The sequence below is a fragment of the Bacillus rossius genome, chromosome 7 (assembly GCF_032445375.1).
Source record: "Bacillus rossius redtenbacheri isolate Brsri chromosome 7, Brsri_v3, whole genome shotgun sequence".
NCBI classification, from domain to species: domain Eukaryota; kingdom Metazoa; phylum Arthropoda; class Insecta; order Phasmatodea; family Bacillidae; genus Bacillus; species Bacillus rossius.
In genome coordinates, this window is record NC_086335.1 from 7,512,928 (window position 1) to 7,801,285 (window position 288,358).

A 288,358-nucleotide genomic window follows, 5' to 3' on the forward strand; every position below is an offset into this window, starting at 1 on the left:
CCCAAAAACACAGTATATTTTAAGTGCTTTTTAAATGCATTTGGTTTCATGCACATAATTTTTTTAAGTTTTAATGTTTTCAAACAAATAAATTAAATGGTTCAGATATAGATAGTAGTGTTAGCAAGTAGAAAATGGAAATATGGTACTCTCTCATCACTACATTAAGGTGGTTGCAAGACAGCCTGGATGTATTACATTCAGAGATTTGCGTTGATGGTGGCTTGCACACTTTAATAAACACTTGTAAACTACAATGATTAGTATTAGGGATGGGATTTTCGAATCTTGGATTCGTCGAATATACCGAATCCTATGGATTCAAGGATTCGTAGGATCCGAGGTGGGATTCGAGGTGGGATTCGAGGTGAGTTTTTAAGAGTTTTAGGTAGTAATTGATAATTGTAGTGTTCGGCGAAGTTTGAAAATTTCAAACCGAACCGAACCGAATCCTTACGTTCGGTTCGAAACCTCTTAAAATATATTCGAAAAACCGAACGTTCGTTTAAAAAAAAATTACGTTTTTATAATTTTCTAACCCCCATTTGAGACCATTCACAAAACAGCACAACAAAATTCCATTACTTGTAATATTCCGACTTTTATCGCATAATCGTCGCCTCAACAGTTTCAAGCGCAGACAAAATAATAAAAAAAAGTTATTAATCGTCGCATAACTCGCATAGCATTTTTTCATATAGGCGCGCTTTGTTTTTTGTTTACTTTAGAGAATTTTGTATGCATTTCTCGTACTACGTAATATAAACTATCGTACAAATGCCAAAGGTATTGTATATTATACCTTTAACTATAGTGCGTGTACGAGAAGTGTTGTAAAATCACCAAAGATTGCGTACCCCATACGTTAAACTAAAGCGCATGTACGAGAACTCTCGTATTTGGGCAAAACTAACGTGATCAAGTTAACACAAGACAAATGCGGTAGGAAATGATTACGTAAATTACGTATTTTAAATTACTGAAATGTATTTATTTTCTTTGGACTTTTTGGTTATAACAGTTAGGTACTGAAAATATTAATTTAATCTTGTTTATTAAAAGTACTGGTCCAGTAAATTTTACAGTACGGTACTAAGTTGACTAGCGTAGTTGCGGCAGCCATCATTATTTCTCGTGTTTTCTTTTTTCCGACGCAAATTTTTATAACCACACTGACTTACTTTACGTTTACAATATTATTGTTCTTGAGGTGATTTGCGACTAGCAGGACTTACGTCGTTTAAGTTTTCTAAATGGAGAAAAGATAATGACGACCCAGATGACCCAGAACCACCCCAAAAAATGTCTAAAGTTTCTTCTGACGAGCAGCATTCTTCCAAGAAAACAGCAACTGCAGTCAGCGGGTTTTGTCACGTGGATAGGTAACTTAATTCACATTCGACTTTTTTTTAATGTCCTATTAAAAAGTTTTACTTTTTAAAAATGTTAGGTTATGTCTACCACAAAAATATGTTGTGGCCTTATGCTGAATGTTCGTCATCTTTATAATCTTATATTTTTTTTAATGAATGTTAGTGTACACTGAAAAAGGAAGATAGTCTTTTTGAAATTTAGATGGAACTTCTTCATGAATTAAAAGTATATATATGTAAAGAAATTAAATGAAAAATGATTTTCTCTAAACTGTTTCCTTTCCTTCATTATTCATTGCATAAACTTTACTTATAAAATGTTTTGCGATGTTTTAATAAAGCTAAGCTATATAATGTTTTAATTTTACATATGGCTGGAGAACCTTTCTTTCTCACCATTCAGTTAAAGACCAAAATGCTGGTGGTCGGTTCATTTTAATTCAAAACAATTATTTCTGTATGAGGTTTGGTTCGTCTCGGTTCGAAATTTTTTTGCTATGGTTCGATTCAGTTCGAAACTAGAGAACTGAGGTTCGTCCAGCTCTAGAAAATTGTATACCTAAATAATATTATAAAGGTAACGGAAATAGCACAAACATAAGATAAACTACGCTGCATTTTGTCAATTAGCATAACTACTCGATCATTTCCAACCTTCAATAATATAACATTGCAGAATAAATGTAATTTTTTTAATGGTGTCTGTCATACAAATGTATTTTATTGAAAACATAGGAAGGATTAATTTAACAGAGAATTAGACAGATGCAAACTTATGTGTGTGGTTTTTGAGGTTATTTGTCTCTATTTTATATCAGGTGTATACACTATGCACTTATTTTACAATTTTATAAATACACATGTGATTTTTTTTAATACATAGTCCTATTTAATTTTTTAAAATAAATGTGTGATTTTTTTTAATAACATGTGGTGAAGTTTAGTGTGGGACTGGGATTCGAGATTCGATGACAAACACTGAGGATTCGAACAAGGATTCGGATTCGACCAAAATGTGGTTTCGTCCCATCCCTAATTAGTACATTATCATAAATAAAAACATGAACAATCTTACTCGCATCGTTACAAATATTTATTGAACACACCTATACAAACAACCATAAAAACTAGAAATATTTTACAAGCTGGATCTTTTGTACATAAGAACCAAGTTCATAACATACTTGTTTTTTTTACAATATCATGTTTAAAAATATACAAGCTGCACTTTTAAAATCAATTTTAAATCATTTACTAGAAACCATACTTCTTCCTAGCTGGAGTTAACAGCGCGACACTTCAGAATGCTGACACAAAATTCGCAAGTCAGCAGTGTCTCACACAGACATGTGATACTAAGCACTACACTTAAGACTTAAGACTTTTCCAACACGTATAAAACATCACACAACTAATTATCTACAAGTTCTCCTGAGTGCATTTTGGTTTTGCCCTTTTTATAGTTAAATTCACAACAGATTAACTATAATAATTTTATACATAATCACTGAAAAATCCAAATTCATGTCCAAATTATTCACCACTGTCGCGCACACATTTCATAATAAATAATGGTAGTAATTACTTCCCGATGACTTCACTGACCAGCGTCGCTACTCTCCCAGTTCGCTCTCAGGGTTGGTGAGCAGTTGCTTCTGCACCATGCACGATCGAGCCACCGACTCGAACAACCTGCGGACACACGGCAGTCGACTGCAACCAGCCACACTGGCAACATGAAGCCGTGAGACTGAGATGTATAGAATTGGTGATGAGAAACATGGCATTGGTACAGACCTTGAAAAATTTGCGATCCCGATTAACTAAAGAAACAATGCAATTTCTAATTCTTTGAAGTACAAACACAATATTCTATTTTTTTTTCCATCTTTTGCACAAACCCATAGCCAGTCAGGTAGGGGTGAGTGGCCCCCATGCGCATTTGTTCCAAATTTTGGCCGAAAGTTGCATCTGATGGGTTACAAACTCACCCCAAATTTCAACCTTGTAGCTGCACGAGGAACAAAGATAAAATAATACCACTAGTATTTTTGGTGAAGATATATTTTCTCAGGATCTACTGGACCAATTTTTATGAAAAAAATATATTTTGTAAATATATTCAAGGTGATTCAAAGAAAAAGAAAAAAATCAAGAACCTAATCCCATGAACGTAACTACACAAAAAAAAATTATTTTAGTTTTTATGAAAACTAAAATAATTTTTTTCGGGTAATGTTTTTGGAATTAGGTTCTTGATTTTTTATGTGAATTAATAATTTCTGCTAGCTATTCTTAAGACAGCATGAAACAAATAATAATTCGTTGTGTGTTAAATATAGGGTGTGCTGTCAATCTGGTTGTAAATGTTAACACTTCAAAAATTGTATCTTTTGAAAATACTGGTTTGTAAACAGTACTGCCACAAAGACACTTATAGTACTGCAACAGATTAAATCATTTAAGTTGCATTATAAATACTCTAAAACATTAAATTGCTAATTAAAGATCTAATTTTAAATTAATGTGCAACATTATACTTTCATTAACTTTGAAATGTAACTTTTTATGCATAGGTTTTTTTTTTAATAAGCGAAATCATATTATTTCTACAATGATTTCAAGAAATGTTTTAAATGGAATCAACTCATCTTATTTATAGTCTCATGACGTAAATTGTTTTAAAAAAATACATATGTATCTTATAATTTAACTTTCCAGCAAATTTCTCCAAGGACTGGCAAGAGAGCAGCGGGACTCACTTCTCGATCTCGGGGGCGCAGTGCACAAACTCGTGGTTCCAGAACTTGTAGGTGGGGTTCTTGATGAGCTCTATGAAGGTGATGAGCAGGCCCCAGGGGTGCGGCCGGTTCACGATCAGTCGCTCCAGCAGCACCCTGCACACACCAGCCTTCTGCCACCCCGCCGTCGCCCCACTGCCACCCCACTGCCACCCACTGTCGCCCCACTGCCACCCACTGTCGCCCCACTGCCACCCCGCCGTCGCCCCTCCACAGCACACCACCTTACACAGTTTACACAGTTTACAAGGCAAACAGGGGGTGGTCTGTAAAGTCGGTTTACGGACGATAATTTTACGTGATACCATCATAAGAAAACATTGATGAAAAATTGCATACTTTTTAATTTTCAAATATTATTTACAGTGTTTGCAAATTTAATTTAAATAATTTGTTTAAATATAATCACGAACAATTAGTTATAGAAATACGTAAACTTAAATCAAATCAATGTCAATAAATTGTTAATTTGGAATGACGAAATTGGACCAATAAATCAAGTGTTTTAAATTGCTGCTTTTAAAAAGCCCGCCTTAACCTGTTTGATATTATAGAAGATTTTCTCGCACGGTGGTTGGCCGGTTCTTGCACGCTCGGCTCAGGTGGAACATGACAATGAGTCATGCTTTTTCGTGCGTGCAGCCGGCATTCATCAATTTATAAAATGTTATCACGCAAAAAAAAATAGTGTAGAAATATTTTAATGTGGGGAAGTAGGAATCTGACCGAAAAAATTTGGCTGTAGGTTCATCATGAAAAATAAGTTGAATACATGTGTACGACTTAAGGTGTAAAGATTGTTCCAAGTTCCAAGGATGGTTAAATGAAAATAAGAGGAAAGTACTTAAGATGGGACACTCAGCATCTGAATAATGTTTGGATGAACAATACTTCGACAACAAAACTCATTGCTGTCATAAAATAATTTCATTGAATTATTAGTTGGTAACTGCCTTATTTCTCATAACATATTTGTGATGCAATGTCATCTTACCGTACATTTAATCTAAAATAAAATAGTTTTTTTCTTCTAATAACTTTGTACTGTTATTAGTTTTAAATTTTACTTTATTTATATATATTTTTTTATTCATACATTAGTAGTTATTGTTATCTCTTTTTTGTAATAAATCACTATGTATGTTGTATTGGCAAAGGTTTTTACTGCTTAAATCTTTTAGATTAATCTATATTTGTGTTTGTTTGTCATTTGTGTTTTTAAATAAATAATGGAGTTATTAATGGTGGATTATAAATGTGTATGCTGAAACTAACAAAAAATTTTTCTTTGTTTATTGGCCTAAAACCAACCATTTTCAATAAATACTAGTATCAACAGTGGGGTATGAACGTATGAAAACAAAATCATTTTATGTAAAAATGACAAGTATTTTGTTGGTTATAAAACTTTGTCCAATCAAACATTATCCAGACTCCGTGTCCCTATTACCCGCAATAAACCAGTTGTTCAACTCCAACTTCAAAAGCATACGCCAGCCTTGAGGAGTTCTTGTCGTACACGTCTTTGCAGTGAATTTTTTCATGATTAACTGGCAGTTGAAGTTTGTCGGTGAAAGTCTGAGTAACCCAACCTAATACTGTACTCAGTGCCACCATAAGTGGCTTCTTGAAAAACATTTCTGAAAAGCTTGTGCTTTGTCACTGCTTCTTGTGGAATTGCTTCTGCAGACTCTAAGGTAGACCACTCCCTCTTTGCTATGACATGTTTACCTCTTGTGCCTGTCCCTTGAGCCCTACTCGCCTCTCAGCGGGTCCTGGGCCGAGAGTTCTGTATCAGAATTACCCTTCATTCTGTCCGGTCAAAATCATGTCCCTCAGGCCATAAACACATGTCGCGACCACTTAAGGGTTCATGGAAGCATCATGTTCATGAACTAGTGTATTCTACCTGAATGTTCTATAATACCCACGTTCGTTGCCTTACTGCACTTCACTTGTTAGACGGACTTGATTTGCTATCTTACTTAACCGTTTTGTTATTTGACAATTTATATTAAATTGAACACATATTTATAGTCAGCATTTTTCATATAGTTCACTGAATTGTATGTGTATTGATAAATACTCTGTACTGCTTTGAAAGCATGCTAGTAGTCATCATTCGTTACGTAAAACTTGTTTGTCCACTTGTGCGACTAAAACGAATGTGACAATTGACCTGTACTCAGTACTGATTCATTGTTATGGGTTGCCTGTCTGCTCGCGCTGTGTTCCTTGTGTTGCGTGTACAGAATTATTGCAAGAAGCCGCCAGCAGGAACTTCAGGCTTAATTAGAAGCCAACATCAACTTTAGCAACCTAGAGATGGCCCTCTGACTAAAAGCACTGGCCATCCCTTGCATATATTGCAAGATATTGTAGCACAGAAAGGTTATTTTGTGCTGTTTAGGAAACAACTATTACAGTTTGTGTGTACCACTATACTATGAAAAAATGTCTGCAAGATTTTGCATTATATTTTCAGCATCCTAAAGTACACACATATGTTTGTAGAATGGATGACCAGCATTTACACACCTTTTATCTGAAAATGAGCAATGTATGATTTGATTCAGTTGTGTGAAATTCACACCCCCTGTCCAGCCAAACAGTAATGTGTTCTTTAGGCAGCCTTCTTCTCTAAAACTGTTGAGTGCTCCCTGTAATTTTCCCGCTTCATTTTCACCACCCGTGTGGGGTGAAATGGGGGTGTTTTGATGCGCCTCCACCTATTCGCAATGAGGCTAATTTTAAGGCCGCGGCTTCAACTGCGATGTCATAGAACATATGAAGTATCACGGATGTGGATGATATTGTCCACGACTGTTGGATAATCAGGAGTCTACTTACTGGACATGATTAAGAGAAAATAAATTATTATTTCAATAATCTACAACTTGCTGTGGCTGGGGAGGGCGGGGGAAGCCGGGAGAAGGAGTGGGCAGCCTCTTTGCCAGCCAAACCGTAGGGACTGGAGTACCTGGTTCCATCTGCTGTCTGAGTGTGTAAGTGTGCAACAACTAACATTTAGTGTACTTCTTGATTGTTTTCTGGTAGCTATTTGTTTATTATTATCTTAAATGTTATATGCCCTGTTATTTTGTGTGTGTTTGTTTATGTCTGTCCTGGCCACTGAAAGTATGTGGTACGCTTTATTTACGTGTGTTGGCCAATTGCGGATGTGCCCACCTGCTCTCGGTACCGTCCACTTACTTGCAGTGACCACATTTGGCTTTGACTGGTGGCGGGCATTTACAATTATAATTTTTAAAAGTAATTATATAACTTATTAAACAGTAGTGCCTGTCACAGTTAAATAAGCATACTTGCCATCAGGCTAGGTGTACAAGCTTGCATTTAACATTCCCGTCAAAAATTAGACAACTGCAGTTTTATATCCATTAAATTTATTTTCTCCAGTCAGAATGCATATTGTAAATGATTTTAAATCTGGCATAGTGGTAGTATTATCATAATAGAGAAACAATAGCAAAAAAAAAATTAACTAAACAAGCAAATGTTAAGTTTTGAAAATGAATTTAGAAATTGTAGAATGATTAAACAACAACAAACACTTGAATGTGTTCTCTGGTATTAGATCGACACACTCACCGGGTGATCTGCTCCTGAATGGCTTCCGTGTTGGCCTCAGCAAACAGGTAGAGCAGCGTGCAGCTGAAGTAGTGCGTGTGACTGTTGGGGTACCTCAGCTGGTTGGCTATCGCATTCAGGAACAGGTAGCGACCTGCAACATTCAGTCTCCGCACTCCCCGCCACTGTTCTCTGTTACAATCGTTTCATATATTTCACAGAGATAACTAGTACAGTCAACTCTTGCTTATCTGATTAGCACCTTGTCTCCAGCACCATACAACTATACAATAAACTAACATGATTCCCATATAATCACACTACTTATGATATCATTTAGGCCGACCAAGGGAAATCTACCTGCAAAAGTGTGGCACAATGCAATTTCTCTGTTCAACAATCACCACCCCTTCTCACGGCTCCATGCTAGCAACTATTTTATTATGCTAGAATTTTACAGGCATAGGAAATCGCCAGACAGGTTTACATACCATACTGACTAATCTTTGTTTCCTAGAAGCTTACAAATTACAAAAATGTCACGGGAGGTAAAAATACAAATTTGTCAAATCTTAAATGACATGTTTATGATACAAAGAGGGTGCTTGAAACAATAAGTAAAACTGTAACTGTCGGTGGAGGACCCACCCTCGGTGTCCAGGTCGACGGCCAGGTTCTGGAAGATGTCCATGTGCGAGGAGTGCGCGATGGTGGTCATGGTGGGCGTGAGGCCCTTGTTGCGGATGAAGCTGATGGCCTGGGTGCCCACGTACAGCACCAGGGCGTTCATCAGCTGGATGTTGTAGCGCAGGCCCGGCTCGCTGGACACCTGCAGACTGCTGCGCAGCTCCGACAGGAAGGTGACGGGCGCCCGCGCCTTCAGGTACGAGTCCAGGTCCTGTCGGCCACACGACCCCCGCACCTCACACACCTCACACATCTCGCGTCATCGCAGCACACTTCATTCTAGAAGTAGGGGTGCGACGATTATGCGGGGAAATTTTTTTTTTGTTGGATAAAGTTATTTATAAAAACAAAACCCGTTCATGGAAAGTACATTTATTTAAAAAGTGAAGTATAACAGAGCACGCCAAACAATTTCAATTAAGAGGTCATGCAACCAAAACCTTTCAACTTTAAACAGAAAAATAAAATTTGTGATCCAAAATGCAAGCCGAACGAACGCGTAACTATTGCCGTATACACACCACGAAAGAGTGCGGGCCATCAGATGTAGTTAACTCGGCACTCGACGGAGAGCACGCACTGCATGCACTCGGTGAGATATCGATATTTGGCTACGTGCGCGTGCTCTATACGGGAAGCAACATAACCAAACAGAGAGCGAGCACTGCAAGCATCGGCGATATATTAATATTTGGCTATGTGTGTGCGCTCTATACAAAAAGAAATATAGCCAAACAATAATAATTGCAACGAGTGCTGGCTACAATTTTGTAAGCGGCACACCGCGGCGACGGAGACGAACAAACGTAGGTTATAACGTTGAAAAAGTCTTTAAAAGAAAATTTAAACATCAGACAACTTCGTATTTCCGTTAATTAAATAAGTAAGAGGTAATGTCTGAATAAATATTAGATTTATATTTTAAAATACATCGTTCTATACGGAAAAAATACCCATACAAAGCGCTCGGATTCTAATAGCGGGACCAAAAACATCATGCGACGTTTACGCGAGAGTTTTTTTTATACAAATTTTGACGCCCTAAAATAGGGGTGTGACGATTATGCGATAAAAGAGGGTAGGTTTTATTGCGAAACAAACATACATAGTGAAACATTCAAATTATACATAAAAAATACTTAAATTTCAGCTTACCAACAAGTAAAACATCTCGTGAAGGCAGACATATGCTTAAGGTCAGGTGAAAATTACTTAAGCTTATTAGGAAAGATATATTTTTAATAGGAAACTTCTGAAGAGTGATTGTTGTGTTTTTGAAAAATGAGATGCTATAGTGCTAAAATTTGTACATAAAACAATACTACTACATTTGATTAAAGTTAGTTTAACAAACAAACAAACAAACAAAAAAAACTGCAACTGAAATATTTAATATTCTTCTGTAATATTCTTTAGTTAATAAAACAGTAATAAGTGTGAAAATAAAAAGTTCAGCTAAACATTTTTATGGTTTTATATTTTGACAAGTTTTGTTGATAACACTTTTATTTATAACATTATCATACATTAATATACAAAGTCACTCAATTATATAAACAAAAAGTAATGTTAATGGAACCTCTAAATCTAAATAATTTTTTTAAACAATGAAAAAAAAAAAAAGTATGTTAAATTGTGTTTTTAGTTTACATACTTTCTAATATTAATTTTACTTTTGCCAATGTTGTATTATTTAAATACGTACTATTAATATTAATCAATTATACTCATACATTCTCTTGTGATGTTTCTTTGTAGAACTAAGCTATTTCTGTACGGTATCTGCTGTAGAATACTTTTAATTACTTTCATACTGACTTCGCAACCAAACTGCGCTTCTAGCGGGTTGCTGTTAAAAATACGAACCTTCTTGAAGCTGAGTGGCTGGATGCTGGTGGAGAAGTTGGCAATCACTCTCGGAGCGTGAGTTATCTCGGGGAGCATGTCCACCTTCAGATTGGGCGTGAACGGGTCCGGCAGCCTCATGTTCCGCGGGAATGCCGACAGAATCAAGTTGCGCATCTGGAAACATAGTGAACATTTTTACTCCAATATTCCACAACATAAAGAAGAAGACAAAACTGAAATTATTTCAATTGGTTAGTATTGGAATGCCCAAACTTTGCAACTTGTAACTCACTGAACAATTTATTGGTAATACACAAAAATTTTGGGAATTGAAACAAAATTAAAGTTGAATCCCAAAACAATTGGTTTCATTTTGAATTCACGACTACCACAAAATATTCTGGCTAACTTAAAAATAGTTATAACATTTTTTATCCTTAGTACATCTATATGTATTTTACTCCTATTTTCTTAAGTAATGAATTTATTTAATATTGAATAAATATTATACGGTCCCTAAACTTCACTGCCTGAAAAATGAAAATCCTGCCATTTACATTCCATCATCACCATCAACTGCTTCGGCCAGTGAACAAGTCAGGAAAGTAAAATTCATATCTTCCTCTGTCCCTCTACACTAGTCATCGAAGAAAACAGAGATTTCACTCCCAGGTTAAACACACAGTACAACCCTGTTAAGGTGTTTTCAATGGACTGAATGATAAAACTTATTAACAGGGTAAACTTCTTAAAAAAGAGAAATACTACACTGCCCGCAGGATAACTTGATGCTTGGGTGACGTCACGAACGTTCAGAAAGCTTGTAGGGGGAAGGGAAGCAAGCTGGCGTAGTATACACAAACCAAAAACATTGAGTCTATATTATAGGTTAATAAAATCACTTTAAAAAAAAACTGAGAAATTCCAAGTTCTTCGATTGAAAAAAAAAAGAGTAGTGTACACAACCAAAAAATATTAACTTACAGTCTATTATTGATTAATAATAATAAAGTCACCAATTTACTCGCTCTTCTCAAGAATTCCAATTCCTTCCATTTCATCTTCAGTAGAGTTCGAATCTTCACTGCTACTGTCTACACCGCCAAGTGTAATTATTATTTTGTCGATTTCAATGTCAAAACGAACATCCCGGCTGTAATACTCCTTCTCTAATTTTTCAACATGATTACAAAATGGAACCCAATCTTCTTTTCCCATGCTCTCAAATTGTTCTTCGCAAAGTCTTTTCACATCATCTATTTTGAAGGACACATTTTTTGATGCAACAATACCCTTAACTTTACCCCATATACCTTCAATGGGATTCAAGTCGGGATGGTAGGGTGGAAGTCGGAGCAGTGTGTGACCGAAACTTTCAAGAATCTGGTCGACGGAATACACTATGTGCCGTGGCTTATTTATCTTAATAAGTTCGTACAATGTTGGCTTCAGCATGTCTTCAGTAAATGAAATTTTGTTTTCTCGCAGCCATTTTTTCATATCATCTTTTGTTGACGAAGATGTTGGCGGTTTGTTTACGCGGAAATTGTGATAGGGTGCATTATCCAATACCACGACGCTGTTTGTTGGCATGTTTGGTACGAGTTTTTCCCTAATCCACTTCTCATAATTGGCCTGGTTCATTTGGTTGTGGTAGTCACCAGTAGCTTGATGCGATTTCCACATAACGAGGGCATTTGGCACGAATCCATCTTTACCGCCAGCATGTATCATAATAAGGCGTTGCCCTTTCGCTACTGGCCGAAGGACACCGTTTAATGTTTCATCTGCCCAGCTTTTTTGTTGTACATGCGAGGATAACACATACGATTCATCTACATAGATTATATTCCTGTTTTCATTTCTGAAACGCATAATGCTCTGTATATAATTAATTCTTTTCTGCCTGATATCATGCTTTTCGATAAGAACAAGGCGGTGAGATTTCGTTTTACGCCACTGGAAGCCTAACCTTTTCAGAATTTTACGAAGGGTGCTATCGCAACCTTGAAACCCTATCTCCATCTTCAACTTCTCCCTAAGCTTTGGCACTGTTGGCGCACATTTTTCTGTGATATAAAAGTTATAAATTATCCTACGAACTACTCCTTCGTCAAACCCATCCAGTTCGTATTTTGAAGACTTTTTTTCTTTTCTTGTTAGGCGTCTCGAACAATCCTTCACCATCTTCGTTAATGTGTTGACCTTCTTTCTTTATACGTTGTACAGTAGCATGAGAAACTCCCATTGCTTGCGCAGTGCGCAGTTGCACACGTTCAAGAGGAATAGATAACGACATCACACCATTCCGAGCTTCATTTTCCATAAAATTTAACACATTAAACACTACCTCTCGCGCCTGCGAATGAAGTTTTTTCTGTTTAATTTTAGATAACGTAGGCGGCATTTTTATATTCAGCACGTGGGGTAAAAAACGTTGCGAGAGAACACTTTACAAACAATTACTAGTATTTTATACATTACAACAAAGAACCACTACTGCGAACTTGTTGATAGCTTACGTTTAATACGTTTCAGTTTACTATTCTCTCTTTAGCTATAAACATGAAACACGTCACGATAGCACGTAGCGGACTGGTCAATGTTTTCATTCAGGGTGGTATGCGAAGTGAAAGTCTCGGAATACGTTCTCTGCGCATGCGCGCTGGGCCTCCCTCCCCTATACACCCCTACCCGCCCCTCCCAGGCAAGGCTACCGTAACGGTCACTCAGGCATCATCTTATTCTGCGGGCAGTGTACAGATCAATGGACGACTTGAAATGGGGCGGAGCTAAGTAGTTCAAGTAACCGCCAGCGGAAGCGCCACTGTCAACTGTGGGAAACAGTTGGTAAACAAACAGCAGTTGATCATGGAAGAAGCTACGTTGAGAGAGTTTTCGTGAACAAAATCTTTATATAATTTGAATTCCTTTGATATTAGCTCTGGTTTTAGGTTTGTCGGGGATTTGGGTAGTAAGAGGCTTTCTAAAGACGGGTATAGTTTATTTGCTTCTTCATACTACAAAGATGAGTGGACTGCGACATGTGGGAAAGATGTGTTTGTGAAAGCATACTGCTATCTACGTCAAAGAAAAGATGAAAATGCCCAGTTTATCTATTTTCGTGGAGGAGAAACCTAATGGTTTTGAAGTTACTCACGCATACTGTGCGTGTAAAGCAGGGTATGTAATTATTATTTACGGTTTGTATAGAAAAGTTGCAGTTTTCGTGTTGATTGACAGCTCGTGATTTGAAACTAAAAAGTATTTATCACAAGATTAATCTTCATTGCATAACCCAGAAAATCTGTTTGCATATAGCCTATTCTAATGTGGATATAATTATATATTGTGTTTCTAAAGTATATAGAATGACGCCCAAAAACGGTTTAATAGTGGCTTGACAACTCCCGGCCCCATATTAAAATGTGATATGAACTTGACTCTCCATTAAGTTTTTTTTGTTCAAGTCATGTTAACTCCGTGGTATAATAACGAATTCTTTAATGAGTTCACAAAAACTCATTAAAAAAATTACATAACCTTTCATTACTGAGTTAAAACCTAGGCCATGTAGGTGTGATATGTAAATCGTAATAATTTAGGGTGTTTTTGTGCTGATTACGGATTGTAAGTTATGTTTGAAAAAAAAAAAATAAACATGTAAATAATTTGTAAACTTCTTAACATTTTTTATGACTTAGTACATAACTATTTAAATTAACTAATAAGCAGTATGCCGTTAGGTTTATGCTACCCGTACAAAATCGTGATTTATAGTGCTTAACTTCCCTTAATTTCCCGTACAAAAATATGTATTTAAATAGGTAATATCTTTCATTATTGAATAGTTCTCGGGAATTCGAGAGTAATCATGTTTACGGCCTACTTACATTATAAATATAATGAAGCTTTCTGCGTGGGGGTTTCAATTTCCTTGGAGACGTGAAAGTAAAAACGCTAGGCAAGGCAGTCTTCTTTAAAAATTACCGCCGCATTCTACTTTTCTATAATCTGCAGCGACGAAATGTTTTGAACAGAAACGCATGTGCGCTGAAACTGGACATTTTCGATCGTCCCTGCGAACTTTTATTTCCCAAAATTTTAAACGTTCTGGATTTTTTCGAAAGCAGTGGAATGCTATTCCAGGCGTTAAACTTGAGCTCCTACAATGAGGAACAGAACAATACTGCACCGTTATTAAACAATTTAACGAATAACCATCACTTGATGCGCCTTTCTAGGTTGCAGCCATATACAACAATAGATAGCAACTGTTTTGTTTCCCACAGTTCATCCCCTCTCCAAGTGTATCACGTGACGCCGTGACGTCAGAGGGCGGGTACCTCTAGTCGTCCATTGATACATAAAAAAATAACTCCAATAATATACAGTCAAACCTCTTTGAAACTACCCCTCACGGTTCCCAGGAATAGGGTCGTAATAGAGGGGGGGTCGTAATAGATGTTTTCCGAAATTTCCAGTTCAGTTCCCCCCCCCCCCCCCCCAAACTAAACCGCTACTCGCTAAGAAACCAGCCGTACAATGGCAGGATGCTGTCACTCACAATGCTAGACGTCTTTGCTTTAAACACACTTCAACCTTCATGACAAGTCCATCGCCCTACAGGCCACCTCTAAAGAAAATATGTCAAAAGACAGTTTATATTTACTGGTTAGTTTACATGTACGTTTTCTGCTTTCCGTAGTTAAAAACATTATAACCCCGATGTCACGAACCCCGGATTTAACGAAGCAGTGAGTTTACGAATACATTCTCGGGAACAGTCAAAAATCGGACAATTTGACCAAAATGTGAAAATCAGAAAGAAAGAAAAAAAAAAATTAAATGAAAAATCATTAAAATCCGTTAATTTTAACAAACAGCGTATTTTTGTGTCGGCTTTAATATTTCCATAATGTTCATGTAAGAACAACAAAAAAATAATGGGACATTTCCTTTACAAGTATGGCAGCTGTAGGTTCAGCAACGCGAGTGGGCGCACACTAAGCTCGCCTGGCTGGCTGGCGGCAGCGACTTCTTGACGCATAAGCTCACCCCTCCCTCCCCTCGGTAACATTCTTCAAGGCTATCTCATCCCTCCCAGACACACAAACCATCTAGTGTCCTCCCTTATAACACCCCAACTTCACTCCCCTTTGAAAATCCTTCAGTGAGAAAAAGCTCATTTCACCCTCCCTTCTCCCGTAAAATTGGGCTATTATGAATGGGGTACTAAAGCGGTGAGGGAGGGGTAAGATCGTTGTAAATATTTTCGGACCCCTCCCTCCCCGCCAAACATGCGCAAAAAAAAAAGTCAAAATATGTCACTTTTCACACCAAGTTCGAGTTCAGTCATCTCTGGCAAGGAATTTACAAGCTTTCAAACTTAAATATGTATAAATGTATTTTAATAGCAAGGGTTCTATGAAAAGGAATATACAGAATAAAATCAAGGTGCTGTCACCAAACAAAGCATAAAACGGCCCACTGCGTGGTCGCTTCGTTATTGCTCGCGCGAGAGGCGATACGTGGAATGTTAGAAGAAAGATAAATGCGAGGGAACCAGACGGCAGCCAGTGTGTTTCCTGCGTGGGGAATAAGTGGCGTAGCCTTTTATTTTTATGCTGGGTGAAACGACCTTTTTCTATCAACAAACGGGAAAAGCTAATTGCTTGAGCTGTCAAAATAAACATCGCTGCGGCAGTTAAAACAAGTCGAGGCGGGCGTGCATCCAGTCGGTCTCTGTGTATTGTCAACCGATAATAATCAAAATCAAGAGAAATCCAGCAGGTAGCTTTGCCTTAACTGCGTACCACACTAGACACTCGCAAAAAGCTAAACGTAAACACGTTGCCACAAAAACCTTTATCTGCACCCTGCCGGCAAAGGGACGTGGAATGGGGGTTGTCAAGTGTTGACAGCGGTCGACAGGAAGTGGTATCTATTTTTTGTAGGGATGGGATTTTCGAATCTTGGATTCGTCGAATATACCGAATCCTATGGATTCGAGGATTCGTAGGATTCGAGGTGGGATTCGAGGTGGGTTTTTAAGAGATTTAGGTAGTAATTGAAAATTGTAGTGCTGGGCGAAGTTTGAAAATTTCGAACCGAACCGAACCGAATCCTTACGTTCGGTTCGAAACCTCTTAAAATATATTCGAAAAACCGAACGTTCGTTTAAAAAAAAATTACGTTTTTATAATTTTCTAACCCCCATTTGAGACCATTCACAAAACAGCACAACAAAATTCCATTACTTGTAATATTCCGACTTTTATCGCATAATAGTCGCCTCAACAGTTTCATGCGCAGACAAAATAATAATAAAAAAAATTATTAATCGTCGCATAACTCTCATAGCATTGTTTCATATAGGCGCGCTTTGTTTTTTGTTTAGAATTTTGTATGCATTTCTCGTACTACGTAATTTAAACTATCGTACAAATGCCAAAGGTATTGTATATTATACCTTTAACTATAGTGCGTGTACGAGAAGTGTTGTAAAATCACCAAAGATTGCGTACCCCATACGTAAAACTAAAGCGCATGTACGAGAACTCTCGTATTTCGGCAAAACTAACGTGATCAAGTTAACACAAGACAAATGCGGTAGGAAATGATTATGTAAATTACGTATTTTAAATTACCTACTGGAATGTAATTATTTTCTTTGGCCTTTTTGGTTATAAGTCAGGTACTGAAAATATTAATTTAATCTTGTGTATTAAAAGTACTGGTCCAGTAAATTTTACAGTACGGTACTAAGTTGACTAGCGTAGTTGCGGCAGCCATCATTATTTCTTGTGTTTTCTTTTTTCTAATGCAAATTTTGATAACCACACTGACTAACGTAACGTTTACAATAATATTGTTCTTGAGGTGATTTGCGATGAGCAGGCTTACGTCGTTTAAGTTTTCCAAATGGAGAAAAGATAATGACGACCCAGATGACCCAGAACCACCCCAAAAAATGTCTAAAGTTTCTTCTGACGAGCAGCATTCTTCCAAGAAAACAGCAACTGCAGTCAGCGGGTTTTGTAATGTAGATTGGTAACTTAATTCACATTCAACTTTTTTTTTTAATGTCCTATTAAAAGGTTTTACTTTTTAAAAATGTTAGGTTATGTCTACCACAAAAATATGTTATGTGGCCTTATGCTGAATGTTCGTCATCTTTATAATCTTATATATTTTTTTAATGAAGGTTAGTGTACACTGAAAAAGGAAGATAGTCTTTTTGAAATTTAGATGGAACTTCTTCATGAATTAAAAGTATATATATACATACCTATAAAGAAATTAAATGCAAAATGATTTTCTCTAAACTGTTTTCTTTCCTTCATTATTTATTGCATAAACTTTACTTATAAAATGTTTTGCAATGTTTTAATAAAGCTAAGCTATATAATGTTTTAATTTTACATATGGCTGGAGAACCTTTCTTTCTCACCATTCAGTTAAAGACTGAAATGTTGGTGGTCGGTTCATTTTAATTCAAAACAATTATTTCTGTATGAGGTTCGATTCAGTTCGGTTCGAAACCAGAGAACTGAGGTTCGCCCAGCTCTAGAAAATTGTATACCTAAACTGTATTATAAAGGTAACGGAAATAGCACAAACATAAGATAAACTACGCTGCATTTTGTCAATTAGCATAACTACTCGATCATTTCCAACCTTCAATAATATAACATTGCAGAAAAAACGTAACTTCTTTTGTCTGTTATACAAACGTATTTTATTGAAAACATAGGAAGGATTAATTTAACAGAGAATTAGACAGATGCAAACTTACGTTTGTGGTTTTTGAGGTTATTTGTCTCTATTTTATATCAGGTGTATACACTATGCACTTACTTTACAATTTTATAAGTACACATGATTTTTTTTAATCACATGTGAAGTTTAGTGTGGGACTGGGATTCGAGATTCGATGACAAACACTGAGGATTCGAACAAGGATTCGGATTCGACCAAAATGTGGATTCGTCCCATCCCTAATTTTTAGATATGCGCTGGCTACGACAGTACAGCACTCGCCAAGAGAAACGCAGTAACACGCTACTCACCACAAGAAACTTATTTTTTGACCGATTCTCTTTGGATTTTCAGCAATTTTTTCACGGTTCCTCGAAATTGGGTTGTAATAGAGAGGTCGCAAAAAAATGGCTTCGCAACAAAAAGGTTTTACTGCACCTAGGTTCTGCTCTTACACAATTGGGCCATTTGCGTGGATTCCATTGCCACAAATCTTTGTTGTTTAAAAAAGCCTCACATTAAAGTTTTAAATTATTATTATGGACTTAAGTAATTATTCAAAATTATGAATTACCTTTAAGTAACCATGAAAACCACACATTGGAGGCCCTGTACGGTCGTTGCCTCAGCAATTTTATTTTTTATTGATAGTAGACACCTGTAGAAAGGTCCGTATGTATCAGCTCTATCGTCATCACTGTACATTTTGATGTCAAAAAATAAAAGCTGGGACGGAATTTGCCTTAAGTTCGAGGAATCGCGTAGAGTACACGTTGTCAGCTCTCGTAACCACAGAGACAGGGAAGGGCAGGTACCTGAATGCAGTTGGGCGGCACGACGTCACAGAAGGTGTAGTGGTAGTCGCACAGGAACTCGGGGAAGTCGTGCAGCAGCACCAGCAGCACTCGCAGCGTGCCCTTGTACAGCAGCGTGACAGGCTTGGCCAGCTCCGCGTTGCGCAGGAAGGGCGCCAGGAAGCGGAACAGGTCCACCAGCAGCTGCGAGTACAGGCCCCAGCCCTTCTGCTGCGGCGTGAGGGCCAGCATGCGCCCCACGAACACCCGGTGGGCCACCACCTCCAGCCACGCGTAGGCGAACCCCGACGCCTTGGCCGGCCGCAGGATGTGCAGCGTGTGTGTGAACGCCGTTAGCACCTGCAAACACACCGCATCCCACCTGGAATAACACCATTCTACATGCTGATTAAATAACAGTTTCACACTTTATAGTACTATTCAAATGCCTCTGCCTAACTGTAGGATGTACTGTCTAGTGATCTAAACGTAAACAAAGCAACAGGTAGTGCTTGCGGCTCCAGAGACGGGAGTGGCAGCCCGACCACATGGCGGCTCAGGTGGTTGTGTCACATGGCGTGGCCATCTTGGTTCTTTTTTTTAAGCTAGGGAGCGCTGCGCACCTTTGGGGACTGGCAGACACCCTGTGATTTATCAGCACTAGTTAGAAATGAGTTAAAAATTCTTGTGTTTGGTGCTCAAGATGATATAAATTGATACCTTTTAATTAATAATTACTGGGATTTTGTTCACCTGTGATAATGGGGAAAAGAAAATGTAATCAAAACAGTCATATAGTAAAACCTCATATGCTAAGACCACCTCTTTAATATGGCCCTTTTGCAAGGAACCGAGAAAAATTTGTATTAAAAAATTTGAAATTTCTCATGGCGAGCATTGAACTGCACTTGGTACAGTAAACACCCCCTTCCACTGGTTGAGCCTATGATGCGAACGTCCCCACACTTGGTGTGAAAATTCTTCTGTGGCGCGTATTGTGCTTGTCTACGACTATTACAACTGCCTTTGACACAGCTAACACGTCACAGTTACTTATATTTGAGTAATTACAGATGATATTACGGTGTAGTGTATGTTAACTGGCTGTCAAAGTATGGTGGTTGGCTGTACTCGTGTATGATTAATACCAAAACTAATAACATTTAATAATTAAAACAATATCAAATTATTGATGTGCTTTATAGATATTAAAATTTCAACACATAGAGATGTACAACACTTGAACTGAAAACTCATGATCTGAATAAGTTTGACTAGAAAGATTAGGTTCAGATTATCCTAACGTTGTACCAGGTTTGCAACTACCGGTACTAGATCAATTTGTGGTAGGGCAGGTTCTTTGGCCATTCAGGACTTCTGGGTAGATCGGTGGATGGTCGCAGGAACTTGTAGAAAGGGAGGCTGCAATAGAGTTCTAATCCACTACGACTGCCGTAGGCTACGACTCAGTGACTGGATCGGGGACACCAAAATGGTCCTGAAAAACGTGGTACAAGGAAAGTTCTCACCACCAGATGACAGGAATCAGATGTGGAAGTCGCGATGCTGGAAGCACTCGCGAAACGCCTCTTATGTCCTGTTAAGGCGTATACCCTGTATTCTGAGATAGATGAACTCAGAATTCTCCTATCTGAATACTCTGTTAACACTGTAGTGTCTAACTATCGTAGCGGACACGATCTTCTTGTTTCCTTTGCGGGCACCAGGTTTTTGGCGACACATCGCAAGGGAAACGTCTTCTCTCGAACATGGCGTCTTAGAATCCTTTCTATTTCTTCCTTTTCAACCTTAACTTCCCAGGATTGTTGTAGCAACCAGCAAGCTCGCAACTAGGAGGAAGAATTACTAAGCAGTTGTAGTAAAATCCAATGTACTGTAATTAAACCTGTGTTTAACTCATGTAAAGTTTGCAGAAAAAGGAATAGGCGTCCAAAGAATAATAAATGAAGACAAAAAATTATTAAACTGCTGCAATTTCCAAAGACTAAACATACTGGTTGGCCTTAGCTATCCCTGTTAGTGTGATTGCTGGTACAACATATAATACAAATTCATATTTAAATATAATAATTAATTTACAATAAATATGAGATACTGAAATCAACCTGTAAACGGGTGACTGTTTACAAGCCCCTTCTCTCTTCTACCTAAGTAACGGTTCTGTGGTGCCAGGCCTGTCTTCTCGTCGCCCGGCATCCGGGAACTTGCTCTTGGACGCGCTCCCTATCTATGTGCTGCTCCCTCTGTTTGCGTCTGTTACTACTACTTGGATTTAGGTGATTTGGGATCTCTAATGGTTTTGACTGTGACGCGTGCCCGCCCTTCCTATATTAAATATCACGTTACTTTACGTGATAATTAAACCCAAAACGAGTTTTAAGAAGTTCAGAAGCAATTCAGGGAAAAATGTTTCGGCAATAGGCCTACTCACGTAATATGCGGCGACTAATCTGTGCGACATCGTAGGTTATAAACAAAGCAACGAACAATAGAATAATTCATTAAAGCAACGAACCATCTTCGCCCTTTATTTTTTACGTTGTTATAAACACACATATTAATGCACTTCAGAATATAATAGTAAATATGGACGAGTTGTGTAAACAAATGTATATTTTTCTCTTGCCACAGCTAAACATGTACATTGTGACGCCATCTTGTGAACGGCGATCTACCAACTGTATTTATATTTTATAAAAGTATAAATTTAACTAATTAAGTTGTGAAAGAAAGTTTAAATACTTTTTAATACATAGGATTGAATATTAATGTAGGAACATATAATTATTTATGCCACGTTTATCTTTTCTTTTTAATTATTAATATCTAGTTTATACTTCCACCACCAGGGCAGGGAAATTTCAGCGAGATTCATGCGCGCGCATCTCATCCCTTCCAAAGAGGAGTTAGTTCGCCCCTCCCTTCTTTTTCTTCGTTCCCGCGCATTTCTCCCTATATAAAGGCGAGGTCATCCACCTGAGAGTCAGTTGATCGGCCCGACGGCCAGTGAGGCTGGATTCCGCCCACTGATAATAGGACGATCATAGGGGGAGCAGCAGAACTACTGGCTATCCGTTTTCTGCTGCTCGCACCCCTCCTTCGCGGTTAGGCCAGCCGAGGACCTATCTCGGCCTAGGGAATTTGTCTCCCTTCCCCCTCCCCTTTCTGGACGATAGGGTGTACCGTATTTCGAATCAGTGTATGTCTGGACATTCAGGACAATAAAGGTTCCGTGAAAATACCGACAGTATTCTTCAATGTATAGCCTAGCTCCATCCCTCACCCCACTAGCTATTCAGCTACGCCAGCAGGCCGCCCAGCAGAGGAAGCTTCAGGTCGCCTCAGTGAAGCCTCCGTCGGGGTTATTCCCACCCCTGGTGCGGATTCCCGGGCCGCCACCAACCCTGGAGGAGCTCATTGGACACCAGGAAAACCGCCCAGACCTGCGCCACGGCTTCCCTCTGCCGAGGGGATTCTGCGAGCTGTTGGAGACCGCCCTTCCCAGTATCCGGCCAACCACCATCAAGAGGCAGGAAGGGGAAGAGCTCAACCAGGGTCAGCTCCATCAACTCCTACGCCCCTATCACTCCATTCCGCCTCCACTCTCACCCATACCCAGCCCTCCGAGGACCCATGTTCCTAAACCGACCACCAGCCCCCTCGAAACTCCTTCGAGAGACCAGGAGTCCAGCCAGAGGCGCATAAGAAGCATCCTGCGACTCTATCGGCGCTTCCCGGCTCCCCTGTCACCCCTCGCCGGCTCTCCACAACATCCCGGAATGAAGCAGTCCAGGTCATCCGGGGATCTTCCAACCGCCATCCTCAACACCATCCCAGCCCGGAGACGGACTCATCCGAAACCCATGCGCGGCCCCACCAAGAAGATTACCCAAGCATAAGTTTCGCCTGCATACCAGCCGAGTGTGAAACCTGCCGCCAGACCAGCAGCTTGGACCTTCTCCACCCGATACCTGGCTCTCACCCAAGAGAGACATCGGTGCGAGAGGAGAGCCACTACAAGTTTGGCGCCCAACGTGGGGCCAGACCAGCAGTTCGACCTCCTCCTCCACCCCTGCTGGCTCTCTGTCAAGAGGGCTCGGTGAGAAGAGGAGGCAACACCACAACAAGCAACAAAGACGTCAACTGTTTGTTGACAACTTACTGTGCTTTCTTTTACTCCAATTTCATGACATTTTAGCTTTGATTTGTGGACAATAAGGGTTAACCAAACTGTTTTTTTTTATTCAGATAAGGTTGCACTTTAGGCTTAATTTTGTGAAGTTTTTTGCGAACCACGACCATTATTTTTTATAATGTACCAACTTATGAGTTGCGTAAAATGAGTAGAAAGAAGGGCTATATTTGATCCTAAAATTCAGGATAAGATTTAGGATTAGGTTTTTTTTAAAGGTTATTTATGTGAAAGCTTTTTATTTTCCAATACATTCAGTAACATACAGTCAAACCTCGCTCGTACGGCCCTCAGTTCGTACGTACACCTCGGTCGTACGTACAGATTTCAGAAACCGTGAAAAATGAGGCAAAAAATTAAAAAAAAGTTAAAAAATATGAAAAGTGTAAGAAATACGTTAAAATTTATTAAAATACAGTCGTAACCTGCAGAGTTTATATCAAATATGGGCTACATACACATTGAATCACATGAAAAAAATTTTAAAAAGCCGCAAATTGATGGAAATTTACCGTCAATAGCGCGCCGTATGCGGATAAGGTCATTGTACTCGGTCAGCTGTTGTTACGGCGTGGCGTAGCCGCCGTCTGGCTCTCTTTTTTCCCTGAGCTGCGCATGTGCAGTATAACTCACTCTACGCTCCGCCCAGACTCGTGACTTTCCATCAGCAGCCAGCCAATAGACGCGAGCTTAACGGAAAAAAATAAAAGCTCCACCGCCCGTGTTCCAGTTTTGTCCAGTTCTAATACCAGTTTATTGGTATACGCAGCAGTTTTCTCGCTGCCGTGACATGTTCAAGTTTACGTTCATCTTGATGTCTTGATACCAATGATTAATTATTTACAATCCCCAGAAATAAATGGTTAGTTAAAATAAAAAATATGCATCAACTGTGTAATACTTCTTAAATTATAAAATACGTATAAAACAGTTACAAGACACCGCTCATTTTATTTTGTGAAGATTATATCTCATACTTACAAGTATTTCGGCTAAGTTATGAAATAAATACAGTATCTGATTTTACAAGCCACGTAATATTCCCGTTACATTCATACATTCGTGAGTTTACGTTTTTCCCTCGTGCATTTTAGATTGTCTCGTGCTATAATTACTCGGACTTATTGCTAATCTTAACTGACTACGATTTGAATTTTGGTTGGATTACTTTGGATTTCTTTTTCTTGACTTGGCAACTATTTCACCTGGATTTAGATTTTTTGTTTCATTACTTGGATTTATTTTGCTTCAGTTTTTGAAGACCTTCGCTACTTTTTGGACACGCATTTCGTACATCATGAGCGGAAGCAAGAAAAAAGCTATTACGCTTATGGAAAAATACGAAATAAAATAAACTTTTCTATAAAATATATATATATTTAGCGATTTAAAATGCTCATTGCAGCCTATAAACATTACGTTTTTCATGATGTTTTTAGGCCTACAAGCTAATCTTATCTACATTTATAAAGAACCCACTATAATTTTTTTATTTGAGCAAATATGTTATGCGTTAATTCCAGCATAATAAACATACGTACATGTAAAAAAATACTTGTTTGCCAAAGGCACATGTACATGCAATTCATTTCCCGTGGCACAAATGGACGTAATTTGGCCTCACTGGTTCGTACGTACAACTCGGTCGTACGGACAAATTTTGGAGAACCGTGAGTGTACGTAGAATCGAAGTTTGACTGTAACTTGAAAGAAAAATAATACATTAAAAAGTCTATTTAACATGGTTGGTCAGACATAGAATAAATGCATTTTTGACTTCCTTAATTTTTCCAAGTCTGGTCTGTAAACATTGCACATGACTGCACTCACCCAGAGGTTAGTTTTTCAAAATGGGGTGTAGGAAACTTGTATGCATTTGGTAGAAAACATTCGAGTGGAAACATGAGAAATGACTCCATTATCATGACATGCTAAAAATGTTTTTTCGAGTCTTTGCCCTTGGTGTCTTAACTGCCGCCAGTGATGTTTATCTTGACAGCTAAGGCAACTTACTTTTCCCCTAGGTTGACAAAAAGAAGTTCATCCCTTCTACTGAAGCACACCACACACTGACAGCTGGCTGCCATCTGTTCTCCCCTGCATTCCCCTTCACCCCCTCCCCTACATCATACAGTCCACGTCACGCAATTGGTAACAAGGTGATGTCACTGCTCTTAACCTCCTCGACCTATCTGGCTGGTTGTAGTTATGGCTCACATCTAATAAAGTAACATTTTAATGAAAATCCATTAAATTTTCCCAACAAAATCCGTGTCAAATGGACTTAGTGGTTATTAAAAGATACAGTTGCACGTTGTTTACGCTAGATATGATTTTCTTTGGTATCTTCAATTTTTTCGGAAGACACCTGCTATTAAAATAAATATATATTTAATGATGAAAGTGATGCCTGGCTATGGCATGGGTCGACGGACCTGGAAGTTGATGGCCTCGAGGATGGCCTCCGGGCCGTTCAGCTCCAGCAGCAGCATGATGAAGATGCGGTGGTACGGCAGCTGCTGGAACTCTGTGAGGCGGTTCTCGTGGTCCTGCAGCAGCACTCCCGCCACGATGCCCAGCACCTGAGCACAGCCGCACCGCCACTGTCTCCACTGTCTCCACTCTCCGACAGTCGTCTACTAGCGAGCACGTGCCCACGTCAGTCGTGTCAGAGGAGGAGTTACCCACATTCCCATCTCTACAGAACAAACTCTGTACAAGCTGTTTATGTTATTTGCTATGTCTAACGTCATCTGGTCTTGGATGATAAAAATATTTTGTGATTTTAAAAATTTTAACCTGAGAGAAAAAAGAACACCACATACTCCAGGTTATATATGACTAAAATTAAGTAAAAATCTATAGGAACTGGTTTCTACTTTTGCAACGGTATATAATATAAATTGCAGCAACAAAATGCCCATATATAGTCCTCTTTTGACAGCCATGTGACCTAGTGCGGAGTGATACTGGTAATAACAGACACTGATCCAATTACCTACACATTTCTATAACATTTCCGATAACAGATACAAAATAAATAAATCATCACAGTGCATGTCTCCGAAAATTGCAATTTTTTTAAGTAATAAGTGTGTATTTTAAGAACCTTTTTTTTATTAAAAAGATTTTTGGTAAATGACAAAAATTGTAATTCATCTCATAAAATTTGTGCTTAGGAAAGTCGAAGTCAAATCGAAAACTTATTTTCTTAGACATTTTTGTCTTCGGGAAGATTTTTACTTAAGACACATTAAATTAAAAATTAATTAGACCAATCAGCCCGTTTTTCAGGTAGATGATTGTTTTAGAAATTGGTTTCCCAGTTATCTTAGAAATGGTAATTTTTATGTTACTATTAATAACTGTATGTTTCATTTCTATGCAAGTTCCGGCATTCCCTAGAATGGTACCAACCTTTTCACCACATTTTTTAAATATTTTCATTGACGATATCTAACCGGCACTGAATCACTCTATTAGTGCTCTTTTCACAGATAATCAAAAAATATTAAAAAAAAATAAATAAATAACCTCTCAAAATAGCTTAATTTTACTAACTGAAAATAATTAAATTAATAATTAGTGCAATACAAATCTAGTTACACTTATTAAAGGAAAAATACTAAAATAATAACTTTCACTAGTAAATATACAGTAAAAGTCCGTTATAACGTAAATTTACAACGCTGCCAAAAGTTTATGTTATAGCGAATTTTCGTTATAGCCAACATTTAAAAAAAAATCTTATTTTTGTAGCATTTTTAAAATATATTATTTTCTGACTTGTTTTTATTATGGAAATTCACAACAAAAGTAAAGGAAATATACATAAAACTTACTAAAATAACATTTTTAAGCTATATCAGCACCTGCCGACTGCAAAATATGAGACTGCGTGGCCGTGATAAGGGCGTCACACACATCGTGGCTAAGCGCACAGCTCTTTGTTTACATGGAGACGGGCGGGCGGGGTCACGCAAGGTCATGCCGGCCGCTTCCTGTCGCTTTGACCGCAGCTGGTTTACTGGAGACGTGCGCTAAGCTGGTGATATCGGGAGCATTTTTGCGGAGTTTTGAATACTTACTAACAATATCTAAACTCAAAGATGTAGTGAAATTTATTTTAAAATTTGTCTTAATATTAGGCCTACTCACGTTGACACCTATGAAAAATGTCAAACAAAAAAAAATTAAAAAAATCTCTAATTACGTTGGACAACCATACAAATTATATAAAATAATTTTTCCGACAATTGGTCAGTGACACAAAAATAATCATTCGTACAGACCCTTGGAAGATAACACAAAATTAAAATCCCTTTTAAAAAACGAATCATTTTTCGATTGCCTTGTTTTCACTAGACTTTCGGACAAAATAAACGACTGGACCTCTTGGAACTTCATCAAATCTTTCGTCGAAGCATTTGTATGCTGATAAAAACGACTGATTGTGTCAAGTGCCTCCATCATTGACGTTTTCGACGGAACAGATACGTCACTTGGTTCGTCGTCATTATTGTCATCATCTTCAGATGCCGCTTCGTTTTGATTAGAAGAGACGAGCTCGACAAGTTCTGTGTTCGTCAACTCCCCGCACACGTCAACATTATCATCAGCCGTGGCAAATTCGTGGAACGTGCATGGCACATGCAGTTGTTCAGCAACGGGTAGTTACACGTGTAGCGTATAACTAGACGTAAAAAACAATGCGCATAGTGCCGTACACTGAAACTACACCGTACGCAACGCTTACGATGCAAGTGTGAGACGAGTTATGCGCATTTACAGGCTAGAGGCTACAGTCGGTGTGATTCTAAATAAGTAATGCTCGCAGCGGGGCCCTGTCGCAGTGGGTTAACGACACTTGCTTTCGTCGCCGCGAGGCAAGCTATGCTTGCTGTGGGGCCCCACCTTGTGCGGTGTTGCCAAGACGGCCACATCATGCGCATTGTTTCATTTGCCCGACGTGTAGATTTGTGCGAAGCTGTTTCTCATATATTAAGGAAATTGTAGATGTTTTCTCATTGCTTTAGAGCAAAATTACAGGTGTGTAATCTATTGCTATAGCGAAAATGAGCCCACGCTGCATTCATTATTTCCGAAATTTTTATCCTACGCAGCATATGCAAAACTGACGGTGCCGATGGAAATTATCGTTATAGCGGACTTTACGTTATAGACCGTATTTGCTACAACGGACTTTCACTGTATTCATATTAAACATGACTACTTATTGGACAATACTAGACTTCTAATAAGAATTCTAATAAACAATTATCCGTGCTGATTTTAGCTTCTCTCTCAGATTGTAGAATTTACTTAGACTAAATTTTTGTTAAAAATTGTTTTAATTTAAAAATTAGTTGCAAACATATACTCGATAACATAGGCCTAAGTGTTCCTCAATTCCATAGGTGTCTGATATCCACCTATTGTACTTTGAAAAGAAAAAAATGACAATATTCAGACTAACAACGAATTATAATAAACATACCCGTTGTAATACTATAACTAACTATAATTAATAATTCTTTAAACAATATGATAACATGTTTCTCCTCCAACCTGTTAACTTATGCTTGTTGTAGTAGTAATCTCTACCTTTTTTATGAATACATGTCTAGATACTTCTGTTGTATGCTTCATGTTATTAATATTTTAACTGGTTTTCCATTTTAATGTTGCTGTAAATCTATGTTGTTTGCATCTTCAACCCATATGCCAGGACGAGCATCTTTAATTGTATTTCTGTGTAGCCTAACACTAAAGAGTGGCCATCCTGACTGGGTATTGTGAAGTTCTGTCGCTGTCAACAAGTCGTCCATGTTGCTGTGAAACCAGTGGCCAATACCAGTGCTGGAATACCTACCCTCCTGTGGAAACACAGGGGCCAGAAAGACATCTGCATTATTTCTACACACTCAGCATTCCTTATTTGGTTCTATGAAGGCAAAGAGAGGGGAAGAATATGTAACATGAACCACAATTTTTTTATTATTGCAAGTGCGCACAGTTTCTAGGTCTGGGGTTAGCTGTCTCACCAACCAGACGTCCTGTGTTTGCAGCGATTTTCTTTAGTTAGTATAATATCTATATGGCAAATGAAAATTGGAAGGAATTAATTTCAATTGTTTACATTTACCTTTGCACATCAAACAGAACATCATGTTTCATTGGGAAGAAGAGGAGGATAAAGAAAAGTAAGAAGAATAACAGGAAAATGTTTTATTTTTAAGACTTCAGCACATGATCTCAGCACCCTTTGCATTTGAATGACAATTTGGCCATATTTCAGTGGGGCTTTTGCAGTATACATATATTGAGACTTTTTGCACAGTCCTACAAGAGAACAAATAAATAGACAATAGCATGTGAGTGACTGTGTGGACGTGTACGGTGATAAATCAGTTGTTCCACTCTGGCTTCCACGCACGAGTGAACTGTTTAGATAACAGCATCTTGAACAGGTTTGCTCATATCGGTACACACTGGTTTCAAGCAACAATGTTTGATTAGTTTCATTACGTTACTGTTCATATGATTATACAGTTTATTTTTAGTCTAATTTTTCTGCAACAAAATAAATATATATATATATATATTTTTTTTTGACGTGATAACGACTTATAAATCAATGAACGCCGGCTGCACGCACGAAAAAGCATGACTCATTGTCACGTTCCACCTGAGCCGAGCGTGCAAGAACCGGCCAATCACTGTGCGAGAAAATCTTCTATAATATCAAACAGGTTAAGGTAAGCAATTTAAATTTTTTTATTTATTTGTCCAATTTCGTCATTTCAAATTAACAATTTACTGACATTGATTTGAATTCAGTTTATTTCTATAACTAATTGTCCGTGATTATATTTAAACCAATTATTTCAATTTATTTTAAAAACTGTAAATAATATTTGAAAATTAAAAAGTATGCAATTTTTCATCAAGGTTTTCTTATGACGTTATCACGTAAAATTACAGTCCGTAAACAGACTTTACAGACAAAATTAAAAATGTGAACACTATGCAGACGGGAGCGCACCTTGTTGAGCAGGTTGATCTTGGTGCCGGTGTTGGAGGAGTCTCCCGAGTGCTTCACCAGCAGCGCGATGAGGCGCACGAAGGCGTCCAGGGTGTGGAAGCACTTGGCTCGCACCATCGTGTGGCTCTGGCTCAGCTCCGACATGGTGCGGTAGCACATGTCCACGCACATCTGCGTGCTCAGGCGGAAGAAGCGCGTGATCAGGTCGTCCGTCTTCAGGATGCCGTGCTGGTTCAACTGCCGACACAGCACACACGCAGGTGCTTCCAGAACGTCCCAAAAGTTCATTTCTTCAGTATGATATAACAGCGAACTTATTAACCATAATGTGCGGCATGGACTTGTCAATGTATTTTATTTCTTAGTTATTGCAGTTATTTTTTGATTATTTTATTTTATTTACTTTTGGTAAATTTTGCTCTTAGAATATCAAGTTGGCAATGACTTTGAAAGGACTCTGGTATGAACTGGAAGCTCAGAGAAAGAGACACTTTATTTTAGAGTAAGTCTGTAGTAGTTAATTTATATATAACTTTTAAATGCTCATGAGTTATATTTATATAATAATTTTTTGGGTAAACATAGACATTATAACTATTTGTTTTTATTTATATATATAAACGTGTGCGAATATAAACTTTATAAAGTGCGAGTGACATATGGTGCAAGCGCAGGCAACTAGAGGCTCGAAGTGCGTGGTGTGTGTATGTGTTGACGCGAGGGAGTCTGGCCGAGGCCGGCGGTTGCGGCAGGTCGGGAACCATGTTACACGGAGTTGAACGCGTATTCGGTGCGATTGCGAAAACTTAACACTAAATAATATGACTGTGGCTACAAACACGTGCGCGAGCCCAGTAACGGACTCGAAAGTGGAAATGTGGACCACAGGAACAACGCAGTGCTAAAAGAATTCTACGAGCAAGAATCCCGCATTGTAAGATGACGAGAATATTAGCCAGCGGAATCACAGATTTACCATGTGTGTGTGCTATATGCAAGCACACAGTGAAATATACTGGAAGTGTTACAAGGCAATTTTACGTCCTTTTCACCTACTGCTACCTGGAGGGTGAGTAGTGTTTGGACTTGTAAATATTGTGTGTAATTTAGTGTATAGTGTTTGAAACATTTGAATTTTGAACTTCCCGCGCTGCTTGCTAGCAGCGCCAAGTTTTTCAAGTTGGCTGCCTGCCAAGGCAGGTAGCCCTGCAGCTTCCGGCAACGAAGCAACAGTTGTTGTTGAACCATCATGGCGGTAAGTTGTGCTATCGTGCACGCTTGCTGCCAATCGAGTTGTTCGCGAGTGAATCGTTATTAATTGTTTCGTTTTGTTTTATGGATTTTACAGTCTCGTACGTCTCTAGACAAAACATTTGGTCCTCCGGGCCGGATAGTTCCGGTTTTTTCTGGTGTTGTTTTAAACGTGATTCGTGTGCACGTGGTAAACAATTACACTTCGTTTTCACGTTATTTCGTGCGCTATACTCTCGTTAATTAGAGTATTTTCATGGTCAAGATTTCTTCGGCAACGTGTTTTAGAAGAAATTCGCAGAGATTTGGCGATCTAAGAAACTGTTATATCTTCTTTGTTTTTCGTGGAATATATTTCGTGTTGGGGTTATGTTGTATTATTTATCGGCGTCTGCTCATGTTTTTCGTTGCGTTAGGTGTTTTTTGCTGGATATAAATTTTGATTTGCTGTGTCTTACCTTGGTTATATTGGTCTTCGTTGTGTTTATTTCTTTGTTGTGTCTTTTTGGTTATTTCGTCCTTTGCGTCTGTGTGTGACCATGGCAGATATAGGCTCGGCACTCGTGCGTATCCGACTAGCAGAGGCTCGGCTCAAACGTGCTGTCGACCTGTCTCAAAGTGTTGTTGACGATGTTTCTAAGCAAGGATTGTTTCGTGCCACAGTTCGTGATCTACCCCAAGTTCGTGATAAGTTCGAGGCGGATTTTGTGGTTCTTGGGGCAACGCAAAATTCTGACATCGATCTCTCAGAACTGACTGCACGAATGGACGATTTCGAAGAGAAATATTTTGAAGTCATGGCGACGGTAAGTGCCCTGGAGGGTTGTTCGATGGAGAGCTCAACATCGTCAAGGCCCAAGGTGAGCAATTCTAGGGTAGCTTTACCAAAAATTACGCTTCCAAGTTTTGAGGGTAGCATTAAAAATTGGCCTAACTTCTCCAACCTATTTTGCACTCTCGTTGCTAACAATAGTGACCTTTCATCTGTTGAGAAACTGGCTTATCTGAAGACTGCTCTCAGTGGTGAACCCCTCAGCATGATTCAGGCCTTGCCCATGTCTGAAGTAAACTTTGATGTGGCTTGGAAACTACTTGTTGGTAGGTACGAGAACAAGAGGCTCATTGTGTCTGTGCATGTGGAGGCTTTACTTCAAGCACCCTCTGCATCAGCTGACTCTCCCAAGACATTGCGCCAACTGTTGAACACTGTTACAGAGAATGTGTCTGCTCTTAAGGCCTTGTCTGTCCCTGTAGACCAGTGGGATCTGATGCTGCTGCCCATTCTATGCAAACGGTTGGATGCTGCCTTACAAACACAATGGGAAATGACATTAACAGACGAGTTTCCCACTCTTAGTAGTTTCACTTCGTTTCTTGAAAAACATTGTCGTGCGCATGAGGCTGTGATAGCTTCCCGTTCTAGGAGTTCAGGAAATCAGGTTCCCAAACAGACGGCTCAAGGGCACCAAAACAGCTGGAGGCAGTCTCGAGGTCAGTCTGTAAACACATTAGTAAGTTCTCCACAGTCACAAAGTTGTCTCTTGTGTAGTGACATTCATGTGCTTAGGTCATGCCCTATCTTCTCGCAGGGTAGCCCCAAGGAACGATATGCAATAGTAAAGGAGCATAAGTTGTGTCTGAATTGTCTTTCCCCATCACATCGATCAAATTGGTGTCCATCTAAGTCCTCATGTCACCATTGTAAGGCACGTCACCATTCCATGCTGCATTTTGGGGGTCAGCGATCAGAGGAAGACTCCATCCCATCCAACTCAGACAAGGAACCACCATCATCTGACTCTAATCCTGCCACTGTTGCAGTAACTGCTGCTAAACCTACCTCAACAACAACAATATTGTTGTCAACTGCTGAAGTACAGATTTTTGATCGTTCTGGTGTGCCTTGTGTTGTACGTGCTTTACTAGACACTGCCAGTCAAGCCAGCTTTATCACCGAACAGTGCCTACAAAGGCTCCGACTGGTTCGCAGACAGGCTCATCTTCCGATACATGGTTTGTCCAGTACACCTGTGAATGTGGCTAAGTCCTACACATCAGTTGTCATCTCCCCAGTGGGCAATCCAGATAATCAGTTTGCCCTGGATGTATTTGTGTTACCACGCATTACCAATAACTTGCCGAGTGCCAAACTCTCATCGGATGTGCGGCGATCAGTGGCTCATCTGAAGCTTGCTGATCCTTCTTTCGACACCCCTGGTCCTGTTGACCTGCTTATTGGTGCTGACCTATTTCCTCTTCTCGTAACTGGAGGCAAGATTGAAGGGTCTCCAGTGGCTCTCGACTCTGTTTTGGGATGGATTCTCATGGGAAGGGTGGACACCAAACTTCCACCATCCTGCCTGGCATCGCATTGTGTCACACTGTTCACTTCTTACCCTCCATTAGATGATGTTGTACGAAAGTTCTGGGAAATTGAAGAATTCCCACGGGTAGAACACAAGTCTCCTGAGGATGTTTTTTGCGAAACCATGTTTGCCGAAACTCACGTCCGAAATGAAGAAGGCCGATATAGTGTGTCCCTGCCATTTCGCCACTCGAGACATGAGTTGGGCACCTCCAGACCCCAAGCTATAAATAGGTTGATGCGCCTAGAGAGACGCTTGAAAGGTGACTCAAAGCTCAAAATAATGTACTCAGAGTTCATGGAAGACTATCTTGCCATGGGTCACATGGAAAAGATTCCTGATGATCAGATTGATGTGACGCCAGCTTATTATATCCCCCACCATTGTGTCGTGAAGCCAGAGAGTTCAACCACAAAGCTGCGGGTAGTGTTTGATGGGTCTGCTAAGAGCTCATCTGGTGTCTCATTGAATGACACACTGCTAACTGGCCCCAAGTTGCAAAGAGACATTTTTGATCTACTGTTGAACTTTCGGCTACATGCCTTTGTGTTTACGGCAGATGTTAAACAAATGTACCGTCAAATATCTGTTCTGCCCCAGCACCAGGACTACCAACGCATTGTTTGGCGCTTTTGTGATTCGGAACCTGTGCAGGATTATCGATTGAAGACGGTGACGTATGGCGTCTCCTCAGCTCCGTTCTTGGCCCTTCGAACTCTTCAACAACTGGCGGTCGATGAGAAAGACCACTTTCCAGTTGCCTCAAGAGTTTTGCAATCCGATGTGTATGTTGATGATGTGGTTACCGGTTCTGACACTCTTGAATCTGCTCTGGCCATCCAAAAGGACCTTCGAGCTCTTCTTGCCAAAGGGGGCTTCAAGTTGAGGAAGTTCATGAGCAACCATACAGCTCTCATAGACTGGCTTCCGCCTGAAGATGTTGATATGCCCCAATCATTTGATCTGTATCCTGAGAGTCAAGTTGTGGTCAAGGTCTTAGCACTTCAATGGAACCCAGTCTCTGACACCTTCTCCTATGTAATCCGAGGCCACTCGAGTCTTGTTACGAAGAGGAGCATCCTTGCCAACGTAGCCAGAATATTTGATCCTCTAGGATGGCTTACTCCACTGTTAATGTTTGCAAAGCATCTATTGCAACTAATGTGGGTCCGGTCCATTGACTGGGATGATCACCTCCCCCCTGATCTTGCTTCTCAGTGGGATCATTTTAGCCGGGAGCTCCCTCAGTTGTCCTCTATTGCTGTCGCTCGGTTCATTAAAGGTCCAGAAGGCTCTACCTATCAACTGCATGGTTTCTGTGATAGTTCTGAGATTGGTTACGCGGCCGTGGTGTACCTGCGCATAGTGTGCCCGGATGATCGAACCATCATTCGTCTGCTGATCAGTAAGTCCAAGGTTGCACCAGTCAAAAGCCAAACCTTACCTCGTCTGGAGCTTTGTGGAGCACTACTGTTGGCTCGTGTGCTCAATCATGTGATTGAGACTTACCAAGAAGTTTTGCCCGTATCTTCCATCACAGCCTGGACAGACTCACAAGTGGTTTTAGCATGGATTAACTCATCTCCTCATCAGTTGAAGACTTTTGTAGCTAACCGGGTAAGCGAACTCCAAGAGCTTACCCGTCCCAGTTGGTGGAAACACGTACCGTCTGAGTTCAATCCTGCTGACTGTGCCTCTCGTGGTCTCTTCCCTCTTCAACTATTGGATCATCACTTGTGGTGGACTGGCCCACCGTGGTTAATAGAGTCACCTGGACAGTGGCCTTCCCAGTCACCAGATGCAGTGGAAGTGGATCCTGCCGTGATGGAGAAGAAGACTGTCACCTTGACCACTGTAACGTCCTCTGATGATCTTGGCCAGTTGGCAACGCGATTCAGTCGACTAACCAGGCTTCTGCGTGTCACATGCTGTTTATTGCGGTTTGCCCACAATTGTCGCGTGTCACTGAAAGAGCGCAAGACTGACAATATGTCTCCTGATGAGTTGAATAAGGCTTTACATTTTTGGCTCTTCTGGGTACAATCACATCATTTCAAAGAGGATATAAGTGCTCTGAAGAAGGGACAGTGCATTTCCCCTCAGATTCGCAAACTAGTACCCTTTCTTGATGACAGTGGCCTGATAAGGGTAGGTGGTCGTTTAGCTCACTCCAGTGTTCCGTTTGAGCAGAAGCACCCAGTGCTGCTTCCAAAATCTCACCATCTGACTGATCTCATTATTAACCATTATCATGAAAAGAATCATCATCCTGGAGTTCAGACTCTTAGAGGAATTCTTAGAGAACAATTCTGGATTCTTGCAGATAAGGATGCCATCTCTCGCTGCTTGCGTCACTGTGTTCCATGTTTCAAGCAAAGACCCGTAGCAAGTGCACCTCTCATGGGCGATCTTCCCTCTATGAGAGTGCAACAGGTTAAACCATTTGCCAAAGTAGGAGTTGACTATGCTGGTCCTTTTATGGTTAAGCTTGGTCGGGTCCGTGGGGCAAAGGTCTTGAAGGCTTACCTTTGTATTTTTGTCTGCTGCGCGACAAAGGCCGTTCATGCAGAACTAGCTTCAGACCTGTCCACAGATACATTTATTGGAGCCTACAAACGTTTTCTTGCCAGGCGTGGGAGAACATCTGATATCTACAGTGATTGCGGGACCAACTTTGTCGGAACTCACAATCGTCTTAAGGAACTTCAGCAACTTATGTCGTCGGCACCACACCAGCAGGCTGTCACTGATGCGTTGTCCCAGCTCGGTGTCATGTGGCACTTTAACCCTCCTGCTGCTCCCCATTTTGGTGGTTTGTGGGAGGCCGGGGTAAAGTCATTCAAGACTCACTTAAGTAAAGTTATTGGTGAACAAGTGCTCACATTTGAAGAACTTTACACCCTTCTAGTACAGGTGGAAGCTACGTTAAACTCGAGACCCCTGTGCCCTTTGAGCTCTGATCCCAATGACATCAGTGCTCTAACCCCTGGCCATTTCTTAACCCTGGAGCCACTGGTCACATTACCAGAGCCTAACTTGAGGGATGTACGGCTGAACCGCCTTCAACGTTGGCAACTTGTGGAACGCCTCCAACAGGACTTTTGGCATCGTTGGCACAGGGATTATTTACACACGCTCCAGCAGCGGCAGAAATGGAACGAGCAGGGAGTTAGTCCCACTGCCAACCAACTTGTGCTCCTGAAAGACGACAGACTCCCACCTCTACAGTGGCGCTTGGGGCGCATCGTGGAGCTCTATCCTGGGAAAGATGGTGTTGCCAGAGTGGCTACTATCCGGACTTCTAGTGGAACTTTGAAGCGTCCTGTGGTGAAGCTCTGCCCGCTACCATATGATTGTTGAAATGGGACATTTCAAGGCGGGCGGTAATGTTTGGACTTGTAAATATTGTGTGTAATTTAGTGTATAGTGTTTGAAACATTTGAATTTTGAACTTCCCGCGCTGCTTGCTAGCAGCGCCAAGTTTTTCAAGTTGGCTGCCTGCCAAGGCAGGTAGCCCTGCAGCTTCCGGCAACGAAGCAACAGTTGTTGTTGAACCATCATGGCGGTAAGTTGTGCTATCGTGCACGCTTGCTGCCAATCGAGTTGTTCGCGAGTGAATCGTTATTAATTGTTTCGTTTTGTTTTATGGATTTTACAGTCTCGTACGTCTCTAGACAAAACAAGTAGTTTTGTTCAGGCAAATGCTGTTCCGGACTGGACTTGGCAACTTACAAGTAAGAGGGACCCCGCACTCCTCTGTGGCGAGTCAGAAGCCTTTGGAAAACAACCAAGACCGCAATGCAAGTGTGTTCTCGTGAGAAATACAGACAATATTGTAACTTTAAATCTTGCAATGTTGAATTTTATTTTTGAGCATTACAGATGGGCAGAGACTTGAACTTCAGCTAGACTCAGCTCAAAAGTTAGTTCATGGTACTCGACACATTGACAATGTAACTTGATAAATATTCCACACATGCAACAAACATAAAATCACATACGACCATTATGCTGGAATCACAATCGTATGATAGCGCAATGAGAACAGCAAAACAGTGTTATTGAGAAAAAATGGTTTTCAGTTTCACCAATGCATAGGAACCTGAAAAAATCACAATTGTGATTAACTCGATACATAATGTGGATTGATATTTTTTAAAGTTAAGAGTTATATTCTAATATTTTCGTCCTTTCCACAAATTTCTACACAAAAAATAATGTTATGTTTTCACGTCTTTCCCATCAAAAGTGGTTCACTGTAGAGAAGAAATGCATAGAATAAAAATTGCTTGAAATAAACTTTTGAACAAAAACGGTATCTACTACATTTTTCGTATCTCTAACCATTTTATTTTTTTGTGACAAATTTCCACACTATCTGTTGTGCTGGAACAGCTTAGTTGAAAAACTAATAATCTGCTTAACTGTCAATTTTGACAGTTGACTATCTTAAAACCCCTAGTTCCGTTCTGGTTTAAAAATTTAATTATGTTTTCTAGTTACCTTAGATTTATGCACTTGTGTTGTAATTCTTATTTTTTAGCCCCTTAAATCAATTTTTATGTTTAGTTCATTATTTATTTATCGTAATTGGCAAATTGTTTGGAAACATGCCTGAAGGAAATGACTGTTACGTAGGTACAACCTAAAATGGTCTGAAAGTTTGGAGAACATTCAGGTTTAGTATAATTTATATGGTATTTAGTATGTTGTAAGTGTTTTTAGAGTATTTTATTATATTATTTCTATCTAGATATTTTTATAGCTTAATATTTTAGTATGGTTACCTTAGTAATAGACAGGTGAAGATAAACATGTGCTAGAACTATTTTCTTGCATGTGTGTTCACAGGAAGGTGTACAAGAGAGAGTTAACTATGGGCTGACACGGGAGATGCGCAAGCCGCTGACTAGATAACTAAAACAGGGTTGCGCGAGTGTAACGTATTTTTGAGACTCTCGCACGTATTGCAAAAAAGCTGTGAAACTATGTCGGTGATCGACTACTGCAAAAAGTGGTGTCTGGTCTTCAAGATCTACGAGTGCATGGATTGGTGCCCTATAATACTGGGTGCTGTTGGATGTCTTGTGCTATGCTTTTAGCACACCTGAAGAAGAAACCCACTACGAGCTACAGACTTGCAAGTCAGTATTGACCTGCCCATCAGCGTCGGGCCATTGGGTGTATCCAAGCATGCAAGTGAGAGCGGAAAACTGCTGTTTGGACTTGTAAATATTGTGTGTTAATTTAGTGTATAGTGTTAGAAACGTTTGAATTTTGAACTTCCCGCGCATGGGTAGCCCTGCAGCTTCCAGCAACGAAGCAACAGTTGTTGTTCAACCATCATGGCGGTAAGTTGTGCTATCGTGCACGCTTGCTGCCAATAGAGTCGTTCGAGTGATTGGTCATTAATTGTGTCGTTTTATTTGGATTTTACAGTCTTTTACGTCTCTAGACAAAACAACTGCGTTGTCTTGGATTTGCGAGACTCATAATACCGTATATACTCGTGTATAGCGCGCCCTTTTTTCCCCTCAAGTAAAGGAAAAAAATAAGGATGCGCGCTATACACGGAAAAAAAAAATTTGGGGGGGGGGGAGGCGGGGAGGAGTGGAAGTCGTTAACTGCCGGGTGACGGGTGACGTTTCTGGCCAGCCCCCACACATACGCACAAGCAACAAGGCCTCTCTTTCACACACACACACACACACACACGCGCGCGCGCGCGCAAGCTCGCACATCATGGTCTCTTGTTTATTTTTAGACCTCCCCCCTTTTCAGATAGCCAGCTCAGAAGTAGTAAAAAGAGAGAGAGAGAGAAAGAGAGAATGTTGTCACCAGTTCCCTCCCCCCCCCCCCCCCCCCCCGGCCGGCTTCTTCGCTTCCTCCATTCCTCACCGGTGAGTCATCAAGTTCTCCGCGCCAGCTTAGCAACGTAGCTCGGCACGCCTCCCTCCCTTCCTTCCTTCCACGTACCAGTTGTGACGATATAGCGCTTCATTATCTTCCGTTTAGACAGCAGAGTTTATGTATTTTCCTGACGCATCACCACACATCAATTTAAATAATCAGGTACCACAAAATGTTAGTAAAATTTATTTATGGGGAAAAAAAATTTCATTTTTTTTTCTTTGGAATTAGTTGCAAAAATCGTGGTGCGCGCTATACACGAGTAAATACGGTAACAAAGTTTAAACTGTACCGAGACTAACTTTTTAGTGGATTTATCAAGAAATCCCCACCAACACTTCCCACCTTTTTACTTTTTTTTGTTGGTATAAAAAAACTATAAGCACACGCAAATAGTTGCATTGACTTTGATAAGACAATAAACTTGAGAGCCCCAGCTTTAATATATAATGTTTGTAAAAGGTACCAGTAATTTTTAGGAAGTTTATACTATGTTTATTTATTTTTTACATAATTTTAAGATATTTTGTATGTTACATTTTTTTATATTTTTATCGAGTTAAGCGCTGTTTTGCAAAACAACTCAAAGCCATGTGTCTTAATGATTTTTATAGTAATTAGTTAAAGGATAATTTTATATTTATTTATTCTACCGCCTATCCATAACTCCTCAATTTCTCTGCTTAAATGTTTTCAAATTTCATTATTTTTGATATTATTTTACTAGCACCCTTACAGATGTGAATGGCAGAAAAAAACATAGATATGTCAAAAGTGCCGACTTCTATGAGTATAAATTACAATCAGTTTGCATTAGCAGTTCTGCGTGCTATTTATAGACCTACAAAATTGTTGACTTACTAAGTAACTTAGTCAAAACAATTTAGTCTTTACATAAAGAAGGCAGAATCTGAAAGAAAGCAATGATGAAGTATTTACGAAGCTGTCTTTTGATGACTAAATTTAACAATTATAGTTAGAATTTTTATGCACCTTTAGTTTTAAATGTAGTAATTTTCTGTGAAAATATTTATAAGCATTTGATTATGGTTTAATTTTTTTTTAATTTTTAATGTCATTAAATAAAAGTACTCATAAGAATAATATAACATCACTTTTTGTTGCGAATATTGTTAAAAATTACATTGTTTTTAAGAAAAAAAAATAACCTCCTATTTTACACGTGTCTACCCATGCAACAACCAAAACTAAACTATGATATATTATATGTTTCTTGCTGTTACAGAAGCATCAAACATACAAAATCCATCAATGCTTGCAGGTTCTTTTAATCAATTTGTTTTGTGAAAATTTGTTAATAAAAATTTAGAATTTAATTGTAAAAATTACTGTTCATACACGCAATTTTAGAGATATCACTTTTGTTAATGAACAAAAGCTTTAATAATATAAAACTATAATAATAGAAGAATTACCATTATACCAGTTTAACTATTGTTCGAAAACATAATTCTGATATTCTTTTAATAACGCTGTACCAGCGATGCGACAGAAATGGAAAACATTTCTAATTAGGAAGTCTGTCGCATCTAAGATTTCCATCATGCTGACATCAGATGTGTCAAACATGATGAGTTAGGAATTTTCACAACGCTGACATCGTGATTTTGTGATTTTAGAATTATGTAAACATTTTACAGTGTAAATTCATATTTATTTCGTTACTATTTATGTTTCTTTTTTTGCCATCTGCAAAGATCTCCAAGTATAGATTTTTCCTTCACATAATTACAATACCCAGGAAAAAATATGCCGCTACTTACATCTTAAAACACAAAACATTTACACTGTTTTGGAATGAAATGTCAGCAGTACACCGTAGATTTGTATCACAGCCAACAAACTTTAAGAAGAAAATACAGTACAACTCGCTTAAGACGTTCACGCGTAACACGTTTTCCCGTTTATTAAGTTCAACAAATTATTCCCTTGATCACTTCCATACATCCCTATGTTAATATTTCCCTTTCATAACGTTTGTCTTTATATATGCTTCCTGCATATAACGTTCAGCGTTTGTGGGAAAAAAATAAAACAATATCTTTTATCTTTAAGCTTTTGAACAATTTTTATGGTTAATTTTAAAAATTTACATATTTCCAAACGTTTAATACCGTATTTGTCCGAATATAAGGCGGCCAATTTTACATAAACGAGATGCGAAAATTGGAAGACGCCTTATTTTCGCACCCAAGATGTCAGCACCGCTAACATTAGTTCCAAGCTGAAAGCTACAGTAGAAACATTGTTAAACATAATGTTCACAATTTTTTATATTAACTAAAACATCGTTACCTCACACGGGGAAAACAATAAATCCACCCAATATTGCAGTAATTCACTATTGTTTAAAGATGAAAACTAAAATATTTGTTCTTGAGTCAAAATGTGAATGTTGAAGTATCTCAAAATGGCAACCTTTTATTACACAATTCATATTTTTACTTTGTGTACAATCGCGTGTTAACACTCACGGTAATTTAATTTCAGATTTTTAACGAAAATATTTGTACTAAAATATCACAGCTATTTTCAAAACGATTGTTTACGTTTACAAACAGAAAATGTTAAGAACATTTAGGATGTAATGTTTGGAAATTCACGGCTGCCAACTATCTTTCCACAATATTTCTTTGTTGTAAAACGAACATTGCCGAACACGCACGAAGACGCCATATTTACAGGAATTTGGTACTATAAAGGTTGGACTTGGAAACTTTATAGAACAAGATGGAGGAACAAAATTAATGTGTCATATTTTATAATTTCACATCAGTGTACATGTCTTTATTTCTCTATGAACCATAAATCAATAATTTTGTAGGTACAGTAGAACCCTGTTATAATGAATCTGAAGGGAGTAGTTTATATGTTCACTATAGAAGGGAAACTTTATATCTGGGAAAACTTTTATATTGGCAATACATACTCAAAAGCATAATCTTTACTACACATAGGCCTAAGCCAAGAAAAGAACGAATGAAAATACTCAAAGCAACAGTTTTATGAGCAAATGCAGATATTATTTTTAATACACTACACATGTACAAACTTTCTATTAATGGTTCTTCGACATCGGCGTAATTTCCTTTTTTCAGGCGTTTAATCCTCTGTGACGTATTCGCAGCTTGAGAAAGAAGATTGTTCAGCTTGTTTAATATTGTACTTAATGTGGATGTTGCAATTCCCAGTTCCTTTGATATTAACACGTGCGGGACAGTGGGGTTGTAGTCTACCTTTTTAATAATGTCCAGTTTATCTCGCACAGATAATGCCTTACGTTTTTTAACACGTTTTTCACCCTTTTTTATGTACGTATTTCTTATTGAAGCACATTTGCAGCTTAATAACACGAAATTCTTTTTACCGTCAAAAGTAAATAAACGAAAAATAACGAGTCTGGCGCATCAAAGATCACTACGTATCATTTAGTATTGCAGTTGCTAAAGCTGGAACGAAAATTTCTTACTTTCTATGGAAAAATTTAGTCCACAGAGTTCTATCTACTGGTAGTCTTACGAACCTTACTCGATCAAAATGTCCGAAACGTGAACGATAAAAATGAGACGTAAAAATATTGAATTTGCTGCTATAATGTACATACGTATTTGTGTGGCGGTAATTTATGTTTAATTTTGATAACTTATTAAATGTACACGCGTTCGCCCATTCTTTAACTATGCAGGGAAAATTATTTATTTTCACCAAACTGAGCACCATTTCTGGCTACACGTAGCCTACCGTGGCCACTCGATTACGACTTGTTTATAATATGAACAGTGGACAATCGAGTAGCATATTGCGGAGAAAAACGTTAATGTGATCCAGAATAGACGTTTTATGAGAATACTTGCAATTATATGAAAATATTTGAGATAAATGTGCATTATGTCGGCAAAATTTGTTCGTGGTACACGGGAAAACGTATCAACATTGACAAAAGTTGTGCGCTATATCCAATAAATTAATACATAACCTCACATCATTTTGCCGGGACCGAGACGGATATTCACAATAAACGGGAATTCATTATAGGCGGGTTCACTATAAACGGGTTCTACTGTATATCTTTTTAATGTAAAACTTCTTTGCTCAAGGAATGAGATATTTTGTTTAACCAATGAGGATTGTATTTTCAAGTTTCATGATTAATATTATATGACTAAAAGTTTGTAAAACAATCTGGTATTGGTCGAAGATGGTAGAACAAAAACTATTGCTGGAAAAATAAAAGTTTGTTTGGAATTTTAAGTGAGAAAACGAAAATGGTAATTGATATAGGAACCTTCGTAGAAGCAAGACGTGAAATTACATTACTGAAGAAATTGAAATTAAGACATTTTGAATACTTTGAAGAATAGCATGAAATAATAGAAGAAATTGATAATATTGATAATTTAGAAATATTTATTGACCTGAAGAGGAATTACGATTTATACGAAGTTTATAAAGAAACATTGAGGCGTTCCCAGGATGAAGAATATGAATCACAGCTACGAAGATTGGAAGAAATATTGAGGCGTTCCCAGGACGAATAAAGATACATACTGAATAATCAACAGTACGAGACCATCCGGAAACAACAAGAGGCGTTCCCAGGACGAAGACGAACGAGAGGCATTCCCAGGACGAAGACTTGGAATCAACGAGAGGCGTTTCCTGGACGAAGACGAGGAATTGCTAAGAGGCGTTCCCTGGACGAAGTCGTAGAAAGGCGGAGAGGTGTTTCCAGGACGAAGACACGGAACAGCGGAGAGGCGTTTCAAGGATGAAGATGCGGAATATTCGTTGCTGAGTTTCTGTATAAAGAAGACAGAAACCGTAATGCGAAATTCTAGTACAATTAACTATTCCTACAGGTCGGTCATATATTTATAAAGTAATCTAGTAAAACTTACTAGTTTTGCAAAACTAACACTCCGTAATAGTTAAAATCACGTAAAATCAGTAAATACCCCTTTCGCCAATACCAGAATGCTTAAGTCGATGACAACTTGAGTTAATGTTTAAATGTTGTATGTCATCTAATCTAACAAACTAGCGAATTTTACCACGACATACCCAGCTCTACCTACTGAGTAGTCAGGATAATAAAAAAAAATTAATTCATTTTGTATAGTAAACATTCACTGATTGAAGACTTGCAATAAAACAGGTTCAATGAGGTTGATGCTATTTTACTGGTATGAAACAAATTATGAATATCAGTTGGTAGTAATTGAATGTCACTGAAAATTGATAACTGTTATTTTACGATCACGATACGTATATTATGTCATTCATATTCAAGTCTACGTATTAACACACTTTTATTGTTTACTTATAATTACAACTTCTTAGAAGTTGTTGGCGCCTACATATTAATATTAACTGATTCGTTCTTTTGCTTTTATTCTATAAATCCATTAGAATGGGTCTAAGTACACTCGAGTTATTCAGAGTCAAATCGATTTATACTAATCAATAAATGTTTTGACAAAGAAGACCCGTTTAGTACGTTGCTTCAAAAGCTATTTTAATAATTTCACAGTAATCCACTCTTTATTTATGTAAAAACCTTTCAAACAACATAATTATCATAGATTATTCTTTAAAATTCATAGGACAGACTCTCTGTCAGAGAGTAATATGGACAAATATTCGCGGTCACGTCACCGAAGTTATTCATGGCCGTATGCTTCACCATGGCAATTAGCCACTTGTTTTGTTTCGGCAAGCTGCATTCTTTGTTTACTTTGTTACGTTTAACACACTACTAAATAGTAATACGTAGCTTAAGTGAAACAGAAAGTTAAATGCGGTATACATAAATGCAAAAAGGATTTATCAACACAAAATGTATGTCTAATGAATTTTCACATTAATTTCTACCAAAATTATTTTTACATTTGTTTGGCCTTCTGAAACTGCAGGTCGCCTTATATTCGGGCCAATATGGTAGTTGATTTGAACATAACAAGACCGTCGAAAATCCTGCGCTGCACGCCACATGCTGTTCTATCTGTGCGCCGTTTAGAGTGACGAATGAGAAACGCGCACAATCGTCGAAACCTGCGCCGCACGCCACACACTGTTACTTGTGTGTATTTCGACGAATCATATGCCTGCGTTTGTTTGGACAGAGAGGCTGTTCCACCTGCAGAACATTTTCCCCATTCGTGGCTTAACTGACGAATGAGAAACGCCAACGATCTTCGAAACCTGTGCCGCACGCCGCACGACTAATCACCTGCTTGCATTCTCAGGGACTAGAGGCTGTTCCATCAGTACACCAATTTTCCAATTCAAATCACTTGGCGAAAACAAAGTAACCATATACCACCAGCTATTACTTTCTTTGAATTATTTGCGTATATTTTTTAAAACAATAAATGTTAGTTAATGCTTTTTTTTGCTAGTGTTTTGATGATACTAATTTTAATGAGCTTATTAAATTAAATACAGTTTTAATAATTCAATTTACTGATACAAAATTTCATTAGTTATTCCATTATTCCAGCATGCCAATGATAGTAAGTGTATTTTTGTGTGAATACAGCAGATGTCATTTGAGTAAAATTGATTTTCACGTTGGAAATTACTTTTCCCTTTTAAGAAGTTTTCCCTGATAAGAAGTTTTAAGCATCCAGTCCCTTGAAAAACTTCTTAACAGGGTTTTACTGTATTTTAATGTCTCCCAAGTTTCTTTTCTACTACAATGTGAATCGTTGTTAAAAAAAAACATTGCGAAACCAAAAGCGTCGTCTTGTGTATATTAATTTAACTGATTGGCTATTCACAATGTCTGACATTTATTTTTGTTTGTAATTACGGCTAAGCAATTTGGATACAGTTAATATATTTTTTTTTAAATACGTGGTATGATGTTTAAAAAGGTATGAGTAATTTTTTTTTAAAGTGGAAGAAATCTTTGACCAGAAAATGGTGGAACCAAATAGAAAAATAATACTGGAGTTAACTTTTCTTTCGGTGAAGTTTACATTTTAACTCAAAAATGTATGATTCAAGTGCCATTTTAAAACACTCCAATGAATGATAATAAAATTGTTTGTTATGTAATTTAATTACTGAAAAAATTAAGATTCTGGGAACTAACACAATAAAAACTTAAGTGCAAGGTATACAATATTAAGTCAGCTAATTAGTAATTCATCTTTAATATGTAAATAATATGTAATTGTAATATTCAAATAATGTAGGTGACCTGGCATAATCAACCTTTCACAAAATATTTAATACACTCCTTAACAAGGCAAAATACATGGTGTTAAACCTAGTAAAATTTATTTGGTGTATACATCTCACCTTCAATATTGACTAAAATACAATGAGTGGCAGTAAGAGTTGCGAGCTGAGCGGACCCACCTGCTGCACGAACATGCTGAAGGTGCGGGTCTGGTCGCGAGCGGCCGAGGGGCTGTGGTACAGGTTCACCCACTCTCGCATCAGGAAGTCCGTCTTCTCCACCAGCGCCGGTGGGTCGTCGAAGTCGCTGGCCTGCGACACATTACTTACACTGTTCTTCCCACCATGAGAAACAGCATCTTGACATCGTTCGGGCCTGCGGCCTTTCTAGCTCGATATGCCACGGAGCAGTACTAGGAGTGGCTTTAGGGGGAATTACATTCACGTCTCGCATGGGCGACGTCACGGCCCTGACGAGTGTCTCTCACGGGTCTGTTTCCCTTGCACGGTGGCGCCCTTACAATAATCTGAGGACATTCAATAACGCAAACCCCCACTTAGGCCCCGGGCCATGTCAATATAAAGCAGTCTTTTTCACTTTTGATGATACATGGAAACAGTTCCGAATACGCTGACCTAAACACCTATCAATACTGTTTTTTTTCATTGTTTGTGGACATTATGATGGCACAAACAACCTGACTAAATATCTTCACGCACAACTAATTTCTGAACATGTACAGAAAAATACAACCTAACAGCACATGCTGCTGTTTTCACCATGGAACTAGACTAACTTTCCCTTTCGGCGGTTTCCAGATGGTCAGCTATATTTAGTTCCGTTCAAATCTTTTTACCTTTTCTTGTTTACGTACATAACATGTCAAGATGAGCTGTCATAGTATAAAAGATCGAAACACAATCAATAAAAACATTTTCACTACCAGGAAAAATGGTTGAAATAAATTGTGAAGTTTGAAAAGCTTTAAATATTTAAAACTTCTGCACAACCGTAATGTAGAATATTTTCTGTACAAATTATGGAAAAACCTTAAAAGTTGGCAAGTATAAACATAGTGTCTCAATGCTACATTAATATATACACCCGCCCTTCGAAAGAACAAGTATAAACATAGTGTCTGAAAGTCACATTAATATATACACCTGCCCTTCGAAAGAAAAATGTTAAATTTGTGTGGGTTTGAATTAATGATGTCAATAAATTACAGCACGATTTGAAGTAGCGCATTCAAAAATTGGATAAAGCCTGGTAACTTTTTCCTTAGGTTGACAATCAGAATTTAAACATGTTTTTGCAGTTGTTTTTAATTACTATTTAATAATTTTAGTAACGCTAATTTTAATTTCTGTTAATTTTATAGTCTGTTTAAAGTATTTTTTTTTGCAAGTTTTTAAATAATTTTCTGTTATTTTTCTTGCTGTAATTTGCGCTTGCCCGGCACGCTTGCTAAATATTCCCGAGTGTGCCCGAAGACATACAAGAACAAACGAGCAGCGACAGTGTGCTGCAGTGCGGGTACGAGGGCGGAGGTCCCAGCTGCCTGCGGCGGACGAGGACGGAGAGGAACTCACACCAGGAATTATGAGGGACACTTCTGGACAACAGTGTCGTGGAGTAAAGTAAAGTTGAAGACTCATAAATAGATTTAAGTCATTGGGAACGGAAAATACGAAAATTCGGAAGGCCGGATTTCAGCGTGATGAAGCATGCAGTTGCTTTGAGTGGGACAGCTACGAGATTTAACATCTATAGATTGGTTTTCCCGAATTTTGCTACAGATGTTTGTGTTGCTAACGAACAGTTATGAATAAGTTGTCTTTCAACTTGCAAAAGAAAAAAGTTTGAGTGGTTATAGTAAATTAAGTTTTCTGCCTTTACAAACTGTGACAAATTGGAAACAGTTAAATGTGCAGTCAGTGTTGGTTTCGTGTTTATGAAAATACTGTGTGCACAAACGGTAAATTTCAAGTCTAAAAATTAATGTAACTATTACGAATTACGCGTAATTAAAGCCTAGGAAGGTGTATGAAAAAGATAGTTGGGCAAGCACGCTCATAATTGAACTTGAAATTCATGAAAAGAAAAGGCCTTATGAACTTTGATGTAGGAAGGTTCCATTAAAATTGTAGAATTTTAGATAGTGTGTTAGATTATTATTATTATTATTATTATTATTATTATTATTATTATTATTATTATTTAGCTTGGTAATGAAATTAGCAGTTTATTACATCATGTATTAGTATTAATGTAAGATTTGCTTACTTTATTGTGCTATTATGAGGCAAGTACTTTAGTTGCAATATTTTTATGAATATTCATAGGTAAAATTATATATATTTAAATGACTGTTATGAAGGATACTGACTTTAGAGGTTTAACATGTGCATGATGAGGAACGTTAAAGTATCTAACAACAGCCATGGTCAGTTTCACGATTGTATGAATTTAATAAACTGCAAAAAGTTAGATTAAAGTTTAACTGTTTGTTTTCTATTTTCACTAACCATTAGATGCTATTCTATAAGATTACGATGATGATGATGACGTATTGGACAAATTTATCGAATCTCACATTGCATGATACGGGGGGGGGGGAACTCAGGCTACAGGGAGGCGAGTAGACAGCTTGTTTCAGGCAGCTGTATGATTGACCCTCTTGGTGGTGTGCATGTGGGGAATTTTTGTCAGCCTTGACTGTGGAAGTAAGTCAAGGTTGTGACATCACACAATGGAAATAGCACTTGTGTAGCATTAAATAGAATGGAATGAATTTTAATGTGAAAAATCAACAAACAATATTTTTCTCTTTCCTTAATAGCTATTTGCTTCCTTCATTGCGTATTTCTCTCTGATGACAACTATGTGTTCGCCAATGTTTATCTTATGCCATCCCACATGTCAACAGGGCCAGTTTACCTTGTGCCTACTATAATGCGCTAGTGGAAAATCATGGCAGACACACATGTAGTAAACAACAATCGGGAATTACAGTAACAGGTTAAATAATTTTTGAATAATAGGAAACGTTAAGGTTATTCTTTTTTAAATCATATTAGAATTGATATACATCACATATATTAATAACATTATAAGTTTGTAACTCATAAAATGTTGTTTGCGCCTACATAGGAATCTTATGTCCAAGCTCTATTATTAGAGTCAAGATTTTGTGGTGTTATTTTAAGACAAATTTCGTTGTAAAGAAATAAAGATTTCGGTGTTATATGGTTTTATTTTTTTGCTCAAAATACCCACGGCAAAATTTTCTTGCTTTTCTGTACGACATGCAAATTTATTAAAACAAATATTAATAAATAATAAAACCTCATGATTTAATTACAATTAAGTTCATTTGCAAATTCATAGATGATTAAGTTCATTTGCAAAATTCATAAATTCAAACTTTTAAATAACTACTAAAAATTTCACGACTTAATTACAATCACATACACTACAAAATTACACAATTAAGCACTTCCAAAGTTACTATTAAGACGGTTTTATTTAAATGCTACCATAAATAAATTTTCCGCATTTTCTGGAGTGAGACGTCTTCTGTCACTAACTACCAGTGATTACCTGGAAAATGAACGTTCTGCATCAACATTTGATGTTGGGAACCAGATTACCCTTAAACTGGCTTGAGCAAATTCACTGTAGTCCCCTTTAAGGGAGCAAAGTACCTTTGCAACATCAATTTGGTTTGTTTCTGGCAATGAAAGTTCATCCTCAATTATTTTTTTGAAAGCAACATAGCCATGTATGAATGTATCAATGGGAAGATGGGAAACAGAAGGCAAGTTATGCAGAGACTTCTGTAGGTTTGCATCTTCTATGCTAACCCTACTCACATTTCTTGGGTTGAACAGCAAATTAATGGCATTAAAGACTCTTAGACAAGGATGTCGTTTAACAGACGAGTTTTGCCTCAAACGCTTATGTTTCTCACTTGCGACATGTTTCACAAGCGTATCGCGTCTCTCGTAGTCTAGCCTGCAGTTACTGAATTTGCACATTAAAATTTTATCACTGAAATAAAATCCTTCGCTGGAAAATTCTTTCGATCGGTCACTGGCAGAAACCTTCGTTTTAGGCATTATCAAAAATTTTTAATCACATAGGAAGAATTTAACCTGTTAATAAGCAAAAACTTGCCGTGCTGGAAAGATCAAAACAATGGAGAATAGATGCGAATACAAACGCATACCGAATACCAACATACGTACGTGAAAATTAATACCGACATAATGATGTACTATTTATTATTTACAATCGTTACGTTAAGCAGGGTTAATTTTATTTTCGTACCCTAAGTACTTTATTTTAAATAGTGGTGCACCGATATGACTTTACCGATTACCGATTCGATTACCGATTATGAGAGCAATAATCGGCAGATACCGATTCAGTTACCGATTAAAATGAAGAAATTTTTTTAATTGTAATAATGCACACAAAAATTTAATAACAAGATTAGGTAAAATCGAGAATACAGTTATAATAACAGTATAAAAATATACAAAATACACTATTAAGTCATTGCAAAGTGTAAATTAAATTAACTTCTATTTATATTTGTTATTGTAAACAACTGGAACTACAGTCTAATAATTGTAATTTACAATGGGTAAGTTTTTGTTGCGGAAAACTAGCATTATTATTGACCGTTTAACATGTAAACATGCTGCTTTATTTTGTTCACTTGAGTTTATAGAAAAATGTTTCCACACGTCACTTTTTTCCTCCCTACTCGCCATCTCACTATAATTATATAAAAATGACTAAAAACCAATTCTAGCACATGTGATTTTATTTATGTTGACTGAATATATAAAATTATAAATACTTTTTCACTTTTCACATCATACAAATAACAAACGGATAATGTTACCAAAGACGCCCATAACGAGTTTGTAAAACGCAGTGATAAACTGTAGAAGGTATCGGGACCACGATTTTAAACCGCTACTACGACTTGAAAAGATCGATTGTCATAGAATCCACTGCAACTGTTTGTGATATTTTGATTGCGTGCCATCTATTTTACGTCTCTGGCTATAGGTAATGTACAAGGCCACTAAACAAAAGACGAAACGTAAATAAACGTGTAGGAAAAATGTCTTTTTTTATTGTTCGAGGCAATGAGATTTATAAACTTAACGAAATATCTTTATTTATGATATGACGGAGTTAGATGAATTTTGTAATATATACAAATATTACCGTATTTCATCCTAAAATGTGTAACAAAATATTACACGGTAAAAACCTACTTAATTACGCCGGGACGTGAATAATCGGCAAAGTAATCGTTAAGATAATCGCCGATTACGATTAATCGGTAAGTACCCATAATCGCCGATTACGATTCATCGGTATCCGCATCGGTGCACCACTAATTTTAAATAAACAGTAAAAGCAATGCGCTTTAGTGTGTAATATTTTAATGATTAAAAAGGTAATCTTAGAAAAACATATTTTGGACGTTTGTTATTTTTGTATTTACAGAAAGTGAACGGCGGCCATTGTATCATAGTTATCAAAATCTTTAATTATTATGGTACACAAGATTACCGTTTAAAGAAAATATTACGTTAATTTCGAGACATCATTTAAAAATCTATAATGAATCATCGTCGCATATAATATATATGGCTGCTAGTTACTGTCAGAAATATTTGATTGTGTCCTTACAGAATGGAAAAAAAAACGTAAATAATCAGGATAGACGAAATTTCGTGACATATCGCGGATGTCGCACAATTTCATTTTATTTCGTGTTTTCAAGCGGTTTTCGGTGTTATTTCGTTTTATCACGCATTACCATATAATTGTGCCTCTATCTATTATGTAAACAATGTGGTACGAGATTTTGTCGAATTTAATTTTAGGCTGTTCAATCTCAAAATGTTATTCGACATAATTGAAATCCACTTCAAATGTATTTATATAAAATATTTGTACTGTAAAATAATTTTAACATGAGCAAAATCTTGACCAAAATGGTAGTCACTGATATCCTGGAGTGAATCAGAGGGAGGGAAGAAGTGCACGAGATGCTCACCCGCACTTGCAGGATGCTGGAGTGGATGTGGGCTGTGGGCCCGCCCTGGGCCCGGTCCACCAGGATCGCAGGATCGTGATTCGCCTTCAGCCGGTCAATCAGGTTCGTCAACCTGCAGTGAAACAGGCACCCTTCACTCACTCAACCATCCTGCCTCTGCTGGTCACCACGCCTGTCTCAACCAGGTCCCTTTACACTTGTCCCTTCTCTTTACTTACCAACACCATCTCTGGCTATAGAGACAAAGAAAGTGAGAGATAATATATTTATGACTGGTTTGAAACTAGAGAGGAGTGAGAGAAGAAAATTTGAACATACATGATAAGCGTGGAAATGGCATAAGAAAAAAATTAAAAAAAAATAATAAAAAAAACATACAGTATAACCCTGTAAAGAAGGTTCTCAAAAATGAATCAAACTTATTAAGGCTTCTTAAAATTGCAAGTAATGAAACATGAATGATTTTTGAGGGTTAAAGAGTTATGTTTGTAAAATATAAAATAGTAAATTCTACGTGAAATTACAGTTTACTTACAGCATATTTACTGGGAAAGGAAAATTTTAGTGAACACATGAAATCTAATCACCTGTACAAAACGGTAATAATAATAATAATAATAATAATTATTATTATTATACAGGTCTGCCAACCTCAAATCACACCCATCAGTAATGACAATTATATGAAAAAAGCACGCGTAAATCATGCACGATCAATTTTTCCTGAGGCATTATGACACACTCACAAGATAAAACAAGGACATTAATATGCAAAAAAAAAAAATGAAAAATATAGGCCTATGTATATGAATATAATGGAAATTAATGAATCGAAAAAAAAAAAAACTTTTTGAACAATACCATCTGAATATGTAAGAAATGCCAATTTTACTGGAAATTTTGAATCTTCAATTCAAAGTATTCAAAGTTAAACTTTAGAAAAACTCTTTTTATTTGCTTCTCTTTTATCCTGGTTGGATAAGAACTGTCATGTAAACAAACAACAGAACACAAACACAAGGACTTGTAAACAATAACTCAGCGTTCGTTACTTTCGTTTCTTCAACTGTAGCGAAAAAAGGACGATATAGATTTATTGCTCATCATCGTTATAAAATGACTCACATTTTTCTTTGATTCAATATGTCGTCTACAGTCATCCCTTCCACCCTGTGCAATCGAAAAGTCACACGTGCATACATTACAAAACGCATGGCGTTCCAAACATTTTAAGACGACAAGCATGGCCATTCTTTTGAATATTTAAGTCGAAAGTTCTGAAGAATTGCGTGTTTCCCCCCCCCAGATACACATTGTTCTGTCACACGCTTCATTTCTACAACCGGCACTGAAGAACACAACACTATCCAAAAACATAAAAAAATTTCACATCTGTAGACACAACAAATCACTCTGATGAAAAAAATGGCTTTCAAGAAATAAATTAAAACAACAAAGGTTAGCCAAAGTACCGTACAAAAATTATCGTGATGTAAGTAGCCTTCAAACAAAAAGTCCGAGAATACGTACTAGTTGTATCGTACAACGGACGTAATACCATACCATTATAATTTCAAAACACGAGAATTAATCCACTTATTTCGACAATACATGAGCACAGTTACTAGTTCCGTTATTTGCGCAACCAAGCGATGTATTCAAACTGCGTTCACGAAACACGCACAAAAGAAACGGAATTTTCTCCATTACCATGCAGCACAAAGCCTCATTTTCGTAATAAACCAGCGATGATCCGTAATTCCGTAATTCGGTGTTAAATCCGTAATAATTACGGAAAATCCGTAATGGTTGGCAGCTCTGATTATATAATGTTGAAGATAGCTCACATTTATGTTGCGGCCAGCAGTTTGTAGCCGACGGACGTATGCGCGCGCGCTCCTCATACATCGTAGGTTATCTTGATCTATTTTGGTATATCAACATCTGTTGGTGTATCAAATATTAATTCTTCTAACTTAGATCAATCTGATTTCCGGGGTTTCCTGCCCCATAATGAACCTCTCTCTTTAAAGTCAGTGCAGGTCGTCCGCATGGAAATGTTTCGATCGCCGACCAAGAAATCAGGATCCAGTACAAGTGCGACTAATGAACAGCCCACGTTTGAGATTATCAAGATGGAAATTATGAAGCCTGATGCTCATAAACTTGAAGTTTTAATTAAAAAGGTTGAACTTCTTTGCAACAAGGTTGATGATCTTCAAAATGAAAACGCGCTACTCAAGTGTTTGCTTAGCGACTCGCGTTCTGAAACGGCGGAGATAAAACAAGAACTCATTTTAAACAGAAAAAGTTTTGATAGTCAATAATAAAAGTGAGCTAACTTATAGCTAGAGACACGGAAATTTCGCGAATCGCGATATCGCGAAATAACACCGCAATTTACCTTAATTCGCGACAAAACACCGAAATCGCACAGCATCGAGAAATAAAACTGATAATAATGAATTAGACCACCCATGCAAGACATCGCGAAAAACAAGTAAACACGACGTTGACGGCACATCGCCATTTTTCTAAGTTTCAACATGGCCGCTTTGTAATGAAAGTAAATAATGATTTACAGTATTCCCGTCACGTAATCATTACAATTTGAAACGAAAGCAGTAATTGCAATCATAAACTAATTAAAAAGAGAAAAATGTACCTGAGCATCAACACAAAGTTAATAAAAAATACCGGCGATGTTTTCAACACAATATAGCTGCCATGATTTTCAACCCGCTGTATTTACACATTAATCTTGTAGAGAAATATAAAATTTTAATTCTTCCTTTCATGTTGAACAGTTAACAACCTCATGCTTTCAACTACGTTTGACTGGCTTGGCAACCTACTCGTTAGAGCTGTAGGTGTAGCAAACTGTATGTATTCGGTACTGACTGAGTAACGGGTGCGCCATCTAGTATCGAGTAACGAAACGTTACACACGGCTGGATTTCGTTACTCGCATTTTTCGTATGTTTTACGCATGCGCGCGCATATTCGATGAATTTACGTTACAAAGAACGATGTTTGTTTATTAAGTATAATATGGAAATTTGTCGTCCAAGTTTTTTACTGTTTATAAGAAAGTATTTTTTACAAATTAGAAATATGTATGTTTTTGTTATTTATTATCGCGTATTTTCACGTTTTTTGTTGTTTTTATCTTAAAAGAGATAATATAATAAAACCGCTCTAATGAGATTTAATTGTTTCTTGGTTAACAAAAACTGTTAATTATCAAATATTGTTAATTGTTTATATTCTATTTATTATTATTTACGTGACGTCATACTGTACGCGTACGCAATACGACTCGATTCGTTGCTGCAAAATAACATTGCATGTTATGCGGTATCAGAAGTAACGAGTAACGTAGCGACACGATAGTAACGAGTACTAATTGTTATAGTAACGAATACATACGGGTACACTTTTTTTCGTTACTTTTACACCTCTACTACTCGTAAACATGAACACATGGCACTACGCCGATTGATAAGCAAAATCAGTGACCTTTAACTGCCGTAACTACACTTCTCAGCAAATCCAATACGACCGCAGAGCAAGTGAATACGGCGTCAACGGGACAAAGAACAGCAGCAAGAAATATTAAAAGAATACTAAGTTGAGACATGCCGTGCCGAGGCAGCGCGCTAGGCGACACCGGGCCGTGCCGAGGCAGCGCGCTAGGCGACACCGGGCCGTGCCGAGGCAGCGCGCTAGGCGGCACCGGGCCGTGCCGAGCTGTTTCAAGCCTACAATTTTTATTTGCCAATAGTGTTGACTTTAGAGTGCAGTATACGAGTATACGCCGTGCCACTATTATTTAGCCAAGCAAAACTTGTAGGTCATAAAACCATTCTCAAAAGTTAAAGTAAACATGAAAAACCAAAACAGCGAAATAAAACCGAAATTTGATTTTTTCAAAACGAAATTTAAGGAAAAATAAAACCATTTTTACGGGACTCTACTTATAGCCATGCATTAAAGAAGTCTTCGAGCTGAAAAAAAACTGAATGCGCAGCAACACAGAGCGTCTCAGGTAATGGGAGTCCGTCCAGTGGCCTACATCTGACGCAGCGTGAAAAAAGTGATGTCGCCACCAATTACAAACAATGCGTCGACAGCGACGGTTTCATCACAGTGCAACATGGGCGCAAGTCTCAAACCAAAGTTTCCAGTGAAACGAAACGCGGCGATGCGCCGAGACACAGGGGCCGGCCGTGGGAACTCACCCGTCGGGGGGGCGCGGGTTGAGGGTGGCGATGCGCACCAGCATGTCGATGCAGTTGCACAGGTCGCTCTCGCCCACGGCGGAGCTGTGGCGGTCCTCCAGCAGGTAGATCTGCACCAGCTGCATGGCGAAGATCACGGCCATGTAGTTGAGCCCGTTGTCCATGAGCTGCATCACGTGCACGTCGTACTGCGCCAGGTTGACCAGCTGCGAGCGGATCAGGCAGTCCACCACGTCCAGGTTGTAGCGCAGCTCGTCCCGGCTCTCCATTAGGCACCTGCCGCCGTCACGATACCCTCAACCACCTCACCCACCGGCCGACAGTATCGCAACATAACTATACAGGTGTGTTTGGGCGCAGACTCTGCACACTGCCTAGTTTGCTATTTGAGGGAAAAAAAGATACTGTTAACAAATTTTATGAATTTTTTTAAAAGGCAGTTATGATCAAGTGAAAATATAACAGTATGTGAAAGTGGTGACCATAAATATTAGTGCACAAACCAGCCCAAAAAACCAGGCTCTCAGATTAAACTTGTAGTGATGCAGGAAACAAGTCCCTTGTTTAAATATGCTCACAGGAAAAAAAAAAGGTTTACATACGTATTATCTACAGTGTATCAATGTTAAAACAATACAAATAAGCTGAAAACCAAAAATTTCAGTGTTTTATTGCATAATTGTCGCACATTTTATACTAAATCCAAGTTTGAAAAGTAGGGGTGCGATTTTTATGAGAAAAAAATTTTTTCTTGTTAGGTAAAGTTATTCATAAAACCAAAATCGTTTCAATAAAAGTATTTTTATTTAAAAAGTAGAGTATACAAGAGCACGTCAAAAAATTTAAATTAATAAGTCATGCAACAAAAAAATTTCTTCAACTTTAAATAGAAAAACAAAATGTGAATGCAAATGCGAGCCTGATCTAACACATAACTATCATCGTAGTACACACCACGAAAGAGTGCGGGCCATCAAATGTAGTTAACTATGGACTCGACAGAGCACGTGCGTTGCATGCAATTGGCGAGGTATCTATATTCAACTACGTGAAGCAACATAACCATACATGAATGATGCCAACCAGCGCTCGCTACATTTTTATAAGTGATACACCGCGGCTACGCAAACGAACAAATAAATTTTATAAAGTCTAAAAACATCTTTAAAAGAAAATTTACACATCAGAAAACTTCGTATTTCCGTTAATTACATAAATAAGTGTTAATGTCTGAATAAATATTAGATTTCTACTTTAAATAAAAGCGCTCGGAATCTAATAGCAGACCAAAAACATCATGCGAAGTTTACGCGAGAGTATTTTTTATTCAAATTTTGATGACCTAAAATATTGGTGCGACAATTATGCACGTATGACAATTATGCGATAAAAGAGGGTAACTACATTAAAATTAATGAAATTTGGAGCGGAGCAGTGACACCACCTGTCAGCCACACAAACTTGTCTGTATCTACATTACTTTATTTCTTTGTTCTAATAGCTGGACATCAATAAATGTTGAAAAAAAAAAGAATATGCATATTTTGTATCTTTGGACACCATGCAAGTACACCAGCACTAACAAAACAGTAGCAAAGGAATAGTGATTGTAAAACATCTGGCAGGCCAATAACAATTTTGGCCAATTTTCTTTACCTCTATTTTAAAGTTTACTCTGCGACATAAAAGAGGCATTTTTGCAAACCATAGCTACAAAATTCTGATTGTGTACTGTTACATTTATGCTATAATTTAAACTAATATCATTGTAAATTTTACAATGTTTTGACTGCATTAAGATATTTATTTTATATTCATAATATATTTTATTATATTTACTACACTAACCCGAAAATAATGCAATGATTTTAACCAAATGTGTATTATAATTGCCAACTCTTATCACGCCGCTGGAAGAATGTTTTCAAATGAAGCGCCAAGACCATTTTATCAAGGTCGCAGGGGCTGTAGCGATGTGGCCAAAACGTGAATTAACAGCACTCGTAATTAGCATGGAGTGTTTCCACTTGTTTGATCGCTTGTGCTATGTTTGTGTCATATGGATTTGTTTCTACTTTTTTTTTGTAGGAACGTGAAAGTTATTTTGTAAAAGAGATATGGGTTGATGTCTGGAAATTGGTGAAAATGGTGTCCCAACAGTTTTAAAAAAAATCAAGTTAATTCACAAAACTTATTTTAATAAGTTTAATTAACTATGGTAACATGCTACTATTTAAAATATGATTTTTTCTCCTAACTTTGTTTTGATAAATGAAATATTAAGGTTTTGTTCTAATAATTCATTCCTCTGGGTTGTCCCTGTCTACATGTGTCATGAGAAAATATTCTGATTGTACACTTAAATCAAAATTCTAATTATTGTGTTACAGTGTTCATTAAAAAGTCATTTTATGAGACATGATAAACAAAAAAATTATCCTTAAAAATTACAACATTTAGTTTAAAGTTATATTCAATTGTGTCCTCTGTATTACTTACTAATTCCTCTGTTCAATAAACTATTGAATTAAATGGTTGCTTACAACACAGATTTGCTGAAGGGAAATTTTGTTCTTGTCAAATGCAACACTGTGCTACAAACAGTTTCCCTCCATTTTATATGTTGTGGGATTTGTTTTCACGAGATGGCTAGAATTTATGGATGTCACACTTCATAGCATCATTCCTCTGGTAAGTGAAATTTTGTTGTTATATTCACTTTAAATGTATATTAGCTGCTTAGGACAATCTTTTAAAGGAACTGTTTTTCCACTATGTGGACTTAAATAGTTTTTGACAGACTGACACATGCATTTTTAATACATAACCTCAACTTTCATCATTCCTCTGGAGTCATTCCTCTGGCTTATAAATGACAGAGGAATGAGCTACGTTCCAGAGGAATGACTTTTATAGAATAATTTTACTTAAAGTCATTGTTAATTGTACTAAAAGTCTCTAACCCTGATTTTTTTAAATAATAGTTTATTGTCAGCATAGAAACAGATTTGAACAACAGAACTTTTCTTACTCCTGCTGAACCAGATCAATATTATGTATTGTTCACGAAAGGAAGGAATCTGACAATTAAGTATTTAATTATGTAAAAATATATTGAAGATTCAAAAAAGCAAATAATTTTTAAAATATTTGTTGACTAAATAATACAGTGAGAATCTTAAAATATTTCAGAGTTGTAATGTACGTCCGGGAATGTTTAATGATATAATGATCCTTTGTCTGATACATGTGCAATTACTAAGATAAGTAACAATTTACTCTATTGTTACAGGTGTATTAATCATTAAGGTCAAAGAAACTAAAATTACAGTACGTGAGGAGAAATTGAAGAAAAAGAGAGAAGCAGAAAGGAGACGATATGAGCAACTCAAGCAAGATCCTGTAGGAAGGCAAAAACTCAAAGAAAAAGAAAGAATTCCATATCTCAAGAAAAAACAAAGTAAAACTGTAAAACCTATACAAGAAATGTCTCCACGTAAACAGCAGAAAAAGCGCAAGCAATGGAAGTTAAATTCTAAGCGTTATAGACAGAAGAAAAAAAATATAGAAGAAGAAAACACTCTCATTGAAAAGGCGTCACCTCAAACTGAAAAAAACGCTAGCCCGCAGGCACGTCCAATAGTATTAGGAAAGAAGCGAGCAGCGAGAAACAGAAAGAGACGAAGTAGGGAACTAGAAAAGAAGAACAAAATGATACAGATACTGCAAAAGAAAGCAGAAAAATACAAAAAAAAGTTTCAAAGATTTAAACGTAAATATGAAGAAAATGTCCCTCCCACACCCAACACACGAGCAAAACAGATGTTGCAAGAAAAGGACAAATCAAAAATAATGAAGAAACTTCTCTTTGCAGAAGTTGCAGCAGAACAAATGCGGGAGAATTACAAAACCTTGAAATCTGAAAAAGAAAAGCAGGTTTTTAAAAAAGTGTTATCAGGCAAAATTATTAAGAAGTATCATCTTCTTAATTACTGCAAGCATGTGCTGAAATGTGGTCGTGGAATTTCTCAAGCACAAGGAATTTCAATTCTGGAGTACAAAAGGAAATCGAGCTGTACAAAAATGAATCAAGCAAGTCATGAAATTAAAATTTTTTTGTAGTTGGACATCAACTGGCGCATTTGTTCAGGACGAAGACTATGTTACAAGACACAAAGTCACGAAACAAAAGAGATATCTTTGCAATACTTTGAAGAATTTACATCAGGCATATTTGAAAACCTTTCCTCAACTACCAGTTAGCTATGAATTTTTCTGTAGGAGAAAACCATTCTGGATTAAGAAAATGAATGCTTCAGAACGTGACACATGCTTGTGTGTAACCTGTGCCAACATGGAACTCCTCGTTTTAGCTCTTAAACGACTTGAAATTATAACTTCACTTGAAGCTGTTGTGAAAGATTTATGCTGTGAAGAGAAAACACAGGATTGCCTTCTGCGTATATGCGATAGTTGCAAGTCCTTTCAAATGAGCTATGCCGGTAAAGATATATCTATGTTAACATACTGGTACAAGTGGATTAGTAAAAGGGAAACATTTGTTGACAAGAAATCAGAAAATCAAAAAACTGTAACAAAAAAAGCCAAAGAAAAGTAAGTCGGCAAGGTAGAAGATTTGATACAGGAGTTTGAAGCAAGTATTGGTAAATACCTTCAACATCAGGGAAGGAAGCTTCACCAGTACAAAGCAATCACAGCATTGAAAAAAAAATATGAAAGAAAATGAAGTAGTGATCCATATGGATTTTAGTGAGAACTACAGCTTTAAATATGCTGAAGAGACAAAGTCATTTCACTTTGGGGGATCACGCCAACAAATTACATTACATACTGTGGTAGTTTATAGTAAAGTAAATGATACAGTGAAAAGTGAAAGTTTCTGTACTGTCTGAATCATTGTGCCATGATGTGCCTGCTATCTGGGCTCACTTACAGCCGGTATTAGCTCACATTGAAGATACCTGTGGTGCTGACACACTACACTTTGTCAGTGACAGCCCTTCCACACAGTACAGAAATAAAACCATGTTTTATACTTTAGCTACTAAACTACAAGATATATACCCAAATCTCAAACATTTCACTTGTAATTATTTAGAGTCTGGTCATGGAAAAGGTGCACCAGATGGCATAGGTGGGGTATGCAAAAGAACAGCAGATAGACTTGTTGCTGAGGGGAAAGATGTCGCAAATTTGGAGTGTTTTGTTAAAGGAATTATAGAAAATGTGAAAGCAGTAAGAATCTTTGAAGTAACCGAGATGTCAATTGAAGAGTTCTCTGCTAAAATTGACCAAACACAAATTCAACTTTCCCCTGGGACAATGCAAGTGCATCAAGTAAAAAATGAATGCCACTATAGTGTACTGCTTTTTCGGAAGCTTAGTTCCTTCATGGACGAATGTGTTAAATATGACATGGGAACGCTAAGCTACTTAAAAGATGACAAAAATAGTTCTTCTGAGGATGAGCCTGGTTATTCTGGTATGAGTGATTTGAAAAACTCAGTGAACAAAATACAGTACACGGATGTTTACACAGATGATGAAATTGAAACGGACAGAGACCAGACAAAAGACTTCTGTGCTATTAACATTATAAGTGGAACTTACATACTAGTTGAAGTAAAAGGAGCCAGCAGCATGGGGAGAAAGAAATATCATGTGCCATATCGTTATGTAGCTGTAACGCAAGATACTATGGACGATGATGGTGAAGTGAGTGTGACATTTATGCGAGAGTGCAAGTTACAAGGTACCAAACAAGTGTTTAAACTAGATGAAAATGATGTTTCACATGTGAATTTTGAACAAATTGTTTCCATATTACCAGCACCAACAATAGTGTTGCGCGGTAATAGAGTGTATTACCAGTTTAGTTCTGTAGTAGATGTATTTGAACATGTTTGAACTATAAATTTTCCGCATTTGGGACGTTCTCCAATAAGTATGACTTTTAGCTGGTGAAATACTGATTTCCAAACGTTTTTTTTTGCTATATTTTATTGTATCTGAACTTAGATATTACAGAAAAGGAATCAACAGTTTTTAGGAGTAAAGACTGGATTTTATTGCTCCAAGTAGTGTGAGTGTGTTTGTGTAATTTATAAGATTTTTCATCATTCCTCTGGTTTTTACATCATTCCTCTGGTTTCTAGTTTTTCAAAAAACCGCAATAAAACCATTAAAACTGAAAAAATGTATTGATCCTTTGTTGTATCATATGCTAGAAGTACATTAAATTAAATTTACATGAATTCAACCTCTTTATTATTTATTTTTTTCTCAGCCACTTATGAAGTTCGAAATGAACAGTTTGCAGACTTTTACCCATATCATAGAGGAGCAAGGAAGCACAAAAATAAACCATGTCGATTGGATTGCGACAGAGTTACTATGCAAGCTTTAAGATTATTGTCGCAAATTACACCATTCAGACAAACAACCGCCAATCTGTTCAGGAGTATGATGTCAGTAAAGGTAATGTTCGTAACTACAGTGTAGACTTACCTCGTTTAAGAATGGAAATAGTTTGCGAAAAGCATTTAGAGGGTCTAAGAAGGGGGATTGAAACACTGAACAGAGCAAAGTGAATATTTATTTTATTTTCCATTTGTAACATGCATATTAACACCTTAAGGCAATTGCAGTGTTTGTGAAGAAACTTCGAGAGGGTGTGTTTAAAAAGAATGTACAATGAGCAATTTTAATCTATAGTTAAATATGATGTAGAACTAAAAAATTTTTTAAACTTATTTGTTAGAATTTTTCACTATGTGAGGCTTATTCTAAACAACAAATATTTTTGGTTGTGGTCAGAATATTAGGGGCGTGAGGCTTATTTGAGGCCATAGCTTATACTGGTAAATACTGTGTTTTAAATGTACTTTATAATCATTGCTATTACATAAATAATTTATGGTTTTAATTTTTTTTTTTACTTTTATATACAAGTTGGTTAACTCGCAAAATGTTTCCTACATTGTTTTAATTCAGTGTATGGTGTGCAGTATGTGCTGATTAAACACCTTCAAGCACTCATGAGTTGTATTTGTAGATTTATCTAGTGGCATTGCAGTTAAACCTAAAAAAAGTTTCACTTAGGCAATAAAATAAATTCTCTCTATTTGTATAACCCCTCTATTTGTACAACCCAAAAACGTTAAAAAATGTAATTTTGGCAGCTAATTATGCAAAAAGTATGGGCTGTATATATTTTTTCATTTCGTGAAAGTTAAACAATAGAAAAAGTCTAATGTTGATCAGTGATTAATATAAATATAAAATCATGACCTTAAAATGGGAGGCACCCCCTTAATGCAGCAAAAAAAATTTGAATTTATAAAATGTCATTTGCACGTGATAGGTACCAACTCGGTGCTCACAAACTGAAGTCATGCCGGAGGTTGGGATCTACAAGAATACGGACTCCAAGCAACTTGAAGGTACTCGCGGCTACTGGTCAGAGTCCTCCAGACATGCAGGCTGTGGTCCCAAGTCGGTAGCTCAAGGCTGTATATTGTAATGGTGATGAAGTGTAGACGCACCGGGTGACCTGCTTGTTGGTCCACTGCATGCCGTAGGCGCGCGGGTCCTGCAGTGCCTTGAGCACGCGCAGGTGGATGTCTCGGCAGCGAGCCACCAGCTCCTGGTCGCCCGAGCCGGGGGGCAGCAGCTCCATCAGCCCATCCACCGCCTGCCGGGCCGGGCCTCTCCTCAGTCACAACCACACGCAGCACCGTGCCACTGTCTCGCACACCCCCCGTTCCTAGTCCATTCTTACCATGCTCTTCCCTAGCCTGCCATCAATTTTGGCGGAAATTATAATTTTTTTACAGCAAACAATATATTATAATCACCAATTTATTTAACAGACTAAAATTTTTCAATCGTTAACAAACATGTACAATGTGTTCCCAGAGGAGCGTAAACAATCACGTTTAAGAATGGATAACAAATTAAGACACATTCCATAGACGTGCTATCTCCATTGCTACCTTTTTTTTTGTTGAAAGTATTGATCATGTCTGAAGCTAATAAGTAATAAAATTGCATCTTATCTATACAATTATATGATTAGCAACTTTTGTTCCCATATTGTCTTGTCCTTAAATTTAATTAAATATTTTACTTTGTACAGCCATTGCATAAATGTAGTTATGCAAGTATCATGTTTCAAAAAGAGCAGCAAGCAAAATACAATAGAAATATATTATTAAATGCTGCAAAATTAAAATTTTTTTTTAGCTATGGTTTTTTAAAATCAAACAATCTTTTACTAATTGGGTGTCATATTCAGTTCAAGAAATTTACTTAAGAAATTATTTTAGCAGAAGTTAGCCATATTATACCTATTGTTTATTCTACGCTTGAAAAGTTATAAGTTATCTCCTAATAGTAACCTGGGATATTCATTAGCATGAACAGATTGGTTAAGTTAACTTAGGGACTTACTATGCACATTATATTTAAAAAACAATTGTCCCAATTTTTATTTACCAGAAAAATTTGTGAATTATGAACTATGTTCATACCATAAATGCTACTTACTAGTAGTTGTGACTGTCACAAATTACATTAATTTCAAAACCTTAGTTTAAACAGCACTGTTTCCAGGGTGTTCCTTATCATCGAATATACACTTGTAAACAACTAAAATAACATTTATCAACAACCACAAAGTCTGAATTAATATGTTAAGCTGTCTTTGAAGGTTTAAATTACTGAAGTATAAGAATTCTTTTGACAGGAATAATAAACATTTTAAATAATCAAAAAATAGATAAGGTATTAAATTAAAATTTAAAATATTCATTGAAAACTAACTATAATCCCCAATGTACACGTTAACCTAAAATAACAAATGTTTGCTGCAAAGAAACATAGCACATGTCAAAAAAAGCATGAAAGTGTGACAGAGAGTATGCAATTGCCAATTACATGAAATGTTGCGCTCTTGATCTTTTTTTATCTTTCACGTGCAAAATGAAACAACCTCAGAGACTCTCTGTGGCACTGATGCAAGAGTGAGAGCACGAAGAAGCACTCTGTCCGCCAGTTTAAACACACCTCAGTGAACAAAAAGAGACTTGAATGACAGATTAAAAAAAAATAAAAAATTTAACAAGGTATTAACAAAAATTATATGAGTCAAGTGTATTTTAAAATGGCGTTCGTCAAACATGATCAAAAATGAAGAGAAATAAATATGAACAGAAGTACGTAATTAAAAAAGAAAAGGGCAGAATAACGAACACTACATGTATCTAAATGTTATAAATGTTCGGGGGGTGGTAGTGGTATATTGCCTTCTGTATGAGGGAGGTGGCGGAGACGACGTCGCGGTGGCGCCGGGCCAGCGCCAGGGCCTCCAGCAGGCTGTGCAGGCGCGACACGCAGGAGGAGCTGGACATCACTCCCTGCGAGCCCATCAGGCACTGCAGGTACAGGTCCAGGTCGCTCATCAGCTTGTCGTACACGCTGCCGATGTCGTCCGTGCCGTACGTCTGCTGCACAGACACACCTCGCACTAACACACGTACCTTACTGTAATAAACATCAATGTTTTAGTGTACTTGAGTAGACACCCGCATGTGCCCACTCCTCAAGCCCTTTGTTTGCCTATCTCTTTTTAGTTTCATCATTTTTCATATTCATTTTAATCCCTGTAGTTGTAAGTTTTTGTTTAATTTATTTTTCCTTTGCTATTTCATCAGCTCTGGGCACTACTGTTGTGGCACGTACGTGCGGGACCGGAAGTATCGCACCGTGTGGGCTCTGTGCGGCGTCGCTGACGGACTACGAGCCACGCTGGACTGGTACTTGGTTTCGCCCCGTGCAGACGGAGTTCCGCCTCGGCTGTGGGCGGTCGCAGCATGTATTTACCCCGGCAGAACTTCTTCTCGCCCGATGGCTACGGAGAATTGGGACCTGCCACCGGCGTGGACATCGGCCTGAGAATTCCCAGGCAAGATTGTGCCACCTCTTACTCACAGTCAAGAATTCAGGCTGTTTGAGTGATACTATCAGTGTGCCCAAAACTGTGATTTTGTATTTAACCATTTTTTTTGTGCACTAGTTTGTGTCACGGCCATTAACCTACGCTCTTGGGCTCCGCCTACCCGGGCATACATACGGTGTGCAGAGCTTCAAGAAAAACAACGCAATTTCAAAACTACTCAAGATATCCGAGTGGGGTCTGCTTACGAAAAGCATTTAAGAGTTCGCCGAGGGCCGAAAAGTACTTTTGATTTTGGATTAAGTTTTTAAACTGTATTTTCAGAAGGATTCAAATGGCTAAAACGCATGTTTTCAGAGTAATTTTTAGACATAAAACAACCGGTAAAGATTCTTGAAAGAACTTCAGACCCTGGCATTACACCTTTCTCTCCATTTCTCCGCCATATAATGTTTCGGTCACCGCTCAAATTTCACAGTTATCATGTGACGAAGAGAAGACTGCGGGCCAGTTCATGGCCTTGCGCTTAGAGGCGACACCGTGCTAGAAATACCAGTGAGCGTCGCACTTATCGTCCCGCCTCACTAACACACACACACACACACACCTGACGAGGTGGGCCTCTTAACTGGTATCTCATTATGCAAACTTTACAGTAGTAGTTTCCACAAGTATGTTTTCCTGAAGTGTACTTCACTTGTGAACAGTACTGTACTGCGCTTGGCCATTTGTGTTGTGCAGCAACGAGCCATTAGACACAGCGGAAAGCAGATTAACTCGTTAGCAGCAGTTGTAGCACGCAGTGGTGTATGATATGGCTGTATTTTGGCAAATAATTTGGTTTTAGTGGCATGAACTTTAGGTCCCGCACGTACAGACAAGGTGTTTTTAAGAGCACTTTCAGTTGAGCATATTTGAACCAAATTTATAAAAAATTTTATTCTTATCATCATAACAAGCTGTTTGGGTGCAGCTATAGCTTATTTTAGCGCAAGCATTTTTTTAAGGGAGTGCGATAGAGGCTCGGGCACTAGCAACTGCGTAGGTTTTGCAGAAACCTTCTTTCGTCTACAAATGAACTGCCATTTTTTTTCCTTCATATTATAACTTTCTTAAAGACTACGAGAATAATAGTGTCTGAGCAAAAAAAAAAAATTGAAGAGAGAAGATTTATTGCCAGGAGGGGGGCTAGGCATTGCCCACTTTTATTGGTGCTTTTAAAAGTAATGCTATCTATATATATGTATATATATATATATATATATATATATATATATAATATATATATATTATATATATATATATATTATATATATATATATTATATATATATATATATATATATATATATATATATATATATAGCTTCGGTGGTTCATTTAGATCATGCTTATACATTTATATCTAGATTTTTTACATGTGGTGCACCACGTTAGGAAATGTATGCACTTATAAAATTATTAGCCCAGCCCTACTGTATTGCCACCTTGTACAGTACAACAGTAAATTATGTAATACAATTTAATTTTCTGCTTTTTCTTTAATTTTTCCATTAAGGTTTTAAATGTTTTGCTCTTTAAATAGGCTATCAGCCGGCTTCACGCTGATTCCTTTAGCTAGCTTCGCTAGTGGAGCCTCAAAGTTATACTCACTTGGCATGATAAAAAATTAACTTCAATTTTGCATGCAAATAATTAATAGAAATAAAATAATAAAAGAACTAGAGTGATATAATAAATATGTTTGGTAAAGTACATAATGAATCAAATGAAATTAAATTTCTTAATTAATACTAAGTATTCATTATTAATATAAACATGTGTATAAAATTATTTGATTTAGTAAAATTAAAGAAATGAATTTTAATTATAATGAAAATCAATAAATATGCCCAAAGTTTATTCGAAATTTTTAGTTTTAATTATTTATTAAATAATAGTGTAATATTTTATAAATTATTATGAAAAAAATTATACATATGGGAAAAAAATTTCACTAATATAAATAAGCTTGAAAATACACTTGAAAAAGTTTATAAACACAATTTTTATCACTAATATTCTCAGTAAATAAATGTTTTCAATTATATAGAGTAGTATTAAATATTAATTTCTGAAGTATATGATCTAAAAGCACACACATAATTTTCTATTTGTATTTAGCCTATTTTCATCCTGTCAACTTTTGTTGCATGCTGCACATGAATCGTAAAGATTCATTCTCATAATATTTTCATAATGTGCCTAAAGAAGTATAACCTAACCTCAATTTTGAAAACACACTTGAAAAATTTTATGAACACAATTTCTATCACTAATATTCACAATAAAGAAATGTTTTTAATGATATGGACCAGTATTCAATATCAATCACTAAGGTTTTAAAAGCACATACAAAATTATTAATTGTAAGTACTAGTTATTTTTGTATGTAGCCTTTTTTTCCTCCTGTGAAAATTACTTTGCATGGTGCACACGCATTGTAAAAATTCACTCTCGTCATTTTTTAATTTTCTCGTCATTTTTTGCCTGAAGAAGTATAACTTCACAAATTAAATGTAAGACTCAGAATGAATAAAAAACAAACATAAATTTATTTTTTCCTGAACTGCACATAGTTCTATTTCTTTAAGCCAACCATGAAATTTTTGAAGGAATCCAACTTGAAACGAACACAGTACTTTCTCTACAATTCAGTAAGGTTACCGCTGTCAGCTGCTGATCTGCTACCAGAGTTGCATACGCTACACCCTCAATGACATACGTCCTTTACACCCACATGCTTGCCCAGTGCCATCGCAGACTGCCCCAGCACTCAAGTGCGAGCTGACAAGATTCTAGCACTCATTCCGCTGCTTTGGCTTCAAGTCGCTGCCACTATAGGTTATGTGCTGCTCTTGTAAGTAAAATTGTTATAACTACACATATCACACACAAGCAATCTAAAATGTTAACTTCAAAATAATTAAATAATGTTTGATCATTACATTACAATTAAATATACCAAACTAACACAACTAATAATTTACAACACAAATTGTGAAAATTGTCTGCAGCATGCAAGACAAAAGGGACACATGTCTCCCGCAAAGAGATAGGTCAGTGTCTGGGTACGTATAAAGCAGTGAGATAGCTTCTAACATTTCTCAGTATTGCATAGCACATACATATCGTAAATATAGCACTCAAATAATTTCTCATATGAAGGAAACTCTATTTTTGTGTTTTGTGGACCTTAAATACGAGACTGTTAAACTAGCCTTCATACCTCTGTGCCAATAATTCTTCAGACATCTTCATTGACACTAAATTTCATATAACAGAGTATTTAATATGTATATAGTTTTATTATAAACAATCAATTAGCATAGGGCTCTAACCATATTGGAATAAAAAAAAATTTCCTTTAACAGACACTAACTCATTAATCAATGAATGATCCACCTGTCTAAACACACCTACACCAAAACCTACACAGTAACTTCATCGAAAATCAAGATTTAAATACGCAAATTTATGCAGTGCAAATTATTCAATGCAGTGCAAAATTTTACATGCCAGAGTTCATGCATGACACACAACTTACTAACATTCCACTAGTTCAGTATGTGGTGGTACACTACACTCATAAAAGTAGATACAGGGACATAAATTAATTTGCATAATGCAGTAAAAAAATTTGGAAACAGAGTCAATGAAGGTTTATCATTTTTACACACTTAAAACAGTGCAGTCATATTTTTATGGCCTTCTTCGTCCAACACCAACTTATCCAAAGCATTAATGTAACATTGCAGAATTCCCGCCCCCTACTATTTTTCACGTTTAAATAAGACTATTTTAGGGTTAATGTTTTGGTGAATATTTTTTTAATTATTTTTATTTTCAATATTTTGTTGATTATTACTTTAAGTAATGTTTTGTAATGTTTTATTATTTATTTAATTCATAATTGAAAATTAACATTTGTATTATTTAGGTTTTTTTTATCTTTTAAAGCATAGCATGGAGAGTTTGGCCGGTAGTTTTCAGAACAGTCTAGAAGGATTAAAGAGCGGGTAAGGCACGGGCGCGACATACTGTCGCCAGCAGGTCAGTTATTAACGCCTCAAGTTAATGCGTCGTTGGAAAACCCCAGCAAGTGAACGCACAACTGCGCACCAAGAAACTGGAACTTTCGCTGGGTGCAGTCTCGCCAGCCAATCAGGGAGAACTTCAAGGTGGCGTGATGTGTCTCCCCATGCCAGTATTTTTCAAGAAATATTGTGATTGGTCGGTTGGCCCACGGGGTTATCTCCCTTTGTGTTGGCTCCGAAAATTGAGGTAACTGCGAGGTGGCGAACCAGTTGTCGCTCAATAGTCGCAGAGTGCGGCAGTGTCGTCGGCAGCTCGACAAAAAATATGAAGTGAATTTCCGAAGGGACCTTTTTACGCCTGTTAGTCGGGGCCTAGCCGAAGACTAAATTTTTTTGTTTGTTTTGGACCTTCTGATTTGAAATTAGACTGCAGGCGTCTGCACTGGCTCCAGGGAGACCATCACCCACCCGGGAATGTTTTTTCCACAGGGTAATGTGTACCGGGTTATGTAATTCTAATGCAGGGACTTAATAATTTTTTTTGACGTGACAACATCTAATAAATCGATGAACGCCGGCTGCACGCACGAAAAAGTGTCCCACTACGGATGTACCACTACGAATGTGCCCTGTTTGCTCATTGTACGCATGCGTGGCATCTCTCTTCCACTCGATTGGAACAACCATCGATTTGACTTTTCAATCATATTTTCGTCGTTTGAATTATTAATGTTACGTAATTTAACGATCGTCCACCGATTTTAAGCACAATCGGTACGGTTATTTAAAAGTAATGTTGAATATTCAAATACGTTTTGAACCAACAATGGTGTTTTACAATTACACATAATAATTCAAATTACACCCGGGATCTTTTGCACAATGTTTTAAAAAATATTGTAACACATTATAAATAAGTTTGGTGTATTTGGGATGTGTATTTGTTATGAAATCGTGTTATAAAAACGAAAAAATATTATTTCCCTACCGTGAACAAAATTTTTTATTATGAGTATATACCATCTGAAACTACCAATTTTCAATATTGGCCTCGTGGTCTTGTGGTTAGCGTGGCTGATTTCTGATCCGCCAAGGTTGTCGGTTGGAATCCCGGCAGCTGCGAAATTTTTTTTTGTTCTTGTATAAATAAATACGACATACGCAACATTTCAAAAGTAATAAATATAATTGAATTAATGAATGCAAATAAAAGTAAATTTATTAATTAAATTTTACATTTCATTTCACTCCTTAGTATCCATACAAAATAGTGATAATTCAATAAAAATGATTCGATGTTATTCATAAATATATGCAGAGGTAGATTTTATCATACAAAAGATAGAAAAATTAAAAAAAAATCTTCCTCAAACAATATAACATTTTTAATGCCTAAATGGTTTGGTTGCAAAAACCAATTACGGCTCAGTCTCAGGCCGAATATGATATTTCCTTTTCTTCTGGATCAATCATTTCATCAATGTTTTGTTATTTATTTATTTATTTATTTATTTGATTTTTTACATGCCACACCAACAGCACAAGGTTCCAACGGTGGGCACAACATGTAAGACAAGTAAAAAAACAAATACAGTAACAGAACACGTTAAACTATCGTCCGTAAACCATCTTTACAGACAACCATTTTTTTAATAATATTGAGCGCTAGAAAGCTTTGCCGACCAACTGGAACTGTATTGGTATGTATTGCAATTTTTTTTTTTATCAGAAAATTATTCGACCATAATAAAAAAACTTTACCGATTTACAAACTTTGGCTCGAGAACTGAACTTTGTGATATAGAGTGCAAGTAAAAGTTTTCTTTTTTTTTAGTAATAAACAAATGAAATCTGAAGAAATCTGACATCTCGCATTCTCTCGGTGCCATGCCCGGTGTTGGTCGACGGAGCACTGGGGTCTGGACGTGGTTGGCTCAAAACACTGGATACTACTGCAGTGGCAGAGGACATTTTTGGCATTTATCCATGATTTGGCTGTAAGGTTTAGGTTAAGTGGGCAAATGCCTTGGGGTATGATTAGAACATTTTCCTGTCCAGTGGGTTGTGAAGGAGAATGTGAGATGGAACACAGCGGGCAGTGGGCACTGCGCATCGCTTCAGTACTCACTCCCCTTGGAATGCGAGACATCACAAGTCTGCCAGAGCCTACCACACAGTGAGGTGCTTTAGTGATTATGGACAGTGACCATCGAATACCCAACATAAAATAACCTTTGCTCTGAACACAGTTCATACCCATAGCCACTTAGCATCTACGTACAAAAAATTTTGATGTTTTAAGAGGCAATGTGAACACGAAACACAACTAACTAACTACAGCAAGCTTATACTCACCAGCTGTGACGGTCCAGTGCTCACAAATGGTGTTATTGCAGTTGTTGATTCATGCTAAAAAGAACCATGCAAAAAAATTTATACACACCACTCAGCACGGGATCTAAAAGAAGGTTTTATAATTATGCATTACATTACCACACAGTAACCAAATTAACCATTTTAAAATTATTTTGACATTCACTTTACTTACACATCTAAAATTATGTACAGCTATAATTGTTTTTAACCACAGAGTGAGCAAAGAGAGTATAATGGTAGTGTGACAACTAGACTGCAGAGAAGCTAGGTTTTTGTGACAACACGTACGGTACCCACAAAAATCTGACACATTCCCTTTACCAATCAGTGTCAACATGTGGGGAAAAGAAACAAACTGAAAATTATTCCATGTAATAATGATTATGCCCACAGACACCAATAAACTTCAAAGGGTGGCAAAAAATATGTGATTTATTTCAAGGACATTTCAAAAATTTCAAAGACAAAAATTATGTTTTCAAGGATGCCACATGCTCACCAATGGTTGAGTAACCGAAAGAAAAGTTATAAAAATAATACAAAGCATAAACATTATTTACTAGAGTGTAGGCCAGCAATGGCTAAAAAACTAAACAAATTATAAAAGAGGTTACTACAAGCACTAAACTTACACACAAAACATTGTATAAATATTACAAGTAAATGCAAATAAAAACCTTATGCTCATTTACGCCATTTTAAGGTGTTTTTTTTGTATTTACAAAAATAAATAATTTGGTCAATTTGTAAATAAATTTGATATTAACACAATATATCAAAATATTCACAGCTAAAAAAAAAAAAAAAAAAAAAAAAAACCATTTTTCCAAGGACAGGCAAATTTCACGGCCATTTTCAACTTTTTTAAGAATTCAAGGACAAGTGGCCACCATGTAGTTACTGTAAAGGTAATAAAGGTAAAGTCCACAGCATACGGGACAATATTTCCCTGTTTCCTTACTATGCCCATAAGAGCTATGTAATGGGGCTTATGCCGTGAGATAGCTGACTGGGTTCACTACTGGTTCTACCACATACGAGACTGGTTTCCTTGCGAGGAAACCATGACAGCACGCTGAGAATCCTGCATATTTAAACCCTTGTAAATAAATAATGAAGGGCAGCAAAAGTGTTGTAAGTATTTTTCATTGATGTTATTACTTTGCAATTCCCTTTTCAACAAGTATAATACAGCCCATTCATTGGATTTCTCTGAGTCAACACATAATTTGTCTCAAGCTATTTATTAAAGAATAATCCACTGTCTAAAGTAAAACTTCTTTCTATCACAAGATCAAAACAACCTGTTTATGGAAGATAAATCACCCCTGAACCCAGACTTAATTTCAGAATTTCTGTATCGCCTCAGTTTTCATTTGATAACCATTTTTGCAAGTGCTTACATAAGAATATATATTATATGTATGGTAAAATGGTATGCTCTTGCAACAGGAGTTTCAAATGAAAATAGCAAAATTACAAAATAAGAGTAAAAAAAAAAGAAGAAACATATCAAAAAATATTTCCTTCCCACGATACTTTGCATCAGGAATGTCTAAGGTACAGCAGTAGTCGGACAGCATTGCGACACTCCGATTGCCTTGAAAGCTTTTCCACCATTTGAGTTATGTTCTAGTAGAACCATTCGCCATGTTTCGCACTAACAGCAGAAAGTTATACAGGAAGAAGTCCAAATGATCGTTCAATAAATGTAGAGTTTACATAGCATATTACATCCAATAGGGGGGTGTATAAGTAGTTTATGTACAATATTGAAATAGTTTTCTGCCTTATACTTGTGAAAGACAGCCATCCCATTTTTTCAACATCATTTTGAAAAATCATGAAATGTTCATCAGCCATTAATTCCCTAATTTGCAGTCCTACAAAAATTCCTTAATTTTTGCTTGGCTTCATTTCTGTTCATCCCAGGCTGCGCTCTTCTGAGCCCGATGTGCCACCACCTCCCTCCTCACCCTCAGTGGCCCCGGCATGTGTGCGTGTGTCGGCCCGCGCCTGCCGGTGTCACGTCAGAGCTTCATGCCCTAATTAATTGTGACTTGTTTATTTCTTCCCTACAGTCTTTTATGTTCTAGCAGACAGAGTAATTGCTTCAAGACTGGCTTTTCTTTAAAGTGTAACATAAATAATATTCCGTGGCCCGAACGATGCCGAGTGAGGACGAATGTACAGATAAGCAACGTCAATAAAATTGAATAAACATGTAGGTTTCTTTTGTGCAGGTGACCACGTGGGCAGACGTGCGTGTGGGCCGCCAGCGAGAGCGTACCTTGTTTTTCGGCTTCACTTGTAGTGTGAATCCTGCTGAGAGGGGACATAATTATACTGGGGGAAACAGGCCTCTCTGCACACAGGTTACGTCGCGGCCCTGAGGAGAGAGTAGCCGGGGTCCACGTGCCAGTAATACATGTGGTGGCGCCCTAGGCATAACACTGAGTATCTACCCCCATCGCGACAGCAACGCCTTGCAGTGAGAAGTATTGAAATTTTCTCCTCGAATATTTAATATGAAACAAAACTAACATTTTGACTAAGTTTGCTCACTTAAAGGGCTCAAAAAATTTTCAAATGTTAGTTTATTACTTCAATTAAAATGGTTTTCAAAAACCCTTCAAGTTAATACATTATAAATATTGAAATAAAACATACACAATTCTTGGCAAATATTGCAAAATATTATTTTAAGAAGCTTTGTAATACTGATGAACACAGCCAGTTTTTGTAAATAAAAAATATATCTGAACAAAAATTTTTTTTTATTATTTATAACCAAACAAATAATGCTTCACCTTTTATTAATATATAAACTAATCAATTTTTGACGTGACAATGTCTAATAAATCGATGAACGCCGGCTGCACGCACGTAAAAGTGTCCCACTACGGATGTCCCACTACGGATGTGTGCTGTTTGCTCATTGTACGCATGCGTGGCATCTCTCTTCATGCTCATTGTACGAATGCGTGGCATCTCTTCCACTCGATTGGAACAACCATTGATTTGACTTTTAAATCATATTTTCGTCGTTTGTATTATTAATATTATGTAATTTAACGATCGTCCACCGATTTTCAGCACAATCGGTACGGTTATTTAAAAGTAATGTTGAATATTCAAATACGTTTTGAACCAACAACGGTGTTTTACAGTTACACATAATAATTCAAATTACACCCGGGATCTTTTGCACAATGTTTTAAAAAATATTGTAACACATTATAAATAAGTTTGGTGTATTTGGGATGCGTATTTGTTATAAAATCGTGTTACAAAAACTCTATAATATTATTCCCCTTCCATGAACAAAATTTTTAGATATATGTATATACAGTGAAACCCCTTATTTACGTTACCGTTATTTACGTTTTCCCGTTATTTGCACTATATTCTTCAGGTCCCGTTTGGTTTCCATTTAATCCAATACAATACTTTCACGCGAATTACGTCTCAAAAATCTAATCCATCCCGCTATTTACGTCACGTAACAACGATAGTAGGCCTAAAAACATTGTGAAAAACGTAACTTTTATAGTCGGCAGTGAACATTTTAAATCGCAAAATAAACATACCGTATATACTCGTGTATAGCGCGCCCTTTTTTCCCTCAAGTAAAGGAAAAAAATCAAGGATGCGCGCTATACACGGAAGAAAAAAAAGGGGTGGGCGGGAAGGAGGAGTGGTAGTCGTTAATTGCCGGGTGTGTTTTTTTTCTGGCCAGCCCCCACGCATACACACAAGCAACAAGGCCTCTCTTTCACAAACACACACACACACACACACGCGCGCGTGCGCGCGCGAGGTGAGTCATCTAGTCGTCGGCGCCAGCTTAGCAAAGGTGACGGGAGAGGTGGTGTTTAGTCCTGTCAACTGTCAAGTTACTTGATGGTTATAGTCCTGTTCCTGCCTGCCTCCCTCCCTTCCCCCGCCATCGTACCAGTTGTGACGATACAGCGCTTCATTATCTTTCGTCTACACAGCAGAGTTAGCTTGCCCTTGTCGTTTCAGATGGTACAGTATGCCACAAAAGTTTCGCTTTTTCAGGTGGAAGAGTATTTAATTTAAGTATTTTCCTGACACATCACCACACATCAATGTAAATAATCATAGTTTCATAAGTAATTGCTTAACAGGTACCACAAAATTTTATTAAAATTTATTTATGGGGGAAAAAATAATTTTTTCTTTGGAATTTGTTCCAAAATTGTGGTGCGCGCTATACACGAGGGCGCGCTATACACGAGTAAATACGGTATTTTATAACATGAAAAGTTGCTTTTATTTCTAAACATATAATAATTTATGCCTAGGCGTGTAAAAGTCCGAGTAATTATAGCAGGAGACAATCTAAAATGTACTCGGGAAAAACGTAAACTCACGAATGTATAAACGTTCTGTTACTATATTTATGTCACAACTTAGCCGAAATACTGGTACGAGACATAAACTTCGCTAGATAAAATGAGCGGAGTCTTGGTAACTGTTATAAACGTATTTTATAATTTCGGAAGTATTGTACAGTTGACGCATATTTTTTAAACTAATCATTTATATCTGGGTATCGTAAATAATTAATTATTGGTATCAAGACATCAAGATGAACGTAAACTTGAACACGTCACGGCAGCGAGAAAACTGGTGCATATACCAATAAACTGGTATTAGAACTGGACAAAACTGGTACACGGGAGGTGGAGCTTATATTTTTTTCCGCTAAGCTCGCATCTATTGGCTGGCTGTTGATGGAACGTCACGAGTCTGGGCGGAGCGTTGAGTGAGTTATAATGCGCATGCGCAGCTCAGACAACAGAGAGAGCCAGCCGGCGGCTACGCCGCGCCATAACAGCTGATTGAGTAGGATGACCTTTCTCCGCGCACGGCGCGCTATTGACGGTAAATTTCCAATTTGCGGCCCCTTTATTTTAAAATTTTTTTACTGTGGTGCAATGCGTATGTATGTGTAATGTAGCCCGTATTTGTTATGAACGCTGCAGGATGCGACTGTGTTTTAATTAACTTTAACGTATTTCTTACTTTTCCCATTATTTACACTTTCCCGCTTTTTACATTTTTTTACTTTGTCCCCATGGAAAGTGCAAATAAGGGGTTTTGCTGTATCTGAAACTGTTATTTTTTGAGTAGCTAACTTCCAATCTAAAGATTGTCGGTTCGAATCCTGGCAGCTGCGATTTTTTTTTTGTACTTGTAAAAATAAATAGGGCGCACTCAACATTTCAAAAGTAATAAATATAATTGAATTAATGAATGCAAATAAAAGCAAATTTATTAATTAAATTGTACATTTAATTTCACTCCTTTGTATCCATACAAAATAGTGATAATTCAATAAAAGTGATTCAATTTTATTCATAAAAGTATGCAGAGGTAGATTTTATCATACAAAAGATAGACAAATTAAAAAAAAATTTCTTCCTCAAAGAATATAATATTTTTAATGGTTTGGTTTCAAAAACCTATTATGGCTCAGTCTCAGGCCGAATATGATATTTCCTTTTCTTCTGGATCAATCATTTCATCAATGTTTTGTTATGACGTCACGTTAAACTATCGTCCGTAAACCGACTTTACAGACAACCAATTTTTTTTAGAAAATACTGAGTTTGGAACATGTAGCATTGCAGGCCTTACCCTCTCAACATATAACATTGGCCTAAATATTTTTATAATGCTTTCTGAACATCTTCAGTACTTGGTTAGGTTGTCTGTTTCAATGCAAATAATGGCTGATTACCAGTATGTGTTTCAGAAGTAGTCGTATGTTAGCAATTAGTTTTTATGCTCCTATTCCTCATTAGTTCATGGTTTTAAGAATGTCTGTTCATTTACTTAATTTAAATGTATAAAGTCACTAAAAGTTGTACTTCGCTGGTTAATTAAGTTTCAGGTTTAGTCACGTATTTTTCTTTCAATTTTTGCTATGGGTTTTTGTCTGAAAGCAGACTGATGTAATTAATTTTGCCAGTCACATACGGGTTATACAGAACATAGAGAATGGGAAAGACTTGTTTGTGATTTAGTCTAAGTGCTATTGCTATGTGCGAGTGATTGCCTGGTTTTTTTTTTAGAGATTGCTTTTTTTTGTGATGTGTTGTGGATCATCTGGAACAGAGTCGTGGTCGGAAGATGGCAGCCACTGTCAGTTGTAGATTTTTGTGAAGGATAAATAAAAAGCAATAAAAATCAGTTTGTTTCCGAGAGACGTTATTCAGTAATTAATCAACAACAATAAAATTTATTTTGGAACTTAAAATTTTTTTTCTTGGCCATAAATCTCAACTTTTCGAGTGTTTATACATGTGGAATCTAGACCAATTTTAAGCTAGCCAGAGGTCTGGATTGTAACAAACTCGGGGAAAAAAATTCTTAAATGGCCGAAATCACACTTTGCCACTGTGACATCTGTATAACGCAATTTAAATTAACACAAAATATACTAACAAAAAATTAAAAAATAATGTTTTCATTTTTCAAAAAATAAAATATATTTTATCATAATTCTTGAATTAAAATAAACATAAAAAGAATGTTAATATTAATTTGACTTTAAATTACAAACATCATTAATACTATGTGTTCTTGGTGTGATGTCATAGCTGCAGCTGAGTTAGGAAGGTTCCAAAAAGTGACTTGATTAGAGAACGTGCGAACTGGCCAATCACATAATCCATTACATAAACACAGAGAAAATAGCACCATTTCAACTATTGGAAACTTGTAGCCCAGCCTGTTAGTGCTAATATTAAGGGAGTTACTGAGCGAGTATAGCTCTTCGTAACGATCTATACAAATGACCTTGTAAAGAATATTGTTGTGCTACTTTCATTGTGAAATGTTATACTAAGAGATATAGCATATATTTGCTCAGCCCAAGATGAAATCATATTATGGAACATCACCCTGAACAAAATATCATTTTTAATTAAAATATTTTATTTTTCTTGTTCGATGGCGATGATGAACTACTATTACTGTAAGATTTTTAAATGCTGATTCCTGTTTACTAACATGAGCAATTCCAAATAAATACTGTATGACCGGACAACACACATGATAAAAGCTCACTACAATAAACAATACATGATGCAGAGAACCTACCAGTCCAATGACAACAAAAAAAATGGTAGAAACAAACCCACAATCACAAAAATAAATCTAATTCATAAATAGCATAAATTAGGATAATCAATCCTTGTAAATAATAACCACTGGAAAAATCTATTCAATTTTGAAAGTAGTTATTCTTTCATTTCATAGTTCTGTTTCACCACTAGAAGTCTACAAACAATGGACACAAAAAATAAGTGACAAAAATATGGAAACTAACATAAATTTCTCATTCTTGGTATGGTATTAGATTTTACCACTGCAAGTACAAACATAGAGAAACCAGAGTTTTTGTCACCAACCCATGATCAGTGACATATATCTTGGTAATATGAACAAATACTAAAACAACATCTATATTTGCTCTGTTAAATCTGAGATAAAATAGATGACAGTTATTCAAATACGTGATAAAATTATATCTGTATATCTATTATTTGTTGTCATAGTTAGTATTGAAAAAAAATCCTTTAATAAGAACCGGGTCTAAAAATTGAGATGATAAAATTTTTGCAGCCAGCCATCCATCGTTACTTTAAAATCATCCATCAGTTCAGATATGATCATAGAAAATTTGAAAATTTTTTTTCAACTAACATCATTTCTGGATTATTGAAAATAACCACAAAATGAGCACTCTAAGACTTAAGCCCAAAATATTTAAAAAAAATAGAAAATAAAATAAGTAACTTTGGACTGTAAAACTTGATGCAAACAATAATATAAGACTATGTGAAGATCACTAGTGCAGAAGGCATGCCTAGACAGCCTGTGGCTCACCTAGCAGCTAGCACAGTAAAACACAACCATGTTCCTGTCTTTACAGTCTCTCATCCTTCACTATGTTCCATTATTCCCCTTCCACCCTTGCTATCGTTTCTGAGGGTTCTTTCCCAATTGACTCAGCTCACAAAATCTCAGAAAATTACCATTATCATTGCTAGCATAGTCAAAACTATACAAAACAAAGAAAGTTTTGACATGACAGAACCCTACGCTTCTGGTTACATGAATCTAAACCAACCGCACGTAATTCTGAGTATAAAATGTATTTCGAAGGTGCACTGTTGCATTTGGAGGTGTGAACAGCCACGCGATCATTGCGGGACGTTGGTCTCTGTTGGCGAGACCTGCTCTGACTGAACCAGACAACATCCCTGCAGAACCGCTCCATTCAGCATCAGAGAATGGCAAGATGCTCTTTCTTCTTAGCTACATTTCTTGAATTTTCACTTGTGTAAATCTACCAAATGTTCTGACTTTCTTCAAACTTATTACAGCTTATCAGCTTTAAAACTTTTACAACCTTAAAATAAAAATAGGTGCCTGAAATTTAAAGTTATGGTGAATGTGCCATAATGTACATTGTAATCTATGTAGGTAGAGATATGAAATGGTCAAATCTGTAAATGAATCGACTACTTGGCAAAACTAGACTTTACTACTCAACATTTATCTTTTGAAAATTTTTATAATCTCCCTTATTTTGTGATGTTCCATTCTTCCAACTGACATCCCCATTTGTAACACTTCCATGACAAAGGTGTTTCACTTCACCTTGGAAACTATTACATCCGAAATCCAGAAAATTAAGAAAATAGGCCAATTTCGATACCAAAAAGATTACATCGGTACTACTAGTTGCTACAGCATTATTTCCAGAAAGCAACAGCATTGTAAATAAAAATATCAAGCTCTTTTGCAATATTCAATTTATTTTTCTTCTGTTTGATTATTTCTGCACGAGTCACAAGGATTTGAGACGAGGAGGTTGGGAAAGGAACCGCGGACCACCTTCAGCACAGCGCAAGAAAATATCCTGGAAAAAAGATGGAAAGGTAAGGTCCACGGACAGTCGCCCTGCAATACTGCCATGACTGCCTAGTTGTTATAACACATTCTTAGAGCTAACAAACTTAACTTTCAATTCCTCAAAAGTTTTACTCAGAATCAAGATAAAATAATTAGGTATTATGTGTCCAAGTACAATTCAAATAAAAATGATAGTTTTCTATTGATTTATGTTGTTATGATGCTTATTAACATATAAAATTGATCATCAATGGAGATGATTAAGTTTACAGTGTTATAATAAAATTTATGTGTAACTTTCAATTTTGCTTTCAAACCTTAAATGAGTAGTATACAATATACAATAGTTCCTCCGGGCACTATAGTTCATGATTGAGGATTGAGGATGGGGTCAATGACCGATCACAATCTGACATCACAGCGGACATCTTGGATGACGAAGACCTTGACCTCAGCAATCATATTGGATGACATTACATCCGCCATTTTGAATTCTTGAACTTTCTGCTAACTCTGATTATGACACCTGTCCGCCATTTTTCCTCGAAATTTCCGTCATTTTTAATTCCGCCATTTCAAAGTATGTCACATCCGCCTTCTTGTTTTCATCTGCTGGAGGTCATCTTGGATGATGCCACAATTGCCAATTTTTTTTCTGCAGGAGTTTGCCTCTAGGATGATATTTTTGCCATTTTTGTTTCTGTTGTTTGTTCCTGGAGAGTGCAAGCATCCTCTGTTTAACGCACATAAGATTGATATTCTATTACTTACCAATGTTTTTATAGCCCTTATCATATTAAATTTAATTTGTAATGCAAAATACATAGGGACCAAGGTGAATCGAACCGTGACAGCTCAGACGTCTGGGTTTTGGAAAACATACATCTATGACCACAAGGCCACGAAGACATTTACCAAACTGAGAATTATTTTAAGGTACATAAAAAATAACACATATATTCTGACTTGCTTATATGATTTTTAAATGCGCCCATTTCCGCCTATCCGAATTTAGACTTTCAAGAAATGTCATTTTTATGCTTTATCAATTTTAGCCGGATGAAAACCGACAGTAGCTAGAAACAGTGAGCAACATTGTAATGTAACCCACCTCAAATGAGGCTGTATTAAACACCTCTTGCTGTACTTAGTTCCAGGTGCAACGTTGCAAGACCCAGCCCTCCCCAATTTTACAAGTATGGTATTTGTTAAAGGAATAAATAATATGCTTTCTCAGTAGTGGTAGATCAGCTGACTATATAACTTCAAGGTCATAGTGACCTAGTTTTTTATACTTGTATTTTAATATTAGTAATGTTCTTGAAATTCATTACTATATTTAATTATTTTATCTAGAAAAGCCATTTAACTATAATTTTACCGTTTTTCACGTTGTTGGCTAGGTTAATATTTATGTAGGTGTGATTTTCAGTATTTTATTGCTTTTAAATTTTCCTTTTATAATTATAGTTTTAGTTGTTTTATAATGGTGTTAGAACAGTGAGTAATGGGTTGAAAAGGAAAGCAAGACGAGATGTTTTCCAGGACTGTGGGAAGGCTATCTGACTGGGGAATTACTGATAATGTACATGTACGAATAATATGTACAGCCAATAGCAAGGCAGCTTTTTGGGTAAGTCTCCAGTAAACTAATTCCCCTAAGGGTTTTGTATTGTACTGAGTCAAGTCAGTCGTTGTTCAAGTACTGTGTGTGCCAAACGGACGTGCGTGCTGGAACAGGGGCTACCAAGTAGCACATTACGAGTATTTAAGGACAAAGAATAAGTCTGGGTTTCAGAGTTATGCCACAGTTAAGTATCGACCTTCGTTTTTCATCAATTTTCTGTCGTTTTATTTACAATTTATGGGCCCCAGACGTACGGCATAGGCCCGGGAGGTCCGCAATTTACTTCCTGTGTATCTTCGTACCTAGACGACAGTCACTAGGGAACATTAAATTTGTGAAGGCACAGGAATGTTAATAACGATTGGCAAAACTAAGTGTGTTGGTTCACGATCTTGTGAAGGACCGGTAATATTTTCATCATAAAAAGAATAAATTTCCAAATCTACTTCAAAACATTTTATTGAAATTCAACCATAAAAAGTTATGAATAGTATCATAATCTTAAACAGATTTTTACACTCCACTACATACTGTAACCCCTGCTTACAAAGATGTTGGACTGACTAAAAAACTTACTAAATGCTAATAAATTTTATCGGAAACCTACAGAATTTTTATGTTATTAATGGGTAAGTTTTGTAAAAAGGTTTTTTTTTTTACAGGCATTACTACATTGCTATGGCTAATTGACTTGTTCTGAAGTTAACAGAACTTACTTCTAGATCAGTGGAGACCCTGCTTGTATTATTTTTTAAATATAATATCATATTTAATATTTTAGTATTTATTGTACATAGTTTAATGTAGCTTTTATTTATATTCTTATATATATTGTCAGCATCCTTATCATATTTATATTTACGTGTGGGCAGGTTTCAATGCAGAACTACTTTCTTGCAGGTGGACTAGTGCGCGCAACAGTTTGGGCAGAGTGTTTCGTATGGACGCAATCGCCAGTAGCGGTGCGATGCACCTTGGGCGCTGAGCTGTACGCTCCGCAGGCCTGCTGTGGCTATGAGGGTTTGTTGGCTGTACTTCACAAGTTAAGAAACGGGATGCCTGAAACGCGAGTAACTGTTGGGGCTATAATTTGGTATGCCAAATTCACGTACGCCACGAGGGAAAAGTGTGCACGCAGTCTCGCGCAGATGGAATGTGCACCCTTGTGTAACTTCAGAGCACGCTTGTGCCACTGCACAGCTGTTGTGTGGCACATACTCAACTTGTTTAACTTTCATTTGCCAAACTGGACATCACATATTCTCAAATTTTTACTAACTTCCTTATGTTGATATATATATATAAGGTGCATTATTTTTGTTATTTATGTTATGTAATAACTTCTTAATGTGAAATTTTGTGTATATTCTAAATGATATAATTATGTTCAGCGATTAAGACTGTTATGAAGTGACTCAAGACTGGAAGAAAAATAAAATAACTATAAACAAATGTTGAAACAAATTCATAAAAACTTTCAAGAATAATAATATATATATATATTAAGGTATTATGCAACCTTGGTTTAGGAACAGAGCCTGTATTCGTAAAGTATTTGCTAAAGTTTTTTAACATCTTGTGATGTTATCTATAATCTTTTAACTTCTTTTTTTTTTGAGGTAACTTTCACTTCTTCTCCTTCGGTCAGCCATCATATGGTGATATACTTTTAATTTTGGCTCAAAAATCCACTTGATTTATGTGGTAATTTGTTGATCCGCACTACCAACTGGCAATCCTCGTGTTGGTGCAAGACATCCCGGCCATAGATCATTAAATTCCACCAAGTACTGGAATGGGGACAGAGGCTTTCTCTTTCTGGAGCGGCTTCAGGATACCAACAAGCACTTTCAGGCAAGTTCTTCTTTGCATGCAGCATGTGGCCCATGTGTTTTACTACTTTGGAACTCCACGTGGCCATCTCTCATCACCGAAATTCGAGATTCAACTTAAATAAACACACATCGTAACAAAGTTTAGTAAAAGGAATCAATTAAAATTTTGTGTTAATTGACTGAAAACTTCCACAGCTAAGTAAATGTGATTTTCTCTCTTTAAAGTAATTGAAATATCTGTTCCAATTTTAGCCTTTGTTGGGGCCCCAAACAAAATAAATAAAGAATGTGTGTTAAGGTTTAATTATGAATTCTCTTATGTTTGTGTGATATCTTGTTCTATGAAATAAATTACGGCTAGACTACCGAATTTATGTTTTTGTGTAAATTTGCATTAATTTGATTTAAACCAAAATTTGGTTTTCTGTATTTCCCAAATTTTATTTAATTTTCTTTTACACCAATTGTATAGGCAACGTGGCGAGCCAGTCGGCACAGTTTTTGTACTCCGATATTTTCTCTGTACTTCAAGTTTGGAGTGCCATAGAGCCTAAAGTCCGTGGAGCTTTCAATGTCAAACCGTTCCTTGCCGGAAAAACCAAACACGGGTGGGGAAGTTGGCACATGCTAACCAAGTGGCATGCACTATGGATTAAGCAAGTAAGAGTCGTCGACCTATGACCCGTTAGGCCCCTGTGCAACATCAAGCAGTTTAAATTTGAGAAACAGCTGTCCTGCCTTAGCAGAAACTTTTTGTGTGTTTGAAAGACTGCTCCTGTAACATGAAAATAAATTCACGTGTGTTACGCACCTAAGATGCGCATTGAAAACGATTTAAGTTTTCTTTTAAAAGGCCTTAAACTATTGCATATTATGCTGTGTAACAGCCCAGCTAAAGTTCTCCGCCCCACCGGACCACAAACATTTTAATATTTCCAAAATAATCCAGGTTAAAGATTTTAAATGTAATATATTTTTTGTTAGCGCTAGGTAATATGTTTGTATATGACATTAACATAAAGATATTTTATGTGGCCGCTTATTAGATTTGTAATATTTTTATGTAGTGTGTTTAAGTGGTAATAATTAGGTCTAAGGGTAATCATTTAATAGTAAAAAAATAGAGACGTTTAAACATTTTGCCGACATACTGATATTTGTTTTAGTATGCGTAAACTAGTGTATTTATTTATTGTGTATTTCATAACATTTTGCAATTAAATTTGCAGTTTACCTTTTATAAAAGTTTTTTTTTTTTGGTTCTGAAAACACTGCTCCTTTAATTTTTGAAACTGTTCTTACTATTTTTAATTTTGATGGCTTTTGGGAATATTTGTGAGTACCCTGTCCTGGGGGTAAACACATATGGCAAAGGCGCGGCTTTAAGAATAAACGTATGTCGCGCAAAACAGGTGCAAACTCTAGGAAGGGACATTGCCGCCGCTCGCCCTGGGATAGGGGACTGCCTACACTGCAAAAGTGGTCGAGAGATCAGGTACACTCACGCTGACGGGCTTGGGGATGAAGATGGCCGCGTCCCGCTCGCTGAGGGGCAGGAAGCCCGGGATGTTGCGGGCAAACTCCTCGTACACGGCCATCTGCTGGGGCGACACGCCGCCCACCTTGAGGCGTATCTGCTCGGGCATGCGCTCCGCCTGGTACGTGAGCACCTGCGGGTCGCAGTAGCGCCGTCCCTCGTTGCGAGCGTGCTTGCGCAGCTCAAACTCCTGCAACACCAATTTTGTTTATAGGCAATTCAATTGTTGTATTTTTTTAATTCTAAATTACAGCTTTACTCTATGCTTTTTCATAACATCTCTGTGGAAACTTTTATGTTTTGTTCTATAGACTAAATACTCTTTGTAATCAAATTTTTTTATTTTAAATTAAGATTTTGTTCTTATCTAACTTTACCATGATGATGATATATTTATTTATGATGTATTAGACTCAAGAACATTACTAAAACACAGGATGTTTAAGTTTGATATGTACGGCTGGCACATGTAGCTAAGAAATGATGTTCAAAGTATGTAATTGTCCGAAAAAGATACTCATAGATTTTTAAGTTATAACGAAAACTTTCATTTTTCAGTCTGCAAAATCAGCTTCTGCTAGTTCGTATTGGTACAGCTCTAAACAAAACCATTTAAAACAGATGCACTGATTATGGCATGTGGCCATTTCATTTGTCTGCCTCCCTACTGATCTGAACCACTGAGCTGTATGGGCAGATATCAAAAACAATACCAGTGAAGAGATCTCTTCCTTCATTGCTAGATGATAACAAAAATTGTGTGCGAGGAGGTTCTCAGCAACTATTCTATGGACAAGTGAAAAGCATGTTGCTGGCACGGGGGAAATATTGAAAGAGGACAATGTGAAGAGTAATGGGAAAGTGGACTTGGAACTAGAGAAAATAAAAAATGTTGGATGTTCAAGTAACAGTGATACCAAGAGTGATAACACATCAAGGAAAGCTCTCTTTCTGATTTGGAATAAATAAATATATTAATATTTTGCTACAGTTTTTTTATGCATAGTGGTAATTTTCTATTTCTGTTTCAATGTTTGAAGCAGAAAATACAAGAATAAAGGGTTCTAAAGCACATTGGTATAATCTCAGTGGATCCATTACAGGCTCTTTAACTGTGTTCATATCAAAGAATAAAAATAAACTTTTAAACTGAACTAAACGTTTTAAGATGCTGCATTATACTATATTTTTTTATGATAAAAGTTTAAATCCCTGCAATCACTCTTGATTAACACGTAAATACGCTTGAAATATATAGTAAAAGTGAACAAATTATGCTGTTCTTGATTGTTGGGTAAAGTTCAAACAGCACTTGTTTCACATGATCCCAGTGAAGTCACACATTTATGAGACACGAGCAGACGGCAACCGTATCACCACATTCTTCAAACCCATGAAAAATTAAGTTTTGTCTTGTTCTCGGTGTTCCAGTATGACTGTTTTTATTATTAATTAACATTTTAAAATGACTAGCAAACCCTATTAAAACAACCAGCACATGACTCCATTAATAGTTTTCATGTGATACAGATGATTTATTTTCATCGTTTTTGTCGAGGATTGGCCAAGGTTTCCAGTTTAATTTAATTTTTTTCCTTCTCTATTGTACACTAGTAGAAGGTCAGAAAGAGCGTATAGATAAGGAAAGGGGCAGGGTGCTGCGGGACTCACGTTGAGGAGGCGCTTGTCTATCTCGGGGATGGCCTTCTCGATGGCAGTCTTCTGTATGAAGGCACAGGCCAGCTCCATGTTCTCCTGGGCCAGCAGGCCGGCCGTCTGCTCCACCAGCTCCTTCTGCTGCTGCGTGGGGCCCTGCCGACACCCGCGCTCCACGCTCCACTCTCCACGCTCCCGACACCGAGCCCAGGGTGCATGCATGATCATATTGTGCTTATTTTATTTATTTACATTTGTTACATGCCCACCGACAGTCTTGAGACTTTAGAGGTGGGCACAACACAAAACAAGTAAAAACAAACAATATCACAATAAATAGAGACAGCACAGGATATTACATAAATACCTAAAGGACAGGATAACACGAAACATTACTTGGCGAAATATTAATTACATAATTATATAACCTCAGTGAATACATTTACTATACACAAAATATAACATTTAACTAGAGGACAAGTTAAGAGGATAAATTTTTAAGTTTAGGCAATTGATCATTATTGTGATTATTGTGATTATTATTCATATCTCAATAAGCCCTTATAAGAATTATTGTTTATATTCTTTTCATTCTAATTATTCTTGAAATTGATTTTTTTTAATTTTATTGGTATTTCTCACTTATACCAATTGACAATTATGTTTCTGTGTACAGTGAAATTCCGTTACAACGTACTTCAGAATAACGTATCTTTCAGTTCAACGTATGATTTTAAATTCCCGCTCAAAACACCAATGTAAACAATGTAAACAATGTAAAAATATTTCACTTTAACGTTAAAAACGTATCCTACCTTTCAATACAACGACCATTCTTTTCCAGTTATCAGGAAAATTTTACATGATAGTTACTGATTTTGCGCAGGGGTTCTTTAATATAAATGTACATTACGATTAATTTTTATCACTTTCAAGAATCGTTAACAAGTATAAAACGTAAACAAACATTGTATCAACGATTCATAGAATCATAGTACAGTATAACGCGCCATTCGTCATTCTCCATGGATCACACACTTAGTGCACGAGACGATCTAAACAATCGATTGCTGTCTCGCCCCTCTTCAAGACAATTGTTTTTAGCTGCGCCATCTTTTGGTTATTTATAGAGCACGTTTTAAAAGTTTCAATTACCGCAGATACAAACGTTAAATAAAAGTTATATTTTAAATTATATACAAAATAGAAAATCCAATAATGTTAATTTATGCAGGTTAATTTTTGAACTGTTTGGTGACACAACATGGCCGACATGCTTTATTTTGCCACAAAGGTCGGAATGTTGCCTGGCACAGCCATGCTCTCGACGCACGCTACTAGTGCGGAGCTATGGTTATCTATGGATGAGAGGTTTGTTTACGTTTGAAGTGGCACGAGGAAAACAATATTGTTGATTGAATATTTTAATCAGGATGGATGGCCAAAAAGATAAAAAGAAACGCAAGCAGTTTACTTTGAAGGAAAATGTGGAAATTTTAAAAGAAGTTGACAAAGGCAGGAAAAATGATATGTGGCACGGTCGTTTGGTTTGGTTCCCACTAAACTGTCAACAATAATAAAAGATCGCGAAAAAATTATTAAACTGTATGAACAGTCATCTTTATCTGCTGGTCGCAAGAGACTTCGCCTAGGAGATGACGAGGGAATTCTATCCCAATAAATGTACATATCTGCAAAATAGTTTAACCCATTTGTCATTTTGTATATGTAGGCCTAGAATTTAGGCTACTGTATTAAGTTCAGTAATTTTTTTTTTAATTCTTGTTTTACAAATATTTGCTTCCAAGCTAATGTAACATTTGATCCCCTACTACTTTATTTTTAAAAATTCAAAAACACTACGTTTTAAAGGTAACTTTCAGAATAAAGTACTGTCATTATTAAGTATAAAAGTTGAGGCTTTATTGATGTACTTTATAACAAGATTCTACTGTAATATTATTTGTATACTTTGTGTGAATTATATATGTTTGTATTTTGTTCTGTTTTGTCTTGTTTCTGAAGGTACGTACGGTCTCTCCTTGCGTACATTGGCCCACTGCAGTTATGCCTGTTGCGGATTCTCCTCAGGTAGTGCTTGCCAGCTCTTGGTGCTGATGTGAGGTGAATGTATATGTACCTTCTGAGACAAATGTCCATGTATGTATATGTTGTGTCCAGCACTAAAGCCCTCTGCTGTTGGTGGGCATGTGACAATCACAATAAAATAAATAAAACAGTGGGTTTTGTGAACAGCATGGTAATTAGACACTATAGTTTCACTTGAGGCCAATACATGTCAGGGTGACTGAACACACTTAGCTAAGCGAGCTGTAGTAATAATACTACAGCTGCCGCTACTTTGTGTAACATTTCAAAGGAAAAACCAATCAAAGTTGTGTTTAACAATCTCCTACCTATCAAAAGGGAAAGAATTTGCTAAATGTATCACATTAAAAAATAAATAAACATGAAAACTTTGTAAGCTAGGAAGTTTGCAAGAATCCATTGCCAACTACCTTTACTATAGCTATATGATTCCTGACTTAAAACTGATTTCACGAGTAAAACAAAAATTTTAATTTAATAATGCAGTTTGACAATCAGTTGGAGGATCGAAGGTAACGTGTACTGACCATTAGCGCAGACAGCAGGCTGGTCTTGAGGTTGGTGCTGATAGACACCATGACCTGGTCACGGCAGGTTATCATGGCCATGCCCGCAGTCAGGTTGCGCACCATGTGGTGGGACGCCGCACGGATCCGTGTCTCCTCCGGGTCCAGGGCAAAGTCCTGCAGCACACACACCCTGTGTGGCAGGCACTCCAAGCCTGGTAGGTAGGTAAGTGACCTTCGCATTGGCATTTGCTGTGATTTTCGGAAAACCATGAAAATGCAAAATCACAATGCGTGCATGGATACATGCATGGATAGAAAGATGCATGGGTGGATAGAAGGATGCATGGATGGATGGATGGATGGATGGATAGGTAGATCTGTGAATGAACAGATGAAAGGATGGGTATATGGAACAATTGGTGGGTGGATGGATGGGTGGATGCATGAACGGATAGATGGATGGTTGGATGGATAAATTGATGTACAGATGTTTGGATGGGTAAATAGATGGATTAATAGGTAGGTGGATGAATTGATGAAAGATTAAGTGGATTCACAAATGGGTGGATGGATGCATGGATAGATAGATGAGAGGGTGGGTGGATGGATATATGGATGGTTGGAATGATTGATGGATGGATGGATGGATGGATGGATGGATGGATGGATGGATGGATGGATGGATGGATGGAAGGTTGGGTGGATGGCTGAATGGTGGGTGGGTGGATGATGTGTGAATTAATATATGAATTTAAGTGTAGATGGAAGGATGGATGTTTGGATGAATGGATAAGTTCTTAGTTGGAAAGAAGGATGTGTGGATGGATTGATAATTGGATAAATGGATGATGGATGGACAGAAGGATAGGTGGATCAATGGATGGAAGGATGGATAGTGAGAAAGATGAGTGGTAGGGTAGTTATATGGGTGAATAGGTGGGTGCAAAGATTGATAGAAAAGTTCATGGATGGATGGGTATGTGGCTGGAAAGATGGATTAATGGGCAGGTGGGTGGTCGAATGGATGGGTTAATGGATGTCTGGATCGATTAAAGGATAGTTGGGTGAGAGTATGGATGGAAGAATGGGTGTGAATGGAAGGGTGGATGAATAGGTGGAGGCATAGGTAAAAAAAGATGGGCAGATGGATGGTTATGTGGGTGGATGGAATGGAAGGATGGGTGGATGGATTGAAGAATGGATGGGTGCTTGGATGGATGGGTGGGTAGAATGGTGGATGAATGGATGAGTGGGTAGTTGAGTGGAAGGGTAGAGAGATGGTTGAATGGATGGCTAGATCGAAGATGGATATATTGATGGAAGATGGATAAATTGGCGGATGGATATTTAGATCTGGGTTTTTCAGAATGTGAGTTCCAAGGATTATCCTTATGCCACCTCAATTAGTTACATTCATGGTTTCAACTAGGTATATATTATCTCTGAAATACTGTTACATTAATAGTGAAGAATGTTTACATTGTCATTTAACTGTGAATTATCATTGACTATTACAAAATTTACGAGTTAAATTTTATTAAATAGTGTGGAACACGCGCTGTGCCGTGCTGTGATTTTCCTCAATTGTTAAACCATTATTAGCCCCTTCCTTGTTAAACATGAGTGTGTGCCTGCACCGCCTTGCACGTGGCTTGTGTGCTCATTGTCACGGTGACTGCATCAGCATCTCACGCTGCCCAGGGCAAACCCGCCTCATCCCATCCTCTCCAGGCAAGACGAGTGCACACGGCTATAAACTGGCCTGCTGGCAGTTGTCAGCCCTCAGGAAAACATAAAAATGGTTTGCAATGCTCTGCAAGGAGGGCACCAGGAGGACACCAGCTGAACAGCTGCAGAAATCACAACCATGGATGAACTCGTTATCACTACTTCTGGCTACCCTCATGAGCTATGAGGTCGAAGAACATAATTCTCGAGGTGCCAGACCACTGAGTAGAATAAACTGCCTTAAGTTCAGGACGTAGATACGGCCATCCAGATCAAGTACACAGCAGTGAGACGAAGCCATTCGGGTACCCTCGGGTGTGTTCCTTCTGGGAAAGGGTGACAAAGGGAAACAAGGGGTGAGTCCTGCACCTATGCCAGTCCCACGAGGTGGGAACCGTTGTTTAGAGGCCAAGTGGACTTTTTGGGAATATAGATTTTCTTTTTTCTGATGTTGATAAATACATCATCAACCATGTCTACATTAAACTCATCGTCTTAGAAATCCATTGGACTCGTTCATTATGCAATTGCTATGTGAAAAAACAGGACTGTTAACCACTTTAAAATATAACCACCGGTCACAAACCAGCACTAAAATAATTTAAAATGCAAATCCAATTGCTTCTACACTTTATACTAAATTTATGCCAGTTTAAAAATACGAAGTTCACAAGTATAGCCATTTACTACACTGAGCTAAACAAGCAATTGCTTAGACAGTCTGCAAATGTCTTAGCAAAGACGGTCTTATTCGTAATCATAAGCAGTCTCAGCACCTATGAAACTTGCTTCCACGATGGTGTTCTCAAGCAATGACTATGATACAGAAGAATGTCCTCTAAGAAGCACGAAATATGAGACTATATTAAAACAGTCTACATTAAGACCATGTTGTTTGCATTTACTTGGAAAATCTCATGCAACATCTATGGAACACCAACATAAAAAAAAAATACCTATAAGGATTTCTTGATGAAGCTAATGCTCAAGACTAGGGATGGGCCGGTCAAATCCAGGATTCGTCGAATCCCTCGAATCCAAGGGATTCGAGGGATTTGACGAATCTGCGAAGATTCAGCGAATCTGCAAGGATTCAAGTAGCTAATTGGCAAAAACCACACACATTAGTAAACATTCAGCCAAGAACAAGAGAAATATGTCCGTAGATATAACCGTATTTACCCGAATATAATGCGATGATTTTTATCCAAATATCCAAAACTGAAAGTGGGAATCGCAGTATAACCGCAAACCTACAACTTTGCTGCTCGAAGAATGTTTTGAAATGACGCGGCGCGGCGAGACAACTGTGTCAAGGTCAGTGCCAGCGCCAGCAATGCGGGAAAAACGTGAAGTATGTGTTTTAAGGGATGATAGATGCACATTTTATAATCAAACCGTGCATAAAAAATACATTTCGTTCAAATAAAAACAGAAAAACGGAACTCGGACGAAAGACGGAATTAACGCATAATTATCTTCGTAGTACATGCTAATAGAGCTGTAGCAAACCGCATGTATTCGGTACTAAGTAACGGGTGCGCCCATAGGGTGCGCCATCGAGTTATTAGTAACGAAACGCTACACACGGCTGGATTTCGTTACACACATTTTTCGTATGTTTTACGCATGCGCGCGCATATTCGATGAATTTACGTTACAAAGGACGATGTTTGTTTATTAAGTAAAGTATAATTTGGAAATTCGTCGTCCAAGTTTTTTTCTGTTTATAAGAAAGTATTTTTTACAAATTAGAAATATGTATGTTTTTGTTTTTTATTATCGCGTATTTTCATGTGTTTCTTTGTTTTTATCTTAAAAGAGATAATATAATAAAACCGCTCTAATAGAGATTTAATTGTTTCTTGGTTAACAAAAACTGTTAATTACCAAATATTGTTAATTGTTTATATTATATTTATTATTATTTACGCGACGTCATACTTAGCAATTTATGCGGTATCAGAATTAACGAGTAACGTAACGATACAATAGTAACGAGTACTAATTGTTATAGTAACGAATACATACGGGTACGCTTTTTTTCGTTACTTTTACACCTCTACATACTAACGAAAAAATAGGTAGCTTACTTAGTACTTGATAGAGCGTGCGTGGGGCATTCAATCATCGACGATTTATCGATAGCCCACTACGTGCGCGCACTCTATACAGGAATCAACGTAACCAAACGTGAATGATGCTAAGATGCAACGACATAATTCAACACGTTTGAAAATATCTTTAAAAAAATTTTCACATTAAATCAGCAAGTGGTAGTATTCAAACTAATAATAAATTTCAACTTGTAAAATACATAAAACGTTTGATATGGGAAAATAACTTTATTGACATCCTGGAGAAAAATAGCTTATATCTTAATGAGAAAAAATGGCAGGACCAAAACTTTTTCCCGTGTTTGAGATATGATCTGTGGTGGTGACTGTTAATTGTCGCGATTTGGGGTTATGTTACGAGGGGAAAAAACGTAAATAGCGGAATTGATCGTTACATATTTTACCTGTAGTAGGCCTACTAATTGTACATCAGGCATGTTCCATTAAGCAGCCACAGGTCATATTAACTAGCATCGCATGCCCATATTTCATCAAGTATGTTATTTGTATTTTTTTATACCTTTTTTAATGGAATAGTCTCAGCATTTTAGGTTCATTTGTACTAGAAAACAACAATTTGAATGAAAATTTTTTTTCTAATAATTTTTAATAATTTTTTTTTCGTGGATTCGGATTCGATATTCGACAAATCCTTAAAGGATTTGACTAAGTATTCGGATTCGGCCAAAAATAGGATTCGACCCATCCCTACTCAAGACATAATTACGAATACCATCCTATGGCACGAAATCTAATCAATTTCACCACGTAAACAAAATGTTTAAAAAACTGCCTCATTTACAGAAGTGAGGAAATAAGCTCAATTTTACACTATATATTGTATTTTTTCACCAGTTTTTGATTACAAATAATGGCCACATAATTTTTTTTATATTACCCAGTTCAGTAACACAATCTTAACATTTACCGCCAATTCCTTCTCTAATCCGGCACTTCTAATTACTCTGTTATTGATGTCGACCAGGGCTACGCCCTCCCTAAGCCCGATGTGCCTCACGCCGCTGCCGACCCCTTCTGTTTCAAGCCTCCCGCCAACAAGTGTGGGTGTATGTGCGTGTTCGGACGCCCGGCAAGAGGCGCTGTGTGAGAGCCTGTGTTACTGCTTCATACCATTTATCATTTAGTCAAATTAATAAGTATGGTTTTTTAACTATTTATATTTTTTTCTCCTTTCGGTGCACACCCTCATTTGAAGGTGAAGACTTCCCCATTAAAAATTGTAATACATAGGAATAATCTTAAATTAACGTAATATTTTTTAAGGTTTCAAACATGTTATGTATATTTGCTTTGCTATATTAATCGACTAACGGTAAATTCACCACTTCCTGCGGCCAATTCCCGGTCTCTTACGTTCACCGGCCGGGGTAGGAAGCATCTCTGCACCTCGTCGACTTTAACCTGTTGCTCGTTGAAGATCGGTTAACATCCGCCGTCGTTTACTATCTTTAAACTTTTTCTATTCATCTTCGAGGCCTACCCCGGCAGTAGACTGTTTTACCCAATTGTTTAAAGCTCCCCAGAGTGTTTTAAATGGCACGACGATCTTTGTACTTTCGGGGCCACGCCACGCGGTGTCCTAGCATTTAAGCTGGACTACCTGCAGTTGGCAATATTAACTATTTTATATGTAACAACTCCTCATTGTGTGATTACTAAAGAGTCTTGTCCATGGACGTGACGGCACCAATAAAACCTAATAGTCACCCTGACTCGCTCGTATTCATCTCTCGACCACGAGCTGCCCAGTACAGAGACTGAGGTGTGTGGGGCGCCTCAAGACCCAACTGGCAGTCATATTCGCCAATAACATAGAGTGCCCGCTGCTGAGAGAGAACTGTTAGTTCCAGTGTATTGAAGCAGGGGGAAGTCGGGCCTAGCTCTTCATGGGCCACATCACGGCCCAGGGACAGAGTTGATAGCCAGGTACACATGCCCATCCACTTGGTGGCACCCAACATCTCTATTTACGCCGACACGAACAACCCCCCCCCCCCCCCACACACACACACACACGACAAAGTTGCATCATTTGTTTAGGTGGTCAGCATATGAGACGCATTTACAATGCAATGGTGAACAGAGGTATTTAATTTACAGTGCAAAGTTTTGAAAAGTCAAAGTCAAACTGTAGACTATTTTCTTCAACTATGTCTTTATAAAAATTAAAAATTTTTGAGTTTCCGAACATATTTTCTTTGAACAGAATAAGTAAAAAGCTGGATTTCATGTTGTACTTAAGAACCACAAATAACATCTACAACGTATGCTGTGAGGTACCACAATTTAAATTTTTTTCTTCCCGGGTAAAATTAGTTTTCTGTTTTTTTTTTTTCCCTCCTTAATTTAGTTTTACCACATTTTATATTTAATTCAGTACTCAGTTGCTTTTGAATACTTTGCTAATTGGTTATTGTTTGCTTTCAAACAAAATGGTGGAATACATTTACTTTCAATATTTACTGTAAATTTATTTCAGTATTAATTTTATATAATATGACACAGTTATGTTTAAATAATCTTCAACTACGACTTTGTCTTTCGATAAGGCTTAGATATTGTTTGTTTCACATTTAAGAGGTCAAAATAGTCTGTTTTCCAAACCAAGATGCACATGCTGCTTTCCACAGTTCCTAACCATGATTCATTTCAAAACAATCCTTTATAGCTTTAGGCTCCATACATGTAAAGCAAAAGTCACAGAAAAAGAAAAAAAAAAAAAAGGGGGGGGGGGGGGGGTTCATCTGTAAAGTCTGTTTATAGACGATAATTTTACGTGATAACATCATAAGAAAACATTGATGAAAAGTTGCATACTTTTTAATTTTTAAATATTATTTACAGTTTTTGCAAATTTAATTAAAATAATTTGTTGAAATATAATCACAAACAATTAGGTAAAAAGCCCGCCTTAACCTGCTTGATATTATAGAAGATTTTCTCACACTGTGGTTGGCCGGTTCTTGCAAGCTCGGCTCAGGCGGAACGTGACAATGAGTCATACTTTTTCGTGCGTGCAGCCAGCGTTCATCGATTTATAAGACGTTATCACGTCAAAAAACTAACCTGAAAAGTGGCTCTGTGAGTACAAATGCAATTTCTTTACAGCCTGGTAATCTTTTTTTTTTTTTTTTTTTAATCTCTTGCAACACAGCAAAAGATTTATCACTGTTATGTGAGAGGCATAAAAAAAATGAGTTTTGCCACTTAAAACATAATAGAAACTTTAAAAACCACTTTTTGGTTTGGCCATGTTCCAACGGAGACTACCTTCTTGACAATCTGCTCGCAGGTGGTGAGGGCTATCTTGATGGAGCGGTCCACGACGGGGTGGATCCACTCCTGGATGGCGCGCTCCACCGCCTGACGCACGCACTGCTTCAGGTGCGGGTTCGCTTGGAACAAGGCCAGCTGCGCACACGGCACGTCACAGCGTTACAACGTTACAACACACACACTACAGTCCCCTGAATCAAGACCACGGGTTATACAGGGGGTGCCTCCCATCTCAGGCCATGATTTTATATTTATATTAATAACAGATCAACTTTTAGACTTCTTCAGTTGTTTAACTTTCACGAAATGAAAAATATATACAGCGCATACTTTTTGCATAGTTAGCTGACATAGTTACATTCTTTAAAGTTTTGGGGTTGTACAATTAAGGAGAATTTAATTGATTGTACAACTGAAACTTTTTAGGTTTAACTGCAATGCCACTGGCTATTTCAAGAAATGGTTTGAATTTATTTCAGATAAAATTAATTAATTTTACCTGGCATTTCCAAATTCGCAAATTTTTTACAATTTTGACAGCCAAGAAACATGAAATGAGTTTTTGTGGCAAAGAAACATACATTATGTAAATAACATGCATGCATGCATGCATCCATGCATGCATCCATCCATCCATGCATGCATCCATCCATCCATGCACCTCGTCGACTTTAACCTGTTGCTCGTTGAAGATCGGTTAACATCCGCCGTCGTTTACTATCTTTAAACTTTTTCTATTCATCTTCGAGGCCTACCCCGGCAGTAGACTGTTTTACCCAATTGTTTAAAGCTCCCCAGAGTGTTTTAAATGGCACGACGATACATACATACATATTTTAATTTCAAAGAAACAAAATATAACATTTTTTTTTGCAGATGCAGATGCATTGGTATAAATGTTTACGATACCTGAACATTTATTTCCACAATTTAAGGAACATTTGGCATAGCCATGTCATGCCATTTGTGAAAACGATACTTATAATTAAAAGAATATTGCATTGTAAAGAAAATTAACAGTGGAGTAGAGATTAATAAACATCACATTAAGAAAAAATTTGCTATTGTGAGGTGTACACTGGGTAACACGTTTGCTTACGCCAGACAAAAAAGTGTTCCAATGATCACATTTCCAAAGCTCTGTTGGTGCAGTTTAGATGCAATAAATCATATTTTTGGTGCTGCTTAATTACTGTAGATGAAACTTGGAATTCACCATTACACTCAGGAAACAAAAAAAACAGTCAAAACAGAGGACTGCAAATAAGGAATCAGCTACAGAAAAGGCAAAGACTCTTCCTCCTGCCGGGAAAGTGGTGGAGACTGTTTTCTGAGATAGTCATTGAGTTTTCTTAATCAATTAACTTGAAAAAAGAAAAACCATGACAGGTGCATACTACCTATCAATAGTTGAACAACTAAAAGCAGAAATTGCAGAAAAACTGCCAAATTTGCACAAAAATAAATTTTGTTTAACCAAGACAATGCACCACCTCCACAACTTAGCCGTTGTCATGGCAAAAATCTTTCAATTGCAGTTTGAACTGCTTGACCACCCTCTTTACTCACCAGAGCTATCCCCAAAAGTCTATTTCTTTTAGTGATGCACCGATTATGCCGCCGGTTAATCGGCAACTGTGATTATTGACCCAATGCCGATTAATCGTAATCGGCGATTACCAGGTTAGGTTATAACCGATTGCCGATTATTGTAAAATTTGTTGCTGAAACCCATACGACTTGAAAGAAAAGAAAATACATTTAAAGTTTAAACCTTAATAAGTTCTTTAATTGAAACTACAAACGGCTGAAAACTCTTAACGAATATGACCGTGGAAGGTAGGGAATGTCAACGTCTCGGAGTGTACATAGATACACTCGCCTAATAATATTTGCTTGTTTCGTGAATTGTGCTCATACATACAGTAGAATCCCGCCGATTCGACCCCCCTCTGATGCGTCCATTCCGTTTATACGACCGTTTTTGAGAAACCGTGGAAAATATGAGCAGATAAAGTCGGAAATTTGAGTAAAATCGGCTGAAAAACAAGTCTGTTACACTTTGTTGGGCACTGTGTGTTCACGTTTATCTTGGCGAGCGCTGTACTGTAAGCAGGCAGGCATACAAAAGACGGCTAAAAATAGATACCACCCCTCTAGACTGTCCAAGCTAGCCAATACCGGTAAACTGCGCGCATCACCTGATAAAATCTGCGCGCGCGTCTATTGCCGTCCAGGTCCCGGTCCCGTTTGACGATTGTGACTCGTTTTTCAATTTACACTGACTCGTGGATTCGTGAAAATAAGTATAAAGCGAGCCAGTTTGTCGCTAATAAAAATTATGAGATTATACAGCAAGTGGATAAGAAAACAATTTCCAAGACGAAGATAGCACAGATATATGGCATTCCGAAGTCTACTCTCTTCACGATTCTTAAAAAGAGAGTAGAAATTATAAATGCAGTACAGAAGGAAGGCAGCATTTTGCAATTGAAAAATTTGAGGGGCGCGACATATTAGGTGCTTCAAGTGTGCGTGAGAGATAAGATAAAGAAGGTGAAGAGGGCGAGACCTGCCAGCCAATATATTTGTGGGAGGGGGAGACAGAGATAAAAGAGAGCGAGCCCTGCAGTAAGCGGAAGTGCAAGTTCAACGTCGACATTTACCGTCAAATTCTCGCTAGCTAACGATGCTGCTGGTTGCCAGCCTCACACACACACGCACGCACAAACGCGCGTGCGCCGCCGACAGACAGTGGCGACTGGCGAGTAGATGCGTGCGCAGCCAGCAGTTCCGCTCTCCTCCCCTCATTTACCCATTCACACGTGTTTTTTTCTTTTTTTTTTTACGCTGTGAAGGGACGTGGAAAAGATAATTGCTTGAGCTGTCAAAATAAACATCGCTGACGGCAAGGACGGGTGCGCATCCTGTCGGTCTGTCGCTGTGATTATCTACTCCAAAAACATGTCACAGCATTTCAGGATAGCATTGTTCTTATATCTTTCGTTTATATCCGAATGTTTTCTACCTGATCCACACAAGTTCCTTCGCCACGTTTTGAACGAAAATAACAACCAGCCGGCTAGCATAGCCGAACTCGCGTAAAGCAAATTCACTTTATAATTGGAGGGAGGGAGGGGGGGTAAAATTGGCCCGAATTCTCTATTGCGACCATTCCGTTTATAAGTCCGTTTTTCTGGAAACCGTGAGGGGTCGCATCAGCGGGATTCTACTGTATATAACTGCCCAGTATTACTATTTACAGTATTTACCCCTTTCAATTCAATTACTTACTGTACAATTTATTCTGTTAAGTTAACGTCGTGAATGGTATTATTGTCACAATATTTACCATGGCCACAGCCAAATCACACACGTGATTTATTCGCACAAAATATTTAGTTAAGAAAATAAATGCATTTTTAAAGCTGTCACAATTCACAATATGGCATATGTTACTTATATTAGTAAATGTAAGTCTGAAAAAAAAAAATTGGACATGGTATCGTAGAAACGATGCGCCTAACTAATTTTCACTGCATACCGTATGTCGGCCATGTTTGATATGTATGATGTGAGGTTGGAACGGACAACACACACAAATACACAATAGCGCCATCGGTTCACATTCCACTGCCGCTACATAATTCCCTTTCTCAAAGGATTGAGAAAAGTAGGCTCACGTGATGCGAATTAGTAATTAATAAACTGAAATGGTGATTATTTGGCATTTTTTCTAATTTAGTTCTTTTAAGTCATTAACGGGAGTTACTAAAATAAAATACCAAATTGCAACCATAATGTTTGCACAAGTGACGATCAGAATTGAAGCTGGCAACACTGCAATAGTAAGTCATGAATATTGAATACTGCAGTTTTTTTTTCATAGACAATGGCCATTAACGTAAACACATTGTAGTTTAGCTTTGTATTTTGATTGTTGATCAACATAATGACGTCTTCAAGATCGAAAAGTGACGTATGGAAATTTTTCTTGCTGGATTTAATAAGTGAATCTAAAGCAAAATGCTTAATATGTGGAACACTCATCTCACGCGGCAGTTGCGGGAACCGGAAGTCGTACACAACTACAAACATGTGGAACCACGCAAAAAAATTTCATACCAGTGAAGTGATTTCAGCAAAAATAAATAAAAGTTGGGAAAGTGAAGTAGATGATCTTGATGTCACTCCTAGACCACCTGAAAAACATGCACTGTCACAAACAACACTACCAGCCATGGTATCAAAAAAATTACTTGCCCACTGATCCAAGAACACAAGAAATGACTCGAGCTGTTGCAGAAATGATCTGTGTTGACATGCAGCCACTCGATATTGTCAACAACAAAGGGTTTAAGCTACTAATGGAGAAAGCAGTACCAAAGTATGAACTTCCTTCCAGGAAACATTTGAGTACTGTAGTTATACCATCTATGTTTGAAGATGTTAAACGACGAGTAAAAACAGAACGGCATTCAAGTAAGAATATTTAGTAAAAGACTTTGTTTTTTATTTCAACTTTATGCAAAAACTGATAATCGGTAATCGTAATTGGTAATTGCAATTATTAGTGTAATAATCGGTAATCGGTAATTGTAATCGGCAAAGTATAATCGGTGCATCACTAATTTCTTTGTTCCCTGGACTAAAAGTTGCGCTTGGACAGAAATGTTTGTCGAACGAGGAGGCCATCACCTTCGTAAATTACTATTTTGCAGAGGACACCAAGTATTATTTGGACAGGTTGAAGAGATTGGATCTTTGCTGGGTGAAGTGTATAGACTTAAAAGGAGACGTATGTAGAAAAATAAAAATTTATTAGATTTTTTTTTAAAGGCTCAGAAATGTTTCAGACGACCTGAATACTTTCATGTTAGTTTACGCTTAGTCTGCAAAATAGTTTGAGCAACGAGGATCTCTAATGAATAAATTTTTTTGCGCTATTTTGTTTTGATTGCTTATCCAATTGGCTTCTGGGTTGTAGCTGTGAAACGCCGGGAAGTTATTCGCCAAGGACACGGCTACACTCCTGTTGTCTGGCGAGCACGGCACCTGGCTGTTGATGGTGATGTGCGGGGCGATGGTGTTGACAGAGGTGACGTTCAGGTCCATGTAGCTGAAGCGGGGCTCGGGCGGGCCGGCCGGCAGGCTGGAGGTGGGGGTGGTGGTGATGGGAGCCGCGGGGGTGGCCGGGGTGGGGGGCGACACCGGCCCCTCCTCCCCGCCTGCAGCACACACGGTACGCTGGCAACTCCTTCTGAACAACTTGCTAACTATCTACAGTAGAACCCCTATCATACACTTTTCAACGGAGGGCACAAAAATGGTGTATGATGCGGGAAAGTGTATGAAAAGGGAATGGCAATAATAACATTTTTTTTTCAATCTAGCATACCAGCACAATGTCTGATTAAACTTAAATACATAACGTGTAAATAATTGCATTATATTAATGAAAGATATGAATTCATCATTATATATACAAATAATAAAACCACCAGAAATGTAAAATACAGTCCATAACCAAGTAAAGCAGTCCTTTCTTGGAGGGGGGGAAAGGTCACCAAGTCTAAATTAGAAATTAAAAAAATTAGGCTATTGTAAAAAGAAAATCAGAAATTTTTGCTTGTTTGTTTCATTTTACAAACAACTTTATGCAACAGAACAATTTTCAATAAAATGTTAACTTGAGAAACGTACAATACGAAACAATTCAATCGTAAGAAAACAATAACAAACGGCTATATTCAGTTCAAAGATTAATGAATGCACAAAATATGAGATCCGTGCCTTTGTAAAGCGCGTTGACCATTTTCATAATCATTGCTAGTTTGCGCCACTAGTCTCGCTTGGTGCTGGCCATATATGCTAGTAGCAAGGTGCACAGTCTTCCTGATACCATCCATATCTATGGTGCGATAAAGTTATTTTCTTACGTTTGGAAAGGTAAACAATGAACGTTTTTCAAAATAAAAGCATTAAAACGTATTTTTTCAGGAGGAATATAACAAAAAAATTTGTGAATTTTAAGACTTTTCCGCTTTGTAAAAACGTATGAAACGGGAAATTCGGGATATTATAAGTGTATGTTCCGGGAAAGTAAACCATTGTAAATATAGTACTTTCGGCGGGACCAAAATTAATCGGCGTATGACACGGGAAAATGTATGAAACGGGAACGTATCATCGAGGTTCTACTGTATTGCATCATATCAATATAATGCACTATAAAAAAATAATGTTGACATAATAAAATATAAAAAGTAAAATAAAATAATACTAGAACTGTTTATATTGCATTTAGAATCAATATTTTTTCCACCTAATCATTTTAGAAAACATTTTTCACATCATACTTTTAAACATAAGATGCTATAAAAATTTAATAATACCTTTAGTGTCAATGCATATTATCCAGCCACTGAATGGTGACTAATGAATGTTTTATAACTTAGATTGATAAACTTTCGGAAGATAAGACTTGATTTTAATCAATAAAAAAATTGGAAAAGTAACTTGCATGAAAAGTAGGCTCTCTATTTGTGGCATTTTTCTATTAATGTAATTGATCGACTGGTGTCATTCTCAAGACCAGAGGTCTTAGGAGAATGAAGGTAGAAGTCTCTCAATGAACTAGTTTCACACCAAAAATTTATTTAAGTTGTAAACTGTCTCCGAGATAAAATTTTGAATCTTGGAAATATACACTACAGCCAGACATTTGATCATCTGATATCCCCACTAAAATCATCAGGATATAAATTAGTTTTTACGTATTTGAATTTTTTTGGGTTGGAATAATTTAACCAATAATTTAGGTGTACAGTGTAATTCAGTGTTATATGTATAACATTTGATTTGCCTTGTTATGTCAACAGTCTAATAGTGATACTAAGACTAATGGTGAATAAAACCTAGTATTGATTGCAACTTATTCAGTCTATGTACATGACAAGGTGGCCACTCTTCTGGGATAATAAAATTCCTGGTTATTTCCAGGTTTTTTCAAGGGTTGTTTTTATCAATATTTGCATACAATTTGTATTTTTGTTACACAAAGCACACACAATATGTTTTATTGGCGTTAAACAATAGACAACTTAACTATAGGCTTAAAAATTAAATCAATGAACTTGCTTAAAACAAAACCTACCACCAACAAAAAAATTTATAATCTCACGTTACAAAAATTACTTGACAGCAAACGCACGTGTTTTGCCCCTCTTGCGTGGCTGGCTAATGCTGTTCTTCCCATCCATGCTACCGATATTGATTTTAACATTATACAAATTGCAAATAGCGTTTGTCCTGCACTTTGGATCTTTCTCCACCCATTCAAACTCTTCCGTATATTTGTCATTGTATGTGGTGACCGAACTCGTTGACATTTTGATAGTCTGCGCCAATTACATGTTAGATTAAAAAATTCAAAACGTCCCGCACAACTTAACTTTTAAAAAAACTCGAGAAAAGTATCCGTGATACCGTGACGCAACAACATGAGCGCAAAGTAAAAACAAATATACACACAAAACTAGTGCTACCAACATGCCGTGCGAGAAATTACTACCACCCTACAACAACATTTTCAGCCAAAATGCTGTTGCTTTTGAATACAGAAACATAATAAGTATGGAAGTCTGAATTGTTAACAGTTTCTTACGTACTACAAAAGTTTTTAAATGCAATATGAACAAATTAACTTTCTCAAAATATAGCTCACGAGCATACTGTCGTGCTTCGACGGGTGGTGAACGTGCTCATTTAACAGCTGTATATTTTTGCGATCGTTACTTCATAAAAAAAATTCCCGGTTCTAATAAAAATTCCTGGTTGATTCCAGGTATTCCTGGTTTTTTTAAGAAATCCTGGCTATTTCCCGTATTTCCTAATTTCCCGGTTGGCTGGCCACCCTGCATGATACGTACAGTAAGTACAGGAAGTGTATCAAGCGTATGTGAGTACAGCACTGTGACTGACCGTGGTTCCCATGATGCTGCTTGACAGGTGGTGGGGAGACGTTCTGGACCACCAGTGTCTCCTGCTTCTTGTTGGGGTGCGACAGTTGGTACTCCAGGTTCCGCAGCTTCTCCTGATCCTTCAGGTAGGGCGAGGGCTTCAGTTCCTGCAACAGTACCATCAACTGTGTACTTCATCTTGAACAATGCACTTCAACAATATAACGCTAAACCATTCTTAAGTACATGTCACCATCTCCATGTGCGTACACAGCCTCGTGCATTTTATAGAGTACAGAGCTGCAATTTGAAATTATTCTAGTATAAAGAGATGTTAGTTTTCTGGAAAAGCATTTTTCCGAAAATTTTCTACAAAGCTGAAAATTTTTCCAACTTACAGATACAGTTTCCAAAACCCATAAGTACATTTCATCAACAGTTTTATACAAACATGACCAAATAAAATATGTGAGCCATTATATGGTCAAGAAAAATAATATGTACTAAACATATGGGTACACTACAGTTCTATACGACTTAACCTCAATTTTTTTTACCTGTCCTATCATATAATGTTACATAATGTAAAATTTTATAAGTTGTTCAAGAGTTTGCAATAGAAAATCAATTTTAAACATTATCCATGCATACACACTACAAAAGAAAGATTGTACTCTCTACGACTGTTGGTGGGCGTGTTGACAAATTCCAAATATATAAAAAAATAAATTTAAAAATAAATATTAACCATCATAAACTACGCAAATCTGGTGGTATTTTACACACGGAAATTATTCCTCTAAAAGAATTTCACATCTCTACAAAAATGTACGCATTCCTTAGGGTCTCAGATTTACCACTGCATAATAAACCTAGATGGCGCAAGCCAGCAGATAGACCATGGACTACAGCTGAAAACATGAGCACTATTTTGGTATAGACATTTAAAAAAAAATGTGAATGTGATAATTGCAACAGTGTATTAATTGAAACTGATGCTCTATCTAGCACCATGTAACAGAGTTGCAACTTATTTTCTGCAAAAATAAATGACAAAATAAAAATTGCAACTAAAAAAAATTTAAATACAGGTTACTAATTCTAGAGGAAATTTGCAGGACAATGTTAAAATTGTACATAATATTAAGGACTTGAACTACAGTTTATGTACGTTCTTTAAATGGTTCATGCAATGGGGAATTTTGATTTAATGCAGTTTTTTGGACATACGCCATTGAAGTTTTGCACTGTATCATGGAAAAATTTCAAAATAAAAAAAAAATAAAAAATGAAGATAAATGAATCACAGACAACAAGACTGAATCAGCTTATGTCGGACAAACAAAACAACAATGAATGTTAAACAAGTATTATGGAGAACACACGACGGCACCACAGACAAAAAATGTTCAACCTCTAAACATCAGACAGCACAAGAATTCCGTTGAACATCACAGACGAACACAATAGCCTAATTACTGTCAGGGGTCATATCATTGTTGTTCTAAAGGTAGTGTGAATGGCTCAACTCACCGACACATCAATGTTGAGGTTCTTGCAGAGCACTTCAATCTCAAACTTGAGATTTAGTTTCAGGTCTTGCAATTGGTGTAGGGCAGCCAAGACACTCATTATTGACATAGTCCAAGGGTTCCTGGCCTTAAAAACCTGCAACACAACAGTTGGCAATCAATATTCCATATCAATCCACAGTTGAAGTGCCAATGCTTTTTTCAAGACAGCAAAGAAAATCTGATGACAAAAACTAACATTTGCACAATAAAATTTGCAAAGAAAGTAAATAATTTTTTTACTGTAAATATGTAATACTGATATTATATGAATTTAATTAAAGGAAGACAATTCCAGCATAATAACAGTAAACTGAATAATTAATTGAGGATTTTCCATTCAAGTGCAAGTATAAATGGTTTAAATGTAAAATATAAAAATTAGCTTAAGAAATTTATCTACCATAGTGCATGTTGCAACTGTTATTCCAAATTATGTATATGTGAATTCAAAGGAGGCAATGTGCTTCTAATAACCTTTGAAAATAGAGATACTGAGAAAGAAAGTTCATGCTAGTATTTATGATGTCAGTAACAGCCAACCATTGATCATAAAGAATGGCTAATGAGCAAAATTAGCACATCTAATGTATCTGCTCATATAAACACCATGCTTTTTAAGAATTCTAGATGACCACCAAATCGGGATTTTCAATTTCATATAAATTTTGATGTTTTCAAGTTATAAAATGTACTTTTCAAGATATTATCTTCATGGCAAAACCGTGCCAATTTAAGTTTAGTATACAAAAACTTTGTGATTAAATTATTTTGAAGCTAAAAAAATTTAGAGATGAATATCCCACAAACACAATTGATTACTGAAGCACCTGTTTCAAGTCATTCAATGAAAATAGAGGACACTGCCTAATATTAATAATCCAAAAATCATAAAATAACACGGGCACCAACATAGCCTACAAGAGGTTAACTTGGTAAGTTAAGATTTTGTATTTTGATTACAATACTAACATAATATTATTTCTTTAGCCTGTTTTTCTGCCAGTCCGCAAGATCTTCCTTATTCCTTCATCAAATTCCATTATTTACCCCTCATTTTAAAGCTTATCGTGCCGGCCAATGACGAAAAATAGACCCACGGGTCTAAAAATGTACTACTTCTCTTAAATTTGAGAATTAGTCATCTAAGAAGAAGTTCTTAAATGGATGCGTCGATTTTTCAATAGATATCAAATGGGATTCGATAAATATCGAATCACATATCCACTTGAAACATCAGCATTTACATATTTCTTTTTTAAATTACAATTCCGTCATAATAAACAGAACTTATGATAAAGAAATCTTAGAGTATCCTTCAACTTAACCAAAAAATTCCACCAAAAAACCACTTAACCAAAACTTCTGGCACATCAGACTTTTCTTATAAGTAGGTACTTACTTGACATTACTGTTGATATTTTGTATTACAAACATAACCTACAAACATATCATATATATTATTTCTCAAGGGTGTTTTTTTGATGCAATGCCATATCTTCCTTAGTTCTTCATCAACATTAATGATTCAAATATCATTTTAAAGCTTATGTTCCCCACTATTGACCAAAAATAGACAAATAGTTTTATAATTAATGGTTTTCTTAAAAAAAATTATAAAAAACGTTTTATAAAATGCATATTTTCATTAGGATGTCATCTGTTGTGTCATTCCTAAGTAAAATTTATATTCAACTAACATGTAAGAGGAGCCATCTATTTAAATCTGTTTAACTTTGAACACAGTAATGTGCGTAATATTTGCATGGGTAAGCTAGTACTAACATAATAGCAGCAATAATAAAAAATTTATTTAGTTACCTAAACTTGTCAATAAAGGTATGTACTATGTTCACACTACTTACATTACCATTCTGTCAAATCAAAAATATGAATTAGGGAAAAAAAAAAAAAAAGTATGATTGTAAAAAAAAAACCATGTGCAACATTAAAACAACAGCAAATAACTCTAAAGAGACAATGACAAGCATAAAAAAAATCACGAACACTAGTAAATGAACTGATCAATACACACCTTGCTCTTGGCGCAGGATTCGAGCACCTTGGCCACGAAGGGCACCACGTACAGCAGCTCCTGCTGGCCCTTGTGGAAGGCCTCGGCCAGCAGCGCCTTCAGGTCGATGTCCACGTGCAGGATGGGGCGGTTCTTGGCCAGCGTCAGCATGCCCAGCCAGTGGCCCAGGTTCTTCAGCAGCGAGCGGTCCGAGAAGTTGGCGATGCCCTTGTCGCTGCGCAGCAGCACCTGCGCCACCACCACTGTCACCACCACTGCCACTACTAACATCGAATACAATACTAGAAATATTCCCCAAGCCGAACATGCTTCTTAACAAGGCAATATTACACTTGTATTATTAAATACTGAAACGAAAGTATAAATAAAGTAACATATTAATTGGTAATAGTAACGTAATGATAGAAGTACTTTTAAAGAATTATATGTATGTATTGTATTTTTAACAATAACAAATAAAAAAGAAAGCAAAATAATAAACTAAAAATTTAATTTTACACATTACAATGAATAAAGCATACTGCATGAACAAAAATAAACAATTAGTTATTTTGGCAACAACATCGAAAGAGCTTTACATTGTACAGATACACACATATACACAAAAATTTTTTCATTACATTAAAACTCCACATAATATTTTATTTTTTATGAGGGTATTTACCAATGACTTTCAGGTGTTTATAAAACCCCACATCATTTAAATTAGAGACCACTATATCTGTACAAATTTCAAGTATTAAGCCAAAACCCATTCTGTACTACCACTATTGGCATGTTCTGCAACCAGGGCAGCTTTAATTTGTAACAGCTGCTTTAATGTGAGAAATTACAAGCTCCAATGCGTGTCTACATTTTGTATTACCTCAAGATGAGGCATATTTAGTTGTGCCTGTAGTTTGTGTAGTCGTTTTCAAGCCAAACTACTCCTCCTGTAGTGGACAATACCTCTAGCCTTGCTCAGTAGCGTTTTCACACCAAGAGAATCCTTTTTACTGTCTTCAATGGTTATTTGGAGGGTGCGGGCAAAGCAATATCGTGAACGTTCATTAAACAAAGAAGAGAAAGCCAGCTTTAAATTAGGTGCATTGTCTGAAATGGAAAATATAGGAACAGTAGATGTTTCAGTACATATTCCCCACTCTGACAAAAGAGACTTGATCATTGTGGTGATGTTAACACTCGTGTGAGACTCTTGCAACACAACAGTGTTAAAAGAAAATGAAACGTAGGTGAAATATGATTGCAGGTAATGACAACTCAGGCTGAAATAACTAACAGTGGACGGATGTCCAACTATCTGATGGAGACAGAGCTGCTATTCTAGGTAAATCATTCAACAACTGGGACTTGAGCATTTCTTTGGTTTCATTGCACAAAGCTGGTGTGCAGTGTTCTGAGAATGTTTTTTCCGAAAGGGCACTAAGTGGGTGCTACATACTTGTTGCCAAGTAACTCCCTCAACCCTTTGCCTTCAACATAATCAAACGGCAGAAATTCAGAAGCTATTATTTTTGCAAATTGTTTAGTGCAGCAGGGTTAAGGGTTCCCTGATTGCATTTTCTTGCAATGAACAGTAATTTTAATATAGCTCACCTAATACAGGCAATTATTTATGACAATGGTGCAAACAGAAAAAAAAAATTTATTAAAAACGTTATCTTTCAGCTAATGTTCATTCATTGTCCCAACATGTATTTTAAATGCTACAAACCTAACTCAACCAAACATTCATATGATTTTACATGTTAAAAGTAACAAACCTAACATAACCAAAAATTCATAAGAATTTACAGCATTTTAAATATAGCCAAGCTAACCTAGTCATCCCTATCATTTTACATATTTTGTGTAGCTAACCATACACTCCATTTTACATTATATTTACTGCAGCTAATCTAGTATAACCCAGAAACCCTTAAAATTACACCAGATATTTTATAGGTACATTCAAACTGATCTTTACATTTAACAAGAGAGATTATATAGATTTCACAACTATTGTGTTTACTTAGTGTAAGGTAGTTCTTCCATGAATAACAAAAAGAAGTAATGTGCCTTATGGCGTATTTTTCTTTATACAATTTATTTTGCCATGGGGTAGTATGAATAAACTTACCTCGGAGTGTACAGAAGATTTTATTGCATTCGTTACATGTTGCCGCTGAACTGATTGATTTGGTGAAATATTCCAAAAAAGACAAAATTTTTACGCTTTAAAAATAGCGCCAGCAATTAGAGATGGACGAGTTGAGGTTTTTTGGCTTCGAGTCGAGTCGAGACGAGTTTAGCAATTCATATTTCGAGTCGAGTCGAGTTCGAGTCACCAAATTTTTGAAGAGGTCGAGTCAGTTCGAGTTTCATAATTTTATAATTTGTTGCGTCGAATATGATAAATAAAATATTTTTACACCCATTGATATAAAAATTGTGTATCCAAGATGCATCTGCAATATTTAAATATTTTAAATGATTAATTAGAAAATCATTATGTTATTTAAATATTTTAAATGATTAATTCAAATCATTATATTATTTAAATATAAAAAACTAAGCTTTATTTCAACATGATTTCACAGTATCTTTAATGTAGCTATCCTAACCAAATCAACCGTCCATAATGTTTTAAAGTATTTATAATATAGCGAACCTAACCTAATTGACCATAGTTATCATGAGTTGTCCAAAATAAACATTCACGGACACACTGCAAACGAAAAATATGGCGGCGTACAAATAAATACTGTTGCCTTGTTTATGGTATTTCCTTTTATCAACACCGCCATATTTATTTACAATGTATGAACAAAAAAAAAAAACGAAGATGTAACGATCGGGAGTTTGGCTCTTTCGTCTGTGAAAAGAAGGCTTCCCGAGTTACGTAACTTTTTTTTTCGATCCACCGGCAGATCCCCACATGAACAAAATTGTCACATTCTCAATGTAAATACACTTTTCGCGGCAAGATTATTCGCCCGGAACTTGTTACAACTACAAGAATATCAATATGTTTTTAAATAAATATTTCATGCATTTGATTTGGCGATCAGTAACTGATTGCCAAATAAAATGCATGAGCGTTGTTATTATTATATTTTATTCAAACAAAAGGAAAGTAATATTATCCTAAACGTTATTGACACGCAGCGCTGCGTAGCGGAGCACAGCTAAATTTAGTTCCAAAATGCAAGGCTGGCTGGCCTTACACGCAGCCATTTTCACGCATCACGGTTTGGTGTTATTTACTAAATATTACAATATAATTATTTTATGTTTTTATTTTTAGGTTACGGAAATCTCTTGTTGATACGAGTTTTTATGAATGGGGCACGATAAACGTGATGATTATTAATACATGTGCGTTTTGCAACATATTTTTCTTCAGTGAAAATCCATTTGACGTATTTTGTAAACAAATACAGTACCGTATTTGAAGTAAACACAGGATGAAAAACAAAATGAAAACAGTGCACGCTGTATTCCAAGCCTTTTTTTTAATATAAAAAATGGTCATGTGACATAATTTTGTCCTATAAACTGTCGCCACTATCGACAAAATCATGTTACGACGTCACGTTCATAAATGAAGGTAGGCCTAGGTTTGGTTGCACTTGTGCCTATTTTAGCGCCGTAGCACGGTACCTAGCAGGCAAGGTTAGGTTTGCACGGGATTTGTTTTGTTTAAAGGTCATTATCATTTCTTGCTGTATTAATGACTTGGCGAAAACGTTAAGACAACCTATAATAAAGTGCTATAATGTCACTATGCTGGTACTTAACTCGAAACGTGTTTCGAGTCTCGAACTTGATAAAATATGTGACTCGGTTTTCGAGTCAAGTCAATCTGACCCAACTCGGCTCGGCTCGACTCGATAAACCAAGACTCGACCCATCTCTACCAGCAATTCATCAGAACTACGGCTTAAACTAGCCATTTTACATGGTAAGTGAATGTAATCTCTTTGCTGTCATAATTTCAAAACTGAAAGCAATGTAGCAACTACGGCTGTGGTCGCAACTGGAGATTGCTGATGTTCATTTGTTCACCAAAATTGATTTATGTCCCCATTAATATATAGATTGATTATTCGTATTCGTCTTCGCAGCCTGTTTGATGGCTTGCAGGAAAAACAAAGGCCATATAGTGACTCATAGAGAGCACTTCCTCATATGACATGTTTTTTTTTCTTATGCTTCGCATCACGTTCAAAACTTTAAATGAAATGAATAGCAAGTTTCCTGGCGAAGCCTAATCAAATATCAAAACAAGCTTCGATTTGATTCGCTAAGTCAAAGCTTCACACAGGCCTAATAATAACCACATGTTTCAGGTCTCAAGAAAAAAATTGTATAGGAATTTAAAAATGTGTATTTTATTAAGTGAGCATTAATAATGATTGTACAGCTAAAACAAAAAAAAGGTATATATTTATAACAAACAGATACCAAAATGTATCTTCAATATATAAGAAAAATAAAATACAATTTGCAATATACCATCACAATATCTATGCTCAAGATTTCAGAACAAAATGGAAATTAAATTAGATCAACAGCACCCAGTTAGCCGGTTCCAAAATAAATTAAAAATATGCTAGAGAAATTTTTGTTGGTACACTATTGACATAGTGCATGGCCAATGTTTAGGATGATAAATTTTTTTTTCCACACTTCTTAAATCACACCACCACCAACACATGACACTCTAGGGAAATGATCTACAGAACTGTAATGATAAGGAGCGGGGTTGGGAGGAAAATACAGGCTGTGATTAGTGAACATTCGCAGAGGTGAGAACAAGGTGTGTGGGTGCTGCTGCCTCCGAGTGGCGTGGGTGTGCATGTCAGTGAAAAACATGTTAAACTGCCGGATCACACGTCACACCCGCTCATCTCACGGCCGACAACATGAGCAGACAGGATGCACTCATGAACAGACTCGCAACCTGTTCCCTTCACTCGATACTTTGAGAGGTGGTGGAATTGAGAAGAACCCAAAAGGGTGATCAGGGTGCACCCTCACCTTGATGTTGCGGTAGGTCTCGCACAGCACCATCTGGTTCAGCTCCGGGATCTTCAGCACGTCCAGGAAGTTGGAGTAGAGCGTGTGGAAGTTGAGCTCAATGCTAGCCCGCTTCATCACCAAGTACTGGGACATCCACGGCCAGTACTCCTCCGTCACTATGTCTCGCAGTTCGTCGCACTGCAACAGTAGCCCTCGTGCTTACCGACCAGCTCGTGTGGCCAGGGTCACGCCTTTCATCCCGACGAGTTGGTGTCCATGTGGTTTGGAGCACATTATCATTTTAGAGTTCCTGCGCCCTTAAACTTCTGTGCACAACCGTGCGACATACACCGTAGATCTGTTTCAAACCTTACGCCTCAAACATAAGTCCACTGCTAGTTTGTAAAATTTTCAAAAATAAACAACTCTGTGAAACCAAATATACATATAAGTGTCAGTTTGCACGCTGACCGGACTGCACGTGTGACAGAGGTCACAGGTGATGTGTGTACCTTGGTCTGCAGGTTCAGCTGGCTCAGGTTGTTGAACACGAAGCCTATCTTGTCCTGGAGCGCCTCTGGCGGGGCAGTCATCTTCTCCTCCTTCTCCGTGGCCACCAGCAGCGTGTCGATGTTGGTAGCATTGGCGATGGACGGCTGCGCACAACCACACACTCCTCAGTCTGGCCGTTACTCTTTCCCGTACCGTGTGGCTATCTCCCTACTTGGTGTAGGCTTTAAAATAATAATTTTTTTGATTATCAAGTAATTTGGTACTAATTTTCTAAACACAATTCATTAGTTTCAATTCTTCAAGTAATACATAAAATAATTTTGCATTTTTTTAAAGGCTCTGTTACATGTTTAGCTGTTTACTTATTTAAATCAAAATTGGTATAGTAATTTTTTTAATGTTTAAAAAGGTTTCACGGTAAATAAGCAACAATAAAGTGTTTTTGGTTTGCACCGAGTATGTTGGGAGATCTGCCCCACACTGCCGATGGCAAAGAGCTGGACTGAGCTGCGAGTGTTTGTGACAGGTGTGAGGACCACTGGGAGCGGAGCGATGGACTACACAGCTCTTGGTTGTCGCTAACAGATACAGACGAGCAGCTACAGATGTTTGATATCATTCTATAAGTGATCAACCTTCCAATATAAATAATACTTGGGTCATTGGATTTTTTGATAAACTACAAGCAAGATTTACAGTTTTGTGCATGTACTATTAGCAGTAATTTTTTTATGAAACATTTCAAGTTTAAGTAAGACAATCATGTTAGATCATAAACCTGGTTGAATTTTGCATTCCATTTAAACTTTTGCCCTGCCAAAACTTTACATTGCAATTTTATAAACTACCAGCATTGTGTGGAATTGAGCAATTAAATGACATCATAACGATGGGTAATACGTGGCAATACTATTAGGGTGGGAAATAGGCCTAAACTAAAAGTCACTAAATATTGGTTAAAATGTGAGGAAACAGGGGTTAAATAAACCAGCAGATTGCTAGGTATTTAATCTAGAACTGGGTATAAACCGATTTTCAATTGATTAATCAACCGATATTGTCCTCTTACCGATCATTAAAATCGGAATGATGCTCAGCGACATTTTGTATTTACTCGTAGAAGGATTGTCCCTGCATGTGAATCGCAGCTTTAGTTTTGGACATAAAAAGTTAACATTATCACCGAAAGGGTCGCCTTCGAATGTGGGACGCACCATATATTAGTCTACAGTAGAGTTTCATGGATACCAGTCTCAGCTCATCGGCGCTTAAAAATATGGCACGTGTGTTTCTCAATCCTTTGTCTGGTTTTGCCTTACTTCATTACTCCGGGAGTAAGTACCCACTTCTAAGACTGTGCGAATATCAGTTTTTTAGTTTGAATCGAATTCGAATACGAATACCAAATTATTCTCGAATATGAATATTGAGTTCGAATAATTGGAATGAGAATTGAAATCCCATAAAACATGTTATATCACATCACATTACAATATGATAACAGGTACATTTACTGATACAATGTATGTAGAATCAAAAAACTGACAGTACTTAAAATTTTAAGGTTCTCCAATTTTATAATTAGTTTGTATCAAAAAGAGTCTTGTCACATCACTACATATTAGCTAATTTAAATTTTTGTGGAGAAACACAAGCTGCTCTACATTTTCGGGGAGTAGACTCTCTCTTCTACACGTCACAATGTTGCCAGCTGTTGAGAAAAGTCTCTCACTGCACACTTGTGTGGCAGGTATAGGCAAGTACTTTCTTGCTACCACAGCTATGTTTCGGAAACAAGTGCGCCCCTTCTCTGACCAGAAACTGAAAGGATTTTCATTCTTTGGGATTAAGGGTGCTGCCAGATATTCGTTTACTTCTCCTTGGATAGTTTCTTCGTAGCTTGCAAGAGTAGACTGAGCTGCTGTTGAAGGTTTCACGTAGGCCCACAGAGATGACTTCTTAATAGGCATTTCACTTGTAGCCTCACTTGTCTCAGTTATAGTTTCAGCTACTGTGTTCAGCTTACACAGCTTACATACCTCCCTGCACAAATTTTCAACCCATATTTTTTTTTTAATTTTCATCCTCAATTAGCTAATCTTTTAACCGTGGATCTACCATCATAGAAAACACATTTACTTCAAAATCTTGGTACACCATGTAACGTGATCGCAAGCTTTTAAGTAAGTTCTTGGCAAGAGTTTTTTTTTTTTGACGCGCGGGACAGGATAATTGCGAGCTGTCACTACGCGAGGAATTTGGGAAGGGTGGGAATGGTATGAATAGGGAGACCTCTTTTTCGCGAGGCGCGAAATCGCGAAATAATTACGAAATTCACTTTTTCTCACGAAAAATGATAAACTTCACGAAACAACAAAGATCTTGCGAAATACGCGAAAAAAATAAGTTTTTCTGGACTCATTCTTTTATTTACGTCGTTATTTTGATGTATCGATCCTAAGTCGAAACCGGTGCGTATTCGATAAATCGGCGCTCGGCGTGAGTGCTCTTTTGTTCGGTTACACTTGCACTCAGTTGCTCTGGCCCCGTGCGCATACCGAGTGTAGTCCGATACGTTAACGCAAATAACTCAACAATTTAAAATTATCACATGCGATATTACGCACAACTTTTTAATTTCGTCAAGTTGGCTAAAGCGACAAAATACTTCAATACACTTATTTTTTTCGCGGGATTGTTAGTCAACAAATGCCAAGGTACTGAAGTCAGATACGTATTTGCCGAGGTGCGTTGAAAATGGTTGTAACGATATATGACCGTGAAAGAGAATTTGCAGATGACGGCTTCTACATTTTTGATAAGGCAAAGAAAATACTGATGTGCAAATACTGTAATGTACGAATCGAGTGGGAAAGAAAAGACACGTGTCTCAAACACATTAAGAATAGTGTCGCGCACAAAAAAAATAAGGAAAGGTTAACCGCATCATCATCTACTGGCATCAAACGACAAGTTTAATTAGCACAGGTAGTTGGAGTTAAAAAGGCAAAACACGATAAACGTGAATTTGTTTTATCTACGACACGAGCATTCATGGAGGCTAATATTCCGCTCGAAAAAATTGATCATCCTAGTCTCAGAGAGTGGATGAATAAGTACATTGAAGGTAAGTCGACGTGATTTTTAAAGATATTTTTAAATAAATTTTTTGTGTTTAGCAGTAAATTGTGGAGCGTCTGTAAATAGCTGATCAAAGAGTTAAGAAAATTATATTGTGCAACATTATTGCCTCTATTTATACCAGTAGCTATTTGCAATAGGGATATTTACTTCTAAAAAAAGTGTGTAACCTTTTAAAGTTGAGATTTTGCCCTACAATTGTATTGCTCATTTCGACATTGTGTAGGTACTATAGTGGTTGGGCTTCTAGTTATTTTGTTTATGCAAGTCACTAAAAAAAATTGTGCACAATATGTACAATATTTTAAAATATGATGTAGGTGCCGGAGATCTACCAACAGCAACGCGACTGAGAGAGGGCTATGTCCCCGAAATAATAAAAGAAGAACAAGATCGAATCAAGGCAGCTGTGAAAGACCAGAGGGTTTCCATTCTGTGTGATGAAACCACAGACAAGAAAGGGCAGTGTGTTTTCATGGTGCTTATTAAAGTGTTAGGGTGTGGAGATGCTTCAGCTCAAAAACTTTATGTAGGGGGAGTGATAATTTTAAATAATGCTAATGCTACTGAATGTTCACAAGCCATTGTTGATGTTGTGCAGAAACTGGAAATCAGGTATTGCAACATGGTTTCAATAACATCAGATTCGGCACGCTACATGACCAAGTGTATTGGGGAAATTAGAATTCTGGTTTCTGAGAAGTTGGTGCACACACAGTGCTGGGCACATAAACTGAATTTGGTGGGGAATATTTGGTCTGTGGTACTGGTTGAGTTGAATACCTGTGTCTGTCAAGCAAAGCATGCCTTTCTGAACACACGTAAAAGGAAGCATGCCTACTTGGAGTTTTTAAGAAATAAGTATGAAGATCAGCCACATAAAGCCAAACTTTTTCCTATCCCTGTGATTACGCGGTGGAATTCCTGGTTTCTGAGTGTGGAGTATCCAAGTGATTATCTGCATGATCTGGTAGTGTTTCTGCAATCCCTGGAAGAAGAAAGTGCTAATGTTCTGTACTTCAAAAATCTGACTGCATGTGAAGTTGGAAAGATACATTGTCAAGCAGTTGCTCTTGTTGAACATTGCCGTAAAAGTTGCAAGTTACTTGAGTATCTTGAGAGTTCTAGTGTTCCGATGGCACCAACCCTTTCCTCACATTATCGTGACCTCAGAAAATTTTTTTCAGTTACTGAAAGATGGGTTCTTTTTTGTAAAAAAACATCAGATATACTTACAAAGTTATCCAAACACAGTCAGTCTCAACTGACATCTCAGTTAAAGTTAGTAGGAGAAAAGTGTCTTAATTAATTGGATGATTTGATTGCGTCCGATAGTGCCAAGGAGTTTGTTTCATGTCTTGGTAAACTTTTTGATCCCAGAAATATTTTGAAATTGGCTTTGACAAATCATGAAATTCAGGAAGCCATGAAAAATATACCCTTCTTGTGTGAACTTCCACCAACTGAGTGTTTACTGCCGTACTTACAGTTTAGGGATTCTGTTGTAAATGCATGCCAAACAGATGATGTAGATGTTGATATACGTAGTTAATATGTTGCTTTCACTCAAGTGTGATTTTCCTGACTTTGTTAATGCTGCACTAAAATCAATGTGGGTTCCTATCAGTAACGTAGATACTGAAAGGAGTTTCTCAATGTATGGGAACATAATGAGTGACAAGAGAGTAAAACTAAAGCCCTGCAACATGGAATTAATGATGACGTTAGCATTTTCTGACTAAGAAACTGGTGTTTAATTTTTTTTATTGGATCATTTATGGTTTTTTCGATGAGAAAATTGTACAGTATGTGTATTATTATATTAAAAGCCTTGTTGTGTTATAGTACTCTCACTAACAATTTTTTCCTCAACCTAAAATTTAGCGAAATTTGTGACGAAATGGGATAAAAATTGACAAAAAAAAACACAGAAATCAGCAAAAAATAATTGACGAAATCAACCAAGAATTTTCACCACAAACAGGTGTCCCTAGGTATGAAGTGGTGGGGGGGAGGTTGCCGCCTGCATCCGGTCGTTTACTGTGTATTATCCTATTGAAAAACATTGACGTAGCATGTTAGGCTTTTGGAGTCTTTGCTGTGAGTATGTGGCCAGATGTTTTCCACATGGTCTGTACAATTTTCTCTCTCTTCGCCGTCACGTTCGGAACGAAATTACAGTGCCGACAAACCATGTTTCATCCTCTAATCTGAAAACTGTCACCTATAACGTCCCGGTTGTATGGATTTTACAGACACGTATTTATCTTTATCAGTATGCTGACAGTTCAAATCTATTTTAAACGACATGACGACATTCTTCTACATAAAATACGTTAGTTATCGCTCCAAATTACTGTGTTCAAACGGGCTTTACGTGGCCAGATGTGATCCCGCTCAGCCTTTTTCGTAAATGACTGAATATTCGTTTTTTCGAAGTGTTAGTATTTGAAATCGAATCGAATACGAATAATAAACTATTCATTTTGATATTCGAAAATTCGAATATTCGCACAGGCCTACCCACTTCTCTTCTTCCTATACCTAAGTGCGTGAATTTTTTTTAACCTGTCCCTTTCCCAAAGAGAGGAAAGGTGGTATTCTACTCTTTGTTGTCAGTTTCTTCTATAAAAATTAGCATGTACATTACTAAACTTGTGCCTGGAGAAAGGGTGCCGTTTTTTCATATCACTCGCTTGATTTGGCTCGAGTTTACAACATTGATCCTTCTCTAATAATAATATGTTCGCATGCCGTCATCTGCTATAAAAATTATTGATCCGTCTGCACTCTTCTAAGACAGATATGTGGTATGTTTAAAATAATTTCACTAATTATCGAAGTGAATGTGTGGCATGAGAGGCTGGTGTGGACAAGTGAAGAGAGAGACGTGAGCGGGTGTGGCCGGCCAGCTCACCGTGTTACTCCGCATTTTGGACGAACAGCTTCATGCATATCAGTAGTAGACATTTTACCCTTTTTCAATGAAAAAAAGGGTTCACAGTAAATCTTATAATCTGTAGTAACCTGAGCCAGTTTTGGCGGCCACATCACCACAAAATTGGAGATTACTTAAACACCAGACTGTTAGATTGTCAAATATACACAAACACTACAACAATACGGTCGACTGTGCACTACAGTGACTCACGCGGCTGGCGATGCTGGGGGCGGGCCCCGAGGACTTGGAGGCGGTGCCGGGCGCGGTGGTGGCGGGCGCAACGGACGTGCTGGGCTTGTAGGCAGTCAGTGCTGCCTGCACGCTGCCCTGGGGCCGGCTCGGCGGCTCCTGGGACTGCAGCCCGTACTCCACGTACTGCGGGCAGACACATCACCCCCACGTCTCACCAACATGCGTAGCACATCCACTTCAGTTGTGTTCCTTGAATCCCACCGAATATCCGGTATTCGGGGGAAACTGATTCAGGGTTTAAGGTGAAAGATTCTAAGGAAAATATTGGATAGAAAAAAAGTAAAAAAATTCAACACTGGCAAGCTCTTTTAAGTTTACTGGGCAGGCATATTTATGTTCAACATTGTACTAATTCTAATTCCGTTCCTTAAAATATTATTCTTTTAATTTATATTCATAAGTAATTTATCACATATATGTATTCATCTGGAAAATTTAGTTTATGAAACGAATATAAATGTATAGGTTGCCATATTGAGGGACACAAATATATGGTGAAGCACAAAATTTGCAGAAAACTACAATATTCTGCTGTTTTTTAAATTTTTCCCGAAATTTCTCAACTTTCTTTTTTACGGAACACAGCTGTTTGTGCGAGTTGATCGAAGCCATTTCTGAAAATTTCACGTGGACAGTCATATAGATATTTAACACAGGAAACTAATTTCAATAACTGTTTCAATATATCTCGAACAAAAGTAGAAATGTTTTTACTACAGAGCCCAAAGATTTTATTTTTGAATGTCACAAATGTGACAAGTTGCTTTTTGTGCTGTGTTTTAACATCTGGTATCTTTTTATCTTTGGTTATTTAGAAGAAAAAAAGTGGATAAAGGATGGTTTTGTTTACAGTAATAGCTACAAAGTATTTTATATTTATACCTGGTTTTATGTACATTTCTTTCAATACTTAACATGACAAAAATTTTGTTTTTCAAATGGAAAAATATGTGGTTTCCCAATAAATTTTTGAACAAAATTAAAAAATAACACGGTGATAACCTACCATCTCGTTTGTTCACACTTAACGTTTTATAAATCTCATAGGTTAGGCAAAGAAATGATTGTTAATGGTATGTGAAGACATGTAACAATGTGTTTAACATATGTTTGCCCCATCCAGATGTTTTAATTTACTATAGTTGTTATTACAAGATCTAGAAATGTACACATTATGTGGGTTCTGCCCTGTTCATGCCAAAAGATACAGTTGGTGTACTACTTCATTAAGTACCTACCACATGTTTCAATGATTCAATTATTTTAATTTCTTGGTTGAATTTAAGAAAGTTATGGAGATGATCTTATGTATATTTATTTAGATAGTTTCTGAAACCCAACACTGTTTTTATTTTGTAAAAACCATTAGTAATTCTTTTTTAACTAAGGGAGGGGAGGACTTTGAAAAAACATTTCTGAATTTACTGGCACGTTTTCAAAACATTCTGCAAAATGGCATTGTGAATATTGTGATACTCAAGTAATTTATCATTTTATCAAATGGTTAAGTTGGAATAAATATAATAATATGATATTGTATAATCGGTTGGTTGGTATACATTAGTGACATTTAAAACACTGTAAAATCATTAGCAATTACTAATTTAAAATGTTGCTAACGATCTCCGCAGCAAACAAGTGTTATGAAAAAGCATATAATATTAGTTAAAATTTTTTAAATATTGCAAATTATTTCACTTTTGACCCTTTAAAACCAGGATTCGGATTCGAGGGGAGGATTCGAGGCACTCGTTGAGATTTGGATTCAAAATTCGGATATGAGAAACTTGGGATTTGACCCAAAACTAATAAAAACTCTTACCACCAAACCGTGAGTACTTTCTCTGCCGTAAACGTGAGCCCCTGCATGAGGACAGAGACATGTGGGACGCCCAAAGAGCCCACCGGCGATTACAGTCTGACTAAGCACTAGCCTACCCGCCGCTGAGCGGGATTCGAGCCCAGCTCCCACACGGACCCCGTCACGATCCAGGGACATGGGACAGAGTTGCAAGCCAGGTCCACGTTCGTATCCACGTGGTGGCGCCCAATTTCACCACCTATTAAGCACCTAATTAATTATTTTAATTCCCCGTGACATCAATTTATACTATTTGAACCCACAAAATATCTACTTTTATCCACTTGCATAACTAAAAAAGATTGTATTTGTAATCTCAAAAGGGGTAGCCCCTGTTACGTCTCTGGACCTATCACTAATTAAATTATGATAAAAATAATTAGTTTGAAATGTTAATTAACTTACCAAATGGTTTTCTGCTAATGAAAAGGTTTGTCTTGGAATGTTAAAATATAACAAAAAAGTCAAGAGATAATTATAAGAAACCCATATATCTTTTTTAGGAGATGAGCCACTCTTCGTTTTAATTAAACTTAATTTGTAAAATGCCTATAAAGACTAAGAGAGTAGGCACTACAAATATACAAGGAAGCAACATATGCACAAGGGCAACACAAGAGACAAAGGACAAAACACATAGAAAAATACATTAATAAGGTAGGCCTACACCAAAAATTTGCTCAGATCAACTAAACATTACAGAGAAGATTACACCAAAAAGTAACTTCAGTGTAAAAAAAATATAACATGGATACCAGAATAATGGATATAGAATAATGGATACCAATAAAGCATTTTTAAATAGGCTACTTAATTAAATTGAATGTTTTTGATATAAAGTTTGAGACTAATCTCTAAATTAGAGTACACCAGGAAAATAGTAACAGGCTATTAAATTGAGGGACCCCTAAACCAGTATTGTCAAGTATATAATTGAATTTGATTTTATAATTATAACATTGTTTTACTAAAGAAGGCATTTAATTGAGATCTACATTTAGAAAGAAGAGTTAAAGATGGATTTGGAACATTTTGAGAATCGATTATTTTAATTATTTTATTCTATATACTTTCTATTTTGTTACTATCACTAGACTTTATGTCATTCTAGATGACTGAGCAATATATCAGTTTAGTTACAATTAGTGCAAAATAAAATGAAGAATTAAAAACAGAATTAATTTACAAAAGGTGATAATATTTAATTGGAGCAAGGATTCTATAAGAAAAGAATATAAATAACTTTTTATTTGTAAAAGTAAAATTTAGTATCTAAAATGACTCCAAGATCTTCAATACTGGATGTTTTACTACTTAAAAAATGAGCTAATTTATACAAATAATTGACAGGATGAAGTTTTCTGGTAAATGGTATATATATTTTTTTATATATTTATTTATTTAGAACTGAGGGTAACCATATTTCTAGCGCACCAGTTGTTAATGTCAATAATATCATTTTGGAGTAATAAACAATCATTATTTGTGTTTATTTTCCTAAATATTTTAAGACCATGCGTTACATCATTAATAAAGACGTTAAAGAGAAGTAATGACAAAGTACCACCATGCGGTACACCAGAACTTGCAGTAAATAAAAAAGAATGATGGTTACTGATACAAAGAATTTTCTTAGTAAATGTTCATTACTTGATAGTTTATTACTACAACAAAAATTTTAAAATTTAAAAATACTTTCCTCAAATATGTTTGAAAAACCATAAATTAAATAAACTGGACGATTGTTAGACACAGTTAATTTAGAGCCATTGTTGTGAATGGGAATACTTTATTGCAATTATCCATTTGAAAGGAAAAACTTGAGATTTGAAACTAGTATTACATGTGTGTCAAAAGGAGCCAGTAAATTTGAATAATCTTTCAGAATAAAATTAGATATCCCATCAGGACTGGCTGATCTAGAAGATTTTAAGGCTTTAATACCCTATAATACAAGACTTTCAGAGATAATAGGAGGATTGTTATATCAAGATATGTATCATTTGAAGGAACTTGATAAGTATAGCTAAAAAACAACATTAATACATAAAAAATACTCTGCAAAAATATTTCATAACACTGTAGTGTCACAAGTTACATCATTAGTTTTTAGTGACATTTGTTCATTGAATTAATCTTTCATTAACTTTACATAACGCCAAAAAATTTTTGGATTGTACTTGATAGTGTTGTTGATCATTTGGGTTCACTAGATTTTGTCACATTTTATTAATGCTTCACTTGTTTATGAACATGAGAAAAATACATGTACATATTTAATAACAGAATAAACTGTTGTTTCTTTTGTACAGTTTATGGAAATCTTTCTTAGATTTCAAGGTAATTAAGTCAGCAAAATACTAAGATGGATATTTTGACAGTATTTGTTTAATACATAGGAAGACAAAATTAATATATTTAATAAAACAATGATAAAGTTGATTAATCAAACTACATTACATTTGACTACCGTGTTTTCTCGCATAATCGTCGCACATTTTAATCTAAAATCAAGTTTGAAAAGTAGTGGTGCGACGATTGTGCGGGGGAAAAAAAAATTGTTAAAGTTATTCATGAAAACAAAACCCATTCGTGGAAAGTACGTTTATTTAAATAGTTTAGTTTAAAAGAGCAAGTCAAACAATTTAAATTAATAAGTCCTTGCAACAAAAACCTTTCTCCAACTTTAAATAGAAAAACCAAAACTGTGACGCGAACGTAACAACTTGTATCTGAGACGTGAACCAACGCGGAACTATTGCCGTAGTACACACTCGCGACTCGCCAGGAAAAAGTGCGGGCCGTCAAATGTAGTTAACACGACACTCGAAAGATAGCGCGCGTTGCATGCAATCGGCGAGATATCGATATTCGACTACGTGCGCGCGCTCTATACGGGAAGCAACATAACCAAACACGAATGATGCCAACTATTCTCCGTTCACTCTTACACTCTTAGGCTGTGTTCCAAATAATCCGCACTCGCACTTGCACTCGTGCTCATACTCACACCCACAATTCCTTGCGTGCAAAGTGCATGCTCCATGCGTGCTCGCCAATTGGAAAACAACCATACTCCAAAGTAAACACACCCACGTGGTAGGCGGCGACGTGTGTTTATGAGTAGGTTTTGATTTGTGACAATGGAACACGCAGTAGGAGCAATTGCGGCCCTAATGGTAGTAAACCAACAACAGAGACGTTTACGACGGCAACGGTTACGTCGCATTGGTCAGGCAATAAACAGGAGACGGGTAACATAACCTTAATTATAACACGATCCTTGCAGCAATGATTGGTACTGGAAGTACACATGAAGACATCGCGTGTTGTTTAATTAGGAACAGGTACTTACAATGAAACGTGCATTGTTCATTTGCCATTGTTTTAGATCAATAGTCCAGACGTAAACGTAAACAAACAATGGTTACGAGAGTACGCAACGAGCATGCATTCAAACGCACTCGATATGCGCACTCGACTATATGGAACAACACTCTCGTGACGTCACTTCCGTGAGCGAGTACGTGAGCACGCATTTTTACCTATTTGGAACACAGCCGTAGCTGAGTTTTGAAATAAACAAACACCGTCGTATCACTGCGCGCGTCAGCAAGTGATAGGCTGAATTCATCTTGCGCGCCAAGCACTAGTTGCAACACACACATACTTCATTACAGTCGGTGCTAATAAAATAACATTAGGCAGAAGGTGGGACCACTGGTCAGGTACTCCAAATCAAACTACTAGAGCTGTAGCGAACCGTATGTATTCGTTACTGAGTAACGGGTGCGCCGTCTATATACGAGTAGCGAAACGTTACACACGGCTGCATTTCGTTACTCGCATCTCGCATCTTTCGTATGTTTCACGCATGCGCGCGCATATTCGATGAATTTACGTTACAAAGAACGATGTTTGTTTATTAAGTAAAGTATAATTTGGAAATTCGTCGTCCAAGTTATTTTACTGTTTATTAAAGGTATTGTGTGTGTAGACAAAGTTTGAGATTGGAACAGAAACAACGTAAGAAAGTATTTTTTACAAATTAGAAATATGTATGTTTTTGTTTTTTTATTATCGCGAATTTTCACGTTTTTTTTATTATCTTAAAATAGATAATATAATAAGGCCGCTCTAATGAGATTTAATTGTTTCTTGGTTAACAAAAACTGTTAATTATCAAATATTGTTAATTGTATATATTCTAATTATTATTATTTACGCGACGTCATACTGTACGCGTACGCAATACGACTCGATTCGTTGCATGTTATGCGGTATCAGAAGTAACGAATAACGATACGATAGTAACGAGTACTGAATGTTATAGTAACGAATACATACGGGTACGCTTATTTTCGTTACTTTTACACCTCTACAAACTACAAAGGTCTCACGGGAGCCACTCAATAAATGGGTAGTTCTCTGGAGGCTCAGGCAAACAAACAAACAAAAAAAAACGGAGAAGTAATATAACAGGAAGCACCGTAGCACTTTGTTCAGCGTAGGTGGTTCATTTGCGAAGAAAAAACTATATACTTTACGCCTAATAGCCGTCTTCACAAAATCATCACAAGTTTTGATAACATGATACTCACGTTTCCTTTTCTTCCCGGGAGTTGTTCATGTCCCAGTGTCCTGTAATTCTTTCCTTGCACGAAGCACACTGCTCTTCGAAACACCCGTAAATTCCGCAGTTAAACTCGCGATATCGTTCACACGACAATCCGGATATTTGTCTGAAAATGTTTTAAAAACATTCAACACAATAGTTTTCTGTGCACTTTTCAAAGGCTTTCCCGTTCTGTGCTTTACAAAACTCGGTCCGGCGTCAGTCATAACAAACCGTGCGCGCGCGAATCCGAAATACAACTGTTGCACCTAGACTTGTGTAGTTCGCGAACGAACTAGTTCGGAAGAGCGCTCCCACAGACGAACTACGCGAACTAGTTCCCAGAGACCTCGCTCCTTAGTTCATTAGTTCGTTCTTCCGATCTCCTTCTCTTAGTTCTGTGCACATGATCTGGCTCTTATCAAAAGTCGTCACTCGTTCTCCCTTTCGGGTATTAGTTACGGCTTTATCGCTGGCTGGCTATCGTTATCTGCTCGGGTCGGATAGCTGAAATTTCAGACGTCTAACGGATACTGACTTTACAAAAATATTGACTCTTGATCGCTGCAAATGTTTACTGCAAAGATACTGTTACGATCGCGCTTGGCTTCAGTGCTTGGCGTCGCCGCGCTCGTTCGGCCTGTCTGCGCCCCCTTCCACCCGCACCCTCTCCCTGGTATCTCGTGTCATACTATCTCGCGACATCCTGACCTTCGCAGCGCGCACCTGCCTCAGATCGAGTTACTTAAGGGAGGCCGCACTGTGGAATGGAGGGACTCAGACATGTTTATCGGTGTGTTTTGTGGGAACCCGATGCTTGTTGAGTTTATCGGCGTTCTTTGAGCAGCCGCCGCGTCCTTCGAGGACTCACGACGCGTTTCTGGGCATTTCGACGACGAAGGTCGCGCGATATCTCGGAGACATGCCCGATTGTTCTGGACGGGAACCCAAGGGCTATTTAAGGAGGTTGGGCCGACCTTCGAGAGTCAGTCAGTCAGTCAGAGACTGAGTGGGAGTCCTCCCGCGGCGGAGTTTCCGGGCGATATAGTGGCGAAGTCCTTGGACGAAGGTTCCAGGGCAGGGAGTGAGTGAGTTCAGTGGAGTCGGGAGTTTCCGGGCGATAGAGTTGCGGGCGCGGCGGAGTCCCGAGTGAAGTGGCGAGCGAGTCGTCGAGTGGGATCTCGGCGAAGGGTGTGACGGCGGCGGCGGAGTGCGGCGGCGGAGTGCGGCGACGGAGTCCCGCGGCGGAGACCCACGAGGGGTGCTGCGACGAGAGTTGCGCCGGAAGTGCGGCCCAGCGAGGTGTGTGAAACGAGTGACTGGGGAATTGACATTTCTTTAAGTGTAATTAATTATTTGCTAATTTAGAAGATTATTTGTAAGTGTCAAGTAGTGGTAGTAAATAAAACTGTGTGTGTGTAATAAAAATCTTTAATTGGGCTATCCTTTACGAACCCGCAGGTAAATCGTAACATTTTGGTGTCAGAAGTGGGATAGCCCTAATTAATAGATTTATGATTCAGTTACATTATTAGAATAAAAGTTAAGGATATAGTTTAGTTTACGAGAATATAGTTAGTGTTTAGAACTTTAGTGAATTTGAAATTTTCTAGAGTTAGTTTGAGTATACTGTAGTCAGTGTTAGTTTTGAATGTAATAGTTATCGTTAGTTTAATTAGAAGGTTCGGCTAGACCATTTAAAATTAAGAACAGTATTAGAAAAAAATATTTAGGTTGATTAATTAGTAAATGCTTTAGAAAGAGATGGCTGCTGAAGAGTTAAATGTAGAAGATATCAGGAAGATAAGGGTTATCCTGGAAGAAATGGTGAATGACATGAGGGAATGGATAACCAGTATGAAGAACTCTGCGAAAGAAGTGAAGAGTGAAAATAATGAGAGTAAGGACCATCATGAAGAAACGAAGAGTGGGTCAAATAATAGCCTAGAGGAAATGAAGAAGGATCAGGATGAAATGAAGAGTGGCCAGGAAGAAATTAAGAATGAAATGAAGACCGAAGTGAAGATAAGCCTAGAAGAGAAGAACAGCCAAGAGAATAATAGCCATGATAAAAACAGTAAAGAGAAGACCAGCCAAGAGAAGACCAGCCAAGAGAAGACCAGCGAAGAGAAGACCAGCGAAGAGAAGACCAGCGAAGAGAAGACCAGCGAAGAGAAGACCAGTGAAGAGAAGACCAGCGAAGAGGATACCAGCCTAGAGGGGAACAGCGAAGTGGAAATTAGCCAGGACATGAAGATGAAAGAAGAACTGAAGAAAAGAACAGAAGCAGTAAAGATGAGTTACAAAGTAAGGAACATTGAAAAAGAAGAAATGAAGAAAAACGAAAGAGAGAGGGGAAAATTGACAAAAGAGCTGAAGAAAAGCCGAGAAGAGATGTACATGAGTCAAGAAGAGATAGAGAAGTGCAAAGAAGAAACGAAGGAAGACCAAGAAGAAACACAGGAAGACCAAGAAGAGGTGAAGAAGGACCAAGAACAGGGGAATAAAGACCGAGAAGAGAAAATGAGAACACAAAGAGTGAAGAAGATGGTGCAAGGAGTAACTGAAAGCAGTCCAGACGATATTCATAAGAACAAAGAGGGAATGAGGAACCAAGAAGAGACGAAGAAGAGCTGGGAAGAAATGCTTTGTGAACAAGTAGCTACGAGAGAACAAACAGAGAGAAAAAGGGAAGAAACAAGCGAACCATTGGGAGGCAACGAGCAATGCTCTCAAGAGAATCGGGTCCGTCCAAGGCAACGGTCGGCCCGTCTCGGGCAGCTGACTGAACGACATTGGTCATCAGCAACGCAGAAGTGTCACTGGGTGTCGAGAGAAGCAACATCTACTGCGAGAGAGGGTTACCTAGTGAGACTGTACAGCCCGCGATGGAGAAAAGGCAGGAGGCCTTAACTTCGAGTAGCATGGGGACCTCCAGGAGGAGATGCATTACCTGTTCGGGACGAACAGGTTTAAGGAGGGGGCAATGTTACGATCGCGCTTGGCTTCAGTGCTTGGCGTCGCCGCGCTCGTTCGGCCTGTCTGCGCCCCCTTCCACCCGCACCCTCTCCCTGGTATCTCGTGTCATACTATCTCGCGACATCCTGACCTTCGCAGCGCGCACCTGCCTCAGATCGAGTTACTTAAGGGAGGCCGCACTGTGGAATGGAGGGACTCAGACATGTTTATCGGTGTGTTTTGTGGGAACCCGATGCTTGTTGAGTTTATCGGCGTTCTTTGAGCAGCCGCCGCGTCCTTCGAGGACTCACGACGCGTTTCTGGGCATTTCGACGACGAAGGTCGCGCGATATCTCGGAGACATGCCCGATTGTTCTGGACGGGAACCCAAGGGCTATTTAAGGAGGTTGGGCCGACCTTCGAGAGTCAGTCAGTCAGAGACTGAGTGGGAGTCCTCCCGCGGCGGAGTTTCCGGGCGATATAGTGGCGAAGTCCTTGGACGAAGGTTCCAGGGCAGGGAGTGAGTGAGTTCAGTGGAGTCGGGAGTTTCCGGGCGATAGAGTCGCGGGCGCGGCGGAGTCCCGAGTGAAGTGGCGAGCGAGTCGTCGAGTGGGATCTCGGCGAAGGGTGTGACGGCGGCGGCGGAGTGCGGCGGCGGAGTGCGGCGACGGAGTCCCGCGGCGGAGACCCACGAGGGGTGCTGCGACGAGAGTTGCGCCGGAAGTGCGGCCCAGCGAGGTGTGTGAAACGAGTGACTGGGGAATTGACATTTCTTTAAGTGTAATTAATTATTTGCTAATTTAGAAGATTATTTGTAAGTGTCAAGTAGTGGTAGTAAATAAAACTGTGTGTGTGTAATAAAATCTAATTTATTGGGCTATCCTTACGAACCCGCAGGGAAATCGTAACAATACATTTTCAAATATGATCGTTTTGTTGATGAAGCTTTATACTCGTGTCCGAGCACGGTTACCCCAGGGTAACTTCGCGGTGGGGAAACCGTGGTGTATACTGAGAACAAGTCAGACATAATTACATTAGGTACTTATATCAGTGTTTACAAAATGATTTCAATATTCATAAAATAATTTTGACAGCTGATGACAACTTTAATATTAAAATTTTGACCAATATAAAACCATTGTTAAATAAACTTATTTTTACATTTCATACATTATTTGTCATTTATTAAAAAAATAAACTAAACAAGTTGTTTTTATGACTGTCTTAAGTCTTATGCAGTGTTAAAAAATTATCTCAAAAACAATAAGTGTGGAGCACAGTTTTTGTTAACTTCACTGATATTTTTTGTTTGTATTTTTTTTTTATTATTATTTCCAAAATTTGTGTGTGTATGTGAAAAAAATTCTTAACTACTATGTACTTTTGACATTGTCGACTGTAGATACTTTTCATGTTACCCTATATGCTATATTCTTTGATCAGATGTCTTTAGCTCTTGTGAATGTGCATGTGTAAAAATTAAAAAAAAAAAAAAAAAAAAAAAAACATTTAAAATTTGTATATTTATAAAACTGTATTTTATTCACTAAAATAAACACATTTCATAAATAATATTTCTTAAACTAGCTATAAAACGAATCCTTTTATAAATTAAAATTTTTCGATTATAGTGTATGTTAAGTGAAGAATAAAAACAGAACTTTTATATACGCCATTTTACCCAATTATGTAAATTATTAATTTATTTACTCATTTGATGTATAATAACCCAAAAAAGGATAATAATCTAGGTGTTCACAACACTGATCATTAAAAAAAATTACTATAACATACAAAGAAGATCGCCTGCAGTGGCGGTAGCAAAGTGAACAAACTATCTGTGACCTGTCTTTTTTGAATTCCAGTTGGGAGCAGACGAACTAAAAGAGCGACCTAGTTCGCCAAGGAGCTGCGAACTAAAAGGAGCGCTCCCGGTCGCGAACTATTATGCGCAAGTCTAGTTGCGCCGGGCATCAACTGTACACTGTACACACGGCGTCTGCTAACATAATTGTAAGTAAATACTTGCTGACACATTAAACTGTATTTGATATTAATAGTGAAACGCTATAATGCTATATAACAACAATTGTTATAAAAAAGGCAGTGTAAAAATACTTACAAATGGTACGTAACCAAGGGACTATTTCTTGCGCACAAATAATGTGCGCGCCGGCCAGCAGCCAATGAAAATGTTTGTTTATTCCAAAACTCAGGTAAGAGTGAACGGAGAATAGCGCTGGCTACATTATTGTAAGCGGTACATCGCGACAACGCAAACGAACAGATAATGGTATTAACGTTTAAAAACATCTTTAAAAGAAAATTGACACGTGAGACAACTTCGTATTTCCGTTAATTAAATAAGTGGTAATGTTGGGATAAAATTAGATTTCTACTACAGCACAGAGAGAAAAGATTTCTTTTCGATGATCGGCGGATAATTGAAGTTTTTTAAAATACATCGTTTTATACGGAAATATATCTACACAAAGCGCTCGGCATCTAATAGTGGGACCAAAAAACAACATGTGACTTTACGAGAAAAGTTTTTTCTATCCCAATTTTGACGGCTTAAATATAGGTGCGACGATATGCGATAAAGTCCAAATACACTGTTTTGAAAAAAACAAGGAAAAACCTCATATCTTTTTAACAAACAATTTTTCAAATCATTGCCGAATAGAAAATTTGTTGTGGTACTTAAGAATAATACTAGTAAAGTAAAATAATCCATGTTTTACTCATTGTATTACTACATGTTACATATTTGCATGAAGGACATTTTTCCTTTTTCCAATAAATCTAAAAAATACATATATACATGTAATACAAATAGATAAATATATATGTTAGACATTGTAAGCCAATAATGCAACACACATTTAGTAATAACTATGCAAACACTTTAAATTGCATACCACTACACAGAAGAATTTTATCAGATCTAATTTAACATGTTTTGCAAGCACACACATCACAATGTCTTATTCACTCTCGACTTCTGAATCTACCATTGTTGCTGGTGACCAATCAACAATGACCTGATAAATACCTTTATATTCTTCTGGAATATATATTTCATGATTTTATTTACATCTTGTATCTTAAGCAGGTTCAATGGAATGTGTGTATTGTAAGCTTTTCGAGAGGGGCAACTTGGTTCTGCGTTAGCTTTCAACAACTTGAAAGTATTTGAAACAATCCCATCAATGAACGTAGAAGTTGAAACATATCCAGGCGTTTCAGAGTTATAAATAACATGTCTGTATGTAGCCAGTTTGAACTGTTCCTTCATTTGAAAACCAAGTGCTTTGCTATTTTTCTTGAAGAACTCCGGCCACCAGTTTTTGAAGTCCATAATGTCTTGGTTTTCAACTAACTTCACTTGATATGCACTATTCTTCTTCCTGGCGTTTACTATCATTTCGATATACTTCATTACAGAATAGACACGATCATGGCGTCTTACTTCTCTTTTTATCACAGAAAAATCTTAGTCGCATGGTAAAAAAGAATGTCCCCTCACTGGAAAATATAACACTGAATCGTTTGCCAACAGTTAGGTAAAGTAAAAATCTCACTACGGTATGGTTACGATTTTGACCACCGCAAGAGTCACTAAATGAATATACTTCCTTAACTGTTGGTGGAAGGTCATTTAAATAGTCGAGCAGGAATGTACACACTTCGTCTGGGCCACGTTTTGCTTGCCCTTCATGATAACAATAAAATGTTGCTGTATTGTTCTTTAGGTTATGTATTCCGAACACACACAGCTAGAGCTGGGCGAACCTCAGTTCTCTGGTTTCGAACCGAACCGAATCGAACCATAGCAAACAAATTTTGAACCAAGCCGAGCCGAACCGAACCTCATACAGAAATAATTTTTTTGAATTAAAATGAACTGATGACAAGCATTTTGGTCTTTAACTGAATGGTGAGACAGAAAGGTTCTCCAGCCATATGTTAAATTAAAACATTATACTGTATAGCTTAGCTTTATTAAAACATTACAAAACATTTTATAAGTAAAGTTTATGCAATAAATAATGAAGGAAAGAAAACAGTTTAGATAAAATCATTTTGCATTTAATACATACACACACACACACACACACACACACACATATATATATATATATATATATATATATATATATCTTATATATAAAATTCTCGTGTCACAGTTTTCGTTGCCATACTCCTCCGAAATGGCTTGACCAATTTTGATGAAATTTTTTGTGCTTATCCGGTATCTATGAGAATCGGCCAACATCTATTTTTCATCCCCCTAAATGTTAGGGGTAGTCCACCCCTAAATTTTTTTTTTATTTCCAGTTTTTGGTAGGAAATCACCATGGCAACAGCTGTTGCTTTGTTGATGCTTCATTCGTCTCTATGGCAACGGCTATTTCATTGTTAGTGCAGTCCTCATCACCGTTGAAATTTTGCAAGTACTTTAAATATCAAAAATTGCCATACTCCTCCGAAACGGCTTGACCGATTTTGATGAAATTTGTTGTGCTTATCCGGTATCTATGAGAATCGGCCAACATCTATTTTTCATCCCCCTAAATGTTAGGGGTAGTCCACCCCTAAATTTTTTTTTTATTTTTTAGACAAAATTTTTAATTTCTATTTTTTTATGATACAACATACAAAAATACATACAATCCTCAATTTTCACCCTTCTACGATCAACCCTTATTTTTTTATAGCCATTTTAGTAATTTAATCATTTTTCCTCTCCGGTCTAAACTGATCAATCGTCATTTAATTAGTTATCCCCGCCAGATGTCTACAGGTGTCACTTCTGACCCAGTAAACAGCACGGAGTAGGGATGAGAACGAAGCCGGTCTCCTTTCTTTCTCACTCCCTACACAGTTGTCGGCTATCATTTTGTTTATGCATCAAGTGTAGTAGTAACGTTGACAACTATTATTTTGCTATTTCAGTGTAACTCTCATATTAACTTTTAATCATGCCTATTTTATCAATAATAATTAAATTATCAATTTTGAGTGTATTTTGCACGATTAGTTAATCAAGTGATTTTATAACCTCAAAAGTACTCAACACATGACACGAGCTTCCAATAACAACGGATTTTGTGTTGTAAGTATACTTTTTTTTATTTATATCGAAAATGTTGTTGATCTTATAAAAATGTAATTTTAATTTAATTTTATTAAAACAATGTAATTGAACAATTAAGATTTTCATAGTTTCCAACAAATCAATCATTATGAATCTTTATTTTGAAATGTCAATGGAAATATTGGTTGTATGAAAAAATTATCTCCGGTCGAAAACTGATCAATCGTCATTTAATTAGTTATCCCCGCCAGATGTCTACAGGTGTCACTTCTGACCCAGTAAACAGCACGGAGTAGGGATGGGAATGTTTTCATAAAATTTAATTTTTTACTTTTGTTTGAAAAATTTTTCCATAAAACTTATATTTTTGTTATAAATCATTTCAAAACTGCGGAAAAAATCCTGGCCCTAATTATACTTTTAACATTTTTCATCATTAAATAATTTCATTAATTCTATTTATGTATGTTTTGTACAGTGAGCAATGCCAAGAAAACGCAAAGGGGCTGATTTGAGCCGCAGTACAAGTAAAGCTCGAAACTTGCGAAATAGCAGATCCGAAAGAACAGAAGAACAAATCCAGCAACAAAATACTGATGCACGTGTCAGAATGGCGCAATTGCATCAAGAAGAGCCGGAAGATACACGAGCTGAACGCAATGAAGTCAGAAGATTAGAACAACGACAATCACGCCGTTTCACAGTCAATAGACGAAGAACAAATGACCAACAACGACAACAGGTACATCGAGCATTTATATCTGATTCATTCCTGCGTCTAGCATTCCAGTATGAGCCCGATATTGAATATTATGCTCATTCAAAAGTGGTAATTGGTGCTATGGACAAGGAATGTCCGCATTGTCATGCTCTGAAATTCAAAAATGAGCCAGCTGGGATGTGTTGCGCGTCAGGAAAAGTGCAACTACCTGAAATTGAAACACCACCTGAACCATTGAACAGCTTACCTATCGGCACAGATCCAGATTCTAACGTGTTCCTGAAGTCAATTCGAAGATTCAATTCATGCTTTCAAATGACATTGTTCGGAGCAACAGAAATAGTTCGAAATACTAATGCAACTGGTCAACAATTCAATTCTACATTCAAAATCAGAGGCCAAGTTTATCATAAAATGGGCTCACTGCTGCCAATGCCAAAGGAACCACATAAATTCTTACAAATCTACTTTATGGGCGGCGAGGATTCCGGAAGCGCACTTGCCAATCGCGTGAATGCACGTTGTGATTATAATAACCTTGATTCACTTTATGCCAGGCGCATCGTCAGCGAGCTAGATGCTCTTTTGAACGAGCACAACGAGTTGTTGAAAATATTCAAATCACATATGCACCAATTACAAAGCGATAATCACGCTATCGTCATTAATCCTGATAAAACACCAGCTGGAGAGCATATTCGTAGATTCAATGCACCCGTTGTTGATGATGTTGCTGGAATCATGGTTGGCGATTGTACAGCTGCACGAGAAATTGTGATTCGTAGAAGAAATAATAATCTTCAGTTCATTGCTGACACACATCGTTCATATGACGCTCTCCAATATCCGCTAATATTCTGGAAGGGACAAGACGGATATTGCATTAACATAAAACAACGAGATCCCGTATCAGGTACTTCATTGATTATTAATTTATAAGAATAAACACTCAGCATAAAATAGCTTTAAAAATTATCTAATATTTATCTCGATTATTTTACTAAATTAAATAATTAATTTTATACACGTGTTCATATTAATATTTAATATTGTTTTTATTTAAAAACAAATATTTTATTAAATTAATGCTTTGCCAACGGTATTAATAACATTTTTACAGCACTTTTATTAATTTATTTCTATTAATTAGTTGCATGCAAAATTAAAGTTAGTGTTTTATTATGCCAAGTAAGTATAACTTCTAAAGTGCTTACATAAGTACACGAACCCTTTTTTTATGTGTAAACATCTTAGCTCACAATTAAATTATTGAACGTAATAAATTTAAATTAATTTTCATGAACAAATATTACAGGAGCTGAAACAAACAAGAACGTTAGCTCAAAGGATTATTATGCGTACCGATTAATGATTAGACGTGGCCTGGACAACGTCATTTTACGATGTCGTGAGCTTTGTCAACAATTCATGGTCGACATGTACGCGAAGATTGAGAGCGAACGACTACGATACTTACGATATAATCAACAAAAGCTGCGCGCGGAAGAGTACATTCATTTGCGAGACGCTATCAACAACAACGCCGACGTCGCCGAAATTGGTAACCATGTCATTTTACCATCATCGTACGTAGGCAGTCCACGTCATATGCAAGAATATATACAGGATGCTCTGACTTTCGTGCGCGAATATGGACGACCATGTTTATTTATCACGTTCACATGTAATCCAAAATGGCCAGAGATTACATCTTTGCTACTGCCTGGCCAAAATGCAATACATCGCCATGACCTTACAGCACGTGCGTTCAGACAAAAGTTGAAGTCTTTAATAAGTTTCATTACTAAATCACATGTATTTGGTCCCACACGTTGCTGGATGTATTCGGTTGAGTGGCAAAAGCGAGGATTACCTCATGCACACATTTTGGTTTGGTTCATCGACAAAATCCGTCCTGAAGAAATCGATAGTATCATTTCTGCGGAAATTCCAGATCCATCCACTGACCAACTGCTGTTTGATATTGTTACAACAAACATGATTCATGGTCCATGTGGTACTCTTAATAGTTCATCGCCTTGCATGACTGATGGAAAATGTACTAAAAATTTCCCTAAAGATTTTACCAATGATACGGTCACAAATGTCGACGGATACCCAATATATCGTCGAAGAAATCCTGAAAATGGCGGACAGTCATTTATTAAAAATATCATCAACACAGACATTGATATTGACAATCGTTGGGTGGTGCCATATTCGCCTCTGCTGAGCAAGACATATAATGCTCATATTAATGTTGAGTTCTGCAGTTCTGTGAAGAGCATCAAATACATTTGCAAGTATGTCCATAAAGGCAGTGATATGGCTGTGTTTAGAGTGGAAAATACTAATGTGAATGCTTCTCCAGTGAATAAAAACGATGAAATAACGCTCTACCAAATTGGTCGGTACATCAGCTCCAATGAAGCTGCTTGGCGTATCTTTGGTTTTCCAATTCATGAACGGGATCCAGCAGTTGTTCAGTTAGCCATCCATCTTGAAAACGGTCAGCGTGTATTTTTCACGAACGAGACAGCGATTGATCGTGTAATAAATCCACCTAAAACTACACTCACTGCATTTTTTGAATTGTGTAATCGTGCGGATGATTTTGGTGCCTTTGCACGAACATTACTCTATTCACAAGTACCACGCTATTTCACATGGACTCAAACAAAAACATGGATGCCCCGCAAGCAAGGCTCACCAGTTGCTGCATGTCTCAATTTATTTAAATCAAACGCCTTGGGGCGATTATTTACAGTCAATCCAAGACACACGGAGTGCTTTTATCTTCGACTGTTGTTGGTTAATGTTACTGGCCCATTATCATTTCAAGATATACGTAAAGTGAATGGGCAACAATATCCAACGTATAAAGATGCATGCCTTGCACTCGGCTTGCTGGAAGACGACAACCAGTGGGAATGCATGCTTGCTGAAGCTGAATTGAACTGTACAGCAATACAAATTCGTCTACTATTCGCTATAGTGTTGACTACATGTTTCCCAGCCCGAGCACAGATATTATGGGAAAATCACAAAGATTCAATGACTGATGATATATTGCATCAACATCGTATACGGTGCCACGATCTAACCATAACATTCAGCGACGAAATGTACAATGAAGCATTGATTGCTATTGAGGATCTTTGCATTGTCATTGCCAACTTACCACTTAGTAATTTCGGTATGAATTCGCCAAATCGAACTGCATCCGATTTAATGAATACTGAAATGAATCGTGAACTGCAGTACAGTACTGTAGAAATGGCAGCGATTGTTGCCCGCAATGTCCCACTAATGAATGAGGAACAAAGAACCATTTATGATCGCATTATGCTCGCAGTTTCAGCTGGACAAGGTGGGTTCTTCTTTTTGGATGCACCGGGTGGAACTGGCAAAACATTCGTTATTTCGCTAATTCTTGCTGAAATACGATCAAATAATGGCATCGCATTGGCCGTTGCATCATCGGGCATTGCAGCAACTTTATTGGATGGAGGTAGAACAGCTCATTCAGTATTTAAGCTGCCACTAAATATTCAGAATAACCCTGACGCAGTATGCAACATTAAGAAACAATCGTCCATGGCCACTGTGCTGAAACGGTGTAAAATTATTATTTGGGATGAATGTACTATAGCACACAAACATTCACTTGAGGCGTTGAACAGGACATTGAAAGATATTAAAAACAATGACAAACTATTTGGCGGAACTCTGTTGGTCCTTTCAGGTGATTTCAGACAAACACTTCCAGTCATTCCACGTTCAACATACGCTGATGAGATCAACGCTTGCTTAAAATCATCTCCATTGTGGCGTAATGTTGAAAAATTACAGCTAAAAATAAATATGCGCGTTCAAATGCTTCAAGATCCATCCGCTGAAACATTTTCAAAACAACTCTTAGATATCGGTGATGGAAAAGTTGCTATAGATGAAACTGGATACGTAAAATTACCGACCGATTTCTGCACAATCGCTGATTCGCAAGATACTCTCATTGAACAAATATTTCCCGATGTACACACACAGTACATAAATCATGAGTGGCTTGCAGAAAGAGCGATTTTAGCAGCAAAAAATGTAGACGTCGACAATTTAAATCTGAAGATACAAATGTTGTTGCCAGGGAACTTGGTATCATATAAATCTATTGATACAGTTTGCGACGACAGCGAAGCAGTAAATTTTCCCACAGAGTTTTTGAACTCACTGGATTTGCCAGGCATGCCACCGCATAATTTACAATTAAAGGTTGGATCTCCAATTATCTTGCTTCGTAATTTGAACCCGCCCCGGCTGTGCAACGGTACGCGATTAGTCATTCAAAAATTAATGAAAAACGTGATCGAAGCCAGGATTTTAAATGGCAAGTTCAGAGGTGAAAATATACTCATGCCACGGATTCCTATTATACCTACAGATGTGCCAATTCAATTCAAACGTATTCAGTTTCCGATTAGATTGGCATTTGCAATGACTATCAACAAATCCCAAGGTCAAACGATGTCTGTTTGTGGATTAGATTTGAGAACACCATGTTTTTCACACGGACAATTATACGTGGCATGCTCTCGAGTGGGTAAACCATCCAGTTTGTTTGTGTTAGCTAAAGATGGACTAACAAAAAATATTGTTCACGCTATAGCATTAAGAGATTGATATTGTTTAATAGTGTTACTGTCGTAATTGTTTAATTAATGATATATAATTTTAAGGAATAAATTATAATAACTTAAAAATAATGTTTGCCTTTTGTTATTTTTATATTTCCTCATCGTTCACAGCGCTCCATGCTTATTTCACGCATATACCACATTCGTACATACATACAATATACACATTCTAACATACATTACAATAAGTAAGCTATTTTATGTCTACACTAGAAATTACTAGGAAATTATTTATATGGCAAAACAATGTTTGCCGGGTCAGCTAGTATATATATAATTATGACAGTTGCATTAGTATTTCGAACTATTTCTGTTGCTCCGAACGATGTCATTTGAAAGCATGAATTGAATCTTCGAATTGACTTCAGGAACACGTTAGAATCTGGATCCGTGCCGATAAGTAAGCCGTTCAATGGTTCAGGTGGTGTTTCAATTTCAGGTAGTTGCACTTTTCCTGACGCGCAACACATCCCAGCTGGCTCATTTTTGAATTTCAGAGCATGACAATGCGGACATTCCTTGTCCATAGCACCAATTACCACTTTTGAATGAGCATAATATTCAATATCGGGCTCATACTGGAATGCTAGACGCAGGAATGAATCAGATATAAATGCTCGATGTACCTGTTGTCGTTGTTGGTCATTTGTTCTTCGTCTATTGACTGTGAAACGGCGTGATTGTCGTTGTTCTAATCTTCTGACTTCATTGCGTTCAGCTCGTGTATCTTCCGGCTCTTCTTGATGCAATTGCGCCATTCTGACACGTGCATCAGTATTTTGTTGCTGGATTTGTTCTTCTGTTCTTTCGGATCTGCTATTTCGCAAGTTTCGAGCTTTACTTGTACTGCGGCTCAAATCAGCCCCTTTGCGTTTTCTTGGCATTGCTCACTGTACAAAACATACATAAATAGAATTAATGAAATTATTTAATGATGAAAAATGTTAAAAGTATAATTAGGGCCAGGATTTTTTCCGCAGTTTTGAAATGATTTATAACAAAAATATAAGTTTTATGGAAAAAATTTTCAAACAAAAGTAAAAAATTAAATTTTATGAAAACATTCCCATCCCTACTCCGTGCTGTTTACTGGGTCAGAAGTGACACCTGTAGACATCTGGCGGGGATAACTAATTAAATGACGATTGATCAGTTTTCGACCGGAGATAATTTTTTCATACAACCAATATTTCCATTGACATTTCAAAATAAAGATTCATAATGATTGATTTGTTGGAAACTATGAAAATCTTAATGGTTCAATTACATTGTTTTAATAAAATTAAATTAAAATTACATTTTATAAGATCAACAACATTTTCGATATAAATAAAAAAAAGTATACACCAATCCCTCGCATAGCACGTCTTCACTTAATGCGAATTCAGTTAGCACGATGTAAATTTTACTGCCCTAGTCTCGAATAGCACGTCTGTAAATTTCAGTTAGCACGAAATCGCCACAGGCTAAAAAAAATCTCGGAAACGACGCGACGTCAGGTATGGAATTCGAGGGGGGAAGAGTGGTTTGGAATGCGAGGGGAAAGAGATGCGCACGCAGATAAACAAACACCGGGCCACTGTTGATGCCCGGCCGCAGACCAGGCCGTACCGTTGATGTCCGGCTGCAGACCAGGCCGTACCGTACAGAAACCAAAGCAGATGAAATTGGACACGTTTTTTAAAAAAAAAGCAAGATGATAGTGTTAATTTCACCCCAGAAAATATTTAACTAACTTTTATGTTTTGTATATGTACATATTGTACATACAGTAAACTCCCGGTATATCGCGCCCCGATTGATCGCAGAATCGGGTATATCGCGGATCAAACCATGTCCCCCAGTCAGAAATGAATAATAATAATGGAATAAATGGTTGACAGCCGATTAGGATAATTTTGCGTTGTAACTAACAAACTAAGCATCGGGCAGAAAAAAGCCTAGGCGTAGAAAATGTCCGCAGTAAAATTCTAAACAAGATATCTCCGTACATTATTCCTCTATCTTGTAGGGTTTTCAAATTATGGTCCAATCCAGCCCAGTGATATTTTCTGAAACACTAGTTCTTAACGTCGCTTTATCTCACAAATGAAACATCGGACAGGGGACCTGATAAAGCCCACCATCCAGCGACATTATCCAGCGTGACTCGGCTGGGGATTGATGTTGGATAGGCTTGGTTGTCGGCAAGCGCTGGGTAGGGAGAGGCTAGCCGAGAACATGGAGAGAGGTAGAGATTAGAGCGGGCAGAAACACCAGGGGGAGTGGGGGAGGGAATGTGTTCACGCAGCACACAGGCAGAGCATGAGTCACTTGACTGAGCAGCGTCGCTGCGTACAAGGCAAAATCAGGTAGTCCGGTGTTTAAAATTCCACTCCAGAATCTTAATTGGTACTTTACTGGACATATGTATATAAATGTTTTGTTACAACTTAAACCTACAGACGTAATATTATTGGGTAATTCATTGTATTATACAAGTTCATCTTTTTACTTTGGTATAATGTTTTAACATTAAATAGTAAAGTAAATCGGCTAGCGTATTTTTAATCTTTGCCCAGGAATTCCCAGTGGTCCAATATTTACGTGAACCATACTGTACCACTTTTGCCGTGAGGTAGTAAACAAGTCCCGGAAATGTTTATGTGTAGCGGTCTCCCGACCTTTAAACAGAGGCTGGGGAATATAACACTTGCCGATCCGAGCCACACACACTCAGCAACTCGACACAGCGTTTGGTGAAATAAGTAAAGACAAAGTTTAACACGGTTTTTAATACGGCGTCACTGATTGCGCTAAAATTAAATTGGCGCAATTTTTGTTTCCCACATGTGACCATTTATAATTTACTGTAAGCATGGATAATAAAGTTTAACCACTTGACACGATAGACGATTCTTTATTTTTTATCGTACGAATGCTAGAATCGTTTTTTTCCTGTATCTGCGGCCTGCTTCTACAAAAGACAAGCTATCTGTAAGTAAATCTAGAATTTTTATTTTGTCAATCAAACTCGGTACTTTGCGATTCATATTCGGTTTGAAGTTTCACTACGGCCTTTCTTTTTAGAAGACTTTGACCACAGAATCGTGTGTAACCGCACACACTGCACTTACTTTTTTACGGACACTGACGAAGCAGATACTGTGGCTGACACCACGAGACTGGCAGCAGCTTGTGTGCCGCACGTGTGTTTGGCGGCGTTTGGCGCGCTCGTAGGCCGTGCGACAAACTGTGCGCGGCACGCGGAAAAATAAAAACAATTCAACATTTAATATTTATCTTTAAAATTTATTATTTTTATTTTTCACCCGTGTTTAGTGGAAACTGCGTGCTTGCCGACCTATTAGAACACAGGCGGTGTTTTATGACTTTTGACCTTGGTCACATCGAAACATCGCGGTTATGCAACAACGCGGGTAAAAGTTATGTCCCCCGACAACCGCGTTAAATAGGGAGTGTACCCGTATTTTAATGTTATGTTTGTGCTCTAGGGAAAATCTAAATCTGTTTATCTGTTAACTGATTTGTTTACATAGCCGCTTTTATAAGAGGTGTGCATTACAAATTAAATGTTTACATATGGCTGTGTGTTTTAAAGTTATATAAAACCGGTTCTTAATTTCATAAAAGTGTTTTAATTGTGTTAAGTTTTAAACGTAATAACAAAGGATCCAGCTGCTTGCAACAGCAGGCAGACAGACGCGCGCGCGTGTTGAAGGTCACGCCTGGGCGGGCAAGCCAACCTGCTGACTGACGGTAAATATGTTACCACTTATCTCCCGTTACACTGTGCCATGTTTTCTTTATCTAACGTATTCGGTGGTAGGCTTAAAAAGATAAATGATATGACATATGCATTTTCAAGTATTATTCTACGCATTTATATTATGTAAAGATTACTTCCCTACACATCTTGGAACACATTAAATAATTTAGCCTTATATTTATGGGGACTAATGCTTCAGAATACGCGATTTCGATTAACACGAACATTTTTAGGAACGAATTAGTCGTGCTAAGTGAGGGATTGGTGTACTTACAACACAAAATCCGTTGTTATTGGAAGCTCGTGTCACGTGTTGAGTACTTTTGAGGTTATAAAATCACTTGATTAACTAATCGTGCAAAATACACTCAAAATTGATAATTTAATTATTATTGATAAAATAGGAATGATTAAAAGTTAATATGAGAGTTACACTGAAATAGCAAAATAATAGTTGTCAACGTTACTACTACACTTGATGCATAAACAATAATGATGGCCGACAACTGTGTAGGGAGTGAGAAAGAAAGGAGACCGGCTTCGTTCTCATCCCTACTCCGTGCTGTTTACTGGGTCAGAAGTGACACCTGTAGACATCTGGCGGGGATAACTAATTAAATGACGATTGATCAGTTTTCGACCGGAAAGGAAAAATGATTAAATTACTAAAATGGCTATTAAAAAATAAGGGTTGATCGTAGAAGGGTGAAAATTGAGGATTGTATGTATTTTTGTATGTTGTATCATAAAAAAATAGAAATTAAAAATGTTGTCTAAAAAATAAAATAAAAATTTAGGGGTGGACTACCCCTAACATTTAGGGGGATGAAAAATAGATGTTGGCCGATTCTCATAGATACCGGATAAGCACAAAAAATTTCATCAAAATCGGTCAAGCCGTTTCGGAGGAGTATGGCAATTTTTGATATTTAAAGTACTTGCAAAATTTCAACGGTGATGAGGACTGCACTAACAATGAAATAGCCGTTGCCATAGAGACGAATGAAGCATCAACAAAGCAACAGCTGTTGCCATGGTGATTTCCTACCAAAAACTGGAAAAAAAAAATTTAGGGGTGGACTACCCCTAACATTTAGGGGGATGAAAAATAGATGTTGGCCGATTCTCATAGATACCGGATAAGCACAAAAAATTTCATCAAAATTGGTCAAGCCGTTTCGGAGGAGTATGGCAACGAAAACTGTGACACGAGAATTTTATATATAAGATATATATATATATATATATATATATATATATATATATATATATATATATATATATATATACACACACACACACACACACACACACCAACATTTAATTCATGCAGAAGTTCCATCTAAATTTCAAAAAGACTATCTTCCTTTTTCAGTGTACACTAACCTTCATGTGGTAGACATAACCTAACATTTTTAATAAGTAAAACTTTTTAATAGGACATTAAAAAAAAGTCGAATGTGAATTAAGTTACCTATCTATGTGACAAAACCTGCTGACTGCAATTGCTGTTTTCTTGGAAGAATGCTGCTCTTCAGAAGAAACTTTAGACATTTTTTGGGGTGGTTCTGGGTCGTCATTATCTTTTCTCCATTTGGAAAACTTAATTGACGTAAGTCTGCTCATCGCAAATCACCTCAAGAACAATAATATTGTAAACGTAACGTAAGAAGTGGGGTTATAGAAATTTGCGTCGGATAAAAGACAAACGAGAAATAATGATGACTGCCGCAACTAGGCTAGTTAACTTAGTACCGTACTGTAAAATTTACCGGACCAGTACTTTTAATACACAAGATTAAATTAATATTTTCAGTACCTGACTGTTATAACCAAAAAGGCCAAAGAAAATAAATACATCCCAGTAATTTAAAATACGTAATTTACGTAATCATTTCCTACCGCATTTGTCTTGTGTTAACTTGATCACGTTAGTTTTGCCCAAATACGAGAGTTCTCGTACATGCGCTTTAGTTTGACGTATGGGGTACGCAATCTTTGGTGATTGTACAACACTTCTCATACACGCACTATAGTTAAAGGTATAATATACAATACCTTTGGCATTTGTACGATAGTTTATATTACGTAGTACGAGAAATGCATACAAAATTCTCTACAGTAAACAAAAAACAAAGCGCTTCTATATGAAAAAATGCTATGCGAGTTATGCAACGATTAATAAGAAGTTTTTTTTTATTTTGTCTGCTCTTGAAACTTTTGATGCAACGATTATGCGATTAAAGTCGGAATATTACAAGTAATGGAATTTTGTTGTGCTGTTTTGTGGATGGTCTCAAATGGGGTTAGAAAATTAGAAAAACATAATTTTTTAAAGGAATGTTCGGTTTTTTGAATATATTTTAAGAGGTTTCGAACCGAACCAAACCCTTACGTTCAGTTTGGTTCAGTTTGAAATTTTCGAACTTCGCCCAACACTATAAAGAGCCACAGTTTTCTCAAGTAAAACATCTCCTGAACTGGTAGACATGGCAAAGGCAAGTTCTGCGTGTAGTCGAATACAATGGCTACTACATCATCTCTTTCCTTACAAAGCTTGGTTATGTCTTGAAGTTTTCTGTAAAATTTTGATGCACGTCTCTTATGAATGAGTAACTCTGCCGCTGCCACCCTTTTCGCTGTCTCATTGATAAAAGTGGATTTCAACTTGGCCCCAAGGTCTTCACATGTAGAGCATACATCTACTTGTGGACGGCCAAACCTATAGTTAAAGTTCTCCCTGAAGTATTTTAGGTAGAACTCATACTTAACATGAAGACTTGAATACCTGCAACAGAAAAGTTCGTACATTTTTTTTTACAGTTAAAACTGCATCCAGGTAAACGGCTGGTTTCCCACTGTAATGTGTATAGTGCTTGGGAAAAGACTTGATATGGTCATCAATGGCAGCAATCACTTCACTTCCTAAAACATTTTCCCGATTAAGATGTTTTCCTCTGTTGTCTTTAGGGGACTTCCCACTTGCCAAGAGTGATGTTAGGCGATGAACAGCCTTATTACCAACTGAATGTAAACTTAGAAATGCCTTACGACAGACATGTATCCTTTGTGATCCATTCTTAACGTAATAGTTGAAAGCTGAAGTTTTGACAAAGGCTGGTTCTTTTTTTCTGTTTCTCCATCTTGTGATTGGAAGGCATTCAATAAGTTCACAAAGGTACAAGTCTTGCTCATTTTTGTTTTTCCATCATACAAATCCGAAATGATGGCTATTTGTTGTTCTTCTGTGAATTTGTTGAAACACTTCCTTCGACAACTGGAAAGAAAGACAAAAATGTTAATGTCCTGGTGTATGAGCTTGCCCTCTCCTCATAAATGCTGCACAAGTTAAAACCTTCCTTTAAATAAAATATTTCCATACTGGCCATTTTATCTATACATATACAGCAAACTAATGCTCTTAACTGTGTGCAGTTTGCAAGCACAGGCCTATGTTACACATTAACACAAAGGCTGTTTCCAAACACTCCCCAAATATACGCATATATCTTAGGTGTGCAGTGACCTCCAAACTGAATTATCTAAGGAGACCCCTTCAAGAAATTGAGACAAATTACAACAATGGTAATATGCTTACCTACAAGGTGTACCAGTGGTTTTAGCATGTACAAGAAACCCTTTTGATGTTGTGTACTGCAATCCTCTTGCTTTAGCTAACTTCCTCTTTTCTTTTCTTTCTTCTCTTATGATCTTCAAATTCTGATTCACTAGCACTCATAATTAAACACACCAGAATAACTTTACTTTGCTGCAGTGTTTATACTTTCATGCAAAACAAACAGAACAAGAAGGCAAGTTCATAGAGATCACAGACAATGTAACAAGGTGTTGCAGGTACTGAAAACTGTATTTTATGTAAAATTAAGTTGCCTTAAAGTTATTGACATGTGGCGCTGCCAAGTGATAAACTGTGGTACTGTTTCAGTACATGTTTATTGATTGGAACAAGGATATATGTCCTGGACATTTTTCTTTTTTCCATTCATCAATATTTTTATGTAACCACAGCAGTTGCACTATGTAACGGACTTTTTTCCTTTTCACACCATATTGTAGGCAGAAAGAAATAGAACATTTTGTATACCTCAGTTCATTTTCGCCAAATTTGGACTCATTTTCTTTTTCCAATCACTGATTAAATTATAAAAAATTTGACCAGTCATGATTTTTAAATAAATTATAAATACCAAGAAAGTCACCATTTTTAAAGTTTTTTAACAAAGTGAATGTATCAGAGCTGTAGGGGAAACAACAAAGGATATGCTTTACAGAGCTGCCAGCTATTACGAATTTTTCCATAATTATTACAGATTTAACACCGAATTACGGAATTACGGAACATGCAGGTTTATTACGGAAACAAGGCTTTGTGCTGCATGGTAACGGAAAAAATTTTGTTTCTGGTGTACGTGTTTCGTGAACGCAGTTCGAATACATCACGTGGTTGCACTAATAATGGAACTAGTATGTGTAGGAATGTACTGTCGAAATAAGTAGATTAATTCTCGTGTTTTTAATATAATAATGGGATGGTATTACGTCCGTTGTTATGACACAACTAGTACATATTCTCGGACTTTTCGTTTGTTGGCTACTTACATCACAATAATTTTTGTACGGTAATTTGTAGACATCCGCGAATTGTGATTTTTCAGTTCGAATCGAATTCAAATCGAATTTCAAAAAAATTCACGAGTTTCAAATTTTTTTCGAATCAAATTTGGGAATATTTATTAAAATAACATAGATCATTAAAAAATTTTAACATACCACCTTTAAAAAACTTGTCACATAATTCACAGTTTAAATCAAGTAACTAAAATTAAAGTGAGACTATTTTGAAGAAGCACAACCAGATTCTCAAAAATTAAATATATATATATATATATATATATGTCTATAGCACTAACATAAATCACTACGCAAATCATTTCAAATTGTCATGGAGAAAGGTGAGATCATCGACATGGTGCGGCAACAACAATTCTCTGCGGCTGGTAACTATGTTGCCTGCTGTAGAGAAAACTCTCTCACTTGCCACCTTATTTAGCATGTTTGACTTTCAAGGATAAAAATATTAATAAAAATATCACAGCATAAAGAAGTTGTACAAAAAAAATTTATCGTTTTTATAGCTTAAGCATAGCACATTTTATTCTAAAATCAAGTTTATAATTAGGGGTAAGACCGTGGGTTCACTCTTAGCTGAGTTTTGAAATAAACAAACACAGTCGTATCACTGTGCCGCGTCAGCAAGTGATAGGCTGAATTCATCTTGCGCGCCAAGCACTAGTAGCAACACACAAACTTCAGTACAGTCGGTGCTAATAAAATAACAGAGAAGTAATATAACAGGAAGCACCGTAGCACTTTGTTCAGCGTAGGTGGTTCATTTGCGAAGAAAAAACTATGCACTTTACGCCTAATAGCCGTCTTCACAAAATCATCACAAGTTTTGATAACAGGATACTTAAGTTTCCTTTTCTTCCCGGGAATTGTTAATGTCCCAGTGTCCTGTAATTCTTTCCTTGCACAAAGCACACTGCTCTTCGAAACACCCGTAAATTCCACAGTTAAACCCACGATATCGTTCACACGACAATCCGGATATTTGTCTGAAAATGTTTTAAAAACATTCAACACAACAGTTTTCTGTGCACTTTTCAAAGGCTTTCCCATTCTGTGCTTTACAAAACTCAGTCCGGCGTCAGCCATAACAAACCGTGCGCGCGCGAATCCAAAATACAACTGTTGCGCCGGGCATCAACTGTACACCGTACACACGGCATCTGCTAAAAAATTGTAAGAAAATACTTGCTGACACATTAAACTGTATTGGATATTAATGGTGAAATGCTATGATGCTATATAACAATTATTATAAAAAAGGCCGTGTAAAAATACTTACAAATGGTACGTAACCAAGGAGTAGGGACTATTTCTTGCGCACGAATATAGTGCGCGGTGGCCGGCAGCCAATGAAAATGTTTGTTTACAAGAGGCTTTGTTTATTCCAAAACTCAGGTAAGAGTGAACGGAGAATATTATTATGCAAAAAAAAAATTTAAAAAATCCATACAAACAAAACCTATTCATGGAAAGTATGTTTATTTAAAAAGTAGACTTTTCGAAAGCAAGCTAAATAAGTTAAATTAATAAGTGATGCAATAAAACCATTTTATTCAACGTAAAAAAAATAAACCCGTAACAAGAACGTGATTTGTAACTATACGCATAACAATCGTGCGGATTAACTCGGTTATTGACAGAGCGCGCGCGCGCATGCAGTCTGCGAGCTATCAATATCAATTTTCGACTACGTGCGCGCGCTCTATACAGGAATACAGGAATCAACACAACCAAACTGGCGCTGCTTACGTTTTTATAAGCTGTATAAAGCAACTCCCGAGACGTAAAAGATGAAGTTTTTAACTTTTAAAAACGTCTTTAAAACATGATTTACACATCAGATTACTTTGTAATAGGATTAATTAAGTTAGTAAGCAGTTTTATCAGAACGAACGGCGTAAACTGCGTAAAGCAATAGGTGTGTCGTAAACAACAGGAATTCATTGCATTACCTACATCAAATGAGGTTAAAACGGGACAGAAATAAAATGGTTCAATTAACGTGAAAACATAAATAACGGTAACGTAAATAAGGGGTTTCGATGTATAATTTTTTGTAAGTGGAAGATGTAATCGCCCATTTACATTTCTTTTAAAAATGGGGGAAGGGGATGTCTTATATTAGTGTACCCGGGTCAGATTTTGCAAGTCGAATTATTGTAAAATGAATTTGATTCGAATTTACGAAACGAATATCAAAAAATTCGAACTCGAATTCGGAAATTTCAAATATTCGCAGAACCCTAGTAATTTGGCTAACCTGTGTTATTTTAATTTATTTCTTGAAAGCCATTTTTTTTATCAAAATGTTTTTGTCGTGTCTACAGACGTGAAAATGTTTTATGTTTTTCAATAGTGTTGTGTTCTGTGTTCTTCAGTGCCGGTTGTAGAAATGAAGCGTGTGACAGAAAAATGTGTATGAGGGGGGGGGGGGGGGGAAGGTGTTGAAAAGAACGCAATTCTTCATAACTTTTGACCTAACTATTCAAAAGAATGGCCATGCTTGTCGTCTTCAAATGTTTCGGAACGCCATGCATGTGTGTCTTTTCGATTGCACATGGTGGAAGGGATGACTGTAGACGGCATATTGAATCCAAGAAACATGAACATTTTATAGCCACGACGAGCAATAAATCTATATTGTCTTTTTCGCTACATCTGAAGAAACGAAAGTAAGGAAAGCAGTCTTATTGTTTACAATTTCTTTTGTTTGTCTGCTGTTTTTTGTTTTACCAGACAGTTCTTATCTAACCAGGATAAAAGAAGCAAATTATGTGATAGTTGTTCAAAAGTTTAACTTTGAATACTTTGAATTGAAGATTCAAAATTTCCAGTATAATCATTGACATTTCTTACATATTCAGATGGTTGTATACTTCAAATAGTTTTTTATTCTTAATTTGCATTGTATTCATATACATAGGCGCATATTTTTCATTTTTTTTTGCATATTATTGTCTTTGTTTTATCTTGTGTGTCATAATTCCCCAGGAAAAATTTATCGTGCATGATTTACATGTATTTTTTCATATAATTGTCATTACTGATGGGTGTAATATGAGGTTTGCAGCTCTTTGCTAACTGTTAATACAGGATGAAACATCTCTTCTCTGATGAGCACTTCCAAAGATTTTGTGATTGAACATCGAGAAAAGTTTGTATACACAAATCTAAAAGATTTTGCATTGGTCAAATATTATTGCACTGATTCAAGACGAAGTAAAATTGAGTAAACATTGCACCTTAGATTTGATGTGGGGACGCAAGATGATGTCAATATTTTTGTTAAACCAGTCAATAGCAGGAATATTGAAATCACCAAGTACCAGTACATTGTCTAGACAGATGACTAGTTTATCTTCAAGAAACTCAATATAGGCTAGGTATGTAGTCGTAGTTGTATTTGGAGGGAAATAAATATTACCGAGAGTGCTGAAGTTAATAGAAGAGATTTTAATTCTTAGCCAGGTAGCTTCAATCCCCAGAAAATTAGGATTGGCAATTTGTTTAACCAATAGGAATTTATATTTGTTAAAAACAACTAAAACACCACCACCTCTTTTCTTTACGCTAAGAAGAGTGTCTTAAAAATAAGGACTGATCATTAAAGTAATGTGAATTAATGCTGTTTTCATTAAATCAAGTTTCATTATACGTACCAAACTTCCATGAGGCAAATGACATTGTCATTTGAGTTTACAAACATTTCTTGAAATTCATTGCATATAGTCCTAAGTCCTCTAAAATTTTGATAATTAACTACCCAGTCTTTTGTAACTGACTGCATAGAGGACATAAGCTGCTGCTCCTCCAGGCATCTGGAATGAAGTACAGGCAGCAGCAGTGGCAGTAGCAGTGGGAGAAGTTTCTAAAAGGGTTCAAGACACTGCTAACGATTTGATCTGGGTGTAATTTCCCATAAAAGAGGCTTTTGAGACAATCATTTGGCCAAAATATTATATTATATATTCTGTCAAGTCACCTTCTAAGACAGACACATGAAAGGATGCATAGCTATTGAATTTAGTACAGAGTTCTGTTACTCTGATTGGGTCATCTTGATTTCATTCAATATGTAGTCTTTGATTTCCTTTTTCATGAATGTCCAGTTCAAATATAGTGAAAAAGAGTGCTTTTGTCATCTTAACAATTTGTTTTGATATACATAGTTTTTAGCATAGAACTGTTGTTCCTAATTCCTACTTTGATGGATTTATTTTTACAGACTTGTTAATGTTTAGTGTCAATGCACCCGTTGGCATTGTACAACAGTAAAACCTAACTGTCAGGACTTAGGTTGTTCGTTTTTACGGTTGTGACTTCATGGGTTTTTTGCAGAGTCGAGTTGCAGTTACAAGACGTTGAGGATGTTTCAATGCGAACAGCTGTCTTGTTGTTATGCACTTTTTTTAACACTTGACTGACTATATGTGATGTCTTGATCGTTCTTGTAAATTAGAGATTACTTAATTAAAAGCAGCTCTTGTCTGATTTCAACTGTTTGAGTTCTGGAATCAATCAGCAGGGTTTTTAAAATGATATTTTCATTTTTAAGTTCTTCAACTTTGTCACATTAAGACTTTGTGGATTTAATTAAATCATCAATATTGGTGACTTCAAAGATGGTGGATCTTGATTACCTGTTACTTTGGAATCTGTTTTCTTTGAGGAAGACAAACATATTAAGGTGCTCGTAATCCTTTCATGTTCCTGATGAAATGCACACATCAACATCTTGATTTTCTTTTTCATTTCATCTACTGAACATTCATACTTATAGTAAGTAGTTTTAATTTTTTCCCTTTTCACTTTTCTGTCTATGTATGAAGCACTTTTGTTGCTCCTCAACTCCGGTGACATAAGATAGTCTTTGACAAATTAAGGGTTATTTTTTTCTATGTATTCCACTGCATGTCGCCCATTTTCTGCCACACTCATCCACTGCCCCTTGGATGATGGCAACATCGTACTGAAGTGAATTTCACGGCCTCTACCATCCTACTCCTCCTTCTTCGTTCCACTCTCCGCCTCCCGCCGCCTTCCCTCCCCTTTCTTGCTTCCCTCCCTCATCAGCTCTGCGCTTGCGCGGCGACCCGGGTGCTAGGGTATTTAAGCCCCGGAGAGCTGTCTCTCGGGTGGAGTATTAATATTTAAAATTTTCAGATAATCCGCTTTGGTGGATCAGTCAGGACTTGCGTACTCTTCTATGTAGTAATTTAGTTTGTTAGACGTAGGAGCGGCGTGGTATCCGGTGAGCATGGCGACTTTTGGTTTATAATCTAACTTCGTTGCGACAGAAGGTGGCTCTGTCTACTATGTAAAATTTCTGGTTAACTTCTTGTCTTGTTTCAAATTTTCTGATTCGGATACCACCTTGTAAAAATTTGGTTCGGTGCGTTAACGATTTTGTTGGGTTGATAGTGTGATCGCCCCTTAACGGTAGCTCTTGTGTTCCTAGTCTGCCATGACTAGTTTAACCAGGCCACATTCGCGTGGTTGTTATAATTTCGTTCACTGTAATGCGTATACTTTGTGCACCTAAATTCCTTCCTTTATGGTGCTATGCATTTTGTTTTATGCTCGTTGAATTTCCCCATTTTGTATAACTTAGGACAGGCCATTGCCTTGATGTACGTTACGAGTATAGGTGCTATGTTGAGCCCAACACACGTAAATTCAATGTTAGGCGTTTGGCCGATTCTTTCTGTGACACGTAATGTTTTTTTCTAACGCACTACTTACGCTGGCCTGGGGGCATGTAATTTACAATGTAACGTACTTAAAGTAGAACTTCTGAATGATACCTTAAGATATGTACTTACGGCTTCAATTTACGACGTCGTATTTTAGAGTCCCAAAAAAGTTGGACGTAATATATGTGTCTTGTTTGATTTAGCCTCATGTTAAATAGCCCTAAGTGGGATGCTCGCATATTATAGTATCATTACGTATATTACTAGGGACATGTGTAAAGTTTTTTTATAAGTATGGTTATTGTAAACTTATTTTGTGTCTGTTACTCAAATCTAATCTATTACTCTTGGCTGACTGTATACTCGACAACACACTTCTATATTACTGTTACTATTCATTGCGTGTAATCAACTTATTTAAATTGACAACTAGTCCATCTGATGTAAGCAGACTTGTAGCGCGCATTTAGTTGGAGATAAACTGAGTTGTACCTGTTAAATCACATATATTTATATTATTATATTGTATTGATTGACATCTATGTATCGTGTAATCCTGATTGTAATCAATTTAAATATCATAATAGACACCAGTAAAAGCGTCTAATGTTGCAATGGGCGAAATCTCCTGTTATTCGTTACTCAGTACACTATTAATCCCTCACTCTGTTGTGCATAACATAATGCACGTCTTAAATCAAATCTAGTATTTCTCTTGCTCATCTCTCGAGCGGTAAAGTTGTGGCGTTTTGGGTGGAGTTCAAACCCAGTACGCTGCAGTACAACGCGCTGTATTTTTGTCAAACAGCGGCCCATGGGTCTGGCAACATGACCCAAAAAGTGGCATACGTCACCGTTATTTGTTACATGTCGCAGCATGTAGCTTCACTTGAAGTACTCCTTGCCGCATGCGTCAGTTGTTGCTCGTCGTTGCTTCGGAGGAAAGGTACACTGGCAAGGTGTCACGCTCACCCGGGCAGGTGCACTGACTCACCTCCACGAGGTGAGGCGGGAACTCGCTGAAGTGCGCGATGGAGGCGACGTGGCCGCAGTACTTGTGGTAGTCCTTGAGGCGCGACTTGAAGCGGTCCAGCGCGGCTATGCCGAAGTAGTACATCTTGCTGGAGCTGGACTTCTTGAGTGCGTCCAGCACGCAGCGCAACGCGAGCCCCAGCACCATGTAGCTGCTGCAACATGCCCAACAAGCCCACGCTCACCCACCTGCGCGTTCAACAGCGAGGTCACGTATACTCCGGGACGGAAAAAAAGGTTTATTCAAGAACGAGCGAATGGTTTGTGATGTGATTTCATGAGTACGCTGACCTAAACAGACCAGCACACACTTACAGTATTGCCACAACCAATTTAACAAAAATTAGTACTGCAATTTTAAATGGATATAGGAATACTTTTGAAGGTTAAGCACACAAATTAAGGACACCAAAAATATGTTTTAATATTTTTGATTTAAATAATTTGTATTTTTGCATTATCTAACAGTATCATGGAACAAGTAAATGTTCTCCACTCAATATGGGACCCATAACTAGGGACCTGAAAAATATTGTGATCGTGAAACTCAAAAAATAACGAGAATTGTAATGTTTTAAGATCAAAATTAAATTTTCTTAATTTTTCTGTGTTTTTCACAAATTTCTACACAAACTAATTTTAAGTTTCCTACCGAGCTCCTGTTCTGAAACTCTTCTCCCAAACACTGAGAACCATCGTGGTATTATATCCCAGCAGAGGGTAGGAAGAGCTTAGTTGAAAAACTACATGCACTGCCTCTAAACTGTGTTACTTATGCCTGTTTTGGACACTTTTTTTTATTACTGCTTTGAAAAGTCATCTTGGTTGACAGTTGACATGGAATAATACTTCCAGAATTTCATTGAAAAGGAAAGGGGGGAGAGAGCACTAATGGAGCTGCAGGATCCTTCTCCCTTCCTCTTCTCTCTTTGTTCCTGCTGTGATGGTAGTCCCCTACCCCTTCCATTCACCAACACATGCCAACCTCCTCCTCCTCCAACTCCCCCCCCCCCCCCCAACACCTTACTTCTGTTTATACCTTTACATGGAAACGAACATCTTTTATGCTGCAGCGATGTAACTTGTTTTTTTTTATAACTGCCTGCTTATGGTTTTAACAAAGGCACTGTAAATAACAAACCTTATCAATATTTACAGTCTTAAATGTTAATTGCTCCATTAAAAAAAATGCATGAAAATGTGGTTAGTACAAGGCTCCAAGCTGACAAAATTAAAAGTGACAGTGTTTATGCTTCCGATTCACTTACACTAATGTGTAAATACTGAAAATGCCGAGTTACGTTTGTAAGAAATCAAATAAAAATTCCACTGCAAAACAGGAAGACCAAACTACTTTAATAGTAATGATGTACAACAATGTCCCTTCTCCATCAGTATTCATGACTTTAAATAAGTGCTTCAACCCAAAGAACATCATTCTTAACCAGTCAGAAGATCACTAATGAAAACTATTCCCGAACTCAATCATTTTGAGAACACAAAACTTTTCAAGGTTTACGAAGCTATTAAAGATGATGTGCTAGAAATATGCAAGATAGACAAACTTTTGATGACTAAATTCAACATTTACAGTTAGAATTTTTATGTACCTTTAGTTTTAAATGTATAACTAAGAATATGTATAAATTTTGTCTTATAGCATGGTAATACTGAGTGCGATGACCCAGAAATACGCCACAAGTAACTAGGTGTCAGCGATATTTGTTATGTTATTCTTCTTTATCAAAATTAATTCATATATATTGTTCTGTCTATGACCGATTCAGCATATGGGCGCTATTAGCTAGAGTCTTTAAGTTTTGCATTCTCGTCAGGTAAAGAAAGAGTTTGTCGATTTATTCCTCCTAGTTGGTATGTTTCGCTGGGCAGACATTTTTGGTTGTTTGAGAGTGATAAAAAAGGAGAGACTGGAAATTTGGATCGGCTAAGCGAGCGGAATTTCCCCGTGCGTTCTGCAGTTCCTGGATGCGGGAATTGTGCGCAGAGGACCAGAAGAGACGCTGCGATCGCATATTTAGCTAGCTTTTCTGTCAGTATTCAGTAAAGACAGTCCAACTTTACCCCAAACGGGCTATAGGGAATCGTAATCTGCATTTGTGTGCTTCAAGACGACCGATCTTCTGCATGCAGCGATTCCTGTTGACGCTGGTGAGATACAACCTATATACAGACTTTTCTGCCCATCCTGAAAGATGTCCAGAAGAGTGGTCTTCAGTAGTATTCCTCCTGGGTCGTAGTTAGTTTTTTTTGTTCTGCAGCAAGACGGTACGAGTATCCTGAAGAGGTCGACGACGAGACCAGAAGTCTTGGGAGAACTGTGTCTCCTTTGTCCCTCCCCTGAACTAAGCCGGAGCATATTTCTTCAAAAATTAAAAATATTAATCATTTTAGAGTCTCACGTACTTACAATTAAATGATGACTAATTCATCAGTATCAATGGGTCATCGAGATAGGTAAATTTGCATGTAATTTGATTTAAAATAATTATTTCCTTTTTCTGTTTATTTGCTATAATATGTCTACTTAATGGATTATTAATTTAAAATTTACGTAAATTTACTCTAAGATTATTTGAGAATAAATATAAGAAATACAATTACATTGATTATTTAATTAGATGATTTTCTTTTGAGACCTAATTATTATCAACGAAACAATGTTCCATAGATCCCACATATTTACTTTTATTTAATCTCAGTCAGTCACACGATAGAATATTACAGTATAGACTTAAAATAAATGAATAAATAGTTTGCTTCAGTGCATGGCAGTGTTACGTTGCTGACCTGACGAGGCCGCGCTCTATGATGCCACCGAACAACTGTGCAGTTATGTGCAGCTCCTTGTCGGGGTACTGAGGGAAGAACTTGTACTCCTCAAACAGGTTACGCAGCATGCACTGGAACACCTCCTGCAGACAGCAGCACACACAACTTGACACTGACGCTCCATACACATCTCAACAAAACTACCGGAACATAACCCATTTTAATAGTTACAAAAATAAAAATGAGATATAATCCGATCTAAAAAAGTAACAAAAAACAAGAATATACAAAATATTATTAAACTATGTGTGTAAACATTTGTGCTTCATAAACAATATTATGTAGGGATGCAGGAGTACTCAAGTTTCAAGTACTCAACTCGAGCCTAATTTTCAAGCTAGAAAAATTTCAGTAGTTTACTGTTTGGTCTAGGGACATAATAAAACATTCATGAAACAACATTAATACAAACCTGGAGTAATCTAGGATTATATGCCTGGTAATTGTGAAAACTCGTACAGTACAGTTTAGTAGGAAACATGATAAGATGTTATTAAAAAGGTATTTGTTATAATTTAAGTACTTCAGCATGTGTCACCTCTTATCTACCGCCGTTTCATTATTATTAACAATGTAGATAATTTGGTATTGAAATTTGCTGGCAATGGTGGTGGTTGATTTTACATAATCTGGTACTGTATTTATAAATTTCATTTTTGTTATGACGTATTTTCAGTCACTTAGCCCAATGACATCATAATTTTGTTTATGTTAACCTATACTACAAATACAAAAATATAAATTCTATGCAAGTGCCATACTCAAAATTTTGAAGAATTCACTGCAGTAACAATTGTTTCTTAAAATGGGATTTGAATGAATATCCTTTTCAAAAAAATTACATTTTTACTGTGTGTCATTGAAAAGAAATAAACGGAAAGTACAAAATACAAATCTATTTTACCATCCCCCTAGCTGAACATTACAATGGCGTACATAAAGTGAAGACAAATGAATGAGTGATGAATAAACACGGACGAAGCACCATAGTTACTGGACAAACATAATAGTTAAGACTAAAAGAATTACCATTAAAAGAACTACAGTTACTATAGAAACACATAGTTATATAGTTACCGCACAAACACAATAGTTACTATAAAAAGAACTACAGTCACTGTAGAAGCACCATAGTTATTATAGAAGCACAATATCTACCATATATGCACCATAGTTACAATAAATTACCCAAGATACATTGGAACAATTAAATATTACTGCAATGCTACTTAACCTACCACGCGTAAGAGCAATATTTTCACAAATACAATGTGATTATTACTGTACTGGGCATATAGTGTATAGGGCAATAATGAACTTGAATATTTAAAAACAGCAATAAAATGATAGTGTTGGTGTCAAAAATTGATTTCATTTCAATGTTCCAAATTAACATCCTAAATTTAAAGTCTTTAACTGCAATGCAACTGGATAAACATATTTTTAAGTTCCTTGTGCTTCGTAATATAATTTAAAAGAGTTTATTCATTTTTTTATTAATAGGTACTACTTGCTTACAATTTTTTTTGTTGTAAAATATCAAATACCAACCAATACATGGCAATATAAAGTAGTCAATTATTTTGTTATTATAAATAATGTATATGTATATGTTATGCAGTTAGCACTATGATAGTGAGTTAAAAAACATAATAAGGTACTATTTACAGTGTGTACTTTTGTATCACTATTTTCTGTTAGTTGAGCTTAAAGAAAAATTTTAAAAAATATAAATACACATGCTGGCTACTAGCCTCGAAAATCCTCTATTTTTTTGCACGAATTGATTTGACAATAAAAAATGCTACTTGTGCACCCATAATATTATGTAAAATATTTATCTCACACATCCATTAAAATTAAAATCAATGCTGGCTCACAAATAAAAAACTGATTTTTTTTCTTTTTTTTTCCAAAATACATATTCAGATCCCACAAGCTTTAAGTATTCTGTAATAAAAATTTTCTCTATGTTCTAAAATTTTTAGGCTTAATGATTGCCATGACCTTAGCTTCAAAATGAGATCCACATCAAACCTACCGTATTTAATCGCATAATGTCCACGCATTTCTTTTTAAATACTTGAAATGGAATTTTTTAAAATCCGCATAAAGTCCGCACCAGACAAAGCAACCTTGGCCACCCCTGAAAGGCACAGTAACAGGATGGAAATTTACTGATGCTGTCAACCCTGCTTTGACCTTGAGTTGTTCATTTCTCCGGAACGGTCGTTGAGAGGGTTTGTAGCGTGGTGAAACCGTCCGGATTTTGCAACATGTTTATCTAACATCGCGTTTGCTGAGAGGCTTTAATTTTGTTTTCATGTAAGATATGATACGCAACGTAAAGAAAACATCAGCTGTAACAGAATGGACATACATAAATTCTTACATGTCAGGAAGACAAGGCTCTGCTTTGTTTTTGTTAAAAATTCCTGCTCAGGCTTTTCCACGCTCTGCATTCCTTCCCCCGCTTCAGTCAAGCAGGGCAGGAGGGGACTCGCATGCACAGACGTCTGCCGGTAACTTTTTTTATACACACAGTGGGCAAGGGACAGGGAGGGAGGCTCGCCGGCGCTGGCTAATGCAGACATTAGCCATCTGCCCCGTGCCGTTAGTGGCCAACTCAATGAAAGATTAAAAAAATATCTTTTCATGCAAAGCGTTTATTTTGTGTAGGCTGGCTGCGGCTTCTGAACGTAAGAGCGCACACGCGAGTGAGAGAAGAAAAAAAAAATGAGTGGCGTCTTCCACCAATCGCAGGCACCCAATTATCTCGACACCTGTCACATTTCTCACGTCCGCTGCGGAGGGTCGCCAGTCACCAGCGCTCTGCGAAGTAGTGTGCTGCCGTTAATATTTTTCAACTGGGCCGAGGGAAGGGTGCCAATTTTACGAAGCAGCGATTTTACTAATGCAATCCGCGGAACCGTGAGCATACGTAAAATCAGGGTACTAGTAAACTAATTATGAGAGAACAATTTTTTTTTACTCTACACAAAACATGTAAAATTTTGAGGAAAAAAATTTTTTTTTCAGACTTCACCTCATAATGTTCGCACCCCATTTTTTTTGTCAAAAATGTAGCCAAATTACTGCGGACATTATGCAAGTAAATACGGTATTTAGCTTAACAATGATCATCTGCAGGAACAAACAACATATCCATAAACATTTGCACTTATCTGGTAGGAGGGCCCACGCCCAAGTACATTTATGAACACTTCTTCAAATATCAACGGAGTTTATGAAATCTAATTTCAACCAGCCCAAAATGCAACACTCAAATTTAATAAATATTACATTAAATACACCTTATTTACACGCACAAGGGACACCCCTGCATATGGGTACCATCTATAATTATGAGCAAAAAAATATATCATTTTCACCATAAGGATCGCACTCGAATATGAATCGCACCATAAATCTATCTCCAGTAGAATACAAGTGAAGTCGTTATGGTCCATGTCTCAACTTATTGCCATACGGTTCTTATCTCTCCCATTATCATCCTTTATGGCCCAAGAATAGTATATTTTTTTTTACTCGTGTTTCCCTTCCCAACTGTTGTATTTTTCTTTACTCGTCTCCTTCCCCAAGAGAGAAAAGATGGCACACTGCTCAATTTTTTTGTCAGTTCCTCCAATACAAAAAAAGGTCCTTTTCAACTGTTTTGACATGGAATGTTGCAGTAGAAAGCACGGGAAATCTCACACCAAAAACAATTTTTTGATAGAGGTTCGTCACAAAAACCTGTCGAGATAGACGTGGTGATTGTACCTGGTGCCAGTTCAAGGTCATTTAAGCTGAGGGAGGGAGAGCCACACACCCTCACAACCCCCTCCCTCCAACAAAATTCTTTTTCTTACTCACTGGCTGGCCAGACACCAGCACAACGACAGGTGGCAGACACATTTTAATTGTGCAGTTCATGATGATTTTTACATGCACTGCTGAACTATTTTAATTAAACAATTTATATTTACTCGTAACTCGTATTTACGTGTATCTTTACTCGTATTTTTTACCCAAAATGAAAAATATATAATATTTTAAGGATCGCAGTACATGTTATTAAACAAAAAATCTGCATAAAATGTATGACCCATACACAGGTAAATATGTACAGTACAGTACTGACCAGAATAGAGGCAAATGAGTTTATTCTGAAAAACTACTCGCGGAAATGGTCTGGGATCGTACACCAAGAAACCCATGAAAAAACTTTAACATAAAAAAGGCAAAAACTTGTAAATATACTTTACCATCCAACATAATGCATTATATTAATGTTTTACATTGATTTACTATGTATCTTGAGTGACCTTTACCTAAAAACTATACATGTTGCAATAAAATCTATTCCGTATGGGAGTTTTCTTTCTCTATATGCAAATAAGAAAAAGTGAAAACACAATATGTATTTGGTTGTAACATTACCAACATACTTAAAAAAAGAATATGAAAACTGAATTAGGGGATACCCCATTACTTCCAACTGCCTACAAGTTAAAGAAAAGCAAGTTGAAGCAGAAGTTTTCATAATTTGGTACCAAAGTGGAATGCACCCTATAAATTTCTTACGTTGGAATGCATGTCTGCACTTCAAAATATTTTTCTTCCTAAATGACACAAACTCAACTCTATGGATGACATGTTACGCTAATAGGAATTGTAGGCCTACCTAATAGTTTTTCAGAACATTTACAATTACCTTACTGTCAAGGACGATTAGATAAAAAAAACATGGTATATCTGTATCTCAATTTGCAAAACAAGAAAGAAACTCTACTAATAATAATTACAAACTCAATGTTGTACACTACACAAGGGATGCCACCAAGAATGGTTATAAAATCCTGTATTAGACCATAAAATATCCTGTAAAATCCTGTAAGAAGAAAATTTCTGTAAACAGGTTTTTCATTCGCGCCAAATTTTTTTTTTGCAGCTAAGACACAGGAGAAAACAAAGTATTATAAGCATATTTCTTCAAAAATCAGCTTTTCCTTCATTCCAGTTGCATAAACCTACTTAAAAATAATAATAATGAATGTAGATAAAAAAAACTGATAAGTTTACATGTAAAGAGTTAAGTACCAGTATGAGGTTCTCACAAAAATCAATTTAAAAATTTACACACAGACACAAATAAAATTTGCCCACATGAGCTCTGCATCTACAATTTTGTTGTCTGGTTTGCTGATGAAAGATGTGAGATAAGTACTTTGTTCAGCAGCCCTCTGATTTCTCTGGTGTATCTGTGTGCTTTCGTGAAGCCTAAGATCTTTCAGACCACCCTTTTGAATGTTGAAGTCCGACCGACACAATGAACACACTGCAGTAAAGTCCGTTTTACCGGGTTTCAGTCACTTTAATTCTATTTCCCACTCACGTTTATATCGTTTTTTATACAGCGTTCAATCTGGAGATGCCTTGCATTTTCTGTCCATTTCTTTCAATAATTACAATCTCCACAAAGATGCAAGCCGAATTTTTTGTACATAACAATTACTTTAAAATTAATAACAAACTGTAAACACTCCGTCAATCCATCATAGAAATCTTGATTGCATGGTATAACAACAGAGACTGTAAAAACACAGTCACAGATATCACATTGCACAAATATTACTGGGCGTGTTCCGTTACACGCACGAATGCACCATCGCGCAGAAGAGAGAAAAAGAACACGGTGTCTTAAACAACTGTCATAGATATTACGATGCACGGTATACTTTCATCCGTGAAATAAAAAAATTCTTCCAGAAATAAAAGGTAGAGCGTGAATTGTTATCATCTTGGAAAAACTGAAACGACGTAGCAAAGTTTAGTGTCTTGATGACATGTTATCTATGATGTGGAGCGGGAGCAATAAGTAAATATTTATGTTTGTGCATTCGTCAATTAAAATATCCGTGATTCGAAGTGCTTATCCGTTAATCCGGTGTAACTCCAAAATATCCGTAAAAACGGCAACCCTGCACTACACCATAGAAATGAAAAACTGTGCAGCAACACGCCAATAAAGGTTCTGTGCAAAGAATGTGCAGCAGTGAAGGATTTAGAAAAAACGATTTGGTGAAAGTGATTCTCATGTAGAGGAAGAAGTTTAATTAATTTTTGTTTTTAATGGGGAGACATCATAATAAAGGGGTCTTCTTACAATCGAGGTCTACCTCTATTCAGCTAAATACTGTACTCTGTTGGGCAACTTGACTTATCAACTTAGGCTATTAAAACTAGCAGTGAAGATTTTTATTAGGGCAAAATGGGATTGGAAATAAAGTGCAAAAAAGGATAGAAAAGAAGATGTGGGTAGCCCAAGGGTGGATAGGTACACAATGTTTCTTCACCGATGTTCTCAACATCAAACAAAAACTGTTACAGGTTCTATCTGTAACCATCCAATTAAAGCTGAATGACTGCTCTACACACACCAAGTCAAACTGGCAGTGACTAGGTGACAGCAATGTTATGTCTTGGGCTCTTATAAAATTTATAATATTTTAAAAGGCAGAATGTTTTAACAGCTTTTATTCCAACAAGATTCAAAAATAGAAAACCATTTCCAAGAGAAATAATCTTACAGCTTCATGTATATGATCAACAAATGAATACGAGAGTGCTGCATTGCGGCATGAGTGACCAAGGACGCACCCTCTCGCGCTTGTTCGGGGAGTCCTGGAACTTCTTGAGCATATCCAGCACCTCGTCGATCGACAACGTGGGGTGCGGCGGGTGGTTGTAAATCCTCTGGAAGTAGCTGTTTGCCTCGTCCTCTATCTCCTTGGAAACATTCTGGGGCATGTCGGGGAACAGGTTTGCAGTCTCAGGGGCTAGAACACAAAAGCTGCCATGCTCACAAATCCTTACCGTAACAAATGAACATACAAACACAAGATAGTTGGAACACAGATTTGTGTTCTGCAATTGCACATCTCTTTCCATATCTTAAGGCAATGGTTTCCATAGTAGTTGGCAGGTAGAATTTGTTAGCATCTATCCTGTTGGCGATTGTTGAAACTAAACTTAGCAAAACACTTTCGACGAAGGATGGCAGTAGCATTGACACTTGGTAGGCATTCAAAAACAATGCTTCTGGACTAAGTGCTCCAAAAAGGTATGGTTGTGTGGAGGGGGAGGGGGGGGGAGCACAGAATACCTACTCCCCTTCCACCGGTACACTCGGCCAAGACTGTTAATCCTGAAGGATAATGCTAATGGCCACTTATTCAGCATGTGCTGCATGAGCTGAGATGAGATATCTCCGATGAAGACATACATGCAAATCATTACTGATTTTAATATATCCAACACAGGTAGATTACACATTATTACAGTAAAGCATCGCATTAACGAACTTCAGGATAACGTACACTTCACTATAACGAACATCTCCTACGGTCCCGCCAAAACGCAATGCAATCATATGTAAATTATTTTCAACTATAAGAATTTTCCAGCAATATTTTGCGAGAGGTTTACAAAATATTCACGTTAACGAACATGATATATAATCTGGACAATCATCATAAATACTTCAGTCTCAAAATTTCGTTATGAAATGATAACGAAACATAAGAAGCAAAACAATACGGCACACAATGACAGCAGAACACATCAATTGGGTAACAGCGCTATTAATATCTAACGTCCTTTGTTGACGCGCCTACAACGCTCCCACTTCTAGCATCTGCCGCCACCTTGCATTGGCGCGCCTGCAGCGCTCCTACTTCTAGCATCCGCCGCCAAAGACCATTTTCCATTGCTGATGTTTTGTATACACCATTACGTCATATCTGTGTTGTGGTTTTTATTTCGCGCCCGCAATACGAAACGTGTTACGTAAATTGTAAAGTATCGTGTGAGTTTTAAGTTTGTGATTTTTCTGTTGACGTTTTCAAATTGTTTAGGCGAAATGTTGCTGAGAAAGCAAAAATAAATTGATATGAAAACGAAACTAGCTATGATTAAAGCAGTAGATGACGGGAAGAAGAAAAACCGACATCGCGACTGAATTTGGAATCGCGAAATCTACTTTGTCCACTATTTTTAAATCAGCGGTCTGAAATTAAAACACATGATTTTGTATCCCACAGCCGAAAACGTATTTCAGCAGCACCATATGAACTCCTGGAGAAGTGATTCTTTGATGTAACTCGGGAACTGGGGGCAATGAAAAAGCAGTCACCAATTAAAGACTTTTTTTCAAGATCAAAGTGAATTGTGTGTTTGTTGTTGAAATCAATTTAGTTTATTTCATATAATTACATAGTCTTACTTTTATATTTTAGAACAGTGTTTTTTAACGTGTTCCCATTAACTTGAGTCTGCACCATCTGTTTTTAAAGAGATCAGTTAAACTAGAATTGATAAATATTACATAATTTTATTCTTAATGTGTTTGCAGTTATTTACAAGTTTTCATGATTTTTTATAGTGATGAATTGAGAAATAAGTAATTTTTATACAGTTGCTAACGTACTTTTTATGTTGTTAATAGGCACAACCAAAAATAATGCAATTTTTATGATTTCAGTATAAAGAACTTCACTACAACAAACCACTGGCAATCTTGGGCCCTGAAAGTTTGTTGTAGTTAAGTTTTACTGTACCTTCATTTAGTAATTAATTGAAATTCTTGTAGATTTCGTAGCACGTATATGTGCGCATGTAGTATATACACAATTTCCTCAGACAAATCTGAAAGTCTGAGAGTCATACATTTTAATAATTTTAATTGAAATATGGTTAGGTTTGCTGGTATGATGAAAGGTATTCACAGGGGGGTGGCCACATCTGCATGATTAAATGGTAAGTGTGTGAAACAGTTTTTTCCTCCAGTTATTGTTGTGTTTTAATAGTTAGACACACAAAACATTGGCTGAAGTGTAGTGTTCCCATTGTGTAAACAGTTTTAAAAACTATTTTTATGAAAGTGACTGTTTTTAACAACAGAGCTTCTGATTCAAACTTACTATCCATCATCTGATGTAATCAAACACTATTTCTGCAATGTTTTGAGCATCAATTTGGGGAAGGTGAGGTTAAAAAGTGACGTCAATTACACCACATGATGTTTGGTCCTGCTATTAGATTCCGAGCTCTTTGTGTAGGTATCTTTTCCGTATAAAACAATGTATTTTAAAGTACAAATCTAATATTTATTCAGACATTACCACTTACTTATTTAATTAACGGAAATACGAAGTTGTCTGACGTGTAAATTTTCTTTTCAAGACGTTTTTACACGTTATAACCTTTATCTGTTCATCTGTGTCGCCGCGGTGTACCGCTTATAAAAATGTGGCATTATTCATGTTTGGTTATGTTGTTTCCCGTATAGAGCGCGCACACGTAGGTGAATATCGATATCTCGCCGATTCATGCAACGCACGCTCTCTGTCAAGTGCAGAGTTAACTACATTTGATAGCCCGCACTCTTTCGTGGTGTGTACTACAACGATAGTTTACGCGTTAGTTCCCGTCATAGATTCAAGTGGCTTACGTTCGGGTCACAGATTTAGTTTTTCTTTTTAAAGTTAAAGAAAGGATTTTGTTCCATGAATTACATATTATAAATTGTTTGGCATGCTCTTGTATACTCCACTTTTAAATAAATGTACTTTCCATGAACTGGTTTTGTTTTTAAGAATAACTTTACCTAACAAAAAAAAAATTTTCCTCATAAACTTCGCACCCCTAACTTTTCAAACGTGATTTTGGTATAAAATGTGTGATAATTATGTGAGAAAACACTGTATTTTTTTAGTATTGTTTGTTGTATTTTCTTTGTATCATTAATGCATGATACAGGGATTGTTCTAGAAGATTCTGGAACAATTGGTCTGATGCAAAAGGTTTTATCAGTAACTAGCTAATATACCGTGGCATCCCTCACACAATTTCAGGGTATGGCTGATATTTTACCATTGTAAGAAATGTATGTGAATAATTCCGAAAATGTTTACTAATAATAAAATAGACACAATAAATTAACAGTATACAAGATTTCATTCATAAAAAACCATTTAAGAACAATATTTTCTAAAGCAGCTATGGGAAGCCTTTATAATTTTTAGCATAGCTCAATAACTTCCGTTTTAGTGTGTTAGAGGATTTATTTTACCTTGATATCACACATACTTTCATGATTGATAAAGTAGCCAATTTATACCTACTCTTTCATTTATTTTTGTTAAAACTATACTTAAAATAATTAATAATTTACCCTTATTACAGATACCTACATTATTTTGAGATTTTTAAAACAAACACATTTTTCTTCGAACTGTAGAGTATTGGTATCAAATTTATTTTTGAATGTATTAATTAATTCTTAGTTATGCTAGGTACTACTCAAAACAAAAATAATAAATTTCTCACACTTCTCCTATTTTAAAACAGGGATACCTAAATGAAAATTCAGAACTAGATTTAATAAAAAAAAATAGCAGTATCCGTTTGCTAAATAAAGCCAAACGCATCCCATTTCTTTTTTACTGAAGATGCAAAATCCAAAATAATTTTATTATTTATATTTATATAGAATTAAAAATTATTTTATAATACTGATTTAGTATGTCAGAAACTTTTTTCTTTTTTCTTTTTAATAATACAGTGGAACCTCATTATTACGAGTACGGGATACTACGAGACCTTCGTTGTTATGACAGTTTTGTAATGTACCGTCAGTTTTACTACGTAAATCATACTAAATTATACCGGTTATTACGAGTGCCTCCTTGTAGGCCCTTTCGTAAGTACGAGTGATTTGAATGGCATCTTCAAAAAAAGAAAAACACCGTCAGTTGAAAAAATAATGTTCATGCAGTAAATACAGACAGCTGCGTGGCTACGCGGGCGCCAGACGAACTGGGTTCTTAGAAGGTATAAGCCCTTGATAAGGAGAGTAAGGACTGGTGACAAACAACATGCACTCTCTCTTTCTCTTGACGGCGCCTGTTGCTTCCCCTCCTATGTTGGTGGAGAAATAAATTTAAAAATAAACCACCCAACACCCTTCCTTTCTTCCTTCGCTTTTTTTTTCTTTTCAGATTTTGTATCCGGCCATTTCATTCGCGATTAAATCAAAAACCGTTGTAGATACAAAAAATTCCATAGAAACACTTTCTACTCGTAATTTACTTTGCTACAACTTTTATTCGACAAATTTTCCCACTATAGTGCACCGTTTACAAGTTACGGTGTGTAATGAAGACTGTTTTGCCGCCGCAGCAGCGAGGTTGCACTGTAGAGGGCTCACCGAGGCGCTTGTCGAGGGCGCCCGGCGGCGGGGCGACGCGGGCGCCGGCGCCCACCGGCCCGCCGTGCTGCAGCTGGATGAGCGGGAAGGGGCCCGGCGAGGTGCCCTGGCCCAGCAGGCGCGAGGGGGAGCCCGGCGTGGACACCAGCGGCCCCAGCGCCCCGGGCAGGTTGAAGGCCGAGCTGCCCGCGCCCGCGCCCAGGCTCATGCCTGCCAGGCTCGACCCGATGCTGCCCATCGAGTCCACTTGCGGGCCCGTGAACAGCTGCGCGCACACACGCCAACATCCTTCCAGTGCATCGTACTCACGTATCAGGTAATAAAGCAGTTTTACAAAAAACCTTCTTAATTATATACAGATTAGTTACCTATGAAAGCATACAACTGAAGTTACTAGTGTCATATAACAAGAGACAGAAGTGTGACTCTTACAGCGGAAACGGAAACCACATTTTGTGCGATATCTGTTGAGTGAGCTAATAACTACTCAAAACAAAACCGGGCATGAGGTTCAATTCCAAAACGTTGGCTATTTAATGATAATTTAACTACTTGACGTCTCATTGCTTAGAAGGAAAGACTAAAATTGTAAAAAAAAAAAAAAAAACACCACGAAAACGAAATACTGAATTTGTAACAAAAAATTTGCATATTCTATATAAATGAGTAGGAGATCAGTATTTCTGGTACACCACAACACAAAATATGAGGCTACCAAAATAAAGTGTATTAATTTTCACTGGTTTGTTTGCCTGATCTCACAATCAATGTAGATATGTTAGTAATACATGAGAAAAGGACATAGCTAGCGGATGGACCCAAAACTACTTCAAAAGCTGCTTTAAGGAAGCAGGCATTGTAGCCCCAACTGCTGAGGGTGCATGCAATAATGCATGAAATAGTTGGCAAGGCAAACTAAAAATCACGTGTAGTTTTGACGACTATGTTGAAGCTGGCAGTGTGAGCCTCAGAGTGCTGAAGCAATAGCAAGCAGCAGCAACAATGACGTGGTTGCAGTAGAAGACGAAGACGAAGACGAAGACGAAGACGAAGACGAAGACGATGACGAAGATGATGATGAGGGGAAAGTGAAGCAAGAGCACCATCATAACCAACCTGTTCTGATGCCTTAGTGCATTATACATGTATGCAAGTTAGAATTAATTTCTTTCAATAGGAAATGTAATCCTTGTTTTGTTATATAGTAGGGATGGGGCGAATCCTGATTTCCTCGAATCCGAATCCTAACTCAAATCCTCGACTGGAATTGCCGAATCTCGAACCCAAACCCGAATCTTTTAATAGATGATGTCCACATATCTAATGTAAGTGAGATGTATTCTGCTTGCACTAAAAGTCCCTTGACTTTATCACATGTAGTTTGGTACATTTCTGGTATAAGTGTACATAAAGACAAAAAATTTTTCTTGAGAATTTTCAGTTTTAGTACAGATTAGTGGTTAGGATTTTTTCTATAAATAAGCTAGAGGTCTGCGAGCCTAAGAATTTTACTTCCGAGCCGAGCTCGAGCTTTTGTGGTACAGTTACACTTTTGGGAAATTATTTTTATCTTAAACTTAGTATAATGTTTGAATAAAGTATTAAAATGAAGTGGGCTTATTAATTTTGGGTAACTATTTACAGAGTGTGTTTACATTTTGCACTGCCAGAAAAAAAAATAACATTTTTTTTCCATTGAATCTTACCTGTTTCCATTGGTTCATTAGTAACTGATATCATCCAACTAACATAACCAAGTATATGTTTGTGTAAATGTAACATATCTTTGGAAAAATTTCATCCTTGTCATATTTTCTGGAGTCCTTACTGATCTTCAACAAACTTAGCACCAAAAATCATGTTGTTTGAAAAGTACATTCACATTGTTTCAACATTTCCACTTTTCAGCACAATAATTCTGAGAGAGATTGTCACAGAGTATTAAATTTTGTTCTTTAATCTATCATGCAGAACAATAATTTGTTCTGCACGTTCAGGAGTTAAATTAGCTCTACGATTGGAGATAGTGTTTCCAGCAAAAGAGAAGCATCTCTCGCTGGCAACCTGCTTGGCTGGAATGCTTTAGTAAAATTGCTTAACCTCAAAATTGGTGTCAAATATCTGTAACTGGTCATTAAAGTTTAATCAATTGAAAGTAATAAAAATAAAAGCATTTTACTTTATTCAATTTACACTTGCAAAAAAAACATACACACAATAAACCTACATGGAAATTAAAGTCTTTTTCAATATCCTGAAGTCTGAAATATGTTTACTCATGTCATTAAATGTAGAGCTGTATTGAAGAAGCTGATTTTGCCAATATTTAGTTGAATCAGCATTTCTGCCGACTTCCGATACAGTACACTCGTTAATTTTCGGCCGATATTACTGAAAACGAAAGAGACTGCCATAACCTAAAAATCCACAAGTACCATTTTTACTTTTCGTAGTAGTACTGCATTCTTTCAGATCGCATTATTTCTTAGCAAACATGTGCCAACCGTACATATCAAAGTTTAACATCCTTTTTTTTTTTTTCAACAATGTTCTTTAATTTAATATGTCATAAATAAATAATACATTACTATCACGGTAAATATACATCTCAGTTGTTACGGTAACTATAGTGCAAATATGGTAGCTATCATGCTTCTGTAGTATTATGGTATTCTACAAAGAATCTTTAGTTCTTTTTATGGTAATTATCTTAAAATAACTATTGGGTTTGTACTGTAGTTATGGTACATCATCCATATTTCTTCGTATGTTGTTCATTTGTCTTTTCTTCATATTTACGTGTGCCATTATTTGAGACGGGAAGTTTCAGAAAAAATTTTAACGGACATTATATCACACATTTAATGGCGTAAATGATGAGACCTCGGGCAATTTAAACGCTTTATATGGAAAAACCTACCATGCGGGACCTCATAAGCGAGTTTTACTGTATTTTTTTCCCGTAAATAGTAAAAAACCGAATCCTTTGACAAATCCTATATCAGACCCGCCGAACCTTCGAATCCCTAGGATTCGGCGGATTCGGCGGATATTGGATTCGGTCGCCCCATCCCTATTATATAGTCTTAGGTCCTATTTTTCATAATAAATGGTTACCATTTGTAACTTTGTTCAATTTTATTATTAGTAAACTATTAAAGAGAGGAAATTTTCCTTTTCTCTTCTAAGTTTTCCCCACTAAGAATTTTTTTTACAGTCCCTTGACAAAATGTCTGAACAGTATCCCTGCAATTTATGCACCAAAAATTTTTTCTGCACCTGTATCAATTGTAAAGGGTTGTTGCCAGTAAATATCAGAAATGTTAGACCTCACTGAACCTATTTGTTGCAGAAAAGTAAATTTAAATGGCAATACCAAACACATACTATAAAATAAAATAAAAATTGCATAGAATATTGATTCTGAGTGACAGTTTGTGGTGTCAGGCCCCTGCCCTTCCCAACTTTGCACAGTGTTGCTATGGCAGTTTTCCAGCAATGCATGTATCAGCTGATTATTTAGTATATAGGTTCAGGGTCATGGTGTCAGTTATGTATTTATGTTTTACTGTCTTTTATATTTCGTAATAGTTTCTGATATTTAATTATTTTTATTTGGAAAAAAACTTTGAACTTTATTTTTACGAATTTTCACATTGTTTGTTAGATTAGTATTTGTTTAAATGCATTACCAGTATTTTATTAACATTCAATATTGTTTTTGTGCTTACATGGAAGTTACAATAATGGTTCCTGAACATTGTGTATGGTTTTGGGAAAAGGAAGGAGGAAAGACAGTTACCATCTTTTATCGCATAATCGTCGCACTCGCATAATCGTCGCACCTATATTTTAGGCCGTCCAAATTGGGAGCGCTTTCTGTAGGTATCTTTTCCATATAAAACGATGTATTTTAAAGTAGAAATGTAATATTTATTTGGACATGACCACTTACTTATTTAATTAATGGAAATACGAAGTTGTCTGACGTGTAAATTTTCTTTTAAAGACGTTTTTAAATGTTATTTCCTTTATCTGATCGTCTGCGTCGCCACGGTGTACCGCTTATAAACATGTAGCCAGCGCTAATTGGCATCATTCATGTTTGGTTATGTTGCTTTCTGTATAGAGCGCGCGCACGTAGTGTAATATGGATATCTAGCAGATTGCATGCAACGCGCGCTCTCTGTCAAGTGCCGAGTTAACTACATTTGATGGCCCATACTCTTTTGTGGTGTTTACTACGTCAATAGTTATGCGTTAGTTCACGTCAAAGAATTAAATGGCTTGCGTTCGAATCACAGTTTTGGTTTTCCTATTTAAAGTCGAGAAAAGGTTTTTGTTGCATGACTTATTAATTTAAATTGTTTGGCGTGCAATTTTAAAATTCACTTTTTAAATAAACATACCGTATTTACTCGCGTAAAGGCCCCCTTTTTTTTCCAAATTTTCGACTCCAAAAAAGGGGAGGAGGCCTATACGCGAGTTTGGAGGAAAAAATAGTCGTGCGTCTTTGTTCAACTGAAGGAGGGTGGGAAAGGCATGCGGCGACGCGGCGGGAGGGTGAGAGAGGCAGCGAGTCCGTAGGGGGGAGAGGCAGTGCTGTGGCAGGAGGGGAAGAGGCAGAGGCGTGGCTTAACCTCCCTCCAGCCAGCTATCACGGATAGAAGGAATGTGAAGCGGTGGGGGGAAAAAAAAAAAGGGAGAGCGAAGGAAGAAAGGAAGGGTGTTGGCTGGTCTATTTTTAGATTTACCCCTCCGCCCACCTAGGATGGGAAGCAACTGGCGCCGTCAAGAGAAAGAGAGGGAGGGAAAGAGAGAGACAAATGAGTGTTAGAAATACCAGAAGCGCTTGCCGTAGGTAACTGCTCCACCCACTTCCCTTCCTCCTTCACTACACCCTTTCCCCCAAACGACTAACTGCTTACGTCTGTCACGCCTCAAGACAGCCTTACAAATCACCTCCTGCCGCTCACAATACATGGCTTGCTGTTTGATGCATGCCAAGCTGCCCTGCCCTCAGATAAACCCAGAAAAACACGTTTTTAAATTTTTTCTCAAAAATGTTTACAAAACAAGGAGGGGGGCTTATACGCGGGCGGGGCCTTTACGCGAGTAAATACGGTACTTTCCATAAACTGGTTTTGTTTTTATGAATAACTTTACCTAAAAAAATTTTTTTTTTCCGTAATTGTTAAACTTGATTTTAGAATAAAATGTGCGACAATTATGCGAGAAAACGCGGTACGCAATAATGCTGCACCCATTTTCTAGACATTTGTTCAGTTGTCAAGATGTTTTAGTGCTTTCCGTATGTACTCTTATAAGGGGACAATAGACAAGGGTTCGCTTTAATGATAAACTTATCAGGGTTTCATGCCAGTCTATCAAAGAAGTCTTTGTGTTTTGTATGCTTAGTTTTCTCCGGATATACCTCAAAGCGAAGGTTAAGTATTTTATGTAGTATTTTTATGTAGTATTTTTATGTAGTATTTGAGTCCTTATATGTAAGAGTTGCGTTGTTACTGGTCGAATTCACATAGCTGCTTCGTCAGTCATTCGAGTGCTGTGCGGAAAGATTATGTCATTAGGCAGCTGACAAAAAAAATATTATGAGCAAATAGTGATGGGTAGAGATGGTGATTTATAGCATTTAAAATAATAACATTTAGCATTTTGAATTTGAAATTTAGCATTTTGTAGCATTTTTAAAAACAAGATTTAGCCAAATCTCTCATTTTACATTACCGAAGAAAAGTATATTTTTAAAAAGCATTAAATAATACACATATTAATTATTAACAACCACAGAAATAAAGATCTAGCACAACTACAGAGATAGCCTATCTTGGCAGGTTTCCAAACAACTTTTTAGCACTTATGAGTGCAATAAATTGAATACTTAAAATTACAATAAATATTTTTTAGCCGTGTTCATGGCCATAGTTGATGTAGAGTGCACAAATAATGTTATTGAAACTCGTTTTTTCAATTTTTTTTTCTTTCGTTTTTTTCAATTTTCGCCTTCTTTTGGTTTTCGATCATGCCAGAAACCGTTGATTGCCGATTTACCGACTTTTTTTCTTCATCCGATTTCTTGGTGAATCTTTTTTTTTTTTTTTGCAGCCTGATGTCCCTTAGATATAATGTACTTTTCGAGTACATCTTTTTTTTTTTCCACTCCAGACGGCGATTACGTAAATTGCGCATTAAAGTATTCGTATCACTTTCGTAGAACAGTTCACTTTTGTATTCATTTATGCGATCGCGAATGGAAATTACATTTCGTCCCATTTTAACCACGAGAAATAACAGTATACAACACATTCACGAGTATGAACGTATTTGCAAACACACCACCTTCCACAGACTACACAAGAACGCGGCTTTCACGTGAAATACAGCCAGAAAATGGGAATTGTAGCGCGGCGAAGCAGAGATGTCGCAATATGGCGGCCTAAAAATTTGTACTCTGCAAGATGACGGACACTCTTCCAGCTAGTTGTTCTTTGCTTTGTTTACAATCGCGAGGCACGGATGGCTATTTTTCATTCAATATTTACGAACAATAGTGTTGTGAATGACATGACAATAAGATACTTGTGCTGAATAAGCCATAAAATGATGGTTTCTTTTGATACTGAACTGAAACGAAATACAATCTGTAAATAAATTGTGTAGAGTGAAGACGAATCTACGTTTTTTACCTTGATTTCACATTTATCTCGGAATAGTCTAGATTTCGCATTTTATAGCGGAAAAAATATAATTTAGCATATTTTCGCATCTATTTCGCGAAAACGAAAAATCACCATCCCTAGTGATGGGTAATTTGAAGTCAGAGGTCTGGACTGTGTCACCTTACCTTTGTTTTTACAATTCAATTATAAATTTAGGCCTCAGGCATGCAGCATAGGCTTAGGGTGGGCGATAGGTCCACCAGGACTTAAGTTTTCTTCTTTCCCAATACCTAGATGACGACATGACTAGGAACATTCTATCGATAAAGCACAGGACTGTGAGTAGCGATTGGCAAAAGTGAGTGAGTGTTTCATTCATTTCAACTCTTTTATTTGAAAATAACCACAAACAATTTCCAGTAAATTAACATTAATAGATTAATAGACATAACTTTACACCGTACTACCTGCAACTTCTGAAGAAGTGTGTTTCAAATGTTTTCTTTATGTGCAAGGAACGACATTGTCTTAGTTGGGCACGAATGTGACTAGTCACACTTGGCCCGGGACACTTGTCATCAGCATGTCTGCTGTGGTCACTCTCGCTAAAAGACGCAACTGGCAAAAAATATGAAGAAATGAACATGCCACTACCGCAGTATTATAGCTGTAAAGGAAAAAATAATTATTCCAGCCATATTTAAAAGTTCCTGTTGTATTTTCTTTGTATGACATATTTAAAGATTTCCCATTGTCCGTCTCAACAGTTATTTACATGTCAAATCATACATGTATCACTGTATTTTTTAATTTGTGTTGCTACTACAGTTGTTTATTGTGGGTTAAAACTGGAAGGAAAAAACCAAGAGCAGAACCCCTGAGGCAGATGTGTCATCAGTACTGTTTGCATTGGAGTGGAGGGTTTGCAGTAAACTATATCAATTGAAAGTGCCATAAGTGTGAATTCTATACGCTGAGAATGTGGTTTTGCCACTAAGTTGTTTCCAAACGCTCAACCGCAGAATGATTACTGATGTCCTTTGTAAATTCACAATTCACATCTCATTCCTAGCGGCATCTTCCCAATTTACCTGGTCAGGTGGTTGTTTCATATATTTACTGAACATGTAAAAAGTACTAGTAAACGTTTGTAATCGCTGATTGAGATAAATTTGTATTCATCTATTGATTGCTGAACATGATTAATTAATAAGTGGTATTAATCACTAGTTACAATTAATGGTTACCACCATCGATACACGAATAGTACCGAGTCTACCATTATGATTGTACAAACCAAGTTTCAGTTTATGAACAGCCTTCTCACTATGAAGGGACAATACTGGTCACTTCAAAAATGGGATACCCTGTTTTATCACATTATCGTCACACGTGCATAATGGTCACACGTGCATAATCGTTGCACCGATATTTTAGGGCATCAAAATTTAGATAAAAAAAAACCTCTAGCGTAAACATTACAAGTTGTTTTTAGTCCTGCTATTAGATTCCAAGCACTTTGTGTAGGTATTTTTTTCTGTATAAAACGATGTATTTTAAAGTATAAACCTAATATTTATTCAGACATTACCACTTACTTATTTAATTAACGGAAATACAAAGTTGTCGGATATGTAAATTTTCTTTTAAAGACTTTTTAAAAGTTATAACCTTTATCTGTTCATCTGCATCGCCACGGTGTACCACTTATAAAAATGTAGCCAGCGCTAGTTGGCATCATTCGTGTTTGGTTATGTTGCTTCCCGTATAGAGCGCGCACACGTAGTCCAATATTGATATTGTTATCTCGCCGATTACATGCAACGCACGCTCTCTGTCGAGTACCGAGTTAACTACATTTGATGGTCCGCTCTCTTTCGTTGTAAGTGTGTACCCTTCAACTGCGGTTGTGATGGCACAGGAACACAGGCTCACCTGGCCGCTGATGGAGGAGGGGTTGAAGGCCTGCTCCAGGTTGCGATGCGTGCGCATCACGCCCGGCGGAGGCTGCCGCGACTTCAGCAGCACCGTGCAGTTCGTCACCATCGTGAAGATCACGTCCGACAACTCCTGGGACACGTTTCTGCACACACGCACACCAATCACAACTAACATTAACTTGCACACTTTTGAAATACCCCATTCTGTAGAAACATCTAAATGCTTAATTTTGGTGTAAAGCAAACACTGCAGTTAGTTACTCTATAATTTTACCTAACTTAACTACTAAATATTGAACATTTAAGTGGGTAAAAACATATTATGACAGATAATGTGTATTATGAGCTGTTTCTGGTAGTGATGTGTAGGTTCTAATTTTTCTCAATTCTCTGTTTGGTTCCAGTTATTAAAAACTGATTCTCAGTTCTGGACTATAGTTTTTTTTTACATCCACACATTTTCCAGTCACACCAGAGATACAGTATGTCTTAATGTGTTTATTTTTCAATATGACCTATGGCACCCCATTTTACCATAATCTGACCATAAACAAGTCATCTAGCACTTTGATACACAGTTGCTCAACATCTCACCGATTAGCTGGAGCAACACTGTACCTAGATCCTGTTATGCAGCAATAACTTGTACTGTACAACCCTGTTACAATGTTTTTCAAGGGGACAAAAGGAAAAAAAAAACATGATAAGCAGGTAAACGTTACAAGTAGGAAACCGAGGTGAAATAAACAAACATTATAAAATATAATAATGTTTGTATAGTTTCGGAGCCAGTAAACAGCTGACGTACCCGGTGCAGTTCTGCAGGCAGCTGAGCATGACGGCCAGCGTCTCGTGGGGCAGCTGGGCTGACTTGGGGACGCTGTCCTCCTTCACCATGCCACCCATGATCTGTGGGCAGCGTCGCTGCAACAGCCACACGTCTATCACAGCAGCCTTTCATCCTCCCTTCTCTTGGCTTTCCGGACAGCTGCGTTTTTAATAACTGCTGTTTCCCATTTTTCAAAGAGGCTGTGTACAAAAATTTTAACTATAGTTAAGTACAAAATTTTTAACTTGAATTACATTTAACATAATATGTATTATATACATGGCCAAAATGTGACTAGCTAGTGAGTCAGTGATGAGTGATTTATATTTTGGATGGGTTCTGATGAAATTTTCCACTGTAGTAATTTATACGTGCAGTTAATGTTACGACACATTTTATGCCTATGAGTTATGTAGCTCCTACGTGTTTTTGTACGTGTAACTCTAAAACTATTCAACCTAATTCCTTGATTTCACGTGAAATAAATTTGCGTGTGTGATTTTAACTCTATTATCATTAAATAATCTGTACATGAATCAATATCCTCACTTTTTGTTGTGAACTAATTGTAAAAAATAACACCACTTTTAAGAAAAAATAATACCTCTTTCCGGTCTCTACTAATGTTATCTTTTATTTTCTCCAACAGCATTGTGATGTTACAAAAAAATGTTTACCCATTGTGATTCTACAGAAACCAAAATTCAAAACAACCACTACATTTTCAAGTTGTTGTGATGAATAATTACGGTGTTAATAAATTAACTATATTTTTATGTAACTATTTGGACAACTTTCGGAATAGCGGGGTTCAGAATAGCGAGACTCTACAGTAATATGTCCATAAGTAATGCTTACACTCATGGGAAATAAAATATAGTGGCACAAAATAATGTTTTAAACATATATACGTATACTTACAATTCAGAGTCTTCCTCTATGCATATAAATAGGGTCAAAACTCGTATTCATGGCTATTACCATCGTAGCACATGAAATGTATCTATTCTTGACAATTTTAACACTATTTTTTATAACCATACTACAGAATATGTGGGTTACATATTAGAGTCAATCAACTTATCTCTAACACATACGAAAACTGACATAAGAAAAATTGTCATCCATTTTCAAACTCATCAAAGCACCAAACTTTTTAAAGTCGCGCCAGTGAGACAGCATCCAAATCCATCATCTAAATCCAAGATGTTATGAAAAGATAATACAAACCAAAAACAAATATACATAATAAACGTATTTTAGCAGCATTAAACAAAGTTGCGGACGAGCGTTCAGACTGAGCGGACGTGTTTCGGGCGCGCTCCTCGGTTTCGATGTTTTGAAGCGATTAACTCCGTGTTAAACTCTTTAGTTAGTGCTCAGGATGTTTAATCATTAATTCCTCAATACTAGATCAATCGGGATTCGCTGGTTTTGATCTATCAAGTAATGATGTATCTATATCAGTACTAGACAGTGACGTCTGCGCGACCATGTTTCGGTCACCTAAAAAAACACCTGTAAAATCTGTGTTACCTCTAGAAATACCATCGAATGACACCCTCTCTTCTGAAAGTATCAACAGGGACACGGTGAACATGGAAGATCTGCTCAAAATAATGGATACGGTATGTGAAAAAAACGAAGAGTTAAAAAATGAGAATTGTATACTGAAAACCCTGCTTATGGATTCCAGAGCAGAAACGGCAGAAATCAGGCAGGAACTAAATAATATTAAAGAAAAACTATTCTCCGACAATCATCCTGAATCTTCATACAGCCAGGCCCTCAAGAAGCCTTTCATCGCCAAGCCAGCTGACCGCGCGATTCCACAGAACCACGCCGGTAATAGCAGCCTGTCCTCTGACCTACATTCCACTCAGCGCGACAGCACAAAGGAAAATAACAAATGTGACGACACAGATGGTTTTACGCTGGTACAGCACACACGTAAAGCCAAGTCAACGAGTCATCCTGAAATGAAGCGTGAACTGGTCATGAAAAAAACACCCATGAAAGTGGGCATCAGAAATATATCCTCGTTAAAAATGATTCCCAAACCTATTTATAAAAAAACGAAGGCACTTTTTATAACTAGGTTTGATCCGGCCGTGCAAGAACAAGAGATCATCGATTACACATCTAATGAACTGAATTTATCCCAAGTTAAAGTAACAAAACTCAAAACTAAATTCAACTCCTATGCATCTTTCCACATTTCCGTGCTGGAAGAGGACTTTACTAGAATAAATAACATTGTTTTTTGGCCAAACGGTTGCTTGTTAAGCCCCTTCTACGGCAAACTACATCATGATCAAATTCTAAACAACTCTGCATCTGAAGAACCTATCAACAGGCCTAGTGCATCTACTTCCACATCCACCTCTACTTCTATTTCCGCATCCACATCTACTTCAATCTTGGTGCCTGGAGGAGCATCTTAATCTCCACCCGTGAAGCAGTCTTTTGAAGAATATTCAGTTGCGTATCAAAATGTGAGAGGTTTACGAACCAAATCTATTGAATTTCAGGAAAACCTAATTTGTTCACATTTTGATATTATTTGTTTAACAGAAACATGGTTTAATGAAAATAGTATAAACTCTCACTATTTTACAGACCATTATTTAGTTCTTAGAGACGATAGAAACTCTCAACTGACAATGAAGAATAGAGGCGGAGGTGTCTTATCTGCCATCAATAAGCATAAATTCTTATCAGTGCATCCTTTGTATGATTACGTCTTCCCCGGCATCGAAGCTGTCTGGTTAAAAATAAAACTAACGCCTATGAAATCAATAATCCTTGGTAATATCTACTTACCTCCAGATATCACACCTGATGTTTACCGGAATTATTTTGAAGCCTTGGAAGATAAACTGCTAGTTTGTTGTGATGATATATTGATTCTTGGTGATTTTAATGTGCCTGGCATTGCCTGGTCTAATTCTCATCCTGATAACATTATACACTCACATCTCAAATCTAAAGCCAGTTACCTACTTAACTTCACATCCAGCCTTGGTTTATCACAATTTAATTGTACCCAATCAGCTATAAATCTCTTAGATCTGTGTCTTTCTAATCTTCTTCATTGTTTGGTATCACATTCTGCTGATATCCTTATCAAAGAAGATTCATTCCATCCCGCTTTAAATATTAACATCACATTAGAAACATGGCATAATAATATTAATCCCTCTACTGTGTTCAGAAATTACAAAAAAGGGAATTATCTTGGTCTTTACAACTCTATTAATGACTGTAACTGGTCACACTTTTATAGTTCTACTGATGTTAACGATCTAGTGGATCAACTAACAACTTGTATTGTTGAAAAAATTGATACTTATATACCTCTATCTAGTAAAAAAAGATCGAAATATCCTCTTTGGTTTTCCAGCAATTTAATAAGTGCTCTTTAATCTAAAAAACATTTCCACAAGCAGTACAAAAGAAACAATAATCTACTCTACTATGCACAGTTCTCTCATTTTAGAAAATCTGTGAAATCTCTAATTAAGCGCGACAAAATCCACTGGACTCAATCGACAAATAACAATATCAAGAAAAACCCTAAAAGTTTCTGGAGATATGTAAAATTAATGAAAGATGGTTATTATGAACAACTTTCTCTTAAAGTAAATGGTGATATATCAAATGATCCGAACGTGGTAACGAATGTGTTTGCTCAGTATTTCTCTAGTGTATATGTAACCCCAAATACATCTCCCCCAATAACTACATCGGTCATGTCTTTTGAGACTATAGCTGTGCCTAAAATTTCTGAGAGTCTAATACTTTGGGCAATTAAGGACTTAAAATCAACTAAATCCACAGGTCCTGATGGCATTCCCAATTTTATTCTTAAAGGCTGTGCCCAACTTTTAGTACCTCTACTTTATCACATTTTTAACACCAGTCTGAAAACGAATATATTTCCTAATCATTGGAAAATAGCAAAAATGATTCCAATTCATAAAAATGGTTCAAAATTAGATGTCTCAAACTACAGGCCAATATCATTACTTAATGGGTTCTCCAAAATTTTTGAAAAAATTATAGCTAAATTTTTAAATTTTCAACTTTGTAATATTCTCACCAATAATCAACATGGTTTCAGGTCTGGTATGTCTACTACCACTAATCTTCTTACCTTTCTTAATCCTGTATATAATATAGTTACTAATAGGGGTCAGGCCGATGCCTGTTACTTTGACTTAGCTAAAGCCTTTGATACTGTAAACCATTCCTTACTTCTTATTAAATTATCCCATTTAGGTCTTTGTGGAAACTATATCAATTGGTTCTCAAGCTACCTATCCAACAGAAGTTTTTTTGTATCGATCAACAATCATAGATCTTCTCAGTATAATGAATGTTCTGGTGTTCCCCAGGGAGGTACTCTTTCACCTCTTCTCTTTAATATATTTATTAACGACATTACACAAGTACTTTCCTACTCTACTGGCATTCTTTTTGCGGATGACCTAAAAATCTATAAAATTATTTATTCCTTAGAGGATTGTGAATTATTACAAGAAGATATTTTAAAGTTAATAATTGGTGTCTAAGAAACCTGGTCAAACTCAACAAAGATAAAACCAAGGTCATATCTTTCACTAGGAAATACCATCCAATTAAATACTCATACAAATTAGCAAATTCTATTATCTCTCAAGCCCACTACACAAAGGATATCCGTATCATTCTTGATTCAAAATTATATTTCCATAAACATGTAGATTACATATATTCCTATGCACGAAGAACTTTAGCGCTTATAAAATTTATTACTTCTTATGCAACCAACTCAAGACTCACTTATCTCTCTTTACATGGCACTTATAAGATCAAAATTAGAATATGGCTCTGTTATCTGGAATGGCATCAACTTAACAGATACTGAAAAAATTGAAAGTATTTAAAATAAAGTTATAGATTTAATTATTACGAGGAACCTCCCATGCCCCACTTGGACACCCCTGGTAGACCGCAGGGCATATCATGATGCCCTTTTTGTTCATAATTGTTACATTCATAAATTCATAAGTCCTTATTTTCTTAACAATACTGCCTTAAGAATTCCTCAATTCAATTCCTGCTTACGCTCTACTCTGTGTACTCTTCATACTAATAATGATATTATTTATAGACTTATAACAAACTACAATAATCTATATTTGAATTCCAACAGTGTTTAATTATAAATTCTGATTTATGTCTGTCATATCTATATTATTTTTCCTTCAATTTTACCTATATGTTTTATGTGTTATGGTTCTTTTACCTTTGTTAGTGTTTTGTCTGTTTTGTTATTATCACTGCTAGTGTGTGGTACTCTTGCTCTCGTCTGCTGGCCATCTGTAGATGTTTCCTCCTATGGTACCGACGGAGGTGGGAGTCCATACACTGGTAGTGATAACTGTGTAACTGTGTTCCTGTTATTACATGTAGTGCCCACCACTAAAGTCTACGACTGTTGGTGGGCATGTGACAAATTACAAATAAATAAATAAAAAATAAATATTAATGCTAAAGAAAGTAATTTAACGATTGAAAATCTATTTATATCATAGTGTTTCAACCCTTTCAACGATGTTTCATTACACCATAACATTTTTTTAACTGTGCCATTTCAGTCATGTGAATAACTGTTGTCTATATATGCTGATGTGAAGTTTAGTATTCACATTCACAACATCAATGTTCATGAAATCCAGTGCAATTTACAATGTCTTGGAATCCATATAAAATTGAATGCTACTTTCTTATTACAAATTTAATAGCATTCATTACATTAATTCATTGTGCTTAGTTTCAATAATTTAATATGTTTGGTTAATTTTAGGGTTAGAAATATAATCAGATATTTTAATAGTACATGTGTATAAAGTTAACCAAATTTTGAGGTTTTTTTTATTGATCAGTAAATAGTTACAGGCATTATATTTATTATTTACATACATATTGTTCTGGTTTGCGAATGTGGAATATTTAAATTTAGGTTTTGGAATTACGTATTTAACAAATTAGTGTGAGTGATGTACTTATTTGTCAGAACATGGTAGCCATTGAAATGTGAATTTTTCATGAAGGCTAATAATATGAAGTAAAAATCAATAAGGGTTATCAGAAGTATTTTATTTCAGTAATCAATCATTGACAGTAACATTTTTTCTGGAACATAAAAAATAATTTCAACATTCAATCATAATTTCTTCAAGTGTTTATGCAAGCTACAGCCAGACCAATTTGAGCTAGCTAGAGGTCTAGTTTGTTACAAACTAAAGGAAAATTGTGAAGTTGTAGATCTTCAAAAAAATTAAATAACAAGGGGGTTGTCTGTAAAGTCGGTTTACGGTCGATAATTTTACGTGATAACATCATAAGAAAACATTGATGAAAAATTGCATAGTTTTTAATTTTCAAATACTATTTACAGTTTTTTGCAAATTTATTTAAATAATTTGTTTCAATATAATCACGAACAATTAGTTATAGAAATAAACTGAAATCAAATCAATGTCAATAAATTAGTGATGTGCGAGTCTCGGCATCATCGAGAACGAGTCGAGACAGAAATTTTCTCAATCTCGTCTCGAGATAATTTTTTTGGCTCGGAATTTTCGAGAATTTTGTAAACAAGAAATAGGTTAGGTAATATAATATATTGAGGCAGCATTTTGCGTTGCGTGTTGAAATAATTAACATATCTTCAACGTAACGTAGATCGAATAAAATAAAATATACTTGTATACACAATAAATTATTAAAAAGTTAAAAACTAACAACTTCCGTTCACAAGTCACTACATGAAACGGTAAACGTAAACAATGACTTGTGCTGTGGTTATCACATTAAATTACAGAATAAAATGATTATTTTCCATTAATAAAACCAACATTAAAGTTAAAAATAAATCATTTTCGGTATCAATATCAAGTATCAACGTAACATGTTACAGTAAAAAATAAAAATATAAACATGACTGCAGAATTCTTCCGCGATTGCATTTTGTTTTATGGCCTTAGGTTACACACACGGCCAGCAGTATATAACAAGCAACATGATGTTTAAATTGCGGTCCGTATCGATAGTGACATATCGATAGTGGTGAATGTTCAGACTTTCATGATCAAGTACCGTCCATGGCTCAAGGAAACTGTATAGATAGAGACCCCGAAAAATGGTGAAGCGCGAAATTCACGAAATAACGCGATAATTTGATACTTTAAACGAATTTTGCGACTTTCCTTTGATTTCGACATAGTCGCGAAATTCACGAATTTTCGCACGAAATTCACGCATTTTCGCGCGAAATTCACGCTTTTACGCACAAAATAATGCCCTTATGTCGCAATTTCAATTTATTTACGCCATCATAAACATAGACTGAAAGACTAATGCCCTGATATTATCTTCGTTTTGACACGTTACTGAAATCCACGTATTTTTATTACTCTGTTTACAAGCAGTAAATATTGCCAACGCAAATGTAAACAAAATGTAACAAATGTCAACAATCGATATGTGCGCACTACCAACATAACAAAATTGACTGTCCACAGTTTTCGTGTTGAATAATGGTCGTTTCTACCGCAAGGCGCACTGGTGTCGATTTTCCTAACCTAATTTAATCGCATGGAGCTAAGATGGCAGTCATTTTTGCGTGCACATATCTATGAGTGTTTACAAATACCGTCCACATTTTGTAAGTTTTGTGATACAATTGAATTTATGACTAAGATGCCGAAAACTTCGACGCGAAAGATGGATGAAATCGGATGGATTTTATATTTTTGATCAGCGGTACAAAATATGATGTGCAAGTTCTGCAACGTGCGGGTTGATAGGACACACAAAAACACGTGCAAAAAGCATGTGGCAAATGACACACACAAAACAAAACAGAAAAGACAATTATTTTGTCAAGCAAATTCTACCGTGTCTAAACAAATCTCGATAGGCGACAGCGTGAATAAAGCAAACAAGCTTTAAAGTGCAGAAAACAAGAATTTGTTTCTGATTTTGTTAATATGATGCTGTAAGTTAACATTCCTTTGGAAAAAGCTGATCATCCAGCTATGAGGGAATGGTTTAACACCCATGTTGAAGAAGGTTAGCCTTATTTATTTAGAAATGTTTTCCCCCTCTAATAAAAGTTCATAAGCATAATTATGTAGGCCTACAATATTATCGATTAACTTACCTTTAGGCCCAACTTACCTTTACTTCAAATAAATATGCAAGTACCTCAGATTAACAAACGCATAAATACGATGGATTGCATTGTGAAATGGTGAGCACACCACAAGATATTTTTGACTGATTGATTGATGGTTTGACTCTGTAATCCAGCAGTAATCTCGAACAGGTTAGGTTAGGTTTGGCTTAGAATTGTTTTGAGTAAATTAGCCCCTTAATATTTTCAGCGATAACCTTATAAATGCTACCTATTTATAAGTATATTGCTACACACCAAATTAAGCATACTATGACTATACTGGTCTAGTACTATAAGAAAACATGGCTACACTTCAGTGTGTGTGTTTTTTTTTTCTTCTTCAAAATTTGGCATCTACTACTACTACTACTACTATAGTCATAGAGTAGTGGCTGACGAAATAATACTTTCTTTTATATTCAAACTTGAGAGAAATGAAAAAACCAATGACTATAAATGGGGAAGAAAAAAAAGATGGCGGCCTGGTATGCTATGCTTCAAGACGGCGGCCTGGTATGCTGTACTACAAGATGGCGACTTTCAGCTATCGATTGTCATACATATAATATTATTTAATTTTTTTTTTCAAAGTTGGCTGTTCTTGTTACTTCCTAGCAGTCGAAATTATTATTATTTTTTCAAATGTTGAAATAAACATGGCGGCCGGCCCGTTTTTTTAAATTTCCCGCTTAGCACTATAAAAAAAATAAAACATGGCGGCCGACTAACAGCCGACACATACATATTTTTTTTAAATTTCCCGCCGTTTAAATTGGCCGACTAGCACTATAAAAAAATAAACATGGCGGCCGCATAGCAGCCGATGCGCCTCGTTTAAATTTACCGCTTAACACTATAAAAAAATAAACATGGCGGCCGACCGTTTGTTTAAATTTCCCGCCGTTTAAATTTGCCGACTAGCACTATAAAAAAAATAAACATGGCGGCCGCCCGTTTTTAAATTTCACGCTTAGCACTATAAATAAAATATATACCTTCTCTTTAAAAAAATATTTTATAAGCATATATATACAACATCTGAAATTATTTTCTCCAATATGGTCTCGTGGTCCTGTGGTTAGCGTGACGGACTAACGATCCAGAAACGAAGGTTCGAATCCAACCGTCGCCACCCCTCACATTTTTATACTTGTAAAAATAATTCCGGCGCGCGACACTAGCGCTACCTGCCTACATCATTTAGAAACATACACACACCCCCTCACCATCCAACTCCCCCTCCGCAACGAACACGCCCGAAGTTACCCGACGAGATATATCGATCCTACCGAAGTTGGCTCACTATCGATACGCCCCACCCCCTCCACGTGATGTCAACAAACCTCTGCGGACCCTCCACGTGGCGCCCGGCAACGCCCACCCGACCACGTGGTGCCACGCCCCCCCACGTGCTCAGACAAGCACCTGTCCTTTGTTGACACTGTCCCAGAACCGGCGTGCTCCCCCTACTGCTTTTGTCATTTTTTTACACCGAAATGAGCCAGTTTTATTTACCATTTTCTGGGGTCCCTATGTATAGACTATGGAGTCAATAACGTATGTTTACATACGACAGTAGGCAAATAAACTGTTAAGTGAGTGTAAAGGTAAAGTTGTAATTGCAAACCGAAAACAAGTAAAGTTGAGTGCGATGGAGGAAAGTGTTAGTGGTGTGGATAAAAAATAACGGAAAATGGCCACAACATGGAACTTTTATTTAAAAAAGAAAGAAGGTGGCGAATGTAAATTGTGTAAAAACATTATTAAAACGCCTTCATGCTCGACAAGTGGACTTTTGCGGCACTTGAAACAACATCCAGCCGCTGAAAAAGAATTCAATAAAATAACTGCTGAAGAAAAGAAGACTTCTAGTCGACAACTTTCAATGTTTGAGTGTGTTGCAAAAAACAGAAGCTTTGCATCAGCGATGTGAGGAAAAATCAAATAGACAAAAAAATTGCTATCATGATGGCTTGTGATTTTCAACCTTACAGCATGGTGGATGACCTTGGCTTCAGAGGTCTAATCAACGAATTAGAACCTAGCTACGAGATTCCTTCGCGAACAACATTTTCAAGGACGGTTATACCAAAGTTGTATCAAGAGGAAAGAACCAAACTGGCTGATGAAATTAGTACAGATGCCATCAATGGTCTGGAGTCGCTTTCTTTCACTACCGATACATGGTCATCTAGGAGACATGAAAGCTACATTTCGCTTACAGGCCATTACCTAACAGAAGAGTTCAAATTAAAATGCCATATTCTTGGCAATTACCACTTTCCAGGCTCACATACTGCAGATGCAGTACATGCAAAGCTTGTAGGGGCAATGGAAGAATGGAATTTGCCAACTGATCAAGTCCCAGTTTATGTCATAACAGACAATGCAAAAAACCTTAAATGTGCCATAAGGAAAACCTTGTTTCATCATGTTCAGTGTTTTGCACATAAACTACAGTTGGCACTGCACGATGCAAAAAATGAACATGATATTACAGCACTTTTGGCAAAAGGACGAGCTATTGTTGGCCATTATCGACACAGTAATGTTGCTCGTGAGAGGCTGCATGCACTTCAAGTGAAGCTAAACAAACCTGTTCACGAGCTACTGCCAATGGTGCCAAATAGATGGAATAGTGAATACACCATGCTGTCACGTCTTGTTGAGCAGCAGGTGCCCATTTCTGCTGATTTAGGAAGAGCATGGCAGTGGAGAACTTCACCTCTAGTGAGTAGAAACTAGCTGCTAGCATTGCACATATTTTGCAACCAATAGATGAGGCCACAACTGAGTTATGTTACTCAAAGTTCCCAACACTGTCATCAAAAATCCCATTGATATATGGAATTGAAACAATGCTTACAAACTATGTCCAAACAGACCAATGCAAATCTGGTACTGCATTTGCTAAATCAATGCAAAGAGGTTTAAAATCAAGATTTCCTTCATATTCTTCTTTCAATGGCGCTTGACCCTAGATTCAAGACTGTGATATTGCAAGACCATGAAAAGTTGTTGTGCACGAAATACATCACTTCACATCAGCAACCTGAAAATGATTATCGTCCTGAACCAGAACTGGAGCAGGTGAGTGAAGCTAAAGAGACTTGCTCACTGTGGTCAAGTTTTGAAGTGTTGAAGAAGACATCACAATCATCAGTTAGGACTAAATCATCAAGTCTGGAGGAAGAACTAAAAATATATTTACGTGAAGATGTAATTCCAAGGAACGGTGACCCACTTACCTGGTGGAAAAACAAGATACGCTTTCCAGCTCTGGCTAAAGTAGCAAGAAGGTATCTGGCAATACCAGCTACACAAGTTGAAAGCGAACGACTATTTAGTACTGCTGGAAACACTGTGAGCATTAGGCGTGAAAATTTGTTGGCTGAAAATGTTGAACAGCTGGTTTTTTATAAATAGCCGCTTTAGACCTTAAATGTAACTAATGTTTCATTCGTCTTTTGTGGATACTTTATAAAATTATTGAATAATTATGTATGTTTGTCAGATTATTGAGTTTTACTTTTTTGGATCATATTATCCTGTTAACTAAAGTACAGATTTCTCGAACTCGACTCAATTCTCGAGAATTTTTAAATTGCTTCTCGATCTCGTCTCGAATTCAAAAAAGACTTTCTCGCACATGCCTACAATAAATTGTAAATTTGAAATGATGAAATTGGACAAATAAATCAGATTTTTTTAATTGCTGCTTTTAAAAAGCCCGCCTTAACCTGTTTGATGTTATAGAAGATTTTCTCGCACGGTTGGTTGGCCATTTCTTGCACGCTCGGCTCGGGCGGAACGTGACAATGAGTCATGCTTTTTCGTGCGTGCAGCCGGCATTAATCGATTTGTAAGACGTTATCACGTCAAAAATATTAAGACCAGTTTTTTTTTTTAACTGGCATAACCATAGATAAAAGAGCCAGTGGAAAATAAATAACTATAACTAACTATAACTAAACTTATAATAAAGTATTAGTGAGTGAACTTACCTGCAGGAACTTGACGCAGGCGGACACGAAAGGCTCCCCGTACTCGCGGATCTTGTCGGCCAGCCACTTCTCCAGCTTGAGGTACTCGCGCCGCGAGGCCAGGCACGCCAGGTCGATCACGAACGGGTAGGACTGCACGTTGAGCAGCATCGTCAGCGCCTGCGGGCGGGCGCACGGCACAGTCACGACAGCTCCCTCTCTGGTCGGGGGCGGTGCTGCGACGGGGCAGACCCCTGCCACTCACCTTCAGGTCCTGGGCCACGTCCAGGATGCGCGACAGCCTGCTCTGGTCGTTCTCGTTGCGGATGTACCACTCCGCCATCGAGTGCATCACGATGGGCTTGATGTTCATGTCCTGCGGAGGTCACATATGCACTTTCAGGCGAATATTCCTAACAGAGCAAACACAGACTTCATCACTACACCCATCCCTCACTTAGCACGTCTTCAGGTTGCGCGGATTCATTTAGCGCCATGTGAGTTTTACTGCCCTGTCTTGAATAGCACGTCTGCAAACTTCAGTTAGCACAAAATCTCGGCAGGCAAAAGAAAAAAAAGTCGAGCACGACACCACGAAGTCTGTTTCAAATTCTGTACACAACAGATGTGCCGTGGGATAGTGTAGTTTCTTACAGTTTTATAGAACATTAAGAAATATCTCAGTTAAGTACTCTCCACCATAATTTAATTTTTTTTAAATACTTTAATTTGACTACAATACAGCACTAGTGATGTGTCAGTTCTACTTTTTCCCCGGTTCTCGGTTCCATTCGGTTCTAGCTTAACCTTCAAACTACTTCCAGTCAAACTAAAGATACAGCACGTCCTAATAGATGGTGTGTTAATTTGTTCAATATTACAATCAGCAGCTTTTACCAATATCCAACCACAAACGAGCTGCCTAGCATCTAGACAGCATAGTTGATTCAAGTCTCACTAGGTGGCTACGGCGGCAATGTAACAAAATCCTATGGTGCAGCAATATCTAGTAATACATATTAATGAAAGTGTTTTGCTGGAGTGATGTTTATTTACACACACCTGTATAATAATTGCTTGAGAAAAATACGAACTTCTGTTCACAAGGGATAAAATATATTATAAAACAGGAATGGCTTTCCCAAAAAGTCATGAAGGAAATTACTTTTTCCAGTTTCCCAATTTTATTGCAGTAGAATACCATTTATAAAAATCGTTCTAAACAAATTAATTTTCAATGAAAGCACAGTACTTTAACCTTAATCAATACATGCACATGCACACAATTGAAAACACATCATTTGCAGCAAATGAAACTCAAAACTTTTAAAGGTGGCAAAAAAAATTTGAAACAAGTAGGGGTGTGCGGGAATAGGTTTTTGTACTGTGGGAAATTTTCGGGAAAAATAAATTATTCCCGCGGGAAACGGGACGGGATCGGGAAAATTAAAAAAAAGGCAAATTTTTAATTATAATATGAGAAGATGGCCATTTAAACGTTTCTTGCAAAGGTAGTTTTTTTTTTTGCTGCTATTTTTTTTGTCTGCTTCACTTGCCCTTTTTTCAGCGGCGACTTCATATTTTTTAGCATCCTCAAATTCTTTTTTTATAGCCAGACGTGCTACCATGCTCGTATCTCAAAACTTTTCACACGAGACACACTTTGCCAGGGATTTACTGTCAGACGTTCAAAATACATCCAAACACTTTTAGGTTTACAAGTAACAAGCTGATCGGTTACGACATCCATTATTTGTAGGTTGCTAGTTTGTTTTAATATAGGAACAGATACTTTGCACAAGCCTTAATAACGTAATGTCAGCCGACAAAGCCCGCCAAACTAAACAGTAAACAACTATTTTTTTTCTCCCAAAGCAAAATCATAGATGTTTAGATACTCGTGAGCAGTGGTGTAAAACTACGTGATTTCATATTTTTCAAAGTGCCAATACAGTTCTCTACATCGCCACTGTTATCAAGTAATGAGAACGGTTACGCTTCGTTAAGAAACGCAAGTCTAGTATTTCTTATATCTTTGGCGAAAAGATTGGATTGCGCATGTGTTTTGTTTGTGTCTAAGGACACACAGTGGTTTTAGGTTAAGTATTCGATGGTGACGGCAATAACGTTATATAACTGACTACAGTAGAACCTCGATGATACGTTCCCGTTTCATACATTTTCCCGTGTCATACGCCGATTAATTTTGGTCCCGCCGAAAGTACTATATTTACAATGGTTTTCTTTCCCGGAACATACACTTATAAAATCAATAATTTCCCGTTTCATACGTTTTTACGAAGCGGAAAAGTCCTAAATTCACAAATTTTTTTGTTATATTCCTCCTGATAAAATACATTTTAATGCTTTTATTTTGAAAAACGTTCATTGTTTACCTTTGCAAACGTAAGAAAATAACTTTATCGCACCATAGATATGGATAGTATCAGGAAGACTGTGCACTTCGCTAGTAGCATCTATGGCCAGCACCAAGCAAGACAAGTGGCGCAAACTAGCAATGATTATGAAAATGGTGCACGCGCTTTACCAAGGCACGGATCTCATATTTTGTGCATTCATTAATCTTTGAACTGAATATACCCGTTTGTTATTGTTTTCTTACGGTCGGATTGTTTTGTATTTTATGTTTCTCAACTTAAAATTTTATTGAAAAATGTTATGTTGTATGAAGTTGACGTAAAATGAAACAAACAAGCAAAAATTTCTGATTTTTTTTTTTTACAATAGCCTAATTTTTTTTAATTTCTAATTTAGGCTTGGTGACTTCCCCCCCCCCCTCCTAGAAAGGACTGCTTTACTTGATTATGGACTGTATTTTACTTTTATGGTGGTTTTATTATATGTATATATAATGATGAATTCATATCTTTCATTAATATAATGCAATTATTTACAAATTATGTATTTAAGTTTAATCTGACATTGTGCTGGTATGCTAGATTGAAAAAAAATTTTATTATTGCCATTCCCTTTTCATACACTTTCCCGCATCATACACCATTTTTGTGCCCTCCGTTGAAAAGTGTATGACAGGGGTTCTACTGTATTCACGTATCTTGCAAATTTGTACCCTTGAAGAAATATATTTATGAACGCATACAATATTTACGGTACTCCATGTACGTTTTTTATATTCCAATTATATATGTGTAAACGATTATCATAATTCACTGCACACCACAGCTGTCGCTACGATCGGCATACGTTTAAAAGATGTTTTGCGTTTAAATAGTACGGAAACCCTTCAAAAATGTACGAATCCATAAATAATATTGTTGTAAAAACAGTTTGAATTGATAGAAAACATTTTCACATGATTAGTAAACATTTGTAAGAATTTAAAAAATTTCCCGAAAAATTCGGGAGTAATAAAATTCCCGCCCCGCATTTCGGGAAGCCTATTTTCCCGACTTTTTTCCCAAAGCGTCGGGATCCCGCACACCCCTAGAAACAAGCAATTTCTTCACCTATTTAAATAAACAATTAATTATTTGCAAATTATTTCACCACTGTCGCAAAACAGTATCTGAACCAATTGTGTCCACAATTGAATAAATAGACAATTTAACATGTTAAACAAATAAAAACTAATCCTTTGGTTAGCATGCCGATGATAATTGGTAAGTGTAATTTTGAGTTAAACAGTTTGTAATTTTTTATTAAAATTATTTTTACAGGTTGATTGATCAGTGAATAATTAATGTAACCACAGAACGATCAATAAAAATGAACTGAATATACATAAAGAACATGCAAACATGTCCAGTGGCTTTGAACTTGTTAGTTTTTTTTTCTTTGGCTTCGAGGGAAATTAATAGTCTTGTGCGATTATCAGTTTTTTAAATTGAATTAATACGAATATAAAATTATTTGCGAATACAAATATTGATTTCCAATAGTAAGAAGAGAATTAGAAACCCAAAAAAAAAATTTTTCACTTCATGTAACAACTTCTGGCAAATGAGACAAATACCGTAATCACTCGCGTAATGTCCGCAGATATTTGACCACATTTTTGGCCAAAAAAATGGGGTGCGGACATTATGCAAGGAAAATACAAAAATACAAAATTACGTAAAGGCCAAATTTCCCCAAATTTTCGACTCCAAAAAAGGCGAATTTGGAGGAAAAAATAGATTTTTCTTTTCAAGTGCGTCTTTGTTCTAATGAAGGAGGTTGGGGGAGGCAGCGACGCGGCAGGAGGGAGAGAGAGGCAGCTAGTCCGGAAGGGGGAGAGGCAGAGGCGTGGCTTAACCTCCCTCCTGCCAGCTAGCCAGCTAGCCAGCCAACCAGACAAAGGAGTGTTAGAATCCTTGACCCACTTCCCTTCCTCCTTCACTCCCCCTCTTCCTATCCGACAACACTCCACATCAACACAGCGGCAGCGCGCGAGTCCAGCTTTCTTTATCTTTATGTCATTTGAGATAGGACTAACTGCTTACGTCTGGCATGCCTCACAACGGTCCTACTGAGAACGGACAAACTATAATACCAGTCTCTGTATCACTGCCGCTTACAAAATCACCTCCCGCTGCTCACAATACATGGCTTGCTGTTTGATGCATGCCAAGCTGCCCTGCCCTCAGATAAACCCAGAAAAACACGTTTTTAAATTTTTTCTCAAAAATGTTTACAAAACAAGGAGGGGGGGGCTTATACGCGGGCGGGGCCTTTACGCGAGTAAATACGGTACTAAAAAGGCACAAAACGTATCTAAAATCAATTTGGATTTCACTGGCTATTTTAAAAGAATATTGCTGCAGGATCGCTCGCAAACAACCCGGCTTAGACCATGTTTACTTTGCTGTAATTGCCACCGGTAACTGTCTCGCACCCGCCGGAACATTAAAAAAAATAAATTACGCGCTACACTGAAATAAGTGTGGTTACGTGTGCTTTATTGTGATTAATATGTGATGGATTAAAACGGCTATTAACAGCACGGCTGCAATATTTTAGCCGTACCATATCCTTACGTGCGGCGCGTAGGGAACCAACGAGCTGGCAACAGCGCAGTGACTCACCAATTCCACATCTGCTGCGCACTGTACTCCCCCCCCCCCTCCCCGGGGGAATCTGATGGCCTTCGTGACGTAGAGAAGGAGGAAGGGGAAGGAAACATTTAGAGCGTGAGAATAGCCAAGGGAGGGATTCCAACCAAATGTAAACAAAGAGGGGTTCTGTTCTGTCCTGACACGTAAAACCGGGGACACACTAAGTAAGTTGACGTTTCTTTTACTTTCTTTTATTTTGCCGCCACTGACGAACACTTTTTTCGTGCACTTCAAACTCCCTTTCAGCAGCCCTGTTCCCATGCTCTTCAGCATAACGAACAACTCTTAATTTAAACCGCGCAGTGAAGGATTTATATTTACCCATTCTGTACTCTACACTAAAAAATTCGACGCGAAACTCATGCCTTGAACTTGCGTGCGTGTTGGTCAGCTATGTTTACCGTTACCGTGCTTTGTTCAGTTCAACGAATTTCCCCACCCTTTCAGAACAGGAGATAAAGGACAGCTCAAGGTCACGGCTTTGTTTACAGAGCCGTCAACTTTCCATTCGTACTGCGTCCTTTAGGGGTGGCCAACGTTGTGTTGCCTGCCGTAGACTACTGGTGCGGACATTATGCGAATTTTTAATTTTTTCTTTTAAGGATATATAAATAAAGGGTGCGGACATTATGCGAGGGCGGACATTACGCGAGTGAATACGGTAATACTAATATGAAAGGTAGGTTAAGTCAGTTACAATAATTATATGGAAACTGTTGATTAAAATATTTATATAATGAAGTAATTGTTTGTTTTTTTGACGTGATAACGTCTTATAAATCAATGAACGCCGGCTGCACGCAGGAAATATTGTCACGTTTCGCCTGAGCCGAGTGTGCAAGAACCGGTCAACCATCGTGCGAAAAAATCTTCTATAATATCAAACAGGTTAATGTGGGCTTTTTAACTAATTGTTCGAGATTATATTTAAACAAATTTTTTAGATTAAATTTGTAAAAATTGTAAATAATAGTTTAGTGATGACGTCATGACGTGGTGCAAAGGGGCGACTGACCTGGAAGTGCCAGGCGTGGTGCAGGATGACGGCGGAGTTGGGGTGGTTGGCCAGGAACACGGGCACGAGGCCCGACAGCAGCTCGTTGCGCAGCGCGGTGACGGGCGGGCCGGCGTGCAGCAGCGCCAGCACCAGCACGTCGGGGCACTGCTGGGCCGGCAGCTTCAGCAGCTCCTGCACCGGGGCGTGCAGGCCGCGCTCCGCCAGCCACAGCAGGGTCTCCAGCAGGTCCAGCGAGCGCCACACGCCCGCCTCCTTGTTGTCCGCCTCGGGCGGGGCCTTGAGCACGTCCACGGGCACCGAGCGCAGGGGCAGGTCGGTCAGGCCCAGCACGTCGGGATGCTTCACCGCCAGCTGCACCAGCGACAACTGCAACCACGCAACACACACGCTCATCAACCGTGCTTCTCCAGATCACGTCCATTCACCATCAAAATACTCCACAAGTCGAAAACTCTATAACCGAATTTTATACATCTCACCTATTCTTCCTGTTTTGAGCTTCCTTAAAGGCTTGCGAACGGGAATTCCGAAGTGACTTCCCTCCACCACTGTTCTAAGATCAAATTTCTTGTGTTGTAGTTTTGAGGTTACATTTTTCTTTTATTTGATGCGGTTCATTCAACAGTTGCATATAAATTATTTTCCTCGTAGGTCAAGCTGCAGGGTAAGAAGCGGAGAGGAAGGCTGGTGGTACGGGCAAGCAGCATGCAGCATGCAGCAGGCAGGGACACAGACTGCAACTGCATCGTTCCATTTGGCATAGTTAGAGATTCAAAAATCCCCAAGAAACCATTGTTATGAATGTCACAACGAAAATCATATTTAAAAAAAAAAAAAATGAAATTTTGGTTTGAAACATAAGAAAAGATACAAAAAGTATATATTCCACAAGCAGTTGCAACAAGACATATTTAATGGCGTTTTACTTTCTTATCTTATTTTACGTTTCTAGGTTGCATTATATTCGGAGAACAGATATTACAGTATAAATAATCAATTATAATATTGCTGTGTAGTCTACCTACAAATGATTAATACAGAGCAATACAATCGTAGTTACATAACCTACCACACGGGCACTTGAACAACTGTTTGCATTTGTCGCAACTATCGCATCTATACATACCACTAATAATTTTTTTTGGATGGTATTTCTTTCGCTTGTGATGATCCCTCTGCACCTTTAATCATTTGTTATTTTTGTTGGACTAAATTTATAAGTACCACTTTAGATAAATCGATCAAGGCATCATGCTCTTGCAAGAGGTTGATCTTCCAAAGTTAACCGAAAATAAATTGCAAGTGCAACGTGAAGACTTAAATGATATGAAGATTTGTTAGATGCGAAAAGTTCATATTGTTTCGAAGTGTTACTGAATATTAAAAACAGTCATGGGGACTGTCGACAGAAGAGAAAACTTAAAATTTTGTTTTTAAATGTGTAATATGAAATCATTTCTATGTCAAATGTACGGAAGAAAATGATTTTGGTATTATATCACTAGCATGTCGGTGATGCAAACCCGTAAGTTTTGCCCCGACCAATAATAACTTTAAAACGAGAAGAAATTAAGTTTTTTCATTGAAAGGATAAAAAATTATCAACTTAAATCTACAAATAATCAACATTATCTCTAATAAATCAACAACCTGTCATTTGAATGAAATTCACATCGTAAATAAATAAACAATCAACTTAACTACCTACTAAAAAAATATCCAATACTCGCACAGTATGTACCACACGATAACGTTAAAATTTCCTTGGAAAATGAAGATTGAAATTAGAAACTTGTATCTTTAAAAATAGAATGAATTAAGTTTTAACCTTGAAACCGTGTCGATGGAGACTTACATGAATTTACTCCCTATCCAAACCCTTCCCACGCGACCCCACCTGTCCGTCCACGTTGCTCCAGTGGCGGTAGAGGAAGTCGACGGGGAAGAGCTCCGGCCGGAAGCCCTGGCCCTGCAGCCCGAGACGCAGGCCGGTCACCAGCAGGCTGAGGCCGGCGCGGTCCTTCACCAGGAACTCTGCGTGGTCCAGCTCCAGCGCCACCTCGCTCCAGGCCAGGCCCGGCACCTGTCGCATCCGACCAGTCGACTTCTTTACTCACTGCTGTTCACCGCTACCAACTCTGCACACTCTCTCTGATGCTGTTTCATTTCATTTATTTCATTACATTTCGGTACATATCATTTCATTTGTATTGCATCAATATAATGGGAGCAGTGAGCCAGTCTGCAGGAGTGACAATCTATTAGAGCTGGGCCGATGTCGATCCCCGATCGTAATAATCGGCCGATTTTGTTAATTTTGCCGATCATAATGATCGGCAAAACGTAGCCAATTATTTTAGCCGATCATTGGTCTCCTACTGCAAACTTATAACAATGAATAATTACCTATACCTAACAACTTTCCATGTTTGTTTACGGTACTTTTCAGGAAGAAAATTTCATTATTCATCAAAAATAGTATGATTTTATAATTTAAAACTAACCACACACAAAAAAAATATACCAATAAAGTAAACAAATACCGTAGGTTTTATAAACATTGAACAGTTACATACCTAAGTATCAATTTTCACGTATATTTACGGTACTTTCGGTAAAATAATTTTCCATTATACTATTTGCAAAGTTATTTATCATTTACGAACCTAAAACTATGTATTTGTTTACCATTTACGGTTAATATTACCGGAATGGCGAATGGCGACTGTTGTTTAGGTTGGTTATGTGACGCCAGAGATTAAAGTGACGCGCGTCGCGCGACGGAATTCGTACGGATTAATGGCGCTAGTAGTCTCGTGGTTAGTAAACAACTACTCTTCGGGAATTCATCTATTTAGTTTTTTATCGCTAAATATGGCCTATTGAAAATTTTGTTTAGCAAAGTTAATATTCTTATCCTGTTTAGCGGGAAATAGAGCTTAACTTTCTTTTGTATAAAAACCTGGTTGATGAAGAGTTTTGTTTCCCACAGTAGATCCTCGTTAATCCGTGACGCGCTAATACGGGAATCGGATAATCCGGGACGATTTAAAAGTGCAGAAAAAAAGAGAAGCTAAAGTTGTCAGCGCTTAAAATTAACGTCACGCGGGCCGGCGGCCGGCAAACACTACAAGCCATCGCGTGAGCCGCCCAACTCTGCAACGCTGTTTGTACCGACCCTTTGTGTCGCCCCCCCCCCCCCCCTCCCTTTCAGCTGTCACATTTGTCACTCTTTAAACTTGAGGGGGATGTCCTGACTTCTGCTTCCCGTCTCCCGTTTGTTTGAATGTTGTTTCACGTGCTGCTGTGTTACTTTCCGCCCGCCAACGCACGGCAGGCGCCTGGCGAGTGACGTGTCTGGCTGGCATTCGGCTGGTCGAAGGGGTGGAGGGGGGTGGGGAGCTACCCAAAATTTATGTGTACAAGGTCAGCACGATCTTATCTTTCTCTCTTCGGCTGTTGTAAATGACCGTGAACTATTGGCTAGGCAGTGCCGTATTTTTTTAAGCCGAGACAACAATTCGAAGGCGGCCCTTACCGTTAACCGATTATCCGGGTTTATTTATTTATTTATTTATTTTACAGAATTTCAATTATCCGGGCATCGGCGGGTCCCAATGAACACGAATAATGGGGAGTTTACTATTTTTATCCATCTGCTGCCAAGGCGCAGTAAGCCTCGGTAGATGTTACGTCTTACGTCACATGACCTTGGCCTTAACCCAGCTGCACGCTGGTGTCTGAGAAGCTTGACAAGACCTTCCGGGCTTACCTGTATAATCGCTAGTCCGTGAAATTTATGATGTCGTGATTTTTAAGTAATCATGTCAATGAAAAGTAGTTTTGTCTGGGAATATTTCACCGTTTATAGTGATCCGTCAAAAGCAACGTGTAATCAGAGGTACTTGAAAGGCTCTAATCGGCTCAGAAGATCGGCAAGATCAGCAGCAGATGATCGGCATCGGCATGATCGGCAAAATAGGTGATCGGCCCAGCTCTACAATCTATAGAGGGCAGAGTTCTAGTAATGGGGTGACACTGTTTAGAGAGCAGTGTTTCCGTCAAGGGGCGACACTCTAATAAGAGCATAATGATGGCTTTTCATTTTGGGGTCCCAGCACTGCAATCTACTTGGGGACTACCGTAAGACTCGGGTATCAACAGGTCTATGGACACTGTGATGGTTGTGTTGGAACATGGTCATGGTTTTAAGGCATCAATTTTAAATTTAACAACTGAGGTTTTTTTTTTCCTGCAGACATGTAACAATGCTAACCTATGGAGCTTATATACAGTAACAAATCTGGAGAGCTCATGCTAATGAGATAGTGCAGAGTTGGAGCTTATCCCATTCTACAAGACTGGAAGAAAAGTTGCCATGCAGCACAAAAATGTGAAAACTTAACTCGCTATTATTCCTTTCAATAACTATTACTGACTACTTTAAAGATGACACTAAAACTGACATGGAAAGTAAAATTTTTTTAGAGAGGATCTGTACAAGTTTTGAAATGCAAAAAAAATAGCTTAAGTTTTACAACAAAAAATGTTGTGGTGTGGTTGTGGTTGGCATAGCATTCACGCAACGAATAGACAATTTCAAGGGATTACGTAGTCGGCAGTAAACCAAACACACACAAACATAAATAGGTATGCCCAAATGTTTATCTTTAATTAACTACCACTGTTATATTTGACTTTAATGTGACCAATTTTGAGATTTCAAATATCAAAGAAGACTTGGATACTTATAACATTTCCACAATTGATTAGCCTGAGACTGTTAACAACATTTAGTTTATCTATGTAAGGGCCAGAATTTAAAAGAAATGTAACATAAGTAAATAGAAACTCATTAAATAAAGTGCCTATTTTTTTATTGGAACTAATTATTAAAACTAGAGATACATGAGCCGGCAAAATTTTGAGACTAGTCGAGCCAAATTTAGTATTTATACTTTGGAGTCAAAAGAATCGAGTCAAACTAGTCAAAAAAAAACCATGTAAATTATTCTACTCACGAAAGTGGCACCAAAAAAAGCTCTGGAAAAAACCCAATTTGAAAATTTTTAAATACTATGAATTTGAATTGTTACATCCATTCGGAACAGTCTTTTCCATAAACTCATAACCAAAAAGTCTAGTCGCATTATAGTATTCAGAATTGCATTATTTTCAAGAAAATATGGTTATGTGAATTTGAGTTCATGCCACACAAAAGCCACCCCACAAATCCAATTAAAAATACCACCAACAAAACTTATTTATCAATATATTCATACGTTCTTATTGGTGTAAATTGTAAATAAGTACCTAAAATCAGTCACAGAATTGAAACTATGTAATTAAAAACATAATGCTTTGGAGACCGTTTGTAGATAGTTATAATTAATTAGTACTACAAGGAAAGCCTGCTTGGCACTTTTTACAATAAAACTAGGGATGGGCCAGTCGAATCTTTGAATCCTTATCCCACCGAATCTCCAGTATTTGAAAGATTCAGGATTCAAGTAAAAATATTAAGGATTCGAGGAAAAATATTCTAGGAAAAATATTCTAAGAAAAATATTGTAATAAAAATATTCCTTTAATATATATGTATTAAGTAAAATAAATACATATTTAGACCATTCACCTGAACATCTCTCGAACATATTTTTTACTATGAGCGCTACAAACGTGTTAAGTTGCTCTTTGTGCTGTAATTGTACGTCTCATATCATCATTTCTTTGGTTATTTGGTGGGTAAAAAAAAAAAAGATAGGATGGCTTTGTTTACAGGAAAAGCAGTATATTTTATGTATATTACTTTTGTTATTTAACATGACACAAAAATTATTTTTTTTCAAATGGAGTAAAATGTGGTTTTCTGGTAAACATCCGAACAAAATTGAAAAATATTACTTTTATTAACCATATTCTCTTTTGTTTACACTTAACATTATAGAAACCTTACAGGTTAGGCCAAGAAATAATTGTTAATGGTATTTGAAGATATGTTACAATGTGTTTAATAAACGGTTAGTCCCGCCTCCCATGTTTTTATTTACTTTAGTTATTACAACAAATAAAAATGTACACATTGTGTAGGTTCTGCCCTGTTTATGTCAAAAGATAGAGTTGTACTGCTTCATTTAGTACCTAACACATGTTTTAATGATTCAACTGTGCGTTATTTTAATTTTTTGGTTGAATTTAAGAAATTTATGGAGATGATCTTATGTACAATTTTAAGATAGTTTATGAAACCCAAAAAAAAAAAAAATATTTTGTAAAAACTATTTGTAATTCTACAAAACAAACTATGTTTCAGTGAGGTGGAGGGGAGGGTAATCTCCCTGCATGTTTTCAAATCATTCTGCAAAATGGCATTGTGATACTTCAAGTAGTTGTTCATTTTATCAAAAGGTTAAGTTATATATGTAGAGGTTAGCAACATTTAAAATGTAGCTAACAATCTTAGACACAAACAAGTGCTATGAAGAAGCATTTTATGTTTGGAGTTGCTTGGCTTCTGGGTTGTAGTCATGTCGAAGGCAAAGATATCACCGTAGTTTCGGTCAATGAAGTCGCCATCAGGGAGCAGTTACCTACTGAGTAGGTAACAAAGGTAGCTAACAGTACATAACTGCTCCCTGATGATGGTGACTGCAACGTCGACCGAAACTACGGTGTTATCTTCGCCTTCGACATGACTACAACCCAGAAGCCAAGCAACTCCAGACAATGGGCATGAAAGCCTGCAATCTTTATCATTTTATTCTAGTACATTTTTCATTTTTGACTCTTGAAACCTCGTTTAGGATTTGAGGGGTGGCTTTGAGGCATACTTTGAGATGCGGATTCGAGAAAACTGGGATAAAACCAAATAATTTCCACACTGCTACTTTGAAGTGTTTAGTGAAAATTAAAAAAAAAAATCTCGTCAACAGCATTTAGAAGCTATACGATACTTTGATTCCTTCAGTGACAAAACATACCCATTTATAAAGGTAAAAAGTTGATAAAGAAATATTTTATTTTATGCAACTTTTTAGCGATTTATTTTTTAAATAAATATTTATGTACATAAGCAAAAAACAATACACAATTTTACTATAAAAAAAGATGATTCAGCTCAGTAAATGTGTAATGAAAGATTAAAGAATATAATGCGCACCAGCTCCTTCAAGGCCTGCACGAAGACCTCTATGTTCCAGGAGGTGGGGTCGGCGGCGGAGCTGGGCTTGTCCTTGGTGGGCTCCGGGCCCCAGAAGGGCGTGGCCTGCAGGGGGGCCCGCTCCTCCAGGCCCGAGTGCGTGCGCGCCATCATGGCGAGGGCGCGGGCCACCGCGGGGGGCGTGAGCTCTCGGGCCCCGCCCACGCTGGCCAGGTTGGCGCGGCACTCCTCCACGCTGCTGCAGAAGCTGTAGCCCACCTCCGCCATCAGCTCGGCCAGCGACCCCGTGTGCTGCGGGCACCACCACTCACTCACTCACTCCTCCACGCTGCTTGGGAGGAGGGACACAGGTGCTCAATGTGAAGGTGCCAATTGAGGCGTGCATCTGGATTACTTCATGAACTGATCATAAACATAATATAATGTGATTTCTGATCCTCTTATGTTAAACTTAAAACATTATTTTCTAATTTAATTTTTTTTTCTTCAATTTTTACATTAATTCTTACAAATAGACTCTCATTTTACTAATTTTATGTTCCCTACTTTCTAGGAAAAAGTATCCAGTGCATCGTAGAGAAAAAAAAAACATTGTAAAAATCTAATTATGAACAAAAAATGGTGTCTAATACATTTGTTGTATCTTTAAACCAATTTAATATTATTGCCAAATCTCCATATGCCCTGCTGTGCTGCAGTTTTTTATTTTGTAGCGCCTTAGCTCAGTGGGTATGCCTGCTTCAAATTCTCCACCGGCTTAAAGATTACAGCCATATTATCAGCAAAGCTAGATCAAAAACTTATTGCAGAAAGCATTAACCCGTCACATTGCAGCGGGCTGTGTCTCCACCACGACCCTCACAGCCTCCAGTATGAGAGCCCAGTTCTGGTTCCTCGGTGGCTGGCGCTCATGTCCCCCGGGGAGTGGGATCCCGCACACTCATATCCATTCAGCTCGGCATTGCACACACCCGTACCACGTGTGGCCGGATTCCCGTCTCGGGGATTTAAAACTATCCTGCCATGTTTGGAGAATGGACAAGAGGGACACATTCAAGCTCCTTAAAGCTACTACATAACACCAAGCTTTCAGATCACTGTCAGCTTCAGGAAGAGCATAGTTGTAGGGTCATTCAAATTGATGTAGCTCAAAAATGGTTTATTTAATCAAAATACAATTACAGCGAAACCCCTTATTTACGTTACCGTTATTTACGTTTTCCCGTTATTTGCACTATATTCTTCAGGTCCCGTTTGGTTCCCATATAGTCCAATACAATACTTTCCCGCGAATTACGTCTCAAAAATCGAATCAATCCCGCTATTTACGTCACGTAACAACCATAAACAACCAGAAAATACCGTGGAGCTAGTAGGCAATGAACATTTTAAATAGCAAAATATACATATTTTATAACATGAAAAGTTGCTTTTATTTCTAAACATGTAATAATTTAATCCTAGGCGTGTAAAAGTACGAGTAATTATAGCAGGAGACAATCTAAAATGCACGAGGGAAAAACGTAAACTCATGAATGTACAAACATGGCTGCTTGTAAGTTCTGATACTGTATTTATGTCACAACTTAGCCGAAATACTGGTACGAGACATAAACTTCACAAGATAAAATGAGCGGTGTCTTGGTAACTGTTTTATACGTCTTTTATAATTTGGGAAGTGTTGTACAGTTGACGCCATATTTTTTAAACTAACCATTTATTTCTGGGGATCGTAAATAATTAATTATTGGTATCAAGACATCATGATAAACGTAAACTTGAACATGTCACGGCAGCGAGAAAACTGGTGCGTATACCAATAAACTGGTATTAGAACTGGATAAAATTGGTACACGGGAGGTGGAGCTTATATTTTTTTCCGCTAAGCTCGCATCTATTGGTTGGCGGCTGATGGCGTCATGAGCCTGGGCGGAGCATAGAGTGCGCATGCGCCGCCGCGTCGTTACAGCAGCTGACCGAGTACAATGACCTTTCTCCGCGTTTGGCGCGCTATTGACGGTAAATATTCAACAATTTGCGGCCTTTTCTTAAAAAAATTTTTACTGTGAGCAATGTGTATGTAGCCCGTATTTGTTATAAACCCTGCCGGTTGCAACTGTATTTATAATTTGGAGAGGCAAATAATCTTGAACAGCCAAAAAAGCAAGCAGAAGAAAATTTCAAATTTATTTTTAGGAAGTAATCAGAAAAACATTTTGGCTTTCATTCTTTTTTTTATTTTTGTCAAATGTGGTAAATTAATAATGGATTAAATACTAAAGTAAAATTTGTTGTTAGTGTGTTTGTACCTGCATTGTAGTATGTGCTATTAAACAAAAGGAAAAAAATTCTAAATAAGGTAAACTGTACTCCTTTTTATACTTTTCCCTTTATTTACACTTTCCCGCTTTTTACACTTTTTTACTTTGTCCCCATGAAAAGTGCAAATAAGGGGTTTTGCTGTATACCTATTATTCAACATAATTCCCCCCCCCCCCCAACACTTATGCACTTGTCTCATCGTTCCCTTAAGTTGCATATGCCCCTGGCATAAAATTATTTTGGCTGCTTTCAGAGCCACATTTGCACCTGAATCTTGACTTCTTCATTGGAGCAGAATTAACGGGACCAAACACATGAAAGTCTGAGGAGGCGAGATCTGGACTGTAAGGAGGGTGTGGAAGATTCTCCCAGCCCAGTTTTTGAATGCAGTCTTGCGTTATCTGTGCTGTATGTAGCTGTGCATTGTCTTAAAGCAAAGTCACACCTTTTTTTTAAAAAAAAAAAAAAGTCCATGATTTTTAGTGCAAATTGAAAGCTTTAATCCAGCATATCAGTGTAATATTAACAGTTGATTGTTTAATGGTCTTCAAGAAAATCGCCTAAAATAGGGCCTTTTGAGTCCCAGAAAAGTTTAAGCATCACTTTACCAGCAGATGGCTGGGTCTTGAATTTTTTTCCCGCATCAAAGAACTTGTGTGTTTTCACTCAAGGCTTTGTCTCTTTGACTAAGGCTCGTAATAGTGAATACATGTCTCATCGCCCATTACAATTCTTTCAAAAAAAAAGGTTCTTTCTTAGTGGAACATCAAGCTTTCAACTGTTTACTGATTTGAAGCCTCGTTTCTTTGTGGGTGTCCGTAAGTTGTCTCGGAACTCATCTCGCGCAGGTTTTCTTGTATTGCAGGTTATTTTGAATGATGTTATGGTCAGTTCCAACACTTGCAGACACTTTTGCAGCTATAATTTTAACAGTGATTCTTCTATTGTTTCTGTTGTGTAGCTGGAGACCTGATGGCCGAGGGACTCGGGAGTCCAGAACCCCCAGAAAGGTTTCAATTACATCCACCGTTGTTCGTAGATTCAGCCCTTCCACCATTTTTTATACTTCTTTCAGTAAGCTTTACGCCGGTGGAGAATTAGAAGCGGGCCAACCCACTTAGCCAAAACGACCTTATGATTGCACTCCTAGCCTGCAGTTTAGCATTTTCCCCTCAAAGCAGTCCATGATTGCTTGGATGAGATGGATGGTGCATCCTTTAACGGGTGGAGAACTGCCCACTAGTGCCCTGGAACTTGGGAGCACCACGGGACGACCCAGATATTTAGCAAAGTATCTCTACAGTCCTGGATCGTGTTAAAAGTTGGTCCTGAGGTGGCAGTGGTTGCTCCTATGCTGAACACGACCAGGCATGAGATCCTCATCCTCTTGACGGCGACACAGCTTGAATACTAGCTTGTCGAGAGCTGATACAGGTTGAACAGGCCCCGACCATACCACTAGTTCTCTGACTGACTGAGGGGTCCCAGAGTAATGCGGAGGTGGGACGAGCACTAAGTACATTCAGACTGTAGCTTAGGCTATGAACCAATGTCTTAGATAGCAAAACGTCCCACTGAACACTAATATGGGAAATCTGTTAAGGGAAATCTACGTAAGGACAAGATTCATTACGTAAGGCTTAGGCCAAGAGGGTTCCGAAAATATTGTATTATCTTTTATCTTTATGTACAATAGTACTAGGACAAGGAGTCAACTAACAAAGCAGTAAAAATACATCCTCGATGCTATTTGGAGATATTGCAGCCAGGCATTTTTAACTGATATTGTACACGTGCCACCGACTGTGCCATTTTTTTTTAACTACAGACTTCAGACCTTCGAGCAGCTGTTGTTTTTCCATGGTACTTGCGTACGAATGCAAGGAGTCTACCACGGGATACTTGTTCACACAAACCGGTCTGTGTGTGACAGGGGCGGACATGCTGGCAGTTGATAGAGAGAGCTGTGGCCTTTTTCTTTTGCATCGCGGAGTCGCAGTCGTCAGGGAAACTTGGTGTTCCTGTCTCGAAGCGCGCCAACAAAGTCCGGCTCAAGTGCTGTTGGGGCAGGAGAGCGCTAGTCAGCAGGCGTTCTGTTACGAAGAGACGACTTGCGGAGCGAGCACTAGACAGGACAGCCTACAGAAACTCCAAGGTGAGTGTTCGGCTGGCATTGACCCGTAGAGACAAGGGATTTATTTGAAATTAGTTGGGCGTTGATGATGTTGGCTTGTGAAACCATGTACACCCTTCAGGCGTATTATACGCAGTATAAATATTTGAGTCAATTTTAACATTGTAAATAATTTGTTGGTTTAAATTTTTTGTTTACAAAGAAATCATGTTAATATTTGTTTCTTGCTGATAAAAATCATATTTTTGTATTACTCGCTTGCCATAGCTCTTCTTAATGTTCAAGTGAGTTCAGTATTTATTGAGGCTCATATATTGAGAATTTAAAAGACATTAATTATTTTTAACATTACATATTCCTTTTGTAATTCACACTGGAAAATAATGTTTTTCAATCACCTTGCTTGTGTTATGTTAGGTTTAGTTTACAACTTGTTGTTAATCTTTGAAATTTGTTTGTTGACAGCCCCAGGCTGACCATGAATGACCATGAGTACACGACCACTTGAGTGCTTGAGTTTTACATGTTTGCAATTGTTCAATATTTATTTGTTGTTAACAAAATGTGCGACTAACACAACACAGTTTTTTGTGTTCTTTCTAACTCAATCCCTTGTTTCCCCCCTCTTGAGGAGCAACACTAGTAAAGGTAAAAATTCCTTAATTCAGTGTCTTGAATCATTACGATGTTTAAAACTACCACCAAGGTGGTGTGGTCACCTGCGGTTTTGAGCCTTTCTGCATCAGAGAAAAAACATAATGGCAGTACAACTAGGCTGAGAAGTGCATCAGAGCTTTTCTAAAGAAGATATATTCACCCGTGCACAATTAGTTGCTGTGGAACTTTCAAACAAAGCAGTAAGTTACAAACGAAACAGTGTATGGTCTATTATTTTTAATTTAATTAGTAAAATGTTTGGTTAAGTTCAGTATTAGAGTTGAATCTTGTTCTTATCTGTAAAGATTTTTTCCCCAGAAAATCTATATTATGAGAAACAATGGTACCATAAGCATATCAGAGCAAATGTAGGAAAACGACAAGCCACTCACCACTGCATTTGTCATGGCCGCCCCGTCCTGGTTCACTTTGTCCATAGGCAGGTCCGCACTGGCAGGGTAGAGCAGCGGTGCCAACACAATGGGCACCAGCTCCCGAGGGAAATCTCGTCGCACGCTCTTGAGAAGTGCTTCCTTCGTGTCCACAGAAATGCCTGACACACAAAGAATTCCCAACGGTATGACCACGTGTGTTTGAAGAGGTCCCCTCCGGAAGGAGATACGACGACGACCGGCGACTCACCAAAGAGGTCTTTGGGGCCGTGCAACAGGCTGCTCAGGATGATCTGCAGGACCTCGGGCGTGGCGTCGTGGAGGCCTCCGTCCTGTTGGCTCGAGCTGCTCTCTGCAACACCCGCGTCCACAGTCACTGCCACTGCCACCGGCCGGTCTCCCAGCTACAATACTCACGGGAAAAATTGGAGAGGAGGGTTTTTAGTGGGTGGAAATCCCACACTACCGACCATCATGTATCATCCCTCAAGGCGGTCCGTGACTTTGAAAGATTTTCCCTCCTCTATAATAATTTTAAAAAAACACTGGCACCAGCGTGAATGTGTGCGTGCGTGTGTGTGTATGTATGTTCATGTGTTGATTGACTGGCGAGGTCGGAGAAGTGATCAGGACTGATCACCCCCGTGATTTTTCTTTGCCGCCTTGTCAACTCACACTGCGGAATACTCACCGGTTCATTTTTTTGCAATTTGCTATTGTTTTAATAGTTTTACATTATTTTATACTCCGAATTATCTATAGATTTTTATTAGTGTTTTATATTTACATATTATTTGTTTCAAGCTTGGTTATTAATTAAGTACGTAAATGCACATATGGGCATTTTATGACTGCTATTTGTTTACACGATGCAGGAACATGGTTTTCTTTTGTTATGGAATAAGACTAAGCTATGAGTAATATGTATAATTTTTCATCAGCAGTTCGATTATGAAGTTTATTTGCAAGGAAATTTACATTATGAAGGTTTCATTGCACATTTTGCAAACAGGAGCTATGCTTTTTTTTTTGTTGTGTCATGGTAAATTTTTGTGAAAGTTTCAAATAAAAGTGTGAAAAATATGAACCAAAGACATGTTTGTATCATGAGATTGAAAATATTTTAAAGAAATATGCCAAGAGTAACTAAGAAAGAGAATTTTTTATGTGTTTTGAGTTGAAAAACAAATATGCCAACATTCTGTACTAAAGGAATGAAATGTAATGCTGAAACATACAGCGATATATTGTCAAGTTTCAAAACTGCAGGATCAGTTGTGTGCTCAGGGTGGCCAGAATTTAGGAGAATTGTTGTATTTGTCTTTTCAGGTAGCAGATGGGTATTTGTGTGTAGTGTTTGTGAGGCTAGCTGGGAGGCAAGGAGTTTAACTTTAAATATTATTCAGATTTTGTTTTGCTACAGTACCTTCATCGCTCCCATGCTTCTTCAGTGTTTTTATGTATTATTCCTCATTACTGACCAGGAAGATCCAGATCGAAGCCTAAGGAAAGTCAGTTGTTCATGTAATTTGTTTCGCAAGTGATGGATGTAAAATGGTATTTGTGTATGAAGTATTTGTCACACCATGATTATGGGATTACGTCAACATGTTTGTTGAAAGTGTTGAAAGTATGTAAAAAAATGTTTCAGAATGACTTCAAAATATTTCTAAACCCATGACAATTTTAAAATTTTAGTTTGTGAGTTTTACAATTTTGATATTTTCCTAAGTGGCAGATGATACACAAAAATAATTCATAAATAACATACAATAAATAAAAATCTTCTACATATCCACAAGTAAACTTAATAACTAAAGGCCTTATTCTTTAGCAAGCAAGCTATACAGACTTTCTCTATATTTACAACTTAATGTGATTCTTATACCAACAGCTTTTCAAAGAACAAGTAAAATCCTATAAATGTCCATTAGTGGAAGTTTCACTGTATTCATTTCACGTCAAAATTTTATTTTATATTTCTGAACTAGAATTTTTTTTTAATATATGTAGATACATTTTACAAAATTTAAATTTAGTTATATGAATGTCCTGATTAGATTACAACATGCATAAATGGAAATTGTCTAAATAAATGTCACGCACACAACTGCCACCGCTGAACTCACCAGTATCGATGTACGATCGTATCAAGTCTGGTAGGCGGGCTTTCACAAACTGTGTTGCGAAGCTCTGTGTGTCCGGGTTTGAAGAACGTAGAAGCGCCAATCCAAACACGACTTCTTGAACTGGTTTCAGTTTCAAAACCTTGCTCAGCTGGACGAACAACTGCGGCGATGGCTTCAGAGTCTGAAAACAGCCCCGGGGAAACTTTAACATACCACACGTTCACGTTCACTCAATTGTAACAATTATTTCAATCCCAGCCAAAAATGTACTTAAATTAGGAGCATATGTGATAGATGAGGACATCTCACCTTCAAACTGCTTGGGGAAACACAAAAACCTCATGCTAAACAGCTATAAATATTATATGTGTGATTCACACTAGGGTTAGAAAAATTATTTCCCACAAAGTATTTGGTTGTGAATGTTCGCACCACGCAAAGTGACATGTTTTTATAACCAAGAAGCGGAACTAGTCAAATCTAGGTGTGGCATGCTGGGAGGACATGTGATCATGTCAAAAAGAGCCAATTACAAAATGTGTGCAAATGTGGTTAGCTGTAGTAATTAAAAAAATAAGTCAGCCAAATTCAATATCCATTAATCTTTTAACAAACCTTCATGCTGATATGAACACATTTGAACACCCTTGCCTAAATTTTATACAATTTAGTTTGAAAATAATGACTGCGTGATTAATGTAGCAATGTAATGATAATTGTGTACTTTTGACTGAAGTTGAAAAGTATTTACATGAACAATTACAGAATGGACAACTAAGTGAGTCCGCCTCCTAATGTCACAAGGTTACATGACGCCACTCGGAGGGGAGGTAGTTCAGTGTAGCAGCCGTCTACTGTAAGAAAAAAATTCTTCATATCCTAAAATAAATACATTTTGTGAGAATAGTGCAATAATGTTGTGTTACACATTGAAAAAGTTCTAGTTTCACACCTGCAATAGCTTTTCATGCATTTCCTTGTAAATCTGATTATTTAAGAACTGGGAAAATCAAAATGAAAAAGGTTTATGTGTTACTAGGAAAGATTCTGCCACTGTACGAAAATTCAGCTTTGGAATAATATTTCATATATTAAAAACCTTTGATTCCTAAGAGCAAAAACTCACCTCAGGCCGAGCGACTTCAACACCGCCCCAGTACACTACACACTACAACGCTCAGAACACTTCAACGATAAAATAGGTTGTGTCCCGACTCAAACAATGTGCCATTTTAAGGATTTTAAGTTTAAAAAATATGCTACAACATTTGCCAAAAGGATTTTCACGTTGGGCTTTACATGTTTATGTAATCTGTATTTTCATTCCTTGTGAATTTGGGTGAAATTTTTTTTCCTAATATTTATGAATATTTTGCATGTTCAGTATAACATATTCAAAAGTTTTTTAATATTTCAGGTTTTGTAGATTATTTTGGTTTGGTTTATTGAAGGCCTACTATAATAATTATGTTTACGGAATGCATTATTGTGGAACACTACAAGAAGTTATTATTGGCTACTTCTGTTTCACGGAAAAGAAAAAGGAACCTTTTCCCCCTGAACAGTCATTGTAAGACTGTCGAAACCTTCCTAATCCTCTTCCTTTTCAGACCATCGCTGATTTTAGCGCTAATCCTCGCCTGTCTTGCTGCACTGGGTTTCTTAAACTTTCCCCCCTTCCCTTCATTTACGAAGACTAGCGGAAAGATAGAGCAGAAAAATTTTCCTTATCATGAATCCTATTAAACCACCAACCCAACATAGATCTTCAGTGACGTTCCTATTGTAGGATGTACGTCGCAAAACAGCAAGTTTTAGGACAAAATAATACTGGGTACATTTTTTGATAACTGTTATTTGTCTGTATTTTGCTAAGCACTGTTAGGTTGTCTATATTTGAAAATTTTGTGAGCCTTGTGTTTGCAAATTCTTATATTGTAATACCAACTGAGTCGTTCAAATAGCAACGAAGGTGAGGATTTTATGGGTTTTCCAGGAAAATTCCGACAATCCATAACATCTTCCAGCAAACCCTCAAGTTGAGGAGGTTATGGGAGGGTCAGAGGCAATATTACAGAAATTAGTGGAAATGGTACAGGAAATGAAACAGGGTCAGGAAAAAAATGGAACAAAAAATTGAACAGCATCAGGAAAAATTTGAACCAAATTTAGTGCAAACAAAGCAAGAATTATTTGATAAAGTAGAAAACAAATTGGCTGAATTTAAAGTTGAACTAACTGCACAGTTTTTCATGGGCTTAAATAAAGTAAAACAGATTGAAGAGGTCCAGGTATGGTGTGAAGCCTGTGAGGATAAAGTGGGTCGGGTTAGTTCAGTAAAATGCAGATAAATTAAAACATGCGAACAAGTAAATTTTTTTTAGGAAAATGTGTTAGTTGAAAATGAGGCTGTGGAGGAAAATTTTCAACAATTGCAGCATTTGAGAAGAAATCTAGTATAAAATGCAACATTGTTTTCAAACGTCAGGTCAAAACAACTCTAGGAAACTCAAGTGTTTTGATAATGGCATGTACTGTAGGGCCGCGACGTCTTGGCGTGTCGTTTTGCGGGGAAGCGGGGAAGAGTAAATGAGAGGGGAAGCAGCTGCGCGCGCACATCAGCCGCTATGCGGTTCATAGCAAAAACATCAGGCGCCACGCTCTCAGTCTGAAGTGAACAATGGAGCCCGACGCAGGACGTTCAAGATACAATAAAGTAATACATAGTGGGTAGAGGGAAATTAGAAGTAGTGTAATCCAGTGTTGTGATGAAGAAGCTGCCAACATATGTCTGCTAGTACCTCTAACAAATGCAACCGAAAGAGCTGCGCGATACACAGGTATAAGCCAAAGATCAGTTTCGCGCATCCGAAAACACAACAGAGAGACGCCAAATAAAAAACAAACAACAACATTATAAGTTTTTCAACGCATTCCCCGTAATTTCACCCGCGGTTTGTTTGTTTTGCATTTGGCAATTTTCCAAACTTTCTGCACCGCTTGTTAGAATATGTTTTATCTACAAGTGTAGCCGATATTGCTACACATTATATTGCATTATATTACATGATATTATATTACATTATATACATTATATATTGCATATATATTTTATGATATATATGATTTTATGATATATATAAATGTTTATTAATACATTATTTATTTATCACTCCTTTATTTGACCGTTAAACAGCCTCTCATGTTTAATTATTCATTTCAAGCCAAAAAAAAAACTGGGAAACGTTTGTTGTCAGTTGATGACTTTGATAGAAGAGTGATCAGACACACTAGCCACGAATTTTGTGCAGTAAAAAAACGACAAGGAAACTACTGCCAGTTTTGAAAGAAAAAATTCGGATGGAGTTAGGGAAAGACATCGCTGCGTAAAATACTCAAAGAAATGGGTTTTGTGTGGAGAAGAAGCCAAAATAAGCGAATGCTTCTTCTCGAAAGATCTGACGTTGTTGCTTGGCGATAACGGTAGCTGACTCAGATGAAACAGTGCAGGGAGACTGGGAAGAATATATTTGACATGGATGAATCCTGGGTTGACACTAATTTAACCTTTCAGAAATGTTGGCAAAAGAAAGGTGACGTTGAAGGTGTAGGTAATGGCAACAGGAAATGCAGCGCACAGGCTGATAGTTTTAAGCGTTGGTTCTAGGCAGGGTTTCCTTCCTGGAGCCTCTCTTGTTTATAAAGCAAGCACAACAACAGGAGACTATAAAATACGCGAGGATGGTTTGTTATAAATATGGTTTTCGGACCCCTCGAAATTACTAAAATGGTTCTTTCAGAGTGCTGTTATGGAAAAAATACCAACCCGTGTGCATAAAAGTGGTAAGGTTCTTGAAGTGCGTGAAAGTGTCATGTCGATCGTCTTCACATTTCAGCCAAACCAAATGGAAAAGTAAGCATCAGCGAGGGAGTTAGCTGCAAGTCTTAATTAATTGTGTTTTCTACAACAACCCACAATTACAAATTTAGTTCTTAACTTTTAAAGTATTGTATATCTATGTTTAACTATGTTTAACTAAGCTGCCCAGTCGAGCAAATAGTACGCTACCTTTAAATAATAAATTACCGTAAAGCATTATCGCATCTTTGTATCATTAAGATCTGCGCTGTGTTGCACCGTACGTGAGATTGTTCTCGACCAATGTTTTCGGAACGGCATGGAGACTTCCAGGCCGTTGTTATCTGCGGAGCAGACAAGGAGGGACGTGTCGATTACAAGGTCGCTGAGCTCTAGGGAGTCGACCCGCCAAGACGTCGCGGCCCTACTATATCGGAGGCTGATGCAACAGATGCAAGAGAATCTGTGGCCTAACACGAGTAATACAGTTGATAAAGTTTTTGCGGAAATGTACGAAAATGACAGGCACCAGGAAAATGTAAGGGTACCAAGGTGTAATGATAAGATAAGTTTATGTCATCATGATCAATGTATGATTACAACATTCTCACAGTGTGCAGTGAATAACACAAAAACTTACTCAACTGATTTTTGTGACTATTTGAAAGTCAGATGATGTGCTGTAGACAGCTGGTTTATCAGTACAAAGGGACCACTCGCAAATAAAGAGGAAAAGTGTGCAGTAGGAAGGAGTACTAGATCAGTTGTCATACCAAAAGGACACAAGCATACTTTTTTCCAGAAAGCATAAAAAGAAAAATATTTGCAATTTTTGCAAGTAATCAACTGGTACAATATGTAAATTTTGTACAAATCAAGACTAATTTTTTGCTTCTCTATACAGTTAAAAGGTAAACAGTGCAATGATACAGGTATGATACTTTATGTTTATGATGTTTAGTGAAAATGGTTTCGCTGTAGATTGTTTGTAGTTTTTAGGCATAGTTTCTCTTGATTTCTTGTTTACATAAGTTGAGAATATGATACCACTTGTAATCGTAAGACTTAAGAACTTTTTCCTATTGAAAAATCAATTTGATGAATAAAGAAATGTCTACAAAGCAGTTCATGATAAATGAAAATAATTTATATATGAAGCTAACGAAACTTGGTCCTATTTCTAGATTTTTGTGTCAAGAATTTTAATTTGTATGTATGAGTTTAGTATTTAATGGGTAGCTCAAGTCGATTAACGACTGAAAGGGATTTTAGTTCAGCGTCCAAACCTTCAACAGCTCAGGAGCTAGGTAATTATACCAAAATTTTAATGACCAAGGTAATAAATAATTTTTTGGTTGACATAAATATATATTTTTTTACATACAAATATTTAATTTTGTTTTTCAAGTATATTTTTCAATTAAAATGTTTTTCAGCCCATAAGCAAATTGATAATGAGAATTTGAATATCATTTTGCTTGTTGATGATTTTTTTAAATTTTGTGGCTTGTAACTACTTCATGTGTTGGTTGGTTGGTAGGTTGGTAGGTTGGTAGGTTGGAGAGAGATTGGGTGAGGTGGGGTAAGGTGAGGTGAGCTATTGGGAGGCCACATCAAAGTCTCATCTGCAACACAACTGATTTCAACACTCAAATACTTACCAGTTATATTATTTCAGTTTTCTAACTTGCAATTTTTTTTAAGTCAATTTTATTCAAAATTAACCACATAAGTATTATTCTATGATATTTCGTATAATATAGTCTAGTTTTTTAAAAAAAAGTTATAAATATTTAGCAATTAATACAATACAAGCATATGAGTTGATTTCTTTAACGGGTTTTGAGTATGTTTATATTTTGCACCAATATACTATTTGGATATTATGAGGAAATTGGAAAGCTATTCAAGGAATAGTTTACGAAACAACTTTAACTACTGGAGGTAAAGGAACAACACAAAGCATGAATGTCGCGGTAAGAATCCGAACCCAGTATTACTGCGAACACTATTTTGTAAAAGTACAAATTTACAAATATCCTTAAATTTACATTAAAATTTCTGTTCCATTAAAAAAAAAAATTCAGTGTATCCTGAAACAAAGAAAAATGGAGATCCACTGCTCGTGCTCTAAGCCAGTGAAGGCCAGACTCGCTCTTCTCAAGTGTCAGATATCACATGAAAGTAATGAAGGATCTTCTCATTCTTACTATCTTGTTGAGTGGTTCTGTTTGAGGTGTTCTTGTACTAAGAAGCATGTATCTATTGTTCTGTAAGTAACTGACGACAGCTGTCGTGTCCATCACGGTCCCTAGGCCCGCTGTGGCCCAGAGCCGTCTGGTCCGGGCATGAGTGTGAGCGGTGAGCGCGCCCGAGCGCCCTGCTTCCCGCTCGCCGTGCGCCGGTGCGTGGGAGGCAGTCGTAGCTCACGTTTGGCAGCGAGTGCCTTAACGACATGGACCGAACCAAGTGGCCGCTGTGGTCCTGGCCCCCTGTGGTGAGAACCCGTTCACTCCCGGGGCTCTCGTCACGACAGGGGTCAGAGAGCCAGGTGTCGTCAGGACATTAATGCATTTTGTTGTTCTGTGGGACCAAACAGGCCGAGTGTTTCTTCGTGATGTTCACCTAATTGTATTTGTATTGTCGTCGATCGTGTTTCTAACTGTTCGGGATTTTTTTGAATATGCAATTTTTTTGGGATAGGCATGAATTTAAATTCTCACATTGTAACACGGCAGATGTAAATTCACTCAGCAAGGATAAGGCATGGATGAACACTGCTGACCAGTGCTTGACACCATTGTTTTTATGAAATTATAGCATAGAAATAATGTGGCTTGAACTTTAATAAACAGAACAAAGTAACCATTTTGTAATTTTGTTTCAATAAGCACGTTAACATATTTTAATGAAAGAATAACATGGTAATGATGTTTCCTTTTAACTGCTTGATGATGACTTCTTGATGGTTGTGCATAGTTCTGGAATTATTTCACAAATCTTATGAATTTTAATGTTCAGTAAATATGGATACTCAATAAGATGAATGTTTAACACTGTGATGTGTCGCTCTTGTTTTTTAAACTTTTCAATTAAATATTGTGTTCATTTATTTGAAAGGTTGGGGGAGGGGAGTTACGTAACATTGCAAGACCCTGCCTTTCCCAACTTTTAAGGATTTTTTAAGAAATATGACGTCAACCGGGCCTGCGCCCCAGAAGCCTGGTCAGCTTCCCCCACCTTTCCCCTCATCACCGTTTTACGCATGCGCGCGCTTAGGTTGGGTTCACAATTAAAAAAATTAAGCGAGTGCATAGAAAGCCATGCACACGACCTGTGCACAAGACCTGTGCGAACTGCGAAATCGGTTCACAATTAAATTCTTACTGTTAATTTCAGCCAATGAAATTTCGCGAACTAAGCGACATCTGTTTGCAGTGTTAGTAAATAAACATATTAACTTTAAAAATAACGTTAATACTTTTATTATCTCGACATTTTCTTACCACAATATGGTTAATAAATATAAACATATTTCTAGTCCCACCAAAAAACCACCCTGCTCTTCTCTCATTGGCTGTTGTGCCATGCGTACGCGACCAAAATAAAATATATTCATTTCACTCCTATGCACACGACCTCGCTCCCATGCACACGACCAACTTTCTGCTATTGTGAATCGTTAGGTTAGGAAACATTGCGTTCATATCCTATGCACACGACCTACTGTTACTGTTACTGTTATTTTTTCAATTGTGAACCCAGCCTTATTCGTTACAAAGAACGATGTTTGTTTATTAAGAAAAGTATAATTTGGAAATTCGTCGTCCAAGTTTTTTACTGTTTATTAAAGGTATTGTGTGTGTAGACAAAGTTTGAGATTGGAACAGAAACAACGTAAGAAAGTATTTTTTACAAATTATAAATATGTATGTTTTTGTTTTTTTATTATCGCGTATTTTCACGTTTTTTGTTCTTATCTTAAAAGAGATATTATAATAATGCTGCTCTAATGAGATTTTATTGTTTCTTGGTTAACAAAAGCTGTTAATTATCAAATACTTTTAATTGTTTATATTTGATTTATTATTATTTACGCGACGTCATACTGTACGCGTACGAAATACGACTCGATTCGTTGCTGTTACATAACATAGCATGTTATGCGGTATCAGAAGTAACGAGTAACGATACGAAAGTAACGAGTACTAATTGTTATAGTAACGAATACATACGGGTACACATTTTTTAGTTACTTTTACACCTCTACTGAAGTGCCAAGGAGTTGGACGAAAAGGGGTAGGAGAAAATGCTGTGTCGTGCGAGATACATGGGTGGCAGAGCGGGCGGGCTGGTAGTATTGCATCACCCCGCAGAGAACAGCGGAGAGCAGGAAGCGTCCCTCATGATGTATGATAAGATAAGGCGGTGAACGTGTAGCTTACGCTACATAGCATAAATTAACTACCGAAGGAAACAAAGAATTATAAACGAATTATATACGGTGTTTTGGTTAAAATAAAGATTTACGGTCATTGTAAACGACGTTATTGTGAATCGGCGACAACTTAAATTGAAACATGAGTACTCAAACATTAGCGACGTTAATCAGAAACGACGTAAATCGGTACGACGTAAATAGAGGACTTACTGTATGTATGTATGTATGTATGTATGTATATATATATATATATAATATACACACACACATCTCCTCTATGTATGTATGTAATGTATGTATGTATGTATATACATACATCTCCTATATGTATATATATTTATCTTAATCTATAAATCTATTATATACATATATATCACTCTATATCTCTATCCCTATACCTATTCTATACATCTATATATCTACCACTATATTTATTTATTAGTGTCTCTATCTTGCTATATTTCTCCATCTCTATATCTATCTCTCGTTATCTTTCTATACACACACACACTCGCACACCACCATTATTATTTGGACCCTAGAAAAGAGAAACTGACATAAAATACTTCCTGGCATTTATCCGATGCTGCTCGCACGTCACCTTAATTCTAGCTTTATGGGTTGGTTTTATTGAAATCTCACCTAAACAGTGACCTTCCTCATATTTTAAACATGGATGTGACTGGTGTATACAATCTTTGCCTGTAAGTACTTGAAATCAATCCTTCCCCTCCCACAATTTCCTTCTGCATAGAAAAAAAATTTAGGCTATGATGTAGTTTAACCCTAATTTCTTGCAGAGGTTTGGTATTATGTTTGTTCAGCAATATTCATTACATGATGGTATCTTTATGTTTGGTCCTGCGAGTTCCTTTCCAACTATTAAATAAAAATATACCATATTAGCCTTTATAGAGCTACAATCTGTTTTGCAAACCAATTGCTAACCAGTTGACTTCAACTTCAGAACAGACAACCACTGCATAGACTAATTAATACCTTCATGGTTTCAAAGGTCAAGCGTGCAAAATTTCATAGATTAAATGAGTGATGAGTTATCAATGCAATGACGAAATTTTATCAAGAAAAATTACATTCTGCTTTAAGGATTGGTTTTATCAGAATCACATCTAGAAAGTGACCTTCCACGTGTTTCGAAAGTCAAATGTGCAAAATTTAATTGCAGTCGGATGAACAGTATGGCAGCGCATAAAATACAAACAAACATTAATTTTTATACATTAGAATTATCACTATTACTATTCTGGTAAATAATTTTTGTTAAAATATTTTATTTAGAAAAGCCGAAAAGAAAGAAAATAAGCTTTCATAATGATTCTAGAACAGTTGGTATGTAAATGAAAGGACAAGAGACAAGTACGCGTTTCGGTGGTGCCATGGTTTTTTCAGTAATGCGGATAACTGGTGCTTTCTGTGTGTATTCCTATGATGAGGAAGTTGGATTCATGCAGTTCCCACAGTATTATCATCTGACTAAAGAAAGAGAGAGAAAGTAAAGCAGGCACGGACTTCTGGAAGTTTTTTGTAGTGAAGTATGTTGTGATTGGTTGAGTGATTGAATGGTGGTCATGTGACTCCCTCCTCACGGTCTGGCTGGAGGCAGTGGCGTCATCCCACAGTTCTCTGCTCGACACTGCCTGAGTAAGTCACGTTTGGCAATGGCTCAAGCCAAAATTACATCAAATGTACTAAGGAACGAACTTTATGGCTGCGGTCCGGGCTCCGCAGGTAACAAAACTCGTTTTGGACAATTATTCTGAATTTTCATTCACCACAGTCATCAGCACTCAGCACACGGTGGGGCTTACACAGTCATCAGCACTCAGCCCACGGTGAGGCTTACACAGTCATCAGCACTCAGCCCACGGTGGGGCTTACACAGTCATCAGCACTCAGCCCACGGTGAGGCTTACACAGTCATCAGCACTCAGCCCACGGTGAGGCTTACACAGTCATCAGCACTCAGCCCACGGTGAGGCTTACACAGTCATCAGCACTCAGCCCACGGTGAGGCTTACACAGTCATCAGCACTCAGCCCACGGTGGGGCTTACACAGTCATCAGCACTCAGCCCACGGTGGGGCTTCCACAGTCATCAGCACTCAGCCCACGGTGGGGCTTCCACAGTCATCAGCACTCAGCCCACGGTGCGGCTTACACAGTCATCAGCACTCAGCCCACGGTGGGGCTTACACAGTCATCAGCACTCAGCCCACGGTGAGGCTTACACAGTCATCAGCACTCAGCCCACGGTGGGGCTTACACAGTCATCAGCACTCAGGCCACGGTGGGGCTTCCACAGTCATCAGCACTCAGCCCACGGTGAGGCTTACACAGTCATCAGCACTCAGCCCACGGTGGGGCTTACACAGTCATCAGCACTCAGCCCACGGTGAGGCTTACACAGTCATCAGCACTCAGCCCACGGTGGGGCTTACACAGTCATCAGCACTCAGCCCACGGTGGGGCTTCCACAGTCATCAGCACTCAGCCCACGGTGGGGCTTCCACAGTCATCAGCACTCAGCCCACGGTGGGGCTTCCACAGTCATCAGCACTCAGCCCACGGTGGGGCTTCCACAGTCATCAGCACTCAGCCCACGGTGGGGCTTCCACAGTCATCAGCACTCAGCCCACGGTGGGGCTTACACAGTCATCAGCACTCAGCCCACGGTGGGGCTTACACAGTCATCAGCACTCAGCCCACGGTGGGGCTTACACAGTCATCAGCACTCAGCCCACGGTGGGGCTTACACAGTCATCAGCACTCAGCCCACGGTGGGGCTTACACAGTCATCAGCACTCAGCCCACGGTGGGGCTTACACAGTCATCAGCACTCAGCCCACGGTGGGGCTTACACAGTCATCAGCACTCAGCCCACGGTGGGGCTTCCACAGTCATCAGCACTCAGCCCACGGTGGGGCTTACACAGTCATCAGCACTCAGCCCACGGTGGGGCTTACACAGTCATCAGCACTCAGCCCACGGTGAGGCTTACACAGTCATCAGCACTCAGCCCACGGTGAGGCTTACACAGTCATCAGCACTCAGCCCACGGTGGGGCTTACACAGTCATCAGCACTCAGCCCACGGTGGGGCTTACACAGTCATCAGCACTCAGCCCACGGTGAGGCTTACACAGTCATCAGCACTCAGCCCACGGTGGGGCTTACACAGTCATCAGCACTCAGCCCACGGTGAGGCTTACACAGTCATCAGCACTCAGCCCACGGTGAGGCTTACACAGTCATCAGCACTCAGCCCACGGTGAGGCTTACACAGTCATCAGCACTCAGCCCACGGTGGGGCTTACACAGTCATCAGCACTCAGCCCACGGTGGGGCTTACACAGTCATCAGCACTCAGCCCACGGTGAGGCTTACACAGTCATCAGCACTCAGCCCACGGTGGGGCTTACACAGTCATCAGCACTCAGCCCACGGTGGGGCTTACACAGTCATCAGCACTCAGCCCACGGTGGGGCTTACACAGTCATCAGCACTCAGCCCACGGTGGGGCTTACAGTCATCAGCACTCAGCCCACGGTGGGGCTTCCACAGTCATCAGCACTCAGCCCACGGTGGGGCTTCCACAGTCATCAGCACTCAGCCCACGGTGGGGCTTCCACAGTCATCAGCACTCAGCCCACGGTGAGGCTTACACAGTCATCAGCACTCAGCCCACGGTGGGGCTTACACAGTCATCAGCACTCAGCCCACGGTGGGGCTTACACAGTCATCAGCACTCAGCCCACGGTGGGGCTTACACAGTCATCAGCACTCAGCCCACGGTGGGGCTTACACAGTCATCAGCACTCAGCCCACGGTGGGGCTTCCACAGTCATCAGCACTCAGCCCACGGTGGGGCTTCCACAGTCATCAGCACTCAGCCCACGGTGGGGCTTCCACAGTCATCAGCACTCAGCCCACGGTGGGGCTTACACAGTCATCAGCACTCAGCCCACGGTGGGGCTTACACAGTCATCAGCACTCAGCCCACGGTGGGGCTTCCACAGTCATCAGCACTCAGCCCACGGTGGGGCTTCCACAGTCATCAGCACTCAGCCCACGGTGGGGCTTACACAGTCATCAGCACTCAGCCCACGGTGGGGCTTACACAGTCATCAGCACTCAGCCCACGGTGGGGCTTCCACAGTCATCAGCACTCAGCCCACGGTGGGGCTTCCACAGTCATCAGCACTCAGCCCACGGTGGGGCTTACACAGTCATCAGCACTCAGCCCACGGTGGGGCTTACACAGTCATCAGCACTCAGCCCACGGTGGGGCTTCCACAGTCATCAGCACTCAGCCCACGGTGGGGCTTACACAGTCATCAGCACTCAGCCCACGGTGGGGCTTACACAGTCATCAGCACTCAGCCCACGGTGAGGCTTACACAGTCATCAGCACTCAGCCCACGGTGAGGCTTACACAGTCATCAGCACTCAGCCCACGGTGGGGCTTACACAGTCATCAGCACTCAGCCCACGGTGGGGCTTACACAGTCATCAGCACTCAGCCCACGGTGGGGCTTCCACAGTCATCAGCACTCAGCCCACGGTGGGGCTTACACAGTCATCAGCACTCAGCCCACGGTGGGGCTTACACAGTCATCAGCACTCAGCCCACGGTGGGGCTTACACAGTCATCAGCACTCAGCCCACGGTGGGGCTTCCACAGTCATCAGCACTCAGCCCACGGTGGGGCTTACACAGTCATCAGCACTCAGCCCACGGTGGGGCTTACACAGTCATCAGCACTCAGCCCACGGTGAGGCTTACACAGTCATCAGCACTCAGCCCACGGTGAGGCTTACACAGTCATCAGCACTCAGCCCACGGTGGGGCTTACACAGTCATCAGCACTCAGCCCACGGTGGGGCTTACACAGTCATCAGCACTCAGCCCACGGTGAGGCTTACACAGTCATCAGCACTCAGCCCACGGTGGGGCTTACACAGTCATCAGCACTCAGCCCACGGTGAGGCTTACACAGTCATCAGCACTCAGCCCACGGTGAGGCTTACACAGTCATCAGCACTCAGCCCACGGTGAGGCTTACACAGTCATCAGCACTCAGCCCACGGTGGGGCTTACACAGTCATCAGCACTCAGCCCACGGTGGGGCTTACACAGTCATCAGCACTCAGCCCACGGTGAGGCTTACACAGTCATCAGCACTCAGCCCACGGTGGGGCTTACACAGTCATCAGCACTCAGCCCACGGTGGGGCTTACACAGTCATCAGCACTCAGCCCACGGTGGGGCTTACAGTCATCAGCACTCAGCCCACGGTGGGGCTTCCACAGTCATCAGCACTCAGCCCACGGTGGGGCTTCCACAGTCATCAGCACTCAGCCCACGGTGGGGCTTCCACAGTCATCAGCACTCAGCCCACGGTGGGGCTTACACAGTCATCAGCACTCAGCCCACGGTGAGGCTTACACAGTCATCAGCACTCAGCCCACGGTGGGGCTTACACAGTCATCAGCACTCAGCCCACGGTGGGGCTTACACAGTCATCAGCACTCAGCCCACGGTGGGGCTTACACAGTCATCAGCACTCAGCCCACGGTGGGGCTTACACAGTCATCAGCACTCAGCCCACGGTGGGGCTTCCACAGTCATCAGCACTCAGCCCACGGTGGGGCTTCCACAGTCATCAGCACTCAGCCCACGGTGGGGCTTCCACAGTCATCAGCACTCAGCCCACGGTGGGGCTTACACAGTCATCAGCACTCAGCCCACGGTGGGGCTTACACAGTCATCAGCACTCAGCCCACGGTGGGGCTTCCACAGTCATCAGCACTCAGCCCACGGTGGGGCTTCCACAGTCATCAGCACTCAGCCCACGGTGGGGCTTACACAGTCATCAGCACTCAGCCCACGGTGGGGCTTACACAGTCATCAGCACTCAGCCCACGGTGGGGCTTCCACAGTCATCAGCACTCAGCCCACGGTGGGGCTTCCACAGTCATCAGCACTCAGCCCACGGTGGGGCTTCCACAGTCATCAGCACTCAGCCCACGGTGGGGCTTACACAGTCATCAGCACTCAGCCCACGGTGGGGCTTACACAGTCATCAGCACTCAGCCCACGGTGGGGCTTCCACAGTCATCAGCACTCAGCCCACGGTGGGGCTTACACAGTCATCAGCACTCAGCCCACGGTGGGGCTTACACAGTCATCAGCACTCAGCCCACGGTGAGGCTTACACAGTCATCAGCACTCAGCCCACGGTGAGGCTTACACAGTCATCAGCACTCAGCCCACGGTGGGGCTTACACAGTCATCAGCACTCAGCCCACGGTGGGGCTTCCACAGTCATCAGCACTCAGCCCACGGTGGGGCTTACACAGTCATCAGCACTCAGCCCACGGTGGGGCTTACACAGTCATCAGCACTCAGCCCACGGTGAGGCTTACACAGTCATCAGCACTCAGCCCACGGTGGGGCTTACACAGTCATCAGCACTCAGCCCACGGTGGGGCTTACACAGTCATCAGCACTCAGCCCACGGTGGGGCTTACACAGTCATCAGCACTCAGCCCACGGTGGGGCTTACACAGTCATCAGCACTCAGCCCACGGTGAGGCTTACACAGTCATCAGCACTCAGCCCACGGTGAGGCTTACACAGTCATCAGCACTCAGCCCACGGTGAGGCTTACACAGTCATCAGCACTCAGCCCACGGTGAGGCTTACACAGTCATCAGCACTCAGCCCACGATGGGGCATAAGTGATGTTTTGCAGCCATCCCAAGGACACCTTTGTCCTTGGCCTGTATCGTTGACGCAAAGTGACCTCGGGACTTATCTGCGAGATTTAAAATGTGCAACTGAATCTTAAGAACATTTCAGACAACTTCAAAATTAGTCAACATTGATGTTTTCAAGCAGGGAAATTTCGTTTGTTTGTTACAAAAACTGTGAGGACATGTTTTAAGCCATTTTTAAACATTGTGTAATGGCAGACTGTGTTTTGTTTTTGTGCCAATCTAAAAAAATTAATCTACGTACAAGGTCTTCTAACTTTTTTCCTTCAGCAAAAATTGCATAACCAAATTCGAACTTAACCTCTAAATTAAAAACATCAACAAACTTTTTTTTCAAAAAACATTCTCATTATTTATTGTTTTTGAAATGTTTTACGAATGTTTCAAGTCAGGTTGTCTTTTAACCAGGCCGATCTGAGATGTAACAAACTATGGGTGACATCCGAACAGAGAGACATTTCCATCATAAATCATTAAAAGCAAAATTTTTGTGAAACCTGAACAACACTTTTACACCCAGCAAATTCTTCAAGTGTTTTATGCATGTCACAGCTGGACCAACGAGAGCTTGCCGAATATCTTAGCTGTCACAAGTCGATAGCACATAAGTCAATGTGCATGGTCAAAGTGATGATAAATTATTTACTTAGGAGCACAAAGGAATCAGGGGAAAACATTTTTTTGACACTCGGTTACGTGTTGGAAAGTAAGGAAAACGAATGAGTAGATGGAACCAGTACATATGGAAATAAGTCTCCGCTATAACATTAATTTTTCAGTAACCTCATCGTTAAGAAATTACCCGACTTTCCCATACTGCTGAAAACGCCCTAACATTCACAGGTTATTCCCGGTTGTCCCTGTTGCTAGCCACCCTGATATGGTAACAGGGCAACACTGCAGAATCTCGGTAGAAGCAGGGCCTACCTTCTGGTGGTGGAGGGGGTTGTCGACGGCGTGGCAGAGATTGGCGACGAGCGCGGGCTTGGTGAGCAGCGCCGTGCACTCCTGGGCCAGCAGCTGTGCGTGGGCGTTCTGGCCGTCCCGGTCGCGCTTGCTCCCCTCGACGCTGAAGTCGATGTGCGAGAACAGGCAGCGCAGCAAGTGTCTGTCCGCTTCCTGGCCGTGGGTCCACACCAGCTGCAACCAGCACCGGTGCTCGGCCGCGTCCTCGGCGGATAGTTCTGCAGGGAGCAGTTACCTACTGACCTACCTACAGTACGTGACTGCTCCCTGATGATGGCGACTGCAATGTCAATGAATTATTTGCCATAATACAACCCAGAAGCCAAGCTACTACATAACATGCTACCAATATTTACAATCGTCCAATGTCTTATTTATTTCCTCTTTAATCTCTACTTGCTATTGAAAGACCTTCGCAGCTCATCCGATACAGCTGCAGCGATCTTGGTCACCTTGACTTTATTAAAACTGTACTCAGGCATCACTTGACGGTTACTGCATTTGAATTAGGGGCATACCTAGTACCAAACAGGTTTCATTAACAACTTCACTTAAAACCACACTGATTCCAACGAATCCATAGAGCTGTACACATAGCACAAAATTTCAAAAATGAAGGTGTGAAACACATAAACATGTAATATATTTGGGTATTTTGGAATTTAGTAGATTAATTCTGGTAAAGTGAACACACATACAGACCTGAGATATTTAAAGACACAAATTCACTGATTTTATAAAAATAAATAATTACAAAATAACAAAAAAGAAAAATATTACATTAACTAAAGGGAAAGATTATCACCTAGTGATCTATTACCAATTACTGAACAAACAGATTGATAAAGAACAAATACCACTCCCATATCTCAAAAATAATTACACCTTCCAGTTGTTTAGCAAGGCAAATTATATTGATGTTTTGGACCTCCATTCTGCTTATCACCAAATTCCATTCACCCAATCATAAAAACATCACACTGGATTTTAGGTACCATGAAATCTGTACCAGTGTAAATTTGTACCATTTAAGTTGGCTAAAGAGATAATAATTTAAATATATCAACTCTATATGATGTAGTTGGGTACTCGTAAAATTTTTGGAATCAAATAACCCACCTTGCCGAGGTATTTCAAAGGCTGGGCAAGACAGGGCTAACAGTTAATTAACACATAGAAGGTAAAATTTTATACTCAGGAAATATTCTTTTGGATTATTTAAAAGGTTAAACCAATGATCCCAATCATAACCAGACCATCATGGAGTTCAAACCTCAAAAAGAATCCAAGGGTACTTACAGATCGTTTTAATGGGCTTGGGAAATTTCTTTTCAAAGAACATAACAAGTTTAGCTGAGCACAAGTGTTCATACAACCACCCCCCCCCCCCCTTTTTCCCCTTTCCAAACACACACCCAAAATTAAATTTATTCTCAGCATACTGCCCTTTAAAAAAGCCAGAACAGGAAAACCTATAATTTTTTTTAAACAGCCTATTGCCGGTCCTCCAATCTTGCACAAGGCAGACCTAACTAAACCTTCATCCCGCAGACAGATGCATCCAACAGAGCAGTGGAAGCAGTCCTTTCATAAGAATTCAGTGGCTTCCACTGACACTAGGGTCTCTTCTTAAAGTGTTTACAGAGATATATTGGAAGTGTGTGATGACATAACATGATTAAATGCCTTTACATTAAATAAAAACTAGAGGTGGAGACCAGGTGTGCAAATAAATTCAGATAATCTGATAAAACAACTGTTGTACATTTAGGTGAATTGTTGACTACGATTTGCTCGCTAGATTTTCTGGTTAAAGGTTTGGTTTTATGGATCCAAGGGCCTAGTTGAAAGCAATTAAGAAATTAAAAACCTAACTTCTAGTCTGTTCTCTTATTTTATTACTAGAAGTTGCAAATTGAAAAAAAAAAAAAAAAAAACATTTAAAGTCAACAAAAATGATTAGACACAAGAACATTTGAGTAATAGTTTATAAGAAATACTGACAAGATGTATAAACTGAACCCTTTGACCATTTAAAAACAAGTAATAAAAGACTGATTAGTTGTACAACATGTATTACTTAGAATGGTAACCAATACGCAAAAGCAATGCGTAATGAGAATAAGTAAATTTCAAAGTCTGACGCTCATGCTGATACTACTAGTGGAAGAGGAAACCATGATTTCCTGGGACGAGTGGCGTTATGTTTGCTTGCAGCGCGGCCGGCCATCATTGGTCGCCCTGATTCGAGACCCGCGCCACGCGCACGGTTGGTAGTACACAGAGCGTGTCGCAAGCCATTTCCAGGGTTTGCTAGCCTTGCATGTCACTGGAGTGGGGATAACGGAACCCACGGCTGGCTTCATGTAAAAAACCGTTTTTCTTTGTGCAATTTTGCTGACAAGTTTTTGACATTCCGCTGTGTCTATGTGATGGGGAGGTAATAAAGAAGCCTCCCAGGTAAGGACCGGGGCTTTTTGCCTTCAGACTTCGCTGTGTTTTAACCGTGCTGCTGTGTCGAGACAGAATAAGAGATGGCTGCTCACAAGGTAATATATAATGGAGCTACAGCCCAATGTCAGGAGAGAGAAGTGTGTAATTTTAAGTAGATGTACTCAGAGTTTATGATTGGTGGATCTAATAGTTATTTTCAGTTTCAGAATGTTTGTCTCTTAACAAATGGGATCATTTGTCAGGTTGATAGTGACTCACTACAACAAATGAGATTGTAACGGTATGGCTGAGGTTGGCGGCCATTGGCACAGATTGCATTTATGTTTTAACGGGATCAAACATAGTTTATATTTATTACAATAAGATTTAATTTATGCTTGTATTTTATTGTTTACAAAAATTAATGTATGAAGTAAAGAAAATTTTATTTTTTATTTTTGTACTGTTGTTTTGCTGTCATAAAGATTATTTATTTTATTGTAAAAAAAGGAAAGGATTGTAGTTAAATAATCTGTTTTTCTTGTTTTCAGCTAAACACATACAAAAAACCACCCCCCCCCCCTGTAGAGAGAGACCTTCCCAAGAACCTAGTTCTATCGATGCTTCTGTTCCCACATGTAGCAGCAGTGTTAAGGGGGGCCTCCTATTTCAGGTCGTGATTTTATATTTATATTAATCACTGATCAACTTTTAGACTTTTCCAATTGTTTAACTTTCACGAAATGAAAAAATATATACAGCACATACGTTTTGCATAATTAGCTGCCAAAGTTACATTTTTAACATTTTTGGGTTGTACAAATAAGGAGAATTGAACTTATTGCCGAACTGAAACTTTTTATGTTTAACTGCAATGCCACTGGCTACTTCATGATATGGTTTGCATTTCTATCACAAAAACCCATTTCATGTTTCTTGGCTGTCAAAATCATAACAAATTTGAGAATTATGAAATGCCAGGTAAATTTAATTAATATTTTCTGAAAGAAAATTCAAACTAATTATTGAAGAAGCCAGTGGCATTGCAGTTAAACCTAAAAAGTTTCAATTCTGCAATAAATTATATTCTCCTAATTTGTACAACCTAAAAGTGTTAAAAATGTAACTTTGGCAGCTAATTACGCAAAAAGTATGCGCTGTATGTAAGTTAAACAATTGAAAAAGTCTGCAAGTTTATTTGTAATTAGTGTAAATATAAAATCTTGACCTGAAATGGGAGGCACCCCCTCAGATTCCAGTACTCACTTAGGCGGACTGGCCACAGTTCTACGCCACAATATAGTGAAATAGCGCATGGTTATCATGAACTTGAAGAATTTTCTAAATCTGTATTTATATTGGTGTACAACATGATTTAACCATAGAGTAACTCACATGATTGGTAAGTGGAACCAAACAAATATAAATTCATGCCCTTAAGACTATGTTCCAAGGTTTACGTACATTTTGTTTTTCATCATTGTAGCCTACATTCTTTTGCAGTGGGTGCAAGTTTTACCCGAGTCAAGTTTCTATGGATTCTCTCCCCCTCCTGGATTCAGTTTTGGCTTGGGCTGGAGATTGTGAACAAGCCGACTCACAACAACGCAGCCCCGAAGTTAGTAAGAGGTGTCCTGTGTCATCCGGCATCTTGCTGCTGACAGCTGCCCTGCAGTGTGCTGCTCAAGCTAAGTAAACCTCTTTATTGCAAACTAGCACTGAAATTTATTGATTTCCTAGGACTGTTTTTCCAATCCAGCACCACGACAGGGTTAATGTTCCGGGCAATATAACATTCCTAAATAACTTACCTTTTGTTAAGGACACCCTCTTGTTTATTTTAAAACTAATTGAGAGTAAATGAAAATCATCAATGATTTAGAATCAAGATTTCATGTCACTCACTTGTCTTTTCAACTATGAATATTTAATGTCAAAACTTCTAAGACAGTAAAATAATATTTCTAGGATTTTTTTTGTTAGCATATTCACTGAGAAATGTAACACAAAGCAACCCCAATCACGTTGAGGTTCAGGTGGGTCCTATAGTAATACTAATAGGAGTATTATAAAATATTGGTATTGCTCCTCCCCTCTGAAGAAATAATTTATATTACAGTTTTAGCCAGCATTTAAATATATTGCACATTTTAAATGAGGGTGTGTCAATATGAGTTCAGGGCATTTATTGAAAAATTAATAAGGTGTACAAGCCAAAATGAGGGGATTAGTAAAATTAAGGGGAAGAAGAAAAAATCAGATAACAACTATGAATAAGAAAAAAACGTTAGCCTATACTTATTGGTAATTAGTAGTAAAATATGGTTTTCTATGTAAGGGCCTAAGAAAAGTAAGCATAATATTATTTAAAAAATTAATGAATACTAAAAGGAATGAAACATTACAATAAATAGAAAACAAGATAGTAAAATACTACTAGAAATTGTAGGAACATAAATAAATGCAAGGAACAAGGGCAGAACCATACTGAAAAAGGAAAGTTCACAAGAAAGTCAGGTTTAAAAATCCCTTTTGGCACAGCCCACAAGTTTGGTAGATTTTGAAGTACTAATTTCTCCTGGAAACGTCATGGAAAATTCCTATGAACTTCTGGAACAATTTAAGAACTTAATGTAGGCTATATGACATTTCATATTATGTTTAATATTCCAATTGATAATATATATTCCATGCAGCGAAAATATTTTTCAATTAATGCAACCAGCATTAGAACAAATGTCAAATTCAAGGTTGGTGACCACCCTGATCTAGCAGTATCATAAACAAGCTACAAGCATTGTACAGAATAATTCTTTGCAATATCACTTAACTTTTTCAGTGAACCCATTTATACGGGGTGAAATAACAAGTGTTGTAAGTCATTTAAAGATATTTTAAGATAACCTACAGGATGGTTTTGAGAAAATTATGCATTTTACCAAAATAGGGACAATGTTCAAACACAAATTTATCATTTATGTACAGTTAAAATATATATAAAATTATTATTCTTACAGATAATTTTACAAAACTTGATAGTAAAAATCTCGCGTCCCTGCTTTTTTGTAAATAAAGTAATAAAATTATGAAAATACTTTATTCAAACACTATAAAATCCTACAGGTTTCTCAGAAATCACAGTTATAGTTTACATTACAATACATGTACATTGACACAGTTGCCGCCATTTTATTCTTTTCCGTGTGGGTCCAATATTTTACTTTTTGGAGAACTTAAGTCAAATATTTAGAATGGCCAATTAGATTAGGTTAGCTACATTAAAAATAATTTTAAACATTGTGGATGGTTAGTTATATTAGTATAGCTACATTAAAAATAGTTTTAAATGTTTGCTTAGAAATTACCAATTTACGATGTAGCTATCCTGACCTAAGGAACCATTCACATGATTTCACAGTATTTTTAATGTAGCTATACTAACATAATCAACCGTCCACACTTTTATATTAAAGTAATTTTAATTTAGCTCTACTATTCTTTAATTTCTCCTTCACATAAGTGTACGAATGATTGAAATACATGTCATCTTCATGCGCATATTTAACCTGTGACATGTGCTACTGACTTGCTTGTGAGAGCGGCGAACTTCAGTAATCTTTGGTGAACTTCATAATTTTTCGGGGCTCAGAATAGAGTGTGAACTGGTTGCTATGCTATGTTGTAATTCCTAAGCAACTATTAAAAATAATTTTACAGTATTTTTAATGTAGCTATACTAACTTAACTAACCATCCACAATATATGAAAGTATTTTTAATGAAGCTGTAAAAAAATACAAAATACTTAAATTGAGATTGAAATTTATTGTTTTATTACAACTTTTTGATATAACCAGAATATTTTAACGTACTAAATTAAAACAACAGCATTATGTACCACAGAATAAAAATTTACAGGATCATAACATCAGGAATAAGGGATAACCTTGGATACGTGATACGGAACAATTACCAATGAAGCTAGGTAACCTAATCCAAACGACCATTTTCATGATGTAAAAAAATTTGTTATATTTGTACCTAACATGCACAAATGAGTTTTTGGAATGAAATGTTGTGAATATTATTTTTGCTGATTCTGTGATTCTCCATATATAAAATGCAAAAAAAAAAAATGGTAATGGCTGCATCAATGCATAGATATTATTACAATGTAAGAGGCTATAAACCATGGTTGGCTGGTTTAAACCATAATAGTTTCAAACACTGTTTAAGCCAGGGTTTAAACTAATTTTTTTATATAAAAAAACATATGTTTTTTTAATAATATTTTTTTCTGTTCTAAATCGCTGCGACGTTCGATAATTACCTATATATATTATTAGCTGACCTACCCTTACCAAAACTTTCGCTATGTTACCTATCACTTTAATGATTGCAAATTTTCCTATAGAAAAACAAACCTTTTTATATTAACTAATAAATTTAATGATTCACCTACCCAAAGAAAAACTTCACCTAACATCACAAATGAAACACACACAACATAACTCTTACTTCACGCAGAAACAAAATGCACGTAATACACAAATAAAAATCACAAACTTTCAAAAGCCATAAAAAAAACCTTTCTCTGCTGTCCGGCAATAATCGTTTCATTCTTTATTTATCTTGTATATATCAAATTTATGCCAAAAAATTTTGCAATTCCTAAATTTTAATTATTCTTTATAGCAAAACATGGACTGTAGTTTTCCTGATAACTATATATTATTCATAAACCATAATATTAATTCAATATAAATAAACATGCCCTTTCTCTACACTAATTACCACACATAATCAATAAATTTCTTACTACTTTCTAAATACTTATTGTGTACCTACTTAATTATATACGGAAATATTCTTACATAGCAGTTTTTCCGTTAAGTAATGATAAAATTCCGAAAATACTTTTTTCAAACACTATAGAGACATTCCTGTATTTACCCTGAGAACAGCATCTTTATATTCCTACAGGTAAATATCTTACATTGTTGCTTTTCCACAAAGTAAAAATTAAACTACGAAAATACCATCTTCGAACACTATATATGTTTCTGTATTTACCCTGAAAACAGTGTTAATAAATACATAATTGTTTATGAGAAATCACACTTTCAGCTTGCATTACAATACCTGGGCATTGACGGTACTTCCGCCATTTATTGTTTAACCATTCGGGTTTCTGTGTTTATTTTGGAGATCTTTAATCAACGGAGGTATTGTTTTATAATAAAAGTAGTTAAGTGTAGGGAAATATCAATGTTCATATGTTTTGTAGTATGTTGGTTGTTTGACCAAATGTTTTTGAATCAAGAAAGTATTTTTTTTTTTTTTCATTTGAAGTACACCTATGTTTGGAATCACATAATAATGAACGATTCATAGGTTAAGATTATGTTAGCGATGTAAAAAAAAAAACCTTAAAATATTGTCAACAGTTGGTTGAGTTAGTATCTATATAGCTACCTACATCTTGAATTGGTAATTCCTTAGCGAACATTGGATATTTTATAGTTTTTTTATTGTAGTTGTAGTAATCCACCATCCACAACATTTGAATCAATTTCATCAAAACAAACTAACAGACACAAGTAAACAATTAATGGCGTTGGCAGCAGCAATGCACAGGTACTGAAATGTGAGCTAAAAACTGTGACTACTCAGAAACAAGCAGGAATTTATTATCACTGTTTTGAGAGTAAGTACAGGAACGTCTCTAGTGTTGCAAATTAGTAGTTTCTTAAATAAATATTTTTACTTTTCGAAAAAGCAGCAACGTACGATATTTACCTCCTACTGGTTCCTGAGAAATCACTGTTTATAGCTTACATTACAATACCTGAGCACTGACAGCAGGCACCATTTTTTTATTGTTTTTAAGTGCTATCGCACATAACAAGTCGCTTAGGTTCGGATGCACAGTAGAGACTCACTTTTTTTTCTTCATTTTTATTTACCTTCCATCCCATCATAATGTCCAAATACAAAATATACACATTCTTATAGGCCTAAGTGGAAAACCACAGAATCAGCAACGCAATTAAAGCACAATGTGGTGATGGCCGCTTCACTGCATTGGTTATCTAATGCGACCTATAAAAGGAAATTTCTCAGAAACCAGTAGAAATTTAAAAATGCTGTTTTCTGGGTGAATAAAGGAACGTCTCTAGTTTACAAAAAAAAAGTATTAGGTATAAGAATATTATTATTATTTCACGGAAAAGCCGCGCTGTATGAATATCACTTTATTTACTTAATAAAGATATTCCATTCCACTTAATATTACTTACAATTATGACAACTGCTACTATCGCTCCAAAACTCACAATAGGTATAATACGTATACTTAATATCTCAACTTCATAATATATATATATATATATTTATTTATATATATATATATATATATTTATATTTATATATATAACGAAATATTGCCTCTCTCTCTATAAATGTATATATATATTAATAGAGAGAGAGAGAGACAATATTTTGTTATATATATAAATATATGTATTTATACGAAGTAAGGAATAATAAGTATGTATTATATTGTGAGTTTTGGAGTGATAGTAGCAGTTGTCGTTTTATATATATACATATATATATATATACATACATATATATACATATACATCCTATATACATATCTCACCTAATTATTATATATATATATATATATATAAAGGCGATATTTCGTTTTTTTCACTGATACCAATATTACAATCTATATTTTTCTTCGTTCCTTTATTCAAATTTATCATCATTGGTCAACTTCCAAGACGTCATAAATTTCCCGTACTTTCTTTTCATTCACAAGTAACTACGGTCGTTAAACTTGACCCTAAGTATGCCAACAGCTTGCCTGAATAATGAGAAGGACCTTAAATCCTAACTTGGCGCTTAAGGTGACGTGACATTATGATTATAAGCCTAAAATATAATTAGGTTATTCCAGCAATTATTATCGTGTAGACAAATGTCCACCGTCCATACCATATTATTGAACCAAACCACAATACTCACATGTGATAATTCTTGACAACTTTGCTTGAAATTTTTCTTCGTCAAATTCGTAACCAAATAACTTATTTGTGACAAGGCAAAAGACAATGAGTCCAGGTTCATAGTTCCATGAATACGGCTTCGAAAGCTTCAAACAACAAGTTTGAAGCTTTCTTATGTATCCACGAATGTTTAACCTGGAATTTTTTCTTGAAGTGAGAGTGTTTACTACATAAAAAGAGGCCTACGTCCAACATCGGGATGAATATTATAACTACGACATCACAACAACATCTTCACGATCAGAAAAACACGTTACGAAAATTAAGGAATGAGTAAACAAAAATTACCACACTTCTAGAAATAGGCATAGAACTTCAAGTACATTCGGAGTCTTGACCAAACGAAAATATTACTCTATATAGTTTAAAAAATTAAATAACAAATAATAATATTATAAACTTAACAGTTAATTGCAAAACATGAATATAAAATAAAATTAACTAAGTGTTGAAAATATGTAATGACAAAAATAAGTAACGTTTATATAAAAAATAAACTTGAATGCACTAACAAATTTGTTTTTAATACTATTATATTTTTTTAAATTATATTTTTTTATACTTTAAAAATATATTTTTTAACACATAATAATTTTTATTTGCACATGTGTATAAAATTAAAGAGTTGAAGTTTGAAAACAAATTAATGCTGAAAACCTCCTATTAAGAATTCAAGCTATTGTTCCACATATTTAGTTCATGACACTAGTTTATTTTATTTTTCTAAAGAGTAAATATTACAGCATTTGTTAACTTTAAGCAACATGTTATTTCTTTTGGACATTTCTATATTTCGTGGGTTCTTTAAATTTTAATTTACCCGGGTCTCAGCCTGGCAGCCTTATTTTCTTTCCACCATCTTCCAGAGATAAACTCCCATCCCGGCACTTGTGTTTGCAGCAGAGACCGAGAACATACACCCTATCACTTTCGGTATGTAGCGAGAGCACCCGCGGCCATGCATGCCATCGTGTGGTGCGCCTCAAGTGCATCGTACTTCAAGGCACGCCCCTCGATAGCAACAGCGCACATCAGCAATCGCAACCACCGTTTATAGCACCTTAATGCACACCAGTGGCGTAGCTAAGGTGACTGGCGCCCCTGGCCAGAACTGAAAATGGCGCCCCTCTTGGATTAAAAGAGAGTGGGGGGAGGGTTCAGTAACGCGAAACCGTCGCGGCGGCTCCTCCCCCCTCACTCTCCTGCTTAGGCGCCCCTGGCGTACGCCATCCCTACCACCCGCTTGCTACGCCACTGAGCACATGTGCCTTAATTACAGAATGCCTTGTGGCACAAATTGCCTGTGGTTTCTTCATACCACCCTGCCAACCCCTGACAACATTGGTTCTGACGACAGTCGTCGTGCCCTCCTTGATGTAGATGCCATACATGTCCACCGACGTGGGCCTAAGGGAGGTATGTTCCCCTAGTGCACCGTCAGTGAAGTGTTTACAATCAGGGATGCACCCGTGTGCGCCCTAGCATATCCATAAACAATCATTTGTTTGTAAATATTTATACTTTTTATCTGGTAATTGTAGTGTCATCATGTATATTTAATTAATCACGAGCATCCACATTGTATATAATTTTTAATATAATAGAACTCTCAATTCCTAAATTGTGTCCACATTTGTACGAATACTTAATTTGACATTTAATTCTTAACTAATTAATTAACTTGTTTTACATTTTGCTGTTTAACCTTCAATTACTTGTAATGTCGCTTTCTTAAATAATCATGTATTTTCTTTCAAGTGCTATGCTAAGGAAATGTAAACTGCAACCTGGCCCGCCGCGAGACGAGTCTCTCCCACGGTGGCCTATTTCCCCTTCCCCTCCGGCGCGCGGACGGGCGGAGGAGGCAGTGGCTAGCCAGACTCGGGGACGAGCAGACGTGTGCTCGCTCCGCTCCGCTCGGGACGCGTGTAGCACGGCATCGTTGTTCGCTATCAGTATAATTCATTACGGGACTGCCACCGCAGTCGAGTCGAGCCGAGTCAGAATTCGTTGCACTGCTGAACTTTCTTAACCAGTAAGTTTCGTCACAGAACTATCTCCGCAGACGTAACAGGCCGCGTATGTGCTACTTTGAACTGCTGAGCCTTCTTAGCCAATACGTTTCGTCACAGAACTATCTCCGCAGACGTAACAGGCCACGTATGTGCTACTTGGCACGTCTGAACTTTCTTAACCAGTACGTTTCGTCACGGGGCTGCATCCGCGGTCACATCGAGTCGCGTTTTGCTGTCCAGAGTGTATTTCCGGGAGTCCGGGTCGCGGCGGGGAGAACGCTCGACTGCAACGTGTCGGCCAGGCTGCGATAGGGCTTGTTCAACGGAATAAAGGAGCTCGTGAAAACGGACAGCAACATCTTCTCCTTGCTACCATCTACTTTTCCTTCTACCTATGCAAATTTCCCTTCTGGTCCCATGTTTCACGGTCCCGGACATGTTGGCCTGAACTCCACACTCTCTCCAACTGGAGCTACGCAGGCAAATCAGGGCGAGTCTCAGGACAATTCGCAGTAGGGACCTAGGGACCTCAGGCCGAGGGACGTAAGTTCTGATAACCCAGTGTTGGACTCAGACAAAATCCCTTTCTATTCTTCTCTTACAAATGCACCTAGGTGAGAATCCGACCAAAGCTTATATCATTTTCCCTTTCCCATTATGATGATCGAAGCCTATGCCAGTACTCTCCGCACTGCTTCACATTCGTTAGATGTAAACCATTTTAGAAACCAAACATACACCTCTGGTAATTCTTGTTTCTGCTACCAGGGAGACCCACCTCAGTCACTCCCTTCCCTAGTTTATGACTACAACTGAGCGCACCCAGCGCACCACCCTCCAGTCTCTTTGATAACTATATGTTTGAAGTTGCGATATTTTGCAACTTCGTCGCGTAGCACCAAGTTACTGGCCATCATCACTTCATCCTATCCCTCCATCTCCCGAGATCTCTTCCAGTGTGGTGTATTGATAGCAACCACTACCCTCCCCCAGGCAAAAAAAAACTTTTCGCAACTTTTAACATCCCGCGAATTAACTATTCTTGAATTTCTTCCTCCATTCTCCAAACAACTGGGCCTATTACTATCAGTCATGAACCACCCAGCGCACTGATAATTAATTTTCCTAGACCCCTCGATCTCAGTGTGGTGCCAGAGACAATATTCTGTACCATCTTCGTGATCAAATGCAAACACTGTGTTCATCTGAGTGGTTTTTCTTCAAGGTCCAGTGACGGTTTTAGATATAGCATGTAGTAATTTGCCATCAGCCGGGGTTTCGGGTGCGATTCCCGCGGCGAGTCTAAGGAGCTGTACGTGAAAATTGGGGTGTTTTCCGGGAGGGCGCCAGGCTAGCTCTGTCGTCTAACCGTGAGTGGGTCGATTGGCCCCAGCGTGTCCCCTAGACTCGGTGGCTTGACTTGGAAAGTAGCGACGGCCGGGTTAATCCCTGCACCGTAGAAAAAAAAACCGACCCGGTTTTATTTATTTAACAAAAAACATTGGTCATTAAAAAGAATAAAATCCATTAAACAAATTGTATTTGAAAAATATGTTTCAACCTCTTTAATGGTAGTAAAATTAGCTATAAGAATAATAATGCGCACAGCAGTCATCAGTGTGTATTTTATTACCAATTATAGTGATTCCAACTGCTGGTGTTCCCTCTGGTAGCACATGCCGTTATGACAGGTGTGTGTGACGAACATGCTCCTGGCGCAGTGCAGTTCACCTATTAGAATGGCCCATGCTATCGATACATTGATAGCCGCCCACATAGCTACCGACCAGTCAACGTGTGTATCCTTCTGTAGATTGCCAAGTATGTATATGTATTAAAAAAGACAATTGTATGTCAACAGCCTTTACTTGTAACGAAATAATTATTCACAGTGTGACACGATTCTAAATCCTTACTTGATTCGTCTTCTGATCTTTGTGCACTTTGCTAACGAAACCCGACTTCAGGTCAAGTGGTGCCTACAGACGCCATGGTAGTCGTCGTTCACCAGGCACCGAGGCCAGATGTGCTCGAGCACCAATAAGCCTTAATCACATTGTCCTCTCTGAGAAGCTGAAATAATGCAAGTTTTTCCTGATAGTTTTCAATTCACTACGTGGTCAGCCTCTTTAAGCTTGAATCAAAACTTCCAGTCGCTTAACTTCATTAGCTTTGTTTCATTGGATCGCGTTTTCTGTTTTACGTAATCTCTTTATTTTTCTCACAGGCCACTAAGAGTGGACATGTCTTCATGTAGTGTGGTCCCTTAGACTTTATAGTTTCGCCTGCAAGAGGCTGCTTACAGGCTGAAAGTGCAGAACAATTTCATAATGCATTATTTAACTTGGGACTTACAGTAGGCAGTGTAGTACCTATTCATACAGGAGTCCTCTGTCCAGGCTTCAACTGTGATGTACTTCCTCAAGCTCGCACTCGAGCAAATATTCAGTGCGCCAAGTTATCTTAAACTGTGCCGCCTTTGTAATTGTGTTAGTAAGTCGTGTCCATAGCATTTAACGCCAGTAGGCCATCGTGCTGCGATACGTGCAGCCGATGACAGCACGACATGGGCTAGGATGCAGAACAGCATCTTGTAAAGTGTGTTTACTTTGTAATTAAACCAATATCCCTTCAACCAGTTGTGGTTATTATTGAAGGCATCCTGAGTAGCCAACCATTGGGAGTACTTACTCGCAAAATCCTCTGCTTACAGCCACGTGTCCAACACCCACACCTGAAATACTCTAGTGTACTAGTGTACATAAATTCGCTGGTTGGAGCTCCAGGCGTAAACCATCTATCTTACCCGTCAGGGAGGGACCCATGCCAACAGTGCAGCAGGACTCTTACTTACTAGGTCACATTTTTAAAACTACTATTTCTAGTAATTGTACAATATAACAGTTGGCTACTAATAAACTTTAAGTTTACTTGCCCATATTCTGGTTAAAATTAATTTTTATCTTGACAACAGTCGTCGGTACTTGCTCTGCTCGCACACATCGTTATTTCCCATTGACTTCTCAGCAGAGCCATAGGGGAAAGTGCGCGAAAAGAACAAGTGTAGTTCTGTGTAGGGCAGCGACTCAATCAGAAGCATCGTCAATGAGTCTATAGCCACTCGTGCAGCTATCGCCTAGTATAATAACATGCATACCAAACATGGAGCTACAAAGAATCCCACTAATTACTAATTTTACTAAGAAAATAATTTGCGGCCAGTGCGGCCACTTAGGATTTTTATCATTTTAATTTTAATTTTTTGTGAAAACTTCTGTATACATTATTATTTATTTGTATTATGATTTGGTGTTAAATTATCTGCTACTTGTTTATGGCCGCTGGGGAGAGCGCTGGCGGGGAGAGGCCACCGTGGTGACGTCATGCGACGGCAGCGCTGCGCGATGTGTGGACTCGCGGCGGACGGCGGAAGGCTGGAGTCAGTCGACGGGGAGTGCTGAGGACGGCAGCACGGAGGCACGGCGGCGTACGCCCGTGCCCAGCGCCGAGGGCCTGAGTCGCAGCACCGGGCACCAGCACGACCGAACAGCAAAACCTAAGGTACCGCGTCGTCCCCGAAACACTGTCTAAGGCTGGGAAGTGGGCCCGAAGATAGTGCAAGCCTTTGGTGGTTAAAAAATTTGGATCTAAACTTTGAAAATGAGACTGTGTTTCCTACCAAAATGGAGTTGTGGTTCGTGTTTTCTTTTGGAGGCAACAATGCGAGTTTAGCGCGAATATTCCCTTAATGCTACACTGTGTGTGATTGCCATAAGCCTTGACTTTGACTTTACCAGTGAAACGAGTTGAACTTAGCGGTAAATACTTCAGCCTACATTATTCCCTGTTTGACGTGGATGGACTAGCCGGAATAGCAGTCATTACTTTTTTTGTGGACTTTTCTAGCAACTGGAACATTGGATATGTTTATTGCAAAACTTCGTTATAATTCAATACCTCTCCCCAGCTATGCCTCTACGACTGTATAAACATTATAAGCTGTGCAGTGTATACGGTATTCAGACTCTATAATAATATTGTCGCGGGTTGAAATTTTGCAGGGTTGTTGAAATCAAATTTAGGGACTTTACTGACGGGACTCTGGGCTGGCTGCTCTGTTCACTCGTCAGCGCAAGTGGCGTGACCATGTAATTGGGGCACGGGGCGGCGCGGCGCGCTGCGGGCTTGCAGAATTTTGTTTGTTTGTTTGGCCGCGCGCTGGCGCAGCCACGGGCCGCAGTTACTGGGGCGCGCTGTCGTAACAAGCCGCGCGGTGTGGCCTGCACATTGGGGTAGAGGGGGGGTAGTCTTCCCAGATGTTCTAGTTAGTTGTTTAGTAAATTTGACTTCAATAACGAGCTTTTGTTATGGTAGGCGCGGCAGGGCGCGCGAATTTAAGCGCAAGTGAGTGGTGACTCGGGGCTCACTCAGGCGGAGGCTATGCGTCTCACCTGTGGTCACGAGTTGTTAGTTCGTTCGTGATGTAGGAATTCAGGCTCACTCAGGCGGAGGCTATGCGTCTCACCTGTGGTCACGAGTTGTTAGTTCGTTCGTGATGTAGGAATTCAAGCTTTCGGGCGGAAGCTATGGCCGACGCCAGAGGCCACGAGTCGTTTAATTTAAGTTAGGTCATAATGTAGTCGTCAAGCTTTCGGGCGGAGGCTATGGCCCTCGTCAGGGGTCACGCGTCATAGTTTTTAAAATGTAATGTTCGTTCGGGATTTCAAGGGCAGGAGAGGCCCCTACGTTATTTTTTTAAAGTAATCGATCAAGAAAGGCTTTTCGGAAAATGTGAGTATGGACTTATCTTTGTTTTAATTTTAAGTATTAATTATGATTTGAGGTATTCGGAAGGACTAGGGAAGTGTTTAGTGAAGTTCTCTCATTCTCTCTCTTGTAAGGTCGTTCAATCGTTAAGGAAGTAAAGAGATTATTGTTTTAAATTGTAATCCCGCTATTTAAATGTTCTTTAAAATGATGTTGAGTATTTGACTTTAAGAATAAAATAATTTTAATTAAGTATTATGTTATTTTGCAAAATCTCCTTAGTTCAGCTCTCACCAGACATCCTGTACGGGATGACGAACCTATGATCCTAGGTACAGTAAAGTATTTTATGAAGTTAAGACTAGTTGATGCCAAGCGAGTTGTTTCTATGTAAAGAGCTACGATTCTCGCCCCCCCCTCTGAAGGTGGATCGTGACAGAAATGGTGGTGGCACCGGCTAGGTGCCACGTGACAGAAATGGTGGAGGCGCCGGGTAGGTTCTATTTCTGGAGAGAGAGAGAGGTAGATTTTTATGTTTATTATTAAGTTAGTTTCAGCTTCTGATAGCAGGTTACTAAGAGTTTACTTGAGGAGAGGATTACGGAATTTTAGTCTATAGTGGAGGAAGTCTTTGAGATTTTTTTTTTGACGTAACAGATGTTTATTTGAGGATACTTGTAAGGATAAAGTTTATAGTGATAAGTTGTTTTAAGTCGTTGAATTTATTGTAGATTTATATCGGGGATTATTACGTGAGGAGAATACGTTATAAGTTAAATGCTTATTAGAGATAATGCAAGTGGTTTAATTTAATTGAAGTTCATTTTAAGATTGTAGGTTAAGAGAATTATAATTTAAAATAAAGTTTTTTGTCGTAAATAGGAATTATTTTCAAGAGAAGTTTGTTTTGTTTTCGTGCGCGTAGGAGACGAGACGTACGAATTAAATCAGTCGAGGGAAGGATAAACGTTAGAAAGGAATTAAAGAGAAAACGAGAGTTTATGTAAAAGAGAGTTATAGAATTTATAGTGATGTTTTGTTTTAATTAGAAAAATGTTGAGAGTTGTTTCAGAACGACACGTCAGTGGACGTGGCAGAGTGAACACGTGACGGGGAGGTGCTGAGACCTAGCGGAGAACGGAGGAACCGCAAGCGAGGGTTGGCGCACCTGATGGAATTCGGTGACGTCACGGGCTCATACGGAGACGTGGACAGGCCGTGACCTTGTTTTGATCAGCTGTACGGTAACTTAGCGATAAGAAAATAGACTATTGGTTAAATAAATTTAAATTTAAGTGTGTTTTAGGAGAAGAGGAACTTTCAGTATGTAAGTAATTTATTTTAAGAAGGGTATGATGTATAGGCTAGAAGTGTTTCGTTGTAAGTTGTTTATGTTTTTGTTAGTTAAATTCTACCTCGGTTTTAAAAATATTTTTTTGGGATTTGTAAACATTATTAAGGAGGTACACTATAAAATCGATAAGCATTGAGAAAACTGGGAAGGCTAGATTTTGTGTGTAGAGGGAATTTACTCCAAAAGAACAGAGAGACAAAATTAATGTTTTCATTAGGGCGAGGGACCCTAAGGTGAGGCGTTGTGCCCCTGGGAAGAAAGGGAATTGTAGCGCAGACCATAGGAGATGGGCTGACTACGGAATTAAGGGTCAGGAGAACCCCTGAGAGTTGTGAGTAGTTTGGGGCAGGAGTTCCTCAAGGTAGTACCGAAGTGGCTATCCTGTATGGGATAGGGCACCATTTCAATGAAGTATGTTGGTGGGGTTAGAGTCCCCTGGTGTGTAGTGGGCCTATAGCAGATAGGCACTACAGTGAAATTTTTGGTTATTTTGTGAGGTAAATTCCCTGGGTTAAGTTAGAGAATGTGTAAAAAGTTAGGAAGAAGGGAAATGAGAAACATTGCTGTAGAGAGTTAGTGTACTTGCCTAATGTGAAATTGAATTTTAATAAATTAATTAATGAGAAAGTTTTTTCTGGTCAAATAATAATGGAAGGGAATTAATTAATTTTTTTTGAGTAAGGTGTTTTAAGTAATGAAATAAAATAATGTGAAGTAAGTTTGAATAATTGGGGAGGAGTTTCTTTAAGAGTTTAGATACTTGTTTTTGAATTTATTGAGATATTCAGCCAGTGGAGTTTGAGAGATACAGTGAGATTTCAAGGAAATCGGTTGTTTATTAATTAGGAAGAATGAGATTTTATGATTTAGAGTCAGTAAGCAGAGTTAAGTTTACGACATGATATTTGGTTGACAGTTTACAGTTATTAAGGAGACAGAGTAATCTATTTATTTTTATTTTAATGGTTTGAAGATAAGGTTATGAAGTTTTTTTAAGTTTCTTTGGCATGTTTGAATAATTTTTATTTGGATTTTAAGAAATTACAGAGAAAATTTAATTGATTTACATTAGTTTGGAAGTATGGAGGTTTAGTGTTCGATTAGCCCTAACTTGATGGTCGGATCTCAAAAGAATGCCGTAAAACCGATAGCCAATTGAGAGGAATGCGGTAGGCGCTTGTGTAGAGAGGGGTTGTGGGAAAACTCCTTGGGACTGATGGCAGATCAGGGGCCCTAAATAGTGTGTGATGCTGTAAAACCAGTGCAGGGAAAGCCTGGTATGCTTAAATTTTTGGGCACAGGTTATGTAAACCTGGGGTTCCATGGGATTTAGTCATGTTAGCTGCTGTGGGACATTGAGATTTCCAGGCTCCATAGTAAAGTCAATGTAAATTTTTGTTTTCTTAAAATAATAAATTTGTTTTTAATTTTTTTGAGATATTTGATTTGTAACAGTGAATACAGACCCCGAGGAATAAGAGTTGTCATGATGTGAGAGGAGAAGGTGGTAGGCCTAAAAGGGTACAGGCACCACAGAGGTTATTTGTATTGCATAATTTAAATATAAGGAAACTTGAGAATTTGAAATTTTGTTGTTGGTTTGTACACCCATAAGAAGAGTATAGGCAGAATTTTTATTGTTATGAGATGTCTAATTTAATTGAAAAGAAGAAAGTTTAAAGATGCAAGGTAACATTATTATTGTAATAATTGAAAGAGATTAAGAGGTAGAGAGAAATAGGCAGTTTTTGTTTGTAAGTACTAAAGTTTACATATAGAAATTTAGTAACTAAGAATGAATAATAAGTTAAGTCTAGTGTAAAAGTTTTTTTTAAGTTTGTTAAGTTAAGAGTCACAAGTAAATTTTTTTTAGAGAGAATGTCTTTGATAGGAAGTATTAGAAACTTATGGGAATTTTAGGGTAACATAAATAATGTAGGTAATGAATAATAAATAGATGGTAGGTCTTAAGTTAGGATTAACATTTGAAGCAGAATTTAATTAAGAAGAAGGAAAATAAATAGGCCTAATGAAAAGAACAAAAAAGGATTTTATGGTAAAGCATTTTTTTTAAGTAATAAACAATGAATAATAATGTTGTTTCAGGGTAATGTGTACTAATAATACAATTTTTTTTTTAGGACTAAAGAACAGGAATTATGTAATTTAAATTAACATGTATTTTTGAAACTGTTACAGATTCCTTAAGATGAGCTGAGCAGCAGTCCAGTTTACAAGATGACAAGAGTTCGAGAGACAAGATACAAGATCACTGAAACAAGAGCCAAGACTGAAGATTCAAGAGAAGAGAAAGCTGGCAGCCATGGACTTACAAGTGGAGATTAATAAGGTCATGTAAAGTTTTATTTTTTTTTATGGAAGACAGTAACTGGAGTTTTTTTTGTTATAAACATTATTTACAGAACTTTTTAGGTTATAGTAATGTAATGGAACTAGTGAGTTGTGGTAGCTGTCAAAAAGAACTAATACCTTAAGTTTAATTTTTAAAGTTAATTTTCTTAATTTACAGAGGGATTAGTAGTTTTTTTTAAAACCTTATTTAGGTTGGAATTTAAATACAATAGCTTATTATAAATGTGTACGAACAGTTCAAGTTCACAGTACTGATAGGTAGGTCAGATGATCTTATTGATTTTGATGATTTGTTGTTTTGAGTTGATTTTTAGGTGTTGTGAATTAGACAATGAAATAGTTTTGAAAACTTAAATTATTTCAAGCTAAGAAATAGTAAATTTAATTGTAACTCAAAGGACACCAGAATTTAATTTTTTTTTGAATTAGTAATGTTTGAAAATTTTATACTTTACAAGAAAGGTTATAAACAAACAGATCGGATGGAACAAGGATGCAGTAAATCACAATTTCATTTAGAATTATTGATTTGCTTTTGAGGTTATGAAGGAAAAGTAGCTATAATTTAAAAATTTGAATAAAAATGTTTTTTTTTTATTTGTTTGAAATAGAAAGTTTAAAAGTTAATTAGTCATGATCTAGGTGGGTGATGGGGTGGGAATTGGCCACTCTTTTTCCCTATAACCTCCCTAACATGGCCTTCTATTACATCTAACAGAAAAAAAAAAGAAGAAAAAGAAGACTTATTATTAGTTAGAATGTTTTTTTATGAAGATACCTGATGAACTTTTACTGTTTGGAAGAATAGAAGCAAGGTTAGTCAGATATTTTTACTCAGAAGAAGAAGAAGATAAAGCAGTTTTATGACTCGACAAGCCAGAGATTGGTGTTTCCCCTCTGCGCTTCTATTGACTACGTTGTTTACTCTCATGGGATAGCTGGTTCGGCACCATGGAGAGAGATTGGTGGGCATTGTGGTTGCCCCCAGAAGAAAAGAAGAGTAGAAGAGGTTATGGGTGGGTCATGTGAACTGACCTTCAACCCAGTTACTTCGTGGGGACTATTTGCTGTATAGAGAAGATCAAGACTCAAGAGGTAGGGAAAATCATTGGAGGTCATGTTTCCCTTCCTTAAGTTTTTCCTATCAAATTATTTGCCTGATTAGATTATGCTAAGGGTGGGATACTTTATGTTAGCAGTTGAATTAATTAATTTTATTTTTTTTGTGTGTTTACATCCTTGCCCATCGATTGCAGTTTAGTAGTTAGTTTTGTATTTGTCAGGCGTGATGGTAATGCCTGTTGATGATGTTTCAGAATTGTAATCTGTTCGTGATGAGGATGGCACAACTCCGAAGCAGATGTGGGGAGAAGTTGTGAGCTGCCCTGGAAGCCAGTCCAGTAGCTGTTGGAGTTGAGTGGTGTTTGCTGATGGCCAGCCCAGGGAGCTACTCTTCTCGACAACACTGACTTCGAGGAGTTGTACCAACCTTCACGAGATAAGAGTTTAATTAATTGAAACACTGTAAGGACACTTAATTTTTTTTGAAGAACGAAAGAAGTATGGTAATAAACGGAAACTGAAAAAAAAAAAATAATAATTATCAAGAATTTGCACATTGTTTAACGAATACTGAGAAACTAAGAACAGTAATTTAATTTGTAAAGAGAGCTTCACTAACAGAACAATTTTTTTAGAATTGAGAACTCGAGCCTCTGAAGGTTCCTGTGAGAACAAACCAGATAAAAGTTTTACATTTAATTTTATGAATACTTGTTGTTTTAAAATAAATCTTATGCAGAATCTAGATGTATGTTCAGACAGCAAGGAACTAAGAAAATTATTATTTTTGTGAAATGAGGAATTTATAGTTATGGTTTAATGGAAAAAGACAATTTGTAATTTTGAGGTAGCTCGATGGGGCTCGAGCTCTGTGAGGGGAGGGTTATGTCGCGGGTTGAAATTTTGCAGGGTTGTTGAAATCAAATTTAGGGACTTTACTGACGGGACTCTGGGCTGGCTGCTCTGTTCACTCGTCAGCGCAAGTGGCGTGACCATGTAATTGGGGCACGGGGCGGCGCGGCGCGCTGCGGGCTTGCAGAATTTTGTTTGTTTGTTTGGCCGCGCGCTGGCGCAGCCACGGGCCGCAGTTACTGGGGCGCGCTGTCGTAACAAGCCGCGCGGTGTGGCCTGCACATTGGGGTAGAGGGGGGGTAGTCTTCCCAGATGTTCTAGTTAGTTGTTTAGTAAATTTGACTTCAATAACGAGCTTTTGTTATGGTAGGCGCGGCAGGGCGCGCGAATTTAAGCGCAAGTGAGTGGTGACTCGGGGCTCACTCAGGCGGAGGCTATGCGTCTCACCTGTGGTCACGAGTTGTTAGTTCGTTCGTGATGTAGGAATTCAGGCTCACTCAGGCGGAGGCTATGCGTCTCACCTGTGGTCACGAGTTGTTAGTTCGTTCGTGATGTAGGAATTCAAGCTTTCGGGCGGAAGCTATGGCCGACGCCAGAGGCCACGAGTCGTTTAATTTAAGTTAGGTCATAATGTAGTCGTCAAGCTTTCGGGCGGAGGCTATGGCCCTCGTCAGGGGTCACGCGTCATAGTTTTTAAAATGTAATGTTCGTTCGGGATTTCAAGGGCAGGAGAGGCCCCTACGTTATTTTTTTAAAGTAATCGATCAAGAAAGGCTTTTCGGAAAATGTGAGTATGGACTTATCTTTGTTTTAATTTTAAGTATTAATTATGATTTGAGGTATTCGGAAGGACTAGGGAAGTGTTTAGTGAAGTTCTCTCATTCTCTCTCTTGTAAGGTCGTTCAATCGTTAAGGAAGTAAAGAGATTATTGTTTTAAATTGTAATCCCGCTATTTAAATGTTCTTTAAAATGATGTTGAGTATTTGACTTTAAGAATAAAATAATTTTAATTAAGTATTATGTTATTTTGCAAAATCTCCTTAGTTCAGCTCTCACCAGACATCCTGTACGGGATGACGAACCTATGATCCTAGGTACAGTAAAGTATTTTATGAAGTTAAGACTAGTTGATGCCAAGCGAGTTGTTTCTATGTAAAGAGCTACGATTCTCGCCCCCCCCTCTGAAGGTGGATCGTGACAGAAATGGTGGTGGCACCGGCTAGGTGCCACGTGACAATATATTAATTTTTATAGATATTTGTTTTATAATTTGTCTTTATAAAATATTTTCTGGTTTTATATATATATATATATATATATATATATATATATATATATATATATATTGGCTGTTGAACACATATCATATCCTGATAGGTATTATGTATTGTGCACGGTAAGCATCCTAATAAATATGATGAATTTGAGGATTTCTGAAAAATTATGCATTTCAAAAGCTCATCCCTTGAGGTCTGGTATAATTCTATTTATACACCTTATTTATTGTGTTTTTTGCCCGACACTTCAACGATGGGCGGGGCCATCGTGCACGCCGATAGATGCGCGAACAGTTTTTCATATTTGCTGTAATTTTTCTACTGTGGTTTATTTACATTTGACCGCCCACAGAGTGTCGGGGACGGGGTCTTTCCACGCTGGCAGCGGACGGAAGGGCTTCAAATTGGAAAAACCATATGTAATCAATATTGTCTATTTTATTTTGATGAAACCCATCAGTGCTACCTCTGCTCGCACAAGCCATTATTCCATCTGGCTGCCTCACAGGTAAACACGCGATCAAGATAATTCTGCGAGCAGGTGAAGTGCAGTGTGGTGCAGAATCACAAACCAGCACCGATTGCCATCCATGCGACAGTCGAACTGGTACATAACTGTATTCGCTCATTATTAAGTTCATGCATTTAGAACTGTCGTCGTCCCGCTAGCCCTCCCTCATGGTTCGACGCCCGGCTGCTCAGTTATCCTGGGTAGAGTGGGGTTCGGCCAGTGTGGCCAAGGAGGGTCAAGCTCAGACATATAATTATTCACCACCAGTCTGTGACGAACACCCGGTTTATTAACACAGGACCCTGTACATGGGGCTGTCCCACCCCCACCTGCGACAGTCTTGTTTCACGCACGGCAACACCAGAGTTCTTCTCCTGACCGGATACTTGGCATTACTTTCAGGATAGTCTGCACTGTACTACATACGAGTTTAGGCCTGTGTTACGTTGGGGGGTCCCTGTGTGCAATACATGTCCTAACGCCCCTCTGGTTTCAATGAATCTACGTCGCGTGTCCCCGCAATGTCCGGATATGCGGCACGATACGCACACTAGATTGCAAACCACTATGTACAAATGTGGATACTCCAATCCGAGACACCCATATACACACTGAACAGGCCTCGCACTACTGGTGCCTTCTAGCGCTATGCCATATAGTTCGGCGACATCCGGAAGTGTGGCGCAACACTGACACACTATGCTACAAGCTATTATGTACAAACGTAAATACCCCACAAGATACTATGTACAAACGCAAATTCCCCTAGTCCTCGCCACATGAATACGAACAAGATGAGACTCGTGCTATGACTGTATGCTGCCATTATGCTCGCTTCGCGACGCCGACGTCCACTTACTGAGTCGTTGGCTCACTGCTCAGCGACCGTCTCGAGGCACGACTGCCTCTCGCCAAGTGACTGCTTCTCGTGCCCACCCGGCGACGACTGACTCCCTCGCGCTCCGGCGCGGCGCGCGGTGGCTCATCCTTCCCCCTCCCCGCGTCCCACGCCGACCTTTACGTGTCGCAGACGGGTGTGATGTAGTCACCCAGTGAATATTGATAATAGTACAAAACATAAACACTTCAATGATAAAAATAAATATGTACAATAAAATGAGATTAATAAAGAATATTTAAAATATTTGTCCCGCTGTGAATACAGCGTCCATCCTTTCCAAAGAAAGTTCATCTTTTACTGTTTGTCCCCCTGGCGCGCGAATTTCCCCGCCCCCTTGTTCTAGCCGCACCGCACTACACTGTTCGGCGCACTCGCGACACAGGGCAGGAGAAGGCGTTGGCTTTTATAATCAATAACAAACTTTTGCGTTAGCACAGCCATGCCGACAATGTGGTGTAAAATAATCTTTTTGCACACAGCATATTGCACTGGAAGCTAACTCTCACTGGAATATCGCGGATAACCCCCCCCCCCCCCCATCCATTCAAATCCCAACCATAACCAACCCAGCATCAACTAATGTTTCGCCAACATCACTGACATTAAAAAATGCATTCTGCATAAGCAACTTCACATGCTCTAAGTTGTGTTATTAAGGTTTCGTGTGTCCATGTGGTGTGCTACCATTAAAGTAGCCATCGGCCATCGTGCATGTATGGTTTTGTTATGTTATTGTTATGTATTAAGCCATGTTAATGGAGTGTTAGGAATTCAGCTGTTTTTTTTTATTTGAGTGTGTGTCATTCGTGTAACAAGTGTGACGTCGTCTGGCCGACGACCACCCCAGAGCCCGACCTGCACCCGCCAGTATACGCTCCCGCTAACGGAACACACCCCTGGCCATGGCCCACCCGAGTCAGGCGAGCCGAACAGCGATTAAAAGCAAACCCGCGAAAACCTGAGTAGACAAGAGAAGAACCGTACCCATTCCTCCTGGAACATTAAATTAGGATTTTAGCGACAATAAAGTCTCTTCCAGACACACCCGTTTGGAGTCTAGCGTAATGAGGTCACGCCTGGCGCGAGAGAGGCCGAGCCTCCCTCGGACGCCATGCCAGTTCGGCAGTTCAGCGCAGCTCACGGACCGGGGCGGACCTACGTCCCACGGAGAGGCAACATCCTTTGTCTTCATCGAAAGTAACGTCCGGTAAATATAGTCACTAATTAACAGAACCCCTTTTTTTACGTAACCTCTCCGTGAGTACCCGGTCCCTCTTTTCGGTCCAGGACCTAATCCGACCGCATCAATTTAAAGACACCCCGCACCACACTTGGTCAGCGGGGCTGATCTTCAGTATACGGCACAAGCCGTCTCCCGCAAATTACAGAACTTTACTTAAGGTCACGCGCACGGCGCTGACCACAAACCCGCAAGGGAACTTGGACAAACTTAATTGCGGTGCGTGTTTTACCACAGTGGGCACAACACCCGCGCAGAGACATTCGCATACGGGATTGGCCGTCTCCAACCGTCCGCCCCCTTAATTCAGTGTATTTTTGTGTCCAGTATTTTGTATTGCTAACCTACGTTACCCGAGTAACGAGTGCCACGTAATTTGTGCGCGCCCCCTTAATTCAGTGTATTTTTGTGTCCCGTACTTTGTATTGCTAACTTACGTTACCCGAGTAACGAGTGCCACGTAACTTGTGCTCACCCCCTTAATTCAGTGTATTTTGTGTCCCGCCTTTGTGTTACGAAATTACGTTACCCGTGTAACCAGTGAGACGTATGAGACGTAACAGCGTCCGAGGCCCACGTAACGCGGAACACAAACAATACGGCGCCACGGAATAACGAGTAAAACCCCCCCCCGGGGACCTCTGTAGAGTGTTGTATTGTGTACGACTCACTCCTCTGAATAAAAGGTACGACACCGTCACCTCAACTCCACGTCTCTTATTTAAACACCATCTCACGCAACACCGCCGCCGGCCCTAGTGGGCCACGCAGGGGCACATACATCCACAACCCCAAATTCACGACTAGAACGGAGCTAGTCTGGCGCCCACCCGGACAATACATATCAAGAACCGCCTTTTCCCACTAGGAGCCACACCGGGACTCGAGCCCGAGACCCCGGACGACGGCAAGTGTGTAACTAAAACTTTATGCTGTTGCTGGCCCCTAGTTGTGGTAGCCACTGTAATAAAATAAGCTTGCTCTATAATATATGGTATTCAACTCTTTCTAATTATTGACGTGTTCTCATGGGATTCTTGGCGCCTACACTCGTCGCAGTAAATACCAGGAACGCTGCTACTGGATGGTCTGCCCAGACTGATAGTCCAGCTAGCACGTCACTGCCCTGTGTAACTGTCCAGAGAGTAATTATTAAAAGGAAATTTGGTATTATTGTGTGAATAGTGGAAATTTGCATATAAATGAAATAATAATAAATGAAAAACATATGATTTTAATAGGTTCTTGAATATGGGTGTGAAGTTACTATTAACATGTGATCAAGCGAGAACAACCAAGGTGTCAAACCTAGGTGTCGGTAATTAGATGCAAATTACGTCACTGGAACACATTGAATACCATGCCGGGTCTAGCTGTACGTTGTCGGAGGCTTGAGGCTCTCTTCACAGGACCTCCAGGTGGTCTGCTGCTACACTGGAACACTGGATGCTGTAATCTGTAATTGGCGAACTACAGAAGCTCTGAGGTAGCCGGGTATCTGCTGAAGACTCGACTTCCCTCTCGTCCTAGAAAGTCTGGTTTAATCTGGATCGGTCTCAACAATCGTCGTGGCTGATCGCAGCTGGCGTTGCCCTCAGATGTCTGGAACCACTACGGGACGAAAACGGGACCGACGCGGAAGTTGGCACTCGAAGTCGCCGATACTCCCTATCTAGGACTTATTTAGTCCAGATACAATTCTCTCAACTCGTAGAGCGGAGAATTCTGAATAGTACACGATCGCGGATGACGCGAATCTTCTATTTCTCGGGCGGCAACCAAGGCTTTGGTTTTCCCCAGCCCGAGAAACGTCTTCCCGCTGCAAGATGGTGATGGCGTCTCTCTTCTTCCTCCTTATAACTATTTACTTTCAATCCCTAGCAACCAAGGAGCTATAGCTATCAGCAAAACAGAATAAGCTGCATAGTGAAATAAAAACTTGGATGTTAGAGTGTAAGAGCATCGAACTAAGACCAAATGAATAAAGTTTCCAAAGAATAATTCTTAGAAGACCCTGAAGTTAAAAGTGTGTTGTCTATGGCAATAAGATGTGTCATATCTGTTATACCTTGGTTGTCCTCATTACAATAAAATAATTAAATACATAATATTCGCTCCTGGAATATACAATTAATGTTACAAGAATAATAAAAAAATAATAATCATATAACTGTAAACAGTTGGACTGGTTACAAGTGATTGACTTCGCTAGGCCTCAAAGTTTCCGATTCATGGCAGTGCATGGTAGGTGCCAGCACCACGCCAGTCTAGGACTTACGGCAAGAAGGCACTCAAATTCTTTATCACCAATTAAATAACCTCTATCACAGCCCTGTGATTACCCCCATGCCTTTTCAAGCTACAGCCGTACATCTACGACAGACCATTTCGTGGGTAGCGTGTGTACAGTGAAATGTGTGTCAATAAAAGCAGTCATACCAGATTTGTAGTAAATCTGACTTCCATAGTTATTGAAGTGTCCTTGGTGTCTACATCATCCTAGGGGGATGGGGGTTCCTCTGCCCATTTTATTCCTGCTCTCTGTCAGCCATGTGGCGATGTCATGCCTGGAGAAGAGTCATGATATACCTGCGAACTGGCCACATCGTTCATTCATAGGCTAGTTGGCGCCCTCAGCAACCACCCATCACTCTTAACAATGACAGAGAATGGCAGGAAGACAATTTAATTAATCATCACTATTTCCTGTGCGCTTACATTCCTACACATAGTTTAACACATCTCCATGCTTTACACCCTTTTGTGTGCGAAAGCGACCTCTAGTGGCTTGATGCTGCTAGGGGCTTGCAATTGGTCTCCTGCTGGCATGGAGGCAGGATGCATCCGCGCACTACGGAATTATCATCACCTGGGCGAGCATTAAGGTAGTCTCCATAGTCTATGAATTCCGAATTCGTTTTCATCTGTTCTATGGGCTAGGCCTCAACTAAGTTTGAATTCAGCTATAAGGTGCTCCAGCTCTGTCTATGCATGGTCGTCTCCGGGCGTAACGGGCACGCCAACGAATAAGTATCTCGGGTTATGTACCATACTTTGAGACTCGTGCTACAGGGGTCGTCTGCCCGTGCTTCAGCCCAGCATCGATTTTAATTGCCACTGTAATTCATGTGGAACTTCCTGCGAAAAGTGTTATGTATAATAACAGTGAAATAGTTTCTAACCTGGTAACTTATCGGGCTACTGGAGTGTGCATTAGCAAACAGAGCGTCTTAACGTTGTTACGGACGCTATACATGATTACACAGTTTCTGTAAGCTAGGAATTCAAACATTGTGCCCATAGCATCGTCATCATTGGGCCGTTAGCGAGCTGCCATTCACCCTATCGTCCTTACGTTTACAATTCACATTATGGTAGTGTTCAATAATCTGTGTATGCCAGCAGGCGACAAGTAGTGTGTATCGTCGAGCTTCCAGCACACGGTGAGCTGTGTCAGAGGATTGTACCTTGAATCTAGTGATCCATCAACATTCTTTTATTCATAAGTTATGGCATCTTGATAGGCTGACACCTTGGGGAATCCCTGTCCTCCTATTCAGCTACTGCCTCTGGCCATGTGGCCACGGACTTTCCTTGAGACCTTCCATGTTCTAGTGCATGCTTGTTATCACTAGTTGGCACTCCGGGCATGCGGCTCCACACAAACTCCAGCAGAGGCAGCTGAGGTGACAGTAACCTCTATGGTTAGTAATAAAACTTTTAATCGGACACCACTTCAATATTAAATCATAAAGGAAAAATATTTGTTACTTTAAAAACATTAAAAGAAGAAAAATAAGAATTAAAAAATATAATAAAACATAGATACTTGGATTTTCACATGAGATAATAGTATGAAACAAGATGTCCATTTTTACAATAGCAATATTATATTTAATACATATATTTACATTAACTTTGCCGTCGCCCGGGTTCTCGTGTTCGAGACTCGGCAGTGTTCCTAGTGGGAGAGTTGTTTTCTTGTGGGGAAACGTGTCCGGGAGGGCGCCAGGCTAACGCAGTGGTTAGCCACAATGGAGGGTCGTGAGGTCCGAAGGCCCCTGCGTGGTCCACTAGGAACGGCGGCGGTGGTGATGATGTTAGGGATCCCTAATGCTTGTTGCCCCACTGGCCCTGCACAGCATAGGACGCTGATCCCTAACTGGGTTGGTGAGGTTCAGAAATAACGTACACGGTTTTGCACTGTCGCTTACACGTCGCGCACGGAGTGTGCGGAGTGGACGTTTAATTACGCTGGCAAATTACACTGCAATTACAGTCACACGATTTCCCTACATAAAGTACACTGTCAATTATACACCAGGCGCTCTGACGTGCCGTCACTAAAGTTACGTCCTCATGCCAGTCGAGGTTGAGGGAGAGAGTTTGATTAGAGTCGGCTAATCCCGTAATTTGTGAATGGCGACGCGCGGGCCCACCTGTGTGGACTGCGGCTCGCTATTAAATTAAGTAAGTCTACGATTAGATGTAGCCAGTGCCTGTGCACTCGGCGATTAATTAAAAGTCTGGTATGGCGGGAGTCGGCCCATACCGTACATTGCACGGCCCCACGTAATGCGTTGTGCGGGGCGTGTTAAGTTTACGTAGCTGGGTTAGGCCCTACACCGGAAAAGGACCGGGCGCACACGGGGAGTAGTTAAAAAAGGTTTCGGGGTTTGACTATAGTTACCAGATGGAAGTTCAGTGGAGACAAAGAGATAATGGCTCCCTGTGGGACGTGCGTCCGTTCTGGTCCGTGAGTCGTGCTGTACTGGCGTCTGGCCCTGGCGCGAGGGGAGGGGTGAGCTCCCTATCGCGCCAGAGTTTCTAAAGTTCCGTTATTCGTAAAAAACTATATTAATAACAAAATGTAAGTGGCTCTAAATTCACACAATAAAACTTAATGATTAACTTAATATATCTATATGTTTTAGAAATGACATTTAACAAATTTGTATAAAATAAGTTTGAATTATCAGAGTCACACTGGAGACTGTTCGTCGCTTGATGACTGCTCCAGTAGCTAATGATAAATGCTAATTTGGGGCGGTTTGAGTTGTCACATATTACACTATTGAAATCAGGCTGAAGGCCGCAAGGGGAGCACTCACAGCTGTTTTAGTAAAAAACTACACGTGAGTGACCCGGGCACTCCTACATCGCACTTGTGTTGCACGGTGTTGTTCATTCAAAGTGGCGTATTCATTAAAGTGTAGTGAATTTATCATGCATATGACTCGGTTTGTCTTGCCGATTCAGTTAAGGGTGTTGATAATACCTAAGTTCCGCGGCGCTCGTCTGACTCGGGTGGGCCATGGCTAGGGGCGCGTTCCATTAGCGGGGTCGGATACTGGCGGTTGCAGGTCGGGCTTTAGGGTGGCCTTCGGCCGGACGACGTCAACTTCATACAATTTCAACTGTACCCAAAAAAAATTACGATTAAATAAAAAATAGTTACGATGGGAATGAGACATTAAAGGCCCGTCTACAATAGCAATGTCCTGAACTGTGTCCTAAGGACACTCGTCGCTGATTGGTCCACGTGACCCTCTGGCGTCATGTGTCAAGTGGGTGAAGGTTCGAACCTACCTGGTCCGAAGACGTTCGTCAATTTGAACTTTTTGTCCCAACCTGTGTACTTCGGACACAGAAAAAGAACAAAACAGTCACAATATTTGAATTTCCGGTTCCCGTTTGAAACGTGATATGAGTTCATTTTTTAGCATTGACATTTGCCACTTTGCCTTACTGAATAAATATATAATATTGAACTCCCACAACTTTCATAAGTTCGATCTCAAACTACAAAGCATCAAAACAATAAACAAAAACATTTGGTTTGGCACATTTACTGCGCTCTGGTGACAACTTTATAAATCAATACATTCGGACATCGGACATCGCAATTTTGGACAGGGCAGTTTTAGGTGAGACAATGACGTCACTCACATTCGGATAAGGACACGGACCACGCACAGGTTCGGACTATTGTAGACGGGCTCTAACAGTTCAAATGTTCCTACAATATATTTTTTTCACAAGAGAATTATTCAATGCATTTTAAATTAATTTTAAATGTAAAGTTTTAATTGTTCTGTTAATGTGTTCCTATGTGGTATGTGTATGACTAGGATGATTATGCAGAATAACATATAAATAGGGAATTTTTATACTTTTTCTAAGTTGTGCTGGGGATCTTTAAGGTTTCACAAGGCTATGAGAAATGAACAGAAACAAGGTGTGATTCCGTCTGAATATAATTACTCCATACTCAGGAAAATTATGACAAATATTTAAAAATATTAACATACAATATCAATTACGTACTTAAAAGGCTCTCACGTATATATTTAAAAAAATATGGGCCGGCCCTAAATCAGGTTACAAAAAGGTTTCATTAAAAAAATACATAAACCAATAAAAAAGTACAAATATATTTAACCCATCCCAGTATATATTCTTAAAGTTCAGAAATGATGTTTATCTGAGGAACTTCGTCTGACGGCGTAATTTAAGAAAGTTCAAAAAAAAGGTTAATAGATACAGTAGCACCGGAGGTCAGTGCTTCGCTTCCCGGAGATCCATTGTGAACATGATGCCAGGGCGCGGGTGTGTTGTTGAGGAAGAGTGGTGAAAATGCCAATTTGGCATCCGGCTCTTGGACCCTGTCTGCGAACAGTCCGAATCAAAACTGATCAGAACTAGTACACAGACAGTTAACAAACTTGGCAGAGAATGCCCGCACAAGGTAAGCGTGGGTTGGGGAAAGGTCGCGGATAGCAAATCACCAGACAGGGAAGTTGACTTCTATTTCCTGAGGCGTCCCCAATCCGGATCTGGAGCTCGCGAATACGTGGCTGGCGTGGACATTTCTACCATTTCAAGAAGAAATTTTTCAAAATAAAATGAATACTAGTTGATTTCTGTACAGACGGACTAAACTACTTAAAGAAATTTAAAGAGATCGCATCCCTTGTCTAATCGACTACATAGTCGGTTGCGGCCGGATGGAAGTCTTTCAGTGCGTTGATCCGCCGATTATCACAAACAGTCCGTCTGGAATCACGACACGAAGTGTCTGGCCGAGAGCTGCGTCTCGTAATTAAAAGCAAATGTTCAATCAAAAGTGGAGGGGGAGACTGGGGGGTCCGGACCGAAAGGTTCCGCAGTTCCCCGAGTGGGAATCGCAAAAAAAAAAAAAACTCTGACTTTGAAATCTCAAAGTTGGTAGCACTAGCCGATTTTAGCACTACCTGTTGAGGAGTGTCTGAAATAAAAAAAGAATCGACTCGCCCGAGACTTTAGCTATAGCCTGGGGCTAATGCCGCAGACTGGTGCTGCACTCTGGCGGCCTACAGGGAAGGTAGCTGTGAGGTTAGCAGAGTTGTCCCCAGATGTCGTGGGGGTCAGCTCCACGGGCTAGTGACACGAAAAGAAGTTTCTATGTCCGCCGCTAGATGTCATGTGTAGTCCATCTTTGCACATATTTTTTCTATGGCAAAATGTCCTTGACACCAGCCAACGCTTGGCGGGGTTTACGACCGGTCAATGGTCCTACGCTAAATTCTTAGAACCGAGAGGGGAGGGGGTGGACAAAAATGTAACGATGCTGGGAACGAGCGTCCATGACGTGACTTTCGAGGAGAGAACCTAAGACGTATGCGTGATAGGAAAGGCTATGGTAAGCTCGTCTCTGAGAAATGGTAACAACTCGTCCCGAGCTGCTGTATGCAGTTTTAGTCATGAAGAGAAGTAATGTTACAGGCCTGGGACGTGGCTGCAAGCGGGATAAATGTCAAACGGGCTGCCAACGATGTCTTAGATTTGCAAAAGATCAGATAGGTCCCTGAGAAAATGTGCCTCAGTCTACTGGCACAAAGTTTAACTAAGGAGATTACACCAGCCTAACAAAGTGTAAATCACCCAATAGTAACCAAATTATAAAGAAAAATAAAATTTCCAAAAATAATTTAAAATTATAATTACAATTAAAAAAAGTGTCGAAATACCTAATTTCCGGCACATAGTTACGAAAAATAGCAATACAAGGTAACTAGGTGCTCAAAATACTTTTATTAAAAACAAACATCATCCCACGTAGAGTAAAATTATTGACATAATATTATTTATGAATTTTTTTTGTGAATGTAGCACGGGAAGCCATTTTTCACAGACGAGAGAGCCAAAACCCGAAGTTCCCCGAAGTTTGTGTTTTTTCCCCGTATCTTTAATGTAGCTATCCTAACCAAATCAACCGTTCACAATGTTTTAAAGTATTTATAATGTAGCTAACCTAACCTAGTTTACCATTAGTATCATTTTATCAACACCGCCATATTTATTTACAATGAACAAAAAAAACCGAATATGCACTTTCGGGCGTTTGGCTCTGGCTCTTTCGTCTGTGAAAAGGCTTCCCACCTTTGCACAGTAGTAACCTCAACTGTGGAACCATGTGGCTTGTATTTTCTATGACTGCGCCAAGCTTCGTTCACACTAGCGTTTGCCATGCAATAATTATTATACTCTACTTCAGAATTTACAGAACCAGATATAGATTTTCTTTTTCACGCACAATTGAGGCACTGTCATTGAAAAGGAGGTAAGTTCCTTTTTTTACCAAAATGACATTTACCCAGGAAATCATTTCCAGCCACAAGGCCAATAGCTCTGAAAAGGAAACAAGTGCCTTTGACGTTTCATTATTTGTATTCAATTAGTCGTAAAGCGACACTGAGGTAACTCCATTACAGTTGGCATAGAGAAAGAGGTAAGTGCCATAACACAACTAACAAGCATTTACCTCCATGCCACAGTTATTGTTTGTATTTATAATGGTATCTATGACATTCACACGTTCACCTACTTTATTAATTATCTGTGATACAGATTTGTTTAAATTTAATGTGACATAGACTATGTCACATAGTCCTTGTTACATTATCTATTATATCAATACCGTATGTTTACATGTTTACCTTTCACTTGAAGATGGCACGAAAGACAACTGATTACCGTTTACCAGATAAGGTAAGTGTAAGGGAAATATTGTTTTATTCATTGTACTTATGTTCCACTGTACTGTATTCAAATATAAGTAACAGTCAACTGTACCGATTGTTACACTTTTGTTTTAGGCCAGTTGCAAATGTCGCTACAAGTGTCATTCTCTTACAACGAATGATTTTCAGATTCTTCATTTTGAGTTTTGCAGTGACGCCGTCCCTGCTGCCTGTTTTGAAATTACGCTAAATTATTAGGTTTTGCTGAATTTTGATCTTAAGGGCGGGGTTCCTGGCCTCGTGGCTGCAGGCAGGGACGTGTCGGCAAAGGGCTCCCCGGGCTGTTATGGCCTCCCAGGATGCCGTATTAGAAAAAAACACACACGTAATTTTAACTGATTTATTACGTCGCACACGTTACACTTCGCTACGTCACATATGGCACTCCCACGCGACTGGCCGCATCATCGTCAACCTCCACTCAGCCTACACCACCCTCAATTGGCGGTACTCGTTACGGTCACTCGGTAGTCCGGCGGCTAGTACGTTAAGAGGGGAAGTTAACCGGCGAGTTGCGAGATGAATGTTCGGGTGAGCGGCAAGCCTGTTTCTGCACACGTGAAAGTTTGTGCGGGACGTAACGTAAAATACGTTTACGACTGGTCATACAAAGTTACTTAATACAAAACAATACACTAGAGTCACTAGGGCTAGTCCCGGGTTCGGGCCAAGTTCAAGTGACCCACTCAGGTGGTCACAAAATGGCGGCTACTCCGCGTGGTGGCGAGGGCCACGTTATGCTGGGTACGGGCACGGCGGAATCCGGCGGGATATCGCGTCTGTGACCGTTGCACGTCCCAGTTGATGAATCGTCCGTAAACTTAGTCTCGCCTTTGGCACAGTGACGCCCCGCGTGGCCGATGAACTAATTCCCCGTGGGGAGTTTCCGTAGCGTGAGGCGCAGGCGCCACGGTGGGTCACCTAATTAATTTACGTAGCACAAGAAAGACCCGGTGGCGAGTCACACATTATATTGAAAGACCGCACGAAATATCGTACGGCCGGTTAGGGCCGACCGGGGAGCTGTTGAAACGGTTTGACTATAATTACCTATTGCTGTTAATGGTGAGGTTGGCACGAAAGATGAATGCTCCCCGTGCGCGGGGCTGCGGGCCCTGGCGAGTGCTGGATGGCTACTGCCTAACTTCCCTGTCCACCTTGGCCAGGGAAGGGGAAAATTCCGAGGGAAACTGCGGAGCGCGGGAAGATGATTTCGGCCAGTTTTGTGAACGATATTGGTTTACAAAATGATTATTTAATTAACATTAATTATTAGTTATTTTTTAAGTATTAGTTTTTGCTTGTTTTATCGAATGCATGAACAGATTATTTAGCTGCGCAGTGCCACACCCGGCCGGGCGCTTTGCACACGTAGGAGGCCGTGACTGACGGCACGCCGTTCGGGGCACTGCACTGCGTTGTACGTACGGGCGTGTTCGAGGCACGGCACTGATCAGGTGTTGAGGACACATAACGGCCTGTGCTCTCAGAGGGAGCACTGACGGCGGCGTCAGCAGTTTAACACCAGAAGCACAAGGTACATATCTAATGAATCGCATTAATTTGACGAACATATCACGGAGGTGTCACGGTAAATATGACGATGCTTCCCAAAGTAGAAGACAAACATCCGCAACATATAATGTTCCATCAAAAGGTGGAAACATACAGGTGTGCAACAAAACATTTATAGAGATGTGTATGATTACCAAAAAGAAAAATGAAAACCTTTTGACACGCTTAAAGAAAGGTTATGTGGTATTCAAAGATGGTCGTGGAAAGAATCCCGTTTCGTGAAGAACAAAATTTACACATGATGATAAACATCTAATTAGGTAAAAATCATATACTTTCATTTCCAAGAGAAGAGAGTCATTATTCTCGCCACAAGTCCTCAAAGGAATACTTGAGCCCTGACTTAAATATACATCGCATGTTCAAAGCATTTAAAGAAAAATATCCGAATACAGCTATAGATGAAAGGTTTTACTGTAGGGTATTCAAACGGGAATTTCCCAAGTTAAGTTTTAAAAGGCCAAGGACGGATACCTGCCGAATATGTGATAAGTTAACATCAGAAATAAAGTCAGCAGTTGGGGTAGCAAGATTTCCCTTAACTGCTAGTCGAGATCTTCACCAATGGAAGGCAGAAAAAGCAACGAAACTTCTTTCTTCCTCGATTCTGCAGTGTCAATATCCTTCAAGTTCAGTGACAGTTTTAGCCATCGACATGCAACAAGTTATGTTCACTCCTGCTTTGACACATAGTGATATGTTTTATTCGAGACAGTTGTACAATTACAACCTATGTATACATGTAGGGAACACTTCAAGAAGTTACATGTGTATGTGGTTTGATGGTATTGGGGGGCGAGGAGGAAAAGAAGTTGCATCCTGTTTGCTCAAAGTGCTCACATCAGAGTTCACACCAAACAGTCATCTAGAAATTTGGTGTGACAACTGTGCAGGGCAGAACAAAAACCGAATGGTGTTGATTGCTCTTATTTTTCTTGTAGTGAAAGGGCACTTTAAAGACATTGACCTAAAATTATTGGTCTCTGGACCCTCTTATATGCCTTGCGATCGCAAATTTGGTGTGATTGAAAAAAGAAGAAGGTTTGTAAGTGTATGGTGCCAGAATAAATTCATCAGATGGTGAAAACAACAAGACTTCAAAAACCGTTTATCGTGGTTCCGATGGAAAGAAGCGATTTGTTTGATGTTGGAAAACCATGTGACAATTTCATAAACACAAGTTCATTGAAGATATCTTCGAAATCCTGGATAAGAGTGTCTGAGGTAGATCTGCCCAAGATAAAAACAAAACAGAGCTTCAATGAGGTGGGAGATTGGGAGAACAAAATCATCTTCCAGAAGGGAAAGTACAGTAAGTTTAAAGACATAAGTGAGTTTGACATGCAAGAAAAATCTCTGTCACTCAATGAAGGAAAAAAGAAGGTTCTACTGAAGATGCTACCGTACATGGACCAAAAGTACCACAAATTTTATTAAGACATTTGTAAATAATGTTACAAAAATGTCGGTGGTATTATGATTATTCGTTTAGTTTTTAAATACTAAGGGTATAATAAATATTTGTCACCATTCTACATGTGTGTCTGAAACGACAGTTCAGTCCCTCAGACAGGGCAGCTGGCTCCTAAAAATCTGCATGTCGATATTCATTTATTCTATATATTTACATTTTATATATATTTATATATAATATATAATTATATATATTTATATTCTATATATTTATATTCCATATATATTATATATATTCTACATATATTTATATTCTATATATATTTATATTCTATAATGCCGTCACCCGCAATCTCGTGATCGAGACCCAGGGCGGTCCTAGTGGTTTTCAGTGGCTCTAAAGGAAATCTCCGGCGGGCGCCAGGTTAATTCGAGGATTAACCGATGTGGTCGTGGGTTTTTGCCCCTGCGTGTTCCACTAGGATCGACGGCTGTTGATGGTGGGAGGGAGTCCCTGCTTCTAATACGCACTGGCCCTATATAGTACAGAGGACTGTTTCCTAGTTGTTCAGGAGGCGTTTACGAAATAAAGAAAACGGTATTTAGGTGCTGTTTTTTTTAATTCCACATCTCACATAGTGTGGATGGGCACAAGTTACACAATTACACTTGACAAAAATACGTTGGCACTACACACACTCGCACTGACAATTAATTACGTGTTACATTGCGGCACTTGCAAACAAGGTCCCTACATTGGTTTGTGGGTCGCCGAAGAGTTTGTGTGGATTAACGGCCAATCCCATGATTAACTGGAGATAGCTTCCTGCCCGGGCTCACCTGTGTGAGTCGCGGGCCCACGAAGATAATAAAGTGACTGCGTCGCGAACCGTTGTCCTGCGACGAGCACCGGAAAAGGGCACGGAGGCACGCGGGGAGAGGAAAAATAGATTTTAGTGAAATATTATATTTACCAGTATGAAGAATCAGGAAAACAATCGTTGAAGTCTCCCCGCTAGATCACATGTCCGCCCCGGCCCATGAGTAAAACACTACTGCCGCTTTGTGCCGGCTTGGGAGGGGAGGAAGCGTCATGACGCGCCGAACTTTCTAATGTGCCGTTATTCAAATTTTATAATTTTAATTAGTCATTATTTCTAGAACCCTTGTAAATAATGACATCTGTCTGAATTAGTTGGCGGAAGGCCTATAGTAATAATACATAATAAAAATTGAGATTAATGATATTTGAAAATAGAAAGTCAAGCTGGAGACTGTCTGTCACTTGTTGACTACTCCAGTGGCTATTTCAAAGTAAAAACAGGGAGGTGAATTAGGTCGATTAACACTGTGGTTAATTATTGGCGGAAGGCCGCAAGGGACGTTCTGGACGTTTATTAATTGTGGTTTCCCACGGGGAAAACCGCTGCACCCCTATGACACACTTTCATTATTAAGGGTTGTTCTGTTAATTAAAAATCGCTTAATTACTCACAGTAATTAATGAAGCATAAGTACTGTTGGTGGTGTTGGCATATGGACGTAATCTGTGAAGGCACTCACCGGCTCGCTTGACTCACGTGACATGGGCTAGGAGTGCTTTCCATTAGCGGGGTTTAATACTGGCGGGTGGAGGCCGGGCTTTATGGCTTTCGGAGGGACGACGACAATATATATGTTACATATATATAAATTTATCTATATATTTATTTTGTCTCAATTTATACTCCTCATTTGTTTTTTTATTCTCCTGAACAATTTCATCAATGGCCCTTACCTCTTATTCATTGTCATATTTATGGCTAGATGGTTTTTTGCTTCTCCTGAAAAATTTCATTAATGGCACTTACCTCCCTTTCAGTGTCAGTGCCTCAATTGAATTTGATGATTTTTCTTCCACTACCTCTAAAAACAACGTAATTTCTACAGAACTGAAGCTAAACACGTAATGTTTACATAAAATTCAAATTACGCGCGTTTATTTTTCAACGAGCGTGAGTCTATATCCGGTTGTAAACGGTTTCCTAGCCCTGGATAGCTACATAAAAAGTTATTTGCTAAGCAACCATAAAATAATTTTACAGTATTTTTAATGTAACTATACTTACCTAATATAACCAACCATCCACAATGTTTTAAAGTATTTATAATGTAGCTAACCTATCCTAATCGACCGCAAAATTTAATGCCACACCGGTTTATACAATAAGATAGGACTGAAGAAAAAAAAAGCGAGTATGAACTTCGGGGAAATTCGGGTTTGGCTCTCTCGTCTGTGAAACGCAGGCTTGCCAACGTGAGTATTCGGGTATGTCCAGAAGTACGAGTGAATCGTAGGCTTCTCATATTTGGAAAACTTAGGAAACTTAACGAATCTCTTATAACTGTTGGTTTCCCAGGTTCTTGTGATACCAAATGTTGGTTTTCGAGAACTATCTAGTCCTCTAAAGGAATGTGGGTTAAGATGTTCAGTTCATGTTTCCATGTATAAGCGTGATTCTTGTCGTTGGCTTAAATCTGTTGACCACTAAAAAAAAACTGATCGGCTCTTTCCCCGTTGTGCCGGGCAGGAACTGGGGTCCTAGGTAGATGTTGAGATCTGTAGGTTGATATTTAAAAAATAAAAATTAAAGATGGTGAAAATTGGGCTGCAAATCTCCGGGACGTTGGAGAACGTGGCGAAGCTTGTAGCTCCGCAGCCTGACTTCACGTACTTCATGAAGCTGCAGTGCGCCTCGTGCCAGGAGGTGACCGACTCGTGGGTGGCCGTCTCGGCGGCGGAGCAGGTGGCCGGACGGTCGGGGCGCAACACCGTCAACTTCCTGTCCGTCTGCAAGTTCTGCCACAAGGAGAAGGTCATGAACGTCCTCCAAGAGACCAACACTCCCTACCTCAAAGATGACGAAGACAGGTACATAACCTTAAATGTTCACTTTTAGGTTAATATCCACGAGGTAATAATTTAAAATATCGGCGTTTTTGGAACATATTCTATATGTTTTTGAAATTAAATATGGTAATGCATATTTTTTACTACCTGACATGTTCTGATCATCCTGGAAAAGGGCATTGCGATGTTTGCAGTAGTTTACGGGTTGTCAAATGTTAACAGTTTTTCAGCTACTTTTAAAATGCTTGCGCGCACACAGACCAGCAATACTGTAGCCGTAGCCGGAGAGCTGCACAAACTCTCGGGACAGCAAGGAAGCCGGAGCAGTTGCTGCCATGCTGGTGTGCAGTTGGGCAGGCTGGGACCCATGCATGCACGTCATCCTTGGGGGTGCCATCTCTGCAGGTGTTTCGGTCGCTCACGGCTCGCACACTGCAGCCCAGACTGTGAGATAGCTAGGTTCAGTTACAATGATGCGACACTGATTCAGTTGGTTTAAATCAGACCGTTTTTATGGGAGAAACCAGCGATACTCTAATAGATTGTACATAGAAGAAACAGAAAGCTTAGTTATTGCTGTGAATGGGTAAAAAAGTGAAGGCAAGCATTACCCCTACTTTTCTCTCACTCTTCTGAACTGAGCTAACTATTAGCCAATAATACTCGAGTAACACATTCCAATCCCCTATTGTTCTTACAATCATAGCATGATCAATTTTATTCTTAAAAAAAAAAAAAAAGTTGAATATAATTTTTAGCTTGTGGTTGAATCATAAAAACATGTTTTATTTCTGTAACTTCTTGTCTCAGTTTCTAAAACTTCAGAACAAAGTGGTAATTTGTGTTATGTAATTTACTTTTATGAAAGAAGGTCGTTATCTAAGCACTTGTAAGTCAGTGAGTATCAAAAACTGCTACTGAATCATCCTGTAGTTAATGACTGCATCAAGCCTTTTATCTATGTATATAAAAGAATGTTTGTATTTACGTATGTCCTCTATGCGCTTCTAAGCCATTCGTCCGATTGCGATGAAATTTTGCCGTTCAAAATGTTTTTACCATAGATTTTTTTTTTTTAAATTATGGTATCCAGCAGACCGCCAACGACCTTCTTGGTGTTTTCTCCTACTTGAAGGCTTCCCCATCGCAACCCGTCTCCCCAGCTCTCCCCAGCTCTCCCCACCCTCCCATCCTGCTTCCGTCCTTTAGTCTCTGTCTCCCTTTTCATCGCTTACACTTCACCCACCCCCCTGGATGTGTGGGCATTTTTTGGAGCCCAATTTTTATAATGGAAGGAAAGAGCAAATTAAAAGAATTAATTTTAAGTAATTCAATTTTTGGAATAAACTTAAATTCTTGGTACCCAAAACTGTTTCTTTCTTGCCTTATAACGATAACCTGCAAGGAAAATAGTAATGAAAATTTTGATCGTAAAAAAAAAAACACATCTTTGAATTTGATTGTGATTCTGCATTTTCCATTTCTTACGACTAACATCACTACCGATTAAGTCCTGACTGCAAGAAATTAGAATATGTTGCTGTGGCAACTTATGTGACACAAATGTAATGTTTGTTTATCAAAGTCAAGTGATAAAAATGTTTTATATTTCTATAGATATTTAAAAATATTTTTATTTGGTGGTTTGTAATTACCACACATTTTTTCACTCAATATTTTGCTGTTTTAGTTAACAAAGAACGAAAGCTGAGATTTCAGGGGAGTACAATGATCAAGTAACTTACCTATGTTTTAATTCCTCTTAATTATAGGTTACTGTAGGGGCATTCCATATCAAACCAACCAAAAAAATAATTAATTTAAACCTGGATGGTTTCAAAATGTATTGTATTTGGTGATTGTGTTATACTCAACAGTATGACCAAATACAAAGTTAAATTTTTTTTACCTTTTTTTTTTTGATGTATAAATTTTTGAAAAATAAAAAAAAATATATATGGGTTGCATCAATGTTTATAAATATTTAAAAGCATGTAACTCTAAAACTGTTGGTCCTAGAAAGTTTAAATTTGAACCATTCTCTTTACAATGACAAAAAGCATTAATTTGACATGCAACTTGAGTGTATCAGATCACTTTATATTGTTTACAAAGAACTGAAAAAATAAAATATTTTGTACCAAACCTCTTCAGTAAGTTGTGTACAAAGTTTCATGATGGTATTCTAATAGTATAATATTAAATTGAATTTTATGAAAATGGATGCATGTGAAAATTCTGCTAATACATGGCTTGTTACATCATAAAAAACTTAACTAACTTTTTTTTATTTAAACTTGTCTTTATAATTGATTTTTATGTAAGGGTCCAAACAGAAAGTAATGTACCCATACAAGAAATGAATAATATTAACTATTGCATTTAAACCTTTAACCCTTTAAATGTTTTATTCATGAACTAAGTTCCCAGATCAGTATATGTTGTCATTTTATTTGAAACGGCACATGCTAAAAGGGCCTCAGTCACAAAAAATGGCAAAGTGAGTTAAGCATGAAAATTGTATGTTATAGGATAGCTTCATCTATGCTAAAAGGGATTGAGTCACACATGCGGGTTAGCTAATATTAGCTAGGAGAATTCTTAATGTACGCTAAAAGGGTTGCTTAGAGACAGATTTATTAGTTTTTCTCAAAACTTGGTTGCTTGGACTGAGGCCCTTTTAGCATGTGTTGATTCATTTATATAAATACATGTTAAAAGCACAATATCTTGAGGAATGGTAACAGGATATGTATGAAAGAAAAATAATTGATTCAGTGAATTTAAGTGGTTATCAGCATTTATTTTTTAATTTATTTCCTGTAATATTTGTCTTCAAATATTTTTCCTTGAATATGGAATACTTTGAATACTAAGGATGTGACTGTATTTGAAAATTTGAGGATTTGATTGGTCCAACCCTAATTTTAATAGCACTGTAGATTTACACTCCCTTCTTGACTCTTTGTCGTCAAGAGGTGAAATATTTGATGCCTTATTTGTAAGAAACTCCCATGATAGTAAACTTAGTTGTAGTTATTTTCTAGAAAACACTGAAATTAAAATACCATCCTTCAACAGTCATAATCAACCACTCTTATGTTCTCTAAATAAAACATATGATACAATATATAGTATCGTTGAATATCAATAAATACAATATCTTGATTCCCTTATTAACAATAAATTAAATTCTAAGAAAATAGTAGTTTACCTTAATTATTTACCCTAGTTCATTTAAGTTTATATAATCAATGATTGAATCAATGTGTGTTTACTTTAAGTATTGTCCAGTTTTGTTTTTAGTGTTGTCTAATTTTGTGTACTTTTGTGTTGATTTCATGTATTTATACCTGTGTGTTATTGTTCTTACATAATTTTGTGTTATCTTTTTTTTTTGTGATTTTATTTGTATATTTTTTTGGTGTTTGTTTTGTGCCTATCATCTAAGCGCAGCGGTTCCCAAACGGTGGGTCGCGACCCACTAGTGGGTTGCAGAAGGGTTACAGGTGGGTCGCGACTCAATCCTAAAACTATCAGAAACTATTGAATAAACAATCAGAAAAGATAAGAAAAATCGAAACAAATCAAACTGTATGCAAACACATATCTATTTTTAAATAAATAACTGTTTTGCTACAAAGTGCTTATATTTTGTCAACCATTTTCAAATCAGAACACAAATTGTTTATCAATAATCAATCGGGATCTTAAAATATTTGCAATATTTGATGGTAAATTATATACGGGTTGTATCAAAATTCATGTTACAATGCTTGAGGGTAGAAAGCTCTTATTATTTGCAACCATTTTTGCCAATAAACATGTTGCCGGAAACGCGTAGTTAAGCCCCTGTAGCCCCAGAAAGAGTCAGCGTAGGTAACCCGTTGGGCTTTGTGCGAGACAGACTATGCTGTGGTATGTTACGTGTTTACGATGCCGGGCAGCGCTCGAGAGGACTGTACTATGTCGAATGCTGACCCCCGCCCCTTTTTACTTCCGTTGGTGGTGCCCTCACCTCTTTTCTTCCATTCGTGCTGTGCCATAACACTGCGCAGCGTGACATCGCAGTGTCGCAGTATGTTTTGATATCATTGGTGGTCTGTCGTTGACTGTTCTGTCGTACCAGCAAACTCGTGGTGTAATTTCTTTCGCTGTGGTTGTGAAAAGGGCGACGTTTTAGTGGAGCTTAATGGAGTACACGTTTAGTGAGTACACGGACATGCTGCTTGTTTACGGGGAAGCTAGAAAAAATGGACCAGCCGCTCGTCTGTATGAAGAACGATATCCGGGTCGTAGGACTTTCAGCTCACACCATGTTTGCAAGACTTATTCAGCGAATGCGTGATATTGGTACATGTGCCGTCACAAGACCAAATGCTGGTGCTCCACGCAGGGTTTGTACTCCCAGTTTTGAAGAAGATGTACTTCAGAGATTTGAGGAGAGTCCGGATACAAGCACAAGGGCAGAAGGTTCCGATATGGACGCTGAAAAAATGGCTGTTTGGCGAGTTCTTCATGAGCAACTCTTGTACCCGTACCACCTTAAAAAAGTGCAACACATGGGTCCGGCGGACTATCCTCTTCGCATGACCTTTTCTCGTTGGTACATTCGAAAAGTATTGAGGAACCCTGAGTTAGCGGTTTTATTCAGCGATGAAGCCAAGTTCACTCAAGACAATATTCTCAATTCACACAACGGTCATGTTTGGAATGATGTCAGTCCGCATGCAACGTGTGTTACAGCTCACCAGGAACATTTTTCAGTTAATGTGTGGGCCGGTATTGTTGACGGCGTACTCATCGGGCCTTTTTTTCTTCCGCCACGACTTACCGGCACCGGATACCTCCACTTCCTTCAGAACGAACTACCAGGTCTTCTTGAAGAGGTTCCATTGCATGTCCGATGTGTGATGTGGTACCAACATGACGGGGCACCACCTCATTTTTCCCTGCAAGTGTGAGAGTATTTAAACCAAACATTTCCAAACCGATGGATTGGACGAGCGGGCCCTGTCGCATGGCCGCCAAGGTCACCGGACCTAACCCTGTTAGATTTCTTTCTGTGGGGTTACGTAAAAGGGCTTATCTACGCTACGCCAGTAGAAACGGTATAAGAGCTTACACAGTGAATCATTGAAGCGTTAGAAATCATAATGTCGACTCCACACATGCTCCAGCGTATCCGTGAAAACATGATTCGCCGTTGCCACCTCTGTGACGCTCAAGGTGGGCGTGTTTTTGAGCCGTTGCTTTAGGCTGTCACGTTGTTAAAACGTATGCAACAATTTCAATGTTGTGAAACAAAGCCGAAGCTGTGATTGATTTCAGAGTGAAATTAAAATCTGTGCCACGATTAAAAAGGTTATTTCTCTACTCGAACGCACGCACATCCACAACATAACACTCTACAATGGGTTGCCTACGCTGACTCGTTCTGGGGCTACAGGGGCTTAACTACGCGTTTCCGGCAACATGTTTATTGGCAAAAATGTTTGCAAATAATAAGAGCTTTCTACCCTCAAGCATTGTAACATGAATTTTGATACACCCTATACATAAGGAAGGGATACAATACAAATAAGGTTTTTTACTCCACCATGGACTGACAGACAGTGGAGGTATTCCTATAAAGAAAGGTGGGTCGCCAGCTGAAGAAGTTTGGGAACCACTGATCTAAGGCATTTTTGCCATAGGTATGTTGCAATTATAAATAAAAATAAAATTTATATCATAGGCTAATGACCCAGGCAGTCATGGTGGCACCATTGTAAAATATATTCTGTAATAAACAACCTGAGTACACGTGTGTGCAGGTTCAAGACCATCATTGCCTTTGACTGCCGCGGGGTGGAGCCCGTGGAGTTTGACTTCCGGGACGGCTGGACGGTGGTCAGCGACGGCGGCCGCGAGTTCACGGACGTCGCGATAGAGGATGGCGAGTGGGTCGACTTTGACGAGCAACTGAAGGCATCTGTTGGCTTGTACGACATGAAGTCCAAGTTTGTCAAAGTTTAAAGGAAGTGTTGCTAAGTTTTGCAAGATGAGTGCATTTGTTATTTACAGCATAATTATTGTGGCTCTCCGAGTGTAAATGATGACTTCAAGGGGAACAACTGGTTGAGTGTGGTTGTCTATGAAACTGGTGTATGTACATAGTCTAACTTAAAGGTTTTAGTTTTTTGGTAGTGAACATGAAGATAATCCATGGAATCGCAGCAGTCAAGCAAAACTGGAGTATTGTTGCATTCACTTTGGTAGAATTCATTTGTCTTTGAATAATTATGAAATATTGTGAAATTTTGTGTAGAACATGGTTGTACAAGAAGCTGTTAGTTTGATTTCCCAGTGCGTAGTTACAGCATTGAATTACATACCTGTTCTAATTCAGTGGCATGCAATGTAAATAAATGCTACAGCAAATGCACAGATGAAAGTGTTTGGATGTGTTTATATTCTATAGCATACTTCACTCACTAAATATTGCTGTATAGGACTGCTGATATCCCATATTCTAATAGCCCGTGGTTGTGAATCAATCCGATAAAGGTGTGTTTATGTGTTCAGTGCAACATATTTATCTGAACTTGTACATTTACGATAAAAGATATTTGTTAAATGTTCTTTATAAAGGAGTCATAAATTTGGGCTTATTGTTTAAAATGTGTTCCATGTTTTCATTAACAGTTTTAAAAGAAACAAGTTTTTTGTCAATCATAAGTTAAACATGGTATTAAAATATAATATACAGTGTTTTATCGCATAATCGTCGCACAATTTTTACTAAAAGTAGGTGTGCAACGTTTATGCGGAACAAAAATTTTTTTTTGTTAGGTAAAGTTATTTATAAAAACAAAACCTGTTCATGGAAAGTACGTTTATTTAAAAAAAGGTGAAGTATACAAGAGCACGCCAAACAATTTATTTTAATAATTCATGCAACAAAAACCTTCCTTAACTTTAAATAGAAAAACATCTGTGACCCGAACGCATGTCACTAAAATCTGTGACCCGAACGTAAGCCACTTGACTCTGAAACACAGAGGAGATAAGAACCAGAGGCGAAATCAGCTGTGCACACCCGAACTCGCCATGTTGACACATCGTAGGCTAGCCGCCATTTTTGTGGCAAGTATAATTCTGGCGTTGGTATAGCGTTTTAAACTTTGGGATGCTGCAGAGATCAGTTTTATGAAAATGAATGAGGTTCGTAAACGTTTTGGAGCCACTTGGTGCTCGGCACCAAACTGTTCAAACAACAGTGGTCAACCTGTAAATAGAAGCTTCTTCAGATTTCCTAGAGATGAAATACTGTAAGTAAAAATAACGTGTCAACCTTCTACCTATAAGTTCTGCAATGTTGATTCCACAACTTGCAAAATGTGGCTGTTACTTTCCTTCTATTTGTTATCTTAATTATCAGTAATATTTTAGAGTGTAATGTGGGTTTGTTAACTTATGCAGTAAACGAATATAGGAATAATCGCGATTAAATTTGGCCTAGCGTGTTAAAATAAAATAGCTGCTTATAGACCTATAAGTGTTCGAGTAAAACCATCAGAGTGCTTTAAAACATAAGTGATGGGCTAAAATTTTCATTTATATGTACTTTTTTTCATGTGGGTACATAGGTTGAGTAATGATTTCATTAACATGAAACGTAATCAGTTCGGTTACCTAACCTGAGGTAAACCTAACCAAACGTAATTGTAACCCTAACAAGTAAAAATTTGCCATATAATAATATTTATAATAATAAAAATTTGTTTACCTAGCAATTACGCTAGCATATTTAATTTGACCAATGCAAAAAAAGGGCAATAAAAAATTTTTGAGTAATATTAGGCGGATGTCTAAAGTTCCAACCTCATAGTTTTACAACACAAAGAGGGATTTTCAAAATCATCAAGGAACAAGTTTTGGACTACCTTATTTTGAATGATCCCAAACAGTAGGCCCTAATGCTCATCTTACATACTAGACAAACATAAGCTTAATATTAAAATATTTAACTACCTACTGCTATAAAAAGAACTTCGACAAATTAATTTACAGTTGTTCATCACATTTCTAAAAGGGATTAATTTTTTGCTTAGAGTATTCTTGTGTGGCTAATAAATGAAATAATGAGCATTTGGTTGAATCGTGTTGTTATTCAATATGTTTATGAAATCTCTGCCTGTAGTCTTTGTAGGTTTTTTTGTATTTAGTTTCATAAAGCGAATATGGAAATGTAACTGTTTGGTTTAATTTTACTAGGTGCAGGAAATGGGTTGTTGCATGTAGGCGTGCCGACCTTGATGATAAAAGTTTAGCATATCTGTACAAGAACTGCAGAATATGTAGCAACCACTTCGAAGAGAGAATGTTTTTGAACGATTTGAAGAACAGAAGACATAGATAGTCATGCTGTCCCCACCCTCTTCAACATACCAAATCCTCCTCCGCGTATTTCTTCTACAAGAAGACATGTGAAAAGGAAGATGGAATGTCATGAACTCGGGTCTGTTGCAAGTAAGTATTGCCTTTGTGTCATGATTAAAAATTTGTAATTGTAATGAAATAGGAAATAATACCATATATGTCTTCATTGTTCCTCTAGAGATGCTGTAATGTACTGAACTTAGTGTAGGCTCCCTATAGGCTGGAGAGTACAGGGAGTAGTGTGGGTGTTTATATATTTTACTGAATATCTGAAACTCATGCCATTACATTACACACAATACACATGAATGCATAAACAAATTTTGTCAAATTTAATTGTTAGAAGAAACAAAAGGATGAGCAATATAAAAATAAAAAGAGGTAACTTACAATAATATAATTAAAATTTCTGGACAACTATAATTGCCAAGTTTTAATGGGAACCTGCACCTGTCATTGTTATGAATGTTGTTTTCAACCAATTAAATCCCTAAATCTCTTAATTTTCGCTTCTGGGATGACCAGTATTACTATTGCAATTGGGCTACCACCCGGTGGTGAGTGATCTCGTTACTATCCCCACAGTACCAATCCTCCAAACCCTACCTAAATCTCCCAACCTCCTTGACATTTACCAACTCCTCCCACAGAATATTCTACTCCCTCTCAGTCCTCACAAGCATAGACTGTCTAACCCTCACTGTTGTCCTCCATGCCCTCTGTATATTTTCACTGTTGTTCCTCTTCCCTTGAGCATTCTTGCAGTTAGTTTACGTGCCGAACCTCCCTACCCACCTTCACCATTCGCCACCTTGTACAGCCTAATAATTCTCTATTCTCCTCCTGTCCTTCAATGGTTTCCATCCAATTTCATCCCTGCCAGCCTAAAGTGCAACATGACTTGCTTTTCAAATATTTGAAAAAAAAATTAATAAGCAACTATAGCATCGAACGAGGTGTTGCTGTGATAAACTTATTACAATAACTTAGAAAGTTTCATGGAACTTGCAATTTCTTGAGATTTGTAATAACCTCAAACTGTGAAATGTGGAAAGTAAAATTGTCATTATTATTATTATTATTTTTTTTTTTTCAGAAAAACTGAAACTTGTGTCAGATGATGAAAGCATTTCCATGCCTTGCAGTTCTGTTGCAAGAAATGGTGTGGGTGTGGAAAGTGCAGCAGAAATCCTTCTTTCACTGTCAAAAACATCAGGTATTACAAGTAAAAAATTATAGCAGCTCAATATAAGTTAAGTGGTGCATTAATATTTGGTGCACACATTTTGGCACAGAAAACATGTGATACTAAATCACATAATTTTTAAAAATTGTTTACAAAATTGTTGGTTAGTTATGCATCATGTCCATTCTTAACGCAAAGAATTTAAGTTGCTTACAAAACACAAGTTAGCTACAGTTATCAGTTTAATTTACCTTCAAAAAATTACTAATGGAAATTACTTAACACATTGATAGGTGCTATCCAAACTTTGTTGTTTTGATCAAGTGCTGCTGTCAGACTACAAAATCTGTTCTACTAGAGCAACCATTGTTGTTGTATTTTATTTCATAATTAATTTGAGTGATCTACATGCTTGCCTATGCTGCAGTAAGTTAGGCTAATATTATTCGTTGGTGTGTGTGTGTGTGCTCGATGGTAATTGGGAAGCATGCCTCTTTGTGAAGATACGTCTCTCTTTTGACTTTGCCAATCCAAATGAGGTTACTGTGTTGTAGAGTCAGCTAGTGTAAATATTGAAATTATTTAAGGTATTTAATAATTTCCGTTTACCTAGTCTACCTCTCTAAGTTTTAAGAATTGTATCTAGAAGTTTGAGTCGGAAAGTCAAAGTAAAGTGTGTTAAAAGTATGTTAAATACTAATCTCGTGACTAGACCTTGTAATAACGTGTAAACAAATTCAAATGTAATATTTATATTTGCGTGAAATGTTTATGCAGACGGTGACCATACACTTCGACAGGCACAAAATCACACTATATATAAATAAACTTAACTAAAATAATTTATTTTTAACTACAGATGGAATTTGTTATTAATCTCTACTTCAAAGCATCTAACAATTCTTTCACTTGATTCAGTTATCTTTAAGATCAAATGTTAATTACTTGGATGTTATTTATTTTACTAACTTCAGTCCGGCAGAGCGTGGACTACTGGGTACGTAACTTGCAGTACCAGTCAAACAAAATAGCAATACGTTCTTTCAATATCAAGTTCCATCTATACTATCTAATATTATTTAGTTCGGGATCGCGATTCCGGAATTTGAATGGTAAATCTAAAGATGAACAAGTACACGGTTTTTCTGTACAAAGAATATGATCTATAATATAAAAGATTCTAGTTCTGTGAAAAATGTTCGTCTTGTTTAAATCGTAATTCGTTATGGTACTTCTATAATCAGCGAGTCTTCGGGTTATGGGGTAAGGGACCAAACCTTGCTGCAGGATACCCACGAGACGTGTAGGTTCTCGTAGAATCCTTGGTTCGACTCAATCAAGACTGCGAACTTGGTGTTGCTACTCCGGTCTCTAGCGGGCGGCAGGAATACGCGCCGTCACGACTCCATCCTTCGGGCTGTGGGCTGCAACTGGGCTGGACTGCACGACGGTCATCCTTCCCGGGCTCGAACTGCGACTTTTCATTCTTCGACAGGATTCTTCCTTCTTCGGGATTGTAAACGGCATTTATTCTTCGTAGTTTCAAAGCAATTTACAGTCATTTGACGATCTCTTGAATCTGGATATTCGTCGACTTCTCTTCTTAATAATTATTTAGATTCTTGACGTCTGAGTCTTGTCTTCGTTGATTAAATTTATTAGTTCCTTCAACATCTCAGTCAATATTGGCATTAATAACCATTTTCAATTCTTCTATAAATATTCAATTCTAAATTAATGTCGAAATCGTTGCGTTCTAAATGTTGCCTTAATCAAGTCTCAATTCGTTCTAAAAGAATATTTTCTCTGTCACTAATAAACGATTTTCTTTAGTTTGTTGATTAAACAAAACTAGTAAAATTACTACCCATTACTGACGTGTTCATCTTTAAATTAATAGTGGTTTCAAAAAATACTGCTATGCTAGCCTTGACAATAATTTAAAATAAAAATTAACATAGAGTAATACATAGACAAAACGATAACCAAAGAAATTTACAGTCTGAATTAATCATAGATTACAAATATAAACATACGGAATAAAATGTAATTAAACAAAATAAATACTAAAGGAAATTAAATATTTACTTTCTATAAAGGGTAAATATTGCCTTTATAGTGTGATGACTCATCTGGTGATTTGCTGGTATAACACCAAGACATGCGATACTTAAAAACATTCAATCAATGGCCTAGTAGCACAGCTGTAAATGTGCACGTAAGACGTAACGCAAGTTGTTGCAACATTAATTTTGCAAAAACCACTGTCTTTACATATCGTTACCCATAGGCGTACCGAGGAATTTTTTTTTGGGGGGGGGGGGGGGGGGTTCTTCCAGATTTTTAAGAAAAACTGCATAAACACCAAAAATTAATTATTTCTTGAGTAAATAAATAGAATAGACTCAAATTTCATTTTTTAACCTGGGCTATTTTTGATATGTAATTTGTACGTAATTTTTCTTTCAATTAACGTAAGTAAGATCACATTACAATATTAAAATACCTACAAAAAAAAACCAAAAAGATATATATATATAAAATATATAAAAATAATTAATTAACTTAACGAAATAACGTACGCACTTTACAAACTTATTCCTAATAAGTTGACGGCATGACAATAGAATAATTGCTGTATAATTTGATTGTAAGGGTGTTAGCAACTAAGGCCGGAATTACAATAGCCCGTCCATCCATCATCCGTCTGTCAATTACGTGACCTGCACCCAATAAGATGGACTGAAAAATGTCATCCACTCGTCCGTCTAAAGCTTGGTAACTTTATACTTTTGACGGGTGAACGGATGAGACTATCACCTCCTAATGTCTTCTAGGTGTTTGCATATAAAATATTATATTAAAATTTATTAAAGTTTGTTTAATTGTTTAGCTGATTCCAAAATTATTTCTTAGCTTACGTTTAGACACATTTCCAAAGCTCTTTTTTTTGAAACAAAAATGGTCTAAGTCATGGAAGTATTATAATTATGTATGGTACCTCTGGAAATGTGAAAATACATACCGAAAAAAAAAAACTCTGAGTTTAATGAGTTTCAAGTACTTACTTTACATAATTTTTTAAGTAATTACATATTATAATTTTTTCCCCCAAATTGTTAAGTTTTCTCAACTATTGTCAGCATTGACATGGAGAAATATTATGACGGATGAGCGGAGTGTTGTAAATCGCCAGCCGACCTCCGTAGCGTAGTCGGATGCACACTGGCTTATGATGGGAGAGGTTCTGGGTTCGAGTCCCGGGTAAGGCATGGGAGTAAAATTGACTTATTCAAAATATACACTTGCGATAAAAGATGATGAAAAAGAATAATGAAATTGATATTTCTGGCTAAACGGATACCGCTCAAGGCCAAAATCCAAGCAGTGAAGTGAAGTGAAGTGAAGTGAAGTGAAGTGAAGTGAAGTGAAGTGAAGTGAAGTTGTATATCGCTTGGCGGCTGACAGACGAACAGATGACTGACGGACGCGACGGGCTGATGTAATTCAGGCTTTACAATTCAAGTGTAGCAAAACAGAATTAAATATTTATATATAAAAATCTTATGTAATGATGTTTGTCCGGGCTAATTTCCGAAACTACTGCATTGATTTTAATGAAATTTCGCACAAATATTTGTAACTTTGCCCAACTTTATATATAGGCTACATTTTATTTCGATTAATGACAGCATTTTCCGAAAATCAGCTCCCAAGGGTGGTTAAGGCGGTTAAGCACTGGCAACAGTGGGTAAACCATCTCCATGACAACGGGATTTTGCATTGTTTATGCCTTCCGCGTCTTCATGGCAACGGGCATCGCTTAGATCGATTTTTTTTTCAATTCGAGGCATATTTCTGTATAGATTTAATTATTATTTTATGTAAAATTATTTAAATTTAAAAAATATATTTGTGCGAAATACCACTGACTGACTCATTACGATTGACTTGAAATCTTTCAACCGATTCAAACTTAGCATAGTTACTTATTTTGTGATGTATGTAGACTCACTAAGATATGATTTTCCGAAAATCAACTCCCAAGGGTGGTTAAGCCCAGGCAACAGTGGGACAGCGGGATTTTGCATTGTTTATGCCTTCTGCGTCTCCATGGCAACGAGCATTGCTTTGATTTTTTTTTTCCATTCGAGGTGCGGCAGTGGCATGTATAATGAGCGGCGCAAGTGTTCTGCCTGTAAACTGCCGTAGCGAAGTACGGGTACATCAGTTGTACCCACGTTGCGTGCTCGAGAATCGGTAAACCATCGGTGGTACTCGTTTTCTCTCTGGTACATTACAAAGCATTGTAATAAATTTTTGTCAAAATTAATTGCATTTTATTTCATTTATTATTACTGTAAATGGGATATTTAGTCTCAATTTTTCCCCATTAGTATAGTCGTGCGAAGCTAGGTCGGGCAGCTAGTATATTATATAGTATTTATAAAATTATATTGTTCTATTACAATAATTACAATATTCGCTAAAAACACCTACACATTGAGTTGAGGCCATTAAGCTACTGACTCAAACACAACTTCACACCACGTTGCACTCAACGAGGTCCCTTTCATCTGAGGTGAAAAATTTACATTTCAGCTTTTCAATGTTTGTAACAGTCGTTTAAAATTACCCACCTTGCGATAATCAAACTTTTTTCTTCGTGTTATACGTACATATGTACAGTATTTAAATAAAAGTACCTGACTTGACAAAACGACTAAAAAACGTCCCATCCCCTCCCCCCACATTTTAATAGTTTTATAGAGTTTTGTATGAAATTAGGTCGCAATCACTACTGTTACTCAGTGCCCAATTTTACTAAGCAAATCTAAAACATAATCAAAGTAAAGTTGAACTGATTATTCCACAGACCAATCACCGCAATTTGAGAATTTAGACTGACCTATCATGAACCAACCACTGCAATTCAAATTTGTTTACGTTTACTTACCAATTGGGCTGCTTGGTGACGTTATTTCTCTCATCGCTCTGTGTTTAGAAATTGAGCTCGAATGACATGAGTGTTCATAATTTTCTTGCCTTATTTCGGGGGGGGGGGGGGGGGGTTGAACCCCCAAAACACCCCCCCTGGGTACGCCTATGTCGTTACCCCAAGATATATTTAGTATTATGATGATAGAAATGCTACATTTGTACTGTCCAGACCCAGAGAATATTTGAGGATGAAATGTCACATATGAATAGTTGTTAACACTGTGTAATGTTTCATATTGTGTATTACAAACTTACATTTGTGTTCCAGGATTGCCAGAGACTGTGCATGTTAATGCAGCTTGTCCTGAGAGAGTAGAAGATATTCAGCCTTTTAGAAGGGAATCTTTGGGGTCACCTGTATATTCTCCAAGGAAGACATTGAGAATGCTGGCTAGCAAGTGGAGATCTCGTGCTTTACGTCTAAACAGAGCAGCATACAAACGTAAAAGTAAACCTGACTATCAGGCTGCCCCAGAAGTTCATTGCAAATGTTGTGTGAGTAACCTTCCACATACGCTGCAGAACTTTCTTGCAATGTTCAAGAAAGAAGAAAAAGTTATACATTCACAAGCTGTAAAAAAATTCGCACTCTCTGTTCATTTCATAAGTCCACAAACTTACACCTCGATGTTTGCAGCAATTAATTTCAAAAGTAGATGTCGTACCAGGCCTAAGTATGTGTATGCTTAATGTACTGAAACTGAAGGTCAGTACACTGAGTGACCTTGATAAAAACTGTGTGCTCTGCATTGATGAAATGAGCATCAAATCCAATTTATCTTACAGCATTTCAAAAGATGAAGCCACAGGATTTGTAGACTTGGGCAGTGGATGTAGGATGAAGGTTCTGGCAATATCTGTGTTGGTGTTCATGATCAGAGGGATTTCTGCAAATTGGAAGCAGCCTGTGTCATACCATTTTGTTTCAGAGTCATGTCCTTCTACCCAGATTAAACCGTTGTTATTTCAGTTAATTAAAGAACTTCAAAGAATAGGATTTCTGGTAAGCGCTGTTGTTTCTGACATGGGTTCGAACTTTGTGGAACTAGCACGTAACTTGGGTGTCACACCAGATCACCCATATTTTGAGTTTAAGGCTTGAAGGTGCATTACCTTTTTGATATACCACATCTCCTTAAAGCTTTCAGGAACAACTTGATCAAGTATAGCTTCAAATTTTTTGGGAAGGAAGCAAAGTGGAGTGATATCGAGAGGATGTACCTTCACGACAAGACACTTGCACTTCGCTTGGCCCCAAAACTCTTTGATTGCCACATATATTTGAATGGCTTTTCCAAAATGAAGGTGAAGCATGCTGCCCAAGTGTACAGCCATTCTACTGCAGCTGCATTAAATACTCATGTTGCAATGGGTTTACTTCCTGCTGAAGCACAAGGAACATCTGATTTGATCGACAATTTTGACAAAACTTTTGATTCCATGAATAGCTCTACACTTTATTCTTCAAAGAAGTACAGGTCAGCAATCAGTGACACATCTTGCCACAAACAATTAATTCTGCAAATGCTTCTGTTATTGGATGAACTGCGTGTGGTTGATAAACATGGAAAAGACATTTCAAAGTCCATCAAATGCTTGTATGGTTGGAAACTCTCTCTGCCATTTTAAGTATTTGGGAATGCTTAAAAAATAAAGATTTTTCATTTTTGTTAACACGAAGGCTGAACCAGGATGCTTTGGAAAATTTCTTTTGCAAAATACATCAGCGTGGTGGTAATTGCGACAACCCATCTGCAAATCAGTTCATGTCCGCATTCAAGCAACTATCCTTACAAATTCAACTTCATGACTCGTCAACTGGAAACTGCTCATGGGATTCTGACCAGTGTATTTTGAGTGTGAAGGATTTGTCTGATACTGTATTGACATTAAGTTCTGCTGTACATATGAAGTCGGATTACAGCCTTAGTGTCCAGACTCAAGATTACAGATACATTCAAATTCTAGCTCAAAATGGTTTGTTGTTTGTGGCAAGATATGTTATGCGTAAGTGTTTGCAGAAACATACCTGCAACAAATTTGCTGCTTTTGCTAATGAAAACTCAAATTTGAATAGTTCTTCTCAGTTATTTTGTTATTTTAAGGCCTATGAGAGTGAAGATAGAGATTTTGGTGGTTTATGTATGCTTTCCGAGTCATTTGTCACTTTCATCAATGAAATGAACCAAATTTTCTCAGCTCTCTTTAGTGAAATGCAACACCATCCTAATTTAGGACATACAATACTTTTTAAGTGTTCCGAAGTTCAGTTCTGCCACCCCTGCACTTCATTTCCAAAGTTGTATGCCATGAAACTGTTCATTCGTATGATGATTTGCCACTCACTGAAACGTGTCAACAAGGATAAAAAATTGCAGTTAAGCTTGGTTAAGCCAAGGCGTACAAATAGGAAACTTGTCAAGGTTATGCATTCGTAATGTAAGGAAGCATTTATGGTCATTCTTTTTTTAATTGTCTTTGAGAGAATTTCCTTACTTTGTTTGTAAACTATTTCAGTTGTTGTTCATGTTGCAGTTTGTAATATTACCATCATAGCTAGACACTTGTCTATAATTGCCAACCATGTTATTTTGTTAGGACTGCTAAATATTTTTGGATTTGCCAAAGCGAATTCAATTGTCTTACATTCAACCATTCACTCTATATTTATAGATTAATACATATATAGTAAATAATTGGGGCAATTCAGTAAACAATAACAATATTTTTAT

At 38.0% G+C, this 288,358-nt stretch overlaps 2 protein-coding genes and 2 long non-coding RNA genes across 6 annotated transcripts; 3 read left to right on the forward strand and 1 right to left on the reverse strand.

The window, feature by feature from the left end:
• Positions 1–1,716: 1,716 nt before the first annotated feature.
• Positions 1,717–240,018, reverse strand: LOC134533664 (CCR4-NOT transcription complex subunit 1). Of its 3 annotated transcripts, none has more exons than XM_063371211.1 (41): positions 239,682–240,018; positions 230,176–230,388; positions 214,153–214,333; positions 212,274–212,375; positions 212,024–212,184; positions 206,519–206,809; positions 201,257–201,442; positions 199,357–199,725; positions 193,532–193,642; positions 193,288–193,446; positions 181,036–181,136; positions 180,223–180,370; positions 171,608–171,872; positions 166,999–167,177; positions 160,294–160,418; positions 157,448–157,640; positions 122,350–122,514; positions 116,057–116,200; positions 115,563–115,742; positions 110,541–110,768; positions 108,468–108,602; positions 106,957–107,101; positions 104,029–104,201; positions 98,968–99,108; positions 91,850–92,005; positions 89,229–89,369; positions 87,526–87,747; positions 73,583–73,636; positions 66,503–66,703; positions 64,742–64,890; positions 57,177–57,452; positions 52,936–53,047; positions 47,027–47,158; positions 30,114–30,350; positions 25,504–25,650; positions 18,877–19,215; positions 10,319–10,474; positions 8,414–8,663; positions 7,787–7,919; positions 4,136–4,270; positions 1,717–3,065 (listed from the first exon to the last, which is right to left on the reverse strand). In XM_063371211.1, the coding sequence occupies exons 1-41, from the start codon at positions 239,781–239,783 to the stop codon at positions 2,987–2,989; spliced, it is 7,116 nt and encodes a 2,371-aa protein (XP_063227281.1). In that variant the 5' UTR covers positions 239,784–240,018; the 3' UTR covers positions 1,717–2,986. The 3 variants fall into 3 exon arrangements, with proteins under 3 accessions (XP_063227281.1, XP_063227280.1, XP_063227279.1); XM_063371210.1 differs by having other exon boundaries at positions 66,503–66,700; positions 181,036–181,151; XM_063371209.1 differs by having other exon boundaries at positions 181,036–181,151.
• LOC134533666 (uncharacterized) lies at positions 171,738–180,654 on the forward strand. The gene is made up of 2 exons (XR_010075357.1): positions 171,738–171,923; positions 180,209–180,654. It is a non-coding gene; the product is annotated as an uncharacterized LOC134533666 (long non-coding RNA).
• A 7,670-nt stretch (positions 240,019–247,688) lies between the features above and the next one.
• Positions 247,689–251,825, forward strand: LOC134533667 (uncharacterized). Its single transcript, XR_010075358.1, has 2 exons — positions 247,689–247,831; positions 250,058–251,825. It is a non-coding gene; the product is annotated as an uncharacterized LOC134533667 (long non-coding RNA).
• Positions 251,826–270,315: 18,490 nt separating this feature from the next.
• LOC134533668 (UPF0587 protein GA18326) lies at positions 270,316–277,446 on the forward strand. The gene is made up of 2 exons (XM_063371212.1): positions 270,316–271,036; positions 276,832–277,446. The coding sequence occupies exons 1-2, from the start codon at positions 270,759–270,761 to the stop codon at positions 277,031–277,033; spliced, it is 480 nt and encodes a 159-aa protein (XP_063227282.1). The 5' UTR covers positions 270,316–270,758; the 3' UTR covers positions 277,034–277,446.
• The last annotated feature ends 10,912 nt before the right edge of the window (positions 277,447–288,358 follow it).

Excerpts from the sequence above, each read along its gene's own strand:
- LOC134533668 (XM_063371212.1), top strand. The coding sequence starts at position 270,759 with ATGGTGAAAATTGGGCTGCAAATCTCCGGGACGTTGGAGAACGTGGCG. Across the intron at positions 271,037-276,831 it reads CTCAAAGATGACGAAGACAG|GTTCAAGACCATCATTGCCT; the intron begins GTACATAACCTT and ends ACGTGTGTGCAG.
- LOC134533664 (XM_063371209.1), bottom strand. The coding sequence starts at position 239,783 with ATGAACCTGGACTCATTGTCTTTTGCCTTGTCACAAATAAGTTATTTG. Across the intron at positions 122,515-157,447 it reads TCCCGCCTCACCTCGTGGAG|TACGTGGAGTACGGGCTGCA; the intron begins GTGAGTCAGTGC and ends GTCTGCCCGCAG. Across the intron at positions 3,066-4,135 it reads TGCGCCCCCGAGATCGAGAA|GTTGTTCGAGTCGGTGGCTC; the intron begins GTGAGTCCCGCT and ends GTGTGTCCGCAG.